Source organism: Panthera leo, chromosome A2, assembly GCF_018350215.1.
Source record: "Panthera leo isolate Ple1 chromosome A2, P.leo_Ple1_pat1.1, whole genome shotgun sequence".
NCBI classification, from domain to species: Eukaryota; Metazoa; Chordata; class Mammalia; order Carnivora; family Felidae; genus Panthera; species Panthera leo.
Window position 1 is genome coordinate 150778446 of NC_056680.1, and position 243793 is coordinate 151022238.

The following is a 243793-nucleotide window of genomic DNA, read 5'->3' on the forward strand; positions in this document are numbered from 1 at the left end:
TTTTTATAGCTTCATTGAATCTGATATGAATCATAAGTATATGAGGCCTGTGTCATTTCTGTCATTGAAAAGTTGAAGGACACAGATTTACCCTTCATGGAGGTGAATTCATTACTTGGGATTCTACTTAAATTCTAGGTGTTGTTACCAGAAGAATGATTCTGTCTGTTAAACTTACATTTATGGGTACATTTATTTATTTGAAGAGGAAAATTATACCTAAACATAAACTTTACTTTCCATGTGTATATTTTCATGAAAAGAGCAACGATATTTTTTTTCCTTTTGCCTTTTGTCCTTAAGCAATGTAATGTTAGAGATGTGCTTACAATAAATATAGATTCCTAAGTACAACTAAGTGTCCTTTTCTCTACTTACCTGTTATAAGATGGAAATTCAGAAGAAGGAAATTCACTTCTATGTGTGCCCTTTAATCTTTTCACAATTTCTGGTCCCATTAAGTCTTAACTATTCGAGTCTACCCTTCAAAGGAAAAATATTAACCTACAACTCTCTTAGCTTCTCCCTGACCCTAAACTGATTTTTTACTTCTCTTTTCAAACCTGTCCTTGACCTACTTACTATCCAAAGCTCCGTGTTGCCTTATGTTCTGTCTCAGCTTCCAGCAGAAGGCACGTGCACCATTGAAAAGGATCCCTAAAGGGATGCATTGTTTGGAATTGCTCAGCTTCTCTAGAACAAGGGCTTTCATTCTAGAATTTTCTATCAGAGTCATAACAAGCCTCAAATCCTCTGCAAATTTGATTCACATGTTTAATTCAAAGCAATGAATTAACTAATTTAGAGTTATTAAACCAGCAGCCTGCCGACTTTAGGGGGAAAAAAAACAGAACAAAATGAAAAAAAGCCGACTATACAAATTTCCAACTTCTGAAGATAAGAAAGACACAGACATCGACTCAAATACAGCTGCCTAATCATATACAACTTCCAGTAGCTCTCTGAGGATTGCTTCCATTTTCCTTTCACTCTTCCTTGTCAGCGCATAATAACCTTTAGACAGAGGGCTTTCTCTAGCATTGCTGCTGTTTGCTCTAGAGCACTGTGTTTAGTCAGCACCATTTATGAGATTATGGTCATCCTCAATACTGAGTTCTGTCAGATTCCTAGGACAGAAGAGGGAGGGGGCCCCAGTGCTTACTTAGATGGAACTTCACTTCGAAAAGTCAAAAGAATGGTTTATCCCATAGTGCGTTTTGTTTATAATGGTCCAGACCTCTTTTTCTCCTCGGCAGGAGGATGTCAGTGTGTGGAAAAAATCGCTAAAATGTACCATGGACCCAACGGCAAGGACTAGATACTGGTTAAGTCACGTTAAGGTCTCTTTGCCTCTTGGGACATTTTTCTAGAGTAAGCGTTATTTAGGATGTGTTCTGAAGAAAGGAAAAGGATGGTTTGGCGAACACGGAGTGCATGTCTGTCCAGCGTCACTAAGAATAGTACGTTTGACAGTTAGCCAAAACTGCAAAATGTGTACATTGCAATAAGGGATGGGAGGTTCTGTAAGGTTTTTACATTGGAAAAAATCATGAATTCTCTTGTATTTATACTGGTGTGGGGGTCAGATTGCTGTTTCTGCCACTTTCACTCTGTTTCTACCATTTGCTGTTACATTTTTTACCTTTTTACAAAAGTACAACCTGCATGGGGCGCCTGGGTGGCTCAGTGGGGTGAGCGACCGACTTCGGCTCAGGTCATGATCTCACGGTTCATGAGTTCGAGCCCTGCGTGGGGCTCTGTGCTGACAGCTCAGAGCCTGGAGCCTGCTTCGGATTCTGTGTCTCCCTATCTCTCTGACCCTCCCCCGTTCATGCTCTGTCTCTCTCTCAAAAATAAACATTTAAAAAAATAAAATTAAATTTAAAAAGTACAACCTGCATACAGTAAAATGCACAAACCTTAAGGGTGCAGCTTGATAAATGCAATTTAAGTGTGGTTTTCTTTTTTCAGATATTTTACATGATGCATATCTGGTAAAGTCTGTAGTTCTGTGCTGAAGTTTTCTAAACTCTACATGTTGCTTCCAAAATGCTTGTGACATATCCTCTGAGATAGACTTAAAAACCCAGCGCAGGTGACTTGATGGCTAAGTTGCATTCTATGTTTTGGAACCTACAGGTTGTCGGGCTCAGTCACTGGAGTGAACACCCACCATGAGTATATTGCACTTTTCTGAGAAATGCAATAGAATGCAGAATCTTGAGAACACAGTAAATATACATATATATATATATATATATATACACACACACACACATATATACCTATATTATATTTATTCTATATATACATATACCTATATATTATATATACATATACCTATATTATATATACACATATATAATATATATTATATATACACATATATACCTATATGGTGTGTGTATTTAAAATATGTAAATGTCCCACATAAACAAATGGTGAGAGGAAGGAGAAAAAGAGAGAGACAGAGAAAATAGATCTGCTAGGAAAGGCATCCAGGAAGCTTTATGTATTGTTTCACCCCATCTGCCCAGCCTTCCTCCATGGATTCTGAATCTTGACACGTGTCAGTATATTGGCCCAAAGTTTTTTTAGGTAGCTGGAAATCCCATCAGCAATGTATGTCTCCCTAAAGTTATAAGCTCCTTGTGGACAAGAATGTGTTTGATTGTGTTTGGTCATTCTCTCCTTCACTTCCACCTTCCAAAGCCCTTCAAGGCATCTGCAGGTCTGTTCAGGACAGAAATTCAATAAGGTGCTTTAGAATAAATTTTTAAAAACAAACAGAGATAGCCCTGGTTTCCGAGCAGGGCCCCTGTTGCTCCTGTGGCCCCCAACCCACCACAGCAGCTCACATAGTAAAATTCAGGAGCTCATGAAAAATCTCTTGATCTGTATACTCACTCCTAATGTGTCCCTTGGCTAAAGGGAAGCCTTATAAAAATTGGGGGAGGAGGGGCGGGAAGAGTGGAAATTTACTCCATTTCTGCCTGATGTTGTCAAAATGCTAGAATGTGGAATGTCAGTATTCAGCTGTCAGAGCTACCCTATCCCCTGAGCCCCAGGCTAGAACTCTCCTTGCTCATAAGTAAAATGGAGAGACATTCAAGATTTGTGGGGGTCATCACAATATGAGCAAACTGTGTTTTATCATCTACTGCATCAGTATCAAAACTGAGACTGTCTTTAAAGAAAGGGGACTTTGTTCCTCAGAATCCCTTAAAATCTCTCCCCATTTCTCTTGCCTTTCTTTCTTTTTCCCTCCATCATTCATGGCAGGAGTGATTGGTCACTGATGTAGGAACAATCTCAAAGCCTATTAAATACCTCTACCGATGCCACTTATAAACTAACGGCATGCACTGAATGTTTAGAAGATCTAAAACAGAATATAGACTTTATGCCCCAATGGTCATGTCTCCAATGTCAGGGAAATTTTATAGTTAGAATCTCATTCACCAGATTATTATATAATAGGTTATATGTGTTTTTAAATATATAAATTGCAAATAAAGGAGCTCCATTTGCTTTCTAATTGATGATAACACAGCGTCAGATTACCACGTCTCACTCTTAAGGCAGAGAGGAGATGAAGGGAAAATCTCTGCTCACTAGGCAGTCTTGCTCCCAATGAGGGTCTCATGTTTCACCACGATACTAGATGGTATCATCCTTATGTTTTTCAAGTTTTTTCTAATAGCAATATTTTTTACTGAAAGCTAGATATCTAGGCATCATATTGTTGAAGTAAACTTTTAATTATCTCAAGACCGATTGCGTGTTTAGCCCTGACATGTCCAAGTTAAAACGGTGCCAGGGGCCTGAACTGCTGTAGCAGTTGAAGGACTTTCAGGCACCCCCGGTGAGGATTGATGATTTCATCCCTCGTGGTTGCTCAACAGAGAGGCTGTGTCTCAGAGCTCAGTGCGAAAGACACGGACAAAGAGCCCTCAGAACATCCTGCCATTTTTGGTAATGTGTTCAAATGGCAGCAGAAATTAGAAATCTATAAAAAGTAACATACACCGAGATTACGTTTTAAAAACACAAGTTAAATAAATATAAACAATTATAAAGTCAACTTCATGTGAATTCCTCTTGATTTCTTGTTCTGAAATTTTGCTGTATAATTACATATCTTCTCTCTGGATTCCAGTTATCAATCGTGGACTACCCCCGCTCCTTTTTTTTTTTTTTTTTTTTTTTTTTTTTTTGCTGACTTTTCTCATTCTAGAAAACTTTCTTTTTTTTATTCAATCAAGTTTGGTGTCACGGTGTAACATAGTGGGAAGAATATGGCCCTATGAGCCAGATGCCTAAATTCCATCCGTGACCTCAGTACTTGCTGGCTGTCTCATCAGTTGTCATCTGTACAACTGAAAAAGATGATAATTCTTTTAAGGGTTGTTGTGATAATTAAATAAAATAACATGCAAAAAATTCTAACACTTAGGTTCCTCACGTATTGATTAATTTATGATTAGCTTATTACACTGTGGCCACACTTACGAAGAGACCATCTTATATCTGGCATGCTGCCTGGCTTGGGCAGAGTATGGAGAAAATCCCATTTTTTAAATTTAATTTCCATTGTGTGTCTAAATACACATAAGAATTTATTTTTTTAGTCGTTTTAGTTAGCATTCCCTCTAACTTCAGAAAAATATTATTGTAAATGTTTAGAACTTCTGTGTAACTGATATGAATACTTCTGTGAGAGGTTCTATATTAATTCACATGGTGACATGTTTTTTGTGATGATTGCTTTTAGGAAAATGTTTTAAATCTTAAATGTCATGTATTTACATAATCAGGAATCATACTTACTATTCTGTATCTTATTGTGAACACGTCCTGTCCAAAGTCACAATTTTAGCCTGGACAAGATGATCCTCTGTTGTGTAAACCAAGGACCCAGCTTGAATTTGGGGAAAAAGGCTTAGTCATGGCAGGTTAGAGTAATAAATATTTGGGGCACATATTGGCTGCCGAGTAAGATTGTTCCTCAGGCAAACAATAAATACTTGTAGCAGACTCTGGAGTCAGGAACTCAGGGGTTTGAACCTCAAATAACTTAATTCTTTGATCTTTAGTTCAACATGTATGAAAAAGCATATCACAGTCATAGTCACCTCAGGAGTTGTTGTGGAGAGGAATCAGGCTCAGTACCTGTGAACTATTATCAATATTATCATTAATGATTTCATGTTCTTGGTAACGGTATTCTTGATAATGATCATTTGTATCACCCCTACCACTATATCCTACACGTTCTCACTCCTACCCTATTTCGTCTACACACGCCCGATTTTCCGTTAACTAATAAGAAAAATGACTAATTTATACCCATTTACCAAATGTAAATATTAACGGCATTTGCATTAACATTTATAGGTCATGGTTCAAAGACATGATTTCACTTTGATGTTTTCCACAACTCTAGAAGAAAAATAGGGTTATTAATATTCCTGTTTGAAAAAAAAAAAGAAAAGAAAGCTTCATGGAAGTGTTTAGTGACATGATCAGACTCTCACAGCTAATAATTCAGAGCAGAGATTAGCACTCACAACTTTGCAAGGTTAATATGAAACCATGATACATTTCTCCCTGCTACATATAGAGACTCAAGTAGTAAAGAAACTAAGGCCAGAAAATTGTTTTCTTGTAAATTTCCAGAATGCTTTCAAAACTTGGTCATAAACTAACATGGTAAAATACCAAGTAGATTACTGTGCACTTGCCGTTTTAAGATGTTGAATCCTGAGGGTCATCTGCATTGTTTAGTCTGTTGCAATTATGGCATTTCATCCATGATGTAACAATCTTTGCTTTAATAAAACCCTATGATGCCACACCAGAAGTAAAAACTTTTACAGAGATGTAAACAGCAGAGGAGGCAAGGGGTTGACAAAAAGAAGTATTTTCTTTAACAGGAGAGGAACAACCCCCCCCCGCCCCAGCTCGTGCATCATGAGGGGAGAAAAGAATGCCATCCCTCAGACATTTGTGCTTGCTTCTAAGTGAAATGCTTTCTGTTTTTATATATGGCATTACTATGAACAAGCAAATATTAGAACTCTGAGAATTTAGGGGATATGATTATCATTATATAGTATGTTACCATTATATAGATTTGCTATGTCTAACTGGGTAAGAATTCCAAGCCCCCCAGACAGAACCTGGCTCAGCCAGCAACCTCTGGGTAAAGTGTAACTCTTTACCCACAGGGTAACTGAGAGGTTACCCAGAAGGGACACTGAGAAAGAGTATCTAACTCAGAGGTAAGGATGATAGTTTTAGTGGCAGAGTTTTTGCTCACTAACCTTGAAACCGAGAGTGATCACTTAAACCCCTACTGTGGACTCAGCTTCTGTCTTCAGATCAAGGGGGTGATTGGTTTATATATTTTATAGAGCTGTTAATAGAAGGTGAGATAACATATGTTTGAGAGTCCTAAGACTGTTGTTTTTTTGGTTTTTTAGTTTTTTGGATTCTTTGATTTTGGGGGGTTTTGTTGTTGTTGTTTTTAAAGTTTATTTAGTTTTGAGAGACAGAGACAGAGACAGAGAATCCCAAGCAGGCTCCATGCTGTCAGCACAAAGCCCGATGTGGGACTCGAACTTATGAGCCACGAGATCATGACCTGAGCTGAAATCAAGAGTCCAATGCTTAGCTGACTGAGCCACCCAGACACCCCTTGTTTTTTAGTTGAGATGTAATGCATGCTCACTGTAAACAAGAAGAGGGGAAGAGGAGAAAGGAGGAAAATTAACAAATAAATAGAATCATACAGCTTTATGTTACTGTGATATTTTAGAATAATAACACGTATTATTATTAGCATAAATGATGGCAAGAGCCATGTGACTATGGATAAATCACTTACTCTTATGCTTTCTTAATCCATAAAATAAAAGATCAAACTAGTTTATTTTTGAACATAAATGTTATATTTCTACATTATTTTTGAGAGGAAGTCACCAAAAAGCTTTTTAAAACTAAAATAAATATAGTCCTATGTTTTATTAAATGAATGTCAGTTCCCTCTTCTGACAAACAAATATAAAAGTATCAAATAGGACGTTCAGAAGGTAAATCTTTGGTATTTTTCAATCAAAATTTATTAAAATGAGCGATTTGTGAACAGATAAATATAACTCAATTCAAAATATGTCAGTGAATTTAATGAACAGACAAAAGCGAGCTTATAAGCAAGTCAGGATTCTTACAGTTACCTTAGCTAATAAAGAATCATTGGAATTATGATTGGATTAGTGAAATTACTTTGTTCAAATAAATTTCATGAATAAACAGTTGTATGAATCATGACCAAAAAAAAAAGGGGGGGGGGTGCTGTTACAGAGAAATTCTATTGAGCCAATTCCACTGGGTAAGTAAATAGAGGCTGAATTAATAATATTAATTGTTAATCCTGTTTTGATTCAATAAACATTTTTGAGCACCAGTTACATTTGAGGCAGTGAGCTGGATGGTACAGCTAAAAAGACTAAGAAGCCAAAATTCACTGCTTTTCTAGTGAAGGAGGAAAATCATAGATGGGGTGTACCGATCAGTGTCCTAGGTCAAAGCCACGAACAGGGGATCTACAAAGGTGGAAACCTGAGGGCTACTAACTGCAATATTCCCCCCTTATTTATTGGGGGATACATTTCAAGACCCCCCAGTAGATGTCTGTTGTGTTATGCTTTAACAAAACCAAACTCTCCGTAATACCCAGTGAGGAATATAATATTGAAGAAAGCATTTCCTCCAAAGCGTAACACGCAAGACTTACACTGGGAATGTTTATGTGATGGATGAGGACCAAGCCAACAGAAAAAGTTGTGGTATCCAATGGTGGGATGATACATAGTGGGCCAGATTTTAAAACAGGTAACACAGGGGTGGCTTCAAAAGTGTTTCCTAACATGCCTTGTAATTCTGAATCGGGAGGTCTGGAGTCAGCCTGAAAATCTGCATTTTGTGTAATTATAACAAGATATATTCATAATGGAAGCATTGAACGGTATTCTGAAGCGTATGATATCAAAAATAAATGATACTTTGTAAGTGCCTTTTCCTTGGAGCAGTAACTGCCACCTCATGTATAATTTCGGAAGGCAAAATGGTAAGTGGCATTTCATTAACATCATTACCTTGATTAAACTCTTCAATGTTTCCTCAAGACCTACAAATTCATTTCATATATGTAATCGCCTTTCTGCTTAATTATAACTATATTCTATAACATTCTGAGTCTTGCTCTGATCATATCATCTTCTAACCGTATAACTTTCCACAACAAGGCCAGAACACATATCTACCTCCGTTTTAACAGCTGTGTACTATTCCATTGTAAGGGTATTCCATCATATATTTAACCAATCCTCTGTCAGTGAGTTGTTTTTAATATTTCTAGGGGTTTTTCTACTGTAGCATTTCTGAATGAGCATCCTTGAGTAGACCTTTTTGCGTATCTTTGTAACTATAGCTGAAATGTAACTTCCTATGTGTGAGGCTGGCACCAGACTTTGGTGATATTATCTGAAAAATGATAATTATGTGTTTATCTAAACACTGAAGGGTTTGGCAACAGAAAGTATACTCAATTTTAATAATTGCTTCTTTAGCAGCCCATCCCTACCCCCAGAGCATATGCCTCTCAGAGGCAGGGAACTTGTCTTAATCGTCACCGAATATCCCGCATACATCAAATGCCTAATCCAGAGAAGTTGCTCGATAGGGATGTGAGGACAAAGTGAATGAGTAAATTCTTAAACAGGTTTGTTCCTAGGCTCATTTTTCTGATTGACTCGATATGTGACCTTATATAAATTACTGACTCTTTCTGGACTGCAGTTCCCTCTTCTGACAAACAAATATAAATCCTAGCCTGACTGTACCAAATATTTGGCAGGAAGAACAGTAGAACAATAAATTTGGTGGTGACTTGAAAGATAAAACATTCAGAAAATTCATGTGGTTATCAATACACATTTAATAAATGACTTATTTTGCAGGATATAGAATATTGGAAATGTTAGCTGTGCGATACTCACTACAAGGGCAAAATGGAGATCAGAGAAGAATAATTCTCATTAGTGGAAGTGTACTGGCTAATTAGTTATTATTATTATCTTATTTTGGTTATAATCAGTATCAGTATTACTATGAAAAAGGCTTACTTAGAGCTACCAGATGGAAAGATGCTATAGACTATAAAAGTCACCCACTCCACACTGTAAGTTTTATGCTTTCTTCCTCGCATTGGTTTATTAATTTTTATGTCTATACCAGAAACCTCTTGATGCTTTGGAAGGTCTTATGTATGATCCTAGTTTATTTAGTTTAATCCATCAGTAGTATACTCAGCTAAATTGATTGATGACAGACGGACAGACAGATACCACATCTAGGTATGGATGCTTTCAAAGTGTTTTCAGACATCAAATACATTGCCAGTCTGAAAGGATCTTTCGCATCCTCCATTTAATGTCTTTGCTTTTTATGTGGGGAATCGGGGCAGATAGGTGCAATAAACATGGAGGGGAAGAATGAGGATTTTGGAGAAAAAGTCGTGGTTCAAAAGGAAGAAACCTGATATATTTTAAAGCAATGTTTATGTCATATCTGTTCATTCTTTTCTATGTCCCTGCAGGTTTCAATGTGTGTTTGGCTACTTGGCTTCTGATTGAGAGAACACAAAATGAATAACTCAACAAACTCCTCTAACAATGGCCTGGCTCTGACCAGTCCTTATAAGACATTTGAAGTGGTGTTTATTGTCCTTGTGGCTGGATCCCTCAGTTTGGTGACTATCATTGGGAATATTCTGGTCATGGTCTCCATTAAAGTCAACCGCCACCTCCAGACCGTCAACAATTACTTTTTGTTCAGCTTGGCCTGTGCTGACCTCATCATTGGTGTTTTCTCCATGAACTTGTACACCCTCTACACCGTGATTGGCTACTGGCCTTTGGGACCTGTGGTATGTGACCTTTGGCTAGCCCTGGACTACGTGGTCAGCAACGCCTCGGTGATGAATCTGCTCATTATCAGCTTTGACAGGTACTTCTGTGTCACCAAACCGCTCACCTACCCAGTCAAGCGGACCACGAAAATGGCAGGTATGATGATTGCAGCTGCCTGGGTCCTCTCCTTTATCCTGTGGGCCCCGGCCATTCTCTTCTGGCAGTTCATCGTAGGGGTGAGGACTGTAGAGGATGGGGAATGCTACATTCAGTTTTTCTCCAACGCCGCTGTCACCTTTGGTACCGCCATTGCAGCCTTCTATTTGCCTGTGATCATCATGACTGTGCTATACTGGCACATATCCCGAGCCAGCAAGAGCAGGATAAAGAAGGACAAGAAGGAGCCTGTGGCCAACCAAGACCCAGTTTCTCCAAGTCTGGTACAAGGAAGGATAGTGAGGCCAAACAACAACACCACACCTGGCAGTGACGGTAGCCTGGAGCACAACAAAATCCAGAATGGCAAAGCCCCCAGAGATGCTGTGACTGAAAACTGTGTCCAGGGAGAGGAGAAGGAGAGCTCCAATGATTCCACCTCAGTCAGTGCGGTAGCCTCTAATATGAGAGATGATGAAATAACCCAGGATGAGAACACAGTCTCCACTTCCCTGGGCCACTCCAAAGATGAGAACTCGAAGCAGACGTGCATCAAAATTGTCACCAAGACCCCAAAAGGTGACTCATGTACCCCAGCTAATACCACTGTGGAGCTAGTTGGTTCTGCAGGTCAGAACGGAGACGAAAAACAGAACATCGTCGCTCGTAAGATTGTGAAGATGACGAAGCAGCCTGCCAAAAAGAAGCCTCCTCCTTCTCGGGAAAAGAAAGTGACCAGGACGATCTTGGCTATCCTGTTGGCTTTCATCATCACTTGGGCCCCATACAATGTCATGGTGCTCATCAACACCTTCTGTGCACCCTGCATCCCCAACACAGTGTGGACAATTGGTTATTGGCTCTGTTACATCAACAGCACTATCAACCCTGCCTGCTATGCACTTTGTAATGCCACCTTCAAGAAGACCTTTAAACATCTTCTCATGTGTCACTATAAGAACATCGGCGCTACGAGGTAAAACACCTTTGTAGAGAAGGAAGGTGGTCAGGGGAGCTTGGGAAAAAGAAAAGGGATATAAAAAAAAAAACCTCCCAGTTTTAAAAATCTCTGCCATTGCACTTTATAGTCTTATTATGGAATGTGCAATTAAGGAGCCCGACAGTGACACTTTTATCGTGCCTATGCTCCAGTTTGAGAAACCCACACCTTATCAGCCCTGTCAGTTTCAGAGCGATGAGACCATGAAAGAGACATTTTGGAATTAATGGATTTAAGGAACAATCCACATGTTCTCGTACTCTCTTGAAGAAGGGCTTCTGAATCTACGGTTTTATCTCTGCACAAGAAGAATAATAACCTCGCTCCTTTTTATTCCCATTTTTTTTTGTTCCCGAGTGTCCATATGAGGATGAAATGCCACAGCTAACATGGAGACTTAAACATAAAGAAATAGACGTCACACAATGGACAAGTGAAGGAAGAGGATCAAAACAAAAATATATAGAAATGGTCTCCATAGTGTTAAGTGCTAAGCATATATTATTCTTTTGTTACAGTTTTATTTGGAAAATTGCGATGTGATCAATGCTTTGGATTTTTTTTTTTTTTTTACCTTTCCCTCTTCCCACCATCAAAGGAAAGCAAACACACAAAAACCCCAACTAGACCATAACATTATTTTTCTTATTATGGCACTGGTTTTTGTACATCCCCATTCTACATTGTGTAAGGACAAAATCTGCAAGACTTTTGCTAAATACAACCAGAAACAGCCATGAACATGGGCATTTCACCCCTGCCCACTGTGTCCCTTGCATTCTGTGGGGATATAAAAGCCTATAAAGTGTTAGTTTGCTTATGATCCTGTAGGTGAAATGTTTTCACCAATCTGGTTTTCTCCTAAACTAGTGTCTTAAGTTATTGGGCTAGCCTACCTAATACATAAACACGCTTGAGAACCAAAGTCATTTTTTAAAGTGAGGTTTTGTCAAATTAAATAATGGTCGTCTTTAGTTGGAGAGAGTTTACTGAGGCCAGATGAATTTTGAAATAAGAAAATAGAAGACTGAGAGGGCATTCTGTTTTCAACCTGAATCTGCCTGACCCATCTAGGAGATGCTAACTTGTAAACCATGAACTTCTGGCCTTTGTCAGCAGGAAGAAGCTGCTTTATTCATTTGGGATCGTAAGTAGGATTAGCATACTCTGGTGGCACCAATGACTTCTGGGTCACTCCCAGGAGAATAAGATGTTCTCTTCAATGCCTGCTAACAAATTATATTCAATTTATAGTCCAGTGAGGTTTTTTATAACCATCCTATATCCCACTGGAGGAGGAAAAAAATAGTTAAAAAACATTTCCTGGAACCACATGTTCCATGTTCCTCAAATTGTCAATTCTCTCTAAAATTTTTTAACTTCAAAAGTCTGTCTATAGAGGTAATCTTTGTGGCAAGAACGTAGTGGATAACTAACAGAGGACAAGTGAGATCAGCAAACTGTGAGGAAGAATGCAGGTAGCTGTGCCTGTGTCCTTTCTCATTGTTTCTTTAATTCTAGACCATAAAAAGTCCTATCAGGAACTATTATTAGCCAAACGGTAGCTTGTTGTAGAATCTTGTCCATGTAGAGACTTTTCATTTCGTACCCCTCATAAACATATGATCGTATTGATCCACATTTAGCTGTTTTTATCCCTCAACTTTGTTTCTTACTGTATTTGCTATAGTCTTAAAATCAGATTTTCTGAAGACGGCCCAATCAATAGAAATCAAATTTATAAAACCCACTTCAGATTTCATATTTTGCATTTCAAATGTATGGGCCTTATGCTGTCTTGACCAGTAACATCAATGTGAGTAGCATGTTTAATTTGTCAGTATTAAACCTTAGCACTTTAGAGTTGGTGTGTGTGTGTGTGTGTGTGCGTGTGCGCGTGTGACTTGCCTCACTGATGGCATCTCAACAACTTTGTGAATTAAAAAAAAGCACAAGGTAAACAATAAAGAAAGGACAGTCAGTAAGAGGCAAACTGCCCACAGTAGTTGGATGTAACTTACCCTTTATAAAAATAACTTCTTGTTTGAATAACTTCAGTCACTCCCGCCCATAAACCTTCTGCGTGTAAACCTATGGCATCAGTTCATGCAGATTCCTTTACTCCACAGTTACTTCAATGTAAGTGTTAAATCCGTATGTATTTTTATTTCTTCAAATTAGTGAATCAATTGAATGGAAGGGACATCAAGCCAATGGGCTGTTTGGTTGGCTGTAAACAAAACCATGGCTGGCTGAATACTTATTAACTTGTACTATTATGATGTAGATTCAGCTTTAGTTGGGATGAACTCTTTGGATTCAAGGATTCATGATTCTGGATTTGGGTCTTTTTGGTCTGCTCTAACAGTTCAACTCACCATGAATCAAACTGCCTCTTACTCTTCATTGCCATCACACCCTCCCTTTCTTCCTTCTATTCTTGATCTTCGCCATAGCCACCACAACCTTGTTGAAAGAGAAACCATCGCGCATTACAGAAAGGAAGTGACTATAGACCGACACATCGTGAAAGCTTTGTCAGCTGGAATCAGAGACACGGGAAGAATACTGAAAATGGTAGATGATTAGAAAGATATGGAGATTGTATTCAAAGGTTTGCATTAGCTATGGCTGGATTTGTCTATTTCAGTGGCTCTCACACAGGAACAGTTTTGCTCCCCGGGGGACATTTCACATTGTGTGGAGACATTTTGGGTGGTCACAACTTGGGGGAGAGCTACTGGGATCTGGCAGATAGAGGCCAGGGATGCTGCTAACAGCTTTCAGTGCACAGGCCGACTTTCCCTCACATACACAACTAAGAATTATTTGGTTCAGAGTGTCAATAGTGCCAAAGCTGAGAAACTCTCATCTGTTTTAAGGAATTCCAGCGCTTGCTTTGTAAAAATGGGGAAATAATCCTGTATCACTATTAGAATATCAATGCAAATTGCTCACCTGTTTGTAAAAGGTAATGTTCACCAATTGTGTATCAGACATTGTCACCCATGAGTCTGGTGTATGTGTAATTCATAGATTGGGAACACAGGAGACATCTGCACATCCAAAGTCACCAGACCATGCACGTAGCACATTGTTTCCAACATCTTAATGTCCCAACACGATTGCCATAGAGTCCAGTCAGTTGAGGTTGCCGGTAATTGACCATTAAATGATTGGAGTTGATGTGGTCAGTTTCTATTGGAGCTGCCATTTTTTCTTTCAGAAACATCAGGAGTCTCTTTCAGAAACAGTATGATTCATCTCTGTTATTTTCACTGGAAAGGTAGATAGCTGTCAAGAATTTCTTCTCTCCTCAAAGCAATAATGTAAATATTCCAGAGTGGTCTTATAAGAAGAGGAGATTAAGAATGTCAAAAAGCCAGTTCATTTCTTTAAAAAAAGAGAAATGATCACCCCTTTACCAGATCACATTAATTTAATACCAGCTCCCAAGGGTTAGGACAAAGTCACCAATATAATGAGTCACATGGGATAAGCTTTCCCATTTGAGTGTGGAGGCTGGAGGACCCACATACTTCTTCTCTTTGTCCATTCACTGCTTTTTTGATCCTGGAGATCTGACATTGGGGAACATGGGAGTTCAAAATGATGGCAACATATACTTAGAAATGCGATCTACTTTTATTTTCTCTTAGTTCATTGGTAGTTGCCTTCTCCCAGTTTGATAATCTCCCTTTCAACAACCACAGCACTGATGTTGCAAATAGATTAGGGAAGCACCCAAAGCTGGATGAATTGTGCAAAGTGTATTTTCAGCATGTACATACAATACCACGCCTCTAAATATGCTTCTTTTAAAAGGGTGCACGCTGCAGCATGAACTGTGTGCGTATTTAATGTATCTTTCTGGAATATGCTGTGTGCTTAATATACATATTCTATAAATAAAGTAATGAAATGTATAATAGAAATACATATTTCTGTATGCAAATAAATATATTATACACAAAATCTTAATACGCAATATGGTATATGTTGCTTCAGAGTAACAAGACTAGATTTTGTAGGCCTAGTTTTTTAAAGCAGTTTTGGTTTTTGAAGGAGAGGGTTTGAGAACCGCCAAAATCCTACCCGTATTACTGTTAAGCTGTTTTATAATCTTTGAAAGCATGGCACTGATTTTAAATATCTCTTGGAGGAATATATTCATAAATCTTGGCTGGTGTCACCCCACATGACCAGAATGCTCTTTGCTCCTGTGCTCCCGACTGGCCTGTGACTAGAATCTTTCTGGCTGTTACTGTTCCAACAGCTGTGTTGATCTCACGTCTGATTGCCTGATGAGATTGCAACCAATTCATTGACATACAGCTTTGCTCTCCTCCAAGTTAACTGATTTTAGTCAAATAAAAAATAATCATGCAAGGAGGAAAGGATGACCTTCAGAATGTTTTCCATTCTGGAAAACAGGTAAAAAGTTGTACAAGCACTGTATTTTATGAGCCACTCTTTTCAGTTTGAGCCCAATACAGCATCCCATACATTAAATGCCAGAAATTTCTAGTGTAGTATGATACTCCAAGTTTTCTCCAAGAAATTACGAAATAGGTGCCTTCTTTTTTATTTTTAATTTCAACTTTTTTTTAACGTTTATTCCTTTTTGAGAGACAGAGAGAGACTGAGAGTGGGGGAGGGGCAGAGAGAGAGAGGGACACACAGAATCCAAAGCAGGCTCCAGGCTCTGAGCTGTCAGCACAGAGCCCGACGTGGGGCTCGAACTCACGAACCACAAGATCGTGACCTGAGCTGAAGTCGGAGGCTTAACCGAGTCACCCAGATGCCCCATAGGTGGTTTGTTTCTGAATGCCCTACATTTTCTTTATAGCACTTCTTTTCCTTCCCTTGTTACCGACTCAACTACCCACGTTCCCCAGAACATTTTCTTTGGTTCATTAGCATGAGTTCCTAGTTAGCAATTACTGCTATGATTTTAATTGATCCTGGGCACGCCATCCCAAGAGACACTTGCATTTTAATAGAAGAGCATAAGCACCGAACATCTCAAAGAGTCCTATTTATCGTCTTTAGTTGCCAAGGTATGCAAGGTGTTCAGTGAATTCTAGTTTTCTGTGCAAATTTTATGACCTGCTTCACCATCTATACACTTCCTAAATTTTACCTGTTATTCCATAATCCACCCGGGTGCATTGTTGCTTATCTGAACCAAAATCATCTCTAGAAAAAAAATTGAGTTTTCTGTCAATTCTCATTAGTGTCTTATTGTTCCAGTGAAATGTTCTCATTACATTTTTTAGAATGTGATTGCATACTGTATCGATGAATTGTCAAATGTTATTCCTTACGAAGTAGTTGCAAATGCTGAGGCAGGAAAAATATCTTACCATCACAAAGGAAGAATTTTCCACATGTCAGTCTTTTTTGATTAAAAATTGAAGCAACAGCGTGGTAAGTTGTGGAATGTACATACTTATTAAGTGACATTCTATAAATTCTGTTCTTTGGCTTCCTAAACACACACACACGTCATGGAAAATGACAGAGAAAATAAGTCATCCATTTTCTTTATTTGTACCATTTACCGTGCAGCTCATCTGAATCCTTACACTGGACCTTTGCTGGAAACATGCATGTCCTCGGAGAGCTTGTTGAAGGATTTTTTAAAATGAGTATCTTTTTTGGAGTCATTATTATTGGAAGATAAGGGATAGTGTTAAGGGATAAAGTGTGTGTATGCATCCAGAAAGAATTAAAATAGATTGCAGAGCCAGTTCAAATCTGGATAAGAGTTGAGCTATTTGTACGAAAAGACAAACATTATGATTCAACTGGATGCTTAAAGCAATTTTCTTCACGCGGGAATCCTCCTCTTCCTACTGCTTTTGTATAGAGAGCAGGTGCTTACATGTGTGAGGGTGCGGGTATCTTTGCCAGGGCCATATTATATTTTGCCACATGTCAAACTTCAGCCTGATATAGAATCACCTGCAGATTGTTGGGCCTCACCAGTAGGTCTGAAGTGGCGTCTGAGAATTTGTGTTTCTAACAAGTTCCCAAGTGATCCTGATGGGAACCACACTTTGAGAACAATTACCTTCTCTGGTCTAATGAAAATTTTTACCAAAGTATTATGATGCCTTCGCAAGATGTCTGTTACTAATGGCGAAAACATTACATTTAACAAACTAGCCACAGGAGAGGATACCTTTTCTTGGACGTAAAGTTTGTTTGCTTACTTACAAATAGGCTGTTCGTATTTTCTGTCTCTTCCGAAACTTTTAGTGCGATGACCTTAACACCAGTGATTAAAAATAACCATACTGATAAATTTACTTGAGGAACCATTAACATATCAAAGTTTAAAGGTAAATATAGCAGAATCTTGAATTCTGTGATATCTCCAAATGCATCTTTAATGTTTAAATTTTTTTTCAATGTTCATTTATTTTTGAGAGAGAGAGTGAGAGAGAGAGAGAGAGAGAGCACGAGTGGGGGGAGGGGCAGAGAGAGAGAGGGAGACACAGAATCTGAAGCAGTCCAGGCTCTAAGCTGTCAGCACAGAGCTCGACATGGGGCTCGAACCCATGAACTGTGAGATCATGACCTGAACGGAAGTTGGAGGCTTAACTGACTGAGCAACCCAGGTGCCCCTTGAATGTTTATTTTTGAGACTGTGTGGGTGGGGGAGGGGCAGAGAGAGAGAGAGGGAGACACAGAATCTGAAACAGGCTCCAGGCTCCCAGCTGTTAACACACAACCCAATGCGGGGCTCGAACTCTCAAACCACGAGATCGTGACCTGAGCTGAGGTCGGACACTTAACCGACTGAGTCACCTAGGTGCCCCACTTTAAAAATGCATTTCATGGGGCGTCTAGGTGGCTCCGTCGGTTAAGCGTCTGACTTTGGCTCAGGTCACGATCTCGCGGTTCCTGAGTTCGAGCCCTGCGTCGAGCCCCTGCGTCAGGCTCTGTGCAGACAGCTCAGAGCCTGGAGTCTGCATTGGAGTTTGTGTCTCCCTCTCTCTCTGCCCCTTCCCTGTTCATGCTCTATCCCTCTCTGTCTCAAAAATAAAGCATTAAAAAATTTCTTTAAATGCATTTTATTATAGTCTCCTACATATATTTTTGCATAGTCTATATATGCAAACACATTCTCCTCTTATGAGTACTTAAAATGAATCATTCCATTATTCTGTCAAGAAGTAATGGTAAATAAAAAATATTTGCATTCTAGAAGGAATTCTTCAACCTCTTCTTAACACACACTCATGTACATAAACACATATGCACGCTCATATACACACATGTACAAATACGAACAACACATAAACACAAGTTTCACCTTAAATATCTTGACTGTGCTCAGAGGTATAACCTTCCCACTACTTTGAAAAGCATTTGGAACTCAGCTAGAGGAGACATTGAACTCCGGTCAGCCAAGTAGTACTGAAGAAAAAATTCTGTGCTGTGGCCAGTAAATTGCAGAATGTTCTCAAAGCTCCTAGGGTCAGTAAGTTCCAGCTTTGTGTCTGCCACCAACATACCCCCGTTGTCTGAAGAAAATCTCTCTGAAAGTCAACAATTACATTGAGTCGTGGTGAGGAAACATGCCTGAAATACATGATCATGATGATGTCTACAAATATCGACCTTCATGATGGGTACCCCAAGATCACCAAGCAGATTATTTTGTTTTTCTTGGGATCCTCACCATTCTGTTTATTAGTGAACAAGTAGAAGAGGTCATTTATAGTCCCGATATTAAATGGCTGAAGAAAACCATTTTATTTTTTCTCAATTTTTCCCCATTGGGTAACATATCTTACACAGAAATAACAATCTGAACAACTCTGCATTCAAGCAGAAAAGACAACCATAAAGAATACAGTTAAGACTAAAACAGGAGCAATATGAATATGACATCCACGTGAGAAAAAAAAAACACGTATGCCTAAGCTCTCGAAATAACAATAAATATTTAACAGAAATGCTTTTTTTTCCAGGTTCTTTGTATTTTTTTTCTTCATCTATTTTTAGTATTTTTGCTCTAGTTTTTACTAATGCTGCTGTAAAAGTAAATTTTATAAATGTTCTGCGCAGCAAACACAAAAATTACTGTTTCCTTAGACCTCATCTTTAATTTTGTTGTAATTGACATTGCTGTTGCAGAAAGCCAAAAGACATTTAAAACAACAACAACAGCTGACAATGACACATGCTTTCACTATCCAAACAAAACAAACGTAGCCAAAATATGGATAAAGGGCAAAAACACGGCTTTAAATGAAAAAAAAAAAAAAATCTGCGTACATGATGGCTTCCCAATGTAAATATTTCCAAACAACATGGCATCTATTTCCTCTGTGTTCTCGAGGGCTTTCCCGCTGCTGTTCACAGTGCGGTGGACAGACGCGGGCCCTTGGTCACTTGGAGAAGAGCTCAGGGCATATCAATGTGCTGTTTGAAACAGGCCCTGTGGGGACACGAGCAGGCCCTTGTCACGATTAAGTATGGGACGTAAACCAAGAAGTGAAAGGCTGTTAAGCCGTTGTTAGAAAAGCCGTTCCATATGACGGAAAAGGGAGTTAAACCAATACTCAGTATACACACATCTGTTAGGAAGCACATTTGAACAGACAAACACGATTCCTTGGCCGTGTACAGGTGAGATAGTTCACGTAACTGAAAAATTAGGATGATAGCTTATGTTACCTATAACAATTGCTAAAAATTCCATTATGGTCAAGGAACCTGGTATCCTTGTTTCCCCTTTGCTTTTTATTGAAGAGTAAGGAATACAACGTTCGTTAGAAACACACAAGAGTGTAGAGTCCCAGTGTTTTTGAAAATCTTACATTAAAAGACAGTTATTTAAGTGTATGTGAAATTGAGAGCCTCTTTAACGATAATCTCCTTTATATACATATTGGATGAAAGATATCTATAGTGTTGCTATAAATTATACATATTTAAACAAGCCTGCATAATTATATTATACATTTTATTTATAAAAGAAAACGTGTTTAAAGACATGGTTGTAGGAATTTAATGGAAAGTGATGCACAAGAATGCAAGGAATACCAGTGGAAAATACTCAACATACCAGAGGAGTGTTGGCTTAGATGTTGCTGATGCGCGTATGCAGAAACATTCCAGCTTCCAAAATCAGCACGGAGGAAATCACACGTGGTGTCCTTGGATGTGTTTTTGCCAAGCTGTATTCCTAAATAAAGCATTGTAGCAGTTGGAGAATTCAACAATAAATTTTTTTTCATTATAATTCACCACATTTAGAACACATTTGTGAACATTTTGGAAGCCAGACACTACCGTACTCCTGAGCACTCTTTAAGAAAGAATACCAACTGGTACAAAGCCCTCCCTTGAAAAAGTACTAATTGTAACACGAGTTAGTGTGAGCTCTGGCTCTCCCCTTGAAAACTTTCACTTCACTTTCTCCATCTACCAGATGAAAAGTGCTCCAGAGCATTCCTTCTGTCCTCTGCTTTCCATCTCTTAAATAGCGAACGTATTGGAAAGAGATTCCAGAGTCGTTCTGGATTCTAGAAATACTCGGTGGGCTAGGTGTGTAGGGAAGCTTTCCTTTTTTGTGTGTGATTTCCCCAAATAACTGACTTGGAGACATTGATCTGGAATTCCTTTCCTCCTTCCAAACGAAGGGAAGCAAGTCAAAACTCATACAAACTAATTAATGCCAAATGATGTCCTCAAACTACATAGGCCAGGAGGTACCATGGTAAATGGATTGTGAGAAATTACTGTCCTCGCCAGTGAGGTAGGGCCAACTCCAGCCGGAGGAAAACATTTCCTTCAGATATTTTCACACTCAAGCTTATGGGAAACTTAGATTATTTGGTTCTCAGGGTTGATCGAATGTCATTTGCCGCCTATTCTCACCTCCATCTAAAAGCAGGAATTCTTGTGGCCTCCACCATGGTCATAGACACTTCACGTTATGCAATGGACAGTTCCTTAAGGCTCCATACTCCACTCTCTCTCATCTCATTATTCTTTCCTGACACCAGCCCATCCACAACTTCAGCTTTGGTTATCATCTTATATCTGATGAGATATAATATCATCTCCATCCCACTCTTCTCCACCATCTACGTCAGAACCCGTCTTGGATACCACAAACGTACCTCAGACTCACCACGTCCAAGCTCACATTCATGATTTCACCAACGACACTGGCCCCATTCTGCTGTCTCTTAGCCCATCCTCTACTGCGCAGACAAAACGGACACCACGCTCTGTCATCCTTGATTTTCACCCCAATCACCCTTCAAGTCCTCCCAGTTTTACCTCCTAAGTATCAAATGTGTCAGATCTGCCCGTCAACTTCTCCCATTGTCACTGGAGCCACCACGTCGTGCAAGCGATCTCACTGATTTTGCCACATCCAGTCTGATGCCGTCCCATCTGGCTGGTACCTGCGGGCAGAGCCAGCCTTTCAGAAGACAAATCATATCACATCACTCCTCTACTTAAAACTTGTTAGTGAGTTCTTCTGACCACGTCCACATGTCTTTATCTGACCCGCAGGCCCTTAATGGACTAAGCCCCTCCCCCCTTCCAACCTCGCCTTCCAGCACACTCCCCGGTGATTTCATTGCTCTTGCATCACTGCCAAAAGCCACCCTCGCCACCCCCCCCCCCCCCATCATGTCCTCTCCTGCCAAAAGATTTTAGCACATGAGCTTGACACAACTTTGCCTGGAAAGCCCCCCTGACCCTTCGCTACCTGGTTAGCTCCTAATAATCCTTTAAATCTCAAGTCAAATATGACGCTTGCAGAAATGTCTCCCCTGACTTGTCGGACGACATCAATTCCTCCAGTGTAACTCCCATAAGGTTTTTCACGATCGCAACCTTACTTGGGGTTGTAGGATTATTTGAATAAATTCTGGTCTCTGTTTGTAGACTGTAAACTTTGTAAGTACAAAGACCACATTTGGATTTGTCTACCTGAGGCAGTGCCTGATACATAGTCACTGTTCCCTCTCTGCAACATTTTTTTTCTCCACTCACTAGTCATACAACCTTGTGAAAATCATGTAGTTGTTTCAGATATAGGTCACCTATATTTACATGTATACAATATCGCAATAAATTACATATATTTATATAAGGAATATTTAGAAGATTGGAAATAACCACGTAGTTCCTAGCAGCATGCTCAACAAAGAAGGGTACTCAATAAAAGATGTGTTTATAACACTTCTTATAGTGGAAGTCTGTGGTACAGACAAAAGATGCCATAGCCTCTCAGACTGCACTTTGATGCCCTGAGTGTCCCATCAAGCCAGTCGGTGCTTTACTAGGACAAATGGGACCTTTGGACCCTCGGGCTCTCATCTCCCAAATAGAGAATGAACACTGAAACACCCGAAGTGCAATTATTCTGTCCTTCTGAGACATGGCTCAAATTCTTTAGTTTCTTTTTGCTACATACTGCAGTAATAAGATTATTGGTATCTTACATGGATCTGGTTCATTTTACATGCCAGGCATTTTATTACTTAGATGTGGCTAGAATCACAGGAGGAGTTATTATTATATTCATATTTTAAATAAGGAACCAGAGAGGCTCCATGAAACCAAGTAATTACCCAAGGCCATAGCTGGTATTGGTACAGCCAGGCTCAAATCTCGAAAGTGGTTTATTGAAAGCAGGAAGCCTATAGAAGCAGCCTGACCTGGTTTCCTGGGTCCAGGCCTGGTTTACATTGGCTGCCTGATTCATTCATTATGCATTCTTCCCCCCCTTCCTGCAAGAATGTTAGCTTGGATAATATAGTATATGGTTAACCCTTTATTTTGGGGACTGGAGGGGGCACCAGGCCAGCTAGCAGTTGAAGAATGGTTTTCTGGTCCCCATTCTGTCATTTCTTAGCTGTAAAATCTCAGGAAGTCTCATTTGTTTGCTTTAGCCAGAATATAGTGTTACCCTAAGTGCTTTCCAGATTAAACAAATTACTGTCAGAAATATTTTACAGATTAGAATTGATGCTTAGAGGTTGATATCCATAGTCTGTAGATGCTTTAGGCAGCTGCCTGGAGCTCATCTGATCTGAGGATTTGAGATTGATCTGTGTGTATCTGCGTTTAGAGTGGACACACCACGAGGTGAGCCTTTCTGAGAATTGATGCTGTGGAGAATCTTTAATTCGTGTAGTAAGTTGGAAGATATGTTGAGACAGTTAAGTGGAATGGTTCCTAGAGCAAATTCATTCATCTCTTTTCTGCCTAAAAGTATGATAGAGGCTACATCTAAATAATATCTAAAGAAGTACGAGTATCTCAAGTACACAAACAGAAGAGGATGAGAAATGAAAGGTAAACTCAGTTTGCACTAGAAGCAAGGAAAAGCAGGGCAATGCACCATCTGCTATTTCCACCAAGGCTTAATTTCACCCTCTTGGTTATACCTAGCTATGAGAGGTGAGATAAGCTTTATATATCTGCTTTCAGGAACTTTGTATGTCAGTACTAAACATCAGAAATATAGATAAATCATACAGGAAAGAAAAAGAGAAAAATATATATAGTTATTCTTATATATAATAATCATATAAATGGGAATGTTTACTGGATCCCATCAGGACCAACATGTGCGGGATGGGGCTGAGGGGCAGGAGCTGGGTCATGGGTCTCTTCCCTTTTTGGGCTTGCTGGGGGATGAAAATAGCGAGCCCTCCACTCCCCAGGGACTGCAGCAGTGACACAGCTGGGGAACATGGGGACAGGTGGAGGGCTCTCGGGAAAGAAAGAGGTACCTTCTTGCCAGGGCCCTGGTTTTTAACTTTACTCTTTTGTAGAAGGATTCTGAAAGAAAACCAATAAAATGCACTTAAGCCAAAAACAACACTATAATATATATATACACACACACACAAACTATATATATTATTATACATATAATAATATATAATATATAATAATATATAATAAATATATATAATATATATATAGTTCCCTTCCAGGAAAGTAAATAATACATAACATATAATAAATATAAATACATATAATATATACTTATATATTCCTGTATTGACACCCCACCAATATTGTGTTCCACAGTGATGCTCTTAGGAGTCTGAAGGTTTTGATAAGGCTGAACAGGTTTTTTTTTTTCCTTTTTCCCCCTTAAACCCTCCCATGTATCTTACAGTTACTGAAATTTGGGGAATTTTTATTACAATTCCTAGATACTCTGAGGCACCTGGGTGGCTCAGTCGGTTAAGCGTCCCACTTCAGCTCAGGTCATGATCTCCCGGTTTGTGGGTTCAAGCCCTGTATCGTGCCCTGTGCTGACGGCTTGGAGCCTGGAGCCTGTTTCAGGTTCTGCGTCTCCCTCCCTCCCTGCTCCTCCCCTGCTTGTGCACTATCTGTCTCTCAAAACTAAATAAACATTAAAAAATAATTTTAAAAAGATTGTCAGGTACTCTGGCATTAGTCTTCAAACAAAACGGTCCCTGCTCACCTCAAACAAAACAGTGGAAGCATCATTAGTGGAACAAAATGTCCCTTCATAAAATGCCTACTGATTTTTTCAGGGGACTTCATGCATTTTACCAAGCCAATCCTTATACCTCCTCCTGGAAGGGGTCACTGTCATCCCCTTTCCCAGATGAAGAATATGTGGGTCATGAGGTTAAATGATTTGGCCTACACCAGTCTGATTGCCTGCAAATAAGGAAATACGTTGCTCTTTCCCATTTAAAGAGCACACTCAGGCAGTAGAAAACTAGCAGACGAGGGATTTCGTACACGCTTAAGGGAGAGGATATTGTACTTTCCTTCCCTAATGAGTTGGAATTTGTAAGGAAAGTCTTTTAGGGACTGCTCCCGGGGACGAGTCAAGAATTTCAGGGTATTGTCACAAGGCAAGCAACCTGACATCATGTCAGTGCAGTCCACTGGGCTCTGTTGTCCCCAAATGGTGCCAGGAGGGGCCAGCTATAGGTTCCGTCGGTTTAAAATTTTAACTTATTTCAAAAGAGCGTACCCATTCGAGGGAGTACTATATTTGCTTTTCAAAATAGTTCAAGTATCATTAAGATCTGTTAGGTATTTTCCTAACTAGGACCCAACTTGCTAAAATGAAAATCTTTGCTTTTTTTGGTGTGGTGTGGTGAAAAAAATCATAGTCATCTTTAGAGATATTCTAGGATAAATTTTGAGAAGCTGCTTGAGGTTTTCAAGTTAAATCATTGAATATGACAGCCGAGACTTTAATTTTCTATCTCCTTTATTCACTTTCAAGAGGTCTAATTTTAATTTTCATTTATTTTTGAGAGAGACAGAGTGCGAGCAGGGGAGGGGCCGAGAGAGAGGGAGACACAGAATCTGAAGCAGGCTTCAGGCTCTGAGCTGTCAGCACAGAGCCCCACGCGGGGCTCGAACCCAGAGCCTTGAGATCATGACCGAAGCCGAAGTTGGTTGCTTCACGGATTCAGCCACCCAGGTGCCCCGAGAGTTCTAATCATAGTTGTTACACTAACTACCTTAAGAGGCAGCCACGAGTTTTCAATTCCAAGTAAAGTGGGACCTGCAAGCAAAAGCCTCCAGGTTGAAGAGAGAGCTCAGAGCCGACGGCTGGAGCTAACGAACTGTCCAGGGAGATCCTGTGAGTGACTGTCATGGAGCCAGAGCAGACGGTTGAAGAGAGCAGTAGATGTAAATTTCTCTCAGGTAAGAGGTCGGCCTGGTGCCGGAAGCACAATAAGGAGCCTTTATCACCGGTCATTAGGCAGAATCCTGACATCTGGACCCTGACAACATGGAACAGGCCCACCAGATATTTTTCTGGAGCCCCTCCTGACCCACGACCTTCTCCATTCTGCTCTGTGGCTTCTGAGAAGCCGACCTGTATGCATCGAATTAGCACGTTCCTCTCCCTTCTCATTTCGAGTCGGAGGTTTCCAGGGGACCTTGCAAGCTGTCAGAGGACAAGGGGAGAACGAGATCGTAATATGCCTTCCCCTGAGCTCCCTTCCATGGGATACACCATTACTTGGCTATGTCCCTCTGTAAGGGATCAAATGGATGGCCTCTTTGGGTTCAGCACCTCACCCACCCCCCATCCCTGGTGTTCTAGTTTTGGGGTAGTATGGATGCTTCACCGTTACTCCATACTACTATAAGACCCAAGGTCTTGCACTAGGCTATGTTGGATTTCCTAAACACCACCCCCACCTTTGTACGTAGAACCTTTGTTAAACTTTCTTCCAAGTATCTATTTTTAGTAGATTGTTACCTACTGTGTTCCTAAGTGATAAGCACTGGATGTGAATTAAAGTAAAAGCAGAGTAAATGTCTCTAATTTCTATGAAACGCTTAAAAGTGTAATTTAGGACCCCGGTTCTTAAGCGATGGATTTCTCTTTTTTTTTTTTTTCTTCAATTTTTTTTAATGTTTATTTATTTTTGAGAGAGAGAGTGAGCCAGAGATGGAGTGTAAGCAGGGGAGGGGCAGAGAAAGCCAGAGACGCAGAATCTGGGCTGTCAGCACAGAGCCTGACACGGGGCTTGAACTCACAAACCGCGAGATCATGACCCGAGATCAACCGACTGAGCCACCCAGGCACCCCTTAAGCGATGGATTCCAAAGGCGGAACAGCAAGACAGGGACTAAGGAATGAGAATCATTTGGCATCCGTTGCTTTTTTTAGAATTTTGGTCTAATTTGATGGATTGGCCACACAAATCAGCAGCCAATTATTATTAATTCTTCCATTTGTTCATAATCTTAGTTATTCAGCAAATAGTTATTGAGTGGAATCTCTATGCCTCTCTGTGTACTAGGGGCTTAAGACCCAGAACTATACAGGAAAAAAGGGGAAATTGGGCTCTCCATCATGGAATGAGTCTGGCTCAAGAAGAGTGAGTGCACAGAAGTCTGGGAGATGGTCTATAGAGGCCCTTATCTTTGGAGATGTGAGGCCATACTTCAGATTTTCAACTCTTTCCTAAGCTATTAATGGGTTTTGAAGGGGCATATGATCAGGTTTGAGATTTTAAAACACTACTCATATAGCAGTGTAGACAATGGGTGGTGGACCCAGAATGACCCGTGAGAGGATTATTATAGTAGTTAAGATTTCTGCCTGGAACAAGGGAGTGATTGGAAATGCACTTTGCTGACAGAGTTAATGTTATTTCTTGGGAATGTTGGATGTTCACAGAAACATCTAAAATGTAAGCACTAACCATGGTGACTTTAACTCTCCCCAGCTTGTGACAGAAACACATTACCTCTAATGGGTTCAATGTTTTGCTGTTCTTAGTGTTGTTTCCTGTGAAGCATTTTTAATGAAATATATAGAAAAAGAAAAGTTTAAACAAAGTCTCAGTGATTATTGATGAGACTATTTGCAAATACTCATTCACTATTCTAATGTGAAATCACATAAGATGAACGTATCTTCCCTAAAACAGAAGAATGTATTAGCTCTAAATAAACAATGACAATGAGTAACACGCAAGGACCAGGGAACCACCATTCAAATCTTCCTAAGATGTCTATTGGTGATTTAAATATAATACAATCTGCTGTTTGGATTGGCATGTTGAGCAGAGCAATGAGAACCATAAGAAACGACTGGGAAACTCAGATTTTGAGAATTTGGAGTTATTGCATTATTTAAGCAACACATTGACACTTTCTTAAAACCCAAACGTGTTTATTATCCAATTCAGCAACTACATTTCTGACCACTTAATCCTAGAGAAATGAAGACTTCAGTTCACACAAGTCTTGTGTGAACAATATCCTGTACACGAATGTTTATAGCAGCGTTGTTTGTAATGGCCCCAAACGGGAAACAACCCAGACGTCCTTCAACAGGTCCACAAACTGCGGTATGTCCATATCATGGGAAACTACTCAGCCATAAAAGGAATGAACTATTCAAACACACAACAATTTGGATGAATCCTCAGAGAATCATCCTCACTGAAAAAAAAAAAAAAAATCCAATCCCAAAAGGTTATAAACTCATATGTATATAACATTCTTGAAATGACAAAATTGTAGAAATGGAGACCAGGTGAGTGGTTGCCAGGGTTTGAGAAGGAAGTGAAATAGAGAGGAAAGTGACTAGGGATATCCCAGGGTCGCATGAGGGAATCTCACATGAGGGGTGTGTAAATGGTCCATCTTGACTGTATCAATTTCAGTATTGTAGCTGTGTTATTGTACTACGGTTTTATAAGATAGTATCATTGGAGCAAATGAGGTAAAGGGGAAGTCGGGTCTTTCTATATTATCTCTTAAATTGAAAATGAATCTAAAACGATTTCAAAATAAAAAGGTTTTATGTGTACATTTTCCCATAAATGTAAATAGATGAAACTCATAAGCTTTCTTCTCTCAGGAAGAGGAAAATAATTGGTAAGCATCTAGGTATCTCCTCCACAGACTATCATTTTAACCAGCTGGTCACCAAATATCCACTTCCCTTTCGCTTCCTTTCTTGAAATCGACCAACCTCTTCCCCAAGGAGGATAACCATCCCTTCGATGCAACCAGCTCCGCCACAAAGATCTGTGTGTGATAGATAGTCCTTCCTTTATCTGGCAACCTCTGGACAAAAATAAATCAAGTTGTCGGTACCCACGTACTTCAATCCCCTCTCTGCTGCACACATCACACTTGCAGTGACGGAGTGGAAACAGGATGACCATCACAAAATTCCGGGAAAGTAGGAATGGGGGTGGATGGGAGGCACACAGCTCTTCTATGGTCCCCCTGGGCAGCATAAAAGCCCTATTCTGGCAGCAAAAGACGTTCCTAGATTCTGCTCTAAGGGAGAAATTCTCCTGGGTTTTGTTTAACAAGGCTACTGGTTCCATCTTCAGGGAGGAGCATCCTTGTCTCCTATTTACTGGAACTCATGTAAAATGTAGATGAGCCTGCTGGATTTACCCTCCTGGGAGCCTGTCTCCTGCCAATCTAGGGAGCTTAACTTTTTTTGTTTCCGTTTTGCATGTCACGTTGAACAAAGAATTTTTGGTCCTGACTCCTAGTCTCTTTGGAAATATAATTCATTCAAACACTTAAAAGGCTTCTGTTCTGTGGGATAGTCATTGCCATGTCAGAATAACCAGACCCGGCATTCTTTCTGAAACATCATGAACAAATATATTGTTTCTTCTTCTTTTTTTCTTTTCTTCCTTTTTCACTAGAGTTATTTTGTTTCTCCATTAATTCCCAACTCATTTTAAGCTACCTGGCAAGATAAGTGAAAAGATCACATCTTATCTCTGTCCGCATCACTTTATTCATGGGAGACATGTTACCAGGGCTCCACTGCTCAAAGCTTTTAAAGATGTATTTCTTTCAACCTGGAGCTCTAAAAGCAGATAGCTTTTCATCTGCAAAGTCCTGAACTCGAATTTTTCATTCCTTTCATTTTTTGCTTACACAATGGCCAATTACTTTGGGGACCAACTCTTTCTAGAAATACCTTACCAACATCACCAACACATTCTAACCCCTTCTAGATTTCCCCTAGAGCTGTGAGCTCAAAAGGTATGCTTTCTGCCTATGATTCATTGCAAGCATCCATTGTTTTTGTTGTTTAACATGAACTTCCTTCTTCCAGCCCCTGATAGTGGCTTTTCAGCCACTCGTGTCTAAGTGAGTAAATGAGATACATGATCTGTATAACTTTATTTTGCCTTCATAATAACCATTTGGGTTTGGTACTGTTATCCTCACTTTACATTGAAGGAAATTCTGGGTCATCAGTATTGAAAGTTTGGCCAAGATCCCTTAGCTAGTTAACATAGGAGCCAGTAGTCAGTTTCCTATTTGTATGGCTTCAGAGAGCCTGGTTTTAGTTAACTGCCATCTCCCTCGTCTTCGAAGTCTTAACATTGAGCTTCTCCATCTTATTTCCTGGCACAGGCCTTAAAGAAGCACTCTAGGGTGTTATGTTCTTTTTTTCCTACACATCGATTCAATAAACAATACGAGTCTTAAGAAATCGTGGAAAGGAAAGGAGAATATACAAAAAAAATATTATATACGGATGCTGAATACAAAAGTTATTTTTATATGTTTCTACATTTTATACATTTAGAGCAATATTGCTACATTAATTGTATCATTCATTTGTTTTTAAAAAGCAGCATAAGGTTGATGACTAGTTACACTTATCTCAGTACCATTGTTCCTGGGTCTATTCTAGGACCCACACTTCTTGGTTCTAGAATGGGAGTTTGATGCGGAAAGCCCAAGCCAACAGGATGCACCAAAAATGCCAGCCCAGAGAGGTAGCATATCACCTAGAGGTAGCTTAGCAATTACCCTGTGTCTGTATTGTCGAGGGACAATTTAGCACCAATACTTTCCCATTGCTGACTTGTGCTTTTGCCTTCATAGTTACCATCTACATCTAGCGATGTTTGCTCAAACTTTATAGCTTTTGTTTTGGGTTGCAAACATTTTCATGCATTGACAGGGCTTCTGGCTTCACGTTGTCAATCTATAGTCACTTGTCTTTGAAATCTAACTAAAAACTAACTTCTTTCCAAAGGATTTTCCCAATTACCCACTCCCTTCTGAATACTTTATTCTGTGTACCCTAGGAGTTAAGAAATAATCCTTAATCTATGCTGTCACTTCTCAGCAGGCTTTTGCCTACTGGTATCATTGTCTTTGTGTTCCCTTAAGGGCTTGTGTTGACTGTTGTCACTATTATCTAGATACTATTAGGGTTCAACAAATAGCTCAATCGTTGCAGAAATTTATCTACCATCTAGCTATCTATGTATCTATCTACCATCTATCTCCCTCTTCTTTCGAAGGAGCAAGTATAACATTTTTGTCTTCCGTGTCCCTAAAATGTGTGAAATTAAACCGCACGTTTTGCTAAACGCAGACTATATACAGATTCCTTCTGCAATGTTGTCTACATTTCTTTTCTTTCTTTGTCACCTTTTGATCTGTGATGGATGGTTGGTGTTGCTTTCTTAAATCCCAATTCACTACAGAAAGTATTGCCTCACTACACTGTCAAACACCTCAATGTCTCAATGCCATTATAAATATTTCATAACTTCCTATGTGTACACACACCCTAACTCCTTGTCTTATTTTAGTAACCTCCAAAATGTCTGCATGATTCTCTTTGGGGCAATTTCTTCTCCCATTTTCAATTTTCTTTCCTACTCTCTACCTACATATTGTGAGATTCCACCCCACCCCCACCCCCCGCCAAGAAAATTGCCTCTGTGTAGAAGATCTTGCTATCTTGGGTAAAATGGTCAAAAAGCACAAACTGCAATCTGGTCCTTTCTAAGGGGAGATCTAATTACCCAGCTGGTGCTGGAGAATACAAACATTTTCACTCTGGACAATGTTTATCTGTTTTTTTGCAAGTACATCACTTTGGAAAGCTACTTGCTCAGCTAATCTGTAACTGTCATGGAAATGTGATTTTTTTTTTTCCCTCCTCCAAACCGATAACGGGCACCTGGTAAGACTGCCTTATGCACCCAAGCATTCAAGTCTAACTGTTTCCATGGGAACATATAAAACTCTGTCTGCAAGTTCCCCAGCATCCTGCCACATGTCCCTTTTCTCTACTCTGCTCTCTCTCTCCATTCCTTCAGTGTACGCGCATGAGATTACATTGCTTTGCAACAACTCTGTAATAGACTTCTTTTCCATTCTTGCCATTGTCGGTGATTTCATTCTTGCCATGTAGGAGGGCAGAGCGTGTGAGTCTATTTCAGCTGTGTAACTTCCTCAACACCGAGTCCAGTGCCTTAGACTTAATGGGCACTCAAAGCCTATTTGTTGAATTGCTTTGGATTAAGGGCTTATTGCCTTAGTCAGTTTTACTTTTGTGATATCTGAAACATGCTCATTAAGAGCTTCCTCAGCAGAATAATTGGAAAGATAAAAAGAGCCTGCTGAATACAGAGTTTAAACCACCAATTTGTATATTTACAAACTAAACATGAATTTTCAGCTCTCTCTCAAATCTTGAAAATTTTTGAGTCTATAAACTTTAGAAATAAAGGAAAGCAAATTAATATTTATTCAGCAACTACCAACTATCAAGCATTTTCATATTCTTTCCCCTCTGAATTGAGTATTATCATCCATTGGATCTGAGAATTAAAACCTTAGGACGTGGGGCACCTGGGTGTCTCAATCGGTTAAGCGTCCAACACTTGATTTCTGCTCAGGTCATGATCTCACAGTTTGTGAGTCTGAGCTCCACCCTGGGCTCTGCAACTGACAGTGTAGAGTCTGCTTGGCGTTCTCTCTCTCCCCTCTCTCTCTGCCCTTCCCTTGCTTGCTCTCTCTCCATTTCAAAATAAATAAGTAAACTTAAAAAAATAAATAAATAAACCCTTAGGATGTTCCGCACATGCAATTTGTGTTATATTTTACATACTTAACCTTATGATCTCTTTAAATATCCATGCTGGCACAGACTTTGAGATCATGCATTTGTAAATAATGAGGGTTAAGAATATTAGGAAAAAAGAAGGGAGTATAAAACTTAGGACCTCATTGTATGAAAAGATGAAACAGTCTGAAAAAATTCTGAAAGAATTTGAAGGATTACTGATAGCAGAAGCTAAAAGTGAAATCTGAGACATTCAAGAGACATTGCCTTAAATTGGAGGTAAACCGACATTTAAGAACAATAATTACTACTCTGAAGTGTGAAACAACAATACACAAGAATGTATTGGTAAAGGATGATCAGAATCAAAGAATTCTAAAGCACTGGTATTAGGGCACCTGGGTGGCTCAGTTGGCTAAGCATCCAACTTCAGCTCAGGTAATGATCTTGCAGTTCATGAGTTCGAGCCCCATGTCAGGCTCTGTGCTGACAGCTCGGAGTTTAGAGTCTGGAGCCTGCTTTGGATTTTGTGTCTCCCTCTCTCTCTCTCTCTCTGCCCCTTCCCTACCCGTGCTCTGTCTCTCTCTCTCTCAAAAATAAACATTAAAAATTTTAGGGTGGGAGGGAGGGGTGGGTGGGTGACAGGTACTGAGGAGGGCACCTGCTGGGATGAGCACTGGGTGTTGTATGGAAACCAACTTGACAATAAATTTCATACTAAAAAAATTTTTTTTAAATAAAGCATTGGTATTTATGACAGGAGGTGCAAAGCAACTATATTGATATGGAAAAAGGGAATATGATTTGAGATGTCACAAGCCTGCCGTCCTCTAAAAGACCTAGTGGAGGTAAGTGTTTATGCTCTGCTCAGGAGCAAGGAGACCTCCTCCAGGAAGTGTCAGCAGCTACCACACAGAGAGGCTGTACCCTCAACCCCTCAGTGGTAATGAGGTGTCCTTCTCCTTCTCTGTAGGCGATCAGAGGACACCCAGACCCAGTGGAGAGTCAAGACTTTCATCGTTGCTCAGCAGTAACAAGGACCCCCCCATGGTGTTAGTAGAGGTCGGGTTGGGGAAAGGAAGATCACTTCCTAGGCAGATTGGCATCAGCGCAAGCCTCGTTGGAGCCTGAACTCCCAATCTTGCCATCCCTGCTCCAACAGTGACAAGATGTCTTTCTGCCTTAGATGTCAGCAGAGGCTTGGGAGAGAAACAAGAATCGCACCCCCATCTAACATAATGAGGTAATGCGGTGGTACCTCCCTTCAACCACAGGGGCAGTGCTAGAAGAAGCATATTAAAACGGAATATTTCAATAAAATCCAGAGTCTGGTAACATAGTACCCAAACTATCCAGGTATCAGTTGAAAATCACTAGTTATACCAAAAACAAAGATGACCTAGATCGGAGTTTAAAAAAAAAAAAAAAAAAGATAGTGAATGGATACTTACACTGAGATGACAGGATTGTTAGAATTACCTAATGAGAATTTTAAAACATCCATCATTTATTATTTTTTAATGTTTTTTAAATTTATTTTTGAGAGAGAGAGAGAGAGAAAGAGAGAGAGAGAGAGAGGAGGGGTGGAGAGACAGGGAGACACAGAATCAGAAGTAGGCTCCAGGCTCTGGGCTGTCCGCACAGAGCCTGACCCGGGGTTCAAACTCATGAACCCTGAGATCATGACCTGAGCTGAAGTGGGAGGCTTCACGGACTGAGCCACCCAGGCGCCCCCAAAACACCCATCATTTTTAAAAGCCCCAACAAGCAGGTATAAACGCGTTTGAAACAACATGTTTAAAACTCTCGGCAGAGAAATAGAAGATATAAAGGAAGACGAAGGGGGCAATTTCATAAATAAAAATGCCTAAAAGTCAAAACTGACCACACCAAACGTGGGCAAGAAAGTACTCTCACACGCTGCTGATGGGAATACAAAACGGCGCAGCCACTGGGAGACAAGTGAAATAAAACACGTACCCAGAGATGTGAACGTGCAATGTTCCCGGCGGCTTTATTTGGACTGGAAACAGCACGGATGTTCATCCACGCGACACGCGTGCAGAAGCAATGTGCTGGGTCCGTACGGTGGAATACTACTCGGCCCTAAAAAATGACCTGTTGATAGACACACGGATTAGTGTTAAGATAATTCTGTGGAGTGAGAGAAGCCTGACAAAAACAAATGAGAGCATATCCGTTTATATCCCACCTAGAGAATGCAAGTCAGTATACAGGGACAGACACCGGATCGGCGCCGGCAGCGGGGATGGGCAGGGACGGGCGGAAGGGATGAAAAGGTGGCACAAGGAGAGGCTCCGGGCGCACGCGTTACTTCTCCACGGACCGTTTGTGCTGCGCGCCTAGGAAGCGTGGGGTGGCCGTTTGCCTGCCGGACGGAGTACGGGTCCCGGGCGGGCTCCTGCGGAAGTTCACGCACCACTGGCAGAGGCGCCTTGGCTCTGGTTGCCGACGTCCTCTTCTCGAGTCTCTCCTGGAGCCGGACCCGTCCAGAGCCGACGCCGGATCCCCCGCGTGGCCTCCTCAGCGCCTGTGTGACCTCCTTGTTCCCGGGATGTGGCGACAACGCCTGACTGCTGTGGCCGGTGAGGTCGACAGTCCTTGGTGAAACATCAGAGAAAGGTTGCCGCTCTAGCCGCAACTGCATCTGGTTTCACGAAGTATTTGTTCACCTCGTCCTACTTTAAGGCTTCAGGACGCCAGGGGAGGAGATCACGGGGTTGTATGGTGACAGATGGCAGCTACATCTGGGGTGAGCGTAGCATAGTAGAAAGGTGTCAGATCACTGTGTTGTACACCCGAAACTAATGGAACACTGTGTGTCGACTCGACTCAAAGAAATATTTAAAAAAGATATCATTTTGGCAGTTCTCTCTAGTCTCCTTTTATGTAAATCGAAACTTTCTTCAATTAAATATGACTACCAACCCTGAAGGCATTTTTGACCGGCAAGGTTAGCTCCAAGGCTCTTAAAACTTTGATGGCTCATACTAGGATCTGCTGTTGCTGGTGTCTGTGCAGCCCAAAGGACTCTTGATCAGTGGAACTATCTACTTGACCTTAGTGACCATAAATGGGTTGTGCCTGACGTTGTGTGGGAGATTAATGAGTACATCTAATTGAGGGGAAATTAGAAAAGCCCGCTTAATTCAGAGGGCTTTGCAAAGTTGGCATCTGATTTTGACAAGGTGGTTGAAAGCCTCAGCTTGTGGAAGGTTCATTGGAAAAATGGCATTGAGCACAACAGCTCACAGTTCTGAAAGGGGCAGCATTACAGAAAGGGTCTCCTTGGTGAGCTCACTGTCTTACAAGAGCAAATTCAAGAGCACAAGGGGGAAGTGTGCAGAGCAGCTGGCCAGTGTCGCATGAGCTATGCCCAGCTGAAACGTAAGGTGTCAGAGAAAATTGACCAACTTCAAAAGAAACTTCTGCATATTCAAAGTACCAGGGGATGTTGGAATAGCTAAAAAGGACAACAAAGAAATAAGAAAATCAGTATTACAGAAAGATGACAAAGAAAGCCGTCGTAGAAAGCTTAGGAAACCTTTGATTGATGTGTATTCTGAAGTCCTTGATGTTCTGTCTGATTATGATGGCCATTATAATGCACAAGATCATCTGCCAAGGACTCCTGTGGTTGAACTGGGGAGGCTAAGGCAGGAGGGTCCCTCGGGCCCAGGAGCTCTGGGCTATAATGTGTTATGTCTATAAGATGTCTGCACTAAATTTGGCATCAGCGTGATGACCTCCGGGAACTGGGGGCCACCAGGTTGCCTCAGGAGGAGGGAATAGGCTCAGGGCAGAGAGGGAGCAGATTGTGGGGCACCTGGGTGGCTCAGCTGGTTAAGTGTCTGACTTCAGCTCAGATCATGATCTCACTGCTCATGAGTTCGAGCCCCCTATGTTGGGCTCTGTGCTGACAGCTCAGAACCTAGAGCCTGCTTCAGATTCTGTGTCTCCCTCTGTCTCGCTCTCTCTGCCTCTTCCTTGCTCACACTCTGTCCCTCTGTCTCTCTTTCTCGAAAATAAACATTGAAAAAAAAAAAAAAGAAAGAAAGGGAGCAGATCAAAACTCTCCTGCTGATCAGTAGTGGGATTGCAGCTATGAATCATCACTGTACTCCAGTTTAAATTAAAAAGTGGTATGAGGAAACTTTTTGGGGTGATGGATATGTCTCGATCGTGGTGATGGTCTCATGGGTGTTTACATATATCAAAACATTAAGTTGTAAACTTTATTACATCTCAGTTACACCTTAACAAAGCTGTTAATTTTTTTTTACTAGTATGCCTATTAAAAGACTTAGTTTTCAAATTAATAAACTAATTTTTGATGATATCAATTTCTATTCTCCCTATCAGATAGCCTTATTAAAAGATGTCTAAAGGGACCTTAATTTGAAATGATTCCGTTGTTTAGAAACTCCTAACCAATGAAAGAAAGCTTAATTTTTTTTTTTTCATTTCTATTCTAAGACTCCACTTAGGTGTAACACTTTACCAACGTCAAAAGTTCTTAAAAGAGGCCAGTGTAAATGAATAGCATCTTGATGTTGAACTTTCACTTTTATTTGAATTGACAACTATTGTGGCCATAATAAAAAAACAGGAAGAAAAGGCTTGAGTTTGGGGAGAACAAAAAGGGAGCTGATGTTTACAATTGGAGAAATCTATATCAGATTCAAACAAGCAGATTCTGTTTATGAATGGAAGGACAAAATGGCTAATGGCTTCTCACCCCCAAATTTCCAAATGTCCACAAAGTATCAGAATTAACTCCTGTTGTCTGCTACCTGATAGAAATCTCCAAATGGTCAGGCCATGGTATCGAAGGCCAGATTACTCTAGGTATCATTTGGAACAAATAACCAGCTGGGCACAAATCAGAATTATAACCAGAAACAAACTTAACCAAGAAATATACTTAGCACAGTAGAGGTGAAGTATTGAATTACCGCAGATGAGACTTAGCAAAGGAGCCAAGAGAAATCGAGCCCCTTGAAGTGCACAATTTAATTGGCTACAATTTTAGAATTGAGGTCAATAATGTTTCAGTGAAAACTCCAGAAATAAATTGTTAGAGGGCAACTCAGAGATACTGAGTTAGTTATATGCATGCTAATAATTTACTCATATGTAGGAAGAGGGACATTAGGCTGCTGTCTGCAAAAGCAGACACATAAGGAAAAGAAAGAGGGGAAAGAATCTGGGAAGAGTGAGTTTTGTTTTTATGCATTTGCAGCTAGCAGAAAGGCCAGTTGCAGCAGAAAGATCTTGAGCAGGCTGGTGAGGGTCGTCAAAGGAAGCCATTTCAGTTCTTCATGGATTCTTCAGGAACACTTGAGAGAGTTTAGCTGGGGGCACGCAGAAGATTAGTGGAGATACAGTTGGATTTGTCCCTTGAGTGGTTGCAAGATGAGAGCTAATTTTTTTTTCTACTAAGTTCTATTTACTCAGTAAAAAATATAGATAGAATTGTCATCTGCAGGTTGGGTTATGAGATGAATGTCATAGAGGAATGTAGGAAGAAACTTGATTAGAGAAAGGAAAGTATGAAATAATCATCTTACAAAATTGAAAAGCAGAATCACTACAAAAATACGGCAGGATTGAACAGAATTTCCCAATGAAGTATTTTTTTTATTCCAGTAGAATTTTGTTTTCTTTATTCTTAATTTTACTGTGAAATCTGTTTTCCCCAGATAAGTTAATTTCAGGTGTAATAAAAACCCCAACTGTATATACGTAATACAGATTTCACCTTTCACAGTGTTTTAGTTCATGTGGTAAGAATCTCCTCTTAGCATCATGCCCTTTGTCTCCTGCAACCTTCTCTGTATAGTCATTACTCTAATTCTTTTTTTTTAATTAATGTTTTTATTTTTTTTTTGAGAGAGAAACAGAGTGCGAGTAGGGCAGGGGCAGAGAGAGAGGGAAACACAGAGTGTGAGGCAGGCTCCAGGCTCTGAGTTGTCAGCACAGAGCCAGACGTGGGGCTCAAACTCGTGAACTGCAAGGTCATGACTTGAGCTGAAATCCTATGCTCAAGCAACTGACCCACCCAGGCACCCCTCTAATTCTCCTCTTTAAAGGAAACTGTGGCCATCATGGATTAACCCTTTCCCATAACCCTTTATACTGACTCTTTTAAATAAATCTTATTTGTCATGACTTTTTCTTTTTAAAGTAAAATTCTATTTCATAAGTGTTATAGATAATTGGCAACACTTCAAATAGGACTAAAATGTGTGCAACAAATGTAAGGTTCCTGCCCATCTTTGTGCTTCAGTTCTACCCACTGCTTTTAGTTTCTTATTATCCCTCCTCAAACAAGCTGGCAGCAAATACGTACTTGGTTGTGTGTGTGTGTGTGTGTGTGTGTATACAAATAGTCCTCTTTACATAACAAATTATAGCATACTCTATATAATGTTTGGCATCTTGCATTTTTAATTTAAAAATATATATAAGCCCTCATCATAACATGATGACTAGAACACAAATAAAGGCAAATAAAATTCAGTGTTGTCTGATAAGGGGGTTAATGAAATGACTGGGGTGACACTATCCAGATTGGTCTTTAGGGAGTAAGGGCCTAGTCCTTCCTGGCCTCAGTTGGGGTTTGCCGCAGCCCTGGTGGCAATTTTCTGTTTCCACTTAAATGTCAAAGGAAGATTCCAGACCCCGTGGCCGGCTAAACTGTTCACTAAATCTATTTGGCTCCTATTTTGTCTGCCTGGTCCAGAGGGCTTTGGCCAAGAAAACATAGGGGCCAAAGACACCTACTTTCCACACTGGGGTTGCCTGCCGTCCCTGCAGCAGGCACTACTCTCTTCTCATGTCTTCCTCCCCCAGATGAGCAATTCAGGCCACCCATTTTGTGCTGTCTGGAAGCCAATAGCTAACAGCCAATCAAATGATGTTTTCCTAGAGCTGTTTGTTATTGTTGTTGTTATTTCTAGTTTACCAAGCGTATTATTTCGTATCAGTAAATATAGATACACCTCATTCTTTCAATGGCCGTATAGTTCTCTATTATATAGACGAAGAATGGGCAGTCAGCCAGATAGATTTGTTTTACTTTCCAGACAACATCTCTGAGGCTGATCAATAATGTAGATGCTTTTTAATGGTGCCAACTTTTTCAGGGCAGGTCGAGGCTTTTAATATGCCATGTGTACTGTTGCTGGAAATTTATGGATGAGCTTCTCTGGTGTTTAATTTAGAGCATCTATAGTCTGCATTTTGTCAATATTCGCAATTATTTCCCTCTCTCTTCCTGTTCCTATCTAGACTGGTTTTTCTCTACTCCTGCTGTACAGCTGCCATGTTTAGACATCTCTCCACCACCCTCTTGAATTGGATTCATTCTTTCCTGCACCCCATTTCTCTTCATTTTCTGATTTGGCAAACGCAATCTCTAGGATCTTCCTAAGGAAAGATTCGTGGGAAGATAATCACATAAATACCTAAATGGCTAAAAATATATTTATTCCGTCCTCCTATTAGTTGGGTGAGGTGTAGGTTTCTAAATTGAAAGCACGGTTTTCACCAAAATGTTTAAAACACACACCTGATTTTTGTTGTCCGGGATGGTCAGTTGACCTGTTTATTGTCTATGTTTATACTTTTCCGTTATCTTTCTAATTCCATTTTTATTTTTACCAAAGCACTACCGGTGTATAATAAAGTGTGTAATTTTATAAGTCTCATATTGAAAACAGAGCATTCCCCTATTCCGTTCCTCCCCCACCCACCCAATTCCTATTCTCCACAGTCAGCTACTTTCAGTTCTTTTAGTTGTTGCTTCTGGTATTTATAGAAACTTCCCGACACTGGGTGGTCTCAGGCTTCTTTTGTGTCCATAAGGAGCAGGGAAAGCAGTTGAGTTAGAACGGCAGTAGTCACTAGAAGCCCATCAGGCATTGTCAAGGGAATGAACTTCAGTGACTCCTAATTAAAGAACCAGCTTCTACGTAGATATTAGTTGGTAGGGAAATAGAAGAGGCAAAGCAACACAAATATGCCTACACTGGTTTATTTAAACACACAAGGAACTGAGCTAAAGAAACAACAGACTGGAGCATGCTAGAAATAATCCAATTTGCATGCTTACAGCTCCATCTTTATTAAAAACAACAGTAGCAATAACAAAAGGCTCCCCATTTCCCCATTAGTCCTTGTATCGATTCCTCTTTAATTTTCACTACTACCTGATGGTCTCGGGCCCTGCCTCCTTTCATGACTAAATTAGGTTCATTAATTCTCCTTGTATCACCATATCATTACTTCATTGGATTTTTTTTTTTTTTTGGTGTGTGCTAACTGGTTTTCTTCTAAGCCTGTGCAAGCCAAACTATACCTCTATAATCCAAATTATGCACAGAACTGAATATGTATCTTTCGTGATGTCCTGTAGACACTGGTTGATTTTAAATTGTGGTATTTTTTTTCACTGCTTTTGCTTTTTGTGTTTGTGTGCAAATATCTCCCTCCTCATTTGTTTTATGGTCAATTTTACCAATTTACCATTTTATCATCCAACATTTATAACTAATATTTCCTAGTTTTCAGGTTTACATATTATCTCTCTCTCTCTTTTTAGATGTTTATTTATTTTTGAGAGAGTGCACACACACAAGCGGGGGAGGGGCAGAGAGCGAGGGAGACAGAGAATCCCAAGCAGGCTCTGTGCTGACAGTGCAGAACCTGATGTGAGGCGTGAACTCACAAACAGTGAGATCATGACCTGTGCCAAAATCAGGAGTTGGATGTTCAACCGACTGAGCCACCCAGGTGCCCCGATATTATTTCTTAATGTCCTAATGTGAAAAATGAGAATGTAGAAGCTCGCTCCCTGTATTCAGAATATAGTTACCAGCCCCTTTGGTTACACCAGTATTTGCTGTTTATGTCTGAATAACACATCAATTTCAGCTATCTCTGGTCAGCTATGACAGTTCTCAGTTGTACATCTTTTTATTCTTCCTTTACACCTCCCAAAAGGTCATAGGGCTCATGCAGAGCAGCAGAACCATAACAAGTGACATGGAGTAGGCCTTTGGTATAGAGATCAGGTCTCACAATTCCAGGAGCTGGTGAAGGTGCCTATGGAAGGCTGCTGCCTGTGTGTCTCCCAGTATCGCCCAACTGCTGCAGGCCAGAAGGGCTAACAGTTGGGAAGAAACACCGAAGAAGAAGCAGAAGACACCAAGGACAAACTTGAACCCAGGAGGGAAAACTGTCACCTGACTCTGATCTCCTCTGGCCACAATGACCCATCCGCTGGAGAAAAACTGGTACCTTTTGTCATACTGCAGATGTCTCTGGTCCAGGACTTAGAGAGTTTGAAGAAAGAGATCTGGCAGAAGCTGGAAGCTATGTGGCTCAGCAACCAAGATTAGCCAGCAGGTCACTGACAACATTTGTGAGCTGCACTTGGTACCTGATACTGATCAAGGCCAACCTAGGACAATAGAGGAAAGGGAATTCTGGGAAGTATAATCTCGACTTAAATTTATTGACAAGAAAAACCCCTACAGACATTCAGAGAGACCAAAAAAAAAAAAAAAAAAAACAATTGGATCCATGAAAGAAAACATAATATTAAAAAATCAAACAGTTGATTTAAAAAATAACTTCAGAAAAATAAAAATATTATAGTAGATTTTTGTAATTCAGTATATCATAAATTTTAGATGTGACACTTTTCAAAAGATTGGGACAATAAACAAAGAGAAGAAAAACTGGAGAGGGGGGAAAAAAGAATAACCCTTTAGTCTACAGGTAGGAGAAACCATTGACTCCACTGACATCCAGGACCTTACTTTCTTTTTTTTTTTTAATTTTTTTTTAAATTAAAATTTTTTTTAAGTTTATTCATTTTTCAGAGACAGAGAGACAGAGCATCAGCGGGGAGGGGCAGAGAGAGAGGGAGACACAGAATCCGAAACCGGCTCCAGGCTCTGAGCTGTCAGTACAGAACCCGACGTGGGGCTTGAACTCCCAAACCACAAGATCGTGACCTGAGCCAAAGTCGGACGCTCCACTGACTGGGCCACCCAGGCACCCCAAGACCTTACTTTCTCTGCAGAGAAGTCTGAGAAATCATGGAAATAAAACAAATATGTTCCCAATTGGTCTGACACCATAAAAGTCTGGAGAGCTCTACCTTTTGTCAGCTTCTCTCTTGGAAGATGGGCTCATTTAACGTGGATACTCACCCTTGCAAAGGCAGACACAGTGATAACGAGGCAGCTTAAATACAAGTGTTTCCAGCTACAGAATACTGGCTTACAACAATTAAACGCAGAACTTGGGGAAACCATAGACAAGTCTCCAGCTGAGAGCTCTGCAGGGTCCTTCGTGTCAGCCAGTGAGGACACCGTGTGCTCAACCTTCGCTCTTGACTAAGTTCCCCCTTATCCACGGTTTAGCTTTCCATAGTTTCGGTTACTTGCCATCAACCACAGTCCAGGGGCAGATGATCCTCCTCCTGAAGAGTCTTCGGAAGGCTGTTAGTAGACTAACAATAGGTCACCGTGCCCACGTCATTCACCTGACATCAGCTCATCACGCAGGCATTTCATCATCATGCAGCAAGGGGAAGGGTGAGGGTAATACAATAAGATATTCTGAGAGAGAGGGAGACCAATTCACATAACCTTTATTACAGTATATTGTTATAATTGTTCTATTTTATTACTAGATATTGTTGTTAATCTCTTACGGTGCCTAACTTGTAAATTAAACTGTATCATAGGTATGTATGTATATATAGGAAAAAAGCATAGTGTAAACAGGGTTCATTACTATCAGTAGTTTTGAGCATCCACGGAGGCCCTGGAATGTATTTCCTGCAGTTAAGAGGGGACTGCTGTATTACAGACATAAGAACCCACTGCTCTACAGCGTGTCTTAGGATGTCTGTTACCACTGAATTCCTTGTACTTCACAGCAAACACCTAGTTGTAATTCCAGTGTTCTTCTAGTGTATTCTCATCAGATGGTATTTTTTCAGGCTGACTCTTCAGTTTGTCCCCTCCTGAAGGCTGCTTGGAGCCCCATCACCCAGTGAACCGGCCCTGTTCACTGGGCGTCAGAGAACAGGAATGGTGCGTCTGCCTCAGGAAGTGACCCCTTGACTCATTACTAGAATTTTACGTGGACTCTTTATACTGAGAGTTATAGGTCAGAATTTAGGATTTGTAACTCTTAAGTTCCCTGCCTGAATTCTCACAGAATGCCATCTTACGGAATGGCTACTAAATGTTGGCTCCTTTGTCAATGGGGAAGATAACCTGGGTTTGAGGGGAATTGAGGCAAATAAGGACATTTAGTTAGTTTACCCAGTTTATCCACTTTGAAGATTCTGAAATCATCTTTCCCAATTTTGCTGTAAAATTTTTCCACATTTTATGGAATGACAGAAGTAGTGGTTGGTTCAATGACCTAATTTGGCCAAATAAAAATTCATTGGCCAAAAGAGAAAAATAAATTAGCTACCATATATCATTTTTTCAAATATCGAGTCAAAGTCCTGATGACGGTGTGCCCCCCTCACTATGACGGGAAGAGCCATCTCTTCCCATATATTACATTTCAAAGCTGACTGTATTTTCCCCCCAAAACTACACAACTTCGTCTTAAATATAAATTAAAGTCTGAAACGTAATTGATTAAAAGGGTATATATAAAACAACCAAGATTTGGACAAGACTTCATTCTTCAGCTGAAAAAAATCTGTAAAAGTTTCTATACTGATTAACAAGTTATACTACTCTGTCTCCCTAGTTACACGTCTGAGAGGCAGCGAGAGCCACACACAAGTCCAGCCTTTAGGGTCTGGCTCCGCCTCTTCCTCAGCCTTATTTCCTGTCACTCTTTACCATCTTTGTGAAGCCACAATGGCATGGGACTCCTTTCATGTTCCTGAACGTACCGAGATGAGGCCTCCCTTAGGGCCTTCACAGTGCCATTCAGTTCTCTTGAACTACATTTTTTCCCCCAAATTGTATACTAACTTTGTAGCAGTTTTCCTGTTCCGTAATAGGCGTATCATAATTGCTCCATAAATGAACAAATGAATTTGTGGTATACGTCAACATACAAGCTAGACGACAGATCAGAGGAAGAGTAACGATGGGGTTTCATTGGGGTAAAACAGGAAGAGATCAACTATAGGATTATTCCTCACGTAAATAAGGATACAAGGTATTATTTACTCTTGACTGGAATAGCTGTTGCTATATATAGATAATTTGAAGATACCCAGCAGATGGACTGTTTCCTCCCCATTTACATATTCTGCCCAGAACCCTTTTAGCTTGTTGGAATTTCTTTTAAGAATTCCAGTTTTCCAGCAATGATTTTCCAAGCCCACAGTTTTTGCTGACATACATTATAAATACGTTTAATGCCAAGCTCTCATACTGAGCTAGATGACAATTTTGCATGTCTAACTCTGAGTCAGATGGAGGCATTTCACACGCCTGTGTGGCAGCAGTGGGCGTCCAAGCTGTTGAGCTCACTGGTCCTTTAGCATTTATCTTCTTGTGGAAATTTTAAAAAGCATAAAAATGCTGAAAAAGCTAACCTTTAGGTCTGGCATGGTGATTTCTAACCCCAGATCTGACAATCATTTGTGGGAAAGATTACGGTATGAATTGCTAGGGGCTTTAAAAAGATTGGAAACTTGATGAGTCCCTAAACCTTTCTTCTGGTTTCACGTTGAGAACGAGCAGAGGGCACTTTTCTAGGAGAAATTTCACAGCACCCCCAAAGTGCCAGCACTTTAATTAGAACAATATTTCAAGTGTCAGTGGATATGGCTACTAAATAAAGCAGACGGATAAGCTGGTGGAGGTGAGAAAGTCCTTGAAGGCATTTTAAGCTCTATGGAGAATAAAGAAATGTGTAATACACATCATAGAAAAGGAGGACAATTAAATATCGTTTATATTCCTTGGTCTCAATATAATCCAATGTCATTTTATTTTCCTCACTAATGGACTTCTGTTTTGTTTTCAGTGATTGTGTTGACAGTGCGTTACATTTTTTTTTACAGGCGGTGAATTGTTTAGCTTATTTCTTTTTTTTTTACATTACCACTTTCTCCATTGTGTCTTATGCGGACTCTAGATCTAGATCTGTAGACACGGAAGAGACATGCTGTTGGCTGTATGTAGAACGTCCTTTCCTCTTTCCTTAGCCTACTGCTTCTTCACTAAGACTAAATAGTGCATGTTCTTTGGAACTCAGCCTGAGTCTCCTCCAAAGAGTCTTGTTATGATACTGGAATTGCCCTCCCTCTGAACGCCATAACCACCAAGTTTCTTCGTGTCCTACCACTTGATGAACTATGCTTCTTGGTTTATTTCTGAGTTTCTACCAGGAAGCTGTAAGCCCCAATATTGTCATAGCTAAAAGATTGGACTCCAGAGCCAAAATATATCTATATTGTTTTCTTTGTAGATAAGTAGCTCTGTGACCTTGGAAAAGTTACTTAACCTCTCTGTGCTTTAATTTTTCATCTGTAAAATGGAAATGATAACTGACCGTTTCACAGGACTGCCATGATAACAGAATGAAGTAATGCACATGAAGAACTTAACACGGTGCTTGGCTAAACAGATGGCCCAAAATGTTTTTAGTGTTTTACTATTATCATTATTTTCCTTGATGACAGGAACAGTGTTTTATACCTAGCGCCTGGTTCATAGTAAAGGCCTGAAAATGTTGAATAAATAAGTAACATTTCTTTTTTCTCTTCCTATTCCATAAACAAGAAAAAGTCATTTGAAATTAAAAAAAAAACCAAAAGACTAAAAACAAACAAAAGACCCTTCCCCTATACTCCTAGGAAATTTGGGAATAAAATAGATAATATATACATAGAAGACATTCACATTAAGTAGATGTCCCTTGCATTAATATCAATGCAATAAAGACCATTCTCATCAAAATTCATAAAAAGGCTCCCTGGCAGGGAGGTCTGTTTTTAGGTCATTATAGTGAATATCTGTATTTGGTTTGAATTATATGCTTTCTGAAATATTTTATATACTTACATTCAGATACACAGCATTTCAAAGTAGTCAATATTTTAGATTTTCCATTTTCTGCTTTTGTTGCATGAATAAATTCTCTCTCCTCCCAATGAGAACCTGCCTGTCCATGACCGGCAAGATATCCAGAAGTTCTGAGTCATTACCTGAGAGGGTGTTTGTAAATCAGCGATTGTTCTCCTAGTTTGGATACTACTGTGGAAGAGTCATACCTATTTGGGAGGAATATTGTTTACCAGCAAAAAAGAAACAAAAGGAAAATAAGATTTCCTGTAGTTTTCCTTGTTGCCAGTGTGTTAAATTTCCTGTTGCTTATTTCATTAAGTCTCAAGTTTACCACCTGGTTTTCAAAACCATAATGTTAGTGAAAATTATTTAACCTTACATTCATGTACTGCTTTGCAGTTTATAGTGTTTAACAGCAATCCATTTTCTCTTGGCATTTCAGTCTGGATGGAGACAAACCATCATAGACCCCTGAGCCTTCTGTGATATCATTGGTCCTGCCAGAATTGCTTTGGAGGTATTACGAGGTGGCATAATCGAACTACAAAAATATTGGTAAGTTGTTGAGGAGGGTAGGTTGGTCACTCTAGCAAAGAGTGTTCTATTTTGGAAGACCCACAGAGGAAAATTCTTACTACTATAATCTAGGAAATAACTGCTTCTCTAAAGCCAGTTTTTCATATAGACCTTGTGTGCTATGACATTGATCAGAGCCCTTCTACGTGTTAGCTGGTAAAATGACAAAATCCAGTTTTATTGAAAACTAGTAGCAAGGACAGGGCTTACAGCAGCCTCATTCTTGGTTATCTTACACATCTCCATACTTTCTTTTTCTCATCTATTTCAAATTTTTGGTATCTTGCCACATTTTATGTGTGACTATAAACTACTTTAAATCCTTTTTAAATAAGGTAGGATATACATTATTAAAGTGTTTTCACATATAATATTCTGTTGGATTCTCATATCAGCCCTGTGAAATAGGCATATTACAAACCCAATTTTAACTATCCATCCGTATTTCTCACTATTTTTCTTCCAAACAGACATTTTCAGCAAAGTTTGAGCCTGAGAGAACAGCCCTGGATCCTGCTTTGTATAATAGATCCCAAATGTAGGCTTATGCAAGCAGGCAGCCCAGAATCTATGCCAGGAGTATGTCTCTCCAGCACTGATTAATTCCTGTGTCTAAAAGCCATGTGTTCATTGTGGATGATAAGCTTGTTGCACAAACACAAGCTAACCACACTGAAGAAGTTTGGCATTAGTTCTGCACAAACCCCAGTGAGGATATTTGCCAAAAGGAAGGAGAAAATTCCTGCCAGTTTAGACATGAATGAAATGTTTTGAGGCATCTGTAGACTTTTACATACTAAAGAGAGAAAACATACATTTATAACACTGATTGTAATTTATTCAACCAAACTTGTGCTGAGGAATCCCAGATTCTAGGCTTGGGAGGTGGTCTAGCCCTGTCCTTACAAGCAGATGCACACACATACAAGTACATACAAAATCACTAAAAGGTCAAAACATGCTGGTGTGCTAAATCTGGTCTAAATAATCACATACAAAGACAATGACATTATTTTGCAGGGTACCAAAATGTGATTTTTGTGGATGTAATAAAAGCCTGAAAGTTTCCAGATCAACTTTTTTTTCCAAGGAAGGAAGGAAGGAAAGGAGGGAGGGAGGGTGGGAAGGAAAGAAGGAAGGAAGGGGGGAAGGGAGGGAAGGAAGGGTGGAAGAAAGAAAGGAAGGGAGGAAGGGAAGGAAAGAAGGAAGGAAGGGGGGAAGGGAGGAAGGAAGGGTGGAAGGAAGGAAGGAAGGAAGGGAGGAAGGGAAGGAAGGAAGGAAGGGCGGAAGGGAGGGAGGGAGGGAAAAGAAAAATCTGTGAAGGAACCCAAACTACATCGTGAACAACGAATGCCATCATAGATTGGATCACCTGGAGAATCACTCTGTGTTCTGGTTTTACTTTTTGTTTTAACTGAGGACAAATTCTACCCTTTTATCTCTCAAAAAGATTTATTTTCATATTTCTGGAAATGAAAGATGAAGTGAAGCCATGTGTGTGTGTGGCCCCTTTAGAAACGTAGAGTTTCAAGCTTTAGAAATACCCCTTGAGATTACTGGGTCTTCTCACCTGGGGCAGAAAATCTCCCTGCTGTGTGTCTAACATGTGGGCATTGGGCTGCTGCTAGAAAACCCCAGCCATGGGAGACTCAGCACAGCCCTAGGACCACCACTGCCATGAGGGAGGAGGTTTGTCCACCCTACACTCCTGTTGACAGCCTTTTTTTTTTTTTTTTTTTTACATACATGTATGGAATTTTTTTTAGCCCCATCACTTTTGATTGTTCTTGTTCTTTGGAGCATCAAAGGACAAACCTATCCCTTCTGCTGTGTGACCGTCCTCCGAATAAATGGAAGAGCTTTAAAGACTGCCCTGTTACGATCCTAAGATAAACCGATGTGTTTTTCTTCGTCTCTTCCACACGTAGTATGATATCCAGAACTTTAGTCAGTCTGGTCACTCTCCTCCGAGAAGAACCAACTTGTTCATGTTTTCCCTAAGACGTCATTCTCAGGTGGGGTTGGATTGGTTCAGGCTTCGGTGGTACCATGACCTCCTTACATTATACAGTATTTCCACAGATGTGGCCTAGGACTGCATTACCTTTTAGTAGCTTTACCAACATGATCAGCTTTTGTGAGAATTAGAGTCACATAAACCCTAAAATGTCTACATTTTTCCATATAAACATGTTTAGCCAATTATAGTAATGGGGGGAATCACATGCTAAATCTAATAAAAGTTTTCAGAACTGCATGTCAGCCAACAGCCGCCCCCGCCCCCCAAAAAAAAAGGTTGGGTTTGAGCAAGAATTAAATTATCTGGCCTTTGTAGATGTGTCTTGTTTTGAGTCATCTTTGTGTGTCCTAAATATTTCTAGGTACCTGAGGAATCTCTAATTGGTATCTTATTCAGACATGGTAGCAATAGCTACCCCTAATGATAATATGCACGTAACCAGGATATTGAGCAGGGATAACAATATGAAGACTTTTTCTTTCTATTTTTCCTCATTATTGTTTTAAACTCACTCACTCTAACAGACTTCCCTCTTTCCTGTCCTTGTCAATTCCATTGTCAACTTTCTTGGCTTTCCTGTCAGTTTCAATTAATAAACATTCTGTTTAAAACACCTTTCCACTCCCACCTAAATGTCATCTCTTTCCCTCCTACTACTGCCAAGGAGGCCTAAGCCTGAGGGACCTGGAATGGGCAGGATGCTTTTTCTCTCCTCAGTTCCTCAGAGGGAAGGGATAGGAAAGGCAGGGTTGATTTGGGACACTGGTTATTCTCCTGTATCAGTGCCTAACTTCTCTGGGGTTGAGGGCTGTTATAGGGCATGATGGAGGAGGGGTGATGCCATTTACATGATTTTCCATGGTTGTCATTCCTTTGCCTAATACTGACTGCCACATGATGGTCCTTGGAGGCCAGCGGCTACATATTGTATCAGGCGTGGAGCACTGCACAATTCCCTCACGTCAGGTGGGAGATCTCTTCGCGGCTGGATCCATTTCACCATCCTCATAGATCCCACAACTGGCCAAGATTTCACACCATCTTAACTCTTAGCATGCCTTCAACCTGGCAGCAGTTTTCTTAGTTGTGTTTTCTGTATGGCAGCTCACGTACCACTTGAACTACGCGAACATCACATATCCCTCGTGTGCCAAAGAGTAAGCGAGCAGGCCATTCACTGCTGCTCCTCCTCTCTACACAGCAACCTTCCTCCAATTGGAGAGAGTCTAAGTCCTGTTTCTGAGGCACTTCAGCAAGTATGTTGCCTGATACAGGTCTACCTGGAGAATGAGAAGCCAGTAGCATCTGCTCATAGTCGTCTCCAATCTTGAGCGAAATTTTTGAAATCTCTTTTCCTTCGATTTGGGAAGGAGACAGCACCCCCCTGCCCCCCCACCACCACCATTTACCACGGGGAAGAGAGAAAACTGTGTCTGAGCAGAAGTACTGCATTTGTCATAAGGGCCATGAACTTACGGCTCTCTTGTTTGCTTCTCTCCCATTGTCTACGTGTATAAGGAAGGAAGTTGATTGGAGTAATGGAGGTTATTCTGATTTTCTCTGTGTGTGTTGCGGGGGCGGTGGGGGGGGTGGTGTCTCTCCTAATCATGTAAGTTTCTCTTCAGGTTGTAAGGTACATAACTTTTGATCATCATCTGTTAGCTCTTGTTAATTCCAAGAAAATAGAAACTAACCAAATCTGCCTGGTCCCTGTCGCAATTTGGATTTATCATAAGAATCTCTCATTACATTTCTTAAAGAAATACACATTTACAGTGATTATATGGTTTTAAGTGGATCCCAGGAGTATATGAGGATTCTTGCTTGCATCTCAACCTCATTGGTTCTGAGAAGTCTAAGGAACTGTGCTGTGGTAAGCCATTTCTGCTCTGTATCTCGTGCTTCCTGGTAGATACAGGGCAGCTTTATTCCCTTCAGTCTCCTTTGGTGTATCCAGAGAATCCAGGCAAAGACTTTTTGTTTTAAAGTCCCATCTTTCAAAGAGTCCTACTAGTGTTCTGACAAGTTGCACGTGGTGTTCTTTCACAACCCTTTATTTCTTCCTTATCTCATGTCGGTCTCCATTTTCATATCCAACCTTGAATATTTTTGTTGTTTCTCTCTTGCACTGTCTTTCCCTTTTTCTTCCTCTTCTCCTTATCTCTCCTCCTTATTCCAATCGTCTGCATCTGGGTAGTGATAGTGATTTAGCAAGAGACCTGTCTGCACGTGAAGGAGCCTGGGGATCAGTTGTTCCTCCTCCTAGCACTTGTCCATCAGGCAAGCGTAGTGATAAAGCACAGAAGCATCTAGGACAGTGTGTGGTTGAGCACATCAGTTGTCTGTGCTTGTGGACTTGGGACACATGCTCAAAATTATAGACCTGTTTAGTCTGTCTAGCCCAACACTCTTCATGTTGATTATATCTTGCTTAATTTTTAAGAGCATATATGAGCATAAAGTACCTTCTTTAATAAAAAATGTTGATTCATTTGTATTTTTGAATAATCAGAGCGTAGCGTCCTATACAGCTAATTCCTCATTCCATTATTGTTTATTTTCATTCAGTATTTGATAGGCTCAGTCCCACCTTTTCACTGCCTCGTTTCCCACAGACAGGAATAAGAGAGGAAGGCCTATCTGTGAACATATTCCTGGGCTGTGCTATGTGAATAACAACTTGACAATGTGCAGAATTCTGGTTCACCCTGCAAGTTCTGGGCTCTTCCTCATTTTCTTCTGACAGCTAGTACTGCGGAGGGAAGGCCTCATCTTCACACTCTCTGGTACCGCTGCTCTGGCAAGAGGGCCCTTCTCTGTTTAAACCGTAACAAATCTGATGAACAGTAACTAGAGAAGATGCAAAAATATTGACTACTGGGAATAAGAAAGGAGACATAGCCACAGATAGAGAAGAAGTTATAGGGTTACTTGCACATCAAAATACCACATGCAACTCTGTTCCAACCCATATGAAAAATCTAAAGGAAATGCTTTCCTAAGCAATTCTCATTTAGCAAAACTGACCCAGGTGGAAATTGGTAGCTTAAATAGCTCAATTTCATATAAGAGATTGGAAAGGAGATTATGATTAGAATATATATGCCAAGATAGACTCCCTGCCAGAACTATCTCCTCCTCGTAGAAAGTGAAATTGTTTACACAGAATCATCCTGCAATGAAACTCAATGCTTATGTACAGTGAGACTCTTGGGAATGGCACATTTAGGGCTTCAGAAACCTGATAGCCCTCTGTGTGCATTAGCCACAGAGATGTTTGAATAGAGAACAGTTGCAATAACCAAAGTTAAGAGGCTTTTCATCCGTTAGGTTAAGTAAAAAAGCAAGAAATAAGAAAATTGTTTCCCTTTATGGAATTTTCAAGGGAAAACGAGAAAACTAGGAGTGTTTACAGTTTGGAATTAGTGAGAAATTGTTACTTGGTATTGTTTTCTCTAAGAGGTCTTTATATGTTTTTCTTTCTTTAAGCTAAGTAATGTGAAGTCCAATTATTTTAATAAATATTGAAGAATATTAATTATTAATCTTGATCAATTTGATATATTTAATTATGATCAATATAATGTAATTATAATTAAATATTGATATTAATTAAGGTGAGTTTGCAAATTCCCAAAAGTAGTGATTTCCTTTGGACCTAATACAGCACTTTGCTGGGGCCCCTGGGTGGCTCAGTTGGTTAAATGCACAACTCTTGATTTCGGCTCAGGTCACGATCTCACAGTTTATGAGTTGGAGCCCTGCGTCAGGCTCCATTGACAGTGCGGAGCCTGCATGGCATTCTATGTCTCCCTCTCTCTCTGCCTCTCCTGGTTTCTCTCTCAAAAATAAACATGTAAACATTATTAAAAAATACAGCACTTTGCTTTAAAGGATTGCACAGAAGGGTATCAATACAGAGTGCACGGATTTGTTGAGCTAGAATTTCCATGTTAAGCTAAGTGAAAGTGGTACAGAAGGCCAGGACATCCCTTGTCTTTTATTAGGGCAATAGTCTTATCTCACTTGCTACCTTTGCAGACCAGCTTGTAAACCAATCACGAAATGCTTGACATTATCACAGCTTGGCCACCTCATCACCTCTGCATAGAAGCATCTTAGTCTAACGCCACTTAGGACTCAGTACCAGTCCAGACCAGAGCCGGGGTCTGGTTTGACCAGTGTGAATTCAATGCACCCACCCACCCAATCTATGAGGGCTTTTGCAGCTTTACCCACGATAGACCCCTCTGTTTTCTTATAAATCTGTCTGCAGTATTTCATCATTTAATTAATTAATTAATTAGTTAATTAATTTGTTTATTTAGTGTATAACTATAATTATTACATTATCAATACATAAAATGTACACACACACACACATTTTTTTTAAGTTTATTTATTTTGAGAGCAAGAGAAAGAGCACAAAGAGGAAAGGGCAGAGAGAGAGCTCTTTCATTCTATCAGGAGGTGGCTGGCATTGTCGATTCCTGTGTTGAACCAGGATGCCCATTGCCAACCTATGATTCCATTTTCTTACATTTGCTAAATCGTAACTGATTTAGCACTCACCCATCTGCTTTCAACTTCCAAAAGTTTGTTGCCTTTGCCTCTTTCCCAGCTGTTTTTGGTCTTTTAGATTCCCGATGGCTTTTTAAAATCCCTTCACTCTCTCAAAAAAAAAAAAAAAAAGTCCCTTCACTCTCAAAAAAAAAAAAAATTAAAATTAAATAAAATAAAATAAAGTAAAATAAAAAGATGGGATGAGATAAAATAAAATATAAAATAAAATCCCTTCACTCTCATCTTAGTGGAATTTGGGAGGTAGGCCAGAGTATGTATGTGCATATAACCCATCATTTGTAACCAAGATTCCCAAGAATATATATTGATAAGCATTGAGGAAATGTTGCTATGAAAAATAATGTATCTTTTATTTTCAAAAGTTGTATATAATACTGCTAGTTTTATGCATAGAGAGAATATGGAAAGGACTGGATTAAAAATTGGTAGAGTAGGATTTCAAGTGAATTTTTATTTTATTCCTTTTGCTTATCTCAATTGCCAATTGTTATAGGGACAAATATTAATTTTTAAAAATGAAAAAAGGCGTATAAAAACTACATCATAACAAAGATCAAATAACTCATATATTTTGATTGGTTTCTTAGTGGATGACCAGAATGCCAGAATTAAAAGTTACTAAGAATATGAGACAGAGTTCATATCATTTCAAGTGATATACCCCATTTTAATTATAAGTTTGCTGTTCCTGAATGACAAGTCCCTTCCTCATTAGGAAATGTGTGGTGTGACTGCAGTAGAGAACAAAACTCCCTAACTCCATTCTAAGAATGATTGCCATTCCCCATCATGTAAAAAATGCAAAGTCTAGCCCAACCAGGAAAGGTAACTTACCTTCTGTTCCTTAATGGACACTGAGCTTTTTGTCTTAGGCAAACTATAGCTTCCAAACCGTGGCTGCCAGGTAGATGAGACAAAAGCTGTGTCGGCTTAAGTCCATCAGGCATAGCTGAATCTGATTTTGAATAGATCTCCATCCGTAACGAATTCAGCAACACACTTGGAAGGAGAAGGGAAATCATGAGACGTTTATTTAAAAATTTCAAAGGGCTCGATGGCCCCCAGTTCTGCTCTCTGATTGTCTGCCAACAAGAGCCCAGTGCCAGGGGACACGGAAATCATGTTCATTTGCCCTCTCTCCTGATCAGAGACTGGCAGATAGGACATGCAGTTTCAAGGATTTGCTACTGTATTTCATTATTTCAAGTCTGCATCAAAGTCTAATAATGATATGATACTTGGAGAATTGTAAATTTCCAAGAGGAAACGGGGCTAGGGAATCAGGCTTTCAGATAGCTGGGAACACAGATTGTATAGACCCACGTCTACATGGGTGCAAGAACTACCTTGCTTCCTACTTCATTGCCCTTCCAAGTTAAGTCCAGATGTCCCTCTGGATCTCCACTTTCAGATGATCTGACCTTGAATCAGGGAGTAAAACCCTAACTCACAGACTTTTCAGCTTAGCATCAATTTCCATTTTTCCTATTGATGGCCTGTACTTTCTGCTGAAGCCTTTTAACTAGCACCTGACTGCTTCCTGCCCCAGATTTTCTGCAAGTTTGCTAATCTTTTAGTTTCCATTCTCCTACTGTGGTGCCCATTCTAGGCCACAATTATCCTATACTATGGAAGTCTTACTGACTTAAATTAATTTCATCTATCTGTTCCTCTTAGCTGCCTTCTCTGAACATAATCCTAGAGTTGTGCTGTTTACTGAACCATGGCTAAAAGTGACACTCTCTGCCAGTGACTAACTAAGCAAGTCCCAGTTATCTTTGGACATTCCATGTAAAATCCTTATATATAAACTCAAGAGGGAGAAAACAAGCAAGCATCTCTTTCCTTAGAGCAAATAATCTGGAGCAATTCTTGTACTTGGATTTCCTTTGATTATAGGTCTTTGAATCACCCAGGTCCTAGACGATAGTGTTTATCAACTGTGTCTAATCTGTCTCACATGGGTGGGGTGCAGGCCACAAACTGAACCTACTCGAGGAGCATTCCATGCAGATCCCCGAAACCTCAGCTCAATTAAGTTTCCAGATGTGCTAGTCTCTACAGCTTATCCTGTGGGGCTATATGGGATCAGGGATACAGTGGTCCTACTCACCTGGAGCACTCATCTTCCCCAACATCCTGTCAGCTAACCAAATACCTGCCCCCATTCTCCCACCCTACCCAATTACCTTCATTCTTAAAAGTGCCCTAATTTGGATTATAAAATATACAATGAGCTTTTTATAGAACCTTATTGTCATTTTTCCATGTAAATATCCAAAGACTTTGTCTTTGATCGTTGAATTTTAACTCTGATGTATGACTAGTTTTGCTATGCTTTAAGAATAAGAAAGATTCGTTACTTGAATAAATCAGAAATTGGGATTAACCTTTATAATCTGATCTGGAGGATTTTGGTTAATCAGCCATTCTGATCAATAGATCATTGTTGATGTATTACTCAACGTTAAAAGCTTCTTTCAACATATATTTGAAATATTTCTAATGTTCAAAGCAGTTTTCTGAGAACTCAAGTGTTCTATAAATGTAAAATGGACATGGGCACATTAATAAGGGGCTGTTAGAAGATTACCAAGTATTTATCAGGATAAAATAAATACTCATTGTACTTATGATTAATATCTTTCTAGGTGTCAAGAACCTTACAGACATTATCCTAATTCTCACTACAAGCTTGCTAAATAAGTAGTGAATATACAAAGAGGTTGAGTAACCTGAACAATGAGTACACCTGAAACATGGTGAGAGCAGATATAAATCCAAGTCTCTTTGACTTCAAAGCCAGAGATTTTTGGTGATTATTGAAAATACTGATTTATAAAAATGGATCAAATACAGAGATGCAGTGGTAAAGAAAATTAACTTGTTCAGAAGACCTTTTCATAAAAAGCCACGTTCTCCTTTCCTTTCCCATCTCTATCCCAGTTCCACTCTAATTCCTAAGAGTCTTTCCATAGTTTGCTCTGTACTAATTTAATCCTGGATGGATAGATAGATTTCTGGTTTTTAAATGCCCATTTTACCAAAATGGAAAGATCTCACAGGCAATTTTATGTACCTTGCTTTTCTCACTCAACAAATCTTATGAAAGTCACTCTATATCATGTCATGTAAATATAAGTCACTTCTAATTTCCATAAAATAGTGTATATTTTTTAATGTTTATTTATTTATTTTGAAAGAGAGAGAGACCAAGCAGTGGAGGGGCAGAGAGGGAGGGAGAGACAGAAAATTCAGTGCTGTCAGCACAGAGCCCGAGGCAGGGTGCTAATCTCACAAACCGCGAGATCATGACCTGAGCCAAAATGAAAAGTGGTACCATTAACTGACTGAGCCACCCAGGTGCCCCTTACATAAAATATTTTATACATACATGTGCTGACATATATCCAATAATTCCCCTGTTGATAGGCATTTGGTTTGTAAGCAGTTCTTGACTACTTTGCACAATGCTGCTGTAGTAATCTTTAAATACAGATATTTGGAAATTATTACTTTTAGTTTTTTAATGTTTTTATTTATTTTTGAGACAGAGAGAGACAGAGCGTGAGCAAGGGAGGGGCAGAGAGAGAGGGAGTCACAGAATCTGAAGCAGGCTCCCGGCCTGAGCTGTCAGTGCAAAGCCTGATGCGGGGCTCGAACCCATGGACTGTGAGATCATGACCTGAGCTGAAGTCGGACGCTTAACCGACTGAGCCACCCAGGCGCCCCTACTTTTGTTTTTATGAAGTAGATTCACAAGAGTGGAATTGTTGGATCAAAATACCTGCGTGTACTAATGTTGTTAGATATTTCCAGGTAGTCTTCCATAGAGACAGTAGCACTTCTCATTTCTTTCATCAGTGGATGCCATTACATATACACATGCTTCCTTGGAAATATGTCTGATAGATCTCTACGTATATGTTTTGCCAGTATGATGTGCAAAATCATTATGTTACTGTTCCTTCCATTTCTTTTTATATTTGATGAGCTTTTTCTTTTATACTGTTTTATAACTTAAAACAATATAATCACTCCTATAAGAGGACACTTTGATCAGTTGGGTAGATGTGTACAGCCATGCAATTACCACAAAAACAAAGTTCTATCTGGGACCAACTATATAATACGTGGGTCCCAGTGTAAAATGGAAATACAGGCATCTTTTTTCCAATATTAAAAATTTCAAAATGTTGGCAGCTTAGCGTGAAACCAAGAGTAGGGCATGAGACTGCACAGGTCACGCCCATGACACTGGCCCTATTCCATCACCTTGAAAAAAAATCCCTTACTCCTTTTCAGCTAATTTCTGGCATCAGGCAACCACAGCTCTACTTTTTGCCCTTACAGACTTGCCTTTTCTAGAATTTCATAAAAACAGAATCTATAGGATATAGTCTTTTGTGTCTAGATTTTGGTTTCATTAATTTTCCCTATCACTTGTCTACTTTTTATCGCATTGATTTCCTTTATGATGTTTATTATTTCTTCTACTTTCTTCTACTAAATTACTCTAGATTTAAAGCTTTTTATAGCTTCCTAATGTAAATGCTGAGATCTTTGTTTTTTTGTTGTTGTTTTGTTTTGTCTTCTAAGTATTGATAGCTTTAAATGTCCCTGTATTTAAGTTTGATGTGGATTTAGCTGGATTTCACAAAGTTTGATATGTTGTGTTTTCATTTCCATTTAGTTCAAGATATTTTATCATTTCCCTTGTGAATTCTTCTTCTTTTATTTCTGGTATATTTAGAAAATATGCTTGCTAATTAAAAACTTTCTACATATTGGGTGATTTGCCAGATTTCTTTTGTTACTGATTTCTGATTTAATTCTGTTAATTTCTAGAACATATTCCAAATGCATTTAATCCCTTTTAACTTATTGGGACATCTTCTCTGGCATAGCATTTGTTCTATACTGGTTAATGTTCTATGGGTACTTGGAAAGTACTGTTGCTGGGTGTTTGATACATATGAATTAGAACCAGTTGATTGATTGCATTGTTCAAGTCATCTGTATCCTTATTGGTTTTTGGTCTACTTGATGTATCTGTTATGCGGGGAGGAATATTAAAAATCCTTGCTGAATGTTGTCAGTTTATTAGTTTTCTTTTTTCAATTCTGTTAGTTTTTGTTTCGTATATTTTTGAGCTTTTGGTTGGAAGTGTATGCATGTATAATTGTTATATCATCTGTTGTATTGACTCATATCCTTATTGAATGTTCTTTTTTGTCATTAGTAATATGCTTTTTCTTCATGTCTGTTTTTCTATGTTAATATAACAAATATAGGCCTTTTATACTTAGTGTTTTATGGTATTTTGTCTATCCTTTTACTTTCAAACTATACTATTTTTTATTTTAAATAACATCTCTGATAGATGGCATATAATTAGTTCTTGCTTTTTTAATTCAGTTGAACAATCTTTTTTTTTTTTTTTTAATATATGAAATTTACTGTCAAATTGGTTTCCATACAACACCCAGTGCTCATCCCAAAAGGTGCCCTCCTCAATACCCATCACCCACCCTGCCCTCCCTCCCACCCCCCATCAACCCTCAGTTTGAACAATCTTTTTGATTAGAATATTTAGACCCTTCACATTTAATATTATTGTTAGTAGTATTATAGCTATATTTCTATGTAGGTCTGCCATTTTGCTATTTGTCTGTCTATATAGAAAATCCTAGATATGTTTAGAAAGGTCACAAGATACAAGATCAATATTAAAACAAGATGCTTGAATCCATAATAGTCTGGGAAATAAAAATATAGGAAGTGACCTTACTTCTGGCAGCTTGTGATCCTTTTCTGCAAAGAAAAAACATACACCAAAAAAATATTACTAAAAACCACCACTGAAGGACATTGGGAAGTGGTCAAAGACAGTTGACAGTATGTGAAGTGTTTACTAATTTTTAAAAATTAGCTAACTACTGTGTATTAGGCAAAAATGTGATTTGTGACCTCATCTTGGGCTGTTCTCTTCCTTCCCAACTTGAACGGAAGATTCAGTTTATGACTCATGGCAGTGGAGCTGTTAATGTAAGGGGGCAGATTCTAGAAACTGAGATAACAGATACTCTGTATTCCTGGCTGACAGATGAGATAACTCATGTAGGAGATCCCATGAGGCCTGGAAAAAAAAAAAACAAACCTGAAAGTCTAAGGAATCGTACACAGTTTCCATATCTTTGATTCTATTTCATATCCAGGCCGCAGAGCTAGATACTGTACTAGCTTCAGGCATCTGAGCTATAAAGTCACAGGAAGCAAAGGAAAAAAGCAAGAATTAGATAGTTGCATGCTGCACATGAGACAAATGTCACAGATTGAATTAAGCCCAATTAATTGCCTGTTATCACAATGGCAAAAACCCCCCACAAATCCACAGAAAAATAAAACAATCCTTAGAGTAAATACAATATATTATATACATTAACTTGCTTTTAACCAAAAATTACTAGACATGCAAAGAAACAGAGATTTGTGACCCACACATCACACTTGGAGACACAGCATTCCTTATAACATAAGGAAGTAATATCTTCTTCAGGTACTTGGAAGGAAGTCATTAACGGCATGTTTTTAGTTCTCTTTTGTTCCCTAAATTATTTCTGAATCCTCCAAGTATTTTCTTCTTCTTCGCTTAGTTTACTCTTTCTATTCCATGATTCTGGCTCTACTTGAACATCTGGCATTCATTGATCATCTGTTTATGTTCAAGAATGAGGCCATGAAACATTGACTGTGGGCTCTCGAACAGAGATGCTGCTCTTTTAGCTTTATCCCACCATCCTCTAATCTGTGTTCATTGATACCTAAGTTCATAAGTGTCTTTCTGAACTTCAGACTCATGATGATAATGGTCAGTGCTGTAGTCTGAATCATTGTGTCTTCCCCAGATTCACATGTTAGAATCCTAACACCCAACATGATGATGTTAGGATGTGGGGCCTTTAGGAGGTAATTAGCTGATGAGGGCGAGCACTCATAAATGGGGTTAATGCCTTCATAAAAGAAGGCCCAAGAATACTCTTTGCCCTTCCTGCCATGGGGACAGAGCAAGAAGTCTGTAGTATGCAACCCAGGAGAGGGCCTTTACCACAACCGGACCTTGCTGGCACTCTGATCCTGGATATTCAGCCTCCAGAAATGTGAGAAATAAATTCTGTTGTTTATAAGCCCCCTAGTCTGTGGCATTTTTTATAGTAGTCTGGATAGGCTGACAGTTAGGTAACACTTAAATGATGGGCAGAGCTGGGGATTCTTTTTTTGCTAGACTTTCAGACAACACAGAAATTGTAGTGTTAAAGACCATGGACTCTCAAACCTAAAATAGATTATCAGAGGCAATTTTTTTCCATCCTGCAACTTTTGGGCAGTTTCATTTTAGGAAGATAAAAATTTGTTCTCTTTTGAGAGATACACAATTTAAAATTTAGTGGGAATAAATGAATTTCACCTGCAAAAGTTTATTTTTTTAGTGGCCAAACTAAAACAACATAAGGTATTTAGACAATGTATAATTTATCAGTCTCGAAAAAGAAATTACATCTTCCAGGATGTCAACCAATGATTTTTGCTGAATGTAGCTTTCAGTGCTTCCTACAGTGTGTGTGCATGTGTGTTTAATATAGATGAACTTTTAAAATGGAAGAAATATCTAAGGGAGTGATTCTCCAAAAGTGTTTTGCAGAGAAGTAATCCCAGGAGATGATCCTTGAAAGAAAGAGTTCCCTAAGCAATTTACTTTGTTTTTCTCTTGGGACTGACAATGCATACTAACACACTCTACGAAGCCGTCAGTAAACAAACTTGTATCGCTTGTAAACTACTTTCCAAATGGCTTGCCATAATAATCATTTTCAAACAAAAACCCATGAATATGTTTTAGGGTCTTAATATTGAATAGAATTTTATGACATGCAGATCTAAGTTCATGCTCTGTCCTAGTAAACTAGAAATCTGTGGAAACATGAAAAAAAAAGCACAGTTATTAATTCTACTACATTTTGCCAAACAGAAGTTTTCAAAATTTATGTTGTCATAGTCACATCATGTGAGAAAATATTACCGAAGGCTTGAGCCAAAGCACTTCTTTTTTTTTTTTTTAAGTTACTTATTTTGAGAGAGAGCATGCAAACGAGCATGAGTGGGGGAGGGCCAGAGAGAGAGGGAGAGAAAGCAAATCCCAAGCAGGCTCTGTGCCTTCAGTACAGAGCCTGACGCAGGGCTCAGTCTCATGAACCATTAGATCATGACCTGAACCAAAATCAAGAGTTTGACCCCCAGCTGACTGCACCACCCAGGCACCCCAGCTAAAAGTTTCTGTACTCAGACCCTTAATGACTCAGGCCCTTACTCCTATCATTGAAAAGAATAGGAACTTTTTAAGTAATATTTAAAAATCCTCAAAAGAGGGGAGCCTGGGTAGTTCAGTCAGTTAAGTGTCCGACTTCCGCTCAGGTTATAATCCCGCGGTTTGTGGGTTCAAGTCCTGCGTCAGGCTCTGTGCGGAAAGCTCAGAGCCTGGAGCCTGCTTCAGATTCTGTGTGTCTCTCTCTCCCTCTCTGCCCCTCCCCTGCTCACTCTCTGTCTCTCTCTCTCTCTCAAAAATAAACATTAAAAAATACTAATCCTCAAAAGAAAACAATTTCTTGCCAAAATATATAAGCAAAGGGACCTTTATTTCTTTAGGAGATAAATATTTTGCTGTCAAAATATCTGCCTAAAATTTTGCTGTTTTGTAAATTATATACATTTTTTGCTAAAAAAAATATGTGTCTGGTGAAACATGTCTTAAAAGTGATAAAGGTGAACAAATGCTAAGTACTCTAGTGAGATCTATGCCAGTGAACAGGAGAGTTGGAAATAGTTCTTATTAGAGCAGATCCTGACAATTCTAGTTTGGGTATAAGAAGATAGTCTTTAGAGTTAGAAACAGAGTTAATATCAAAATGTCCATTGATGTTCACACTTACTTTTAAGCAACAATCCCGGGGGCCCCTGGGTGGCTCGGTCAGTTGAGCGTCCGACTTCAGCTCAGGTCACGATCTCACAGTTCGTGAGTTCGAGCCCTGCGTTGGGCTCTGTGCTGACAGCTCAGAGCCTGGAGCCTTCTTCAGATTCTGTGTCTCCTCCTCTCTCTGCCCCTCCCCTTCTCATGCTCTATCTCTCTCTGTCTCTCAATAATAAATAAACATTAAGAAAAAAAAATTAAAAAAAAAAGAACAACAATCCCATTATGTCCAAAAGGAATCTTGCTCAGAATTCTGATATTTAAAATGGATCAAGGTTGTGCTTTACTGATTAGAGTCAAGAGCCCTCCAGGCTCCCCTGGCTCTTAACAGCTCCTGCTTCACCCTAAGTAATGGTTCAGCAGGATCATCTAGAGAAAACCTTCACAACTAGAATTCTATACCTCTTGGGAAACAGCCCTGGGAGTCTGGAGGAAAACAATGAGAGTGTTAATGTCACTTGATCTAATTTCCGAAGTCCTCTTCTGTTGAAACGTTTTCGGTATTTGGCAACCTACCCTCTTAAGTAATGTGATTTGAATGCTTTCTCCTAAGTTGCATAGTATGGGTTCCATAGTTGTCATTCCAGGGGCATCCTTTGGGATGCCCACCTTTAAATGCCAGATTCTTAGACCACTGCTGTAGATCGTTGTGTGCCTTTTTGGTGTCTTTGGGGATTAGATTTGTGCTTCGCTAGGGAAGAAAAGAATGTAACAGCTGTATGGAGGACTACCAGATCTGAGTCTCACCTTCAAGAAATCGTGTGCATGTCTTTCTGCCAGAATGAAGTTCAACCACTCCTCCTTTTGCTTTATGCTGTTATAACTTAGGAGTTACATTTTTCTTCCATGCTGGTGGTTTGGAAGTGGTTAGTATCCTCATTAGGTTTAGGGCATTCTTGAATATGAAACCAAGGTCCCTATTTCTTTTACATCATTTAGAGCACAGAATAGAAAAATAACAGCAATTCTGATTAACTTAACATAGTATTGTAATTCATCAAGTATCACAGACAGTTCCATTATTAGAAAGAAAATCACATGGGAACCACAGGATTAGAAAGGGTTCAGATCCAAGGAAATCATCATTTTAAATGGAAATGTTCCTGAAAAGGTCCCTGTCAATTCATCTGGAACATCAAATTGTATTCCAGCAACACTAGGGAATTGAACTCAGTAGGGAAGACTCCTAGAAAATCCTTATGAAAAGTAACCAAGCCCCTCTGTTTCATTTTGATTATCTTGTATTCTCATTTATTAGGACTTTTGTTAAAGCAAAACCCATCTTTTCACTGCAACAGGAAAGAACTAGGACAAAAAGGGCTAGAAGTGGACTGTTCCTTCTGGTAATAGTATAATGAGATTAGAGATTTTTCTTCTTGTTGGTTTGTTTTTAATGAGAGCATTTTGATTCTGGACTAAAAGATTCTTCATGACACTAATTGTCTTCTCAGCAGGAGAAGATGAATCACTTTCATAAGTGTGTGTCTGTGTGTGTGTGTGTGTGTGTGTGTGTGTGTGTGTGTGTTTACAATCTGTCTCTGCCTGTCATACCACAGTAAAGACTTTAAAACCATAGATAAAGTCCTGGAAGCATTTCCAGTAAATAATTAGAAAGCGCCCATGTTTACCCTTCAGGGAACAAGTATTCCCAGAGCTCCTATAGACAGTGTAGATCAAGTGGAATTAAAAATCTCATATTTAAAACCACTTCTTCCTTGTTCTCAGGGTTTTGTATTGCCAAGATCGAAGTTCCATTCCTGTGGGAAATGAATGAGCATTTCAGTTCCATTTCATACATTTTGTTTGCACTCTTTGCATGTCCATCGGCTCTTGAAGACTCAGTTCTGGCTTGCGGCCTTTTCTGAAGTTTGTAGGTGGATGCGTGCACCTCCACCTCACAGTTACACAGATGAGTATAAACACTTCTGACTGGCATTCATAGCCCATTGTAGTTTGGCTTTCTCCAAACAACTGAAACAAAGATCACTGAATAACATATAAGTGCTTCATCATAGTCGCTATTTGTCACACACCAAGAAAAATGGCATTTTGTCTTTGGACATCTTGTTTTCTGGACAGCTTCCACTTTCTATTCCTACTTAATCTGCTTTCCATGCGGCGTCATTGGGAAGAGGGAGAGTGGGCATAAAGACTCTAGAGTGAGAACTAATAATCACTTCTACTTTGTGTGATTCTTGCTTTTGACTTGCTATGGATATTTAATGAAGTTCTCTGATAGCACAATCATGCTGGACCTGAAGGCTTCACGAGGCTTGCTCTTGTTTCCTTTTTCTCTCAAGTACTTGTATTGTTGCTATGGTGAGATTTAATGCTCGTGATTTAATATCAGTTTCTGATACCGAGTTCTACTCACGGTTGGAGTATAAGCTCCAAACCCTGCCCTGACTAAAACTAACCCGTATCTAAATCTGTCAAGCCTCTTATGAAAGCCCTAACTAGAAACAGCTGCTGTTTGTTGAACACTTCAGGCTTTGACACAAACAAACAAAAAAGGGATAAATGATTTAAAAACCTAATCACTAAAATGTGGTGCTGTTGAGAGTTGATGTGAGAGGTGGGGTAAATATCTCAGCTGTCAGCTGTCGGGTGCTCAGGAAATTGGATGATGTCTGTCAACTTTGAGGACCACTAAAAGGGCTAAAGAAGGTCATTCACATAAACAATATTTTTCTGGGGCTATATGATTATCATTTTCGAATACAGATAGTGAGCAGCATCCACTGTGTCTGGCGAGAACCACACAGGCCATGGTATCTTTATTAAACTAATAATGGAAGTATCTAGAAAAAAAGCCAGGATCACCAAAATGTCCAGGTGCCAAACACCAGTTTAAGAAACAGAATTTGTGCTTCATAATTATAATTATGTTGACCTTAATGTGCAGATTCTGAGAATTTTTAGAGTTGTTTAATAGGCAGGACTTAGATATGAATGCTGAGTTTAAAACTCACCCTAGTGACACTCCAGTAATAATGAGGGCACCTACTATTCAGATCTTGGCTTCTAAAGACCATATTCTGATCAAAGCAATTAGCGATCCTTGAAGACATGGAAGATCCTAGGACTGGGGCATGGAAAATATAAGATGAACCTAGAGATTCTGGTAATGCCAAAAAGTAAGAAAATGCCCACGCAAAACAAACAAAAACGGAGCTTATCAAATTGATACAGGAGCCAACTTCATATGTTTCCGGTGGCCAAAACTGAAACAATCTGAGCAACCAAATAAATAACAATAAGATTGTATTAAATTCTCCAAACTAAAATAAATATCCATGATTCCATACTGATAAAAATAAGCAATTGAAGAAATAAATAAATGGTGGAGAAGGAACAAATCATCCTTACAGAAGAACTCCAAGTAATAGTTAATTTCCCTTCTCTTGAGTATGGACTGGACTTAGTGACTCGATTCCAGAGAATACAGTGTGCAAAGGAACAAATAATAATAACTTTATCGTGGAGAAACCCAACAGACACCACCTTAACCAAGCCATCAAGTTGATATAATCGGTGATCAGTCATGTTGATAACATCACACTCTGATTTGATGCACTGAGAGGAAAGCTTACTTCTGTGGTTTTCTTATCCCAAATCCATAAATCTGGCCTAATTATGGGACAAGCCTGATGTCTATGTTCTTAAAAAGGTTTACAAATGTAAATATGTCTACAAGACCTGAACTAATAACCACAGCTAAAGGCTAAAGTTCCTACTGTGCTTCAAGTACCCAGGGTGCTTAAAAAAAATACAGAGGCTAGGCCACATTCTCAGAGGTTCAGATTCCGTTGTTCTGAGGTGAAACCAAGGATTCAGTATTATTTTAAGTCTTCAGAGGGAATTTTATTTTGTAGTCAGGTTTGAGACCCACCGTATCTAATCTATTGAGGATATAGGAATTGGGTTTCCAAACAGACGAATGAAAAAAAAAGAAAAAAAAAAACACAACATACTATATGTTATCTTAGGTCCCTGAAAGAGCAACTTATTAATTTAAAGAGGGTGGGAGGGGAGCCAAATATGGTTGTTGTACTAATAGACAAATTATGCATATATCGCAATTACAGGATAGCTATGTGAAGGAGCAGGAATATCAGAATTGCATAGAGAATTCTCTTCATAAATTGATGGTAATTTTTCTACTTGAATGAAATGTAAAGAAAGAGGGAGAGGTGAGTCAAAGCAGGGTGGAGGAGATGCATGAAGATGAGAATCTGTTACTTGTTTTGCCGAAGGCTCCCTGATTAGCCTCATCCAATCAGGGTAGCTGTCTTTCCTTTATGGCTGGTACCCGTTCAGATTAGTATTCAAAGATTGCATTGTTATTGGTAAGTGACTTTCATAGCTTATTAGCTACTATGCATACTAATTTAGAGTGATGGAGAAGTGTTAATGTCAGAAAGAATTTGCACATGAGTTTTTGCTGTTTCCAGCTAACTTCATATGCCCCTGAATATCAAGGACTAGAGAGGAGACAGAGAGAGGGGAAGGGTTGGGGAAGGAAGGGAGGAGGGAATGGGGGTGGGTTGAGAGAGAGAGAGAGAGAGAGAGAGAGAGAAAATGATCTAGTTTGGGGGGAGGTCAGGTGGAACAGAAATCTCATATGTGACATTCTCTTTTTCTGGATGCATGTAAATCAACCGTAATGGATTTTTTAATAGAAAAGCAACTTTGCTTTGCCTTTATTTTACAATCCAGAATGTATTCATTTGCTTAATAGGGATTGGGGATCCTTACAGTTCAAAAAGTACTTTGGTTTTAACCACTGACTTGATGACTTGGCCTTAGAGCTTGATGACAAGGTATTTAAAAACAAAACAAAAAAAATGTCTTGATTGGCTGTATTGCCTGTGTTTTATAGCTATCTGACAAATATTTCTTGAGTGCCTGCTATTGCCAGGCCCTATTCTTAGTTTAGGGAGTTCAGTAATGTGCCGAATAAGCAGAGTATTTGTTGTCATGGTTTCTGACAATCAGTAGATATTTACATTTGTAATCAAATCCAATAAAACTGAAACATTCAGTTCACACAATGATTATCAGTAATTTCAGAGATATTGTCTAAATGTTTTGCTCTAAGATGACTGTTTCAAACGATCACTTTCTATATAAAGGCTTTCTTACAGACTAATCATTAATTTACTCACTCATTTATTCATTCATTTCTTCACGGGTAACGTGTGTTCATCAAATATTTATGGAGCTTCTGCCAGAGGAATACAGGCTTTGTGAGAACATGGGGATATGCTATACTTTTCAATCTTTCCCAGTGCGTGTCACAGTGCCCTGTATATTGTGAGGTACTGAATACATGTGGAGATCGAATATTTACTATGCACTGGATTAACAAATATGAGGGTGGGGTCCCAGCCTCTATCACCTGTTTGGGTTTCTTGCCATAGTTAATTTTTGATTTGTTTTGTTTTGTTTTGTTTTTGAGTCTCATCTCCCCCATGGATATTTGTATGTCCCTCCAGTTATATTATTTTTTTCTGTAATATGATCTCCAAGTGCTCTTCTAAGAAATTCTCTCAAATCCTATGAATGCTAAGAATCACTGAGATTGTTTTGGTGGGAATTTAAAAAATACAGTCTTGTGTTGTGAGTCTGGTAATGTGATATATTTTGATTTATTATAGTTTTTTGTGAGATTTTATTTTTAATCTGGGTTGAAAGTAATAGCTCTTACATGTGTGCTTAGAAAGGATATATGAAAGGCTCTGTTCTGTAAGACATTACCATTTTAATGGCTGGATTTTTCCAGAATTTAAAAGGTAAAGAGCAGTGTCTTTGGTCTTTGGTACAGAGGGAAAGGAAAGCAAACGTTTTACCTAATTTGAAAACACAGTATCATTGCCCTGATTTTGTTCCTTAAAGAGTACACCCATTTACAATTAATTTTTAATTATAGCTAAGAGTTTACTATCAAATTCTAGTGCTTGAAATGCAGGGTTATGCTTGGAAAACCTGAGCAGAATTTTCATCCAGAGAATACTGAAATCTGTAGGAAAAGCTTTCCTTTAGAAGCTGTATAAAAAAAAAAAAAAGTTAGAGAGGGAGGGAGCCAAACCATAAGAGACTCTTAAAAACTGAGAATAAACTGAGGGTTGATGGGAGGGTGGGAGGAAGGGGATAGTGGGTGATGGGCATTGAGGAGGGCACCTATTGGGATGAGCACTGGGTGTTGTACGGAAACCAGTTTGACAGTAAACTTCATATTTAAAAAAATAAAAATAAAGTATTAGTCAATGAGGAAAAGAAAAAAGTTGTATAGACTCAGATCCACATTTACAATATATACAGGGATATGTAGATATCTATGTATCTCTCTCTATATCTCTATCTATATAGATATATATCTATATATAGTTAGAGTGTAGAGAATGCAGAGAATTGGATCTTTATTATTATTTCCATATTTCATAGTAGAATTTTGAGGAAAGCATTTAACAGTAGCAGCTACTTTTTTGTTTGAAATAAACTTCAGATTAAAGTCATAGTGCATTGAGGAATAGATCTGCCCAGAAAGGTGTTGAGGCTTATGTGTCATTAAATCCAAACATAATTGAAGATTTTATGTTTATGTAATTTTCTTTTTAGAGGCTTATGCTTCTGAATTATTCGTGAAGACTGAGTGAGATTATTTTGCATAAAATTGTATGTTGTATTCTTTACAAAAGACATAGAGAGGGTTCTGGCATGAATGATGTACCCCCAAACTCCACGACAACAATGAAAATGGTGAGTCCTAACTAGCTAGACTTGCAAAATTAATTCATAGGACAAGAGGCTTCCAGAGTCATGAAGAAGCAGAATGGAAAATAGCACCTGAAAATGCAGTTGAGCATCTCTGAGCAGTTGGACATTGCATGCCGGGTGGTGTCTCCTAAATGTCCTTGGTCTGGTACACTTGACCACTGTCAGTTTTAGCTGGAAAAGAAAGAACTCCCAAGAAGCCAACCAGGTACAGTCTTTTGGTTCAGAGCTTACATTCTGAAGTGCCCTTTCTGTGGAGTAGTTGATATAGTGAATGATTTTGTGGGGGACTGTTTATCACAGGAAACAGTGAGCTAGCTAGCTTAAGGCTAGCTCCTGAAACCCCTTGTTTCCTCCCAGGGATGCTTATAACCCAGAATGGTGATCTTAATTTCTGAAAGATTCAGGGGAAATGATAACGTATCATTTTTTTATTCCAGGATCATATGGTCTTGAAATAAGTTACGGGATTTTCCATTTTGTAAAGAGAAATAATGTTGGCCAGTGATTCCCCACTATTTTAACCCTGTGTTCTTTCCTTCTTTGCTTCCTTCCTTAATTTATTCTTTCCTTCACCTTTTTTCCAGGAATGAATAAATGAATGCATTTATAAATCCTTTCTCTCCCCCACCCATTTCTTTCTACTTTCCTTCTTATATCTTTCATTTTCATGCAAATAGGAGAGACAGGAAAAGAATGGCAGCTTAGATCCCTCATAAACTTTATTTGCTCATCACTGTTTCCCACAAGGCTTGCTTCTGATTCTTGTGCATATCTGTGAGATGTGAGCCCTTACAATAAATTCTCCATCACTTAAGCTAGCTAAATAATAACCTTTAACTAAGATGATGTTGCATTCTGCAGCCTGCTCCTGGTTGCTCACGCAGTCAATGTGAAAAACTTTCATTTCAAGGAAACTCATCTAACTTTAATGGGATAGTAGCCCCTTTTATACATGCATCATGATTTCCTTTCGTTACAATGTTTCATATTATTTAAAATTTTAAATATGAAAATATGTTCCCAAGAAACACAAGAGATCCACTGAAAGGAGCAAAGACAATAAAACACAATCACAGTTTAACCACCCAGTGCCCACTATTAACATGTTGGTATATTTCTACTCTGATTGTTAGTATTGTTATTGTTTCATTTTTTAGTCCCCACAAATAGTACATTTACTCTCTTTAAAATTTTATTTTATTTTACATTTTTATTTATTTTTGAGAAACAAGTGAGACAAAGCGTGAGCGGGGGAGGGGCAGAGAGAGAAGGAGACAGAATCTGAAGCAGGCTTCAGGCTCTGAGCAATCAGTCAGCACAGAGCCTGACGCGGGGCTTGAACTCACAAACTGTGAGATCATGACCTGAGCCGAAGTCGGAAGCTCAACTGACTGAGCCACCCAGTCACCCCTCTCTTTAAAATTTTAAACTAACAACGTTGCAGTCCCGGTTAAACCCCTCCCAATCCTGATATTTCAGTCATTGGAATGAGGCTGTTTTGTTGTGTAATCTTCCAGAATAGTTCCCATACATTTATATGCATATATAGGTACTAGTGAAAATTAAAAAATATCGTGTTGTCTGTGTCTTTGCATATTTGTAAACTTTTATTCTGTGCACGTTCTTTTACAGCTTGGCTTTTCACATCTATTTATTTAGTTCATTTCTTTAAATACTTGAATAACAATTCATACTTACATAGTAAATGTTGCCTCCCCTGTTATTAGATATTTATATTTTCAACAATTTTCTCAATTACAAGTAACAAAGCAATAAATTTTCTTGTACGTACTTCTGTATGCAAATATACAAGTGTTTGTATCAGATTGCACTTACAAGTACAGGTAAGTTAATTTTTACTTTTAATTACCACTGAGCCACTTTTCCCAGCAGTGAGCGACTGGAACGATTTCCCTACATCCCCATAATGCTTTAGATTTGGAGCTTTTACCAATAGAATATGTCAAAAATGATACAGGGCTGTGTTTTAATTGTCTTGACGGTTAGAGAGGTTAGATGCCTTTTCATAAGTTTCTCGGTCACTGTTACTTATTTTTATCCTGGGTCAAGTTTTCTACTTAATGTCTTGTGTTTTTCTCAATGGTGACTAAGTTTTAAATACTCTGGATTCTAATCCTTGGTGTTTCTTTGTACTTGTTGCACATACATTATTCCAAACCAGGGCTTGTCTCAACTTTTCCTCTGTGTGGCTTGCCTTTCAGTCTTTCTTGCTTTTGTCTTAAGCCTTTACCATTTGTTTAAAAAATTGTTTACTACCCTAATATCATAAGGATATCCTATATTTTTTCTACCAAAATTTTATAATATTGTTTTTATTATTTAAACATGTAACCCATTGGGGATATTTTTATGATGGAAGGAACTGAATTTTTTCCCCATACATACCTCATTAATTTCTTCTTGAAGAGTCTGTTCTTTCACTTATGATTTGATATGGCTTTACTCTTATTTTATATGTTTATATATATGGATCTGTTTCTGAATTCTCAACTAAACTCTTTTCCTATACATGTACCACAATGTTTTAATCACTCTGACTTACGTATATGAGACTTGATGTTAGGTAAAGCATGTGTGACAAAGAGTGGACAGTTACGACTCATCAGTCTCCATCGTATTCCTACAAACACCGAACCGAAATTTCCAGGTTCCTCCTAGAGTTTGATTTTGGCCACATAAACTACCTGGAGTCAATGACGTGTGGAGATTGTAAAATTATCTCAAGGTGATTCTTCTGCATTATGATTTGAGGAATAGCGGTGTCCCCTCTTTAAGGTCCATCCGGAAATTCTCCTGCCAGATCCTTGGCTCTCTCTTTCTGCCCGCCATCCTTTATGACAGGAATTTTATGATTCTGAGTTGGTGACATGGCAAATTAGAAAGAGTATGCATACTAGAGTCACTATTTGGAAGTGAACTGACCAAGAGAAGTGCCCAACCTACATTTCCTGTCTTAAGCTACTGAGATTTACAGCTTCATTGTTACCAATATAGGGATTTTTACCTTGGAGTGCAGGCATAGAAAATACCTGATAAATATTTAGCAATTGATACTTGTTGGTTATTATTTTTTAAAGTAGGGCCACAGTAACAACTTGTTTGTGACAACCAGGAAAAATAAAATGTTGAACTGTTTCCTGCCTTAAGAGTTTCAAAATTTAATTATTTTATTTTATTTTTATTTTAGAGAGAGGGGGCAGTGGGGCAGAGAGAGAGAGGGAGAGAGAGAATCCAAAGCAGGCTCCACACTCAGCGCAGAGCCCAATGTGGGGCTCAGTCTCACAGCCGTGAGACCACAACCTGAGCCAAAATCAAGAGTCAAATGCTTAACTGACCGAGCTACCCAGGTGTCCTCAAGTTAAATTATTTTAAAATCAAATGTACTGAGGCTACAAAACATTTTCTTCTTTCTCTCTTACCATTATCCCTGTCCCTACCAATGCCTAAGAAAACCACTAATCAGCATTCTATCACCGTTAAGTGTGTTTTATCCTTTGAATTTACTTCACACAAATGAAAACAATTTCAACTCTTTTGTGTGTAGTTTTTTAAACTGAGCATAATGTTTTGAGACTCATCCAACTAATTGTACATGTTGCTAATATGTTCCATTTTTTGGTTCTAATATTATCCACTGTTGAATGATATTACATTGTATAGATAAACTATAACTGGTTTATCATTCACCTGTCCACAGAAGTTTGGATTGCTTCTAGTTTGGGGCTATGATTATTAAAGATGCTGTGAATATTCATGACAGGTCTAATATATGCTTTTATTTCACTTGGATAAATGTCATCAACTTTATAAGAATCTGCCAAACTATATTCCATGATGGCTGTAACATTTTGCGTTACCACCAGCAATTTTTGAGTTTCAAGAGCAGCACTTCTTCAACAAACTTGACTTTGCCAGTCGTTTTAATTGAAACCATTCTACTGAGCGTGTATCGTATTTTGTTGTGGTTGTAACCTCCGTTTGTCTGATGACAAAATTTTAGGCATCTTTTGTGTGTTCGTTTTTTGTATCTTTTTCAGTGAAGCATCCTTGCAACTCTTTGTCAAAATTGTTGTTGTTATTAAGCATATGTATTCTCCTTATTGAGTTGTAAAAATTATGTATCCTGGATACAAGTCAGACAAAACTATTATGGATATCTTCTCCCAGTCTGTGACTTCAGTTCAATTTCTTAACAATGCTTTTGGAAGTTCAAGAGTTTTAATTTTGTTGAAGTCTAATATCATGTCTTTTAAATGATTTATGCCTTTGGCTTAATATTTGTTCATCTCAAGGTAGCAAAGATTTCCTTACTATGTTTAGTCTAGACATTTGATAGTTTAGATTTTACATTTTGTCCCTTATCTGTTTGAGTACTTTTTCTACATGGCGCATATGTCATATAATGTGCTAATGACATTTTTGCCTTATGGGTAACCAGTAATTTGCGCATGATTTATTGAAAAGACAATTTTCCCCATTAAAACATTATGTGAAACCAATTGAAATATATGAAAGAGTTTACTCTTGAGATATCAGCTCTCTTTTATTTATCTATATATCTTGATGATTCTTGTTTTATTGTAAATCTTGAACTCAGGTAGTATAAGTTCTCCAACTTTGTTCTTTTTAAGAATTATTTTTTGGGGCTCCTGGGTGGCTGAGTCAGTTAAGCATCCAACTTCAGCTCAAGTCATGATCTTGCGGTTCTTGGGTTCAAGCCCCACATCAGGCTCTGTGCTGACAGCTCAGAGCCTGGAACCTGCTTCAGATTCTGTGTCTCCCTCTGTCTCAGCCCCTCCCCCACTCATGCACTGTCTCTGTCTATCAAAAATAAATAAATGTCGAAGAATTATTTTACCTATCCTTTGTCTTTTAAATTTACCTATAAATATTGCAATAATCTTGTCAATTTCTTTTTTTAATATTTTTCAAAGGTTTATTTTTGAGAGACAGAGAGCAAGCAGGGGAGTAGGAGTGGAGAGTGGAAGACAGAGGATCTGAAGCAGGCTCTGTGCTGTCAGCATAGAGCCCAACATGGGGCTTAAACTCACAAACTCTGAGATCATAACATGAGCCAAAGGTGGACACTTAACTGACCGAGCCACCCAGATGCCCCTAAGCATTTTTTTTAAGTTCATCCATTTATTTTTGAGAGTGTGTGTATGAGCTGGGGAGAGAGAGAAGGCAAGAGAGAGAAGAAGAGAGAGAGAGAGAGAGAGAGAGAGAGAATCCCGGAATCCCAGGCAGGCTCTGCACTGTCAGCATGGAGCCCGACATGGGGCTCAAACCACGAGATCATGACCTGAGCCGAAATCAGGAGTCAGATGCTCAACCAACTGAGCCACTCAGGTGCCTCAATCTTGTCAATTTTTATAAAAATTCTGCTGAGTTTTAAATTGAGATTGGGTCAAGTTATGGTTCACTGCCACATGTTCACAGTCATCTAAAATTGTGACAAATTATCACATCCATTGCCTTGCTCATTCTCTTAGTTCCTTTGATGATACTATAGGTGTTATGTTCTTTGTGTTTTTTCTTCAGGAAGCACTTTGACATCTAGTTGTTCTGTTTTTATGGCATTAGCAGCTGCTGAGTATAAATGCTTAGATCCAGTAATCCATTGGGGATATAAAATAGTGATACTGTAGTTTAATAATTTGTTTTATTTCCTAATTAAAATACTTTTATAAAAGATGTTTAATCTATTTAATCACAATATGTTCATACCAGGAAGGCAAGATAAATGCTTTGGTTTGCTTTGTTTATAGTTTTTAAGATAATGAATTGGTTCCCTATTATCCTCCAAAGGTAACAAATTAGATTTTTAAATTTGTGTTATTAATTCATGTATTTAAATATATTTGATATTTTAACAAATTGAGCTTTTTATCCTTTTTGAAGCTAAGACCACCCTTGGGTAATGTGAACCTATCCGAAGAAAAGTAATGTATCATAAAAGAATTTGCCCTTCACAATATAAATAGTTAAAATGAACTACCCTGAAAGTGATAATAGTCAGAAATTTCCAGTTATACACGGAATCACTGAATTCGCTGGTTAAAAAGATAGAGTGATAAGGGGTATGTGTTAGTGAACCAAATACCGTAAATTATATTCCTGGTGAGAATGCATTATCACTTATAACCTGGATGTCAGGTTCATTTTTGTTCTCTCTCTTAAAATGCTTCAGAAAGAAAGTGGTGTAGATACCTCAGGGCACCAGTGCCTTGTGATTTTTTTAATGCTGAATGTAAAGGCATACTTCTGGGTCGTTTCCTCCTCAAATACTCTTGGTTAAAGATTCAAAACCACTACAAAACCCTTGTTATCTTGAGACTATGGAACAGGACTGTGGATATAAGACTCTTCTTTATCAGTGTATGCCTGTGTGTAAAAGCCAAGTCATGTATGCTGGGAAATGCCTATATTTCAAATGATTGCAGGCATTTTCTACCAAGAGAGTAAAAGCAGAAAGGGACAATATGTTGATAAGAGTCTGTAACAGTGCACTGTAAATGATGACAGCAAAAGTCTTCCTTGGTGATTTCTGATTATTTCTACCTTAGGCCTTCAGACTAGATGAAACTTCTTGTACTAAAAAGTCACACTGTAGTCTTTCTGAGCCCTGCACTGGTAAGCCAATACTTTTGAAGGAAATCCCAGTGGTGGACAACACCATTCTGAGGCCAGGTATCATCTGTGCAGCGGTGATTGTTATTTTACAAGTTCCCAGGTTGGGAGGGTCACATATCTTTATAAGCTAAACAAACAGAAGTAGAGAGATTGCAATACATGAATTTGTGTAGAGATGAACATTGGTTTGTACACAGAACACTTCCAATTTCTGATGTTGTCTTCAACATCTTCATAAGTCATTACTTTTTGAATATCTTTCTAAAATTTCATTGACTTCAACCCACTGCTCTTAGGTGTAGATAGTACTTCTCGCATGTTAACCTCTTGGTATTCACTTGTATGTGTAAGTTAAAATGAGTGTCTGTCCATCTGTCTAGAGTCTAATTATATATGTGTGTGTGTGTGTGTGTGTGTGTGTGTGTATTTTCTATTGTACTTGACTCTGAATTTACAAATAATTACATTTTTGGCATAGATGTACACACAGGTACAGAATAAAATCAGTATAACCCTAGTTCCATATCTAAAACTAATGGTCCATGCATAGATCTCTAACTTTATTGGTATTGTTAGAATTTTTACTTAATAATGAACATCTATGAATACAGTGCCCAAACTAAGAACTAAAATATTATCAATAACTTGTGTCTACCTATGTGGGCCTCTCATAATGACACATCTTCTTATATATCCTTCAATCAAATATTGAGTTTATGACCTTTTAGAGTTTTTTTTAATTTTTTCACTTTTTTCCAAATTAAAAAAAAAAAGCAAAATATTTTTTTTAAGTAGGCTTCATGCCCAGCACAGAGTCCATCATGGGGCTTGAACTTATGACCCTGAGATCAAGACTTGAGCTGAGATCAAGAGTCAGATGCTCGACTGACCGAGCCACCCAAGCACCCCTCCAAATTTTTATTTAAATTCCAGTTAGTTAACATACAATTAGACTTCTTTATATCCTAATTTATGTAGAGATTTTTATTGCTAGTTTTGAAACTTTACATAAAGGACATCATATTGTATGTTTCTTCTAAGACTTACCTTTTTTACCCAGCATTAGATAACTAAAATTTATCTGTGATGTATGTAGCTGGAATTTATTCATTCTCAATCCTGCATAATAGTCTAGTAGGTAACTGTATCAAACTTACTCATTTTCTCTCAATGGACATTTCTTTTTTTTTAATATATTTTATTGTCAAGTTGGCTAACATACAGTGTATACAGTGTGCTCTTGGTTTTGGGGGTAGATTTCCATGATTCATGGCTTCATACAGCACCCAGTGCTCATCCCAACAAGTGCCCTTCTCATTGCCCATCACCCATTTCTCCCTCTCCTCCAGCGCCCCCCTCCATCAACCCTCAGTTTGTTCTCTGTATTTAAGAGTCTCTTATGGTTTGCGTGCCTCTCTTTGAGACTGTTTTTTCCCCTTCCCTTCCTCCATGGTCTTCTGTTAAGTTTCTCAAGTTCCCCATATAAGGGAAAATATGATATCTCTCTTGCTCTGACTTATTTCACTTAGCATAATACCTCAGTTCCATCCATGTCGTTGCAAATGGCAGGATTTCATTCTTATTGCCAAGTAGTATTCCATTGTGTATATATATACCACATCTTCTTTATCCATTCATCAGTTGATGGACATTTGGGCTGTTTCCATAATTTGGCTATTGTTGATAGTGTTGCTATAAACATTGGATACTGGACATTTCTTTTTCTAGGCTTTTGCTATTATGCATAGGATAACTATGGATTCCTATACATGTATCCTGGTACCTATATGCTAAAGTTCAATTGGGCAAGTAGGTAAAAGTATAAATGCCAGGTCACAGGATACTTGAATGTTCACCCTTAAATGGGAAAATTTATACTTTTAAATTTCCTATGAAAACAGTAACATATGCAGTAATTTTTATTTCTTCCCTTCCACTTCCCTTCCCACTTTTATTTCTTCTCTTCCAATCTTTATGCCCTTAATTTATTTTATTTATCTTATGCCAATCTCAGATTTCTAGTACTGTTAAACAGCAGTAAAAGTGGGAATCCCTATCTTGTTCTTAAATCTAAAGGGAATGATTCCAGTGTTTTCCCATTTATAATTGTGCGTATCATAAGGAGTTTTGTTGTTATCTTATATGAAGTTAAATTAGTTTCCTGCTGTTTTTAGCTTATTGAATGGGTCTTGAATTTTATCAGATTTTTTCTTTTCTTTTTTTAAGTTTATTTATTTATTTAGAGAGAGAGAACATGCACACTAGTGAGTGGGGGAGGGGCAGAGAGAGAGGGAGAGAGAGAATCTCAAGCAGGTTCCATGCTGCCAGCACAGAGCCTGACGTGGGCTCGAACTCATGAACTGCAAGACCATGACCTGAGCTGAAATCAAGAATCAGACGCTTAACTGACTGAGCCACCCAGACTCCCCATCACATTTTTTTTTGTGTCTATTAAGATGAGCGTATGGCTCTTTCTACAATCTGTTGATGCAGTGAATGTCACCCATTTTCTTATATTAAAATATTGTCGCATTCCTGAGCTGCATCTAACTTGTTTATGGTGCATTTTTGGAGAGAATTGTTCCCTTTGCTAATACTGGCAGACCTTGGAGATTTTGCAGGTTTGGCTGCAGACCACTGCAAACAAGTGAATGTCACAATAAAATGAGTCAAATGAGTGTTTTGATTTCCCAGTGCATATAAAAGCTATGTTTACACTCTAGTCTATACCATACTATACCTACACTATACTGACATGTATACACTGTGCCGTATACTATGCTGGCATGATACACAATAGCATTATGTCTAAAAAATATACATAGCTTAATTTAAAAAACCTTATTACTAAAAAAACATAAATCATCATCTGAGCTTTCAGTGGTCACCGATCACAGATCACCATAACAAACATAATAATAATGAAAAAGTTTGCAGTATTTTGAGAATAACCAAACTGACACACACGACACGAGCAAATACTGTTGGGAAATGGCGCCAATAGACTCACTGGACACGGGGTTGCCACAGACCTTCAATTTGAAAAGAATGCAGTACATTGGGGGTATGCCTGTATTCCATTCAGGGTTCTTGAAATCATGAGGAAAATAGGCTAGAATGTTTGCTGTTTGATTTAATTTATTTAGTCGAGTTCGGGGCTGTATAGGTCAGGACGTAAAAATGCTCCTAAACTGTGACTAAAACATCCTAGTTTCATTTATTGCTTATGCTACATGCTCATTTCACATCAGTCACACGGGCACATAGGATGACAGAGCTTTCACCATCTGGAACGGGGCCAGTCACCAGGGAGAGAGGGGAATAACAAAGCACGCACTGACTATTAAAGACTTTTTTCTGGACATCACACACATCATAGCTGCTCGTGTTTTCTCAGCCAAATGCAGGTCAAATGGCCATGGCTCTCATCAAAAGATTGTGAAATTGCAATCCTCTCAGGTTTGCAGAAGGGGAATAACTAAAAGATGGGTAAACAGCCCTAATGACTGTCATAGTTCACAATCTACTAAGAAAATATTTAGTCTTTTCTCCTACCCACATGGAAAATATGCAGCCTACCCAAGGGAAGCGATGCAAAAGTTCTTCCTACTCGTGACATCAATTCTACAACCCAGAGTTTCTAAGGAATATGTTGGTTTTAGACAGTGTCTTGATGTTAGGTCTGGATGTGGCTCTTCTTGAATTTGAAGGTCTATGAGCTTCTCCAAAATCCAATATGCAGTAATGGAACCAGGACAGATAGCTGCAGGAGATAATCTTGGAGAGGAAGAACTGGGACCACATAGTATACACTTGTCCCACATAACATAGTCTTCTCTGTAGCAGTTCTGAAAAACTTCTGCAAAAACCTAGTAAGGATTCCCCCCAATTCCTGGCAGGGAATGATTCTTAAATAAGGTCTAGTTTTCCTCCTTGGGAGTAGCTAACTTGTCCAGTTTTCTCCCTAAATTCACACTCTGTGTAGTTCTTTTGTTTGTTTTACATTATCCTCCTTGGCTATATCTGAGTGGGACATTGGCAAGATATCTTCTTGGAAACTGAGCAGCTCTGTCAGCTCACTTCTTGCCTGTATACAGTTGGGAGCCCCAGGATCTTTGTAAGTATCAAATTGTCATGATTTATTTTAGTCTAGGCTGTTGATTCTTTTTTGCAGCACAGTTTTCTAAAACGTATTTTTGGCTTTTCTGTCTCATTGCAGTCAGCTCTGTGAGCAATGACCACACCCGGGTTTCTTTTGTGTCACAAGTCTTACTGTATATTTCTTGGCTTTCTCTTCCCCTTACCTCTTTCTCTTTCTCTACTTAGCCACGGATACCCAGAGCCTGTATGAACGCCACATCATACCTGCTAAGTAGTTGTTCCTTTAACAAGAATTTAGCCACTGAGTAATACTGACCCTCCCTCTTCCAGTCTGTGATAAATTGACCTCACTATCTGCCATATAACCCACGAAGCCGATACCACATATTTAAGTTTGTTTTATAGCACTCCCTACGACAGGGTACAAGTTTCTGTATCAATCAACATGAGCCTCATTTTGCCATGGTAACAAACAATCCCCAAATATTAGTGGTTTAAAATAAGAAAGTTTTATCCCTTGCTTATGATATGGGTTTGTTTGAGACTCTTCACATCATTCTCACTTGGAGACACAGGATGAAGAAGGCATCATTAATCACTCTGGCAGGGGAAGGAGAAGGTTGCAAGCCACATTCTGGCTCTTAACGGTCTTCATTCTCAACTGATTAGCTAAAGGAAACCATATGCTTATGTCTGATGCCCACAGGTGAGAAGGTACAATATTACCACATGCCTGGAGGAAGAAAAGAACATGAGAAATTATCATGTCTACTATCCGTATTTTTTTTTTCAGCTGAAGAGCATGGGGAAAAAGAATTAGATGCAAATGTTGGCTGAGATTGTTCTAGTTCTGACCATCCTGGAACCCCGAGGCTAACATGAGCATTTGGTCTCTCTGATAGATGGGGTCCTATTGTAGAGATGGGAACATCAAGGCATTAGGCGTGATAATAACCAAACAGTCTCAACATCACACTGACTCATTTTATTTTGATTCATCCTTATTGAATTGTCCTCTAATAAATTATTTTTCTATTTAGCTTGCACACGAGGAAAAACAAAGGCACCAGCTATGGAGATGTGAACATTCTGTCCCTTTATGGTCATAACGCCCGGTGAAATTTAGCAAGTCAGCATTCTGCTTTTATACTTTGTGTGAGATTTGTTAGCTTGGGTCAGCATCACCACATCTGATCAGCTCTGCTACACTGACATGATCAGACTCAGAAAAGTGGTAAATTCTAAGGAAAATTGCTAGCAAATCTAGAGGCAGGGACAATCAAGCTGACGTTTTCTCCCTTTAACTGGAGACCACCTGGAATTGGATTTCTAAAAAAAAAAAAACCAAAAACAAACCAGAAACAAAACTTGTATTTTTTTTTTTTCCTTCAAAAGACACAGTACAAACCATAAGAGAAGGAATCGTGGAAGGACGAAGCTTCAAACTGGGGTTGGTACAGAATGGATCAGAGGTGTCGGCTTGCAGGGGAAAAGCTGGGCACTAGATCGGACACCTCAGCTTTAAAAAAGAAAGCCAGAAAGCCGACACCGGTACCAGGCATGGCAGTGAGTTGCTGTGAAAATCAGACGGAGCTGCCGGAGACACCAGGAGACGACCCTGAGCAGGCCTCAGCGGTCTCCGCCTGCCTGCGGAGCACATTCTGTGTTCCCTGTCCACTGGCCTTGTTGCCGGTCCTCATACACAAGCTCAACCTCAGCTCGGATTTTGAATCGGTTTATTACCTCTGCCTGCTTCCTCACCAAAGTTTCCACCTTAAGTACAGTCCTGGGCAAGAGGTAGGAAAGCAAGTTCTGGCTGTGTTGGCGAGATTCGGTGCCTCTTTTGCACCATAAGAGTGGTAATAAATGATCAGCAAATACTTAAAGAATGTGATAGCAACAAATGCCCAAGTCATGTATTCCTTGCTTAGAAGGGCAAGCTAGCTGCTAAGTTCTTATTAACACAGCTTATTAGCAGAGGAAGGAGAGGAACAAACAGAAACCTACAGATGTAACCTCGTTGGAGGTTAATCTTAGGGAACTAATACTGTGGCCAAACAGAACAATCAGTGAGAGGGACGCGGTTCTGAGTTCAGGAAGTTCTCCTGATCTTGGTCAGGAGATGGTAAATCAATGCTAAGTCATCATGCAAAATACTTACTAAATGAGTGGCTTCACCCTAAACCAGAAAAACATTCTTGCTGGCCTGGAGCAGTGGTGTGTCTGAAGCAACATGAGATTAAGAATGACTGTGTGTTCTAAAATGCCAGAGTCTCCCTGTTTCCTACCACTGAACTTCTAGAACCCTCCCTCACGAAGGACAACCTTCATTTAGAGGTGAAGAGAAACCCAAAATGGATGATCTTGTGTGCCCATCAGACTCAGAATAAACGAAATATACCCAAAAAAAGAAGTATATTGCTAGGCAGCTGAGGAGTGTAGACCAGCAGTTTTTCACAAATTAAAAGAATTTGCTTATGATATTGAATTCTTTAAAAATTAAGGAATCAACCATTGCCTCTGGGGGAAAAAAAAAGAATCAACAAACAAGAGCTTTCAAATAACATGAAATAGATAAAAATTTAGCTTTCTTTTTTTGAATATTTATTTTTGAGAGAGAGAGAGAGAGAGAGAGAGCAAGCTGAGGAGGGGAAGAGAGAGAGGGAGACACAGAATCCGAAACAGGCTTCAGGATCTGAGCTGTCAGCACAGAGCCTGACGTGGGGCTCAAACTCACAAATTGTGAGATCATGACCTGAGCCAAAGTTGGATGCTCAACTGACTGAGCTACCCAGGCACTCCAAAAATTTAGCTTTCAAAGCTCAGGAGGAGATAATGAAAGCAATAAAAACTATTTGTGATAGAAATGGAAGTCACATTCGAAGGGGGAGAAGAAAGAAAAGAAGTAGTTAAACTTGTACTTAAAAACTTTTTCATAAGGAAAACTCGAGGCCTAGATGGCTTCAATGGGGAAGTCAACCAATCATTTCAAGAAGAACTATTCATTGTATATGAACTAAACTCTTCCAGAAAGCTGGAGTGACAGGATGCCCCCTGTCTTAGTCTGCTCAGGCTGCTGTAAAACAAAACGAAACAAAACAAAACAAAAAAACCCACCATAGACCGGATGGCTTAAACAACAGACATTTATTTTTCATAGGTCTAGATGCTGAAAGTCCAAGGTCAAGGTGCTGGCAAGGTAGGATTCATCCTGAGTTCTCTTCTCTTGGCTTGTAGGTGGCCAGCATCTCATTGTGTGCTCACATGACTTCTTTGTGCATGCATGGGGGGTGGGGGGCTGCAAAGAAAAAGGGCACACACTAACGCATTATCTCTGGTATCTTTTCCTGTGAGGGCATGAATTTCAACATGAGGGCCCTACCCCTAGTTACCTCCCACAGACCCCATTTCCAAATACCGTCACACTGGGGGTTTGGGCTTCAACATATGAGTTGGAGGGGGACACAAACATCCAGTCCATAACACCTCTCAACTGATTCCAGAAAACCAATATTACCCTGATACCAAAATTACATAGACATCCTAAGAAAAGTACAGATAAATATCCCTCACGAGCATAAATGCAAAAAAAATGTAATAAATTGAGTCTAATATATTAAAAATACAATAAAATTATGATCATGCAGAATATATCCTAGGAATGCCAGAGTTTATTATTCAGAGGCCCCATCAATGCAACTCACTAGCTTAACAGACTAAAAAAGGAGAAAATATATGCTACTCCCAATAGGTGCAAAAATGCATCTGAACAAATTCAACTTCCATTTTTGATAACAACTCCTAGCAAGCTAGAACTAGAAGGAAACTTCTGCAATCTGATAAAGGATGTCTATGACAGACTTACAGCTCATTATTATGTGTTATGATTTTGGCTCTGACTTATTCACCTAGCTATTCGCTCAAAATGGATGAATTTCATTTTATATAAACAATACCTCAGGGAAGCTGGGGAAAAGTCCTGTTACAAAATCTCTCAGGCAGTATATTCTTTTATATCACATGCTTGTAACTATTACTGGTCAACACTTACATATTTCCACTGAAAGGAGCTTCACAAGCACATAAAAGCTATTCCATTTTATTTATTTCTTTAATGTTTATTTATTTTGAGAGAGAGAGAGAGAGAGAGAGACAGAATGTGAGTTGGGGAGGGGCACAGAGAGATGGAGACACAGAATCCGAAGCAGGCTCCAGGCTCTGAGCTGTCAGCACAGAGCCTGACGTGGGGCTCGAACCCACGAACCGTAAGATCATGATCTGAGCCAACCCAGGTGCGCCAAAAGCTATTCCATTTTAAAACAACACAAATGAAGTTATCCCTTTCATCAAGACAAATGGGTGTACCTGTAGCTTCTTCCTAAGAATCTTCATCCTGTTTTCTTCATTGTAATTATCCTGCCAACAATTCATCATATTTTCTTGTTTTAAGACCTTTCACGATGTAGTACATTTTTATACATCAACACTGTTATGATAACCCCTTTCTGTATATACTCCAAACCTTCCTTCCTCATTATTTTATTTCTTCCTCAGTAAACTCAATAAGCAAAATGCCCCTTGTAACTTCCAACTGCTTTTCTCCTGGAGAGAGTTTTATACACTTAATTTACACTGCCTCAATGGAAAGTTTAGCAAGACCACCTGATGACTCTTACATGACAGTGTCCCCACGCAGAACCTGGAGTCTTGTTGGAACTAAAGCTGGCAGAAGCTACTGATATTTTTATCCAGTTGTACGTGAGACAGCAGAGAGATGTCAACAGAAAGGGCTGACGGAAGGATAAGCTGGACTTGTTCATGCAACACGGGTGAAGAGTCAAGAGTGTAGCCACTGGTCCAACAAAATTAAATTAAAAAAGACAAGGAATTCCGGGAAAGGGTTATGACAGCCAGGCAGAGAACTAACCTGAGAACAGAGGAATGCAAGACCAAACCAAGAATCATAGAGCAGTGTCTACAAAAGGAGAAGAACGTGGGACTAAGAAGTCAGTGAATCCCTAGGATCTTCAGAATCAGACAGAAATGGAGGGGTTGCAATCTCAGGGATTCAGCTTGGGACCGTGTGCCTAGAGAAAGACGTCATTTGCAGACAGTTACCCCCAAGTCTCCGTACAATCACAATCACCAGCTTTCGTCAACGATTCCTCCTATGTGTTTGAACTCACACAAGTCCTGCTGACCCAGGAAGCCTTTGGACCACAAAACAGGTGACAGGTTACAGAATAAGGGGAGGAGAGCCAGGACAAACAGTGTCATGAAATCAGTCCTTCCAGCTGAATCTTCAGGCTGCCTATGTGCAATCCAAGTGTCTTTCCTATTTTCAGTTTTTGCTCCTACCCTATGTTGTGCCTGTTGTTCTTGGTGCCACCTTGTAATACGCTGTTCTCATGTGCTTTTCCCCTAATTCAGTTCCATGGATGGTAGAACCTTGCATATCCTTGACTCCTTACTCAGCTTAGTCCTCCCCTCCTAGTGGCCATGGACATCATACTTTGACAAGATGCATTGTTTGGAAGGCCTAAGACCTATAGAAAGTGCTTGGGAGAGGTATGTCTATATTGTTCAATTTTTTTTAAATACAGAAATAGAGTTTTAATAATGTGCCAGAATCTCAATGAACGCATTTGAGAAAACTGGGCCAAGATCTCTTGTCAAATTGGGTGTAGAAGGCCAGGGTTCAAATTATTCCTCTAATAATGGTTGCCCCATGATTCACTTGAATAAGATGAAATCCTGAGTAAATGAGAAGAATAGGAATTCGGACAAGAAGAGAAGCTCTCATTTGAGAAGCTGTGGAGAGTTCAGAAAAGCTGAGAAAGCTCAGAGAAGCTTTGGATTCTTTGTTCATTGCCCTCACTCCATGATGTACACTAAAACTTACCTTGAAATGCCATCGGTCATCATTCTTATTATTAATATTTTTCCTCTTTTGCCACTTGTATGAGTTCTGGTCCCACCTAATCCTACCATGGAATCCAGTGGCCACTAGGTTGTACCGGTTTGGAGAGACATTTCCTTGCAGCGAGTGGAGGTCACTGTCAACACCTGCAATTCAGTGGACCTGCGCATTAGGGAGCACTCCACTGATCTTTGCACGAAAACATGCCTATAAGACCTGTTTATTGAATGTAGGTCACCCACAGATTGTAGCCCCTGTGTCTAAGGAATGTGCGTTCTCACTAGATGAAAGACACTATTTCTTGATCTCCCCCACACCCAAAATGTACTCAGGGTCCATAATAAAGGTTCAGTAAGACACTGTTTGGATAATACAGAAGGCATGAATGTGGTAGGGTACCGAGGCCGTAATAAGTACACAGAAGTGCTACATGGTGAGTCAGTCACGAGAGACTCTGCCTCCTCTGTCTGAGGGATGTTTTTGTATTTTTACCCATAAAAATGAAAAAGAAATGCAGGGGGTAGTGAATTGGAACATATATTGAAAGGAATAATTTATTTCCATCAAGGGACAAACAGACAAACAAACAAAACAAAACAAAAACCAGCCAGGAGGCCACACTATTTTTCCTGCCTCTTAATTCCAGAATAAAAATGAGACTGTCTCGTAGTACATCTATTTTAAAGTGATTCTTGGGAAGGGAGAAGGAGGAGAGAACCATTGAGAAGAACATCCCAACCTTATGAGAGCAAAGGAAAACACTAGCAGTAATCTAAAGTCGTTACTCTATTTGTGTGTAATGTAAGTGCACCGGTGGGGCACTCTCACTGCGCAGGAGCTGGCATTGCTGTTGTAAAGCCCAATGCTGCTGCCTTCCTTCTCCGTTCTGTTTCTAGACGTCGTGTGTGTTATGCGGCCGCGTGTGTTCTACAATGCTCACAGATGGTACTAGACAGGGTGGTGGGAGTTATTTGAGTTCCAGCCCTGCCTCGCGTACCCCTGGGACAACTGCGGAACAGAGGCCATGATTAGAGAGCGGAATTCAATGACCGTTATTTCAGGTTATGGTATTAATTAAGAGCACGCTACTCGTAACCCAGATGCACACAGGGAGCCTATTATTAATGTGCCAGAGAGATCCTTGCAGCATCTGCAATTTACACACGCGTCAGTTCCCATTCATTCCCAGAAACCACTAGTAACAGTAAAATCGAGTCATTTAGAACACGTGGTCAGATTTTTCTCACTTCCCCTCCTCTGTTCAGGGCGTGCTGGAATGAGTTACTGACGGAGAACAGAAGAACAGTGATACTATTAATTCATACGTGTGTGGAGTGCTTAACAGCTGACAAAACACATACATACATGTTACCTCGTTAGCTTTCACAACCGTGTGAGACAGATTATGAATATTATTGCCATTTTTACAAATAAGAGAAATGAGGTCTGGCAAGGGTTAACTAACTCGCCAGGATCCCATGCTTTTTAAACCAGTATATTTTTTTATTTCAAGTTCAGGGGACTGTCTATACCAAACTAGAAAACGACCGGCGAACTCCGAAGTTGGAAAATACCCGTCTGTTATTAGGCACAGCCCTTTCTGAATGTCGCATGTTATCTTTGTGGGAACTAGCTATTCATCCATTCCAGGCACAGAAGCCAAGGGCATTTTGAGCGTTTGATGTCTCTGAGAGCCACGCTCCTCGTGTTGGCGCTGGTCTGCAGTTTGTGACCGGTCCGCAGTGTGCAAAGTGCCCAAATTGAGAGTAAGCATTTGGAAAATTTTATGGCAGTTTGACAGAGTAACCTTATGTCCGTTGAACAATAAACAATTGAGACTAGACTTTTGAATGCCCTTTAGAAAAAGTTTTATTTTTCTACTCATTTGTGCTTATTGTATTTTACAAAAGTGTCAGTCCACAACTGATTGTGGAGGAGAATCGTCCCTCTCCAAATTTTGCATGAGAATCGCTACTTTAGGGAATGCTCACTCTGCCCTGCCAGATGGCATGTCTGTGTTCCATGTTCAGATTCAGCAGGGCGTCCTTAGCAGGCTTGGCTCCGCCCTATGGAATTGACTTAGTCTGGATTCTGCGGGAGGGGTCCCTTCTCATTGTTTCCTGCAGAAATTTGACTTTATATAAGCCTGTCCTGCAAGGTCTGTAATAAGAATGCTTTGTATTAGTTTTCGAGTGCTACATCACAAATGACTACGAATTTAGTGGCTGAAAACAACACCCATTTATTATCTTGAAGTTTCTGGAGGGCAGCAGGCTGAGCACCACATAACTGGGTTCTCTGCTCGAGGTCTCACAAAGCTGATATCAAGGTGTTGACAGGGATGCGGGCCCCTCTGGGGTGAGAGGCGCTGTTCCAAGTTTATTCCAGTTGTTGGCAGGATTCGGTTTTTTGTCAGACTGAAGTCCCTGTTTCCTTGCTGGATGACAACGGGGGTCACTGTTGGCTCCTAGAGGCTACCCTCAGGTTTTAGTCATGTGGCCCTCCCCCACAGGCAGTTCACACATTTGTTTGCTCCCTTCAAAACCTGCAAGGAGGGTCCCAGCATTTGACCTTCTTTTAAAGGGTTCATCTGATCAGGTCAGGCTCACCGGGGATAGTCTCCCTTTGGATTAACTCAGACTCAACTGATTAGTGATCTAATCACTGGATTGCTATCCTGTCATGCTTGCCATCCCCTCCCACACTAGAGGGGAGAGAATTGTGCGCGGCACGTACACCAGGGGTGAGAATTTGGGGGGTGTTTTAGAATCCTGACAACCACAATAGTCAATGCATGATAAAAAGACACAAGGAAAATGCATTGACAAATGGATTTGTCTTATTACTCTCTTTAAATAGTTTCCCTGAAAATATTATTAATTAAAATGTGTAAGATTCCATTTATGCTGAATTACACTGATTCCACGCCTGCCCGTGCCCTCAGTCTCACGGCAAGAAGAAACGTATGTCCTGAGAGGCATTTTGATCTTCAAATACCAAAATAACAGAGATCTCTAATGCCTGCACGCAGCACATCCAGGCTCCTCAATATTTTCTACTATGGCACTGCCAGATTGCTGGAATTAGACTCATTAGCAGCCAGTAGTTATGAAACTATGGGTCTGCAAAATGGAACAGAGCACATAAGCTTAGACGAGGTCAGGAAAAGTCAGGCTCGGAAACTAACAAAATCAACACGCAGGACAGCCATGCATGAGGGCATCTGTATCTCAGCGTTCTTGAGAGAGTTTACTTCTGGAACTAAGGCACCAAAAACCAAACACACGAAAAATGCACGTATCATAAGCTGGGCTCATGGAAATCGCTATAGTTTTATTCATGAAGTAATGCTATAATGACGGATCGCCTTGGTTTTTGTTTCTGTTTTTGTTTTTTTCCCCATCATAGGTATGTGGAAATTTGGAGCACCATGAATACAATGTTACATTAGTTTCCGGTGTACAATGTGGTGATTTGACACCTGTATACCTTACACTGTGCTCACCACAAGTGTAACTACCATCTATAAGGAGAGAACACTTTTGGACACTGATAAATCAGAAAGGGGGAAGAAGCAGTTATTGAGAATAGACATTTTCCTTCTGCTTGCAATACTGCTTAAAGATAATGAAGCTCCAAGGTATTGCCTTAAAAAAAAAAAATCAATTCCAGTAGAGGTTGCATCCACAATGGGAAGAAGTATCAGTAGAGTTTTGATGCCTGTTCTCTCAATACCAATCAACTTTGTTCATTAACAGTAGGAGCTAACATTTATATGGTACCTTGAAAAAAAACTTTCATTATTTCATAGACATATTTTTATTTATTCTAACCTTAAAGTCTCAAAACAACCTTCTCGTTATGGTTTGTTTTGTATAGATTATTGTAATTCAAACAAAAAAAAGATACTCTGGGTAATAATTAGAAACAAAAAATATGAATGAAAATAAGCAAAAAGGGGAAGCACTTATTAAGGACATGGCAAAGGATCATTCTTAAAAGGGCACAGAACGACATCTCTTATACAGATAGGATAAACACAAGTCAAAGATTTTATTTAACTCTCTCCTTAAAGAGGGAAACAGTAGTTTTACAACTGATTCAAAAGGGAGCTCAGAGTACCACATATCTATAGACCTGCAAAGAACATGGACACAAATTTACAAGTATGCATGTATTTTTAGATGAACTGAATAAATGGAATTTTTTGAAGTAAGCAACAAAACTCAGACTTCTAATATTTTACCAAAATCTAGCTCATCTGTGAGACCCATACAAAAGTAACGTGAACATTAATGGGGACCATTGCATGATTAAATCAGAGGTGTCAATGGGCTGGAGGTAAGGGTGACTTTTCGAAACTAAACTCTATTTTATGAGTCTAGTTCAGTGATCTCATGTATATTAAAGGTTGGATTCATCTATTATTTGGTATGTAAACTAGACTTAGAGCCTTTCTTTAACTTCTTGACTTCATGCTATTATGGACTCAAATCAATGTATGTTTTCACCCAGCCTTCCCTTCCCTTCCCCAAAGACAGCCTTCCTGCTCCAGATTTGCTAACAGAAGGGGACACTGTGGGAACATCTTGATAATTGAGACATCGTTAGTCTAATTACTTATATCACAGCCCTGCTTCACCTTCGCCCTCCCTTATTTCTTAGAGAAGCATCTGCTAAATGTCAGTAGTTAAGATGTGTCAGACAGAATCCAGAGCTGCATAGCTTAGTTGTTGGGAGGCAGCCAGAGAGGAGAAGAAGAAGAAAAATATTTCTTTCAAATCCTTTTTTCAGTTGTTGTTCCTGGTTGTTTTACAGAGAGAGAGAGAAGAGTCCAACGAAAATCTAAGGAGAGGATATTTGTGTGCCTGTGTGAGTGTGTGTGAGCATATTGTCAGTGTGTGCATGCAAGAGAAAGAGAGAGAGAGAGAGAGAGAGAGAGAGAGAGAGAGAGAGAGAGAGAGATTGCTAATCAGCCAATGGTAAGGGTATACACGTATGCGGGGGACAAAAGCATGACATCATTGGCATGATTTATGTGCCAGTTGATGAGTTAAAGATTTAATGGCTCTTTAAATAGGGTGGAGAATGGAACACATATAAAACTTAGCATACCACTTATGCCCTGTTGGATCAGACACTAAAATTTTGCTAGTGAACTAGAGGCCAGTCATCTGTATGTCTGTTTGGGGAGGGTGTCTAGTTCTCGCTGGACCCGATCAAAATTATATATACTATCAATTAACTGCAAAGGCGGTATTGAAGCAGCAATCCTCTCATCTCCAATAAGTGTTTCACCCTGTTCCTTTACGTGTGGAACAGGGCTACCACCAATACTGAATCCGGGATTCTTTCCTCAGCCCCTCGGAGGAAGGGCTACTTCACTGAAGCAATCCATATTTCAGTATCTGTGCAGATTTAGATCATTTGAGGAAGAAAAGTCTATGCAAACGTCACCACTTTATTTTGTAAATAAGAATGGCACCTGAAGACACTCATGTACGTGTTCAGTCCCACAGAATAGTGATTCTCAACTTGGGGTGCCCCTAGAACCACATAGTACCATCTCAGACCTTCTATGTGAGAATACCCAGAGGGGAGGCCCGTTTTAAAAATCCCCACAGCTGATTCTTACCTACGCTAGTGTTCAAGATCCACTCTGAAGAAGATTCGAGTTGCCATACCTGTAAGATCGGTAGCCATAGTTAGCAAATAAACATGTTTGCTGCTAGATGGATCCATACATGCATAGGGAAGAAAATAATTTTTGGAAAAATAAGCAATTAAAATAAAATCATTAAAAACTGCATCATTGGATAGGAACAAAGACCAAAACAGGAATACAAACAACTAAGTACACGTGAGTTACCCTCCCCCGACGCTTGTAGGTTTGAGCACCACTGACCCCTGTTGCCCCTCACCAGACGAGCACACAGCACTCTGCATTTCAGTGAGGTCAGGGACTTTGCCACACTCTGCCATATCTTCACAGCGTAGAACAATCTTGAACACAGTGTATGGACTTAATAAATAACTGTTGAGTAAACAGTTGTGTTCTCAGGGTCAGAAATTATTTGGGGATGCAACTGTTCGGTGTAGGCACAGCCATTTGATTTTTCTGTATCTTGAGGTTTTTTGCTTTTGTTTTTGTTTTCCTGGTGCAAGAACCTCACTGTTCCAATCAATGATTATAGCACAAATACCTTTCATGCCTCACTTTCATCGTTGCCTGTAGCCAGGACCACATACAAGCTATTCTGGTCCATACATGCATTCCTCTGCCTCTTAAGTCCAATATCCACCCCCCGAGCCCCCACCATGCTCCCTAATGGGAGAAACTTCTCATTAAATTGATATTCTCTGCTCCAAGGTCCAAATTTTGTTTTAAGTGGCCAATAACAATAAGGCAAAGGTAAACTAAAATGGTTAAATGCACCTTGTGCCTGTTGCCCTCCACCAGGCATACCTCTTTAATACATTTTTCCCTCTATTAGAAAGAGGTTACTTTTAGAAATCACACACCTCGCTTTTCCAACTATAGCAGACATTAACAGAAGTAGAGCTTTTGCTTACTTCTCTGGTTTCTATAATTTACTGTTTGGCAGGCTTTGGGTTGAAACTGCTCTGAATTATTAAAGGGAACAATGTGTTTTCCTTTCTCTAAACATTTTATAACATTTAATAAAACAGACTTACTCATTCACTTAAAGTTATGTCTATCAACTATAGCTCTATCTCACTCCTAACAGCAAATTAAATTCTACGTGACTCAAAATGCAAAAATCAAGTACTTGTTTAGAAGAAAATATAGGTCATGATTTTTTTTTTTTTTAGCAGAGGTTAAGAAAAATCCTTTCTAGGGCATGACACCAAAAGTCAGGAAATTGTTGAACATTCTCCTGACTTTTGAAAGAAGAACAAGAAATTCTGCATGGCAAAAACTGGCCTAAGAAACTTAAGGTTCAACTGCTAAAATGGAAATATTATCTTTAAAATGATTTTAATAATAATGATATTGCTAGATACTGTTTTTATTCATTGTTGAGTGATCTTTTAGCATTTATATACATCATTTCATTTAATCCTCCCAGCAACCCTGTGCCCCTGACTTACAAATACAGGCACTGTAAAAGCTCAGTGATCTTACTCAAAGTCCCAGAGCTAGTAATTCTAGGAACTGGAATTGGCATTAAGCTTTCATTGATTCGAAGTCTATGTACGTAACAATTATAATACTGATTTGTAAGATGATAACTATGTACTTCTATAAAAATTCATACAGATCAATGAGGACCCAAAAAAAGAATGTCCCAAAGAAAACTGGGTGAAATAAAAGAACAAATGCTACCTTCTCTCTCCTTCTCTTACCTACCCCCCCCCCCTGCCGACACCTTTACTACTCATAGGTCATCATTTACATACAGATTGGCACGAAATAGTAAAAATAAAAATCTTCACTAATAATCTAAAACCAAAATTGACAATGAAGTTATTACTTTTTACCCATCAGACTGACAAAGATTAAGACGGCTATATCTATTTTGAAGATAATGAGAGGGAAATATTCTCACTGGTACTTTTAGTAGAAGTGTAAATATGTATATTCTTGTGGACAGTATTTTTTAATTTGTTACTTTTTTTAATGTTTACTTACTGTTTGGGAGAGAGAGACAGACAGAGTGTGAGCAGGGAAGGGGCAGAGAGAGAGGGAGACACAGAATCTGAAGCAGGCTCCAGGCTCTGAGCTGTCAGCACAGAGCCCAACCCGGGGCTTGAACTCACAAACTGGGAGATCATGACCTGGGCCAAAGTCAGATGCTTAACTGACTGAGCCATCCAGGTGCCCCTGGAAAGTATTTTTTAAACATCAGAGTTTTAGTTGTGTATATTCTTTGGCTCAGCAGTAACATCCAGGAATATTTCCTAAATCGATGATCAGATAAGTTTGTAAATACTTAATAATATACAGAGAATTCATCACAGTGTTGTTTATGATATTGCAAAGACTAGAAACAATCAGAATTCATTACTATCCTATTGGTTAAGTACAGTACAGCCACATGCCCTGGTATTCCTAGGGTATTTCCAGTTCATATGTGGTATTCTGTCATGATTAGAAATCGTGCCCCCCTTTTACCCTTAAATTGTCTGATTTTGAAAACTCAGTTGTAAGATCAGTCTGCTTAACTATTTTTTTTAACTGATACCATTCTTTATGGTTATTGGAAATGATGACAGTAATCTATATCATCTGCCATTAAATGTCACATATAATATACCACTGAGGTAAAAAAAAAAAACTGTATAAAACAGGTGACAGAATAAAACTACTATATATATTGTATGTATTTTATGTATATATATATTTGCATATACATATATGTGTGTGTGTACATTTATCTGTACCTGTATATATCTGTATGTATCCTCTATATTTACTAATAAACTAATAACCCTGGTTGTCAGAGCAGGAATATTTTATTTTATCCTTTGTATTTCTGTAGTTTAAGCTTTTATAATAAGCATGCACTATAATTAAAAATGAAGATATTTCCATTTGGAAAGCAAACCAGGTCACAAAAGTATATGTATTTGATATACCAGATAAATAACATAATATACAAAAAAATAGTAAGTTAACCAAGTTGCTTTGTGCCCCTTAGATGTTAAAGTAAACTCTACAGGCCAAAAAATATTTACTATTAATACTAAAGGTAAATATTTTATGAAAAAATACAAAGGCTTATAAAATTCAATAAATATTAGTCTAATTGCTAACATTTAATAAAGAGATGTGTGGATACATAGACAATGGTTCAAGAGCTAAAGTCATAGGGACACCTGGGTGGCTCAGTCGGTTGAGCTTTGGACTTCGGCTCAGGTCATGATTTCACGGCTTGTGAGTTCGAGCCCCACGTCGGGCTCTGTGCTGACAGCTCAGAGCCTGGAGCCTGCTTCGGATTCTGTGTCTCTCTTCTCTCTCTCTCTCTCTCTCTCTCTCTCTCTCTCGCTCTCCCTGCTCACACTCTGTCTATCTCTCAAAAATAAATAAAGATGAAAAAAATTAAAGCTCTCAAGAATTTCATCAAGGGACAATTTGATGATCATTTTCTTGGAACACAAATTTTCGGTATTTCATGAGCCAGTCTTCAGTCAATTACTAAATACCAACTGCTACTATATCAACTAAAACCGTTTTAAACTACAACTGGTTTCTGCTATTTAGCTGCAAAATAGTTGGGAACGGCTGTAGTCTCCATGGAAAGAAAAAGTGAAGCAAGAAGTTTTTCAGAACTGTGTGAATTGTCATTCCTTTGTCCTGCCCCTACCATCAGTGCTTTGGAAATGGTGACAAGAAAGAAATTCTATAATGGGTAGAGAGAAGGATGGGACTGAATTTCCTTTACGGGTTTGATGCCCAATTGCTACTTATCCGCCTTTCTCCATGTACTAGTTTTTTTTTTTTTTTCATTTATTGTATAGACAGTGGATGAGAAGCAGGTGTGAATGTGGAGTAATCTGCATAAACAAAGCCAAAATCATGGCTCTGTCTTTGCCTTTATCACAATTATTTTTATTTCAATTTGTTTGCCTGCCAAGTTTTACTTGGGAAGAGCATTATTCCTCAAGGAGAACTGTAAAATCACCAGTTCTGCAGAATCAGAAACATTTAGGTGCTCTATAAAACAACTGTCTTGGGGCGCCTGGGTGGCTCAGTCGGTTGAGCGTCCGACTTCGGCTCAGATCATGATCTCACAGCTCGTGAGTTCGAGCCCCGCATCGGGCTCTGTGCTGACAGCCTGGAGCCTGCTTCTGCTTCTGTGTCTCCCTCTCTCTCTGCCCCTAACCCACTCACATTCTGTCTCTGTCTCTCTCAAAAATAAATAAACATTAAAAAAAATAAAAATAAATAAATAAATAAATAAAACAACTGTCTTTAGTTCATTATTCTTTAATTCATTCGTTTGACTCATTAGTTTCAGTTTGAAAACTTGATACTGAATTCTATTGATTACAATGAAAATAAATAGTATCCTTAGGTACTTTGATGGCAAATAGGACACACCACACTATGCCTGTAAGTTCTGTACTTACTTATAAATTTAAGTGATGAAGGGTAATCGTTCATTGAAATAATCTGAAATTCTCATGTTAATGCATAAGTTTATATTAAAATTATTTTCAAAACTAAATATAAACAACTAAATTGAGATGTTCATCTTATAGCAGTTAATATGCATTTAGATTATTTGATATCTTTCTAACAGTTTAGATATGATACTAGGTGGTATTTTGCAATCTACTTGCCATTCGATGCCAGCATTTAATGTTCTGATCTTTCATTTCTACAGAAATAAAAAAAAACCCTCAGTGAAAGAGTCATGTACTGTCTTTTATTTCCATACTCGCTCTAAAATTTTATGATTCTGTGGTTCTATTTCAAAATGGTTCTATTACTACATATGGTCTTGTGCTCAGTGCAAAGTGGGGGAAAAAAGCTTGCGCAGTAATTTTTATCTTCCGTGAGTGCCTCGCTAGTATAGGGACAGGCAAATGCTTATCTACGATGTTTCCAGCTGCAAGATAAATGAACAGCTATCATGTGTGTTGCATGACTTACTTAAGCAGAAACATCAGCCTCCACAATGAAAAACCATAATCATTAAACCAATATTTGTCAGCTTTTAAATTTTCAACATGTTGTGGTTTCCTTTCCTTTTCTCAATAAATGCTCATTCTTGTGCCTAATTGGTAATGGTCTTTGCCTGGGCTGTTATAACAAAAATGCCATAGACTGGTGGCTTAAAAGCATTTACTTAGCACAGTTCTGGAGGACAGGAAGTCCAAGATCAAGGCATTGGAAATTTCTGTGTTTGGTGAGATTTCTCTTCCTAGTTTCTAATCCCGTTCACGGGGTCTCTACCCTTACAACCTAATCACCTCCCAAAGACCCCACCTCCAAATATCTTCACAATAGAAGTTAGGATTAATGAAATTTGGGGGAGCACAAACATCCAGTCCAGAGCAATATTCAAACATCTCAGATCCCATAAAACCTGGATCCTTCCTGTGAACAGCATGTTCTACTAACATGTCCGCGAGATCACGTGAAGCCACGTACAAGTTCACAGCACGATAAAACTGAGGCCACACATTTCTTCCACTGTGCTTATAGTTAGGAAAAATAGCATAGTTCCACTGTGCTTATAGTTAGTCTGTTTGTACCAAACAGCCTAAAACCCTAGAAATAATACAAGACTTCCTGACTATATTCTGCTACCTTGTTTGTCCACTTGAACAGTAATCCCCAGAAAGTTAATCAGAAATTTCCTTATTGTATGACGGCTTGGCTTTTAGGTTATCAGAATGCTGTTTCCCAACTATCCAACCAAAATCTGTCTTTCAGCTGGTAGGACACAGTTTCTGGACAACAGTCAATCAGGACAATAGTAAGGGGAAGGTGGAAAGCACATCTGGAGGAATCCACAAGAACAGCAGGAATAGCCCTCACACTGGAAAATTCCAGAGATATGATACTTGGTACTCAATCAGTTTCAGGCAAGGAATCTAAACCTGGAGGATCCAGAGATCCATTGTATGGAAGATGGCATGAGACTATATGTATAATATTGTCTCTACATTGAGATGTCCAAGAGACACATGAAAAGATGCTCAACGTTGCTCATCATCAGGGAAATACAAATCAAAACCATAGTGAGTGGCTACTAGTCAGAGTGGCTAAAATTAACAACTCAGGAAATAGATGCTGGTGAGGATGTGGAAAAATGGGAATCCTCTTGCACTGTTGGTGGGAATGCAAACTGGTGCATCCGCTCTGGAAAACAGTGTGGATGTTCCTCAGAAAATTAAAAATAGAACTACACTTCAACCCAGCAATAGCCTTACTAAGAATTTATCCAAACAATAGAGGAGTGCTGATTCATAGGGGCACATATACCCCAATGTTTATAGCAGCACTATCAACAATAGCCAAATTATGGAAAGAGCCCAAATGTCCATCAACAGATGAATGGATAAAGAACATGTGGTTTATATATACAATGTAATACTACTTGACAATGAGAAAGAATGAAATCCTGCTGTTTGCAACAACATGGATGGAACTGGAAGGTATTATGATAAGTGAAATAAGTCAGTCATAGAAAGACAGATACCATGTTTTCACTCATAGGTGGAATTTTAGAAACTTAACAGAAGACCAAGTGAGAAGGAAGGGAAGGGGAAAAAATAGTCTCAAAGAGAGGCATGCAAACCATAAGAGACTCTTAAATACAAACTGAGGGTTGATGGGGGCAGGGGGCAGAGGGGAGGGGAAAATGGGTGATGGGTATTGAGGAGGGCACTTGTTGGGATGAGCACTGGGTGTTGTATGAAGTGATGAATCATGGGAATCCACTCCTGAAGCCAAGAGCACACTGTATACACTGTATATTAGCTAACTTGACAATAAATTATATTTTTTTAAAAATGAAAAAAAATATTGTCTCTACTAAGTGTGTGTGTGTGTGTGTGTGTGTGTGTGTGTGTGTATTTTCCCATTGAGATGATTAAGATCTAAAAAGTTTATGAACTTCTAATGTGGAGGAAAAAAAACAATAAGAGAGGGCAAGTTTTCTCACATAAGTATAGGAGTTACAGTCTAAGGCCAAAGCAGCTTGGGTTGAGATCCTGGCTCTACTTCCAAACTGAGTGATCTGAAAAGGTTATTCAACTCCTGTTCCACAGTTTTCTCATCTGTAAAATAGCAATTATATGTAAAGCTCTTGAGACAATGCCTAGCATATGGTAAACGCTATGTATTTGTTAGCTATGATGGTGATGAAGAAGGAGAAAGAGGAGAAGGAGAAGGAGAGGAAGAAGAAAGAGAAGAAGGAGAAGGAGGAGAAGGAGAGGAAGAAGAAAGAGAAGAAGGAGAAGGAGAGGAAGAAGAAAGAGAAGAAGGAGAAGGAGGAGAAGGAGAGGAAGAAGAAGGAAGAGGAGGAGGAGAAGAAGAAGGAGGAAGATGAGGAGGAGGAGGAGGAGGAGAAAAGAAAGAAAGAAAGAAAGAAAGAAAGAAAGAAAGAAAGAGAAAGAAAAGAAAAGAAAGAAAGAGAAAGAAAAAAGAAAAGAAAGAAGGAAAGAAAGAAAGAAAGAAAGAAAGAAAAAAAGAAATTCTGCCAGGCACTTGGAACAGAATTTAAAACTTCTCACTCCCAATGACAAACCAAAATAAGGATTTGAATTTTTGAAGAAAGAGTAGAGATAAAGCATTTTGCTCCTGAAAAAACACTGTCTAGAAAATTACTTTTATTATTAGATAAGGGAACAGAATATTTTTTTTAAAAACTACACATGGATTCTATAAAATATTAAGGTTTAAAAAAATTAGAATTTCAACTTAAATTTAGAGAAAGAACATCCTCTAAGATTTATGTGTAGCTAGGAGAAAGAGAAAAAAATAGAAAATGGTGCTTAATTCTCTGAATTTTCCTTTTACAAGACTTCTTTTTGTTTTAATTTTTAATATTTATTTATTTTTGAGAGAGAGACAGACAAAGTACCAGCTGGGAGTAGTGGGGAGAGAGGGAGACACAGAATCTGAAGCAGGCTCCAGGCTCCAAGCTGTCAGCATAGAGCCCAATGTGGGGCTCGAACTCATGAACCATGAGATCATGACGTGAGCCGAAGTCAGACGTGAAACCAATTGAGCCATCCAGGTGCCCCGCTTTTACGAGACTTCTATGAAACAAGCAAGAAAACCAGAAAAAGATCATCAGCCAGTTTAAAGACCAAACAAGGTACAGTATAAGAAATAAGCAGGATAAGAAATAGTTTCACGGACACTAAAAATACAACCGGCAAGAAGAATATTTATGTTCTTCTGCAGCAATAAGGGGCAGAACTGATGATAGACCAGAGAAACTCGAGAACATTCCCATGAGGCAGAAGGAAAGGATAAGACAAGAAAACGATGAAGAATACAATAGAAGAAATAATGAAGATACAAACTAATTGTTATTCCTGAATGAAAAACAGAACAATTGGATCCAAAACAATAGCAAGAAACATGATGAACATTTTATTAGCTAAAAATCAAACAGAAACATGAGTGTGAAGACAGAGTTGAATCATCATATGCTGGATAATTCAGTGAAAATAAATCCACGCAACTGTCTTTCTTGTACTTGCGATGGCAAAAGAGAGATTTCTATAGGTATTCAGGATTAAAAAAAACACTAAAAACAAATATTAAAAATAGAAAAGCTGATTGTGTTGGGAGAACGCAGTCTGCTGGTACTTAGGGTGCCTTCTGCAATAATGATGCCAGAGAGCCACAAAGCAAACTCAGTTGCAGTTTGAAGATGGTAAGATGTGTATCTAGAAACCCAGAAAAATTAAAAGACAATGTATTAGAAAAAAGAGAGAAAGAAATAATTCAGGAAGTAGGAGGGCTGCCCGATGGCCACCCCAGGTTTATCCTGTTTTCGTTATGGTTAATCTGTATGCTGGTTAATGTGCCTGCAGAATCATTGAAAATTGGCTGTAGGTTTTACTTTAGCTGTGATTCGGCATCATCAGATACCTCTTCTCCCCACCCATTCCCTCTAGTTATATCATTTGATGAAAATCAAAGTACACCTTTTTAAAAGAGTTCTTGATATGTCAACAAAGGCTGATCAACCACTTTCCCTCAAAAAAAAAAAAGAAAAGAAAAGAAAAAAAAGAAAAAGCCTCACTAAATTCCAAAAAGCAGAAATTCTTATGTAATAAGCTTTGCTAACAAGATAATAAAACTAGACATTAAACCAGGATTTGGACAAAAATAACAATAAAAGTATCTAGACACTAAAATAAAGTAGCTCTCCACCCCCACCCCTTATCGGCAGGTGCAATTTTGGCGTTTTGTGTTACCGGTGGTCAACCCGCCCGGAAGCAGCTGATTCTCCTTCTAAATAATGGTCAGAGGGTCATTAGTAGCCTCCTCCTCCGTCGCGGGGCCTACGTCACCCACCTCACTTCCTCTCCCCAGACAGGCGTTCTATCACCTCCCGGCGTCACCAGAAGAAGTGTGAGTTCAAATACGATAAGATACTTTGAGAGAGAGTGCACACCTTTTGCATTAGCTTTATTACCATATGTTGTTGTAATTACTCCATTTTATTATCATTGTTATTGATCTCTTCTGTGCCTAATTCATAAATTAAACTGTATCATAGGTATGTATGGACGGGAAAAAAAAACATAGCATATATGGGGTTCCCGGTTATCCTCTCTTTCAGGCATTTCTGGGGGTCTTGGAATGTACCCCCTGCAGATAAGGGGGTACTACTCTATTGCTAAGTAACTCTTGCAATGGTTGAAAGATTCAAATATAAACTGATGATAAAATCTGCGTGAGGAGAAAAATACTCCAAACTGCCTCATTCTCAAGAGACCTGTTTCTCTCTGGCCAGCCTCCCGCCTCAGCACATCCTCTCTCCTCAAGGATCAGATGGCTCTAGCTGGGGTGCCTTCCCTCTGCCTCTGCCAAGCCGGTGATTGATTCTGTGTCTTCATTACCTAATCCATTTGTGCACTGAGTGTGGGGACAGGTCCAGCAGAGGAAGAAGTGGGAAAATAAGGCTAAATTATTTGGGATGTGATAGGACAAGCATTCCTTGCAGGAAGGTCAGCAGTCAAGTCTCCACCTTTTCTCAGATGCCCCGCAAATAAAGCAAATAAAAACGGTCTCATTGCTGGAAAACAGCCAAGATAAGCAACAATCTGAGAGAAAGGATATGGCCGAGTGTCCATACGGCTGAGGAATAAAGTTAGAAAACTACGTTTGGTTGTGTTTACCCAAGAACACTCAGGTCCAATCTCCGTGCTCAGCCTTGGAACAGAGACTGTTTCAGTAATTTCAGTAAATGGTTGTCGATGCAAAGGATTTGGGAAATCGGTCCTAGGTCCATAATGACTGTTCCTCACTCATTAGCCAACAGTGAGATTTGGTCTATTGAGAAATAAATAAACATCCTAAGAGGAGGAAAAACAGGATGTGAGGAAGCAGCATACCGTGTTTCCTTCTCTGCTTCCCTAGAAAGGTAAAATGAGAGAACTTAAAGAGGAGCGGTCCTTAGAGGGAGAAAGAGAAACGTATAGAAAGTCAGAACCAGATTTTGGAGAAGATGATTTGTTGCAGGCCAACAACAAGCTTTAAGTTATTCTGTTGTTTTAGTTCTAAAGGGTGACATTTCATACAAAAACAAAGATCAGTGGGCTAAAGAAATCTTACAGACAGGTGACTGGTGGCAATATTGGGTGCCCCTCCTTTGTCCTACTTTATTTTATTTTATTTTATTGCATTATTTTAAAAATGTTTTTAATATTTATTTTTGAAAGAGAGAGAGAGAGAGAGACAGAGCGGTAGTAGGGGAGGGACAGAGAGAGGGAGACACAGAATCCAAAGCAGTCTCCAGGCTCTGAGCTGTCAGCACAGAACCCGAGACGGGGCTTGAACTCATGAACCAAATCGTGAGATCATAACCTGAGCCGAAGTTGGATGCTTAACCGACTGAGCCACCCAGATGCCCTATTTTATTTTTTAATTTTTATTTAAATCCAAGTTAGTTCACATATAGTGTAATAATGGTTTCGGGAGTAGAATTTTAGTGATTCATCATTTACATATAAAACCCAGTGCTCATCCCCACAAATGCACTACTTAATGCCCGTCACCCATTTAGCCCACCCCTCCACCTCCTTCCAGAACCCTCAATTTGTTCTCTGTTTAAGAGTCTCTTACAGTTTGCCTCCCTCTCTCTTTTTATCTTATTTGTTTTCCTTTCCTTCCTCTATGTTCATCTGTTTTGTTTCTTAAATTCCACATAAGAGTGAAATCATACGGTATATGTCTTTTTCTGACTGATTTCTTTCAGTTGGATTAATACCCTCTGGCTCCATCCATGTCGTTGCAAATGGTGAGATTTTATTCTTTTTGATCGCCGGCTTTAATTCTCCATTGCTTGTACCTTCACCCATTGTGATGTAGTAGTTTGAGTATATGCCTATTCCAATTAGACTCCGAAGGAGGCCACCTGCCTGTCTGTTGGTTGTGCAGTCCCTGGTGACAATAACTGCTTCTTAAATGGCATGGTTATATAGATGAGAATTAATGGTCATACATAGAGTCAAACCTCCAACTGATAGCAGGCATCCCCTGAGAGCTGGTAATTCAGACTCCTTCAAACAGCTTCAGTGACAAAGAGCTCATCACCTGTAAATGCAACTCGGGTCATCTAAATCATGGGGTAATTTAGATTAATAGGATACATTAAATCAAAAATCTCTTTTCTTCTGTGGATTTTTGCCTTACAAAGCTAAATGGAATATGTTGAATATGAATATAATGGAATATGTTCTGCGTATCCCCTCTATAGAATCTAATTCCTCCTAACATCTATCCTTTTGGCAATGTTACCATAAGAGACTTACAGATGCAGAAACCGAGGCTCAGATAAACTGAATAACTTGCCCCAGGTCAGAATACAGGGGTTAATGGTTATTGTGGGATTTGAATGCAGTTCTCTTTGATTCTGTAGTCTGTGAGTTTATAACCACTCTGCTGTACTGAAAATAACTACAGTTCTTTCAAATGGATCTTTTAAAAAAGTAGTTCCTATAGTACTTACCATCTCAAAATACTCTGAATATATACATCATCTCAAAAAAAAAAAAAAATATATATATATATATAATTTGTCAGTATCTCTCTGAGAATGCAGTACCATAATTAACACAATGTCTCAGGTGTTATGTGGCTAGGAAAGAGGGCAGTGAGGCCAAGATCAAATGTGATTTGAGCCTGACAGTTCCTGTAAAATAAAATGGTGTTTGTGTTACCAAACTTACATTTGTTTGGTGACAAACAAGAATTCCAGATTTTTAAATAGGAATTGTTTCAAAGAAAGGTCTTCCCCATCCAGTTGTAAAATTTTCTGGTTTAACCAAAATGCAAGATCATTTATCTTTGTTAGATCTCATTATTTTGGATTAGGCATGCCACAATCATTTTAAAAGTTGTTTTTGACATCTATCATATTAGCTAGCCTCCAAACTATATGTCATCTGCGCATTTCATAGCCGTATTTTCTACATTTAGTTATGTCATTGCTAAAATATTAAAAGGACGAGATAAATCACAGGGTTTGGCAATGTCGCATTAAAAATGTCTCTGAATATAAATGGACTAAGCATCTCTGGAGAAATTTCTCAATAGTTTGCAGGACAATAATCAGACTATATTTTACCATATTATTAACCAGGGAATAAGAGTAGCCTTTGTTTAAATGCCATGTAGAAATGATGATACCCCACAGGTCAACCCTATTAAAACAGGGTAATGTGTCCTGACATATCCTTAGTTAGTGAGTCCACATTGGCTGTTAGTAATCACATAATCATTGCTATCGGCTCAGAAAGCCTATGGTTAACAATATGTCCTGGAATTTTCCAGGAAGAAAATATCTGTGTGCTTGGGGGGTCTTGTTTCTGGAAAAGGAAAACAGATCTTTCAGTGATCTTTCAGTGAAAGATAGGATGAAAACAGAAGATGATTATTTGCAGTACCAGGTTTGGGGATGTAACCCGATTCTCCTCCATTTTTCCCAACATGCCCAAGTGTTTTCATTAACTTCCCAAGTACATGAGCCTACATCTTGTGTGTTTTAATGTTTTGAAAAATCTCTTATTATGTTACATAATATCATAATATTATGTACCGTGTTACAATGTTTTGAAACCAGAAGACAGACTGTGGATAGAAACATCTTGGAAATCGGGTAATATTGCCAAAGCAATTTGCCATTTGGAAGACATCTTGTCACTTCAAATCTTCCTGATGACTGATTATACTGGCTTGAATATTCTCCAAAAAGAATAACTCATCATCTCCTAGCACTTACTTTATTTAAAATCTATATCTCCTCTTACAGTGAAGATTTCCAAAAAGTTTCCTAGCCAAAAGTGTGAATTTAATCCAAAATTATACTTTAAACTTGAACACGTGAACCCTGATTCCAGTATGCACAGACTGGCATAAGCCCCCATTTCACATTTTATGACTTCATTGTTTTGATCATTTATTATCTAATTATTTGGCTCTCTTTTGCTTCTCTTGAAATAGTCATTGGTTTTCTCTGAACCTTCTCTGGATCCTCTCGAGGTTTCTTGCACGTTTCTTAAGTGTGTTGAGCAGGCACCTTGAAGTCTTCTCTCGGTGGGGATGCACTCATGTCTTGGTCATTTGAGTCCCCCCGCCCCTCCCCAAGCAATGGGAATGTGAATCTCACTGCAGTTCCAGCAGGTTCCACATGATGGTGGCCTTGCCTCCGCAAACCGGACTTCACGTCCCTCTATGTGCTTCTAGTGTTTTGGCCTCAGTTTCGAGTTCCTGTAATAAAGCAGCCATCAGCTTGCCAGAGCCCCTGTTAAAGGGCTGAGGTTTTCAGCTTGGGATCCACAATCCACAACCTGTGGCTGAGACACAGGGATCTTAGACCGTAGGAGGCTTCTAGAAGAGCGACAGCAGTACCTGAGCACTTTCAAGTGCTTCTTCACACAACCCTATTTGGGGTTTGATTTTGATTTTCCTGTGGAATATTCTTCTAGCATAACTAGAATTTTGAGGATGGAGATGCAGAGTGAGAACTTAAATAATCTGGAGTGGAAATGAGATACACAGTAACTGTAAAATACAAGATTTCAAAGATTGAATATGAAAAAAGATTAAAAAAATAGTTGTGCCCATTTAATATGAAAATAATCATAACTTGGCTTCCATTGGGTTAAACTAGGTACATCACTAAAATTAATTTCACCAGTTACTTACAACTTTTTAAAATGTGGCTACTAGAACATAAGAGCTAATAATAATAACTAGGCTCATTAATACTTTTTAAGTATGTTCTAGATGGCACAAACAGCACTAACTACTTTCCACAGATTATCTCACAGGAACTCTTTGAGAGCTAATATTATGGTCACTATTTTGCTTATAGGGAAACTTAAGTATATTGAGGTTAAGTTCAAAGTCACAGAAGAATTGATTAAAGAACTTGGGATATTCACCTAGTTGTCTAGGTGTCCACACCTAGGTGTCCACTGAGGACAGTACAAAGAAAATTAACTTTCACTTTTTGTGAAAAGTGAAACGTCTTAATCATCCAAAATGAACCCTCACCAAAGGCTCAGAACAAATGCTTCCTTACCTTGTGAAACAATTGGATTGACCTTGCAAGAAATGAAAAAGAGAACTCGTTATCATTGTTTGCATGTATTTTTTCAGGAACAAGTTGCTTCTGAAGTATGTAAGGCATAGAAACAAATACCACTTTATAATATAGATGTATGTACTTCATCACTGGAATCAAAGGACGAAAGTGTTACATCAGCCAAGTTTTCCCCATTCTTTCACCTTTCCCTTTGTGTACTTCTGTTTCTTTACCGGTCTCATTTTGTGCTTCACGAAGGGAAGATCCATGCTTCAAGGGAAGCACACGATCCATGCTGGTCCAGGAGCCCTGGCAAGGAAAGAGTGGACGTATTGAACGCTAGATCCCAGGATGACCCCTAGGGAAGAGTGGGACACCTTAGAAAGACTAGCATAGAAAAAATGCAAAGATTGAAATCTCCGAGCTCAAGTGACTGTGAGGTCTAAGGCTTATATGTGCACGTCACTGAAAGAGCATTGCGGACTCCAGGGACAAGCCATCAGATGGTATTTCTTCTTCTGACTTGGCTTTCTGAATTGGGACAAGACCAAGAAAACCCATGGGAGGAAAATACTCCTTTTTATTTTGAACATACAATAGATGTAGAGGGAATGAGGCTCTGTGACATGCTGGGTTCATAGTGACCAGTTAGGTGTTTTCACAGTTACTCTGCTCACTCAACATCCGTGAATAGTACAAAACCCCACTAATTCTGAATTAATGGTTCTCAAGTAACAAAATTACGTTTATGACTGCTAATTCCTGGCCCTACAACCTCCTGTTCTGATTCAGTTCTTCTGAGATATCCCTGATATCATTATTCTTTCTGTTTGAATATTCACTTGGTTTTGCTCTCTAGGTAATCACAACGTGCATTTAAAGACCACAGGTTAAGAGGCACCTGGGTGGCTCAGTCAGTGAAGCGTCTGACTCTGGGTTTCAGCTCAGGTCAGGATCCCACAGTTCATGAGACTGAGCCCCATGTTGGGCTCTGTGCAGAGCCTGCTTGGGATTTTCTCTCGCCCTCTCTCTCTCTCTCTCCGCCCTTCCCCCCCCCCCCCCACTCACATCTGTGTACATGTGCTCTCTCTTTCTCAAAATAAACTTAAAAGAGTAAAACTTGTTATGTTTTTTTATAAAGGCTATAGGTTAAGACAAAAAAAATGAAGAATATGTTTACTAAGACTCCCAGTAGTTACTTAGATGAAGACAAATTTTCTAATTCTCAGGGACTTCTAGTTTATACGGTAAACTAAGCACATACGTAGTGATCCGCATTATTCATGAATTCTATTACCTGTGGGTTTGCCTACATGCTAAAATTTCTTTATAACCTCCAAATAAACAACTAAACAACTGTAGCACCTTCATGGGCCATAACAGACCTGTGCATGCTCCGTATGGTGGAAACTGGGCCCACCAGGCACGTTCCCAGCGGAGGGTGAAGGAGACGACTCTGCTCTCATACTGTAAACGGCTCTCACACCCTTAACAGTCTCTTTACTGCCGTGTCCTTCACATTTTTGTGCATTTTTAAATGCACTTAGGTTTCATTTTGTAAGGTATTGTTTTAATTCCAGTCGCTTCATATGCAGTGTTATATTAGTTTCAAATGTACCCTACAGTGACTCAACACTTCCATGGGTCACCGGGTGCTCATCAGGACAAGTGCCCTCCTTAGTCCCCAAGCCCTATTTCACCCCCCACCCATCTCCCCTCTGGTAACCACCAGTTCTCTATAATTAGGAGTCTGTTTCTTGATTTGTCTATTTTTTCCCCCTTTGCTTCTTTGTTTTGTTTCTTACATTCCACACACGAGTGAAATCTAGGGTATTTGTTGTCCTCTGACTGACTTCGCTTAGCATTATCTTTACTAGCTTTATCCATGTTGTTGCAAAAGCAAGATTTCATTTGTTTGTAGGGCCGAATAATATTCACATATATATATAGACACATGCATTGATACATACATACACACACCGCCTCTTTTTTATCTACTTATCAGTCGATGGAAACTTGGGTTGCTTCCATATCTTGGCTATTGTAAATAATGCTACTCTAAACAAGGGGGCGCATATATCCCTTTGAATTAGTGTCTTTGTATTTGGGGGGTAAATACCCAGTAGTGCAATTACTGGATCCTAGGGTAATTCTATTTTTAACTTTTTGAGGAACCTCTATAGTGTTTTCACAGTGGCTGCACCATTCTGCATTCCCACCAACAGTGCATGAGGGCTCCTTTTTCTCCACATCCTTGCCAACACATGCTGTTTCTTGTGTTGATTGTAGCCATTCTGTAGGTGTGAGGTGATATCTCATTGTAGTTTTGATTTGCATTTCCCTGATGACAAGTGATGTTGAGCGTATTCTGATGCGTCTGTTGGCCATGTGTGTCTTCTTTGGAGAAATGTCTGTTCATATCTTCTGCCTGTTTTTTATTTATTTATTTATTTATTTATTTTCTCTTTTTATTTTTTTTTTTAACGTTTATTCATTATTGAGAGACAGACACAGGATGTGAGCAGGGGAGGGGTAGAGAGAGAGGGAGACACAGAATCCAACGCAGGCTCCAGGCTCTGAGCTGTCAGCACAGAGCCCGACGCGGGGCTCGAACTCACGAACCGTGAGATCATAACCTGAGCCGAAGTCGGTCGCCCACTGACGGAGCCACCCAGGAGCCCCGATTCTGCCTGTTTTTTAATTAGCTTATTTGTTTTTTGGATGTTGAGTTGTATAAGTTTGTTATATATTTTGGATACTAAACCTTTATCAGATATGTCATTTGCAAATATCTTCTCCCATTCCTTATGTTACCTTTTAGTTTTGTTGATTATTTCCTTTGCTGTGCAGAAGGTTTTGATTTTGATGAAGTCCCAGTAGTTTATTTTTGTTGTTGTTGCCCTTGCCTCAGGCGACCTATCTAGAAAAATGTTGTCACGACCGTTGTCAGAGAAATTAATTACTGCTCTGCTCTCTTCTATGATTTTTATGGTTTCAGATCTCACATTTAGATCTTTAATCAATTTTGAGTTTATTTTTGTATATGGTGTAAGAAAGTGGTCCAGTATCCTTCTTCTGCACGTTGTTGTCTAGTTTTCCCAGCACCATTTGTTGAAGAGACTATTTTTTTTCCCCATTGCATATTCTTCCTTGCTTTGTCAAAGATTAACTGACCATGTAATTGTGAGTTTATTTCTGGGTTTTCTACTCTATTGCGTGGATCTATGTGTCGATTTTTGTGCTTTGATTACTACAACGTTGTAGAATATCTTGAAATCTAGGATTGTGATACCTCCAGTTACATTTTTCTTTTTCAAGACTGCGTTGGCTATTCAGGGTCTTTTGTGGTTCCCTACAAATTTTAAGATTATTTATTCTAGTTCTGTGAAAAATGCTGTTGGTAACTTGATAGGGATTGCATTAATCTACACATTGCTTTGGGTAGTGTGGACATTTTAACAATATCTGTTCTCCCAACCCATGAGCCTGGAAAGTCTTGCCATTTACTTGTGTCATTTTCAATTTCTTTCATCCATTTTTTTTTAGAGTACAGGACTTTCCTTTCCTTGGCTAAATTTATTCCTAGGTGTATTATTATTTTTGGTGCAGTAGTACTATGGGATTGTTTTCCTAATTTCTTTCTTCTGCTTCATTCATAGTTTATAGAAATGCAACAGATTTCTGTACATTGATTTTGTATCATGTGACCTTACTGAATTCATTAGTTGTAGTAGCTTTTTGGTGGAGTGTCAGAGTTTCCAATATATAGTATCATGTCATCTGCAATACTGAAAAGTTTCGCTTCTTCCTTATTAATTTGGATGCATTTTATTCCTTTTTATTGTCGGATTCCTGTGGCTAGGACTTCCGGTGCTATGCTGAGTAAGAGTGGTGAGAGTAGACATCCTTGCGTTGTTCCTGACCTCAGGGGAAAGCTCTCAGTTTTTCCCCCATTGTGTATGATATTAGCTGTGGTTTTTCATATTTGGCCTTTATTATGTTGAGGTGTGTTCCCTCTAAACTTGCTTTATTGAGGGCTTTCATCATGAATGGATGTTGCGCTTTGTCCTATGTTTTTCCTGCATCTATTGAAATGATCATATGGTTGTTATTCTTTCTTTTCTTTTTTTTTTTTTTTCGATGTCGTGTATCATGTGGATTGATTTACACATATTGAACCACCACACTTGCATCCCAGGAATAAATCGCACTTGATCATGGTGAATGATTTTTTAATGTATTGTTGCATTTGGTTTGCTAATATTTTGTTGTGGATGTTGATATCTATGTTCATCAGAGAAATTGGACTGTAATTCTCTTTTGTGTGTGTGTAGATTTTTTTATCTGGTTTTGGTGTCTGGGTAATGATGGCCTCATAGAATGAATTTGGAAGCTTTTCTTCCATATGTATTTTTTTGGGGGGGTGGAAATAGTTTGAGAAGTATAGGTATTAATTCTTCTTTAAATGTTTGATAGAATTCACCTGTGAAGCCATCTGGTCCTAGATTTATTTGTTGGGAGATTTGGATTACTGAATCAATCTTCTTGCCAGTAATTTGTCTGTTCAAATTTTCTATTTCTTCCTGATTCCATCTTGGGGGATTATATGTTTCTAGGAATTTTTCCATTTCTTCTAGCTGTCCCAAGTTGTTGACACATAATTTTTCATAATAAGGTCTTATAATCCTTTGTATTTCTGTGGTGTTGGTTATTTCTCTTTTTCATTTCTGACTTCATTTTTTTTTAGTTCTCTTTTTTTTGTTTGATGAGTCTGGCTAAAACTTTATCAGTTTCATTGATCTTTTCAAAGAATAAGCTCCTGGTTTCATTGATTTCTTCTATTGCTTTTTTAGTTTCTATATCATTTATTTCTGCTCTCATGTTTATAATTTCCATTACTTCTACTGATTTTGAGTTTTAGTTGTTCTTTTTTCTAACTGCTTTAGGTGTAAGGTCAGGTTGTTTATTGAGATTTCTTGCTTCTTGATTTAAGGTTGTATTGCTATAAATTTCCCTCTTAGATTCACTTTTGCTCCATCTCAAAGATTTTTGACAATTATGTTTTCATTTTCATTTGTATCCAGGTATTTTTTTTATTTCCTCTTTGATTTCTTGGTTGACCCATTCATTGTTTAGTAGCATGTAATTTAACCTCCATGTATTTATGTTCTTTCCAGATTTTTTCTCCGGGTTGATTTCTAGTTTCATAGCATTGTGGTAAGAAAAGATACTTGGTGTGACTTTAATCTTTTAAAATTTGTTGAGATTTGTTTTGTACCATTTGTGATCTATTCTGGAGAATGCTCCATGTGCATTTGAAAAGAATGTGTGTTCTGCTGTTTTAGAGTAGAATGTTCTGAGTATCTTTTAAATCCGTCTCGTCCAGTGTGTTATTTAAAGCCATTGTTTGCTTGTTGATTTTGTTTGATGATCTATCCATTGATATAATTGCAGTGTTGTAGTTCCCTACTATTATTATATTACTGTGGATTTCTTCATGTTTGTCATTAGCTACTTTATGTTTGGGTGTTCCCATGTGGGTGCCTAAATATTTACAATTGTTATATCTTCTAGTTGGATTGTTCCCTTTATGATTATATAGGTCCTTCTTTATCTCTTATTGCGGTCTGTTTTTAAAGTCTATTTTGTCCAATATAACTATTGTTATATTGGCTTTTTTTTCACTTCTGTTTACATGATAGATGCTTTTCCATCCGATCACTTTCAGTTGCATGTGTGTTTAAGTCTGAAATGAGTCTTTTGTAAGCAGCATAGAGATGGGTCTTGCTTTTATATTCATTCTGTCATCTTGTGTCTTTTGATTGGAGAATTTAGTCCATTTACACTCAAAGTAGTTATTGATAGGTATGTACTTATTGCCATTTTGTTTCTTGTTTTATGGTCGTTTTTGTAGTTCTTCTCGGTTCCTTCTCTTACTCTCTACTCTCATGTTTTACTGGCTGCCTTCAGTGATATGCTTGAATTTTTTTCTCTTTATTTTTTTGTATGTCTATTCCTGCTTTTTTTTAAGTTTACTTATTTATTTTGAAAGAGAGAGAAGAGAGAGGGAGGAAGGGGCGGAGAGGAGGAGAGAATCCCAAGCAGGCTCCACACTCAGTGTAGAGCCCAACAGGGGGTTCAGTCTCATGACCGTGAGTTCATGACCTGAGCTGAAATCAAGAGTTGGATGTTCAAACAACTGAGATACTCAGGCTCCCCCTATTACCTGTTTTTGATGTGTGGTTACTATTAGGTTTATATATAACATCTTATGCACATAGCAGTCTATAGTAAGTTGATGGTTGCTTAAGTTTGAATCCATTCTAAAAGCACTAAAGTTTTACTTCTCACATTTTAGGTGTGTGTCATGCTTTACATTCTTTCATTTTATGAATCCCTTGACTGATTGTTATACATATACTTAATTTTACTCTTTTTATGCTTCCTACTTTTCATGCTCCGGCTTATGGTCTTTACTTTCCACTGAAAGAGTCCCCTATAACATTTCTTATAAGGCCAGTTTAGTGGTGATAACTTCCTCTTTTGTCTCAGAAATCTCATCTCCTGCTGAATGACAGCCTCTTGAATACAAGAGTATTCTTGGTTCCAGGTTTGATGTTGTTGTTTGTTTCCTTCCAGTACTTTAAATATATCATGCCACTCCCTACTGGCCTGCAAAATTTCTGCTGAAAAGTCAGCTGATAGCCTTACGGGGCTTTTCTTGTATGTGACTATTTTCTTTTCTCTTGCTACTTTTAAAATTCTCTCTTTATCACTACTTTTTGCTATTTTAATAACTATGTTTCTTGATGTGGACTTCCTTGAGTTGAATTTGTTGGGGGATCTCTGTGCCTTCTGTATCTGGATATCTCTTTCCTTCCCTAGATCTGGGAAGTTTTCAGCTATTATTTCTTTAAGTAAATTTTCTGCCCCCACCCCTTTTCTTTCTGAGATCCTTATAATGTGAATGTTATTACACCTGATGGTATTGCTAAGTTCCCTTAACCTATTTTCATTTTTTATTATTCTTTTTTCTCTCTCCTGTTCAGCTTCATTGTTTTCCATTACTCTGTCCTTCAGGTCACTGATCTGTTCTTCTACTTCCTCTAGTCTACTATTTATTCCATCTCGTACATTTTTAATTTCAGTTTTTGAGTTTTTCATCTCCGATTGGTTCTTTTTCATGTTTTCTATCTATTTGTTGAGGGTCTCATGGAGACCCCCTTTTCTCAAGTCCAGTATCTTTATGATTATTACTTTGCATCTTCTATCAGGTATATTGCTTATCTCAATTTTGCTTCACTCTCTTGCTATGATTTTGTCCTGTTTTTTGAGAGATACTCCTCTGTCTCTTCATTTTGTCTAAGTCTTGGTGCCTGTTTCTGTGTGTTAAGAAAGTCAGCTATGTCTCCTGCCCTTAAAAGTAGTGGCCCTATGAAGAAGAGGTCCTGTAGTGCCCTGTGGTACAATGTCCCATGTTCACCAGAACCTGACATTTCAGGGATATCTCCTCTGTGTGTTGCATGTACCTTATGCTGTGGCTAAGCTGCTTTTGCCTTCAGTTCAATCATATGCTTTAACTGTCTTTGCCTGTTGTGGGCAGTGTTTTGTCCCTGTGTTGTAGTGGGTCAGTCTAAGGCTGCCTTGGTCTTGAGTTGGGTCAGCCCAAGCATTTTCTAGAGCTGCAATAGTACCAAATTGCAGGACATGCTCCCTGTGTTGTCCCCTGGGAGGCTTTTGTTGGTGAGTGGTGCCTATAGTCAGAGACGCCTGCTTCCAGCCGAGTGCTGGGGTTACAGTTGGACAGGTGTGTGTGGTTATCTTACCTTCTCCCTGGGACAAGAGTCACTTTGGAGTGTTGCTTGCCCCTCTCAGGGTTGCTTTCACACTGCCATACTGTGGCACTGCTTTGGATGGACAACTGCCAAGGCCAGGTTGAGGGGGCGGGTCCACAGAAGAGTGCGGGCCGGGGGTCACACTGTTAGCGAGGTTTTAGTGGGTCTGCTGTGGGAGGAGACTAGGAGCCAAGGCCTAACTGGAGGAGGTAGGTTCTTGGAAGCACATGGGGTGGGTGTACTGTTAGCATGCTAGGTGGATAATGTTAGTGTTACGCTAGTTCCTGCAGGTGTCCATGTCTCTAGGCTGGGTGGCAGGACATGGAATTGGTGCCTACCACCTCTTTTGTTCTCAAAGTGTCCCAATGGTTCTTGCCCCTCAGAGGGGCACAGGCTCTGAGATTAGTAAACAAATCTCCCTCCTGTATATGCCAGGTGTTTTTCAGACTGCTTTTATGCTGTTATCTCAGTGCGGCTGTTTGCTATGCTGTATCTTTAAGGATAGGGACTCCGTTTCCTCTTGGCTTCCAGCTTTCCAGGAGTTGAACACACTGAGCCAGCCAGGAACCCCTACACCCACCGATTTTTAAAGTTCCAGGTGTTAAGTTCCACTGATTGTAAGAACTTGCAAAATTAAACCCCTCTCTTTTTGAAAGCCAAATGTTATGGGGATTTGTCTTCCCAGTGTGGGTCCCCTGGCCTGGGGTGCCTGGTGTGGGGTCTGCTCCTCTCTCCTGTCTCCATGCCCAAGGTGTCCCTCCCTCCCGTGGACAGTCTCATGGGTCCATTTAGCTCCCAACTGCATGTCTATCCTTCCTACCCTCTTGATGGGACCTCTTCTTTATGTTTAGGTACAGGAAGTCTGTTCTGCCCGTCGTGGAATTGTTTTCTGGGTTATTTACACTGATGTGGGTATTAGATTTGTGGAATGAGGTGCATCTAGGATCCTCCTACCCTGCCATCTGTCTCAAAAAGTCAAATATCAAACAAATTTGAACTTGTTTCTGGATGCTATGCATCTTATGATTGGATTCTGTTACAGTTTCCAGTGAGGATTTTTGTTTTGTTGTAACTTTAACAGCTAATTATCTTGCTTGGACTTAAACTACCAACTTGTGGGTGGCATCTGACAGTTCAATACAGTTCTTTGATTTTTTTTTTGGTGAGCTGCTTTGGGTCTACCTGATACATGTGTGATTCACATTTCGGCCAGAGATTTGGGCAGAAATTTACCTAAAGCTTTGGATTCCGCCTCTCTGGTTCTTTCCTCTTTAGGGTTCTTCCTTCATTATCCGTTGGCTGTGGTTTCCCTAAATGCTCTAGACTAAAATGAATGTAGATTTTTCTAGCAGAGGTTTTGCCATTCTGCATGGTGAAGACTGTGACCTGTCCTAAGGCTGAAAAACTATAATAAATGAGAAATTTACCCTATGCTGCCTTCTTCTTTCAAGTGTTGACACCCCTCCTAGGTCTCCATGCTTATATTCACTCTCAGTTGACTTCAAATAATTGTGTTTTGTGCTTTGACCAGGTCTTATAGTTGTTCCCTGAGGAGGGCTGGTTCCATGCAAGCTTATGTAGCTATGATGGAAATAGATTGTCTCCTGCTTGTTCATTTCTTGTTTTATAAATTTGTGTTTTCTCCCCTTTAAAAGTTTGAGTATTAGTTAATGATTTGTCTATAATGCTTCTTTTCCACCTTCCAGGAATTTTTTTTTATTAATTTTATGTAAACTTTTTTGTCCTCTACTCTTTTTCAATCTTTAATGTTTTCCTTTCTTGTGCTTTCTTTTTTTATTTCTCTTTTCTGGTTTTTATGTTAATGACTTAACTAATGGTTATTTTTTCGTTTTTATATTGATTTAATTATTTTTAATTTTTACTTTTGACTGCCGTAACTCTTTGGTGTTACACAATTTCCTTTGATTATTGCTTTAAAAGTATCCCCTAGATTCTTATATCTTCATTGTTCTGATTTCCATTACTATTAATATTTGAACTAAATTGCTGACATCTTTATCCTTTCATTCAAGAGTTGTTTAATACAAAAATGTTTGAATTTCCAGATTGTATATGACCCCAAGAGACATGTGTGCAAGATTTAGAAGGTGGACAAGAAGAAGTGGCCATTTTTATGTTCAGATGGTGAGTGTCGAACTTGAGGTAATGTAGCATGCATGCGCGGTCACTCCCCTGCTCATTCAGCTGTTGGCATGGGCAGTATCTAACCCAGCCCCTCCAGCTACCATCAGATCTTCTGGTTGGGTTTCTCAACTCCTGGTCAAGGTGCAGGTGCAGCTTTATTGTAAAAGGTGCCAGATCTCCAGCATCATGGAGGTAGGTCAGAGACAGACCGGTTCCAGTAACCTTTATGGATTCTTCTACATTTCCACCAGTTACAGGTTCCTCTGCTCTCCCTGCTTCATAAAGATTTCAAGTCCAACCCAGCCCCAGAGGTAACAGTTTGCCTAGATTTGGCCACAGATGCCACCACTGGGCTTGGGCTACTATTTATTATAAATCTCTTTGTCCTATATCAAAGAGATTTCAAAATTGGTACTGGAAGTGGTTCCAAAAGAACAAGAACCCTGGAGAGGGATTCTCTGAAGTGATTCTGCTGAATATGCATTTGTTACTATTTTGTTGTTATTGATGATCTGATGAGGTTGAAAACCATTAATGACCCTCCTTCCAGTGGTAAAGTAGACATTGATGGTTCATGATATACAACAGCAAAATAGTTTCATAAATTACCACCTAATTTAAATTTTCTTAAATTAGACATCTGTAATGACATGCTGATAGAAGAAGCACAACTTTGGGAGAGGAAGCAATTGCTGCCGTAGAACATGTTAGAGAAAATAAGCATAATGAAGTTGGTTGGTTGGTTGGTTATTGCTATATTACTTGAAGAAGTTAGGGAAAAAAGTTCCCAGTCTCAGGTTCTAGTTACGGGCCAGAATAATTTTATTACTTAGCTAACAGTAACCCCTTATTTTCTGTGGCTTCAAGGCATAGAATTCTGAAAACCAAAACTGGAGATGTAGTCCTGAAAGTGAAGTAATTGTTACACAAATTGATTGCCCAATACCCTCTGGTCTCCTTTGTTGAAGTTAGGCTATTAAGTGTGAGGGAGGGTTCTCCAAAAGTTGGAATGGGGACATACAGGCAGATTTTGATAAAGCTGGGGACGGACCTTTTCCTCTTTTTTGCCAACTTTCCTTTACCCATAAGCAGCCCCTTATGTCCATTCAGGGTCCTGGTCTCCTCTTACTGGAAGAACCTGCAAGGATCTACTCGGAACTACTCAGAAGAATTTCATAATTTCACAAGTTCAGGTGCCTATGATCTTCCTTAGGAACTGTCCCCACCACGTCTCATTGTTTCCAGTCCTTGAAATAGATGCAAATAGCGGTCCCAGAGTTTAAAGTATGAAATGTAGCCTCTGATGGGGTGTAATGCACCCAAAAAGAACTGCAGATATTTGCAATTAGAACATACTATCGTATTGGGTCTAACATATTGCTGTTGGTGAATTAAGACATGATTTTATATTCAAAACGTTGGCACGGGTTGTTGGAAGGTACCCTAACAGTTTGCTTCGGTTGACTAAAAACCTGGACCCAAAAGAATGAAGATGAAATGCCAGACCCTCTTTGGTATGTTTAAAAAAAAAAAAAAAGTAGAAGGTGCCTGTGTGGCTCAGTCAGTTGAGCCTCCAATTCCAACTCTTGATTTTGGTCCAGGTCATGATCTCGCAGTTTGTGAGTTTGAGCCCTGCGGGCTCTGCACTGACACCATAGAGTCTGCTTGGGATTCTCTCTCTCCCTGTCTCTCTCTCCCTCTCCCCCTTTCTCTCTTTCTCTCTCAAAATAAATGACTACACATTTTGTAAAAAGGTATTCAAACATTTAGGAAGATGGGAATGCTATAGTAGATTAAGGCTTGCTCATCTCCTCCCTAAATATATCCCCCAAGAAGTTCCAGAGGACACTTCCCTCCCTAGCAGGGGCATCTCCTGGTGGCTGTTCTCTAGCTCCAGGTTTGGTGGTTGGAATTACTGGTGTCTGGCTTGCCTGATTTCAGTGATGATGATGATAGGATTCCGTGGTGGCACTACTCACCAGAGACAAGACATGCGTGAATAGTAGAAAAAATGGCGGGGCCAAGATCAGTACTAGGAATGGTCTTACTGGCAGAAATCTTTGGTATTAGCTAGTGGATCCTGCTATCTCTAGAACTGATCTCCAGGACAGCCTACTAGAATTTTACTTAATCTAAGTAGAAAGCTCTAGGATTGGTGAACAGAGGACTAACTGAAATCGTGGCAATTACAAATGGAACAGAAAGTTTAACTGAACCAGGACCATAAAGGCACCATTCCTAGCTCCCCCAAGTTACCAGATAGCTCTCGTAGTAATCATATCGTGGGGATCAAAACAACCCGCAACTTAAATTAAAAAGCAGTTACAGAAGAGAGATCCTAGTGATAGAGCAAAATCCCACCTTGGTAGAAGAGCAATCCAACTGGTGGACAGATCATGTGTCAAGGTTATGATTTGGGGTTGCACATATTATGCTGAGCCTGTGAGCTCAGGCATTTCTTGGGTACTGTGGGCATGCTGGAGGTCTTGCTGGTGTGATTATGGACAGTGCAAACAGAATATTGAGCAAACTGGAAGATACTAGGAATTGAGGAAGAAGAGAGAACATACCTAACTTCACAATCATTGTGGAGCACTAGAGTCTCAGACCTGCTGCTTTGGGGGTTTTCAAAAAGGCCAGTAAGTGAACATTTGCCAGTTGTAGTCTTGGTGAGGCCTAGCTCTACTGAGATTTCACTATATCCTGATAAACCTTGGGCTTTTTCATGTCTCATAAATCTCCTGTAACTCCTTTAATGTAACTACATGAATAGTGATTTAAAATTGATCGGCAAGGTCTTCAGGATTTTTCTCAGTATTGAGTGTGTATTAAGATCTGATTTTTCGTTCAGCACAATCATACGATTGATACTTTGATGTAATACAAAGGGTATCAAATGTGTAGTTATTATGCAGAAATTAATCTATAGTGGCTATTATGGACTGCACACTTGTATTCCCCACTCCTAGATGCATATATTGAAATCCTAACCTCCAGTGGAATGGTATTAAGATTTAGGGCCTTGTGGCACCTGAGTGGCTCAATGGGTTAAGCACCCAACTCTTGATTTTGGCTCAGGTCATGATCTCATGGTTCAGCTCAGTGCGTCAGGATCTGCTCTGGCAGCATGGAGCCTGCTTGGAATTCTCTCTCTTCCTCTCTCTCTGCCCCTCCCCTGCTCTCTCTCTTTCTCTCAAAATAAATCTATAAACATTAAAAAAATAGATATGTGGGGCCTTTAGGAGGTAATTAGGTTCTGATAAGATCATAAGGGTGGATGAGATTAGTATCCTCATAAGGAGTGAAAGATGAGAGTTCTCTCTCTCTCTCCCTCTCCCTCTCTCCCCCCCCACCTTTCCTCCCTCCCTTCCTCCTTTTTCTTCCCCCCACCCTCTCTGATACAGCAAAAGTATAGCTGACAGAAATCCAGGAAGAGGGCTCTCACCGGACACTCAGCACCATGACCTTGGACTTCCCAGGCTCCAGTACTGCACAAAATAAATGTTTGCTGTTTAAGCCACTTAGTCTGTGGAAATTTGCCATAGCAGCCCCCACTGACTAGTATAGCAGCATAGGTCATGCTTTGTCCTGTTGGAGTATTTATTTAAATAAGTATTAATTTAAATTAAAATTTAAGACAGGATAATTCAATTTGAGTTCCTGGATAGGAAAAATATGTGAGAGATATTGCTGGAAAACCCAGAGAGCCAGTTCACATGATTATGGATTCTATCCAGTTAATCAGGATACTGATAGAAAGATCACATCTCTTATATATACATATTTTCTACATTGCCAAGGTATTTTATTCATTACTAATACTTACTGTACTTTGTATATTGAAGTATCACTAAAAAGGAGCCCATTATGGAACAAGATGAGAGAAAGAAAATAAATCTCCCTAGGTACAACTCCCTAGGTTGCACATTACTTATCTCTCCCCTACTAAATTTTCCTTCTCAAATTGATTAGGTAGCCAGAACATGGTCAGATACTTTGATAATGACACAGTCTCTACCTACATTTTCTATGCAACTTTATGTAGCTCATATACTGTAAGAAGTGTCATTCCAGTCTTGAAGATATTTCTTGACATATAAGAACTCTCCTCTCCCTACTTATCATCTTGAAGTCACTCTGGTCTCTACTCTCATAAAATGTGAGAAGAGGCTTCTTCCAGGAGGTTATTAAAGTTTGTTTTGCAGTCCACTGGTTGGGATCGAGGTTTCCTGGTAATTTAATTTTGATGTGTTTCCTAACTTGGGTTTAATTCTATTCATCCCAATAGATGTCAGAGTAAAGAGGTACTTATTACTATGAATATGTATTGTAGTACTATGAAGTTGATGGTATTTTAAATAATTTAATACAGAACATTTCTACTGGAATAATTTTAATGACCCATATCAACTATAGAAATTTCCAAAACAGTTACATGAAATAGAAGTATCACTTGGAAAAGGCAAGCTGTGCACTAGAAGTTATCCCATGGGGCCACATTACATTGACTAATATTTCATTGGTTCAGGGGCTGACCCAACTGACTCTAAGACTGAATTATCAGCATACTAATAAGGGATACATATGGCAGACTGAACTCCTATTAACCATGTTAGAGAGCTGAAATATAAAATCATGACCCCCAATGTATTAATTATAGCAATGAAAATAACTATATCTCAGGCTGCAATACTCACTTTGACATGGCATTGATTTTCTTCCTGTATGTAGACCTAAATGGGGATATTTTCTCAGTGAGGTCAGTCTTGTCAAATCAGTGGGTTTGGGTGTGGAAGGTGTTACTGCTTACGTTTTCCCTTCCCTGAGCATGCTCATACGGCATTACAGTGTGGGCCGCTGCAATCCTCCTTTCCCTGTGCTGACCATCCTTTTTCATCACCCCACTCCCTAGACTCCTAGTTTTGATCAGCGCACCCTGTGTGACATCCATCTTGTACCCCTCGATCCCTTGAACTTGTAGGCATTCTTTTAAAGTTGCCTTTGCATGTGACCTATTAAATGCTAATTTTGTAGATTCACTTTCAGATGATGGGACCATTCTTTTTAAAATACATTTGCAAATTCTTGGAGACTGCCTTTCTGTAGACTCCAACTACTGATAATAGGTGAAAATGATTTTACATAACTGATGAGAAATATGGTAACTTAAAGTATGAAAAGAGAAACCTAATTAGGAATTATGAAGCAAAGTTCATGACAGCCATTAAGGAAGCTGAGTTCAAGGTAGATGTCAGAAAAAACATCTTCATGATTCTTGGGAAGAATGTGACTTCTTTTGAGAACCACACATTTATCACCAAAACTAGACAAAAGACAGTAGAGTATAAAAAGTTAGAAACCCATATTAAAACAGTTTTCCCACCCTACTATTAATTTTAATGAGAAAAATAAATACATCTCAAGCTATAATAATCACTTTGACATGGAATTAATTTATCTCTTCTGTAGAGATTAATATCTATTTTTTCAGACTAAACTAACTTTATCCATCACATTGACAGTAGCTGTGGGCTCCTTAAAGTCTGATGGATAACATGGGCCAGCAGAGCCCAGGGGACCATCTAGAGTCATATTTCAGAGAAGAAATATTCCTGGCAAGTGAAAGAATCTTAGCATAGAAAGTGGGCATTAAAAAATAAAGACAAGCGTTGGGAGGAAACATAAAGAATATCATCATTCACCTAGAATTCCATTTAATGTTTGAAGGGAATTTTCATTTTTTTCTCAGATGCTCTGGTATCCTCTAGACTAAAATACCTTATCAACATAGTCAAGTACAGCAGCACAGGGCAAATAATCTTTAGCAGTCCTGAAATTCAAACTACCTAAATTTTTATTTATTTATTTCCTCCCTTATTACTTACTTATATATCTTTCTCTTCCTTTCTTTTTTCCCCAATTTTACTATATAAAGGCCTAATCTCAAGAGTGGAAATACTATCATGTATTTTGAGGAATCTGAGATAGAACTAATCAACCACCTAAAGAAACAAATAATTATAAAGGATCAATTAATACAAAGGTTATGAAAACTTCTCAAGCTTCCTTCCTTTGACATTATATTTATTTTCCCTGATTTTTAATAATTATTATTTTGAGTCGAAGGAACTTTGGCTTTTAGCTACTTTGTCTCTCTCTTTTTAAAAACTGCAGGCTGATGGGTATAACTCATTATACGTTACTTGTTGGGATCAACACTGGGTGTTGTATGGAAACCAATTTCACAATAAATTATATTTCATAAAAAAATAAAGAAAACAAACTCTGCTTAAAGATACATAGATAGATAAATAAATAAATAAATAAACAAACTGCCATCCACAACAGGTAAAGATGCTTGGAAGGTAAGTTTCTTTCCTATTCGTATAGTATGAAATTAAATAAAAAATGGTCAAGTTTATATTCATGTCTTGAGAAAATTGAGAAGTTTAGCAATACCAGGCATTGACAAAAACAGAGCAATGGAAACTCCCGTACTCTACCAGGCGGGTGTAAATTTTGTAAAACAAATCTGCAAGAATTTAGTTGGTTCGGAATCCCATGGGCCGGATACGCAATTCTTCCCCTGGGGTTTGCAACAGCTGCCTTTTTCCCCCCCACTGCTGCCACACGTGACTCAATGACGTAGTATCTGCTAGATCCTAAGGCTCAAGTTCCAGGGCTGCTTGCGCCATGACCCCGGAGTCCTTTCCCTGAGTCCTTTTCTAATTAAGGTCCCGCTCAGTGTTGACGGTTGTGTGTCACCTGGAAGACGGGCCAGGGCAGTGTGGGGTGTATTATCTCCACAACCCAAAGAGGCCACCCAAGCCCCGTGCTTTCTTTGTGGTAGCTGATGTAAGGGGCGGCAGTTCCAGTGTTTTACTTTAGAATATGGTAGATATCCCAGAAGCCCCCTCCCAGTGGACCCCTAAAAATGCCACCAAAGTGTCACTTCCCTAAATTTTCATAGGACTTACCTTTCACTCTCTGGAGCGTGAGTGTCTTACCAAGGTCTCCCACATACAAGCCACCTCTCGTTCGTCCTGCCTAATTGCCATGGTATCACTGACCTAGTAGATGGCTTTGATTTTTGCGGGATGTCCAGGGGGCCCCGATCAGACTACATCATGACAGAGAATGGGAGTGTTAATTCAGTTCTGAAGCAAAACTATGACTGAACTGTGTCGAACCCACAAATGCAAACGGTCTCTGATTCTCCTTTTCGAATTGGAATCGTAAAGAATACATTGGCCAAAGCAGCGGCTGCCTACGATGTAACCGTGGGCATCATTTGTCTGCTCTGACAGTGATATTAGGTCTGGCACGGCAGCGTTAGCTGGGGCTGTTCCTTAGTGAAACTCGCAGTAGCCTACAGTAATTTTTCAAAATCCTGTCAGGTTTTTTTTCAGGAGCCATACTTTCAAGTTAAAGAGCGGTTGGTTAAGTACCACTACCCACTAAATGTGTGTGTGTGTGTGTGTGTGTATGTGTGTGTGTATATATATATATACGTATATATATATATATATATACGTATATATATATATATAGACAGAGACTGAGCATGATCAGGGGAGAAGCAGAGAGAGAGGGAGACACAGAATCCAAAGTAGGCTCCAGGCTCTGAGCAGTCAGCGCAGAGCCCCAGGCGGGGCTTGAACTCACAAACCGTGAAGATCTCTAGGTATCAATGTCGAGTCAGGTGCTTTGTCAGGACGTCTCAAAATGTTTAGGTACTCTCTTGTCCCCAGGGTAAAGTCAACCTTTTAAGTATCCACAGATCCATTTGGGGAAGGAATGAAGGAATCATTATAGTATTTTCTTGCCACAGTATTGAAGAGTCTCTTCTTCTAGTAACCTGGATGTTTCTAGTCACTGGGTTCTGCATATTAAAATTAGCTCAGATTTAATAACTAAACAAGGAATCACAATTCCTTTGCGAGCGAACACCCCTCAGCCTCCTGCTTTTCTGTTCTTACCTTTTTCTGGTTGTAGATGTTTAGCATCATCCTTGTTGGCTGCCTCACCTTCCATCTTATCTCTAGGAACACCAGACTCCATTATTATCTCTCAGACTCCCTCACAGTGAAGTCCAGTTGGCTGTCCCTCCAGCCTTGCCAGTTATTAAAGGAATTGCAGCCCCCCCCCTCCAGGCTACTGGCTTTTAAGCATTGACAGCTGATTACTTGGGGGCTTCAACCTCCCCTTGGTATTAACCAACCCAGTCTGTGACCACGCTAAATCTGGTGCCTTACATGTCACAGAATTCAGTGCTAAAATTCCACAGGTATTGTCCACAAGCTCACACATTAGCTGAGATTTTAAAAAGCCATTCCAAAGTTCTACTGAGCCCGCAGGTTCCAACAATGCTGTATGTCTCAGGGCCAGTGGATCCTGTGGGCGCTGGATTATTGCAATGCCTTTTTTCTTTCTTCCTTTCTTTTTTTTTTTTTTTTTTTTTTGCTGTAAAATGGACCCTTGTATGAGGCGTTTTCTCAGGTTGTAGTAATTCTGGCACTCTGTGAGCCCTTGCACAATGAGGGTGGCCGAAAAAATAAGCTCATATCTAAAATGTGAATCTAGGGGCACCTGGGTGGCTCAGTGGGTTAAGCGTCCAAGTTCAGCTCAGGTCATGATCTCATGGTTTATGAGTTCAAACTCCGTGTCAAGCTCTGTACTGACAGCTCAGAGCCTGGAGCCTGCTTCAGATTCTGTCTCTCCCTCTTTCTCTGCCCCTCACCTGCTCATGCTCTGTCCCTCTCTCAAAAATAAATGAACATTAAAAAAAATTTTTTAAATGTGAATCCCAATAAGGATAACTTGGTTACGCCCTCCAGAATGCACCATTCCAATCTTATCTGACTGCAGATAAGAGCTGCTGTATATGTGCACACAGAGAATATTTTGGAAGAATACATATAAAAACGTTACATTATCTCAAGAAAATGTTGGAGGGTTATTAATTTTGTCCTAATATATTTTAATTTTGTTAGATTTATTTTTAAAAATGTGAAGAGAGCTACTATGAAGAATCTAACAGATGTTTATAATGTGTTTATAATTTTTAGGTAGTTTTTCCTTGTCTTATTTCCCTAGTTTACAATTCCTGAGTTAAGCTTGGTAAAGAAATCATTGCTTGTATTATAATAGGAATTTCATGATTTTGCCTCATCATTGAAGGGAAGATAATTCCTTTATATTTAGAAAAAGAGAACAAAATATGTTTATAACAAAGTACAGTGAGCGAAAATACAATAGGAAATATAAGGGGCCAAAACTTAGAGACCTATAAAAATGTGTAAGTTACTCCTCAGGTACAAGTGAATGTTGGTATTTGTATATTTCACCTATAGAAGGGCATTGGGAGATTCATCTTCTTATCTTGTGTTTTATGGCTGTTACTCAACTTAATAACTTCCAGAAGTAATTTACATACAAATAGCAGAATGGTATTCCAGTGGTCCTTATTTAAATATGGCTAAATATTATAATACATATTGGTATAACTTTGAGTTTATACAATTTCTGTTTTATATAATGGTGGGTAGAAAGTGGCTACAATGTAACTCTTGATACAATTTGTTATTTAGTACTATCGTTGGACAAGTTATTAGCCTCTCTGAATCTTAGTTTAACAATGCAATGAAAGCATTAATAACCCCATCTCTCAGAATTGTTATGATAATGAAAGAGATAATCCTCAATAAGCACCTACAGCAGTGTTTTATATGTAGTAGGCACTCAGTAAATCTAAGTGATTAATATTGCTTTCAAAAAGTTCTATGTTTTCAAGTCCATTATAGGATTTGATCTATAGGAAAGGAAAGTTAATAGTATCTACCCAGCACAAATTGCCATATCTGCAAATGTGTATAATACATAGTTGTAACTACTAACTTTACCTCCATTAAAAGAAGTTGAGCCCAAGAAATGTTGAGCCCAGAAGTGAGCTCAATATGCACTTCTGGGCTCAACATTTCTTGGGCTCAACTTCTTTTAATGGAGGTAAAGTTAGTAGTTAGATGTTAAAGTATAAGAGTGTTAGGTAGTGAATGGATTTTGAATCTAGTCTGGACAGAGATATAACGAACATGAACAAATCACTGTATAAGCTAAAGAATTGGGAGAGAAGACCATGGTTCCGCTCTTGCAATGAAGTCTGACATTGCAAACAGAGGAACCATAGGGACACGGCACCAGGGAGAGAATAAAGTGGTGTATTTCCGTTTGGCAGGAAGGACAGGCAGCCCAGTGTTTGGGAAGAAAGGCAGACCCTAGCCTGATAAAATAGTGAAAAGGGCCCTTTAGGAAAGAATTGACATCAGACTTCTAGCAATACTGCAGGCTTGCCTGGGATTGTGACTTCCAGTGGAATAGGGTTCTTAACTAAAGGGTACCTGAAGTAGATTTGGGGATCCGTGACTTTAAACAGGAAAAAAAAATCATGTTTATTTTCACACATCTCAGCAGAAATAGGACATTTTCTCCCATTGCAAATGTGGGCAACAAACCACAACAGTATTAATAGTGTTTGTGACTTTGTCACCAATAGAGACCACAGATAGTCTCATCGTGTCACAACTTTGCAGACATTTACATACACTATTTATATGTATCACCTTAGTGATTCGACTGAAGTCTAGATCCAGTTATTTAATGTGTTAATAGTGAAGCAAACTATTTCTATATCAAACACTTTTCTTAGTATAGCTACTCTGTATTTCAGTTTAATTGGAATCATTTATAATCCAAAGTAATTTATTTATTTCGTAAACATTTATTCATTTTGAGAGAGAGAGAGTGTGAGTGAGGGAGGGACAGGGAGAGAGGGAGGCTGTCAGCACAGAGCCCGATGCTGGGCTTGAACCCAGGAACTGTGAGATCATGACCTGAGCCACCCAGGCACCCATTAATGTAATTTATTTTAAGTATAGAAACACAGTTCTGTGAAGGGATCCATAGGCTTCTGTAGCCTCCCAAAGGAGTTCCCCACCTCTTTATCCCATGAGTTCTCCACCAGTCTCCTGGTAAAGGGCTTCATCTGTTAGCTTTCTGCAGGATTCTTATGCGATTGATAGCTAGGACAGTTCCTATTGTTGTCTGTGTGGATAAAATAAGGAATTGTCACATCACCTCTCCTACTTTTTCCTTTTCTCTCCCCTGCGCCCGTTCTCTTCCGTTTAAATGAATTCCCCTCTGTTAGCACACTCTAGGAGATGAAAGGGATAACTTCAAGCAGGTAGGGATTCAAGCAGAAGGGCTTAAATCTGGAAGCAGAGATCTCCACACATGGATGGGAGCTGCTGAAAGGGAGGAGAGGGGCGGGAAGAGGAGAGCAGAGGAAAGAGGAGAGGAGAAGAGAAAAAGATAATGGGAGAGGAGATAAAGTTGCAGATGTTAGGAGGGAGAGTCTGGCCCAGCAGACATAACCCATAACTCAGCATCCAGAAGATCTAGGCATATGCCACAGGTTGGCCAGAAGCCAGCAACAGGGAAGTCCAGGAAAAACATGAAAATGTTTGCTGAAGTATTGGCCAAAGAATATGGTATGGCAAGTACTCTAAGATCAGGCAAAATGCAGTCATGTACCCTGACGCACATCAGACAAGTCTGTCCAGATGTGGTAAGAGATTGAGAGCAGAGTTCCATCTGGGATGGTGATGGTGTGGTTGGGGGTTGAGGGTTGAGAGAGAAAAAACAGAGCCTAGTCTTGTAAAGGCTAGGGTGACTTCAAGGAAGTTAGTTAAGGACATGGTGGAAAGGCCTAATAACTTGAGGAGGCTTTATCTCAGGTATAAGGCATGATTCTATATCTTCCATGTGGAACACAATGTGAGTGCAAAAAAGCGAGACTGGCTTGATGTTGAATATCCTACTGTTGAATCAGAGGACAGTTCACGAGGCTCATATTGGGATTAAGTCTGCTGGTCAAGGTGACCTCATTTATGCTAATAGGAATGGAGGGCTGTGGAGGCAGAGAACCAGAAAGTTTCTGACAACCGGCCAGCTCTCTAAACCTTATTCAGTAAGGAATCGATATGTGACATTAGGCATCCAAAACATGAAGCAAAATGTGTTATTAAATCTGATCTCCTTGGATCACAAAGAAAATAACAAGGCAACAGTGGTAGAAGAGAAAAAAAAAATAATCAAGAGAAAATGACTAGGTGGCCAGAGGCAAAATGTATGACAGATGCAAATGGCCTTCATTATTTCTCAGTTGGAAAATTCCAATAACTTCCTGAATTGTCTCTCCATCTTAAGTGCTTTGCTATTCAAATTTATCTTATAAACCACTTCCAGGTTACAGACTAAAATCCTTCAGTGTCGGCCCTGATACGCCAGTCTTCTCCTAAAAACACTAGTAACCCTTTGTTGTCTGACAGGCTCCTTTGCTTTCCCTTCACATTTCTGCACAACATGGTTCCAGTCCATGTCAATGCTTATTTCCTAGTATTCCTTATTTTTAATAGTTTAATATTAAACATACTAAAATAATGTTTAAATGCTTCATTTTTTTTGAGGAATTTATTTATTTATTTTTTTTTTAGAGAGAGGGAGAGTGCAAGGAGGGGAGGGGAAGAGGGAGAGAGAGAATCTTAAGCAGGATCCATGCTCAACACTGAGGCCGACAAGGGGCTCAATCCCACAACTCTGGGATCGTGACCTGAGCGGAAATCAAGAGTCGGGTGCTCAACCAACTGAGCCACCCAGGCACCACTTAAATGCTTCATTTTTAATATTTTTTTCTATTTTTGACAAGTATGCCCTTCTTGGAAGAATGGCTCTAGTTCATTTTAGTGTGAATCCGGGAGGCTGCCAATCTAAACACTATGGACTTTTGACAAGACGAGTGCCGTGTGGCCCAAGGTAGGCCAACCAGGGTCCGTTTCCCAGGAGGAATGTCCTATGAATGCAAGATCACAGAGGGACCAACAATGATTGGAAATGAGTCACGTGAGGCGTTCTTAGGCTGCTCAGATGCTCAGAATATTTGTGTCTTTTATGGTTTGTTTTTTTTTTTTTTTTGATGTCGCTCTGATCCTCTATGCTTCCCTAGCCTCTCCTACTCAGTTCTTTGAGCCACTGACTATCCTTTCACAAAATTTCTTTGCACACGCACTTCCATTTAAGAACAGCAGTTTCTGTTGCTTGCAACCCAAGAACACCGAATGATGCAGAAATTGAGTACAGGAGCACAGGGGAGGCTACTAGGTACAGAATAGGGCGCAGACCCCCAGAGGTTATGGAAGTGTATGGAATCAGTTATCAGGCTGAAATGTCATAAAAAGCAATGAGATTGACCTTACCATTCTAAGCTGGGAAATGAAGGGCCCATGATACATAGAGAAAAGCTGGCAAATGAGGTTATTGGTGGGATGCAGGGATACATTTAGAAAACTGAGACTTTCAGGGACAGGTGGCTTTTGCAGTAGACCTGGTTAAATGAAACTGAGGAAATGATGAGCTCAAAGGTTAACATTTTTGTGTTGAAGACATATTGGGTTGAAGACTCTGAAATCCAGAGTCTTCCTGGCACAAAACATCTCTCGTTACTAACTGTCATAGTACTAGGATTGATAAAAACCAAAGGGGCGCCTGGGTGACTTAGTCTGTTAAGCAGTTAAGTGCCTGACTTCAGATCAGGTCATGATCTCGTGGTTCGTGAGTTCGAGCCCCACGTCGGGCTCCGTGCTGAGAGCTCAGAACCTGGAGCCTGCTTCGGATTCTGTGTTTCCCTCTCTCTCTCTGCCCCCTCCCCTGCTTGCGCTCTGTCTCTCTCTTTCTCTCAAAAATAAATACACATAAAAAAAAAAAAAAACCCAACTCAGAGATGGGTCATTCAGCTTGTTAAATTAGATCGGGTCAAGGGAAGACTTTGCAAAGCAATGATGCTGGGCCAGTTCCAGGCCTAAACTTTAAGAAAGCTTGGAGGCTTCCAACTTTGTGCCTTGGAGAATTCTGTGCTGCCAGGTGCAAAGGCTGGTTGCTATGCTGAGTAGACCCTATGGAGGCAGACAGTGCCAGGTAGAAAGAGTGGGCCCTTGAGGCTACATGGAGAAAAGAAGAGGCCTACCCATCCAAGTGTCCCAGTTGAATCCAGTTTGTCAGCTATTTTCGCAAAGAAGCCAGACCTGAAAGGGAGCCACATTGGACATCCTAGCCCCTCAAGCTGATATCACAGGGAGCAAAAGAACCACGCAGATGTGTCCAAGTCAGCCTAATGGAAGGGTCATGAGATGATAAAGTAACTGTTGTTTTAAGCCACAAGGTGGTTTGTTATGGAGCAATATAAAACCAAAACATTACTCATTGTATTCATGGTCTGGATCCTCAACAAGAGTATAAATTCCATGAAAATAGGGGTTCAGGGGGTCCAGTTTGTTCTTTGCTACATCCTTAGCACCTATAACAGAGCTGGGCACTTAATAAACATGTTTAATGAATGAATGCCTAAACTCATGAATCTAAATTACTCATAGCTTGGGGTGTTTGGTTGGCTCAGTCTCATGTTTCATGAGTTCGAGGCCTGCATTAGGCTGTGTCCTCACCGCACAGAGCCAGCTTCTGATCTTTAGATCTTCTGTCTCCCTCTTTTTGGCCCTCCCCCACTTGCTTTCTCGCTCTCTCTCGCCCTTTCTCTCTCTCTGAAAAATAAATGTTAAAAAAAATAAATTAGTCATACCTATGGGGTGAAATGTATAATCAGAATTTAAAAGGGGACATACCCAAAGAGATTTTCAGGAATTAACTAATCTATTTTAATCTATATAAGTTATATAGAATACCATTTCTTCAAACAGATTTAGGAGATGCATTTCATAGGAGAATGGAATCTGATTTTGGATATGGTTAAATTTCTTGATAAGGATGCATTCACCAGAAAGTCTTCATTCAGTGTTCCCAACACTGGTCAAGTTTCCAAGTTTAACTAATACACACCTAAACCAAATGCTCCCCCAAAGAAAATGACCTTAGATGGTCAAGTATCTTTTTGCTTAATATAGAGGGGAAGGAATTTAGAGGTTTCAGAAATCCTTGATGAGAGCATTTATACACATCTTGCCCATTCTCCTCTGGGCCACAACCCAGAATAGGTCCCTGTCATTTCTCCCTTTATCCTTGGTACCAGACAGGAGTTGGTAAATCTCTAAAGAAATTGGTAAGAGTTTTAATTATTAGCTATGACTGTCTTAAAAGCATACAGCTTTTGGATTTAGAAGTCAAAGATTCATGGGGCGCCTGGGTGGCTCAGTCGGTTGAGCGGCCGACTTCGGCTCAGGTCATGATCTCGGGGTCCGTGAGTTCGAGCCCCGCATCGGGCTGTGTGCTGACAGCTCAGAGCCCGGAGCCTGTTTCAGATTCTGTGTCTCCCTCTCTCTGACCCTCCCCCGTTCATGCTTTGCCTCTCTCTGTCTCAAAAATGAATAAATGTTAAAAAAAAAATTAAAAAAAAAAAGAAGTCAAAGATTCATATGACTAATTGTGAGCATCTTAATTTGTTGGTCATTCATGGTAACTATAGTAAACATGCGTGGAATTCTCAAAGAAGATTACTTTATCCTCTGTTTGACAGATCTGACAATCAAAAGAAAGAAGAAAAAAATAATTGTGGTTATTTTATGTGACCTTTGTTACTAAGGGAAAGTAATAAATGGGTACAATCACTATATCTGCTGCGTAGTCTCTAGGAGAATCCCTCCATTTCCAGGAGTTTAGGGATATGATGCCAAGATTTTTCATTTTCATTCCCTAATGTAAAGTGTAGGCCTCCATGCACATTTTCAGAAAACAAAAGAAAATATGTGGTGATAATCTAGACACAGAAGCACCTTAGCCAACCCCATGGGTAACTTAATACAGACATTACAACAGTTATATGCGTAGCAAATACAGCAAACAATGCTCTACTTGTTAAGGTTTTGCCCCTTAAAAAATCGCTGTACTGAAATCAGATATTGAGAGCTACTTGGCTTTTATTTTTCTTTTCAAATTAAAAAAATAAACTGTAGGTCTGCATTTCCTTGTGTACAAACACAATGTCCTTGCAGTACATTATTTTATTTGTGACCCTAATAGGATGAGCATTTTTACTTTATTTTGGGTGCCTTGTTTAAAGACTGAAAGACTGAGAAGAACAGAAACTAGGGCGGGGGATGGACTGTGAAGACTGAGATACATTTTTCTCTGATTAAGATGTTCCATATCTTTTATTTCCGGGGAAATTCGAGTCTACATAAGTTTGAGGCAGGCATTAATTGCTGGCTGCTCAGAATAACATTATGCCCCTTTCTCTTGATGTAAATGTATTCTAAGACTCTATATCTTCTTTGAAAAGTAGATTGAAAATGCATTTATTTGACAGACTTGGAGCAGTTACTGACGGCTGCTAACGTTTCCAAATGCAGGAAAAAATGCTAACGTTTCCTTTTGCATCCTGTCTGCCTGATTGTGGCAGCCAAGATTTAATGGGCGCACACAGGAGAAAAACGTGGTGATGTAGGGAAAGACATGGAGAGAATTTTCCACATCCAGAGATGTTGATCTGCTTTTTTTTTTTAAAGAAGGTTAATGGAAAGAAAGCCCTTTGCTTTATACTCCATTGGAAAATCTCATGACTAAAGGTTGATGATGTTCTAATCTTTATGTTTGAGAACTATTTTTAAACAATTTAATTCGTGAAAGGTAGTATTTTCTATTGCCTCATTCAGTGCTTCCTAAAGCATATTTACCTCCGGTTTTCATTTACAGAAGTTAGAAAACAATTGAAGACTTTCAGGAATATGGAGTCAAGTTACATATTATGAAAAGAAAGTGTGTGTCTCTTATTCCTCCAGAAATAGCTGTCTTCTTGGTGGATGGAAATGTAGCCTTTCTTTCCTCAAATAAGGAACCAAAAATGAAATTGATGTTTTTTATCCCACATGTCCCCACCACTACTATTTAGTAGAACTTTACTTAGCAGCTATTTAAGAGCATGAAATTGTGTTTCGAGTTCCATTGCTACAGAGTTAACAAGTTAGGGTGTCATTCCAGGAATGAATAAAATTGAAATGTCTTTATCCAAGATCCTCTTTGTCGATATGAAATGAATGCGACAGCATCACATATTCAGGATAAATCAGAAAGTCTGCCAAGAGTACAAGCACAGAGGATGCAGTCACTGAGCTGAGTAAGGACGCATTCTGGTCACCGAAGGAATATTTTCACGAGGGTTTTGGATACGCTGCTTTGCGCCCACCTCATCACTGGAAGGAAAGCTTGTCTTCACTATAAGGCCACTTAAGGGATTGCGACTGTTTTTCCTTTTTCAGATTTTCATCTCATTTTAATACTACTACAGTTAGCATATCTATTATATTAGTTTCAGGTGTACAATATGGAGATTCAGCACTTTCACATGTCACCCAGTGTTCATCGTGGCAAGTGCCCTTCCCAGTCCCCATCACCTATGTCACCCTTCTGGTCACCACCGGTTTGTTCTCCGTAAGGGTCTGTTTCCCGGTTTGCCTCCCTCTCTCGCTTTTTCTTTCCTTTGCTCATTTGTTTTGTTTCTTAAATTCTACATATGAGTGAAATCATACGGTATTTGTCTTTCCCTGACTTACTTTGTTTAGCATTATACTCTCCAGCTCCATCCATGTTGTATGTTATACATACATGTACACCGTGTACAACATCCTCTGTATGTTGTAGCACATGGCAGGATTTCATTCTTTTTATGGCTGAGTAATGTTCTATTACACACACACACACACACACACACACACACACACACACATACCTCACCTCTCCTTTATCCACTCATCTATCAATGGAAACTTGGACTGTTCCCATAATTTGGCTATTGTATATAATGCTGCAATATACATAGGGGTGCATGTATCCCTCTGGGTTACTGTTTTTGTATTCTTGGGGTAAATGCCCAGTAGTGTAATTGCTGGATCTTAGAGTAGTTCTGTTTTTAACTTTTTGAGGAACTCCCATACTCTTGTCCACAGTGGCTGCAGCAGTTTGCATTCCCACCAGCAGTGCACGAGGGTTCCTTTTACTTTACATCCTCACCAACATTTGTTGTTTGTTGTGTTCTTGATTTTAGCCATTCTGACAGGTATGAGGTGACATCTCATTGTGATTTTGATTGGCATTTCCCTGATGATAAGTGATGTTGAACATATTTTCGTGTGTCTGTTGGCTATGTGTATGTCTTCTTTGGAGACCTGTCCGTTCCTGTCTTCTGCCCATTTTTTAATTGGATTATTTGTTTTTTGGGTGTTGAGTTATATAAGTTCCTTATGTATTTTGGATACTAACCCTTTATTGGATACGTCATTTGCAATATCTTCTCCCATTCTGTAGGTTGCCTTTTAGTTTTGTTGATTGTTTCCTTTGCTGTGCAGAAGCTTTTTATTTTGATGTAGTTCTAATAGTTTACTTTTCCTTTGATTTCCCTTGCTTCAGGAGATAGATCTAGAAAAATGTCGCTACTGATGTTAGGACATTACTGCCTGTGTTCTCTTCCAGAGTTTTTATGGTTTCATGTCTCACATTTGGGTCTTTAATCCATTTAGAGTTTATTTTTGTGTATGGTGTAGGAAAACAGTCCAGTTTCCTCCTTTTGCATGTAGCTGACCAGTTTTCCCAGAACCATTTGTTGGAGCCTTGTCTTCTCCCACTGGATATTCTTTACTGTTTTGCCAAAGATTAATTGACCCTATAATTGTGGGTTTATTTCTGGGTTTTCTTATCTATTCCAATGATCAATTTGTTTGTTTTTGTGCCAGTACCATACTGTTTTGATCAGTACAGCTTTGTAATATAACTTGAAGTCTGGAATTATGATACCACCAGCTTTGCTTTTCTTTTTTAAAAATTAACTTGGCTAGGGGTGCCTGGGTGGCTCAGTCGGTTAAGCGTCTGACTTCGGCTCAGGTCATGATCTCACGGTCCATGGGTTCGAGCCCCGCGTCGGGCTCTGTGCTGACAGCTCAGAGCCTGGACCCTGTTTCAGATTCTGTGTCTCCCTCTCTCTGACCCTCCCCCGTTCATGCTCTGTGTCTCTCTGTCTCAAAAATAAATAAACATTAAAAAAAATTTTTAAAAAAATTAACTTGGCTATTTGGGGCCATTTGGGATTCCATACAAATTTCAGGATTGTTTGTTTGTTTGTTTGTTTTACTTCTATGAAAAGTGCTGTTGGTACTTTCGTAGGGATTACATTAAATCTGTAGATTGCTTTGGGTGGTATAGACATTTTAACCATACTTGTTCTTCCAATCTGTGAGCCTGGAGTGTCCTTCCATTTCTATGTGTCATCTTCAATTTCTTTCATCAGTGTTGTATAGTTTTCAGACTAGACGTCTTTCACCTCTTTGGTTAGATTTATTACCAGGTATTGTATTATTTTTGCTGCAGTTGTAAATGGTATTATTTTCTTTCCCTTTCTTCTGGCCCATTATTAGTATAGAAATAAAACGTGTTTCTGCACATTTATTTTTGTATCAGGTGACTTTACTGAATTCGTTTAGCAGCTCTAGTAGTTTTTTGGTGGCGTCTTGGATTTCCTACATGCGGTATCATGTCATCTGCCAATAGTGAAAGTTTTCCTTCTTCCTTTCCAATTTGGATGTCTTCCATTTGTTTTTGTTGTTCAATTGCTGGGGCTAGGACTTCCGGTACTATGCTGAATAAAAGCGGTGAGAGTAAATAAACCTCCTTGTTTTGTTCCTGACCTTAGGGAGAAAGCTCTCAGTTTTTCCCCTTTAAGGATGATGTTAGTTTTTCGTATCTATGGGTTGTTTTCATAATATATGAGTGAGTTTTTCATACATATGTGGGTTTTTCACATATGGCCTTTATTATGTTGAGGTATGTTCTCTCTAAACTCACTTTGATGAGGGCTTTTATCATGAATAGATGCTGTACATTGTCAAATGCTTTTTCTGCATCTATTGAAATTATCATATGGTTTTTATCCTTTCTTTTATTGATGTGATAGATCACATTGATTGATTTGCAGATACTGAACCACGCTGCATCCTGGGAATAAATCCCATTTGATTGTGGTGAGTGATTTTTTAATTAATTTATTAATTTATTTGTTATAATTTATTGTCAAACTGGATGGGCATTGAGGAGAGCACTTGTTGGGATGAGCACTGGGTGTTGTGTGAATGATTTTTTTTAATGCATTGCTGGATTCAGTTTGATAGTATTTTGTTGAAGATTTTTCATCTATGTCCATCAGACATAGTGTCTGGTAATTGTTTGTTTGTGGTGTCTTTATCCGGTTTTGGTATCAGGGCGGTATTTACTTTGTAGAATGAATTTGGAAGTTTTACTTCTTCTTTTGTTTGGAATAGTTTGAATAGGATTGATGTTAACTCTTCTTTAAATTTTAGGTAGAATTCACCTGTGAAGCTGTTGGGTCCTGGACTTAATTTTTCTTGGGAGTTTTTTGATTACTGATTTAATCTCCTTGCTAGTAATCAGTCTGTTCAAATTTTCTATTTCTTCCTGATTCAGTGTTGGTAGGTTATGTTTCTAGGAATGTATCCATTTCTTCTAGGTTGTCTAATTTATTGACATATAGTCTTTCATAATATTCTCCTACAATTGTTTGTATTTCTGTGGTGTTAGTTATTTCTCCTCTTTCATTTGTGATTTTGTTTGAGTCCTTTCTCTCTCTCTCTCTCTCTTTTGGTGAGTCTGTCTAGAGGCTTATCAATTTTGTTGATTATTTCAGAAAGGAGCTTCTGGTTTCATTGATCTGTTCAATTTTTTATTTTTGTTTTTTTATCATTTATTTATGCTCTATTCTTTATTATTTACTTCCTTCTGCTAGATTTAGGCTTCATTTCTTGTTCTTTTTCTAGTTCCTTTAGGTGTAGGGTGAGGTTGTTTATTTGAGACTTCTCTTGGTTCCTGAGGTATGCCTGTACTGCTGTCAACTTCCCTCTTAGAAGCACCTTTTGCTGCATCCCAAATGTTTTGGGCCATTGCGTTTTCTTTTTTTTTCATGTACTTCTTGATTTCTTTTTTAATTTCTTGGTTGACCCATTCAGTGTTTAGCAGCATGTTATTTAACCTTCATGTATTTGTTTTCTTTCCAGGTTTGTTCTTGTGGTTGATTTCTAGTTCCATAATGTTGTGGTCAGAAAAGATGGATGGTATATGACTTTGACCTTTTTGAATTTATTGACTTGTTTGTGGCTTCGTATGTGATCTATTCTGGAAAATGTTCCACGTGCACTTGAAAGAATGTGTATTCCACTGTTTTAAGATGGAATATTCTGAATATATTTGTTAACTCCATCGAATCCAGTGTGCATTCAAAGCCATGTTTCCTTGTTGATGTTCTGTTTGGATGACCTGTCCATCAATGTAAGTGGGGTGTAAAAGTCGCCTACTATTATTGTAATACTATTGGTCAGCTCCTTTATGTTTGTTATTAGCTGCTTTATGTATTTGGGTGCATAGATATTTACAATTGTTATATCTTCTTGTCGGATTGTTCCCTTTTATTATTATATAGTGTCCTTCTTTGTCTCTCTTTACAGACTTTGTTTTAAAAGGCTATTTTTTCTGATAGAAATTTTGCTACTCTAGCTTTTGACATCCATTTGCATGATTCTCCATCCCCTCACTTTCAATCTGTAGATGTCTTTAGCTCTGAAATAAGTCTCTTGTAGGCAGCATATAGATGAATCTTGCTTTTTTTAAAATCTATTCTGTCACCCTATATCTTTTGATGGGAGCATTTAGTCAGTTTACATTCAAAATAATTACTTTTAAATTTTTATTTATTTTTGAGAGAGAGAGAGAGAGAGGAAGAGAGCAACAGCAGGAGAGGGGCAGAGAGAGAGGGAGACAGAATCCCAAGCAGGCTATGCACTGTCAATGCAGAGCCCGACACAGGGCTGGAATTCAGAAACCATGAGATCATGACCTGAGCCGAAATCAAGAGTTGGATGCTTAATCAACGGAGCCACCCAGGCACCCCACATTCAAAATAATTATTGATAGATATGTATTTATTGCCATTTTGTTACTTGTTTTTGCAGTTTTTCTCTGATCCTTTTTCTCTCTTTCATGGTTTGCTGGTTTTATTGATATACTTGGATTCCTTCCTAGTTTTGCGTATCACTTTTTTTTTTTTTACTTGTAGTTACCTTTTGGTTTATATATAACATCTTCTGCATATAGCAGTCTATATTAAGCTGATGGTCACTTAATTTTGAACTCATTCTGTATTACTCTCCCCTCCACATTTCAGATATTTGGTATCATATTTTACATCCTTTTATTTTTTGCTTCACTTGACTGATTTTCACAGAGTTAATTTCTTTTTTTTTTTTTTTTTTTTTTGCCTTTGTGCTTCCTATTTTTCTTTTTCTTAGGGTTTTTGATTGCCACTCACCGAGTCCCCCTAACACTTCTTGTAGGGCTGGTTTAATGGTCATGAATTATTTTAACTTCTCTTTGTCTGGGAAACTCTTTATCTCTCCTTCTATTGGGAATGATAAGCTTGCTGTATCCTTGGTTGCACATTTTTCCCTTTCACCACTAAATACATCATGCGACTCCCTTCTGGCCTGCAAAGTTTCTGCTGAAAAATCAACTGATAGCTTTATGGGGTTTCATTTGTATGTATCTGCCTTGTTTTCTCTTGGAAACTTTGAATTCATACTTGATCACTATTTTTTGCCACTTTAATTATTATGGGTCTCGGTGTGGACACGTTTGGGTTGCATTTGTTGGGGGAATCTCTCTCACTCCCGAATCTGGATCTGTATTTCCCTCCCCAGATTCAGAAAGTTTTCAGCTATTATTTCTTCAAAAACATTTTACTGTTCCCCCACCCCCACCCCTTCCCTCTCTTCTTCTGGCATCTGTATAATGTGAATATTATTACACTGAGTTCTCTACGTCTAATCTCATTATGCAGTATTTGTTTCTCTTCTCTTCAGATCGATTCCATTACTCTATCCTCCAGGTCACGGATGGGTTTCTCTGCTTCCTGTAGTCTACTAGTTATTCCATCGATTATATTTTTAATTTCATGTATTGAGTTCTTCATCTCTGATAGGTTATTTTTTTATCTGTCAGGGTCTCAGTGATATCTTCCACCCTTTTCCAAGTCCAGTGAATATCCTTATGATCATTACTTTACATTCTGTATCAGGCATGTTACTTATTTCCATTTTGTGTACATACACCTTCTGCCCTTATTTTGTCCTTTTCTTTCTTTTGGGACATAATTCTCTGTCTCCTCATCTTGTTCATGTCTGTTTTTCCTGTGTGTTAGGAAGTCAGCTATGTTGTCTGCTCTCACAAGTAGTGGCTTTACGATGACGAGGTCCTGTAGTGCTAGGCCGTGCATTGTATCCCATTCACCAGAACCTGGGACTTGGGAGGAGCCTCCTATCTATACTGCTTGTGTCCTGCCATTGTGTCCTGAGTCCCTTTTCCTTTCAGTCCACACATCTGCACAGACTCTCTGTTGTGGGCTGTGCTTGCTCTTTGTGACGTTAGGGAGAGTGAAGGAAGCAGGTTCTGAGGAGGCAGGACCACAAAAGGGCCTCAGGGCAGGGCAGTGGTGTTAGCAAAATTTGCACTGAGCTGATGGTCCGGGCCGTATCCCCCAGGCACCGCTGCTGCTCGAGCTCAGAGCCCAGGCCAGCACATTTGGAGTGGGTGAGTCCTCAGGAGAACTCAAGGGCAGGGCATACTGCTAGAGGGCTAGGTAGCAAGTTTCTGTGCACTGCCATCTCCCCCAGGTGACTCTGTTTATGCTGGGGGGATAGGGAAGGAAAATGGTGCCTGCCAGCTCCTTTGTTCCCAGAGAAGTCCCCCCCCAACATTCTCGAAATTAGTATAAACACATCTCCCTCCTGCTGTGCAAACGGTGGCTTCTCTGTGGCCTCTCCTTGGCTGCTGTGTCTCTAGGGACGGGGACCTGGCTATCACTCCTGGCTCACTTAGTAAGTCAGCTCTTAAAGCTCCAGACTCCCAAGTCCCACTGGTTATACAAACTCCTAGAATTCAACCCCTCTGGTCGTCAAGGCCGGATGTTAAGGGGATTCACTTTCCCTTCGTGGGCTTCCTTGTTTTCCTCTCTCTGCCCACAGCTCCCTACGTCCTGCAGTCAGCTCCCAGCCACTGCTGCTGGCCTTCCTAACCTCTCCAGTGTGGCTTCTTCTCTACATTTAGTTGCAGGGTTTATTCTGCCAGTCTTTGATTGCTCTCTGGTTTACTTACTTGGATACGAATGATATCTAGTTGTAAATGTGGGATGAGGTGAACTTGGGGCCCTCTCACTCTGCCATCTTCCCAAGCCTCTTTTTCTTTTGCAGCTGATTTTATATTTCGCCTTCCTGCCTCAAGGCTAAGTAAACTTTGGGGTAAAGTGGATGAAACTCAGAACATTTGGGAAGAGAGCTTGCTGGGATACCCTTTGAAATCACTGACCATGGTCTGTTTGCTTCAGTTTGTGAGCATCAGTGACTTTGGGAGCTTGTCCTTTTGTATTTATGTGTTCCGTACTTCAGCGAGATTCGGCAAGATGTTTTAAGCTGGGGGCTGGGGTAGAGTAATTCTCAAGACTTAGAGGAAGTTGAACTTCACAGCCTGTGCAATGGTAGTTAGCATTCCAACTCTTGGAATATTATTGTACAGTTTGTTAGGAATGCATCCTCCACACCCTGTGAATGAAGGGGATGCCGCGATCATTTACGGGGCTGCTTTTCCTTCGGGAGATTTTGTTCGAGGTTACCTGAGCTCATTGCTGATTCATGAGCTGCTGTTTCGGCTCAAGGGTGACAGAGGAGCAATATGAGGTGAGAGGCTAACAAAATTTGCTGCAGACTCTTCCATATCTCTATCCTTATGGGACTTGTTATTAAAAAAAACACAACCCACTCAAAATAATGCCTTTTCTTCTCCTCCATCCATCCCCAGGAGAATTTTTTCCTATTAAAGGCCTTTTGTAAAAGGACTGCATTCACGTTTCTGTCCTTTGCTCTTTACAAGATACTCTTTTATTAAGCACCGGTCCATAACGTGTTCTTCTTCTCCTCCCCAGTGGCATTGGGCTTTGCCTTAGGAGATAGGAACCCCCTCGACATTTCTAGCTCAAGTGGAGTCTTCGACCAGATGGCAGGCCAGTTTAGCTTTGAAGACTCTTTAGTGGCATCATTAGACCAGTTTGTGATTATTTTACGGCTACCCTAAGGTATGTTGAAACCATTATTTCTGGAAGCGGACCTGGAGTTAGCTTGGTAGGCAGGTGTAAAGCGATAAACTTGCCCCTTGAAAAGTAGAGGTGGCTTTTTCAAGAGTAATACGTTGAAGCTAATCCCCGCGGATTTCTGAGGTGTCATCGCCCTGGATAATAGAAGCATTGACTTGTTTACTTAAAGATTGTACTCGGAACCCAGCAGATAAGGGAGTTGTACAAGTAATCCTTTGTGGATATCTTGGTACATACGGCAGATAATAGAGGAGGAATTCTTCGTGTATAGACTCTACTATTTTGCATATGTTACTCTGTTCCTGATTTGGATTGTGCAGCTCATGCATATTGTACGTAAGAGAAGGGTTTTTCTGTTCCATCCAACCCTAGATTATTTTGGGACTTTTATTCAATTCCGCAGTACCAAAAACTGATAGTTAAACTCTACAGATCTACATCTATACTACATATACAAAAATCCTCTATAAAATTGTGCCCAAGAGGAATTTAATTAGTTTGTATGATAAATTCTCACTGCTAACAGGTTGACTGGGGGGAGTGTGGGGGACAAAGCAGGAGGGTTACAATATCAAATGATTGCACACAAAAGCAACTTTTTCCAGAATCACCTTGATTTATTTTCCTAGTCTTTTTTTTCCTCAGAAGGAAAAATAATTTCATTAAGAAAACAAATGTTCCTGCCAAAGCGAATTTCTTTTCATGCATTTCTTTTAAAAAAAAAAAAAAAGTCAACATTGAAGTAGGGCATGCTCTGCCCCCTCCCTCCATTTTGTGGACTAAAGTTTGTTTTAAAAGATCCATTGGCAGAAGATATTTTCCTCAGATAGGATGATTATATTTTACTGCTGCTTTGTTTAGTATATATTTTTCTCAATTGGGAAAAAAAGTCTAGGTGAAAAATTTATCTAACGAGAAAAGTAGTTTACATGGTCATAACACATAAATTGCTGCCAAAAGAAAAAAAGGTAAAAAAAGAAGATTTTAAATGTAAAATATCACATAACTTCAAAAAACTTACCTCAGTTTTCTACCATTTATCATGTACTACAAGTCAACTTTCTAAATAGGATTACAGTCCTTTATTATAAGCCCCTAGTGGTACTATGGTATACATTTTACAAAATGCTACTACAAAATTTTTCTTTTCTTTTTGTTTCTGCCTATTGTGTACTTAGCTATAGATAATTTTTGAATACAAAGCCTACGTGGGTATAAATGCAATAGTTAACTGCTCCTTTTTGCTGATGTCCTTTTCATGGTCCAAGAAGACGGCATTAGTCCAGCATCTTCTCCTGTTTCTTGCCTTCCTTTTTCTTCTTCTTAGATTCTGCTGTGATTAAAAACAGAGAAAAAAGCATCACGTTAGCAAACAAGGGGGGCACTTTTCTTATACAGGTGACCCTTGAATAATGCTAGGGTCAGGGGCACCAAACCCCCATGTAGTTGCAAATGCGCATAAAACTTTGGACTTCCCCCCAAATTTACCTGTTGACTGGAAGCCTTACCAATAACATAAACAGTCAATTTACACATATTGTATATGTTATATATGCTATATTCTATATGCTTACATCAAAGCAAGCTACAGAAAAAAATGTTATTGATAGAACACACTTAACAGTATTCTTTAAAAAAATCACCTCTAAATGGACCCTTATTGGTCATGAGTCAACTATAATTGTCCAGAAATGAAAGGATTGGATGGGTAGAGAAGGTATGGTGTGTGAGAGTGCCTAGGAGAACAGACAAGAGTAATACAGCCTGCCTTCATGTAAACACCTGCAAATACCCGTCATCTTATTAGTTGCCCCCATTTGATACACCAAATACTATCTTAGGGTCCTACTTAGAAAACAGAAACACAGCAGACCTCCCTGGGAGAATGTACCAGGACACTGCTCAGTGGAGAGCTACAAAAGCTCTGCTCGGCCCCTCACTCTCCACATGCCCTTTCCATGGGGCTGTTGATAAGCATTTGGCCTGATAGCTTCCTCTCCTGATTTGGCCTTTGCTTATATATTTGCCAGCTACTCATACATGAAGAACTATACGGAGCTTTGACTCTACAGAGTATCCTAGTTGTGGATGAAGCAAATGGAATGTACCAACCTGGGCTAACCCACGGAAGTAAAACCATGAGGATTGAAATCAAAATACTCCATCCTTTTCCATTCAATCATCTTGCTGTCTCCCTCTTCCTAGGCCTAGGAGGATTCAGTGTAGAATAGGACATGACAGCTTTGGCTCCACAAATGAGAAAGGTCAGATCACTAGGCTAGCAAGTGAAAGGCTATTGCTAAATGTTTTTAAGATCCTCTCCCTGTTTGGTCCACAGTAGTGGTAGAAACACAGGGGTTAGGTACAGGCTCTGGAGTCACACTGCTGGAGTCTAAGTCTTTGGTCCATCACTAAGTGACTCTGAGACTCCCTGAAAGTTAATTCATGCATGTGTCTCAGATTCCTCACTTGCGAACGGGCATATGCAGGGTCAATATCCAAATTAAATGAGTTGACTAAAATCCCCTAAGAACAGAAGATGGCATAATAGCCTGTGCTCAATTAAGGTTGGTCTATTACCACACTAATGAAACCTGCTAAAAACAAGAGGTAATTTCTCCGTATAATTAATCATCCCCAAGACCCATTGGCTGAGGTCATCGAATGTGCTAAACAGCAGAGGAATACTGGGACACGCACGATGGCCAACAGGGACTATTCACTGGATCACAAGGCCTGTGTATGAGAGGGGCGTAAGGCTTATAATGAGAGGGGACATAATACCAATCACATATTGTAAAACTTGGAGCTTGAACCTTTTCTATTTTTATCCTCACCACTTCTTCTGATAAGTTCTCAAGTCCATCATATACTAGGTGAGGTAGCGTAAGGTACAAGGTAATTGTCCTAAGCTCCCTTTACTCAAGCTGTAAGGGGTGCCATACACAATTATGTCAGGAGTTGCTAAAATCCCGCTAAATTGCTGCTCACAAATATTCATTTGTCCATGCCTATCCTCAGCTTTCCACCTAAACTGAAGCGACTTTGAACTTTCACTCTGTTTTTGCTTGTCATTGTAAATGTCTTCTCCTTTTGACCCATGAAAGGTAAGATGACCAGAACCTCCATGTTCAAAGATATCTATAAAGTCCAAGAAGGTTTTCTGTTTAATGTCCAAACAGATCGCATCTCAATGTTTAATAATTCCCAGTCTTTGGTCGACATTTTAAACAACAGCTTTCTGTTAGAAAGGTATCCTCAGAGAACAATCTAGGGTGTCAGCTGGGATCCAGGTTTAGTTTCCATTTTCTCAATTTCTCCAAATTCCTTACTGGTGAAGGCCGGCATTTTATATTCATTAACTGACAACTTGCTAAATACAAAGAAATCGACCACTTGCCCATGTAATCTGCACAAGGCCAACCAAAGCCATGTTTTTGACGTCATTGGCAAGTCACCATGGCACTGCTTTGACACACTGCACACCTTAAGTTCAAGTCCAAGTAGAAAAGGGAGGAGACCGCAGTAAAAAATAAGGGCAAGAAAGACAAATTTCTATCTGCAGAGGGTCAGCTTGGTTTCTCACCTAAAAACGTACTCAAATTTTTGAGAATAAAGAAGAAAGTTAGGTTGGTGATACTGCTTCCAAACAAACGCAGTTCTGGGGTGACTTTTGTGTACATTTTAATGACAGACTAAATGAATGTTGTTACCTACTCATCTCTGTGACCTCAAAAGCTTAGGAACAACCTCTCAGGCTTTACCCACTGTACATGAGGGTTTTTCTATAGGATCATGGAATCTACAATCTGGAAGGTACCTGGTCCAACTTTCCTATGTAGTTGATGAAGAAATAGACACCAAGGAGTATCAGTCATTTGTCCAGGTCCACGGTGATCCAGCTATAGATCAGATGAGGGGTCCTTCTCCAACTCCTGGACCTCCTCACACAACACAGCACTGCCTCCAATGATCATCACATGTGTAGCAAATGGAATTGGTTTTATTTTTGTTTGTCTCTGGACCATTAATTCGGTCACCTCCCTTGAACAGAGTCTCTACACTTGTGCTTATTTCACTTCCTGGAGCACACCATTCTTTTTCTCCCCTAGTCTTTGGCCTTCAGAGAAACGTTTTCTCTTGATTTCCTCTCTCAGAGCACTCATCACTGATCCTGTAATTGCCCCTAAGCACAAGCTGTGCAAGGGCAGAATCCCAACTCACAGTTACTTCCCTAGCCCCTCGCACAGTGCCTAGCACATGCAACTCTTCAGTGAAGGGCATAAATCTCTAACGTGGCAACAACACGTGCCTCACTGGCTCACCCTGCCCTCATCTTCCTGGTGGCACTTCCTTGAGTTTTCCTTGCTTATTTTCACCTCAGCCTTTACACATTGCCTTCTCCCTTCCTATTTTTCTTCCTGTCACCTCAACTCGGCTTAGCCAACATCTACTCGTTCTCACTTCAAGGAAGCCTTCCCAGAACTCCCAAACTAAGCAGGTTCCATCTACCTGTGGGTTGGATACTTCCATGTGCCTCTCACTGCTATTCCAAAATGAGAATTGAACTATTAATTTTGTATCTAATTATTCGATATGCCTTTCCCCCTTCCTGTGAGGGAGGAGACCAAGTCCGTCTCTTCCATCTGTGTCCTGATGGACACAGTGCTCCTGAAATACGCGCTGCATCAAAGTGAAGAAATGACCACTTGGATGGGAAACAAAGTCAATTAGCCTATAGGAAAGGACTGTTTCTCAAGGGAAGGAAGGAGTGTGGATTCAATCAAAATCTTAGTTTATGAAGAATAAAATTACAAACATATATATGTGAGAGTTACCCCAATTTCTCCACCCTTTTTCTTGTCTTTAAAAGAGAAGACAACTTTTACTCGCAGAGTCAAATCAAAGTCCCGTTTCAGTAGCCTATCAAGGGGACGGGGAGAGAAATCTGCTGAGAATGAGGGTCGTGAATAGGCCTGGGGCAGGGCTACAGCAGGGTAAAGCACGTGCTTTGTAACAGAGTCACGTAGCAGCTACTCTCAAAGGTTTGAAGAGCCAATGCGATCAGTGCCCTGATGTCGAACAGTAGGGAACCTTAGTTCACAGTGAAAAGAACCAGGTCAAGGGAAAGAAGTACATACAGGCCACACATCAAATAAGACCCCAGGCTACATGTCACTCCACCCCACCTGAACTGAGGCTATGAAGCTGAAGTGGATACAAACAGGAAAGGAGCCATTGTGGAAATACGAACACAAAGGGCACCTGCCTGAAAAAGTGACTTGTTTTGTTCCCTTGGATGATCCCCACCGGGACACCATTGCATTGAAAACCCACAGTGATGCCCTTGGTGTGTTTTAACTTTCATTCTTGCTCTGGCCAGTTTTTGAGGTGATGGAGGATAGTACTCATCGTTCTCTCCTGGTAGGTGTATAATTGGAAAAGAAACAGGCTATTTTAAGATATATTTGACAGTGTTCAGAAAGTCTGAAGACTTTAAGAAATACTCTAGAAAAGATCCAGGCTCCTCTTATTGCTATGAATCTCAGCACCTGGAGTGCCATCTTGACCGTATTCTATCTAGAAACCTCAAGATCTAGTCGAGAAGGTTCCCACAACACATAGCAAGTACCGACAGCAGAGAAAAGAGGCAGTAGGAACACACAGCAATTAAGGAGTCATGGGACAATAAATTCTGAACATACACAGTTAAAAACTTCTGATAGAAAACAAAATCCTCAAGTAAGGGACACCTGCGTGGCTCAGTCAGTTGAGCATCTGACTCTTGATTTCAGCTCCGGTCATGATCCCAAGGTTTTGGGATTGAGCCCCACATTGTGCTCTGTGCTAAGACTCTCACCTTCCCTCACTCTCCCTTTGTCCCTCTCCCTCCCTCATGCTCTCTACACACACACCACAAAACAAAACAAAACAAAACCAAAAACAAATCCTCAAGTAATAAGTGGCATCATGGCCATTTGTTTAGTAGGGCAATGAGGAAACAATGAAGTACCATTAAAATCATACTAAGAACCAAGTCCTCAGAGAATCGAGGATACGCTCGTCAGAGGGCCATCATGAATATCATGTGAGATGACAATCGCTAAGATCCTACTTGACCGTCACTGTTCAAACAGCATTCATCTGTTAACCTAGCAAATATACACCCTATATACCCTATATCCAGTATATCCCTGACACCATTCTACATCCTGGGATATAATGGCAAACAAGACAAAATTCTGCTCTCATAGAGTTTCTCATAGATTTCAAGATTGCTTTATGTGAGTGTCTTTCAAAATTGTAAAGTACTCTACAGGTACACATTTATTTTAAAAGTCATGAGTATGTGGGAGCTATTTTTATGGCTTCAGTGCCTACTTCTCTTCCTCGTAGTTTATTATGACATTGTAGATGCATATGATGTAAAAGAGTATCCAGAGGGAGAATTAATTACTAGGGGAAAAAATAATGTCTATAGAACACCTAGCCTGAAGATCAAAGAGTTTCTTCTTAAAAACTTTTACTTTTTTTTTTTTTAATTTTAGAGAGGGAGCATGTGAGTTCCCACATGCTGGGATCCACAACCCTGGAGTCATAACGTGAGGAAAAATCAAGAATGGCACACTCAAATGACTGAGCCACCCAGTCACCCCACTGTTAAATAGAAAGTAAAGAAACATATATGTGTTAACAGAAATTACCCATAGTTTCACAATACAGAAATAGCACTTTTCACAGCGGGTTCTATTTACGTTTTCTTTCAATGAACATATGTATACTTTTAGTAGGAATATATTGACAGTTGATAAAGTACTTTATACTAAGCCTCCTACTGTTAATTCCCATACCATTGCATGTACTTTGAAACATGACAATGTAGTATTCCTTTGACATCCCATCCCGTATGTTTCGTGATCTTCCCTTTTTTGTTGGTCAGTTAGTTTGTACTCACTTTTTGTTACAATAATGATGCGCGCATGTTTTTGGTAGACAAATCATTATATTACAAAGTTTTGCCTTAGTAAGGATTTTTAAAGAGGATCTAATGGACCAAAGGGCAGGGCACTTGGAAAGCTCCAGATATGTACTGACATCTCTCTTTCCTGAAAGGCAGTACTCCCTTACATTCTCGTCAGTGACTTATGTTGGACCCCATCACAGCAAATTTGTTCTTAAAAAGCAAATAATCAAACAGCATGCATCATCTCTTTTCTGCCTATCACAAACCCTTCTAGGAACAGGATTGCCATGAAGCTAGTATGAGTAAACACTCCCTCCCTTTTTCAATAGTCAGGAAATCTGAGAGGAAAAGCGGTGGGGGAGTAGGTCTTAAAAGAAATCCATGTAAAGGTTTTCAGTGAACTTGAGGGGAGAAGTTATTCAAAGAGGCAGAAGGGTTGAGAATTCTGGAATAAGCTTATCTCATTTTCTTATCAAAATGCTTTGCTCTGATTCCCTTTTTTCAGAGGGCCTGCTGAGCATACAGAACAGATAAAAAGGAATGGAGAGATGAAATGGTTGAGCAGAGCTCAGATTTTAACTACAGTGAGTTAAACTCTGTTTGCTACTGACTTAAATAAAGTAGCTTTGGGCCATTAAGCCAATAGGAGGAATTGTCGGTTGGAATAGAAAAAAAGAGATTTTCACCTTCTAACAGGTAGAATTCATATAGGAGGAAGCTATGGGCAGTCAGAAATGGACACCGCAGGTGCAGAGAGCAGGAGGCCGGCTGGAGGCATGTGAGACAGACCGCAGAGGCTAACCTTTGGAGACTCGCTCAATACATCATGGGAACTGAGGGAGGGGAAAGGACCCTATCACTGTCAAACCGTACAGGCACAATGTAAATAGGTCCACAGGGCTGGATATCACCACCATCCTCTCAATGTCTCATAAACCTATTTAAAGGAACTTGCCTGTGCTTCAAGGTTTAGCTGCCCAGTTCACCCGAAATAGGTGATCCCTCACATCAACTAGCTGTTGCTCAGGACCAATAATAAGGCTTGTTGAATCGTGACTGTACAACTCGGTGATCCGCCTAGAATCCAGGTCCTACTTGGCTCGGCCTCCTTCATTAAATTCCCCACATTTCAGTTTAAATTGGGGCAGCACAGATTATGTTGACAATATAGGAAAAAAATTTCTATTTAAAAATCAGATCTGTTTAGTCCGAAGTCTGTGCAATAATTTTGTTGTTTCTCCTTTGATTTCTTTTTTTTTTTTTAAATACCACTTTATTTCCTCTTTTATCGACTCAGGGCACTTACTTCTAGGACTGTGAATGGAATACACACATACAAACAACTGCTCATTGATGCTCCCACATGCTGATCCCTGCTCTTTACCTCACTGTCCACATTCCTTTTCACTCGTCAATTGTTTCCTAACAGTACCCTCCCACTCCGTCTCAACCATCTGTCCTCCTACACATGTGCTTTCTGCCATCAAGTAGATGTGACACTATGTGATCTATAAAAGACAGTATGGCTTCCGTCTACATACCAACCAAACATGTCTGGCCCCTGCGAGGAATCTCTGTCTTGCCCCCACTTACTGTGAGAGGAGACTCTGCAGTGAACTGCACCTCCTCACAATAGAAAGTTCAACTATGAAAACACCGGTGAGCCATGTAGATTTAATTGAATGCTTAATGGAGATGAGGAAATGATTTCATCAACCGTACAGAAGAAGCTTAATGAAAGGCACTAAATGGGTCGATTACTTTCCAAAGCAACTCACCCAGTATGGGTAGAATAAACCTTCTCCCTTCACCCCAAGACTCCTCTCTACAGCCTTTGCAGCCACTTTTCCCTTCTGTCTGTCCATTCTGCTTTCTTTAAATAAGGAAGCAACTGAGATACCCATTGGCTTCCCCAACCCAAGATTGAGGATGCACTTTCTTTGTTTGGTAGAGTCATGAGTGTGTCAAGGTCACTCTCTGATCTGACCATACTATATGTACGTGATACCAGGTAGAGAATCCTCAACTGCAACCCCTATTTTTAGTTCAACACGTCTACATCACCCTCATGTATTAGCTACATCTACTCATTTGTGTGCAAGTGTCACAACCGCTAAACACGGGTGGGGATTTTCCCTCTGAGTCACAGGAGAGAAGAGTAGTGAGGAAGGGGATCAGAGCTGCTTCATCTGTAAGGCCTTTAATCCAGGATGTTCTCACTCGTGTACAGTTACAGAAAGAAAACAAAAGCTGTGGGTACGTGTGTGAATTCGCTATTGAGCCGCTAAATTTTGTCCTTTTCACCTTTGGCGAAACGGAATAAAATTGAAGCGAGGCAAATATCAAATATAACTAATGCAAGGGAAACTGCGAAGAAAATATGATTTTGTATAGGTAGCTTTGAGAATGTGTGTTTGTACATGCAAGAGCATGCATTTTTTTTTAATTTTTTTTTTAATGTTTATTTATTTTTGAGACAGAGAGAGACAGAGCATGAACGGGGGAGGGTCAGAGAGAGAGGGAGACACAGAATCTGAAGCAGGCTCCAGACTCTGAGCAGTCAGCAGAGAGCCCGACGCGGGGCTCGAACTCACGGACCACGAGATCATGACCTGAGCCGAAGTCGGATGCTTAACCGACTGAGCCACCCAGGCGCCCCAAGAGCATGCATTTCTGAGGCCTATGTCAGAGACCGGAAAGAAGAACATTTATTCTTGAGATGATATGTAAATGTTCCAAAGCTTGTTTCTGCAGTAATGAGGGCACAGATAGAAAATTTATCATATGATCAAGTCTTATCAATTGTATTGGTAGCCTCGGCCAGAAATGAAGTATATTATTATAACCAATAATAAGTAGTTCCCACTTAGCACACCAGGATTTGCTGATGTTTAACATTACATTACCAGTGCTACTGGAAGATCAGATTTTGGTTTCTGTCAAAGGGGGGAAGTTTCAAGTCTGAAACACTTAAAATTTCAGTAGGGAAGGCTCCATCCATCATTTCTTATTTGCTTCCCCATAGATTTTTCTTCTAGGCTCCAACAGCTTCTACACGTCAGGTGTTATGAATCAGTTGTTAGGGGCCAAATCACATCCCCCTCAAAATTTCATATCGAATGCCTGACCTTCACACCTCAGAATGTGAACATATTTGGAGAGACAGTCCTTACAGAGGTAATCAAGCTAAAATGAGGTCATGAGGGTGGGCCCTAACCGGATATAACTGGTGTCCTCAGAAGAAGAGGGAATTTGAACAGACACACGTAGAGAAGACTATGGGAAGACAGGGACAAGACGACCATCTATGAGTCGAAAAAAGAGGCCTGAAGAGATCCTTCCCACATGACCTTTGGAAAGAAATCAACCCCACAGAAACCTTGACCTCAGACTTCTGGCTTACAGAACCGTGCAAAGATAAATTTCTGTTGTTGAAGTCACACAGGCTGAGGTACTTTGTTACACGAGTGCCAGGTAACGCATACATCAGTGAATTGGATATCTCGTTTTCATTTTTGTATAGCTTTCAGAGCGCCCTCATTAGTCACAGAGGTCAAAACGCATGTGAGTTTTTTGGTGTCCTAAACGAGTCGTCCAGAATTTTAAATACGTATCATTTAAGTATGTGACTTTGGTAGTATGAAATACAGGATTTTATGCCCATTATTAGTTTTGCACATGCTCCCTGCAGTTACCAGTTCGCCCATCTCCATACGTGTCTTCCAGATTTCTCTGCTGCCTGATTCCTCTCGCCCCCATGTACCCAGTGCTCTGACTCTAGCAGCAGCAAAGGTCAGACCTGAAGAGGTGCCCCCAAACTTCTTTTTAGAAAGAAGCCTGCACAGCAGCTTAACTTAATGCTTTTGTGTGTCTGGGTAAAGATCTGAAAATAGGCGTTTCTATTAATGATAATAATAATCGAAAGCCTTGCACGAGCCAATGAATATGGCAACCTACAGTCAACCGCTCCGGGTCTCGTCCCCTGTGTGCCTGAGAAGTGGGACACTGGGAACATTTTTACCCGCTTTTTGCTCTTTGCATTTCTGATGAACTCTTGTACAAATTTTGTTTACCCCTCTGGGAAAAGCCTTTCCTTTCGCCTTTTCCCTGCCTCCTGTGCTGAGCAACAGCCAGACCGCTTTGATTTCCCTGCGGGTTCCCAGAGGCCTTGCATCCGCGCAAAGCCGGCTGGAGTCACTGAGTGTGGGAAGTGGCCTCACTGATTACCGGACAGCAGTGCCTCAGATCCTTGTGCTGAGACACCAGCGTCACTGTGACTCACAGGGACAAGGAGGCAATCCCGAATCCAGCTCGGGGTCCGGCCTGGGAGGCCGCTGGCTAACGGGCTCCACTGGACTGCTAGGTCTAACTCTAGAGGAAGGGAGCCGCTTTGGAGGACCCCCAGCCTGTGAAATGGAGCACGAAGCCCGTTCTTTGCTTAAGCGCACTTACTACACAGAGACAGGCTTGAGCCAAAAACTACCTGACACGACTCAATCATAAATGACCCCAAACATGCTTCTGGTAATGTTGTAGGGTTCCCGTAGAAACACACTCCAAAATTACTAGTTTCGTTCGGAATATCCCAAGAGATGCCAGAGGGAGCACTCGGATGGGAAGCTCTACTATGACAGAACTCGGCCAAAGGACTGAGTTCAAGTTCAAACCTGACCCCTCACGGGCTGGGGGACCTGCTGCAAATTGCCACCTTAGCGCCCCGTTTGTAAAATGCGAGAACTCTCTGGGGCTGCTGCGGGGATTAAGTGAGAGATGGCACACCAAGAGCTCAGCGCAATGCCCGTCGCCTTATAAATACTTAATAAATAGGAACTAGTTTTAAGTTGCTCAAAAACGTTGATGACGAAAGCCACAACTTAAAACACGAAGCAGAAATTCTGAGTCCAGAAGTTAGAAGGGAGAAATGCAAAAAAAAAAAAAAAAAGCTTCAGGGGCATAAAAAAAAAAGAAGGTCCCTCAACCCAGTAACTAATTTGTGTGAACAGTTCTATTATTCACCCTTCCTTAATACTAATTATTATATAGCTGTTTTGTGTGTGCACAACTAATGAGGCTCTGTGTGCGGAGTTTACCAAGGGAGATGAAACCAGACCCACAGTGTGAAATACACCCTGCAAATATTTATAGTTCCTGGTTCTCCCACCTGTCCCAGCAATAAAGACGAAGATTTCTTCCCTAAGGAAGGGAGTAAACCATCTCCATGACTCCTCTTCCAGGTGTGTGAACTGTGCCTTGACAGTGATTTCTCTACCCTTGAAGGGAGTGAATAAATGATGTGAGCCAGACCAGGACAATGCAGCATTGATTCATTCCTTCAAATCAGCACTATTCACTGAATTCCTCTCATGGACTAGGAACTATGAGACGTAGCCCCTTAAAAGGTGGATGAGATGTGGCTCCTGCCCTCAAGAGGCTCAGCGTCGAGAGAGGCAAAGACTCACTCACTATAGAGGAACGGTGTCTTACCCGAGGAGCCAGTCCTGCAGGCAGGCAACAACCTAATGCTTGGCAAGGGAAGTCTAGCAAATGTTCACACTGATCTCTTTTCTAGTCCTTGAATAAAACAAGCTCTTTTTGGCCCCAGGGACTTTGCACTTGCCCTTGTTTTATGTAGAAACTAGCATGGCTAGCTCCTGCTCTATATTCAAGACCAAGTTCAAAAACTGACCTCTCCAAGAAGCTTTCCCTGGTTTCTCTACCTTACTTAGTCCCCCCGCCAGACCCCAGCTGCTCTACCACTTGGTTCTTTAGTTAAGACCGTTTACTCCAATATGTAGTCATTATTTTAGCTCTGAATTGTTTTTGTCACTATTGCCTACCCTCCACCACCACTGGAACCTAATAATAGGAGAGGAGGAAACTTGATTAATATCACCAGCACCTGACATATGGCCTGCTCCACTGCAGGCTCTTCATAGTTCTTATAAATAAATGAATAAGAGGAAATAATGCCAGAGGACTGTATACTTCTCTCTTTCATAACATCTGTCACTCTCGGCAGTACCTTAGGATTTATCCTTCTGCTTTTCCCACCACACTATGGGTCCACATAGGTCACTAGCTTATCCCTGGTGCTAACTCGAGCGCATAGTACCCACTCAATAAATACTTGCCAAATGAACACGCCAAATTTTACAGAATGAAATGTATGAAGTACAGAAGGAGAGGAGGTTTCAGGTTTCTCAAACCACAGGTGCAGAGAGGTGGATAGGTAAGAATGCATGGGCCACTCAGCCGTCCATCTCCAGGGTGTGGAGTGACTTGGGTGGATATTATGGGCAATGTCTGGAGCAGGGATCAGGCAAGAGGGAAGCCAGATGATGCCTGCACAAGATGTCTTGCGAAAGACCCAGGATCTGAGTCTGTTGCTGATGGAAAGCTATGATAAAAGAGGGATTTTGGGACTGGGTCTGAAATTCATTCCTTCTTAGATAAGGAACCGAGGTACCTGTATGGAGGAGATACAGGAAAAGGGGTTGTTGCGCATAATGCTGGAGGTCTAGAGGCAGGACTGCCTTGTTTTTAAGCCTGGCCCCTCTGCTTATTGGCTGTACAACCTCACGCTAAGCATCTAACGTCTCTGTGCTCAGTTTCCTCATATGTAATATTAGGAATGATGATAGTAACTATTTCACAGAATTTCTGTGATTATTCAATGACACAAGGTATATGCAATGTACTAACATGTATTCAAAACATATCAGTCTCCCCAAAAATATTAATTATAATTACTACTGCTGTTATCACCATAGTTCTTTTGCCCAGAAAGGTAGTGAGGGAAACACCCACCTCAAAATTTCATTTGGAAGGAAGGAAATAAAATCACTGCACATTTATTCAGCATTTTTACATCTTCCTGTCATTAATTGAGGTATTCATTGTAGACTCTCATTTACAGAAGGCAAAACTGTTCTTCTAATAAGAAAGGGGCAGAATTAGACTTTCTCCCTTCGATGACAGTATCATGAATGGGAAATACAGATGTTGATAGACTCTTCCACAGCAGAATAAAGAAGAAATCAAACCTTAAGACCTAACCACATCAGAGTGTTTCCCTCTGATCCAGAAGAACAAAATCCCTGCAAAGTTCCCCAGGCTTCTCTTTCTGGAAAAATGCAAGGGCAGCAACCACGAGCCCTGTCAGGGTCTCAGGAAGAAGGGAGCGGGTCCCAGACTCCCTTTCACCTCTCTTAACATAGCACAGAGTCTCTCAGCCGAGCAAAACTCATCCACAGAGTGTGGGCATGTTCATTGCTAAGGGATGTCGGAGCCCAGAATCCAGAAAGAATTGTTGGGAGTTTCAGTAACAGAAAAGTCTATTTAGCACTGGGGGAGTTGAGAACGCTGGGAATATCCCTTTACTGAGCCCCTTTCAATCGTCTGCCAAGTGCTATGCCCTGCACACAGCTGAGTCTTGCACTTAAACAGTTGCCGTTCTTTTGATCTTTAAAGACAAATTGTCAGACCTAAGAGAGAGCCAGGCAACTGTCCAAAAAAAGAGGAGCGAGATGGCAAAACTTTTAGAAATAGCTAGGAAGGAAAAAAAAGGAACTGGGGTTCTCATGAGCAGGGGAATTTAAGGAGGATCTGGTAACAGCAGAGCACGAACTGGTGGACAGGACAGCAGGAGGACTGACATTGTTCCCTGACCAACCTGTAGCACAGACACCCGCTCATGTGCTCCCACCTCTGCCTGTCCCACAGTACCCTTCTGCCAGGCAAACTTGGAGGCTGACACAAATGTCATCTGGCCTGTCAATATAAAAAAAAAAGGGTTCACAATACCCCCATTTTTTTTTGAGAGACAGAGAATCCCAAGCAGGGCTTGGATCCCAACATTGGGCTCAATCCCACGAACCATGAAATCATGACCCAAATGGACAGACGCTTAGCTGAGTCACCCAGGTACCCCACAATATCCTTTATTCACGTGTCTTGTTTAAATAGGAACAGCTAATAATTTCCATTTCAACAGGTCAAGATTCTAGAATGTTCTAAGATAATCACTAGGCCACATCAGCTGCAGCAGTCCCTAGGAAAATCTCAGCTTGTATGAAAGCCTTCTGCACAAGCCCCTACTCAGCCTCAGCTTAGCCTCTGCACTCCAGTGATAACCACCAGAAGCCTACTCCACTGGGCTGCACCTGCTCACACAGACAGGCCTGCCCATAGGGCCACAGCTCTCTCACAGGTGGCCATCTTCTAATTCTATAGTAAGCCCGTTCTCCAAGGGGACTACTGAGAAACACTGTGATTTAGAGACAGGTTATTTGCCCTCTGAAGGCTTCTCTGCTCTGATCAGGTAAGCAGCACTGTCAGCACAGACTGGCCATGATTCCTACTTTTTTATTACTTGTCCACAGCTCAGTCATCCCCGCAGATTTTGTTCAAACTGAAAAGAGTGTAATGACTCAACAAAAAACACCTCCTGGTGGTTCCGACAAGGAGAGACCCAACTCTCTTTACACCAATAGAGGATACTCTTAGCTACTTCTCCAAGAAATGTCATCAATACGAGTAAGGGTTAGGTTCGGTTTGGTCGCGTACTTCAACACATTCCAACATTCCCGCACACTCCCTGGCCGACTGCTCACTCAATACCAACTCAAGACCCCTTCAGCTCCTCTTCTCACACTTACAGGCAGAGTTTTGAAAGTTAAAGACATATTTCCCAGAGTCCCTTGCAGGAGGATTTTATATGTGGCCCAGTTTCCATCAAGTAGGCACGTTTTGAGTCTTAGAGGTAGCGGTCAGCAACCAGAAAAAAAGGGGCCAAATGTGGGGAGATTGGGTATTTGGGCAAGAAAGGAGCAGACGTAACTAGTTTTGAGGGCACAGGTATGGTGTTTCCAGTGTTCAGTTCTTAGCACGTGTGCTGAACTGTGGGTAATTTTAGCAGCAGGGTTTCTGCTACATCAGTCACGTTTGGCATGATTAGACATTTCTCTTAGTTCTGTTGCCTTCTGCTGTAATATTATTGGATCCAACTCAAATCTTCTGGCCCTTCTGGAAATTCTAGTGAGCTATATAATACCCTTGAATAACCCCCTTTCTGCTTAACTAGCTACAGTAGTGATCTTGCTGCAGCTAAAAACCCTCACAGATACAGGGTTTCTTGAATTAGTAATTGTAATTAATACTCTCAACCTCTTTTCCTAAGAAATTAAAATCTCAAGTGCCCAACACAATTGCTCGCCAATTTATCCCTGGCCGATTCTGACCGCAATTCAGAAGATTCCAGTTATAATCTTTCACTCAGTGACCTCCCCAGAGCAGTCCTGTCCCCATCCCCAAGAAAGCTATACTCTAGTCATGCACCTTTCAATTCTTATGTCTACACAAGAATATCGATATTCTCTCTCCTTCTGGGTATAAAATACAGAAGTGGATGACAAAAACCTCTCCTCGGATTAAGTGGGGCTCCAACACAAGAGAATCTTTTGATAAGAGTTTCTAACTTCATATCTAGTATCACTGAAATTGTCCCAAGGCCAGAGTGTGGAGTTTGTATGATACTGACATAGCAAAAGGAAGAACCACTTCTATCCAATAGACTGGAGTGTGGTGAATTTTAAGGCAATTTTTAACCAAACCAAGTGGGATATTTAGTAATTTCCTAGAGTTCAAGGTACCACTTCTCGATGTTAAGGGCCCTCTCTCCCCAGCAAGTCTTCTAAATTTTTGGCCTTATTAGGAATCAAGTCACAACAATACCCTCCAGTTTCCTCAGTTTAATGCCTGGTAATCACAGCCTTACCAATACCTTTATGTTCCATTCTGAAATTTAAAGAACATGTTTTCCACACTGAAAGTCACGCAGTTTGCATATTAAGCCACTACCATTTTCCAAAACAGAAGAGGACAGAAATCCAACCAACAAGTTTTATGAAACAAACAGATTTTTTAAAAAAGCAGACAGGGGCTCCTGGGTGGCTTAGTCAGTTAAGCGTCTGACTTTGGCTCAGGTCACGATCTCATGGTTCGTGGGTTCAAGCCCTGGCATCGGGCTCTGTGCTGACAGTTCAGAGCCTGGAGCCCCTCCTCTGCTCGTACTCTGTCTCTGTCCCTCAAAAAATAAATAAATGTTTAAAAAACAATGGGGAAAAAAAAAGCAGACAAAAGACCAGAACCCGATGATGTGTTTGATGAGAAAGACAGTGGTGGGAAAAAAGTACTTTCTGGCTATGAGTTCAGTGACCGGGCTACAAAGGAGGAAAATAGAGTCACAAAAGAAGGAAACATGGAGCTGATTCTATTCCTAAACAACAGAGTGGATTTAGAAGAATCACTGAGGTTTTCTGTCCTCACTTATTCTATCAGGGTTACATCAGATGACAGACAAGGTAATGATCCTAGACATTGGGATTTATCTAACGTGACCAAAGTTTCATGAATTTATAATACCCAGGGGAAGCATGGTGCAGTTGAAAAGGCACTGGGTCTTTGGTGTCAGTCTGACTTTAAATTTGAATCACCACTTAGAAGCTGTGAAACGTGAGGCAAGTGGCTTAACCTCTCTGGGCGTGTGCGTTCTCAGATCTAAAGTAGGATAAATACAATGCACTGCCCAGAACAGCTTTGAAGCTGAAATGAGAAGTACCTATCACAGTGCCTGACTCAAAACGAGTGGGTTCGCTATCTCCCTCTTTCCTGTTCATGTCCTGAGCTAAAATAGCAGGAAGCCCTGATGGGTTATTCTTTCCTCAAGAAAGGAAGAACATAATTTATAATTGTATAACTTAATGAAAATATCACGTAAATAACTACTGCAGCTTCCACATTTGTAAGTTTAATGTGTGAAACCTTTTTTTTTTCTTCTAGCATTTATCTGTCATACACGCATTTAATCAGCACCTATTATGTCCTACCCCTTGTTCTAGGCAAAAGGGATACAGTGGAGAACAAAACCGGTCAGGTCCCTGTCCTCCTGAAAGTTATACTCTGGTAGATGTGTACCAGAACAGTTACAGAAATAATGTTCTAGAGAGCCCAGTCATTTCTCTGACATCAGCCGTAACAACATTTTTCTAGATACGTCTCCGGAGGCAAGGGACACAAAAGCAAAAATACACTAGTGGGACGACATCAAAATGAAAAGCTTTTGCACAGTAAAGGAAACAGTCAACAAGACTAAAAGACAACCCACTGAATGGCAGAAGATATTTGTCAATGACATATCCAATAAAGGGTTAGTATCCAAAAAGGAACTTATACAACTCAACACCCAAAAAACAAATAATCCAATTAAAAATGGACAGAACCCATGAACAGACATGTCTCCAAAGAAGACATACAAATGGCCAACAGACACATGAAAAATGCTCAACACCACTCATCTTCGGGGAAGTGCAAATCAAAACCACAATGAGTCCTCATCACCTCACACCTGTCAGAATGGCTAAAATCAAAAACACAAGAAATAACAAGTGTTGGTGAGGACGTGAAGAAGGAACCCTTTTGCACTCTTGGTGGGAATGCAAACTGGTGCAGCCACTGTGGAAAACAATATGGAGATTCCTCAAAAACTTACAAATACAATTACCCTTTGATCCAGTAATTACACTACTAGGTATTTACCCAGAGTACAAAAACACTGGTTTAAAGGGATATACGCACCCCTACGTGTATATAGTAGCATTATCTACAATAGCCAAGATATGGAAGCAAACCAATGTCCATCGATTGATGAGTAGATAAAAAAAAAAAAGAGGTGGTGAATATACACAGGGGATTATTTTTCTGCCATAAAAAAAGAATGGAATCTTGCTATTTGCAAGATGGAGCCAGAGAGCATTATGCTAAGCAAAAGAAGTCAGAGAAAAGACAAATGCCATATGATTTCACTTATATGTGGACTTTAAGAAAGAAAACAAGCAAAGAAACAAAAGAGACAAACCAAAAACCACTCTGAAATGTACCAGAGAGGAAGGTGAGGGTGAGGGTGGGGGGGTGTGGGGAAGGTGACACAGGCGATGGGGATTAAGGAGTGCGATTACATGAGCATTGGGTAATGTATGGAAGTGTTGAATCACTGTACGGTACACCCGAAACTAACAGAACATGGTATATTAACTGAACTGGAATCAAAATTATAGGAAGAAGAAATCATGCTCTAGCACGTGTATTCTTCCATTTGCGAGTCACCTTTGCACATCAGTGTTGGGCTTTACATAGTACTGTGAAATATATAACTCACTCAGGCTAATCCCATTTTCAATTAATCATATAGCTTAATTTTTGATAGGTCAACAAATTAAATGTTTACCAACTTGAAATATTTTCACCGCCAGTTTTCAAAGTGAAAGCCTGAGCCAAACTTTTAACCTTGATTAGGTATCACTAGATGAGAAAATGTAAAAATGTAAAAGGTCAACTATCCACCAGCCAAAAGAAGTCCTCACTTAGTGAATTACCAAATGTCCTGAAGGGTCTTTGTGAATCATGTCCCCACTTTGTCCGATTTATTCCAAACTTTTCAACATTTTCCATATCTACCCAGCACCGCCCCCCACCACCTACCACCTAATCCTTCTCTCATTTTTTCTTCCCCTATTTATTAAACTCAAGTTTCTCTCACCCAGAGGAAAAAACAAAAACAGATTGTGTACATGCCTATGTGTGGTCTCTATGAACTTCATATTAGCGCAGTATTTCTACATTGCGGCTGATAATGAAATCTTTTTAGGAGCATCTTAATTTTCAAAGGTAGTGATGCTGATCTGGTTGGTCTGGGTTATGCCTGGGCACTGGGATTTTTATAAGTTCTCAGAGAAAATTCTAATGCTCAGGCCAGATGGAGAACCACTGTGGTGTAGTATGGAGACTTCTTTAATTCCTTTTCCTTCCCACTCTCTACTTATGCTGAGTATTTGGGTTCTCTGGCTTTTTTTTTTAATGCTTACTTATTTTTGAGACAGAGAGAGGGAGAGAGCATGTACAGGGGAGGGCAGAAAGAGAGAGAGGGAGACAGAGAATCTGAAGCAGGCTCCAGACTCTGAGCTGTCAGCACAGAGCCTGACATGGGGCTCCAACTCATGAAGTGTGAGATCATGACCTGAGCGGAAGTTGGACACTTAAGCGCCTGAGCCACCTAGGCGCCCCTCTCTGACTGGCTTACAAATAAATTAATTTGAAAACTGTATCTCTGAGTTCTTCTGGTTTTGGAAATGTCTCACTGGATAGATATGGCCACCAATTTTCATCAGATCTGTGTAGTTGTCTCCAGACAAGCAACACTTACAAAGTTGGCACCCACACTCGGACACTGACTCCAGCCCCACATCATGCCTTTCACCACGACCAGCAGATTCCCATGATCTGGAAAGGGGGCATCCTGAATCCTAGATTCCAGCCACCCCGCAGTTGTGGGTAACCATGTCCATGGACAACTCCATCAGAGACCAAAGGCCTATAACATGAGTCCTTTCTGCCTATTAGCAGCTAGCTAGTCAATCCTGACTTCCGGAGGCATTTTTTCTTCTATTTTCATTTATGAGGGTTTCGTGTTCATTTTTCTGAGTGTCTCCTTGCATTTAATCTGACCAGTGTGTATCTGCAGGTCCATTTAGAGCTCAAATGTGGGCAGAGGCCAAGGAGACAGTTGAGAGTTCCCTGAGACATGCTGTGTTTATTTGTGAAGGCTGCCATGCCTCGTACCACCGAGTGGGTGGCTTCAACAAGAGAATTTTCTCAGAGTTCTACAGGCCAGAGGTTGGAGATCGACTGTCAGCAGTGTTCATTTATTCTGAGACGTGTCTCGTTGGCTCGTAGATGGCCATCTCTTCCCTATGTCTTTGTATGGTTTTCCCTCTGTATGTGTCTGTGTCCTAATCTCCTTTTTCTGTATGCCAGATTGGGCTGGGGCCCACTCATACATCTCCATTTAACTTTACCTCTTTAAAGGCCTGGTCTCCTAACACAGTCACATTCTGGGGTACTGAGGGTTAGAACGTGAACATTTGAATTGACGAGGGAGGGGCATAGCTCAGCCCATAGTGAAATGAGAGTTTAACACCTCCTTGTCCCCCCTCAGCTGGGATTCCATTTGTACGAAACCACGCCTGGGATATTTGTTTTGGTTTACCTTCCCCGGCATGGGAGCAGAGTGTAACTTTCTGGGAGCAAACAGGAAGACGGTTCTACATAATTTAAAAATTCCATGATAAATGTAAGGTGGTAAACATCCAACTAAAAAAAATATAAAGGCTCTGAACGAAGGATAAGAAATATGGGACCTATCAACTTATGCAGCAGAGAAAGGAAAAATGTAAAATAAAGTAGCTGACTTCATGAAAACTCTGTATGTTGCATAATCTAGGAGAGATCTGATTTTAAATTTTCTGCTTCATGATCTTCATAAATGTGTTCATACTTGTCAGGAGGCAGCCCCAGTTTAGGGCTTGGAATATATAGTCACCATATGACAACTGTCTTAATTGGCCCATTCTGCTAAGTTGTTGATTTGTGCTGGGAGCCTGTTCCCATCCCAGCCCCCACTCCCCTTCTGTGCAAAGGACTCCAATTTGAACTCAGCTGCCTCCTGAAAAGCACTGGCGTGACGCTCCAAATACAGCGTGTTTTCAATCTCTCTACGAAGGTAATTCGCCTAAGATCCCCCTTTCGAAAATCGGAGTTACCACATCTGAGGATCCTGCCGGAGTCTATCAGTGTGTGCCTATGACAAGTAGGGCATGACGACAGGGACCTACCTTGAGGTTTGGGCTTAGTCAGCTTGCCACAGGGCTTGGAGATAGTGACTGTCTTCTGGCAGTCGGCATTGTGGAGGGCTCGCTTCAGACTTCCGGTCCTGGTCTTCAAGGCGGTATTCAGGTCACATTCTCCCCAGGCCTGGAACTGGTATTTGCACTCCGCTAAAGGCAGGGTAGGACCAAACAGAAATCTTTGAGCTCCTCTAGGAGTGCCAGAGAAGTAGGCACACTTTTGTTTTTCACTTTCTGCAGTGAGAGGATTATAGATTCACATGCAGTTGTAAGAAGTAATATAGAAAGATCCCTAGATCCTTCAGCCAATTTCCCTCAATTGTGATGATCTTACATAACCAGAGCCCGCTGGCGCAACCAGGAAATGAACAGGGATACATTCCACAAAAGTTATTCAGGCCCTGCCAATTTCACGCGCACTCATTTGTGTATATGCATGTGTGCACACATTTAGTTCCCTGCGACTTGGCCACATGTGCAGATATGAGTGAATATCAATACCATTAACATACAAAAGATCTCCAACACAGGAGTCCTTCGGGTGAAACCTTTCCTAGCCTTAGCCTAGGCATCTTCCTCCCTTCTCGATCTCCTTAACCCCTGGCAATCACTCATCCATTCTCCATCTCTATAATTTTGTCATGTTAAGAACGTTACGTAGGGGCGCCTGGGTGGCTCAGTTGGTTGAGCGTCCGACTTGATTTCGGCTCAGGTCATGTTCCCAGGGTTGTAGGATCGAGCCTCCTGTCAGACTCTGCACTGAGCATGGAGCCCGCTTAAAATTTCCTCTCTCCCCCTCCTCCCCTCTGCCCTGCCTCTCACTCTAAACAAACAAACAAACAAACAAACAAACACACACATGTTATGTAAATAGAATCATACAGTAGGTAACCTTTTGAGATTGGCTTTTTTCACGCAGCATAATTTCCTGGGTGTCCATCCAAGTTGTGTGTTTCAACAGTGAGTTTCTCTTTATTGCCGGGTAGTATCCCATGGTGGGATGGGAATGTATTATGGTTTCAGCACTCACCCATTGAAGGAAATCTGGGTTGTTTCCAGGTTTTAGCTGTCATAAATAAAGCTGCTCTTTACTATCCATGTACAGAGTTTTATAGCAATGGAAGTTTTCATTCTTCTAGGGTAAATGGCCAAAAGTGAAGCCTGCATTATATGGTAAACAGATGTTTGGTCTTACAACAAGACTGCCATCCTCTTTTTTTTTTTTTTTTAATGTGGCTATACCGCTTTACATTTCCATCGGCAAAGTATGAGTGATCTAGTTTCCCTACATCCTCTCTAGCCTTTGGTGTTATTTGTAATTTTAGTTGTTCTGATGGATGCGTAGTATACAGTGACATCTCACTGGTTTTCACTTCCTTTTCCCTAACAGGGAAAAGAAGTTCAACACTTTTTTCAGTTGTTTATTTGCCACCTGTATTTTGCCTATGGTAAAATGTTTGTCCCTATCTTTTACCCACCTTCTAATTGGATTCTTAGTTTTGAGAGTTCTTTATAAAGTCTAGGTATACGTTCTTTAAGACATACTTTTGAAAACTTTCCGTAGGGTCTTTAGGGGACCCATGTATATGTAAGACCAAATGTATCTGAATTTCACAGTGCCCTTATAGAAGTTACCACCATTCATAAAAAGTACCCCAAAGGTTATAGAGAAAGAAAAAAAATACAGCGAGTATACCCATTGTCCTTCTTCACTGACTTACAGGTCAGAATACATTTCCGCAAACAGTAAGAACGATTGGGGCATTGTGAACTACCATGGCCAAGAGAGACAGAAAGTCTGGAATGTGGAAGAAACAGGTAATCTGGATGTTCAATAGTGGGTTTAAAAGTTGGAAGTGTTGGGGTGCCTGGGTGGCTCAGTCAGTTGAGCGTCCGACTCTTGATTTTGGCTCAGGTCACGATCTCAGGGTCGTGGGATTGAGCCCTGCTTTAGCACCGTGCTGAGCTTGGGGCCTGCTTAAGTGTCTCTCTCTCTCTGTCCTCTCTCCTCTCTCCCTCCTGCCCCTCTCCCCTGCTCATGATCTCTAAAACAAACAAACAAACAAAAAAGGTTGGAAGTATTGAAGGACTCCTTCCCAAATAGGCAGATGAGGCCAGCAGGAGCATGGCAATAGTCAATGAGAGAAAAGTCTGTGAAAAGTGGCTATAAACAGTCTTGCTGGAATTGAGAAGTCAGTCTATTAATCACTGTGGATGGTGGAGAAAGATGGAAACGGAGAGGAGGCCTGAAAGTCACAGAAAGCGGTCTGGAGAAGGAGGAGAATAAACAAGAGAAGTGAGAAGGAAGGAAAAAAGAATGAGAAATCAAAGAAGAGGAAAGAAGAGAGATCGATGCACCCTTAGGAGGGGTCAAGGGTATATAGTTTACGTCCTGACTGGTACAGCAGTGGTTCTTGATCTGGGACTGTTTGACCCCAAGGGTCATCTGGCAATACCTGAGACATTTTTAGTTGTCACAGGTGATGGAGGTGGGGAGTGCTATTCGAAATAAATAAATAAATAAATAAATAGCAGTCAACCTCAAAAAAAAAAAAAAAACCCAAAAAATATCTGAGGGAAAAAATGCAAGCATTATCGCAGAGCATACGATTTAACCAACAGGACAACAGGAGCGGGACTTACCTCCAAATTGCTTTTTCCAGTTGCAGGGGATCTTACATCTCTGGGTCTTCATGGTTTGCTTACACTCAGCTCCAGTCCGGGTGCCCTCTCGGGTGCCCAGCCCACAGTCCCCGCTGGTGGGCACACACACACTCCACTGCCATTCTCCACAGTCAGACTTCTTCACTTTTTTTTCTGGAAGGAAGAAAGGAAGGAAGAACAGTCAACACCTGGAAAACCCTGATTCCTCTAACAAAGCTCATTCCAGGGCGTGAGGTTGTGAGGTCTGTGCTTTCTACCTCCTTCTTCGCTGTCCAGTAAATACTGGCAACTTGATACATCTTAGCCAGATGATTGGCTCAACGAATGATCCAGAGAAGGGACAAGGAAAACTGAAGGAGACAGAACGTTAACTGAACTCTTACCATGTGCTAGGGACTGTACAAGTGATTTAATGACAGCTCCTTTTAGAAGCAAACACTTCTGTAAAGGATGGTCAAAAACAGTGAAACGAAAAAATCAAGAAACATTCTGTTAGAAGTAATGGCTGTCAGATTAGCCATTTGTAAGGCTAGTCAATGACTTGTAAGGCAAGTCAATGTTCCTTTCTCTGTCGTAGAGATGGAATAATGTAAGATGAATGAGGTGGATCACAGACCTAAACAGACTCCCAGCCCTACAGCCTGCTATTTTTGACACTGGAAGTGACATAGAAAAGGTGCTATACTGCTCTGAGCTTCAGTTTCCCCCTTTATTAAGATAACATACAACAAAAATTCCTTGCAGGACTCTCTTTGAGGGAGAGAGACAACACAAATAAAACACCTACTTGCTGGTCAGTGTTCCGTACAGAGTAGCTACTAATATGATCATTATGTTAATAATCATCATCTATATTTTAGGACTGGTGGAGGGGAGATCGATGGGGGTGGGGGTGTCCCTTAGATTCTTCTAAATACTTGGAAAGAAGGAAGGGAGGGAGGGAGGGAGGACAAAAACCAGGAAGTTGGATCAGATGGATGTTAATCCATAAACAGTCTTGCCTTCATAACCCTACTGCTTACCTGGTTTCTCTTTCTTCCCCGCTTCAGCCGTGTCCACGGCTGCCAGAATGAAAATGAATGCCAGGAAGACAGCTGCAAATTTTCGACGCTGCTGCAGGTACTGTTGGGACTGCATTCTAGGAATAAACAGAGACACAGAAGAAGGTGGTGTCAACCTAAGGCAGAGAGAAAGGCTTGTGGAACTCCTTACTGCAGGGCTCCATTTTCCATTTCTAGGATGTTAGATTTTAGGGAGATTTGCATCATTGCTCTTGGGCAAAATTCTATCTTTTCCCTCCGTCAGTCAACGCAGTGTTCTTCTACAATTAGTCAGGTATCCACTGATAAAAATAACAACACTTCTCCACGTAAGAACTTCACACTCAATCATTTGCTAAGTACGACTCGAGAATTACGGAAGCCAAAGAATTTTCATGGCATGTTTTTGACTAGACTCTCGCAATGAATCTCGCTGATGGTGACACATGGTAATGCCAGTAACTATAGTCTTCTTCATAACTACGCAGGATTCCTAGAAACAACCATGGTGTTGTAGTCCACATGGGTAATCTGAATGGACACAACGGATTATCTGTGCCAGTATATGGTTTGCCTTTATCTTTAGATGGGTATGTGTCATAATGAGCAATATCTTATTTTTTAGTTTCCCATGATTATTTCATCATCGCTGTTCCATTATTCATTGGTCTACCGAAGAGTGCAGCACAAGACAGAGGTAGAGCCAGCATACTTTGGTTCATTTCAAACACACTTACAAGCTCACATAAAATCGAAAAGTCATCTAAATTCTAGGATTTAATGAAGGGATTACACTGGTTGTAATTTGAAATTCTCCACATTTGGTATGAATCAAAAATCTCAGAACAACATTAGAAAGGCTCCCCTGGAACTTGAAGTCACTTGTGACAGCCAATTGTCAACATGGTCACCCGTGGTTATTAGCTCTGAGCATTTTGTTTTTCTAGAAGAGTGATTTTTACATTTCTTTGAGTGTGAACAATAAAACCTACACACACACACACACACACAGAATTGAGATCGTTCTGTTCTGCAATTTCTCATTCAAAATCATCTGTGAGATGATATCCTTGTCAGTGAATCTGTCTCCCTTTCTGTGATATTGGAATGCTACCCTTTATTAGTATTTCTTTTTCAATTGATGACTTGGGACTCTATCATATGAATGAAGCGTATTTCATTTACCAATTAAAATGAACAGTTTGATCATTTGGTCCTTTCACTGACTCTTAACTCCTAATTAGCTACTCGCCATCCTCATCACTTACTAAAATCTAATCCTAGATGCTTTGTTCATCCTCCTAATGCTAAATTTTTATAACTATACCTCACTGCTGGTCACTCAGAAACGTTCCTATTGATTCTGAGACTTTTCCTGTGCCTTCCGTTGGGCACGAATGACTTGAAGAGCCAGTCTAGACTTAGTGGCTGGCAAGGCTTCCTGGAGTTGACTGCCCTGTGCATCCATGATGCTATACATTATCATATATTTGAATATCACGTAAAGTTGTTAGGTGCAAAGTGAATCAAAGTGGAGGTCTTCTGTTGTTTTCTCCAAAGGCTGTGCGAGAACCTGCTCACAGTGACTTCGCCACTTTGGACGCAGAGAGATTTCATTGGAGTTTTCTTAGAGGGTAAATTAACTTTTACCTTCAGAACTTTTGATGTACTTCTTTCCAATTTGCCTTTATGTTCAACGATAATCTACAGATACCTGAAGCATTTAGACTGTGAATTAGAGTCATGCGAAAATTCAGAAATTCCCACTGAGAAAGCACAGTTCATGAGTGAGCTTTCTGGCCACACAATGGGCTGATCGTTGTATAGCCTTGTAATACATACAGCAGGAGGAGAGGACAGGAGACTTAGGAACCCCCTGAAGAACCATGGCCAGCTGGCAGAAATAGAAAGGATGCTTCCTTCCATGACTAACACAGGCAGACAGTTATTAATAGAAAGGTGCTGATACTGGCTAATTGTAACCTTGGCATTCCTAGTTTTACATTGCTAAGTTCTTACTTTTATATTTATTTTCAAAAAGCTTTCTCTTCAGCAGGTTAAATCACTTAATTTCAAGGGCAAAAGTCCCACACAGACAGACCAGAATTTCCTAACTGTAAGATTGTTTTGAGTCACCAGGGGTCTTAGTTGGCTCACCCGTTGTATGGGCTGAGAGGAAGGAAGGAGAGTTAGGAACCGGATGAGAGCTGCAGACTTAAAACGGAAATGTACCCTCTCTGCTTCTGATATTAATTCAGGACAATTCAGAATCTTAAGAAAGGGGTAAATGGCGAATCTCAGCTTTCTTAGGTGCACGAAGGAAAAATGCACACAAGTCCATGTGTACAGGAAATGACCTGTGTACAGGAAATGTGATCAGCACTAGGTTTGAGTTGGAAAATATCTTTCTTCTTCTCACTTCCCCTCCTCCTCCTGTTTTGCTTACTATGCTGCCTGAGCCTATATTTTGATAGCTTAAGTTTTTTCTGGCCAGAGAAAATGAGTAAAGATTATTTAAGAGAGTAAGGGGGTTTAGGAAAGGATTAAAGTGATCCCCAAATTCAAGTGTTCCCAAACAATACCCAATTAGCATGCTGCCGCCTGCTGCTGTAGTCAGTACTTGAGTAATTAGTACATGTATGGCTAACAGTTCCCCTGCTTGTGGTATTTGCACGGCTGATGATTTGTCCTTAGCATCAAGTAAAGGCAAAAGTTCTGCCTGTATATGTTTAACCCCGTCTGCTCTCCAGCAAGGTGCTAGCTGGGCAGAGGCAAGGGCATTGATCATAGCTTTTTTTTTTTTTTTTTTTTTTTTTTTTTTTTTGCTCTGGGGGAAATAAAACAATGGAAGGCGGCAGCTTGCTAAATCAGCCGTTCTTTTGAATCTTTTCCTTATTTTCACCTTCTCTTACTGCCATCTTTCGTTGGACTTACCCGGACAGATTTAATTTCATAGGGTTTAACGGTAAAGTGAAAGACTGCCATAGAGGGATGGTGATGTCTGGAAATTATTGTTGAGTTAATCTCAATCACTAATACATCTAAAGCTCAGAGATGAAAGGAAATGAAAGTTAAAGAAACCAACTCAAAGGAAAGGTGTTAGTTTATTAAATCCTCAGCTCTTCCCTAGAGAAAGAGCTGATGAGAATGAAAAAGAGGGCTCCTCCTCCATTAGCATTTTAATAGGATCTAGAACTTTAAAAGGCTATCGATGTCTGGTGTAAACACAAGACAAGGATGCTGGCATCTGCCCCTTAGTGACCTGGTTGGAAGGACCAACGTGGGACCTGGAGACAGAAGCTCTGGCTCACACTTCAGCTCCACCACCTAATTTTGGGAATGTTCTCGGGCAAATCCCAACCACTGGAACAACACAGCAACTACTTGAGAGGCTTGCCATGAAAATGCAAGATGTAGACCTAGAGCTAACCCCACAACATTAAGAAATGGCTTATTAGTTGCTCAGTAAAGTTAATTCACCCCTACACTCTTACTACTTACTACAAGGAAATACTTCTAACTTTTTCAACTGAGGGATATGGACATATAGCATTATATTAGTTTTAGATGTATAACATACTGATTCCCTATTTGTATACATTGCAAAACAGTATTTCTTTTTATTGAGAAATAACAGGTATCACACTTTATCTAATATTATTCAAAAGCAAAAGACCAAAAAAAAAAAAAACAAAAACAAAAACAAAAACAAAGAGACTGATACGATTTGATTAATGTCAACTAAAGACTTGTTCAGCATTATCAGGGCACAAATTCATTCTGCCTTTGGACTTCTTAGGTTAAAATACATTCAAAGACATTTATGCCCCGTAAAATATTTTTTTTTGAAGTTTGTGGAAGTCCAGAGGTTCCATGTTGAGAATTAAGGAACATGTCAATGAAATTTAATGTGTATGAAATGGGGGGGGGGGGGGATCTCACTTTGTAACTATACTTTATATGCCCTTTGTGCAGAGGAATCATTCCAACCCCCTCTTTTTGTTTCAAACACCTAGGCTAGGGCCCCAACCCACAGGAGCCACACTGTAAACAGTTTGCTGGTGAAAAATATCACCAAAACATGGCATCCAACAGAGGAATTAATATTCATGCTAAACAGATTTCTCAGTCCTCTGTCAAAGCCAGGGGATCTGAGATTTACTGAAGAAATCGGGCTGGAGACAACAGCCAGAATCTAGAGCAGCGTCATACGTACGAGAGTAATCAGTGGATGATTTGTAATGCTTCTGCAGCACATATTATGTATCACTCGACCTTTCTAGACGCTTTGTGATCTATTTGCCTAAGCTCCTGTGACATGGTAATTTTTTGACCTTTTTATTGTAAAATAAAACAGAAGATACAGACAACTACACACAGTATACAACTTAGTGAATTATAAGATAAATTAATTTTCCACTCATACCCAAAGGCTTTCTACCATGTTCCCCGTCCCCACGACGGCTCCGTACCAATGCTAACATACAGTCATTCCGTCTTTGCATTTCTTGAGGGTTTTATTCAAGCGAGCTTCCTTAGGCACGTCTACTTTTAAAAACTGATGTCTTTTAAATTGCTTTCATTATATAGGATTCTCCTCCAGCCCCTGTTTCCTTTTCTTGCTTTTCACTTTTTACAAGAACCGGGCATTTCAACCTTGTCCATAGGTTGTAGTTTTGGCATCTATCAAGCCGCCCGATCTGTCTTGATGTGAGGATTCAGATGGATTCTAAAAGTATGCCTCCTTCCTCTCCCCATTAGCACAGTATTTCATTAAACATTTTGGGACACCTACCTTACGCCAGCCACTGTGCTGAATTCTCAGTATATAACAACGACCAGTGAGAAGCTGTTGCTCGTTCTCACGAAGCCTGCGCTCCAAGAAGGTTTACGCTGTCAAACAGCCAATTATAGTTCAATATGTTCTGACAAGAACTACAAAATGTTGAGCGAGGTGCCTGGGTGGCTCACTTGAGCACCTGGCTCTTGATTTCGGCTCAGGTCATCATCTCATCATCTGTGAGATCAAGCCCCGCGGCAGGCTCTGCAGCACCAAGCCTCCTGGGATTCTCTCTCCCTCTCTCTCTGCCATGTGTGCGCTCTTTCTCTTTCTCAAAATAAATAAATAAACATTAGAAAAAAAAAAAGAATAACAATACGTCACGAAGTATAAGGGAAAGACAACTATTTTGCATTTCTCTTTCTTGGGTATAAACTAAAGACAGGGATTCAGTTAAGGCCAAAGACTTAATTTCCCATAAGTTCCCTAAAATCAAACAAAACCACTTACGGTCAGGAATTCTGCTAAGGAGCATTAACTATTAATCGTGGACCTGATGATCTGAATATAAAATTCAATGTCTATCTTATTTATCAGAAGGGATTTTAATTTAGTTTCAGGGAGATTGGTTAGTTCATATTAGGAAGATATTCACTTAGATAACAAACATTTATTGTACTATATGCAAGGACCTGTTTTAAGTACTTTATAAATATTGACTAATGTTAATATTAATATTTGAAATGTCACAAATGGTGTATTAACATACTCAATTATTCACAAACTGTGTATATAAGAGTTGCATCCTTTGTAGCATGAAGTGTTCCATGTGGTGTGGGGGGGGGGGGGCGGGGACAAGAAGTTAACATGAACTACAGTGCTGACCACGTGGTGCTTACATTTAGCGGGCAAAGTCACAGAATAACAAATAAACAGCTAAGTAAATAAATTCATAAATAAGATAATTTCTGACACAGTCAATTTTATGAACAAAGTGAAAAGGTGACGGGACAAAGAGTAAGTTGAAGAGGCAGGGTGGTTACAGATGGCTTCTTCCGTATGACTGAAAAAGAACCAGAGGAATATTGTATCTCTTATTGATAAATATTTTGCCTCATGGCCCCCTCCATAGCACTTTGACTATGCCTCTTGTCTTCTGACATGGAATTGTCTTCTTTTCACCTCCAAACTTTTATAATTCTTCTGGAATTCAATAATTAGCCATCCACTCCTCCCAGTCGACCTCGTTCCCTCCACTCTGCTACAATCTCTGGATCCGCATAAGGTCTGACCAACAACCAACAGTTTCTCCCTCCTATTGACTTGCTAGTCATCAGCCCAGTCAAACCTGAAATCTTACAGTCTTATAATCTGTGTTAATATCTAGTCTCATAATTAAAAAATAAAACCAAATCATAGGGTTTTTTTTAATTTTTAAAGATTTATTTATTTATTCTTGAGAGAGACAGGGCATCAGCAGGGGAGAGGGAGAGAAAGAGAGACAGAATGTGAAGCAGGCTCCAGGCTCTGAGCTGTCATCACAGAGCCCCACATGGGGCTTGAACTCACGAACCACGAGACCCTGAGCTGAGCCGAAGTTGGATGCTTAACCGACTGAGCCAACCAGGTGCCCCCCAAATCATAGCTTTAAGGAATATTTACATTTCCCAAGAAAAATAATGACCACTGATTATTTAATTTAAACATGATATCCCATAGTGTTCTTTGCTCATGTGTTCTGACTTGGTAATATAGTAGGAAACCCATTTTGACTAAAACCATGTAGCCCTTTCACCTCTGACTCCTATTAATGTTTACAAGGATGTGTAGGCTTCTTGAAAATGGCTTTCTAGGGGCGCCTGGGTGGCTCAATCAGTTAAACGTCCGACTTCAGCTCAGGTCATGATCTCGCGGTCCGTGAGTTAGAGCCCCGCGTCGGGCTCTGTGCTGACAGCTCAGAGCCTGGAGCCTGCTACGGATTCTGTGTCTTCCTCTCTCTCTGACCCTCCCCCGTTCATGCTCTGTCTCTCTCTGTCTCAAAAATAAACATTAAAAAAAAAAAGAAAATGGCTTTCTACTTCAAATTCAAATCTACATACACAAAAACATTCAGAAATGAGAACGGAAAAAAGAAATCAACTGAAGCAAGTATTCAATGGAAACCAGTTTGGGTACGCTTTACAATATGATAGTGATGTGAAGGTGTGTTTATTCAATTATTTTGTGGAGCCACATGAGTTCAAAAGGGACTCGGGTTGGTTGTGTTATTCCTTTACTGCTTTCATTTGTTACAATCAAATGAAATGTTACAAGCTGGGAGATCGACTTTTAGAATTTTAAAATGCTCTAGTTTCCTCTTAATTTTTTTTGTATCTGTTGCAACTTGACATAAAGGAACAAGTAAGAGTTTTACAGTAGGTCAGACCTGAGGCTGAATCCCAACTTGGGCTAGGTAATGAAGCAATACATTTAATTTCTCTGGAACTTATTTTCTTTAGCTGCAGACATGGATATAAAGTCTGTCCCACCATGTTTGAGATTAGTGATTATGCGTGAAAAGTGCCACGTGTCTTTAGCCAGGAACAAGTACTTATAACTCTCTGAACTCAGGAACATTGTGTTCCAATCAACTGATCTTTTGCTCATGCTATCCCATTGCAAATGGAAGTTCTTCCCCAAATCTCTCTACCTGGCAAACTCTTATCACCTCCCAAGGTTTAGCATAAGGGATTTCACCTTCAATGAAGACTTTGTTGAGGCAACATTATCTTCTTTATTGTTGGAGTTTCCTGTGCTACATCCATTCGGTAGACTCTACTCATTTGCACCCCCTGAATATAGCGGCATATTACCGACTCTATAAACTGTAGCACATAAAACTGAAAAAATAACATGTGCCCACTACACCATTATATTTAGTAACCAATCATTTTTAAGGCCTTTGATTTCTCTTCTTTTGTTACCATTACTAGCCACCGACTCTCTCTTATAGTTCTTTCTTAAAAAAACAAAACAAAGTAAAAACATACATTATAATTGTAACACACAGAGCCAAGTAGAGAATAAAAAACTGTCCTGAAAGGCAGACACTAAGAGTCAACAGGGGTTCCTAAGGTTCCTAACTAGCTAGTTGACTGGCTCCCAAACACCAGCCAGGAAGTAAATTCTCATCTTCAGAAAGCTGCCAACAATACAAGCCATGAGCCTTTTGAGGTCCTATTAGAAACCACAATGAGATACCACCTCACACCTGCCAGAATGGCTAAAATTAACAACTTGGGAAACAACAGATATTGGCAAGGATGAGGAGAGAAGGGAACCCTCTTGTACTGTTGGTGGGAATGCAAACTGGTGCAGCCACTGTGGAAAACAGTATGGAGGTTCCTCAAAAAAATTACAAATAGAACCACCCTATGACCCAGCAACTGAACTACTGGGTATTTACCCAAAGGATATAAAATGCTGACTTGAAGGGTCACATGCACCCCAGTGTTTATAGCAGTGCCTATCGACAATAGCCAAATTACGGAAAGAACCCAAATGTCCGCCAAATGATGAATGGATAAAGAAGATGTGTTGTGTATATATATACACGTATATATATATACATATATATACGTGTATATATATATATATATACACGTATATATATATATGTGTGTGTGTGTGTATACATATACAATGGAGTACTACTGGGTGATGAAAAAGAATGAAATCTTGCCTTTTGCAACATCATGGATGGAACTAGAGGGTATTATGCTAACTGAAATAAGTCAGTCAGAGAAAGATACATGATTTCACTCATATGTGGAATTGGAGAAACACAACAGATGAACTTAGGGGAAGGGAAGGAAAAATAAGGTAAAAACAGGGAGACAAACCATAAGAAACTCTTAAATACAGAAAACTGAGGGTTGATGGGGGTGGGGAAAGTGGGTGATGGGCATTAAGGAGGGCCCTTGTTGGGATTGAGCCCTGGGTGTTACATGTAAGTGATGAATCACTAAATTCTACGTCTGAAACCAATACTACACTGTATGCTAACTTGAATTCAGTTTTTGAAAAAATCATATTGAAGACTGGAAGTGGGAAAGCAGACAGAAACGGAAAGTCATCCCCGGGGGGACGTGCTGAGCGCTGGGTGTTATGTAGATGCAAGGGTAACTAAAATACATTTTAATTCAGGTATTTTTTTTAAAGAGCTAAAGACCCTTGATTTTGGAGTTCATTATTTTTAATTTAAGTCAGCTTGCTCCGCCTTGCTCACGAAATGCTGAGTATTTAGAGAGGTAGTTTTCTTCTAAGGTTACAAACGGTCAGTTCGACAAATATGCCACTGTAATTTTATCTTTCCACATTATGCATTTACTTAATCATGGTCATTTCTTCTATCTTCTACATTTGCGAGCTATTTGTTTCTATGGGGAATTTAGTAGTTTTAATTTTATTTTTCCTTACTTATAGGTTCCTTTTCCTTATTTTCACTAACTCTTCCAAAATCATCCTATTGATTTATTCTCGAATGGTTTGATCACGGCCTCAGATTCCTAAAGTCTCACATAAATAGGCATTATGCTTATAATGAAATCTGTTACCAAATCAGCCCTTCATTTTGGCCATGTTAAGCTGCCTTATTTAAACACTAAGCCTTGTAAAGATTGTGTCCCAAGCACGTGCAGGCATAACCTCAGGTATACTCTGTTCACGGCACAGAAATAAATTCAACAGCATCCCACCTTTGATTTTAACTAAGTGCCTATCAGTTAGGTTGATAAAGTAGGGCATTCATTTAATTTTGTATAACTCAATGCCTCAAATATAGGGAAACGTCAGGCCCAAATATTTTTATGGCATGGTGGCACCTACTGGAGAAGTGTGATATTTAAGGACATTTTCCTTAGACATCTATTCACCAATTTGTAAAGCACCTGCTAAGGGCCAGGTCTCTGCTGGGCACGGGAAAACGGAAAACGAACATGATACAGGCCTCCCTCTCAAAGAGCTCTAATGGGAGAAAAGAGAGATAAATGAGTGCAAAGATTCTCTGTGGTAAATATTATGGAAAAATTACACACACAGTGTTATCTGAGTGCACATGCCCAAGTGGTAATTTTGCTCAGCAAGTCAGAATGAGAAGAGTTGGGGCATTTTTGTCTGTTTCTTGAAAAAACAAAGAAAGTTGAAGCCTCTTAAGAAAGGAGGGAAAGAAGGGAACTTCAGGCAGAAGAAACCACACGAGCAAAACGTGTGAAGATGTGTGTAATACATTCAGTGGCAAAAAGTAACTAGAATGTAGAGTATAGGGTAGAAAGCAACAAAGATGGGCCTCAAAAGGAGGGTGAGAAAATGAGTACATCTTGGGAGCTGGGAGAGAGGAAGACAGAGAGTCATTCATTCTGGAGAAGAGAAGCAAGGGAAGATCAGGGAGAAAAGGAAAGGTTGCTTGTTGTACAAACGTGGCTAAAACTGTAGGTTACCACCAGGGGTCAGACACTGCTCTCAACCGTTCATCCAGATACTCTTGACGTGATTCCTTTTGGCTGTGTTTGTTGCTGTTGTTTCAGTTTATAGAAAATTTTAGGGACTTTAGTTCACTGTGGGGTGTTTATTACAAAGGTACTAAGAGTTAAGAACTAAGACTCAAAGACTTCACACACACACACACACACACACACACACACACACACACACACTACACCCCTCTGGTTTTCATTAGAAAAACAAAGTTGGGCTACAGCAGTGATTTTTAGAGCACTGGTGTTTCCACAGGGAGCCATCAAGGGCTGCTGCAGGGCATTAAGGGGGTCCTGGGCAGGTTTGTCGAAAGCCTCCCGTGTCCCTCACCTTTATCTCTGCTTTGGCTAGGGCAGCTCTGCTTTACCTACTTTCCTTACTTGTTTCTGTGTAAGTTTCATTGGTCAAAAATGAAAAATAATTTAATAGTCACTGGTCTGGCCAATCTCAAGTCTGTACTGGATGGGATATGACAATAATACAAAACTATTTGTTTAAAAAGTGGAACTGGACAGATATCTCAAGGTTGATGGTGTAAATATGAAATATTTGACACATGGATTTGATTTACTAGTATCTAAAAATATTTTTATGTTTATATTCGTTAGGAACATTCAGTCAGTCAAGCATCTGACTCTTGATTTCCTCTCAGGTCATGATCTCACGATTCATGGGACCGAGCTCTGTGTCGGGCTCTGTACTGACAGTGCTGGGCCTACTTAGGATTCTCTCCCTCCTCTCTCTCTGCCCCTCCCCCTGCTCGCATTCTCTCTCTCTCCCTCTCTCACAACATAAACATTAAAAATTTTTTTTTTTACGGTTTATTTATTTTTGAGAGAGAGACAGAGCACAGGTGGGTGAAGTGCAGAGAGAGAGGGAGACCCAGAATCTGAAGCGGGCTCCAGGCTCTGAGCTGTCAGCACAGAGCCCGACACGGGGCTCAAACTCACAAACCATGAGATCGTGACCCGAGCCGAAGTCAGACGCTTAACCAACTGAGCCACCCAGCGCCCCATAAACATTTTTAAAAACATGAAATATGTTTTTATTATCCAAAATACCTTGCTTGTGATATTAATGGGAATTTACATAATTCCTATATGTAAAAATAGGAATTTTACAACTGTATATTTCAACTATTCCAAACTTTATAAGAAGGTGACATGATTTTATCCTCTTATCAAAAGTCGAACACATACAGTCTAATAAGTATGATCATAATTACGATGCTAATACAACAGAAAATCACGAGGCATTAAAAATTTTGTTTTACTACTATGGAAAGAGAAGAGGCTTTGGGCAGCAAGATTTCCTCCACATTGACTCCATCACTTATTACATCTGTGATCTGGACAAAGTAATCCGTCCTTTATTCCCAATGGAAACTTTTATCCTCCCTCTATGGAAACTTATTCCGCAGGCTTACAATCTGTTTGGAGATTACAATGAGATAACAGATAAAATATGCCTGGCATCTCAGGTGCTCCATCCCCGGCAGCTCCTGCGGTTCTTAGAGGAAGATAAGGGGGTGGGACAGAGTGTATCTTTGTGAAAGGATATCAAGGACAGGGTGGCAATATGACCGTTTAAGATGGTTTGGATTTCGATAAGTAAATCTGGAATGAAAAGCATGCCAGTGGGAGAAATGGAATTAACCCAAATCTTAGGTGAGCCAGCAAGAGACTTAACTGCAAGTCAACTATAGTTTGGTAGTAAGAAGAAACTGTAGAGTGGACAAGCTGCAGTCATAGCGGGCGGAGCTTTGAAACATTATTAGTAGATATTTAGTGACCACTTACTATATGCAAGATGATAGGGTAGGCCACCAGGGAGACGCACATGTGAATTATACTGATCCCAGGAACCCTGTAAGATCACTAACTCATTACCGACACCAAGGCAACAAAATACACACCATGTTTTGTGTGAGCTATAAAAATGCTGTCACTGGGGCGCCTGGGTGGCTCAGTCGGCTAGGCGTCCGACTTCGGCTCAGGTCACGATCTCACTGTCCATGGGTTCGAGCCCCGCGTCGGGCTCTGTGCTGACGGCTCAGAGCCTGGAGCCTGTTTCAGATTCTGTGTCTCCCTCTCTCTGACCCTCCCCCATTCATGCTCTGTCTCAAAAATAAACGTCAAAAAAAAAATTTAAAAAAAAATGCTGTCACTGAAAGCAAATGTGTTTATGATAAAAGAAGAGTGCCTAATGTTCTCTCCAAAATCTCTTCTGAATAGTTGTAGGGACATTTCTCAATTTGGGGCAGTAAAAATCAAAAGAAAGTCATCTGTATTGACACAATGAGTTCGTTTCTCAAAGCAAGACTCAACAGTATTAACAAGTCATCAATAAATGACCCATGGCGACTATGAACACAAACCCATACTCATTCAGCCTAGCTCAGCAAGCGCCACAGGTCCTCTACCTTAGTCTGAGCAGTGGCTTCATGGGCCCACACAGATGCAGAAATGTATTTCAACTTTCATGTTACTTTATAAATAAAGGAGTATAAAGCCTCTTTAGGTGAAACAAAAAAGCAATATCGACAAAGCCAAGACCAGTTAATTCCAACCTTACACAACTTTCCCAGCGAGTAAGAAAAATAAAGAATATTCATTAACTCATGTGGCAGTGTAACCATCGTGTCAAAACCAGACCAGAAAAATGAGGAAGTAAAAGAGAAGGCCCTTCTGATGAACAGAGATGACAAATCCCCTAAACAAAATGCCACCAAAAATCAATCAGGAATTACCATGCTGGGTTTGTTCCCCAAAATGCAAGGCGGGCTTAACAGTCAAAAATCAAGCATCAACCACATGACAAATTAAGAAGAAGAAAACAAACAAGTATAAACCTCAGCTTCAAATAAAAAAGTATTTCTCTCAAGATCCCTACCACCTTTTCACACTCTTCTAAACAGGTCAGTACAGCTTTATTAACTACTGAGTTCAGATGGGATCTCTAATAACTGGTGGCTTTATCTGTTCAAATGAAGAGACTCGATTAAAAACGTAATTAACACAACAGCAGGCAGATTTTCACATTCACTAATATACTGCTAAGCAAATGAAGGTTATTGCATATCACTATGTATTCCTGGGAGGTAAAGAATAAATATTGTATGGCTGTGTGATGAAGAGAATTCTCAGGGCAGCATTTAGCACCAACTCAAAGAAGCTCATCTACATTTGCTACATAAGTCAAACACCTAATGAAAGTGCCCACCTGGGAAGTGAGACTTTTGAAGAGCGACCTCAATTTGTTGATCAGTCTGTCACAGACTATCAGAAAAGGAACCAATTATTGGTTTTGATTGCAAAGAAATGACAGAAAATCTTTACCCAGTAAATCTTCATTGTACCTCAGAGGCTATTCCAGGTTTCTCAACTCAAGAACCTAGCATTACCAAAGAACCTGCAAGCAATAAGATTCTATTCACAGTTCAATGGAATTACCACAAAAAGCTACCAAACTAATATGTTGAGTTCATTAATGTTGCAGGATACCAGATCAATATACAAATATTAATGATATAACTTTGCAAAATATGTGTCTATCAAAGGATTTTTATCTAGAATACATAAAGAATATTTACAACTCAGTAAGAAAATGCAATAAAAATGTGGGCAAAAGAACCAAACACTTTTCAAAGAAGATCTATAAATGGCAAATAAACACATGAAAGATGTTTAACATTATCAGGAAACCCCCAATCCTACATACTCACTCAAGTCACTTAAAGACTGACCATAGCAAGTGTTGGCAAAATGCTGAGTAATTTAACTCTCATAGTCTTCTGATGATAACCACTTTGGAAATCATTTTGGCAGTTTCTTAAGAATTTAAACATACACCTGTCATACAAACCAACTACTCTACTAATTAGGCATTTTCCCAAGAGAAATTAAAACTTAGGGCTACACAAAGACTTGTCCACAAATATTCATAGAAGCTTAGTTTATTTATAATAGCCCAAACAGGAAGCAACCCAAATGTCCACCAATGATTGGTATACCCATAGGTTATCCTAGTAAGCATAAACACACAAACAAATAAACAAATAATTGACATATGCAACATGTATGAATTTCAAAATAATTGTGCTGAGTAAAGTAAGTTACTCAAAAAAGTAATTATGTACTGTACAATTCTCCTTTATAGAATTCTAGAAAGTGCAATTCAAAAAACAGATCATTGGGGCGCCTGGGTGGCGCAGTCGGTTAAGCGTCCGACTTCAGCCAGGTCATGATCTCGCGGTCCGTGAGTTAGAGCCCCGCGTCAGGCTCTGGGCTGATGGCTCGGAGCCTGGAGCCTGTTTCCGATTCTGTGTCTCCCTCTCTCTCTGCCCCTCCCCCGTTCATGCTCTGTCTCTCTCTGTCCCCAAAATAAATAAAAAACGTTGAAAAAAAAAAAAAATTAAAAAAAAAACAAAAAAAAAACAAAAAACAGATCATTACTTAGATATAGAATTTGGGGACATTGGGAGGATCATGATAGGAAGATTATAAAGAGGCACCAGGAATTTTTGGGAAGTGATGGACATATTATCTTGATTGTGGTGACAGTTTCATAAGTATACACATATCAAAAATCATCAAATGAAGGGATTAAATTTGTGCAGTTTGTGATACATCAGTTAAATTCAATAAAGCTTTAAAATAGTACATATCAAAGAATTATGAAGCAGGGCATAATCAAGAGAAACTGCAGTCAACAGAAATAGATTCCAAGATGACATAAATGTTGGGATTAACTGAAAAGAACACTGCAGATTTGATAAATATTGTCAATTCCATGAGAAGATGGAAACACCACAATAATAAATGAAGAATCTTAGGAGAAAGATGAAAACTGTAAAAAAAAAAAAAAAAAAAAAAAAAAAAAAAAAAAAAGGATCGAATAGACATTACAGAACTAAAAAAAAATACTTATGGAATGTTTACTGGATGAGTTAATAAAAGATCAGATATAGCACAAGAGAGATTCACTTAACTTGAAAATAGACCAAAATAAATCATCTGAACTAAAAAATAGAGGAGTAAATTAAAAAACAATGAATAGTGCTTCAGTGTCCTGCGAGGCAGTATTAAACAGTCTACACATGGCAGTTAAGGAGTCCCAGAAGTAGAGAAGAAAAATAATGTGGCACCAAAAGTATGTGAAGAAATGATAATTGAAAACTTCTATAGTTTGATTAAAACATCAACCCACAGAACCAAGAAGTTTAGCAAACCCCAAGCCTCATAAAAATAAGATATGCTTGGAGTGCCTGGCTGGCTCAATCGGTTAAGCGTCAGACTTTGGCTCAGGTCATGATCTCGCAGGGGATTTGAGCCACGCATCGGGCTCTGTGCTGACAGCTCAGAGCCTGGAGCCTGCTTCAGATTCTGTGTCTCCCTCCCTCTCTGCCCTTCCCCTGCTCATGCTCTGTCTCTGTCTCTCTCAGCAATAAATGTTAAAAAAATTTTAAAAATAAATAAAATATGCCTCACATTGGTGCTTCATAGTCAAACCATTGAAAAGAATATGTAAAGAAACAAAACAAAAAAACCTTACAAGCAACTGGGGAGAGAAGTACATTACCTAGACTAGAACAAGGATGGCTTCCCTTGATTTAAAGAAAGGAAGCAAAAGACAGTGGAACAACATCTGACAGAGAAAAAAAATCGCAAACTGTAATTCATATATTTGAAAACAGAGGGCAAATAAATACATTCTCAGGAAAAAAGCTGAAAGAATTAGATGCGGACAATTTTTCTTTATAATGAACTCTAAACGTAGTTGTTCAAATTGAAGGGAACGGTCTATGGCTGTGTATGTATTATTGATGTTCAAATATATGTTACAGATAATTATATCCATATATATTATATACATATAACATTATAAATATTATGTATTGTAAATACATTGTTGTAGGCTTTATAGCACACGCAGAAGTAAAATGTATAACTACAATTAAATAAAAATGAAGGAAAATGCAATTATACGGTTTTAAGGACTTTCGCATTTTACATAAAGTGATATAATGTTCATTTAATTATTTAATTTTTAACATTTATTTATTGTTGAGAGACAGAGACAGAGCATGAGTGGGGGAGGGGCAGAGAGAGAGAGAGAGAGAGAGAGAGAGAGAGAGAGAGAATCCGAAGCAGGCTCCAGGCTCTGAGCTGTCAGCCTAGAGTCTGACCCGGGGCTCAAACTCACGCACTGTCAGATCAGCTGAAGTCAGACACCTAACTGACTGAGCCACCCAGGTGCCCCAATGTTCACTTTAAATACAAAGTTATATGTGAAAGATTACATATTGTGATCAACCCAAACCCATCAGGAAGGGAGAAACAAAGGAGCAAAGAACAGATGGAATAAAAAGGAATAGCAAGACAGTATATTTAAACCCACACAATGAATACTTGCATTAAATACAAAGACACTAAATATATGAACCAAAACCCACAGATAGTCAGACTAGAAAAACAAGCAGTACTGAACAGTATGCTATCCATAGGAGACACATTTTAAATATATATATTTTTAAAAAGGTTGAAAGTAAAAAGATGGGGAAAGATATTCCAACAAATCAGTGATCATAAAAAGGCTGGTGTGTGTATAGTCGTATTAGTCAATACAGACTTTGAGACAGGGACAAGTAACAAAATAAGAGAGATATTTTATAATTATATATATATATATATATATATGAAATTTTGTTAGGTATAAGCCCATTTGGTATTATGTCGAGATAATACCAAATGGGCTTATACCTAAAAAAATTTTCAAAAAACATGAATTGCTCACTGATAAAACTAAAGAAAGAAATAGACCAAGCCAGAATCAGAATCTGAGGTTTTTAAAATCTCTGATTAATTGAAATAAATAGGAAAAACCCCAGTATAAATGAACTTTACTGGATACCAAAACCTGACAAGGACGTTCAAGTATACACCAATGTTCCTAATGAATATAAACATAAAAAATATTTTTTAAATACTAGTAAATCAGATCTATACATCAGATATTTACAAGCTAACAAATCCTCATTTATTTATATATAAATCCTTATTTATTTTTTTTTATTTTCTTTTTATTTTTTAAAATTTACATCCAAATTAGTTAGCATATACTGAAACAATGATTTCAGGAGATTCCTTAAAGCCCCTTACCCACTTAGCCCATCCCCCTTCCCACAAGCCCTCCAGCAACCCTCAAAAGGCAGTTTTAACAATTGAATGCTAATGCATTTCACTGCATTAACAGGGTACCAGAATGATAAAGAAAAGTCACAGGATCATTTCGACAGATGCCAGGAAAGAACGGAATCAAATCCAACACTGTTTATGTGTAGAAAATTATGATGCACTAAAATCCAAAAACTGCTGTAATCATTTTTTTTTTTATGGGCATAAAACAATTACCTAAGTATGTCCAGAGATTTTAAGAAATGCTTCCAGGGGCAACTCATTTTGAGTTTAGTCCCAAAAAACAGAGGAGGGGAGAGAAGGAAGAACATTCAGGCACAGGCCTGTCGATTGGAGTGAGTGTGATGTATTTCAGGAATCAACAATTAGTGAAAGACTGCTGGAGTCTTGGTGAGAAAAGATGCGCAAGAGGAGCTGAGGGAAGCAAAGTTTCTTGCTTGTAGGTGAGGCTCCCGTGAGGACTGCAGTGACAGTTTTACTTTAGGAGGAGACACCAAGCTATCAAGAATGGGGAGCACAAGGGACCACGATCAGCTGTGAATTTCTGAGGACGCCCTGAAAGCAAGCGGTCAGCAGAGCGAATGGAGGACAGGGAGCTAGAGTCAGGGAGGCCGAGAGCGGGCCACCTGACCTATTCCAGGTGACAAGGACCGAAAACTGCGACATGGAAAAAGGCGTGGAAGTGGAGATAAGAAAAAAAGCAAAGTTATTTACGAGAGAAAATTCATTGGATTTGTCAAATTAATTCAATCTACTCTGAACAGAGAAATCTCGGATATATCTCCCGAATTCTGATCTTCAATCCAGAGACAGGTGTCGATGGAGAGAACAGGGGCTCAGAAACCGCTTCGTAAGCAATACGTACTGTGATCTGTTCTGAGGACAGTCTTCTAAGCATCCGGCATGTATTCAGTGCAATGTAATTCTCAGCAGATATGATTGCTTTCAGATTACTTTTCAGATCAGTAACTGAGCCTTAGAGACGTTAAGTGACTAAGGCTGAGAAAAGGTAGTAAAGATACGTTTGGACATGTTGAGTTTGAGGTGTCAGCGGGACATCTGAGTTGACATCAGTTGTAGTTATGGATCTGGAAGAGAGCTCTGGTCTGGTGATCAAACGTCAAGCAGCGTCAACATAGGCTATTTGAATGAGTGGGAAGCCCTGAGACTGTCCAAAGAGACCAGACAATAAGAAGACCCAGAGAAAGAACTGAAGAGGTAGGCGAAACGGGAGAATTCTAGGTTTTATTTAAGTGAATTAGGGGTAATGGCAGAGGGGTAAGGGCGAAATGAGTACGCAAAGGGAGTCGAATAATGGCAACTGAGCAAAGGGGAAGTTTTAAGAAGTAAAAAATTATGAATGGGGACAAAGTCTACAGATAGGTGCCCACAGGAATTAGCGATAAGAAGTCACTAGTCATCTTACAGAGATACGTTTCAGTGTAACTGTGACGTTATAAAAGTTAAGATAACATTAACATTAGTTTAGAGACTGTTTCTGGCCAGTTGAATGTCCTGTGTGACTTTGCCAAGTTATTATGTTAGAAGAGCCTAATAAATATTCAATGGGACCTAATGAAAGGCTTTGAGAACTGGTACAAATGGAAAAGACTGTCCATGAGTCAAGGGACCAAAATGCCCCATTAGCAAAAGGGGTCTGTGTGACCCAAAAGGATGGCAAAAACAATGACTCTTGTTAGAAACAGAATCCAGTGGGACCCTTTCAGGTAATTTTGCTTAGAGACAGGATGCTTTGACTCATGAAAGAAGGAAAGAAACAAGAGACCATCTCATTGCTTTTGCTTGTGATTGAAGGAGCCTTCGGTCTGGAGACTTTGTGTTTTGATAAAGCTCTAAAGATGACATCCGTACCTCTCTCCTGAAACTCTTATTGCACAAAGTGCTACCCTAGGGCCAGGCAGCCTCTGCCTCACCTGGGAGCATGTTAGAAATTCAGATTCTCAAGCCCCATCCCACAACTTCTAAACTAGAATCCACATTTTTTAAATCTTTTTTTTTAATGTTCATTTTTGAGAGAGAGAGAGAGAAAGAGCGCACGCACAAGTGGGGGAAGAGCAAAGAGAAAGGGGGACACAGAATCCGAAGCAGACTCCGGACTCTGTGCTGAGAGCCCAACAACACAGGGCTCAAACCCACGAACCGTGAGATGATGACCTAAACCGAAGTCGGACCTGGCTTCACTGAACCCCCAGGCGCCCCTAGAATCCACATTTTAACAAGTTGAGATCCTCAGGTGAAATCCTATCTACATGGAAGTTTAAGACACACTTCTTCCTAAACCCTAATTTATAAATAACAAAATTGAATGTTTACTAATTACTTGATTATTTATAGTCCAGATTCTTCCAGTAAGTTTAAGGTAGGTTTTAAAGAGGTATACATTCCAGAAAGATTAAAAAGTAAGGAAAAAGGCAAAGAGAAAAATCAATGTAGGGAAAGATAACAACCACCATGGAGTAAAGGCTTTGCCCGGTACTAAGAGCTTTATCTAATTTTTATCCTCACAACTTTAGAAGGCAGTCAGTATTATTCCAGTTATACAGGTGAGACAAAAAGTGAGAAAATTCAGATAACTTGCCCTAAGTCCCTAGATCCCAAAGTCTGAAAAGCAGGGTTGGACCTAGACCAGCTGAAACCAAATAAGACGTGTGCTCTTAACCACCAAGTTGAGAGTAAAGTTAAAATACAAAACACCTGTTACATATTCTTTATTCCAAGTGCTAACAATTTACTCTTTCAGCCCTACACTTTCTAGAAGCTGATGTGAAGAGACTATAAGAACAACATGCATAGAGTCTGTATTTAATTCTCCATCAAAATGTAATTTGTGTGGCAGGAGAGTACACTATTTTTTTTAGAGGGGCTACACATCTTTATAAAAATGTGAATTATGCAAAACCTCAACAAGCCAAAATGTATACTCATTTAAGATCCTATTTCTTAGCTAATATGTATATAAAATATATCCAGAGGAATTTTCAAGATTATAGGAAAATCGTGTACAACGTTTAAATGCATGACTGATAATTCATTATTCCGAACTAGAAAATGAGTGCATGGCAAGTGGCAGAAGAGAAGCAGAAGACAGGGTCAGGAACTAATCCCTCTCATTCAAGGCCATCTTATCCATTGGCCAGAGTCTAGCCCCCTAGGCTTTTTGGAGGTCCTCAAATACGTTTGAGATTTGAAAACAATGTCTCTAAAACAAGAAAAAAGTAAAAACTGATGTTAGTGTTTAATAATGGCTACAATAAAGCATTATGTCAACTTCATAAAGTATAATGTTTAGCAATGAAAAAATCCACTACACTTGGAAACCATCTTCAGATTAGATTTTCTCACTATAGGAATTCTTGGGTATATGTAGTCTGGAAATGAATTACTTGCAGGAAAATAATTTTCTAAATCAAAATTACAAAACATGTTGCCCCTCTCCCCAAAATGTGTGTGTATATGGAAATAAATATACACATATATTTATTACATATTATGTTTTATCTCCTGTGAATATACATATATCCTGTGAAGGTATTAGAAGTCCCTCCCCTTCATAAAGGTACCAAAATAAATGAGGCTCCCTGATTTCCAGATCTCCTTCTCTCTCCTCTGTCTGTAGTTTAGGGCCTGTACTAAGCTGGGACGGAACGAGAAATATCAAAGAATGTGAAAGCTACCCGTCCTTCCCTCCCACCCCATGAGTGAAGTCCAATCACTTCCTACACAGTTCCCACACAACTAGGAAGTGTCCAGATGGGTACTAAGACACTGCAAGGTAAAGATGTGATGTGTATTTTCTCGGTTTAGCTTGCAAAAGCTGGGTTATTAATGTCTGCTTCCATACCATGAACAAAGCCCTAGGATAATCGAACAATTGCCCAGGAAGCCATTTGGATTGAAGTTAGCCTCTCCTTCAAGAACGGAAGAGCTAAAACTTGCCAGCTTTGATTTGCACGCCTTTCAGCTACTAGTTCCAGCCAATTCAGTTCATACAACTCCAGCTTTCATTTGGGGCTGAGCTCATTGACTAAAAAAATAAAGAAGAACGGAAAAAAAAAAAAAACTACACACAAGAAAAGAAATCAAGGAAAAGCTTAATTGATTATGCAGAGAGTTGCTTTGGGAAAGGGGAAAATCTTGTTAGAAGGCTGGCAAACTCACTTCATTAGGGACCTACTGACATCTTCTAAAACCAGAACATTACATCAGGTTAGTTTAAAACATCAAATGACCTTGTAGTTTTTGTAGGGATACCCCATCCCCATTCATTCTCTCTGGTTCATTGTGTTCATCATACTTTTATCAACGGTAAAAAGTTTGCTACTAAATAATAAGCTGAAAGGAATGTGACTTACTAGAAATTAGCAACACTAGGGGTGCCTGGGTGGCTCAGTTGGTTAAGGGTCCAACTCTTGATTTCAGCTCAGGTCATGATCTCATGGTTCGTGAATTCAGGCTCCACAATGGGCTCTATGCTGACAGTGCAGAGCCTGCTTGGGATTCTGTCTCCCTCTCTCTCTCTGCCTTTCCCCTGCTCATGTTCTCTCATTCTCTCAAAAATAAACACTTAAAAACCCCCAGAAATTAGAAACACAAAAATCAGAGATTGTGATTCTGCTCGCTCATTTTGTCCTCTAAAAGCCCACTTCCTTTTTTCCACTTGTGTGGTCATTCGACAGCCTTTCCACCACCCTTCTCTCTCACACACACAGTCCCACTCATTTTCCTTGCACCTGATGATTCTCTGTGCACAACGTTGAAATGAATGAGAACAGCAGCATCGTATCTCATAGGGGTGTGTGAGAATCCATCGCTTCCTTCCCCTTGGGAGATCCTCTGAAGTGTGCCCGCATGGCTTCCAAACCAAAAAAGGAGGTTGCTTAATTTTATCCTTCCTTTCTTTGGGAGCATCAAATGCCCCACTCATTGAAAGCCCCCTGCTTCCTAGAAATAATTAGCCTAAGGGATAAGACTACCAATGCAATTTATAAAAAAAAAAAAAAAAAAAAAGAGTCACTAACTAAGAGATCAAAATGGTTCAGTCATGCCAAATAAATCTTATTTAGTTGTGTGAGAAAGTGGCTAATGATAGTGATCTCACAGCCACAGAGTATCTTGGTTTCAGGCAATACTTGACACATATTCTGAGAACACACCTTTAAGTAAGATAATGAAGTTCAAATTGGACGGTACTGTTATAAGGTGGATACACTGTTAGGTAACTACCACTCTGGAGAAGTCAACTTGGAGAGGTGCCTCCGGTAAGAAATTCACCGAAGCTTGTTCTGTAAAACATTGTATGAATAAGTGCAATAAAAAACATCAAAGGGATTCTAGTTAAATGTACAGCCTGCTTTAAATTTGAGCAAATACGAAATTATGTTGATGACAGAAATCAAGATTATATTCTCAATGGGCCACACTATTGACTCGAAATAAGTTAATTAAACCGTAACAGTGAAAACTGTGAAGTCCTGCATTGGAATGTATTTAAATCAATAACTTAAGCAATCACAGAAAACTTGCTTCACAGTGGTTCACGGGATACCATGAAGGTTTTTACTGAACCACATTTAATTAAATTGAAAGTGACATATTTAAGTGGTAAATATGGGTGTAAAAATGAAGCTAGCCAGCAAATCAGTGCATTCCATTTTTGACAAGCTCCAATTGTTAAAAAGTTTTCCTTATACAGAGCTGGGATCTATTCACTGTCAATTTCATTGCATTTTTCTGGGAGAGGAACGAGGCTGAATTACTGGTAACTCACACATAGACAACAGTATACGACATTAACTCTGATTATAATATGTCTAAATGTGACCATGCCAGCAGGGGATGGCACTCCCATGGATTAGAGATTATTACCTTGTCGTTGCAAATTTTAACTAGATCTTAAGTAGTTGCTAACTTGGATCGCATTGATTTCCTTAAAAACCCTACAATATCTTATTTTATTGGCATATAAATCCAGCCGTTTCATTTTTCTAAAAGATTACATCCTGTACGTCTTTCTACTCCCATGTTTATTAAAGTACCTAAGTACTTGGTAAATATGTACCTAATGAATGAATGAATAAAATTTAAAAGACTGACCAGCCAAACCTAATGAAACAATAGAAGGTAGTGGATTCCTGTAGGGTATTAATCACTATCTTTTGAATTCTACATGAAATTCTGCAGCCTGGGCTAATGGTTTTCAGGGCTACAGTAAATTAGAAGGAAGAAAAAGAAAGGCTATCATCAAGTATATTGGTATCAGCAAAAAAATAAAGGAAAATATGCAACATTTATTTTTTAAAATTCTTAGGCACCTATGAGTCATTTAAGGTAGAGTCAAATAACCCCCAACAACTCCGTTTTCCCTGATTAGAGCCCCCACAGACATCACAGTACTGCATCTATAAGACAGTTGAGATCATCAAGGTACACTTATGTTTGTTTATAAGGCATGAGGCGATCAGCAATATAGGAAAGTATGCACAAAACAGCTTTACAAGACTACACACACAAGGTTGATTGGTTGAAGAAATCAGTACGTAAAGGCATAAACCCTCGGCTCGCTAACAATTCTCCCCAGACTCCACCGTTTTGTGGTCGCTTGCTTTGTCTGAGATCTCGACAGCTTCGGTTTTGTTACACTTCTCAAAAACCTCCCTAGCAACTTCTGGTATTATCTTCCAGCAATTCTTATTTGCACCTCAATTATCATAACAGCTCAGGGTGGTAGAATGAGGACATTACATGCAATTTCTAGACATGCAAGCCAAAGTAACACAAAAGAAAGTAAATCAGGAGAAAATGAGGGCGGTCTACTCCTCAAAGGTAAAGATTTTAGACTCAATGAATTAATGATGTGGATGTGTACTAAATACCAGGCACCAGGCTGGGTGATGCAACTGTAGAGATAAGACAACTCTGTTGGGAAAACAAACACATGAATACTTGGAGGGGTAGCTCAGAATGAGTCAAAAATCAGATGGTCTGAGAGGTTTAAAATACCATATATGGTAATTTTTTTTCTTTAGAGCACTTTTCCTTTTAAAGCTCTAATCAGACTAACCATTAACTACTTTTCAACCCCAAAATGATGTGATTCTATCTTGGTCCATTCCCCCAAAATCACTGTGAAATTAACGATGGCAGGCATTGTTAATCTGCAGTTAATAGACTATGAAATTGAAGATTTTATAGATTGCCTAACGTACCTCAAACCACACAGCTAGTTAGTGGTGAAACCAGATAAGAAGTTAACTTGATTTGAGTCCTAATTAATTATTCTATTTGTTATGTAATAAGTGTCATTCATGTTTTATGATAGGAAATCATTAGCTGTCCCATTTCATAGATTGAAATCTCACTCTGGCGTTAGGTTTACAATAAAGCATATTGAATAAACAAGCCTTGTTCCCCAAATGGTGGATTATTTGCTGTTTTGCTAGTAAAGTTTCTCTTCCTCCTCTCTTGGCATTACACATGCACAAGTTGTGAACGAATTCACTGTAATCACTGCTTATGGTGCTTCTTTTAAATCACTAAGGCTTCCAGAGTGCTTATAAAAAGTAGCTTATGAATTACCAGGTCCCTTCGTTATGTGTACATAAAGCTTGTCAGCTATTTTGGGAATGCCATAGAGTTCTTTTCTACTAGGGGTCCCTTAGGATGTGATCTAAGTACAAATAAAATGTGTAATTTTTTTTTCAGAGAATTTTAGAAAGAGCAGTGACCTTCAATTGATCCTTCAGCTACTAATCCATCAAGGACAATTTATTTAGTGCTGAAATATACAAGACCCTGTGGACATAAAAATAAATATGTGACCTTTAGCCATAAAAAACTTAAACTAAGACTTGAAGGTTTTCATGAAAAAAGCGTAGCTCCTTTGCTCAATATGACAAGACGTCCCATAGAATTAAAAGCTTATACTGCATGTGTTTCTTGAAACACAGGGCAGCCAGGGATATCTATTAGAGGACTTCTTTTCTTTAATAAAATTTTCCAAATTATAAAAACGGGATAGTATCATTATTATCAACGGTGGACTCCCCCCCTCCCCGGAAGACCAAACAGAGCTATTGACTAAGCAAAGCTAACTTCACTAAACCTACAAGGGTAAGGAAGAACATATCCTTAACTGTGCCTCAGTGTCTCAGGAAGAGCGGGTCCAGGAGGATATTCGTGGGGCTTTAGGGTCTGGTCTCAAGTGGCTGAAGCAGAATTTTCCAAGGCAGGGAATTGGCCAGGATTGGGGGAGTTTCGATAAGTGAACAGTTGTTTAATAAGCAAACTGCTTACCCAGGAAAGCAATCTTTTGGTCTAGTAGGAGAGCAGTTTGCTCTGGTGATTAAACTGTGTATTTGGATATAGTAGCTTTCAGGACCTCTACATGGCTTCATTCTATTTTTTCCCCACTTCCCATCTTTACTTATATGTAAAATATGACCTGTTATTATTGTTTGTACTTTAAAGGCTATTCAACCACATTCCAGGGGCCTCTGATGAAAAGAGCACATGTGTTTATTATCAAATACATTTTATGTTATTGAAAGCCAATTTTTTTTCCAGTTTTTAATTTAGTGTTGTGTTTACACATTTCTTTGCATAGAGGTGGAAAGAAACATTTATTTGGGAAAAATAAGATCTTCATGTGCACTTTGCAAAGTTTGGACCTAGTGTTCCTCAAGAAAGCTAAAAATATAAATAATGTATTCATTAAAAATGGCATTATTATGGGATATCACTTTCAGTGAAAGCAGTAAAAAGGCAGAATCAGCCCTTCTGCTGATGGTGGATTTAATTTAAAAAGTCCAAGAGAAGAAAATAACCTAAATCTGCATTTTCTTTGTTTTCCTCCCCACTAAAGCAACACTGAGATTATTATTCATTTTGCACTTAAATGCAGGTGCTGTGCTAAAGCCTTTTACACATGCATTCTTATTTCAGATGCAATGCCCTCGCAAAACAGGTAGCATTCACCATCTTATAGGTAGAAAAACAACAGAATCAAAAAGGTTACACGTTACCCAACACGTACAGTTTGTGGGAGAAATAGGATTTGAACTTTGTACATGTTTTTTTTTTTTTAATGTTTATTTATTTTTGAGAGCGAGCGAGCTGGAGAATGAGCAGGGGAGGGGCAGAGAGAGAGGGAGACAGAACCCCAAGCAGGCTCTGCACCGACAGTGGCTCGAACTCACGAACTGTGAGATCATGACGTGAGCCGAAACCAAGAGGCAGACAGTTAACCGACTGAGCCACCCAGACGCCCCTGTACATCTGATATCTAAGCGTGTTCTCTTGGGCCTGTTAAGAGGAGGTTAGCATGCCTGTCACCATGACGTTAGAACCTCAGTAATGAACTGTCATCCCCCAGCTTTCTAGAACTTAGACCCACTAATGCCTTTTGCACTGGGGGGGGGTCTCTTTGTTCAGAGAACAAGAGCAGTCCTTTGAATCACTGGAAGAGAAGAACCTTGGATTTTGGGAATGTGCTAGGTAGAATATGAAGATGTACTGTAAAGGGATCTCACAGATGCAATTAGGTCCCAAATCAATTGAGCTTAATGTAAGGAGACTACTTGGGTGGGTCTTACCTAATCACACGAGGCCACTAAATTAGGGCCATGCAGTCAGAGACACAGGAAGTTTGACAAGGATTTGACACAAGGGACATTCTCCTGCTGGCTTTGAGGGTCATGTGGCCAGAAAGTAGATGGCTTCTAGGAGCTGACAGCGGCCCCCTGTGGAGGGCCACCAAGAAAAAGGGGGGGCGCCGGGGCTCAGTCCTGCAACTGCAAGGAACTGAAGGTAGCTAACGATCTGATTACTTTGGAAGCAGGTTCTTTGCCAAGATCTCCCCAAATAAACCCAGCCCAACCAACACCTTGATTTCAGCCTCAAGACCCTGACCAGAGAACTCGATCACATCATGCTTGCAGACTGTGAGCTAATAAATGGGTGTTGTTTAAAACCACCAAGTTTATAGTAATTTGTCACATGGCAGTGGAAAACAGAAACAGAGGACTAAACACTTGTATAAAAGCTAGAGTGTTGACCTGTGATTAGAACTTGAATGAGCACTTTGGATTAGTTTGAAAATAAGCCTTGCCTGACCTATAAGTGGTGTAATCAATTTTGTACAAACACAATTACAAGAAAACAGCACTGGTGTATAAATAAGTTGTAGGTCCATCAAATTCCTCGCATCTAACCATGTGAGCTTATAAATGATAATAAGAGTAGTGATGTATTAATAATATGGAAATAATGCTTTGGACTATTCAGTTTACTTCCACATTCACATATCATTTGAGCCTTATTATAACTCACTAGAGCAGACAAATAATAATAATTATATTCCTCCTTATAGCACAAGAAATGAGGCAAGTGACTGACTTAAGATCAACCACAGGAATTTGGGGGTGCAATGCTGTGGCCAATAGGTGACAATCGAGGTCTTCTGGTTTCTCTCAAAACCACGTTTTATTCTCAGGACTGACTGAAATATTTTGGCAAAACAAATATTTGGGAGTTACGTTCCTCTATTTCAAGAAATAGAAGAAAACCTGGATAATTTTATATTTTGAATAAGTGCTTTTCTTCCCACATCAAATTTCCTACCCTTCACACGATGCAGGCTATTAAAGAACATTTTTTATGAATTTATTTTTATGTTAGAAAACACTTTGGCTTAAAAAATTTTTTTGGACTGTTTAAAAAAAAAACACATTCAAACTGATTTTGTAAAAGTTTGAACTAACGTTCAAAATGACTAAAGTAGTACGACAATGGAGCTTTCAGTAGCCAATATGGGATTCATTAGATGTGTCTATAAAATGAACTCAATGTTTCCATTAAAATGAGATCTATAATTATCCATACAAAAAATGGCATATATTCACAGAAGTTGCTGATTCCTTTTCTACACTATAATCCTATTTTGTAAACAAAACAAAACAAAACAAAAAAACAAAACGTAGGCACATACCCACACACTGATACATACACATACCAAATTTTTGACAGAGGTCATCTGTGGAATGGGGGCATTTTAACTCGTTTCTAAATTTTCTACATTTCTTTATCAGTACTGCATTTTATGGTGTGTTTTTATCATCTAAAAAAAACCTGACTTCCTTTTAATTTTACAACATCATTTGATTGAAACTCTCTTGTCTAGTTGTATCAAAGTAACAGGGTTATCGTAAACTATCCGAAAATCTGTATGAAGGCCAAGAATTAAATAGAGTTCGGCTTACATCTCCAACAGCTCACTTGGTTCCCATGAGGGTAACTGGGCATGTCCCCTATGCCCCAAGCTCAGCATCTACAGCTGTGTGTGTGGCCACCAGCGTTGACTGAGTAGCAAGAACCGGTCAACACGGCCAAGGGCACCAGGGATCTGGCCAGGAGCCCTGAGCGAGATGGTGAGCCCGCGGGAACTCGTCCTCCAGACTCCATTTCTTCAAGTCTCCAACTGAGCTAAGTTGAGGGGACTTTTCTTCCTTCGCTCTCTCCTTCATGGGCTGTGACATGCCAGGCTCCTTAAATGGGGCTTCAATGAGAGTTGCCGAAACCTATACATTTGTAGCCAAAGGCAGTGGGATAAAAATGACACCAAGTTCTTTCGACACACTTAAAAAAGGAGGTGTAACTTGGCCAGGGTTTCAACCGCCCACTCGCACTGGGACCGTGTCCTCTGGCACCCTCCTCTAATGACCTGACATCATTCACCTCCTGTGTCCCTTGGTGTCAGAAGAACAAAACAACAATTCGACCAAAGCATGAAGATCTGGAGTCTTCAGCCGGCTCCAAAGTGATGAAAATTTACATGCCCCTGGAAAATATGCCACTTAGGGCCGAGGGGGTGAGTTTTGGCATCTAGGTATAGGGTCGTCTTCAAAATGGGAAAAATAAATCATCAAAATGTGCACTCAGACAATACTTTTAAATGTGGAAAAGGATGAAACCTGAATCCTTTGTCCTAACACGCGACCCAAATTATTTTAATTTTTAATTCTCGCTAATACCTCATTCACCTCTGCGTTTACTTTCACACACCTGCCAATCTCGGGATACTCCCAATTGTGCTCCATTCTCAATAGCTAACAAGCTGTATGACTCTCTCCATGCTTCTCTGTAATATCTGAACTTCTCTTGGTAATGGCTGCATAATTCCCACCAAGCAGATGTGCCACAGTTTGCGATGCCGATCGTTTTTCCCTGGGTCACCAAATACGAAGATTCTCACCTGGACATCAGGGAGCGAAGCCCGTTGACGCAGCCCTCTCGTCTCAGACCAGCTCTTGCTCACGTCACTCTCAGGGTCACTTCGCTTTCCTGAACTATTCCCAGTGAACCTAAGCTGGGGCTGTGTGATGGAGCTGGTGACAGTTTAGGCCTAAAACTGCTTAACAGCAAAGTCAGGAGATAAGAGAGAGCAAAACCAGAAGCCATAAAGAGATGGCATGGAACCCTCCTTCATGACGCACGGGACCAGAAGTAAGTCATTGATACTGGTCTGTGCTGATAGGGGGCTGGCATTCTCCCACCTCCCAAGCGGTACAACTATTTACTGGGGTGAAAGCACAACGCCAGCCCTCCTAAATACATTTACAAGCCATTCATCATGCAGTTGATAAAGGTTTGGGGCTAGCGTGTCTGACATGCTCGTAATTAAGGGTGCAATTCATCATGCAGGGTGCCAACCGAAGATGGAAGTAGTTTCTCTCGGGAAGTGAAGCTCTGAATGATTCTACTTCACCCAGCACTGTGAACATGGCCAAGTGATGTTCTGACCTTACTTTCTGAACTGAATGGTTTGATATGGAAATAGACATCACATTAAGAAAGGGTAGAACAAGGAGTCTTGAGTGTTTTTTCTTTTGTATTAGGTGTGATACTGGTATTGCGCTTATGATTTTTAAAAAAGCGTTTATTTTGGCAATTTCAGATGAAATCATAACGTGTTTAGGATTTGCTTTACTTTTTTCAAGCTTATTTATTTTGAGGGAGAGAGAGAGAGCACCGGGGGGGGGGGGGGGGCAGAGAGAGAAAGAGAAAGACAGAGAGAGGATCCCAAGCCGACTACGCACTGTCAACATGGAGCCCGACGTGGGGCTCAATCTCACTGACTGCGAGATCGTGACCTGAGCCGAAATCAAGAGTCTGTCACCTAAACAACTGAGGTACACAGACGCCCCTCGGATTTGCTTTAAAATACTTAAGGAAAAGAAAATGTTGGCACACCACCCAAGCAAAAATGTTGACGGAGCATTTCATGTATATCTTGCATATACATCTTGCCTATCTTGCATTTCTTATACTGGGTAGGCATTTTGCTACCCACTCTCCCCCTGGGTTGGGCATCCTTGTGCAGAGCACAATTTTGCATCGTGTCGCCTGATGTGGAATAGTCCTGGTCCTGAACACTTGGGGGTTTTTGCCCTTCTTCTTTGTTTTAACTTAGTCTCTGGCTGCTTTGCTTGGCAGCCGAGTGTCTAGTCACCAGCCAAATTAGGATCACTTGCTCCCCACCGGGACATCTCACGCCCCACCGAGAGAGGCTGGCCTGTTCACAAGTTTCTCTGCCATCCACCCTGGCCAGCAGAAAACAGACCAAGTTGGGGTTACTGAAAAGCCTGTTACCTATCGGGTCTTAGCGTAGCCTCTCAATGCTTCTAGTTATGTGCCCCAGTGGTATTGTACATGCGTACATTTTAGAGGAGAGGGGGGCAAATTAAAATGTGTGTCATCTTCATGAGCCAAATTATTTGGGTTGTTGAAGGTAATAGTAGTTGCTTTGGTCAAGTGAGTGTGGGAATCTGGTGTGTCTGCTGTTTCCTCTTTTATGAAGGGACTCAGTTTTAAGTTGAAACTTAAACTTTCATGCTTCCAGAGAGCCGGCAAAGACAGAGAAGAACTTGCCCTGGGTCCTACACCTGGTGACAGAGTCAGTCTTATATCCCAACAACATATACCTACGCGATCGAGCCCCAGAGCCACTAGCCACATGTGGCTGCTGAGCACACAAAGTGTGGGTAGTGTGAATTCAGACTTGGTGCTGTCAGTGTGAAATGACCACGAGAATTTGAAGACTTGGTCTGAAGGAAAAACACAGTGTTCTCATTCATTTCCGCAATGGTTCTTTCATGTAAGGGTCAGGCACTGTAAAAGTCATTGAATACAGAACAAGAAATAAGACCAGCCCAGTTGTGGCCTTTATGATGCTCCAAGGCTGATAGAGGACATTGAAGAATTTCTTCCCTTACGGGTTGGCCACTCTCATGAATACTATTGTCTACACTTCTGATGTTCTCAAAGCCAACACCACCGTAGTCCTGCTGCTATGTCAAAAGCAGACATGTGTCCCAGGAGTGCATTACCACCAGGCACCCAGGAAAGGTGCCATTTCTCACTGTTCAAAGAAAGAGCCACTCAACCCACGTGAACACTTCAAATGTAACTAGTCTGCAGTTGGATATGCACGCACTGGATTTCAAAGACAGTATGAAAAAATGAACATGAAGTATTTCCTTCCTATTTCATATTGATGACGGGATTAAATGATAATATTTTGTATACAGTGGAATAAATAAAAGGGATTATGAAAATGAACCTTACCTGTTTTTCACTTTTTAAAATGTGGTTACAAGAAAGATTGAGATAACATATGTGGCTTACGTAATATTTGGTTTTGTTTGTAGAGAGAGAGCGCTTGAGTATGGGGAGGAGCAGAGGGGGAGAGAGAATCCTAAGCAGGCTCCACACTCAGTGTGGAGCCAGATGCAGGGCACGATCTCACAATGCTGGGATCATGACCCGAGCTGAAATCAAGAGTCAGACACTCAACCCAATGAGCCATCCAGGTGCCCCTTATGTAATCTTTGCATTGGCAAGCACTTCTCTATACTGATTTTTTTTCCACTCCACCAGTGGAAATAACCATCCCAACTGGAGCTTTTGCCCCCCAGAGTAGCTGGGAAACCACTGATAGAGAAACTTATCCCTAACTAGGGTGCTCTAAGCTACCTCAGTTCTCCCTTTTCTGTTTGAGAATCCCTTGTACCTGGAGTGATTAATGAAGGCAGCATGAGGCAACCAAGATATGATAAATAATCAGTTTATTAGAAAAATGATTCCTCTGGTCTCAGAGCTCTTCCTTATTGTAAAACCAAGAGCAAATCAAGAGATCTTCAAGAATTTCCAGCTCTTTAGGTATAAATATGTTAAAAATCTGTCCTATTTCAGATAGAATCGTAGTCAGGGAGATAAACGCATGGAAACCACCCAATAAACTATAAACCATAATGCCATTATCGTCATTTATAATAATCATAAAAATACTTGCATAAGCAATCAAGAAAAATTTTTGAGATACAGAAGATTAAAATACTTTACTTGGGGGGAAATTTTCAAAAACGACAAAAATTCAAATACAAGTATTAAAATACTAATAGTTCGGTAGTAAGGTTAAATGAGAGAACAGGTGAGTAAAAGAGGTGCGGACCTTGAGTGGAAACACGTCCAAGAGGTGGGGATGATTTGGTTTCAGAGCTCACATCTGTATCCACTGTCCAATTCTAAGAGATTGCTTTGATATTACTTGCATTTCAAATGACAATGCTAATATACTACTGATTAAAACAAAACGAATTCACCGTAGTTATACTGTGGTCAACTGCACGAGTATTTGTGCAGTAACAAAGGTGGGCAATTGGCCTCTGGTTTCACACTGTGTAAGATGAAGCCTGTTGAAACAGAGGCCACTCTGTACAACCTCTGGCTTAGCAATGCCAGGCACCACAACGCTTAGTCCGTAATTGCACATGAGTGAAACACAGATGTGATGATTTTTCCAGGCATCTGAGCTGTTCCCAACATTCCTGGTCTCCATCAAACCCTCAAAATCAAGGCAGATCCAACCCCTTCAGAAATCCTACTTTGGCTGGGCTTGTTGCAGTCTGGGAAGCTTTAAAAAAAAAAAAAAAAAAAAAAAAAACAACAACAACAACAACAACAACCCTGAGCTGTTTTATGCCTATCTGCCTGCACAATAGATTCAAAAAGTATTCCAAACCAGAGCCAATTTAATTCAGTAACACATTTTCCAGTGTGTATGACAAAGAGGCTGATATCATGGGGAAATGTATGGAACTGAAAGAAACTGACTTTTCCTAAAGAAGCTTCCAAAAGGCATGAACAGAGAATGTCGAGTATTATTTTTGTAAGTATGCCATGTTATAAAACAGCATGTAACCATTTTTTCCAAAGAATCTGGACCACCACTTTCCTCTGGGATGGCCAGCAGGGGGGCATGGATAAGCTTGGGTTTAGTGTGCTTCTGTGGCATGAGAGGGCTTGGGACACCACACACGTGGAGGTGGAAAGGCCACAGAGAGTTTAAGACTCGGTGAGCAAACCCGTCAGAAGGAATGAAGGTTTCAGGTCATCGCATAGAGAGGTGAGTTTAATGAATTCATTATTCAAAATGATGCGAGGAGAGTTAAGCAAAACCAAGGGAGATGCTGAAACAGACCGGGATGACCAACAACAAGAAAGGTTTACCACCATCGGGTCTAGACGGAAAGCAGAAGGGATAATTGTCAGAGCCTCAAACGAGCTGCAGGAGGGGACACGCCAAAGTCGATCTGCCTCTGGAAACTCACAAATGAGCAGAGAAGGAGGCAAAGAAAGAAACAGCCTAGACTCATTCTTTCCCCTTTTTATGAGCCCTTGACAGTGCCTCTGTTGGCCAAAGCCAACCAAAGCCAGATGGCAAAGGAATCTGGTTTTCCATGAAGGTCAGCCTCCTGTATTTAGAGGAGAATGGAAAAGATTGGAGAGAGGACCTGGAGGGGCAGAGGGAACATATCCCAGAGAGCTGAATGATGAGTTAGATCAAGAGGACATCATGGGGCTAGAAGCTTCCCTGTGGCAGGCAGGAATGAGGGAAATGTCTGTTTCCTGTCTACCCAATCCCGTCACAAGCTGGCTCCGAATCAGCCTATTGTCCCCAAGAGGTAGCTCATGCTGCAGATAGCAAAGAAACGGTACAGGTAGCTATTCTATGGGCGTTCAAAATGAAATACCCCCATCAAGGATTAAGGAGCCAGGATGAACAAGAAATAAGTCATGTGCAACTTTAGGAATACAATAAGAATTCATAGATATGAAAACATTATTGCTTCCAATCTTGGGCTTTCTATAATCCTGAGATTTGGGTTAATCCCCATTTTGATTAAATTTTGATTGAACTAATCCTAAACTCTGTATTCATTAGCTGAGTAAATATGCTTTGGATTGTCTTTTTCCTCACGTGGCCAGATATTGATCTGAACTGTCGAAAAGCTTATTGAGTATGAGTAGATATTAAACAGAGAAAAGTATCCTAGTCATTTAACCTAGGAGATTCTTTGGGGAGAATTTTTTTTTCAAATTTTCTGATCCTTCCACGGGTTTTAACCGAACAATGTTGGTAATTAAAGAGTTACAGACCTCTTATTATCATTCATGCTAATAAATAATACATGGCCACTGGGTGGCTGGTCAGTGAGACCCTATGAGACCCAGTAAAAATTGTGTGCATACTCTTGGTGGCTCAGCACACACAGTGTATTAAGAACAGATTGTTTTAATAGAAACCCTGCTTTATTCCCAGCCCTGGTGCCCATAATTATTGTCAAGCAGGACTATTTCCTGCCTTCCTGCCCAAAAGAGCAGGAAGCATCCAACTCTTTCAACCCACTTTGCTCATGGCATCACCTCTCCACAGGGGTTAGGGTTCACTGCCAAGAATTTCAAAAAAAAAGCTAACTCAGTTTTGGTTGCTTATCCAGAACTTAGCCCATGAGCAAAGAAATGAAGCAAGATCTGTAATATATCCAGGGGTTTAGAGAAATGACACGGCTCCAGGCCTGGTTAATCACACCGAGTGAGTGCCAAGACAGCAGCCCTGCTTTTTTCCAGATTCACCGTGGGAATCAGTTCCAGGTGACGCTTAGCGATCCTCTGACTAATCAGAAACAACTGGGGAACGCGAGAGAGTTCTTACGGAGAACGAAGGGCAGCCCGTCCGTTGCCCCTTGGGATTTAACAAAAAAAGTTGCACTGAGCCTTCCTACCTGCTTCCTCTATGGGTCCATGCTACTCACCAGGGGGCATGCACAGCCAGAATACTATGAGTATTCAGTGCGTCTAGCCCTACGTCCAACCTCTGGTAGCTTCTGAGGCCACGTTACTCGGGCATCCCGGTGCGTGGATGGGACTGCTTCCAGCTCTAGTAGTTAACTTTAACTGTTATTTGTTGTTGTTGTTGTTGTTTCTTTTTGGTTCTGGGCTCAGTACTAAATGCTCTGCGTGCTTTTATCTCATTAGTCCTTACCACAATCCATTGGCCATCACTGTTAACCCTATTTTACCAGCGAGAAAGCGGAGTTTATTTGGCAAGTCATCTGGCAGACTTCTTAAGGAACGGAGCTAGGGCTCCAACGAGGAAGTGCTGTACCATCCAGGGCCAACTGCACCCTCCCAGTCACCTGAGGGCCCTCAGAGGGACACATAACAGCAGGGTGCAGCACAAAGTAAGCATTCTTGAGGAGATCACCAAATATGGAGGTTAACCTTTAACCTTAGACAACCAGCCCTGATTCCTCATCCCTGTTCCTACCCTTGGGAAGGGTCAGATGTCAAGAAACACTACTCTTCTGTTTTTAATTTCTCTGCCTCAGAATCAGCCCTAAATAACCAAACCTCTGACTCTTTTGCTAGAGACCCTGTCCTGGCCCTGGAACCATAGCGGCCTCCAAATGAAAGGTACTCATTATTTAAAAGGCCAGGGAAGCCTCACATTCTACCAAAATCCTCAAAGTCCCTCAAGATCCTAAGTCTTGGATCTTAGGTGGAGGCAGTGTGGGGACCAAAGATCTCCAGTGAGGTGACTGCCCCCCTCCAAGGTAACAGTGTCACTTCTTCTCTAAAACTTGAATCCTCTTGCTACATGGATGGATGGATGGGTGGGTGGGTGGGTGGATGGATGGATGGGTGGATGGATGGATGGATGGATGGGTGGATGGATGGATGGGTGGGTGGGTGGGTGGGTGGATGGGTGGGTGGATGGGTGGGTGGATGGATGGATGGGTGGGTGGGTGGGTGGGTGGATGGATGGATGGGTGGGTGGATGGGTGGGTGGGTGGGTGGATGGGTGGGTGGGTGGGTGGGTGGGTGGATGGATGGGTGGGTGGATGGATGGGTGGGTGGGTGGATGGATGGGTGGGTGGGTGGGTGGATGGATGGGTGGGTGGGTGGGTGGATGGGTGGGTGGATGGATGGGTGGGTGGATGGATGGGTGGGTGGGTGGATGGATGGGTGGGTGGATGGATGGATGGATGGACAGAACAAACGAACATTGATATTACATAAAAGCTTACTGTTTAAATGCTTTTGTATCTTCTACCCCATTTGACTCAGAATTTTGTGATCATGAGAATGGCCTTAGGGCCAAAGACACAGGTAATTGATCCCGGCAGTCTAATTTGAGAAGCACAAAAATGCATGAGCTATTTCAAATGAACTCAACAATGCGTCTCTTCATGCATTCATTCGTTGCTAAGTGCTTCACAGATGTCAGCCACTGTGCTGGAGGACAGAGGCACAGAGCAGATCCTAGCATGGTACCTGTGCTCATGGAGATTACAATCTGATTGAGGAAACAGACAAAGAAGCCAACAGAAAGAGAGAGGATATTGGGACATTATGGCAACCGAAAAGAACAAGGACCGAACTCTTCCCTGGGGGTCAAGGGTGAGTTAGGGCAGGTGTCTCCGAGAGAGTAAAGCCTGGTTTGCCCTGGAAGGAATGGGCAGGCATCAGCACTAGCTAATCCAATGGCAGAGGCAATGAGACCTGACCGACCTACTCGGCATAGTGGGTCTCCTAATAAGGAAGGACCAGGGGAGGCTGGAGAAGAGTATCTCAGTGACAGCCTGATAGCAGGCATTCTCTGTGTCTCAGGTTACCTCCACAGGGCTTTGATTTCCCCCTGAATTCGTCCCCCTTCAACTGCAAGAGGTAACTAAATTGCTAAGCACTACTTGGCCCCACTGATGGTTCCATTTTCAAAACCCTACTCCGAATACAATACAAAGTTTGTATAGTATTCCTTCCACACTATTACGGATCAGCCTTTTTATAATTTAATCCTTCCACCTGCACATTTAACTGACTTCTTACTTGTTCCCCGTTTTTAATGCTGTGCAAACAAGCTCTTCAAGGAGGATCGGACAATGACAAAGGAGCCAGGCCCACATTCTACGCAAATTATTACGGGTATGGTACCGTATTTGCCAGAAACGTGGCTCCTGCAATCAACAGCCTTACACAACTCAAATTTCCTAGACAATAGCCTGAAGATGTACAAGGTGAGCCTTAGAGAGAAATGATCTAACACAATGTGGGGAGTGGAGCTGAGGTGTGACACTGAAGCATGCCTGTCACTAAAGACTGACATGGGCAAGAGAGCAGGAAGGGGAGAGCCCTCAGGGTGAGGAGCCACAGGTGGTCTAAAGGCGCTGAAGATGGGGTGATGGGGCAGGGTGTCCACAGGACCCGCACTGTGAACGCCGGCAGGACAGACCCTACAAGAGAGAGAGAGCGGTGAGTTGCCATAGTGCTGGGGGTAAACCGGCCTGAATAAAAGCTGGACTGGATGTTTAAAGAGAGAGAGGAATAGTGAGCATATTGATAAATAAGTCATAAGTGGAAGGGCCCACAGTTTCTCTGTAGGACACCAAGAGCAGCTGAGAATTACATACAGAGAGTCACCAGAATTGTACAGCAAGCCCACCTGGGGCAGAGTGCCACATGTCACAGAAGTTTAAATTTTTGGATTCCCCTGGAAAAGTGCTGATGAGCTCCCTGGCGGATGCAAAATGGGGAGACCTCCAGGAACTCAGAGTAAGACAAATATGCAAACCATCTGTTCTCTGAACTCATCAGAAGTATGTTTGCCCTTGTTTTGTTTCTGTTTTTATTTTTGTTTTTTTGAGACATAGAGACAGAGTATGAGCCCAGGAGAAGCAGAGAGAGAGAGGGAGACACAAAGTCCAGGCTCTGAGCTGTCAGCACAGAGCCCAGTGTGGGGCTTGAACTCACCAACAGCAAGATCATGACCTGAGCTGAAGTCGGACGCTCAACTGACCAAGCCACTCAGGTGCCCCGTCCTTGTTTTGTTCTTTAAATCAATGTCCTAATTTAAAAAACTTATGTGGCATTTGAAGACCAAGACTCAACAAAGTAGAAGCAACCCCTAAATACTTTACTCTGGATTGTCAAAAATCCAGAGTAAACATCACAATGTTATTATTAAATAATAATTAATAATGTCCCTTAAGAGTTCTAGTATTTTTTTTTATTTTTGCTATCGCTTATCTTTTTTTTAAGTGGAAAATCCTAAAGGCATTCTCTTTAGAAATAAGTATTATAAATTTTTTCTGTGTAAAATACAAATTATTCAGAGATTTAAGTCAATATAAAACAGAAATAAAGCCCAATAAGTTCCTGCATTTATCAATTTATGGTTTGCAAAGAATGCTGTCCATTTTTTATTTGATCTCAACCATTTTGTGAAGCCAGCAGGGTGATTTACAGTATCCCCATCTTCCAGAGGTGAGACCTAATCCTCAAAGAAGCTAAGTATCATGAGGAAGTTGGCAGAGCTAGCTAGAAACACGGCAGAGGCAGCAAACTCCTTCTGCTGGTTCTTAAGTTACCCACACGGGTTGAAGGCCGGCCATGTTGCAATGCAGTTTGGGGTAACAGGAAAATCTGGGTTGCTGGTAAAATGAAAACAAACAGTTCTGGCAAACAGGTGAAATTCAGTGGAAAAAAAAAAAAACTCAGAAGACTAGACTAGATAAAGCAAAGGAGAATGAAAAGCAGAAATGGATACAGAGGAGTTCAATCTACCACTGGCCAAAGGCGGACACGGCCTGGGGCTACTGGACCACGGCACCCGCTCCCTCTAAGCACTTCCGGGTTCGATCAGCAGATTGAAATATGATGATAAGGAATTTCAAGAGGTCTCCAATACTGCTGTTGCTCTTACTGAAATGGAATTGTGCCAAGAGGAATGCAAAAGTGGAATTCAGCTTATACTTATTTGGGGCTTATAACATTTTAAGGTGTTTCCATTTGAATGATCTCCTTTTAATGTCTTGGTAGGGAGCTCGAATATATAGCATCGTAATTTCTCAGAAAGTGTATCAGTTCAGCTCTGCTCTCCCCTCTGTCAATGTATACAATTAAGTTCCTTCATGAAACAATAGCTATTACTTATATGGCCTCAAAGAACAAGCACCTGGTGTTCATGTTTATTCATTGTATAGTATTTATTGTAATCATATCAATAAGGCACTGTTTCTATGGGCCAGCTGCATGAGACATGGAAATGGCTTTGTTTTATAAGATTCTCTTTGTATTTGTTGTTGTTGTTGTTGTTGTAATGGAATTTGTCATATATGGCTCCGGATTCTACCAAGGGCTTCAGACTTGGGGAGTTTATTTGCAAGACTCATTCGCTCTTCCCTTTCCCTGTGCTCCAAGAGCAGTTTACAAAACAAGTCACATGTTGGAATCACAAGTTACAGAGCCCAGGAAGAAGTTTTCCATTTCCCCCAAGGGATTCTGATGACTGGTCACATTTTAAAATGACTGTTCTACGGAGCAGCCTTTTATTTGGGTGTAGATTTCAGTTGAATCACGGTATTTTGAAGATTCCATCTGATTATCATTGTATCATCACAATGAAAACCTTTCCCCAGACAAAACTAAAGCCTCATCGCATGGAAATTTCCCTCAGTAGGACTCTCAACTTGTGCTAGGACCATCTGCTACAGACCAAGTCATGTCCTACCTTATAAAAAGTGTTTACGACGTCTGAAAAATTCTTAAACCCTCTTTATCATTTATTCTTTCCACACACAATTATCGAATGCTGCGGAGGTCTGTGCTATGAGCTTTAAGACAAGCAGAAGGGAGACCAAGCCCTTAAAAAGTCAGTGGGAAAATCACGGCTTGATTTTGAGGTTAATCCAATTCTCATCAAAATTAAATGCGGAGTGTTACACAGCACCCGTGAGTGAAAAACCAAGCAAATCTCATTCACTCCACGACTTCTATAAAACGTCTTGGAGTTTAGCCACGAGACATCACTAAGGCACTAAAATGGGTCCACCTAAGCGTGCACATATACCCAACAGGACGGACACAAACGGGCTCTTGAGTGCTGGTCTTGCAATGTGTCTAAAAAGTGACAATTTAATATGTAGCATAAAGCCCCGCCTCCCCAAAAGCTTTGACGTAGCACGTGAGTTTGCTACCTAATCAAATAGTGTTGAATAAAGTTGCCTATAAGGTAGGAAGGCTGTCATCTTCTGTATAGAGACTGCACAAAATACGCCAGGTCCGACCCTTGAGAAGATATGCAGAGTGGCACAAAGCATAAGGCCTCTTGTGGGGAATCACCAAACACTGTCTTCAAAAACACTACAAATAATGTTAACTGACCCCAGGGTCTGCATTCCTCCCCTTCTCTCTGATCTTTCCTTTTTTTTATCCTCCCTCCCTTTGCTTTGAGCCTTCTGACAGCCAAGGGCTTGCCATTAGTTTGGGTTACAATATGTTATCCCCAGTGGCAATCAGAAGCTTTAATTCAAAAGGTGACCACTCTTGACCTCTGACCCTGGTGCCTCCCACCCTGCTGCTCCCCTCCATTTTCTGTCTCCATGGAACTGAACAGCCAAGTGGAAAAATGGGAGCAGGCAAAGTCTATAGCTATTCACAGACTACCCCATTCCCCCACGCCCCCCCAAAAAAAATAAGAAAGAGAGAGAGAGAGAGAGAGAGAGAGAGAGAGAGAGAGATGAATGAAACTCATTCATCAATAAGCAGGAGATGAAGAAGAAAGCCTTATTGGCTGAAAAGCGAGCTAAGAAAACAGAGGGCAAAAAAGGAGGAGTGCCAGGAAAGAGAGACGAGTAAGGAACCAGCGTGCATTGCAAGCTATGAGCTCTCAAAATTAAAAACCCTGCGGATGAATAGCAGCATTGCGCACTTCCCCAAACCGGGTTAGCTGTGAGGGGCCCACTGTTCCCCAATGAGTGTCTGTCCCTTGCATCGCACCTTCTTACAACCAAAGAGGCACCCCAGGGAGCGCCAAAAGGAGAAAGTACTGAGTCTCTGGGACGGTCCCACGGTGGCACCATCTGGGAGCTGGGTGATGCAGAAGTAGAACACCTACCCAGAAAGTGGGGAACCAAGGACCCCCCCCACACACACACACACACACAATCCCATGCTTATTCAGAAGAAAAGTTTTTACATGGCAGAAAGCAAGTTACAGCCGATGTATTCTTTGGCTTACACACGTGGTCAACCTTTATTTCAGCTATCCTCCCTGAGCAGTTCGAAGCGCCGAGGTCAAACCACAACATAAGAGACAGACCAAAGCCAGACTGGCCAGTGGCCTCACCACCATCAACCAACTTGATAACAGCACAGGCGTTGGCAAACAAAGAGCATTTCCTCTCAACATAAGAATGTTAGGGGGGCAGGGGGATCGGTATTAAATTCGGGTCATTCTCAAGATAATATCGGGAGAGTGTAATAATTCCGGAGCACTCACCATATTTCTCCTCCACCCATAAGATGTGTAAACATTTCCTAATGTATTAATCATCTAGGTGACAAGCTGTTTTGTTTTTCTCATCTGAGTGCTACTTCTGAGATTAATAACCCCCCAAACTTCCATTTTATGTGCATCACACGCAGTATTGGGGCAAGAAGATGTTTCCATTATCCCTCAGTTCATTCCGCCTCCACCCAAGGGACATTAGTCATACCATCATCGCTCGATAGGAACGGTGTTTGCAGGAACCAGTCTCCCAACTTCCTCACTGACATATTCCGGCTACTTTCAAATAGAATTCTAAAACTATTTTGCCAGAAAATTTGGCCGTGGTCCTAAATAACTGTTTGCACTCCCCCCGCCGCCTTTATTTTTATCGCTAGTGACACTTTTCTGTCTACGTTTTCCAGCACCGTCAGATTTTTAAGCATGAGAATATGCATGAAGGAGGTGATGCATGGCAATGGGGAAACAAGAAGGATGAGGCTGGAAGTAAAAGTGGCAGATTCACATGAGCTCGAATCAAGTGAAAGCTCCTGTCTTTCAAGTCCACAAACTCAGCACTGTCAAGGGCAAGGACCCTGAGCACCTCCAGAAGTCACAAAATGGGACTGGGAAGAATCCCTCGTTGAAGAAACAACCAGAGGCTCTTTGCACTGTCACCGGACGAAGGAGGAGAGAGATTAACCTGCCGCAAATACCATGGCGGCTACCCCTCCCTGGGCTGTTCCCTTACCTCCTCCCCTTACAATTCTGCAGATTCTCATGAAAAGCACTGAAATGGGGACTAGAATGCAGAGACAAAGTGGATTCAATTCCTCTTGGGCCTCTGCCAGATTCTCATTAGGTCCTGGACATGTGAGCCAATGCTGATTTCCATGGCTGATCTACCCTAAATCTACCCTTCCTGAAACACTAGCCTTTGTCCTTCCAGTCGCCGTCTCTAAATGGGGATTTGGGTGAGAGCAATACCAAAGGGACCGTCATTATACACCCATTATTATGAAATTGATGGGCTCTAAGTCTTTCTGGCTGAAAGCTCTGACAGGGTGAGATCACATCAGATTGTAGAGTCATGGCTTTCCCTGGTACATCGGGTTACAAATGAGAGCTAGAATTGGGAGGGAGGGTGAGTAGGAGGATAAAGGAAGAGTGTTTTTCCTCAAATTCACCTCGCTTCATGCTGGAGTGAGAGGCCATCCATACTCACGAAAGGCTAATTATATAAATCAGATGCCCTGGCTGAGTTTCCAACCCCCGGGGAGAAGGGAGAACCAGGAATAAATGAGGTCTTCTGCAAAATGAAAGAAACCCTTTGAAAAAATGCCAAAACCAATGGTTATACAGCTTAACTCACAAATTTTTTTAATAGAAAAAGAAAAATCTGGACCAAGAAAAACAAAAATAGCTGAGTTTTCATCTTCCAGCAGATTTGGAAATGTACCCTGCATTTATTTACCTCCTCGCTAGTATTTACCGGTCTTTACTTTGGCATCACTAACTATGACAACTCCTGAGATGTTCGGATATCTAAATACATCCTCAAAACGAAATCTGGCTTGTTTTAGGAAGGTCACGCTTATGTTAGGATGCCATGATAATAAGCCATTGGTCAGGGAGGAAGGCTAACTATGGCGGGGAAGACACAAGTCCCGGGAAAGAGGGATGTCAACCTTTCATTCTGGCTCTGCCGCTCACTGGCACGCAATCTTGGGCAATCACCTCACTTGCCAAGGCCTCAGATTCCTCACGCAAAAATAATGGGGTTGACGTACATTAGCAACGAGCACCACTTGATCTGTGCTGCTCGATTTCCATACAGGCCACAAGGTTGTCAGCCCTCGGATGAACAACTGAAATTCAGTCCAGATATCAAGGGTGTCCATGTCACTTACTTTGAAGATCAGATTTTAAACTGGGGCTTTGGTGGGCTTTGATGTTGACATTTTACCTTCTCTATGGATAGTCTCGGCCCCCATGCAAGTGCGTTCCTATTCCGTTCCCAACTCACCAACAAAGCGTCCCACTGCATCCACTGAGGTACAGTAGCTGAAAGCTACTTAATTACTGACAATTTTAAGTTCCTTTTTAGGGCAGGCCAGGAAAGCTGCCTGGATTCCCAAACCTGGCACCTGGAAGTCACTCAGTCACCTAAGTTTATGTATGGAAAAGCCACTTAAATGTTTTTAAGAAAACCTCTAATTGGATGGAGGGGTCACTTATTCAAACTGGCGCTTCTTTCCAACAATCCATTCTTCCTAATCTTTATTTCTGACCAACTAATTAAAATTAGTTGCCTGATTAAGAATTCAGACTAAACATATAAGCACAAGCTGTCAAAATCACAGTGATGACGAGATGGAACAGATTATTGAGACCATCTGGTCTACCCCATTTGTTTTTCAGAGATACAAGACTAAGAGAGAGGAGATACATTTCTTGCTCAAAATCATACAATCATATATATGGCTTGTGGGGGGGCTGAAATCACAACCCTTATTTCAGGGTACCGAAGCCAACTGTTTTTCTATCGTGTCATATCCTGATTCTATTGTAAGTTTCTCTTATTTGAATATATGTTTTATATATGGTGTATATATACTTAATGTACGTGTGTGTGTGTGTGTATTTAATATGTATTTAAAATATGTATTTCATGTGGGTCATCCAGTTTGGTGTTTTCTGTGTGTAATATGGTTTCGAATTCTGTGATTACCATTCGCAGTGTGCTTTAACATACACCATCCCACCTGATAACATCAACATCACTGCCCAACAGAAAGGGCTGCTGAGTGACTGGCCCATGAAGGACAGAGGCAGGGCCGGAATAGATCTGCAACACTGCTCACCCTTCGAAAACACCCCGCACAGCCTTGTACCTCTGCTTATTCCATGGGGCTGGAACAAGCAGATGCTGCAAGGTTTGCCGTGTTCTTTGGAAGTGAGAAATAGCTTCCTTTGTTCATGGAATCTCTAAACTATGTTTTCTGCCCTCTTTCCCTCAAGTTTGAAGATCCCTACTGAGAGACACGCCTACGTCTTAGCAACCCTGCCCCCACACACTGGCTTTTCTTCTAGCCCGTAAAATCTTCATCTAATCCAAGGGGAAGGAGACCTACCTCTTACTGAACCAGGTTACTGCTATGACGTTTCTGCCCTGAGCCCCCCATGGCTTCGAAAGCCTCAAGTTGATTGCTACTCAAAAGTCATAAATTTTGCTCTTATGATCTGTTATAACCGCTTCCTCTTGAGGGTTGCATTATGGTTTTGTGTAGCTGCTCAAGAGAGGGGATAAAAGAAAATTGGATTTACAAGTAGAAAAAAAAAATCAGTACAGAACTAATTCTTCTATTTCACATTACTTCATAGAAATACATACATACTTACGTACACTCATATATCCTACCAGTGGTGATGAGATTCTCAAATGAGCTGACCAAAGCCTACTGAAATCTCTAGAGAGATTAGCCATCTGCCTCATTTCTTTTAGTGTAGGTGATGCAAAGCCTCACCTGAGTTCTTGTGCTCAGAGCCTGGTAAGGCATTTGTTAACGATATCACTTGACAAGGACTCCATTGGGGTAACTGGGTCACGACACAGTTGATGTCCTAAGATAGGTGAGGACTCAAATCTTTGCAGCCAACAGAAGGGCCAAGGATAAGATACTCCTGACCTAAATTTCATCTCTCCATCTCTCTCTGGCACATTGGCTTCCCATAAGTTTCCTGGGACTCAGACACTATTCTGGAGGTCATAAAGATTAGGGAAAAGCAAGAAGGGATTGAATCAGTTGGAAATCCCTGCGTTTACTGGATTACCTTCATTGTCTGACATTGGTATTTTGCCACCTAACAGGATCTGCTGGAAATTGAGTTACTTCTAGACTTGAGAGGTTGATTCACTCTATCCATGCAAATGGTCATAGGAATCTGGGAATGAAAGAGAAAGTAGATGATGGGATACAAACAAGACACTGCAATGCATCCTATAGTAAAGAATGAGAGTTGGATACAATTTCTCTTGGGGGAAATGGATAGTTGGGAGGCCTGAGAAAACCAGTTTGTATCACGGATTGGTCAGGTCATACAAAAGCAGATAGACCTGGTTTTAAGACAAGGGTAGCAATTCTGAAGCTCTGAGAAATCTGTAAAACTTACCAGACATTGCCAACAAGGGAGAAGTGTTAGGTCTTCCAATTTGAAGGGTGGTTTATTGATTAATGTCTCTTTTTGGTGCCAGCAGGTTTCAAAGCCAATTTTTCTTTTCTTTTTTTTTTTTTTTTAACGTTTATTTATTTTTGACACAGAGAGAGACAGAGCATGAACGGGGGAGGGGCAGAGAGAAAGGGAGACACAGAGTCTGAAACAGGCTCCAGGCTCTGAGCCGTCAGCACAGAGCCCGACGCGGGGCTCAAACTCGCGGACCGCGAGATCATGACCTGAGCCGAAGTTGGACGCTTAAACTGACTGAGCCACCCAGGCGCCCCGCCAATTTTTCAATTACACTGTTGTGATTGTTCTCCAGTGAAAATGAATATAGATGAAGGAGTACAGCAATGAAGCAGCCAAATGAACCTGCCCCTTTCTCGCTGGGGAGTCTCTGCCATGGACACTTCTTAGGAAAGTCTTACCTGAAGATACTTTACTTGCTTTGCTAACAATGACAGGGAGCAGAGTAAATGAGATAAGGAAGGAGGCAGCAGGATGCCTACTAACATGAGAAATGGAAGATGCTAGAAGACGAATGTTGCCTGGTTTGACATTACATTTGGTTTGTGCTGTGCATTGGTTTCCTCTACCTGATGCTCAGCTGTCATCTCGGCTCCTTTGGGGCCACACTCTATATCAGCTTTCAAATGCAATTCCAATACCTACCTTTTGAAGGATTTTTTCAATTTAATCTGCTTTAAAAAAAAAAAAAAAAACACTCCACCTAATGCAAAATAGAAGCTATTAAAATGAGAGAGATTTTCAACATCTGGTCCCTCTGGGGGTGGTGGGGTGGGGGGAGGTGTACCCCCCCAAAAAAAGTAGGGTTAGGAAAGGGCTAGAAAACTCTATTTTTTTATAAAATATATAAATATCGAACTTTAAACAGACTCATACTACAAAACAAAGGCAATGAAGGCCTGAAACAATAAAACTCTGAAAGAAGACAGGCCATAAGCAATTCGACATTGGTCTTAGCAATATTTTTTTGAACTAGTCTTCTGAGACAATGGCAAAAAAGTTAAAATGAACAAATAGGATTACATCAAACTAAAAAGCTTTTGCACAGTGAAGGAAAACATCAATAAAACGAAAAGACAACCTACTGTATGTGAGAAGATATTTACAAATAATAGATACAATAAGGGGTTAATAGCCAAAAAAAAATATATCAAGTAGTTACATAACTTAATATAAAAAAGAAAAAAAACCACAACCTGATTAATAAATGGGCAGAGAGCTTGAAAAGACATTTTTCCAAAGAAGACATCCAGAACAAGCACATGAAAAGATGCTCAACATCACTCGTCATCAAGGAGTTGCAAATCAAAACCACAATGAGATATCACCTCACCTCCGTCGGCATGTCTATTATCAGAAAGGTAAGAAATAACAAGTGTTGGCGAAGATACGGCGGTAAGGGAACTCTCGTGCACTGTTGGCGGGAATGTGAATCAGTGCAGCCACTGTGGAAAACGGTATGGAGGTTTCTCAAACAACCTCTACCCTCTTGGGGTATAACTCTCCTCAGCACTGGATGTTCATCATGCCCAGTGTTACTGGCCTGGGCTATGGGTAGGTTTGTTATTCAGTCTCTTTAATCAGCTGCTGGGGAATGAGCAGGAGCTGGGAAATCACACTACGAAGGTAGAAGAATATATCTAGTTTGGAGTCATCGAAGGTTACCTTCCAGCTATACAACATAGCCAAAACTTTCAGAAGGCTATATAATACCCTGAAAGATAGAAACCCAAGCCGTGCTTCCCAGAAGAGTGTCCGTTAACTAAGGCAAAGTTCAGTAGTATCATGGCCCACAATTCTTTTCTACATTTATTGACTTTCTTGGTTCCACATCCATAGACAAGAGTTACCACTGAGGTACCCACTGTTAATGAAAGATAGACATGTATAAAGTTATTTACAGCACAAAGCCAAGTGAGCATAGACTCTACTTCAGGAAACTTAATAGGCTTAGACATCAAGGGCAATTATATATACAAATGGACAATATACCTTATGCCTATTTTTATCTCCTATGCCCATCCTTCTTTTTACTGCTTTTTGATGCTCTGATTCCTTACTTTTTTGTTTTCAATTACCTAATTACTCACTTTAGACATAGTCAGCTAATATTTCTATTCATTCTGTTAAAAAAAATGGTATGGTTTATCTCTTGGCTGATCCTAATTGATACAGAAATTGATAGCAGGCACGAGATCAGGAATCAGACCCTCATAGACAGCACGTAGGACTGGTTTGGTTGTGTCCTGGGGTTTGAAGACAGTGACGGGCTCCCTGCCAATGGAAAAATAGCACGCTAATAATTACGCAATACAGTGGCCTCACAGTTAATCAAATGAACACCTGTGGCTGACTGTGACCAAGTGCCTACTGGAGACAGTGTCTTAAGACCCCCGATGGCTGCCGTCCTTGACCATTATGTCGCTGATGACAACTATGAGGACTCCGGTGTGGGCTGGATTCTTCTGACTTTTCTGGAGAGACTACAGAAAGAAGGGATGAGCGCAAGTCTAAATTCTTATCACGAAGCGCAGTGACAGTACTACAAGAGGCTGCGATGTCTTGGAAACTCTGGGCTGCTGTCCCTGAAAATCAAGCACAACATCTAAGCGTGTGTGTGTGTGTGTGTGTGTGTGTGTGTGTGTGTGTGTGCGCGCGCGCACGCAGGGGCAGAATGGCAATTTATGTTTAAGTTACAACTTTACCAATTCTCTCGTGTTCAAGTCAGGACCTTGTCTGGGGAGTAGAATTTCCCGAAATTTGGAAACGTGACATTTACCTGGGCTCTGCTAAAACTCAGGCTCCTGAACCTCCAAGCTCCTCTTGAGTTTCCCTTGAGCACCCCTCACTGACAGCCAAGTGGCACGACGGAAATGTGGTCTGCAGTGTCCTAGGACACAGGGTAGAAGGGTAGGTGCGGAGCTGGGCGACAAGAGCGTTGTATCCAGAACCCCTGTGCAGCTCCACTGTCCAGAGGATGGGAGGTATTCTCATGCACCACAAAGACCCATGATCTTAAGTGAGCCCACTGTGCACTTCTGTGATCTGAACTAAGCCTCGGTCTCCATTCCTGCATTTGCATACTGGAAAGAAAATACCAGACTAGACGGTAGTTTCACTTTGGTTGCAAGCCACAAAATCATATAGAAAACTCCAGCCTATAAAACACATCAAAACCAGCTGCTCTGGTACCTTGTACCAAAACATGGCAACCTCCCCTTGCTGACTGCGGCTACGCTGAGGCACGCCTCCAGAACCCTGAGGTATCTACTGAATCCGATCAACTCCTGAATAAAATCATCTCTTCCCACCCTTCTCGCCCTACAGGTAACTGACTTTGGAGATTTTTCTCTCCATGTCTAACGTACCTGTTCTTAAAGTGAGGCCCTCGGACCAGCAACATCACAGCACCAGGAGGCTGAGTCAACATGAAAATTCTCACGGCTCCGAAGTCAAACCCCCTCGGCGCGATGCTCAGCCTTCCCGCTCCCTTGTTCCGTCCCCTTGGAACAAGGTACTGGCCTCTACTTTCTGTGCCTGGAATCCCCATCTTGAAAGGCCTGCTCCATAGCAAGGGAACACAAATCGCCCAAGAAAATCCCTCGGGGGCACAAACAGGGAGCGTTGCTGAGAAACTCAGAGTGAAGCATTTTCCACAACTCCGTGCATCAAGTAACATGGTGCATGCAAGGAAACGTCATACAGACAGGCCACGGCCACCTCACATTAATGACAGGGCCTCGTGTCTTTCAAACAGGAGGGGGCTCATTTCAAACATGACCCATGGCAGGTGCCGGAGGAACAAGAGAGCCCCAGGGAGAGCGGAAAGCGCTTTCTTTGCTGTAGCAACTGGCTGGCAATTCAGCAGGAACAGTAAGCAGGAGCCTGAAGGCCTCCCGGGGAGCACTGGGTGGACAGCGGGTTCCCAAAGCATCACCTTTCCTAGTTTGTAGGAACTAGGAACCGGCTGCCAGATTTGGTAAACATCATAAATCTCTAAGAACAGGGCTGCACTCACGAGGTGACCCAGGTGTTTGATCGTCCAGGCCGCCGAAATATGCAAGGCCGGCGCGGCCTGTGCCAAATGGGTCACAGCCGCCCCCGTGTGCTGGAGTTTCCCAGGCCCCTGTGTGCAACTGCTCACAATTAACTGCTTTGTCTGTCACCAAGCCCGCCTCCCTGTTGGACATGGGGTTCCTCTCAGGTTGGTGATCGGTGTCTCTCTTTCTTTCTCCCTCTCTTTCCCCTTTTCCTCTTTCTTATTTCCCCACATGCATAGCAACCTTAATCAGCAATCACATCAGCCACCTAGAGCTTGACGCTGTGTAAGGGAATCCATCACTTGGGATGTCAGGCTGGATGAAAGAGCCCCCAGCGGAGTGTGAGGCGAGCAGAGAGCCGGGAAGGCAGACTCGGGCTCCGGCCCCCTCCTCCTGGCCCTCGTCTCTGGACCTGAACAACTTTTGTCCTTCCATTCTCTGGTATCCTCGGTGCAGGGGTCGGAATGGGATGTTTAGGTTTCTCCCCAGGTGGTTATCGAGGGTTAAATTTAAAAACCCAGGATTATAAACATCCAGGCGCCCCTGAAATCACAATTTCTTCTTCATTCTTCCTAAATGAGCGGTGGGTGCGAGGGTGTGGGTAAAGGGTGTAAGAGGAATCCCAGAGGTGCCCAACATGGCAACCCCCCTACCCCAAAACTCCTGGCCACAGACACACCGAAGTCCCAACTTTGGGAAATCCTCTAGACTCCAGAACTCACCGACTTCCTTTTCATGTGACCCAGAAACTTCACGAGGTTCCAGTCCCACACCAGTGAATGCCATGATAGGTAATCATGTTTCCTTTCTTTCTGTCTCTGGCTCCACAGAGCCTTCCTGGTGGATTACCTTAATTAAATACGGTGAAATGATTGCACGTAGAGCACTCAGTGTGTGCATAGTGATGCCCTGTAGGGTAAGTGCTCTGGTGAGATTTTTTTCAATCGGCATATAGTTGGCAGTCTTTGCAGGAAGAAGATGTGTCAAATGAGAAAGTGAGCGACAAAGCACATGCTGAGAAGGGTTGACATGGTTAAGTACAGCTGGAGCTTGAGGAATGGATGGTCGGGTTGGCTGGAGGGCTGAAAGAGGATGGTCTGGATAATGCGGACTTGACCCTTTGTTCACAAGAAGGAATCTAGTGGCAGAGAGCCCACTGGAGATGAAGGTCTGCCATGGGCCAAGAATTGCACCATCTCATTGGTCCCATGCTGGCCATGATCGTAGTAACTTCAGGAACTTCAGACACTTCAAAGAATAGGGAAGCCGGGTAGCCTTCTACAGATTCTTCTCTGTAGCCTTTTATCATATGTGACTCCACATTAAATATTAATTTTTATATACTTTGGGCTCATCATATATAATTTTAAGACAACAAATGACAGGCTCTCTGCTCCATTCAACTTTGCGTTCCTTTCCGGAGACCCAACACGTAGATGTGTGTGCTCTGAACGAGTAAGTCAATGGACAAACGGCCACAGGCTTTTCTGGATGGTATGCTGCTCCCCGTCTACCTTTCAGGGGGTTTGCTTCACTCAACGGGGAGGCTGGAAACATAGCGCCGGTTTGGGAATCAGACAACCCGAGTTCAAATCTCGCCTTTGCTGAATACGGGCTGATGACTGAGAAATCGACTTGCCCTGAGACCTCATTTTCCTTATTGATGAAATGCGATAACAACCCCACATAAGGTCCATGAAAAAAGAAGCATGGCACTCGATACGTAGCATCAACCTGCCTCCACCAGCACCCAAGTCTCCTTGCTTGTTCTCTGGCACATTTGTGACCATTGCCGTTTGTCTCTCTCTTTTCACATTACTCAACGGAGATCTTTCTGATTCCTCTATTTCTCTACCTCAGCCCTCCCCCCGACCCCCAGCCACTAGTATCTAAGCCACGTACTGTAGGGATATTGGGAGACTGCTGACAACTTGAGTTCTGGAGCAAGGCACACACACACTTTCCATCACCTCACCTACTAACCCAAACACCGTGTGCATTTCACTTAGGAGCTCTCAGCCTCAACTTTCTCATCTTTGAAGTGGGATTAATTAGTTCCCACCTTAGAGAACTATTGTGAGGATTAAGGGACATCATATACATAAAGGATTTATCAGATTGCCCGGCTCGAAAAATGGCAGCTATTACGATGGGGCGCCTGGGGAGCTCAGTCAGTTGAGCACCTGACTCTGGATTTCGGCTCGGGTCATGATCTCACAGTTCATGGGATCCAGCGCTACTTTGGGCTCCGTGCTGACAGCAGGGAGCCTGCATGGGATTCTCTCTCCTTCCCTCTCTCTGCCCCTCCCCCCGCACACTTACTCTCTCTCAAAATAAATATTTTTTAAAGAGAAAAGAAAAATGTTAGATGTTACAAAGGTTAGTTTCCACCCCCCCCCCTTCCATTTCCCTGGAAGCTTAAGCCTCAAAAGAGGGCGTGACTTGAATACCCACAACCTGAGATGAGAGCTCTTTCTTGAATCGCTTCTTAAACTTGACATTACGGCAAGGCACTCCAAGGGACTGAAAGCAAACATCTCTTTGTCATTTCACCGAGACAGCAACGGCCCTCCTCACACAGCTCACAGTTTTTTTTTTTTTTTTTTTTTTTGGCTGTTCAGCTTCCTCCGTAGTCACTGAAATGGAAAACTCAGGATTTCTCCCCTGTAGGGCTTTGTTGCCATTTTATCAGAATCTGACTGAGATCTCAGACTGTCTCTTGGCATCCACAAAGGGCATTAACCTGCACAGATGAGGAGAAGGACAAGCCTCCCAGACTCCAGGGCCCAGAGGCTGGGCGCAAGGCCTGTGTTATCTCACTGAAGAGGGCAGGGCACGGTGCCTCTCTCCAGCCTCGCCAGATTCGCCGGGACTCATCGACATTGTGTTTTTCTACAGGTAGGGGAGGACTTCCGCGACCTCAAGAGGTCAAAAGGACTGCCGAGATGGTCTGGGGCATTTTTTTCAGTCTCTACTCAATACTACTGGCTTCCTTGACAGGCCCCCTGGATACACATTCCACCAATTAAAAATCCACATGTTGGGGCGCCTGCGTGGCTTAGTCGGTTAAACATCCAACTCTTGGTCAGCTCAGGTCATGATCCCACAGTTTGTGGGTTTGAGCCCCACCTCAGGCTCTGCGCTGTCAGTGTAGAGCCTGCTTGGGACCCCATCTCCCTCTCTCTCCCTGCCCCTCCCCTACTCGCTCTCTCTCAAAATAAATAAACTTAAAAAAAATCCACAGGTCCGTGTGCCCACAATACTGTAAGAGGCAGAAAACAAATCCCTCCCTCTTTCCAGCTCTGAAATTCCCTTGCACGCTACGTACATATATGTGTTCAATATGCACTTGCCTACTTGGAAGACGCCAACCTATAGATTCATATTTAAATGACAATGTTTGAGCGCCCTCAACTTTATTATTGTTGTTGCTGTTGTTATTCCATGCCATGGAGAAATAAGAGTCTTATTTTTTCTTTTTCTACTCGCCATTCGCTGCCACTGACCCATGCCCCACGGCCCCCTTCCTCACGCTCACTCACTTGCCCGAAAGAAAATTACGAGCCACACACTGGTGTGTACAATCTTTCTTGAACGTTCTTCTGTCCCACGAAAACTGTGGACTGTATTTCCTAACTAACCCACCCACTGTAGTCGATTATCAACCGGTCACTTCAGACAATCTAGGGAATTTCATATTGCCATTTTCTTTGCCAAGTTTAATACCTGTCTCTGCCTTAATACATATTTATTGACAATTATGAACACACTTATTCCATCCCAAACTTAAAGCTCTAGTAGAGACAGAAAGGGGGGGAAACACCCCTGGAAAATGTTTAAATGGCATAAAGAGCTAATGCACAAATGAGTCCAATAGGACACTGGACACCGAATAGAGAAGAGTAAACAAACGTTTCTAACACTGTGGATCGTTTTCAAGTTTGCATTATACACTTTGTCTTGATTTTCTGACGTGAGCTTGTCAAGTGAATTTTATTCCTAACAGCAAGAGCCTTCCACAAAATAGCACCCTGGCTTCTCCGTTCCTGTTGCCTATTGCCTATTGCCAACCTGGCCCCTGGGAGACCTCGTTATTCCTCTTTAAAGGTCCTGATGTGGCCATTGGTCCTGCAGAGCAAGCTGGGATTGGGAGACCCCTCTGTGCTTTCACTTCTGGCTTGATGTTTCACAGGCTCAAAGCAAGCTTTGCAGTGCGCGGTAGGTGCTGTGGCTCCATAATGAGTCTTTGGCAATGCACTTTGTGTCCACAGGTGTCCCGTTCAGAGCATCCAAGTGACGGACAGTTCAAGCGACAATCCCACAGCTGGCCGGCGTCCCTTGCCATCGCCGACCTTGTGTCCGTGCCGTGGCCGGCGCTGAATTATAGGACACGTGCACAGCTCACCCTGCCGAGAAGTGCCCTGCCCATGCTGTCTCCCCATCCAGCTCCAGGGTTCAGGGCAGGCTTTATACCTGCTCACAGCTTGGCTAAGGATCAAAGGCATGTTTGTTTTGTAAAAAGAAAATCCTGTAATCCAAATATGCTTTGAATTTCGGTTTGGTTTCAGAAATTTTTAACCAAATATTTTTATATAGCTTTTTTATATCGATTTCTCTTGCTTTCTCTCTATAATATGTAAAATACATATATATTCTCAATATATTTTCTCTCTCTATATATATATTCTCTCTCTCTCTCTCTCTCTATATATATATATATATACTCTCTCTATATATATATATATATATTCTCTCTCTCTCTATATATATATATATACATTTATATGGCAATAGTAGCAATACTTCTCCCATCATCAATGTTTTCTCACTGATGCCAAGCTCCTAGATGATAGGTGATAAAAGATATTAAAGATGTGAGTTGATAATTTCTCTATCATAATATTATCTTTGCCAGATATTGACTAAAGTTTCAGTGGCTCTTTTTTTTCTTATGGACATCAGAATATGATTTCCTCTTCTCATCCAGACACGATTTATTATTCACTTCTTAGCTGAAGTACAGCCATAGCCTTTGGAATCCAAACATACGATCCTAGATTTAAATATAGGTAATCAGAAAACTAAAATATTGCTTAACACTTAAGTTATGGAAGAAAAATTATCATACTTTGGAGTTAAGGTTCTATTTACAGATTGTTTTTTTTTTAATGTTTGTTTTTGAAACAGAGAGAGAAAGAGAGAGCAAGAGAGCATGAGCAGGGAAGGGGAGGACAGAGAGAGAGGGAGACACAGGATCTGAAGCAGGCACCAGGCTCTGAGCTGTGAGCACAGAGACCACTGAGGGGCTCAACCCCACGAACTATGAGATCATGACCTGAAGTGGAACACTTAACCGACTGAGCCACCCAGTGCCTGCTAATCATCCATTTTTGAAAAATGGCATGTGGGTTGATGCTGGGAGACAAGGAGGCTAGAAGGCTACCCTCTTCACTGTCCTTGCATAACACAAGTGACAGGTGCAAGGTGACAAATCTGGATGAACAATCAAAGAAGTGATGTGACTGACCAATTATAAAGCAAATATGTTCCTTATGCAGTCACTTGTGGACTGAGTAGCTAGAATGAAATGTGTACCACATACAGTTACTGATGGTTAATATACTAAAATTTAAACCATGTTATTGGGAGATTAGTGTTAACTCACTAACCTGCGGCCCCCAAAATTCATGCGTACTGGAACCATGCAAAGTAAACAGTGCCTATCATGGAAAATCCCATTCCTCTGCCAAGTATTCCTATGACCTCTACATACCTGTATGTATGGGAGAAGCTACTTTAGAAACATGGAAAATTGGGTTTTTACTCTCAGAAGTCATGGATTATAAAAGAGAGATTATACTTTTTCTTATTGTCTTTTCCTGAGAAACAGACAGGAGCTCATTTTCCGTCACAGCCTAGGTCTAGAAAAACCTAATGTTGTGATTATAAAGTTACAGATTTGCATTTTCTGGCCAGGATCAGAAACGCTTCAGCTGGCGGTTCTCAAACTTGAATCATCGATTATAAGCACCTGGAGGGCTTATGAAACCACAGCATGCTGCCCCCGCCCTCAGAGTTACTGAGTTAGTAGGATTGAGTTGGTACCTGAGAATGTGCCTTTTTTAGCAAGCTCCCAGGTGAACCTTTTGCTGCTGAAGGACCCCAATTTTTTAAATAAATCTTTCATTTTTTAAGTTTATTTACTTTTGAGAGAGAGAGAGAGAGAGCGCGCGCGAGCACGCCTACATGTGAGTGTGGGGGAGGAGCAGAGAGAGAGAGACAGAGAGAGAGAATCCCAGGCAGGCTCTGTGCTGTTAGAGCGGAGCCCTATGTGAGGGGCTCGAGCTCATGAACCATAAGAGCATCACCTGAGCTGAAATCAAGAGACACTTCACCGACTGAGCCCCCCCCCCAGGCGCCCCTGAGGAACCCCAATTTAAAGAACCGCTGACTTAAACACCATCAGAAGGCTATTCCATGGAGAGCGAGAAAAGGCTCAGGAACCAAAATCTGGCAAGAACACAGACACTGAGCCCACGTGCTTCCGGGTATCTTTGAGTTGAGCCCCCTTATTCTACAATTAAGGATATGGAAGCCTGCAAAATTCAAGTAGTTTAATTCAAACACAAAGTTAGCCAGTCTTAGAGTCTGGTCCAGAACCTAGAATCTATTTTCAATAATTTCTGGAAGAGAGCCAGCATCCCAATAGACTCTGTTCTCAACAGACATATGGTGAAAAGTAACACGCACGCACGTGCACACACACTTTCTCCAACTTTGCTGATTACGAATTGGCCTGGTTAAAAATTCCCATTCCGAAGCCCTCACCTAAAGGTTCTGACCTCAAAGGTGGAGGATGAGGCTCTATTAGATTTGAGTGCAGGTGAACCATCTTTAAAAAGCATTGGATGAGCCAGTGTTTTAAGCCACAGAATCTACATACCGCAAAGAAAAGAATACCAAACTTCCTTGAATTATTTCACAAACTACTTCCACACATATGAAAACTCCCCCAGCTCTCCTATGCGGTGTGTGCGGTAACTCCAATTCTTCCTTCGTGGACAAACTTTGGACAAGTCTCCCTTTGCCTCATCTGTGTAAGGGGTAAACATATTCAGCCTGATCTCATACACCTGTTTTGAGGACAAAATGCGACAGGACCTATGAAAGCAATTTGCAAAGGGTAAAATATAACCTAGATGTTAGTTGTTGGCTCCATGATAGAGAAGCCTAAAGAATGTGATTTTTTTAAGATCAAGTGGGAAAGCTGCAGATCAAAGATTCCTAATTGTATTATAACTGACGCAACCTGACAGAGCTTACCGGTCAGAGGAACCAGAGGAGGCAAAACCTCCATGAAATCACAAGATTTCCCCCTCATAAGCCCCAGATTACTTGGACCAGAATCTGCAGACTAACCTCTAATCTGGAACACTTTTAAATATAATATATGCCGGGCTAAAAGGCCTTCTTAGAAAATATCTTCTCTAATCTCTATCCCCAGGACATTTCCTGCCTCTTCTGACTCAAATTGGATTGGAAACCAGACAATTGTGACTTCCTGAGCTTTATTTTCCTTTAGCAAAGCTGAAAAAATAGTTTTTAAAGCAGGGGGAAAAAAAATGATCCATTTACCTCCACTCTGCTAAAGAAGATCCCTGGGGTTGGATAAAGAAAATACCAGAAAGGAACGGAGAGTCTCCATATCCCAGCAGGGTGTGCGGAGGAAGAGGTGCCGACTGTGGACAGCAGAGAAGCCATCGTCGTCGTGCAAAACATCCTCCCAAGACAGGAGCCCTTTCAACACAGAACCCTTCTCCCTCTGAGGGCCCAGCTCCTGTTTTTCTCCACATATTCTCATCCAAATTTGTGGAGCCCTAACAATCTGGCTTTCATTGTCACTCTGGTGTTGCGTTTCATGAGTAACTACCTTTTTCCACTGGCTGCACGGTAATGACTCTACCCACGACGGGCACACGATCATTCATATGAGCAAAGGAAAACGAGCAGTTTCAGGGAAGGAGCAGGCATCTCGGTGTGAGTGATTGGTGTGCACCTCAAAGGCAGTCACTCGAATTACAGAAGGCTCTCGGAGGCCAACTGATCTCTTTTAGAAGAGCAGCTTCAAACCTTTCCGCGTGAAGTGCCTAGAGCTGAGTGCAGAGCTTTCTAGAAAAATGACACACCCACAGAAAATTTAAAACAAAAAGCCAAGTAATGAAAAAATACTCTCCAGAAAATAAAATTGCTGACGTGGTCTTACCTCATTGTAGGATATGTTGCAAGATCTCCTGGGATAGAAGGTACAAGAAGGAGCCTGGTTACCACTGACCCCATGTGACACACCTGGGGCTCATGCTCATCAAACGGCCTCCCTAGACACTGGGCGTGCCGCAAAAGTTCAGAGAGACCTGGGACACGTGGGTCCAGCTCAAGCTTGGTTCTGAGGGTAATCCCGTCTCGCCACAATTTCTGCAGGCTCAGGACATCTGCCTCTTCCCCTAAATCAACTCTTTCCCTAGATCTCTTTGTTCTGTCCGTGGCACCAGAATTCTCCCAAACTGGTCAGCTCAACATCGCATTTTCCAATCACCCTTCAAGTGCCCACCTTCTTCCTAACATCTAGACTTCATATGGCCTTTCTTTTCCTTCATAGTGTCTCCAGAAAGGATCCCTCTTAGGTACCTAGTTATACCAAGGCATCAAAAATGCATTCATTCATTCATTCATTCATTCATTCGGTACTGTGCCCAAGCATTGAGGAATGAGATCCACAGTTCAATAGGGAAGAGACAGGTCACTTAAAGTAACTGTTAAAGATAAGGAAGCCAGGATTCACACCATTGCCTCTACCTAAAACGCCCTCTTTCTCCCTCATCTTCTTTAGGCTTTAAACACAAGTCAGGAGAAACCAGAAACCAGAGGCTCCCAGAAGCCTGCTTTGAATCCACCCCCAGCTGAATTAGGCGTCTCTCCTCTGGACTTTCAGAAGCGCATACCCAGATCACTGCACCGACACTGCCCTGACTTACAAGCCTATCCCCCAACCACACTGTGGGATGTGAAGCCAGAGAATGGGCCGTATTCATCTCTGTATTCCTAGTACTTACCATAGAGTTCAGCACATCGTGTTCTTTGCGTAATTATGAATGAATGAATGAATGAATGAATGGATGAATGAATGAATGAAAACTCTAAGAGAAATCACAAAAGGTGTGGAACAGAAAAAGAAGTATTCATTTCAATAGGGGGAAATAAAGACAATTTTCATGGAGGAGATGGTATTTAAACAAAACGCTCAAGCGTGAATGGGATTGCCAGAATTTGAAAAGATCAAGGGCTTGAGGGGTAGAACACAGAGGACTGCTCTTTAAAACCTAACTGAGTTTCTCCACCCCTCGTCTAGGACTTCTGCAAAAATCATCTTTCTTATACTCTACCGCTTTTTTCCCCTTCCTTGCCTGGGGAGAACCTTCAGTGATTCCCTACTAACTAACCCAGTAGATTTCAAGCAGGTGGGCCTTCATTCAGCCACCTTGGTATGGTCACCAAACACTTCTTTCTGTTCTTACTCTCTGTCCTTACTGCACAAATCAGACCCACCTGCAGTCTGTTCCCCCATATCCTGATTTTGGCATCTGCTTGGCTGTCCCCTTTTTCCACCCCTCACCTAGAGTGCTTCCCCCTGCCCTCTGCCACCTACAAAAGCACCCTGGCTTTGCAAAGCCTACTGCCTCAAGCAGCCTCCCTTTGCCTCTCCACCTCAGAATGCCTTCTTCCTCTGGATGACTTGATTGAACCGCTCTTTTCCCAATTCATCGTATGCTATACTGTATGGGTTTCTAATTACAAGTGTGCTTTGTCCCTCTTACGAGGACCCAAAAGAGGTACCTACGGGCTAAGATAACAGATGGTGTCCTTCTGAAACACGCACAGGGTCTCAGACGAATATCCTAATGGCTAAAAATTCTCACCGAATTAATCCTCCTCTAAGGATAGAGAGGGGTCTATAATTCGGGCAGATATCTTCTGATTCAGCTACCAGTGAATAGGGCGCTTAGGCTAAAAGGTTTAATTTAATGAGAAGAAATAAAATTCTGTTATCAGTTTGCCTCTGGTACACAAATCCCTACCTCTGCCTATGCTATGAAATAAAACACTTCCCACTTCTTCCAGTGAGAAAATGAGGGTCACAGTTACTGTTTACCTCTTCCATGAGGCCAAGGTACCAACTTTCTTTTTTCCCTTACTGTGGGACTAGCCCTTTAAGAAGGTGTATCCTTTCCACCCCACTTTTGCTTTTACCCCGGGACTGATGACTATGGGGATCCTTCATGCTCTTCAGTCTTCCGGGCTTTGCCGCTCGTCAAACCACATCAACACCAGTCTCCAACCTTAATGGTTAGCGACGTCCAGAGGAATAGGGCTCAACGCCCCGCGTAGACGAGGGACTTCATCGCACACAACGGGCTGCGGGGCAGGGAGAATCCACCCCCCAGTCTTTCCCAGCCTCTGTCCACCTGTGCCCCACTGCCGGACGTCCAAGTTTGATAGTGAACGCTTTCCAATGGGAAACTGTCGCGGGATTTTTTTTTTTTTCCCCCATCCTCTGGTCCCTATTGTATGTTCAGCTGCATTGAAGCTAGCTGCTAATCCAAGCCAGAGGCTCTCGAACACAAACAAACCCTGCATTGTGGCCTCCCCCGGGGCCGGAACGCGGCAGTCGAACAAACGATTTAGTCAGGTGACAGCACGCCGCAGGGACAGACGGAGCATCCCCCAGACACCCTCCTGCCCGCGATCACCCTGTCCCCTTCCTCAGCGCGGGCCAGGGAAGCCACCAAACCAGGCAAAGTGATGCTTGTGAAAACAATGGAGAATGAACCAAAACGCTCTCATACGCAAAGCGGTCTAGCCTAATGACAGAATTCTTTGTCCAAGAGAGGGTACGCTCCCGGTTGTAGTGAGGTTGAAATAAATTACACAGGACGGGCCCATTTCTGGGCCCCGGTTAGGGGAAAGAGGGAGTATTGCACCAAAACCTCTTCAGATACTCACTGGCCCCTGGTCACAAGACAGACGGAAAGAGGTAGAACGTCACGGTGTTGAAGAGCTTTGTAGTTGGAAACATCTGGACTCCGATATCAGTCCTCCCTTTCGCCAGCTTGTGACCTTTAGCAAGTCACTTAACCACTGTGAGACTCCGGTTCCTCGTTTTGAAACTAAGAAGGAAAATGGTCTTTCTCCCGCAGGGTTGTTGGGAGCCTTGTGTCTGGAACTGAATGTAGAGTTCTAGCACCGTGTCCATCACGCAGAAAGCACCCAACAAACATTAGACATCGTTATTCCAGTCGGTGGATCGTGCTCGGAAAGGAAGCACGGGAGGAAATAAGGCACAAAGAGCAAACAAGGTCTGCAGCTTCTAGAAGTAGCTGGTGTCAAGGGACAAAGTCTGGCCCTGGAAGTTCCTAGAAATAGCACCTCAGAGGTGCTGGCAGGTCCTGAACTTGACTGATTGCCATGCGCCCCTAGAGCACATCAAGGGAAGCTAGGAATGCCAATGGCCAGCATGAAGCCCGGATACAAGATGTCTTCATATAAGAGCAGAAGGCAGGCCGCTGGGTGCCTGAACATTGATAACGGAAATAACCCTGACTATGAAGGATAGAGCAGAAAAGAAAAGCTGGAGATGCTGAACCAAACAATCGCTCATGTCACAATTTTTGGGCAGGGCAGCCAAGTAATATTAAATCTTGCCAGGGTTGGTGGAGGGAGGGTAGTAGGGATGGGGAGAGCAGAAACTAGGTAAACTGTTATCTTAATTCTAGGCAACAAGTGTGAACAGAGTACCTACTCTGTGCCAGTTGCTATTTTGGCACTGATAAAGAACTAGATACTGCTAGGTAGCAGTAGAGTCCAGAACAAGGAGATTCAGTGACCTAACACATGACCACAGACGCTCAGACTACAACGAGTTCCTTTCAATACAAGGGACCAATGATCCAAAATGACTGAACGACCGAAGCATCTTCATACGTGGACCTACAAAGAGAAATGGCGTCAGCTGGATGCTCTCTTGCGGAACAAATCGGAAGATCTGCAGACGTGCCTCAGCAAACCCCAGTCAACATCTGTAGGTCTTATTCTTTCTAGTATGTTCCTCAGATATCCCTCAATTCACATGGTGCTCCTCATTGGGCATTTGGTCATCTTTATGTTAGAAAGAGTCAAACTTACCGGATAAGCCAGTGTCTCATGGTTTCTCCATTTCCACTTGCTGGTAGAGTGTTGTTAGAGGTTCCTTAAAGCCTTCCTGGTTAGTCTGCAACTCACTGCCACACTGGTCACCTCTTCCCGTTCAGGGCTTCCTGGCCTCTCTGCAAGCCTAAAGGACACCTCAAGCTCACTGCGGCACTAGGAGTCGTAACAGACAGAAATATTGAACACTCTCAAGGAACAGAGTGTGACTTTGCTTACACCACACCGAGAACAGAGGCAGGCGATCCCCTATCACGCTAGATGATGAGCAATGAAATTCATTCCCTTTTGAGAAAAACAGCCTCTAATACTTAGGCTGATCTTCCTCGCCAAAGATACACTGAAATTGCCCTAAGAAGAGCAATTGCCCTACTCTGTACTTGTTTTCAGATGCTGCTCACATCCTAATGGACGATAGTAAACCTAGCTACACCTTGATATGGCCTTGGTAATCAGGTAAGGACAATGTCAATGTAGATGGGAAGAAGCCAGGGGGATAATAATTTGTCCTTCGAAATAAAATTGGACTTTTTAATAGGAAGGGCCAAGCCTGAATTTTTTTCTGATTCAAACAAGATACTTAACATCACACATTCTAGCTGGTGAATGGAAGGCAAGGGAGAAAACTAACCCAGGCAGCTCACTGGCATGTGTACGGCTAAGCCCTGGGCCCGGATCCTGCTGTGCTCCAGCCCGTGGAAGCGAGCTTCTCTGTCTCCTCCTTGATCCCCTTTCACGAACCCCCCTGAGCGGGGAGGAGAAATGGATGGAAACGGTGGGTTAGAGATGTGCAACTTTAGGCAGGCGTTGGTTCCAGCGACTGGATGGTCTACTTCGCGGTCCTGCACCCAGGATTGTTCAGGTTCTATTTGCGGTAAGAACTCTTCACTGGAAGAGCTGCTACTGTTTTTTTCTTCGAAAGCTTCTCGGAGGAGAACGAGGAGGGGGCAGGGTTGCTCCACAGTCAGAGCTGGACTGACTTCATGGCATTATTATACCAAGAGGCACCTAGAACCCAGGGGACTGGAAAAGCAAACAAATCCAGCCCAGAGAAACCCAACAAACTCCACCAGAGCCAGATGGGACCCTCCCATCTGTGGTTCCTCCACAGTGGAGGAAACTTCAAATGTATCTACTAGAATTTTTTGGGAAGCCTGAAGTTCCTCTCCGCAAGTCCAGGACTTCCGACCATCAGGTTTTGGACATTTTCCCTAAAGTTTCTGATCCAGTCCACTTCCATTTCTTTTGTCTGTTGGTTCTGCTGCCTTTGAAGTTAACCGCTCTCATGTTAACCTCTTGCAAGAGAACATCCCCGGGTGAGACGTTAGAAACCCAGAGTTAGACTGCTTTTAGGAAATGTGGATCTATTTTGAGAGAAATCGGTCAGAAATCCACCTCTCCCCACTTACTCCTGCCGAATTGCTTTTGATCTCTTTCCCCAAACCAAATTCATTTACGACAGCCTTGAAGTACATCTTCAAATCCCCAGATATCACGTATCAGAGGGCAAGCTCTGTGATCCAGAGCTGTCAGAACTAAAGCCGCTATTTAAAAAAGGCTAAAAAATCATTTCAGACTCAAGTTGCTGGGAAGCCCAATACCAGCAAAGACAATCAAAGCACTTAACTACCGCACGTCCTCTACAATCGGGAATGCGGTTGTCACACCCAAATTTGATCAGACTCGCTTGAAACTAGAGTCAATTTGTGCATCAGTCGTTCCCAATGACAACAGGGCAAATAAACAACTCCCCATGGGGTGCCAGTGCATCAAAGAGCCATAGGCATCAAAAGGTTTACGCCTGCCATGTTGCCCACCTGCGGTGCCTTAGGCCCAGCCTCAGCCCCAGAACAGCCCAGAAGGTCCCCCAGCTTCCTGGGAGCTGCTCAAGGGGTTAGAGTGGCCCCGGGTGGGATCAGGCAGCTGTGGTGTCCCTGCGGAGACTTTTGCCCCCGCCCCCTTCCCCAGGATATGGATCTGGAAGGGTCCTCAAGGGTAAGACTGGAAGATACTGTTTACTCAGCTTGACCTTTCACTGGCACGCAGTAAGTTCCACAGGATTACTTGTTCCAGGCTAAACGGCACATCCTTTGCTGGAACAAAGATTTTTTTGTTTGCTTCAAGGGATTATGTTTGTTTGTTTTCAATTTTCTACTTCCAACTTTTTTATGAGAGTCTGTAATAGTAATTTACTCAGCTTTTATTATTTTGTTTACATTTCTTTAAATTTAAATGCTAGTTGGTACTAAGCTTTTTTTTTTTTCAGGATTCATATTTATCCAGGTCAAGACAAATAAATTGAATTTCCATCTTAATGGGCCCATTTAGTAAAAACAAATGCACAGTAATGCGCGTAAAGCTATCAAAGATGTAGCTCAAGGGGCACCTGGGTGGCTCAGTTGGTTGAGCAGATCTGACTTCCACTCAGGGCATGATCTCATAGTTCGTGGGTTTGAGCCCCACCTTGGGCTCTGTGCTGACAGCTCGGGAGCCTGAAGCCTGCCTCAGATTCTGTGTTTCCCTCTCTCTCTCTGCCCTTCCATGCTTGTGTTCTCTCTCTCTCAAAAATAAATAAATATTAAAAAAAATTTTAACAATATGTAACGTGCATTATGTTGATTTAAAAGCAGGATATACAATTATTCATACAACTAATTTTAAAGTTACTTCAGTAAAACTGTACATGTATATCAGACTGTTAATAGCATCTATTTTGAGCAAGGCTATGAGTTTTTTAATAATTTTTAAAAATGTGATTGTCTTATACCATGAACACATTTTTCTAGAATGAGAAAAAATGATGTTTTTTCAGGTAAATATTTCTGTTTTTCTAATAACAAATATAATATTGAAAAACGCTTTTCACTTTTTTTCCACAGAATTAAAATTAATCAACCTTTTCACACATCTGACATGTATTGAGCTGTATTTGAGATTCTGAATATTGCCAAAGGCACTGAATTTAATAGTTGAATGTACATTGTAAGTAAGAGGATAGGAAGAAGGTCTTTTGTTTTCAAGTTAAAGGACCTAACCCTGTTAACATTGTCTAATAAACTGCCTGCTTTCCCTCCTAGAGCAGCTTCGGGCTTCCTCAGTTACACCCCTTGGACCATACCTAAAGAAATGTATCCCACACCCAAGGCAACTTTTTTCTTTTTTTTGTGGAACATATTTTTTGAAGGACAGAATGGATCCTCGCATACTATTCTCCAAAGCGGCTGGGTATTTCTTTTAAGCCAAAGATCCTACTCTGGCTTACCAGGGACACCCCCTAGGACCAGCTGGCAGATGCCCACTGGAGCCCCTCCGATGTTCTGACAATCAGAAACGAAGACCCCTACGTATCAAAACCTGGGGGATGATTTTCTGCTACTGGGAGCGATCGTCTCAGGGCGAGGTTTACAAAATGTTGTATTATCAGCAAATAAGGGAGGCCAGTACAAAAACACCGTTTCAAAATTTTGTATGGCCTCCGTATGTTTTTAGCTTGAGTGAAGAGTTTCTGTTGCCTAAGAATGTTAACCGACATATGAACATCCTCAGTGATTAAACCTGGGCTCTGAGGCAAAAGTCTCTGGCTCCTTCTCTGGGCAGCCCAGGTTCTTCTTGGAAGTCACACGAATGGCTGGCACCTGCTCAACTTCCATTCCAGCAGGGAAGGGATGGTCAAAGACAATGATACATGTTCGAAACCTAAGGCAGAGAATATTCTAGCACAAAGAAGACAAATTACATTATATCCTTTTCATATTAACAATGAAGTTTCCTAAACACTTCTCACTAGCTTTTTCAGGCAAACTGAGAAGGCAGCAGTTGGATCAATTCTCCCTTCTCCAGGGAAAGCACTGGGAATGAGGCCCTAGTATGCACCTGGCAGGGGGCCTCTGAATCCAACAGGCCTTTCCCTCGAGTAATTCAGATGGTGATTGCAAGTTTCTTTCATAAACAACCACAAGGTACATACTTGGACATGAAGCATGGGCACGAGCGAAAGGTGTGCACGTAGCAAGAAGGGTTATGGCCAATGACCCTCAACGTTTGTATTAAGCTCTGGATGTCATGACTGGGGAGTTCTGATCCGTCCCAAGTTTGTTGAACTTGACTCTGATGGCTGGCCACTCCAAGTGAGGTCCCCAGCCCAGCGGCACCTCTATGGCTGGGGAGCTCCTGAGGAGGGCGGGCTCTAAGAGTCTCCGAGAAGCCTACCACATCCGAATCTGCATTTCTGCAAGACCTCCAGGTGACTGAAATGCACGTTCAAGCATGAGAAGCACCTGGTACCATGTAAACACGGTGTTGCTAGTCAACTGCAAAGACCGAAGTTTAGGGAAAATAACTGAAAAGGCCAGTATGTCTCCTTTACAACGTTTAGGAACAACTAGAACATTTAGCATAAGAATGCAAAACCATTTTAGGTTAGACTTTCTTAGGATTGTCTTCTTGTCTTTTTTTTTTTTTCTTTTCATAGGACTCCGATTCTCTTTTTATCACACCCTTCGCACATCTCTCCTCCCACTCACTTCATCGGGTCACACTTACCTTCGGGTACCTTAAGCAGTGTCTAGGTGTCCTCAGCAAACGACAATGACAAGCAGCAGAATTGGCGAAAGAGAAGTACAGAACTGGCTCCACTGATCTTATCGCTAATAGCTCACATTTAGCGTCACAGTTTACAGTGTATAAACGTTGCAACGTCACAATTTACCTGTGTCCCCAACCCGTGAGGTCGGCAAAGCAGGTAAAGTCGTCACCGTCCTCACTGCGATCTGACAGCTAAAAGAAATCCCGAGGTTCTAGGAGATTCGGGGACATATGCACCATCCTATACCCAACAACAAGCAAAAGTGCGGTGAAATGATGTGGGCTTCTGCATCTTAACCTTGACTCCTTCCTCTGAGCTGATGTCTCCTTGGTGGCAGGAGGATTCAAAAAGGACGTGCTGATGGGCACCACCACCAGCGTCAGCAATGGGGTGGCCACACCTGGACTGGGGGCTGTATGCACAGTGTTCTCCTAGACACTACAAGAAAGGTCAAGGTCAACGGTCTGATCTGGAGACTCCAGGCCTTAAGCATGGCCACATGGTCTGCGTGTTGCTTCTCAGAGGAAAGAGGTTTGGTAGCTGCATTTACAGAGAATGATCAGGGAGCGTGGACAGGAGAAACATTTCAAGAAGGAGAGGGTCTCACCCAGGTCTCTCTCTGTATGTTTGAGAACACTGCTGGGCACGAGAAATAAAAACGGTGGGGGAGGGCAGGGTCATTGGTACTGCATCACCATAATGAACCCCTTCACCATCCTCATCAAACTCTCCCTAGCCGTCAGACTCTGGGTTTGGTCCGTCACACTCATTTTCTAGATTAATACTCATATCAGTCTTACAAGGTAAGCATCAGTGCTCACATTAAAAGGAGAGAGAAGGCAATTGAAGAAAATCCATCGTATTTGCTGATGATCACATAGCTAGTAATAAGTGTCACTGTGGTTTCTACCTTCATTTTCTAGACCCTAGAGCTCAAATACCGGAGTGTTAGGGCTCACGTTTCTAATGCATCACCTGCATCCAGACAACCTGTCACATGCTCAGGTTCCTGGATTCTACCTCTCAGGTCAGAATCCATGGGGACGGGCCCCAGGCATCTGGGCGCTAATACATGACTCTAGTTATTCTGATAAACATTAAAGACAGGGAACCACTACCCTAGGTTACTGGGCCCCTTACTGTACCTACATGGGAGTTTGGGTTTGATATCAGAGGGACCTGGGACATAAAACTGATCAGCCAAAGGAAGAAATGGCATTATATTCTAGAGAAGAAAAAAAAAATGCCCAAATTGGGAATTTTAAGACTTTGGTTTTTAATACTTGTATGGCATTTAATGGGGGTCACCTGGACCTCTCAAAGCTTAACTGTATCAATTAAAAAAAAAACTGCTCAGCCTAAGTAGAATTGTTACAAACATATGCAAAAATAAAAGTATAAAGTTCTGAATAGCAAATGTTTTAAGGCCACGTCGAAGTTCTGATGAAAATAATACTTCAAGTGATCAGTCTTGTAGCTTTGAATTCTATGGTTAAAGAAGAGGTAAGCCGGACATCTCTGTTACGGAGGTAGCTCTGAGTCAGATACCATGCGAGGTTTGGGCATAAAGTGGACGAGGAGAAGTAGGATTAGGAAGACACTCCAGAGAACTAGAAGGCTTATTTGACTTTTAGAATGAAGGAGGTAAAGAAATGAGAGATGCAGAGGCTTCTTGTAGCAGTTTGGGGCTGAGAATGCAGGTGCTCGGCTTTAAATAAGGAATTGCTACCAGGTGATGTTTAGAGGGATCGCACATTAGAGGACAGATCGTCAAGGTGACCAGGGCAGGAGAGGCACAGAGAATGGTATTCAGAGTCATTTGTTCATTGCCTCACTCCTTTGCCAGACGGTATTGGTCATTTTCAAGGTCCTGTGCTAGATAGTGTAGGGTTCTGGAGATGAACGAGAGTCCCGGCCTTCAAGGGTGCGTGGTGTGGATGGGGTGGCGCTGGTGGTAACGGTGAGTAATTATGATAGAGAAAGGAAGAGCTCTTTCAGGGCCAACCCTGCTGCGAAAGGCAAGTAACTGGAAGGGGTGATGAAGAAGTGGAAGATAGAGCAGGGGAAAAGCAGAGCTCCACCTAGAGGGCAGATTTGCCTTCGAAACCTTCCCTGGGCGCCTTTGACGTCCAAACTCAAAATTCCACAGCCCCAGTTAGAGGATTTGCTCTCTTTTCCTCCATGTGTATATTTCCACCGAAGGACCGTCATCTCATGTCTGGTATAAGTTTTCCTAAGGAGAATATCTAGGGTGATGTGTCAAATCTTTAACAGTATATTTATTCTAAATAACTCAGACTGAATTCTAAGATGTCACTTTCAGTCACTTCCTTTCTTCTCTATTTATTATGTGGCAAATGTGAAATGAAAACACAAAGGAATCGGGAGTTCAATTTCTCTTCCAGGATAAATGACATTAAAGTAACCAAAACACAGCGATGCTTTCGAAATACATATTATCACCTTCTCCATTTAGCCTTTTATGAGTTACACTTCCCTCTTTCTCAAGAAAATGGGTTTTCTTTTTGTTTTTTAAATCACTTTGTTGCTGGAACTGTCTAGGACAAAAATTTTGTATGTCCATATGTTACTCTAACTTGCGTTGTAGTAATTTGCGGTACATATCTTACTCTAACTTGTGTTGTATACTAATTCTAAGGATATTAACACATACACTGAGTAGCCCATAAGCTGTTTGAAGCTTACATAACTATATAACCCTGACATATAATAGGACCGTCAATATCTATGGAAGTCTGTTAGTGTTAAGAATAAAATAAGTCCTTTACTTCAATCTCTTTCCCCAAGTAGGGTTGTGCTCAAAGCATCCCCTTCAGTGTTCATTTAAAAAAATTTTTTTTTTAAACATGACACCAAAACTCAATAGAGAATGGAGAGATTTGAGTTTTCTCATGAAAATTGGAAGAGAAACTCAAAGGGTCATGATCAATACTGAAGCATTTGGAGGAAGGGGGGGGGGGTGGGTTGGGAGGAACCTGAATATTTCCAAAAGAATGTCCACATTTGGAAGTTGAGGGGCAAAGAAGTAAACAACACAAAACTAAACCTGAGAGGAGTGGCCAAGGAAGTTGGGGAAAAAATTAAGGTAATATGCCAAGGAGGTTTCTGTAAAAGAGAATCATAAGGAGGCAGTGTGGGTAAGCAATGTTGCTGCAACGCTAAGGAAAAGCAAGAAATGTAAAAAGCCATTTGTTGGATGAAATGACCTGTGACGTGTAAAGCCTTTTTCTCAGAGATGTGGAGTTGGGGGGTGGCGGGGGGGGGGGGGGGCGCATAATGGATTTTCACTGTTTGACATCTCTTTTAAGCGAATTTGTAATACAGGATTTCATCAATTACCATCATTTCCATACACAAAGTGTTTGGAATTGTAAAACTGTAAGCCCTAAAGAAAAGCAACTCTGGAGGGGCGCCTGGGTGACTCAGCCAGTACAGCCTCTGGCTTCAGCTCAGGTCACGATCTCAGGTTCGGTTTGTGGGTTCCTGCCCCACATTGGGGTTATCGCGGTCAGTCTGCTAATGCAAAACCTGCTTCAGATCCTCTGTCCCCCTCTCTTTCTGCCCCTCCCTGCTCATGCTCTCCCTCTCAAAAAATAAACATAAAAAAATAAAGAAAAAAAAAAGAACCTCTGCGTGATGTTTATTTTACGTTGTCTAGCACGGTATTAGGCATCTAGCCTGTATATAAAAACGTTGTTTATTACGGTTAAATTGACTCGCCAGAGGAGCGAGTCAACACTGCATTGTTGAGGCAGGACCCGGGCGGAGGGAGGCGAGGAATCAAGGAATCCTCGCTCCACAGAAGTGGAGAAGCCGAGAGGAGAATGAAGCCAACACCTCTGCTAGTGAGCAGTGACGGAAGCACACGCGGATCCCAGCCAGGGTCTTAGTCAAAACGGAAAGCGCCCAGAAGTGCCCAGAGAGCACACTGGCCCCGAGAACAATGTTGAGGGAATCAGATCAGAAAAACGTAAAAATTTCCTCCAGCGACGCCCAGCTTTTCCATGCATCCCGAGATACGGGCCACCCTTCCTGATCCACAGGTACATGAATGGGTATATGCCACCGCAGACACGGCCAAGGAACTGAGCAAGACATCATGGGGCTTGTTGCATGGGAAGGAGGACAACAGGATCAATGAAAAGGAGAAAAGGAGAAAAGGAGAAAAGGAGAAGTGAGAGCCAGAGTGGGGCGGGAAGGGGAAGGGCTAAAGTTGGAAGCAGTGGAAGCAACAGGTTAGGAATACAACATTCTGTTTGTCTCTGAAGTAACATTTCGGTTTGTGGTAAACACAGTTCTTAGAATTGAGAGCACAGTGTCAGTTACTAGGACTCACTTTTTTTTAAATTAATATACAATTTTTTTTTTTTTTTTTTTTTTTTTTACTAAGTATGAAGTTTAAGAATCTAAGAATTCTGCTTTCAGGAAACACATCAGGAGGCTTTTTTTTTTTTTTTTTTTTGAGATTTCACTTTACCTAAACCCACCATGAAGAAATGGCTAATAAATCCCAGTAGAAGAAATCACATTTTATTTCTCAAAATATCTCAGGCATGAACTCTTCCCTGTATTCCTTGCCTACCCTTAAGAATGGGACTCGTGGGGGTGCCTGCGTGGCTCAGTAGGTTAAGCGTCTGACCACTTCAGCTCAGGTCTCATGTTGGTGAGTTCAAGCCCCACATTGGACTCTGCTGTTAGCGTGGAGCCCACTTCTCCACCGGATCCTCTGTCTCCCTCTCTCTGCCCTCCCTCACTCATGCTCTCTCTCTCTCATATAAAAAAAAAAAAAAAAAAAAGAATGGGATCTGTGGTGAATGTGAGCTACATAATCAAATCCACATGTTACCATAAATATATATAATGCCCTCTGATAATGTTACATTATAGCTACTCTTTTAAACCACAGGAATTTTAACTTTTTTTTTTAACCAAATACTAAAACTGAAACAAAAGGCTTGTTATATTTGACATTCTAGAAAGATCGTATGACACTGCAAAAACTATGCCACATACAAGAACGGCACGAGGTGCATGGAAAAATGGCTCGAAGGATGGAAACTTGAATTGGCCATAAACATCAAGAATGAAAAACAACTTTCCAAAGTAAGGCTGTGGTCCAAATTCTGCTCAGGCTAGTTGACTCCGGAGAGAAAAAAGCCGGCAAAGCTCCCAAAGAGACGATCCGTATCTGCATATTATTTTACCTCAGGGCAATGGCATGGCCTTGTGCCAAGAGAAGACAAAAATTCTTCTGATGATTCATTAGAAGTGTAGTCAAAGGAGAAAATATTCCTTAACTTTTTAGAGAAGCCTCATTCAGCCTTCCAGCAACGGAACAGCATCATTGGAGAGCCTGGACTCTGCCGAGGCTCCAGAAAAAGCTATGAGCTGTGCTCAGGTGTAGACCAAGCTTGCTCTCTGGTCCCTTGGGTGCTCTCAATCTGGACAATACCTTCAGGAGAGAAGTCAAGGACATCTCCCCTTATCCCTAGGCCACCGTATTAAATGCACGAGCATTTGGAGAACCTGAATTCTGACTTCTGGACCTCAATCAGCCGTTAGCTTACCACACATGCCATGGTGATCAGGTCAATAAACTCAGTCTCCTGAGAAAATTTTCAAGAGTAACAGAAAAAAAAAAAAAAAAACACATGACAAACAGAAATGGGATCAGAATCCATGTGAGAAGTCACTTAAATGAGAAAGCAAAAGTATCTTCAAAGGAAAAGAAAAACATTTAAACTTAAACTATTTCATTTCTAAGACAGATCTTCACGATGAGAGCGATTACACTATTTGGGGACCTTATTTCTCTCAGGTTATTTCCAATGATCAAGTTTCATGAAAATTCAAACAAAGCCATTGGCTTTACTAGAGTGAGAAAAAAATGCATTTAAAAAAAAGTATGGGGGCACCTGGGGGGTTCATTTGGTTGCCCTTGTGCCTCAGACTTTAGCTCAGGTCATGATCTCACGGTTCCTGAGTTCGAGCCCCACAGAGGGCTCACTGCTGTCAGCCTGTCTGCACAGAGCCCACATCCGATCCTCTGTGCCCTCTCTGCCTCTCCCCTACTTGTGGGCTCCAAAAAAAAAAAAAAAAAAAAAAAATATCCTGCTACATATTGCTGTATGTAAAGACCAAATAAGGTATGTGGAAGCTGTCAATAAATTTGTAAATTTATTACTGCAAATATCATGGAAAGAGGTCTAGGGACCCACAGAACCATGTATTATTATGTGATATAGATGTTATACTCTACATACTGTTAAATCACGCTCATTCGCTATAAGACCTCATTTAAATGTCAGGTAATATGAGTTACACCGTAACGGGATGTTGACTGGGCATTAACACAGCTCTGGCTTCGTAAATGCAAGGCACTTGTCTCCACAAGTGACCAGCTGAAACAGAGCACCTTATGGCCCCCTACGGCTTCGGGGGAGGGTGTTCCTCATAGATTTCACTGATGACATGAAAACTGTCCTAAAGGCGGTGCGGAAACAGTACGGGAAGAAAGCTGGCCTTCCGAAGATGTAAGGTACAGCTAGAGAACTCACAGCGCGGAAGTTGCTTATAGCACAGAATCACGGTGGCTATTAAAATATTTAGTAAGACGATAAAATAAAAGGGTGGTTTTTACGATAAAATAAGAAAAAAAAAATCTCATCCTCTAGTTTCAACCAGGGAGTACGAGCATTGCCGTTCTAAGGTAGCTTATATCACAAAAAGGGGGAAAGAGCGGACATCCCCTCTTATTTCCTTTGAACTTCACGGGACTGCAAGTGTTTTTTAAGGCTTTGAGCTTTAAAGTGTATAATTTACTTACAAACATACACAAGGGCGATGGAAAATACGTGCTTTATTTTCTGTGTTGGGAGACCCTTCTTTTGTTTCCCTACCCATACCTCGTAATATCTCCACCTATCAATTAGGCTAAGCGGGTTCTGCTGTTGAATCAACTTCACGCTGGCCTGGGATCAAGACGTTGCTTCATGATGTTATTAGTTGGAAAGCTTTTCTCCACAGTTGCCGAATCTCCTCCCAGGCCAGTCACGCCAGCACACACACACCACCTTTCTCAAGCTGCTAAAGCAAAATGCCTACCAGGATGAAAGATGCTAAAAGGGAAATTGATAACCAGCCCACTGTCCCTTCGCCTGTCTCCCGCCACCTCTCCCCACCCCCTGCCCCCGCTATGCTTCCAGCTTATCCCCAAACTTACAAAGCAGCTGTTAGCAGAGAAAGGAGTTAACAGCAAAATGTGTATAGAGGTGTGTGTTCTGTGTGTGTGTGTGTGTGTGTGTGTGTGTGTGTGTGTGTGTGTGTGTTTCGTTGAGGAGAAAGGTGTGTGTGTGTGTGTTCAAGAGAGGAAGTTTTACGTTTTGTATGTTAAGTGGGGAGGGAAGGAGTGGAGTCCATTTCTTGCTTTCAAAACGTTAATTAGAAAACATCAACTCGAAAAGTAAGGATCCGGGAAATTTCGTAAAATAAAATACACCCTAGCTTTACAGGAGTGAACCACCAAGTTCAAGTGCCTGCGAACAAGGCAGTTATTATTAAAGTCAGCATTCAACTGAGAGCCGGGTCTAAGGTGTGCCTTTTAAACTTTGGACTTGACCATTTCTAGGGCCGGTCCTGGGCTGGCGGGCAGGACAAGGAGCGTCGCTGCTCGGGGAGAGATTCTAAAGGTCCCCCGGGCTGGGCGCAGCAGCCCCGCCCGTACCCACAAGAGCCAGCGGAGAACCCGCAGCTGACAAGCCCAGGTGCCAGCCGAGAAAGGCCGGGAAAACGAGCCCGGCTTGCTCGGGCGCCTCCCTTCCTCTCACTTCTCTCGCAGCCACGGACACACCTCCCAAGGCAGGTTTCAGGAACGCGAAGCCCCGGCACGGTCCCCAGCTGGAAGCGGGCACACGGTCCGGACGCACGCACCCCACGGCCAAAGCCGCTCTCCTCCCACTCACCCACGGCGCGCGGACTCCCAGACCCGGCTCCCCCCGGATGCGCCTCAGCTGGCGTCCTCCGGAGCAAATCCGTTTTGGAGGCAGCTCCCCCACCTCCCCCAGCCAAGACGCCGGGCAGCCTCTCCCCGCTCCCCGCGCCGGCGGCGGCCGGCGCCCGCGCAAGTGGGCGACGGTCAAGGCGCGCGGCCCGGGGCCGCCGCGGAGAACCGCGCGGCTCCCCACTTACTTGGAGTTGCGAACGCCGCACGCGCCCGGGCTGCCTTTGTTGAACGGGGCGAGGCTGTGCGCTCGGTCCGGTGCCGGTGGCCGCTGCCCGCGCGCGGCTGCTGCGTGCGCCCTCGCTCCCGGACGGTGACGCCCCCGGGGGTCCCGCTTCCCTGTCCCCGCTTCGGCGGGTCCTCCGCTCTGCGGCTCCCTCGGCGGGGTTTGGGACCGGCGGGCGGGGAAGCCGGTCCTGCCTCTGCCTGCGCTGCGCCCTGCCGGGGAGGGAACGGAAGGCAAATGGAGAAGGGGAGGGATGAGCGGAGCGGGCAGGGCGAGGACGCAGGCTGGGCGAGGGAGGGAGCGCGCCTTTCCCTCGCGAGCTGATTGGGAAGCTCATTAAAGGCAGGAGTCTCCGGGGCCGCGCTCTCCCCGGCACGGGTTGGAGCCGGGAGATGAAACGGTGTTTTGTTTTTAGCAGGTGTTTTGTTTTTGTTTTAGCACGACCTCTCTTTTCCAAACTTTATGGCTGACCTGTGTTTTCGGTGGGTGCACACCCCATAGCAAGGGCCGCTTCGATGGACAGCTGATAGCATATGAGGATACCATTTTGGCCCCAGGCTTTTTGTTTGTTTTGTTTTTTAACGATATTCGGGATGAAAAAGCCCAATCTTCAAAAGGACACCCTCATTCCTCCCCACGCTCAAAACCCCTCCCCTGCACCCAGCTCTGGTTTCTTCAGCTGTCAGTCCTGTCCCACCTGCGCGTCACAAATGTGAGCAGTCCTTTCTTGCGCTTGTCACAAAGAGTGACAGATGTCTGAAGGTTCCCAATTAAATTTCACTTTCCTTTAGGGGGCTTTTCCTTCTTGGGCTTCCTTGGTGCCTTTAGTGACCTATTTAGTGACATGTCTTTGACACCCAAGAGTTTTGGGGGCTTAAGGTAGCTCAAACTCTGGGCTTTGTAAAACTCAGAGGCTGCGCTGGGCGGCTTTCTAGATTTCCATAGTTTCATTGAGAAACGGTGCTAAGGTAATACAGCTGGGGTTGTTTGAATAACACATAGATGGATATTTTTGATACAGATGTGACAAAAGTATTGCATTACTAATTCCAAAGTGTAAAACAAATTTCCCCCAACATTTCAAGAAGGAACTTT

At 40.7% G+C, this 243793-nt stretch overlaps 2 protein-coding genes and 2 long non-coding RNA genes across 7 annotated transcripts; 2 read left to right on the plus strand and 2 right to left on the minus strand.

Annotated features, from left to right (window-relative positions):
- Window positions 1–6235: 6235 nt before the first annotated feature.
- CHRM2 (cholinergic receptor muscarinic 2) lies at window positions 6236–11298 on the plus strand. The gene is made up of 2 exons (XM_042927641.1): window positions 6236–6284; window positions 9662–11298. Exon 2 carries the CDS (start codon window positions 9710–9712, stop codon window positions 11108–11110), a length of 1401 nt encoding a protein of 466 aa, XP_042783575.1. The 5' UTR covers window positions 6236–6284; window positions 9662–9709; the 3' UTR covers window positions 11111–11298.
- A 7195-nt stretch (window positions 11299–18493) lies between these two features.
- Window positions 18494–34841, minus strand: LOC122213561. 2 transcript variants are annotated; one of them, XR_006199585.1, is made up of 6 exons: window positions 34719–34841; window positions 34487–34624; window positions 23913–23961; window positions 21439–21566; window positions 20216–20335; window positions 18494–18680 (listed from the first exon to the last, which is right to left on the minus strand). It is a non-coding gene; the product is annotated as an uncharacterized LOC122213561 (long non-coding RNA). The 2 variants fall into 2 exon arrangements; XR_006199586.1 differs by lacking the exon at window positions 23913–23961.
- A 119-nt stretch (window positions 34842–34960) lies between these two features.
- On the plus strand, window positions 34961–165257 carry LOC122212128. 2 transcript variants are annotated; one of them, XR_006199012.1, is made up of 4 exons: window positions 34961–35112; window positions 47042–47154; window positions 116413–116491; window positions 165169–165257. It is a non-coding gene; the product is annotated as an uncharacterized LOC122212128 (long non-coding RNA). The 2 variants fall into 2 exon arrangements; XR_006199014.1 differs by lacking the exon at window positions 34961–35112 and adding an exon at window positions 35131–35279.
- PTN (pleiotrophin) lies at window positions 142340–242737 on the minus strand. 2 transcript variants are annotated; one of them, XM_042925804.1, is made up of 5 exons: window positions 242661–242737; window positions 167132–167247; window positions 166089–166262; window positions 163434–163595; window positions 142340–143073 (listed from the first exon to the last, which is right to left on the minus strand). In XM_042925804.1, exons 2-5 carry the CDS (start codon window positions 167244–167246, stop codon window positions 143021–143023), a joined length of 504 nt encoding a protein of 167 aa, XP_042781738.1. In that variant the 5' UTR covers window position 167247; window positions 242661–242737; the 3' UTR covers window positions 142340–143020. The 2 variants fall into 2 exon arrangements, with proteins under 2 accessions (XP_042781738.1, XP_042781731.1); XM_042925797.1 differs by having other exon boundaries at window positions 142340–143076.
- Window positions 242738–243793: the final 1056 nt, after the last annotated feature.

Excerpts from the sequence above, each read along its gene's own strand:
- CHRM2 (XM_042927641.1), top strand. The coding sequence starts at position 9,710 with ATGAATAACTCAACAAACTCCTCTAACAATGGCCTGGCTCTGACCAGT.
- PTN (XM_042925797.1), bottom strand. The coding sequence starts at position 167,246 with ATGCAGTCCCAACAGTACCTGCAGCAGCGTCGAAAATTTGCAGCTGTC. Across the intron at positions 163,596-166,088 it reads CTGGAAAAAGCAATTTGGAG|CGGAGTGCAAATACCAGTTC; the intron begins GTAAGTCCCGCT and ends CCCTGCCTTTAG. Across the intron at positions 143,077-163,433 it reads GACTAAGCCCAAACCTCAAG|CAGAATCTAAGAAGAAGAAA; the intron begins GTAGGTCCCTGT and ends TTTTAATCACAG.